The following is a 288,358-nucleotide window of genomic DNA, read 5'->3' as shown; positions in this document are numbered from 1 at the left end:
TCCTGAATGCAAACTGAGTTCAATCATTAAGGAAAGTGAGATTCCAGATCTATATCATGACTCAACTACCCATTCTTGGAAATAAATCCAAAGGAAATGAAATCAGCATCAGAAAAAGATACCAGCATGCTCACAAATGTAGCAGCTCCAAATAACCAAGATACATAAACATATGCTTCCATCAAATGATGGTGAGATAAGAAAATGTGTTATGCATATACAATGGACCATTATGCAACCATAATAAGAAGGAAATCCTGATATTTGCAATACGATAGAAGCAACTGGAGATTATTATGCAAAGTGCAATCATTCAGAAACAATAAAATAAATACTATATGCTCTCTCTTACCTGTGGTTCCTGGACAATAAAGCCTTTTGTGTACATGTATGTGCACGTCTTAATGGATATACTTTATTTTAATGAATTTTTTAAAATAATTTACAAAAACTTTTTGCTTGAATAGGATATTTTTTAAACTCTGTTTGATTGTTTTGACATTGAAAGTTCTCCCATGTGCAACAAACATTTCTCTTTCATACAATATGGTTATGTTTATTTTTTTAAACATTTATTTTTTTATTGGAAAGGCAGATACCTAGTTAGAAGGAGGGGTAGAGGGAAAGATTTTCCATCCACTGGTTCACTCCCCAAATAACCACAAGGGCTAGAGCTGAGCTAACCTGAAGCCAAGAGCCAGGAGATTTCTTGTCTCCCACACAGGTGCAGGATTCTAAGGCTTTGGGTTCTACTGCTTTCCCAGGCCACAGAAAGGGAGCTGGATGGTAAGTGGAGCAGCCAGAACAAGAATGGGCACCCATAAGGGATCCCAAGCAAGTTGAGGATTTAGCCACTAAGCTCTCGTGACAGCACTGTTTATTATTTTTTTGAAAGATTTATTTATTTTACTTGAAAGAGTCATATATATAGAGAGAAACTACTATCCACTGATCCCCTCAACCCCCAGTGGCTGCAGTGGTCAAAGCTGGTCCAATCCAAAGCCAAGAGCCAGAAGCTTCTTTCAGGTCTCCCACCTGGGTTCAAGGCTTACTTCACTACTTTCCCAGGCCATAAGCAGGAAGATGAATCAGGAGGTGGAGTGACCTGACACGAACCAACGCCCATTTCAGATACTGGTGCAGGTAGGTGGGGGATTAGCCTGTTACACCACCAAACAGTCTCCATGTTTGCCAATTTTGATAATAAATCATCTGAAATTTATTTGTTACATAAGGTAATGACAGTCATCCCTATACAATTCTAAATTGTTAGTTTGCCTAGGAAAATTGGTTGGATCCTCATAGTCCTCTGGAATTTTACTGACATGACAACTAGACATAATTAGCTTTATAAGCTCATGAAATATAAAAGAAAAAGAGAGAGATAACAAAATGTTGGATCTAAAAGCAGATAAAGTGGGATATCTATTAAGAAAAACAATTGAAACAGACATTCAGGGAGGGAAAATTATTTCTTAATCATTCTGCTCTTTAAATTAAGTAAAAACATAGAGATGATGGCAGGGACTAATGCCCAGCAATGGTAAAGACAGGCATAGCAACCAAGATTCAAGGTTAGAAATTCTATCAAAGAAATCATTAGAATTCCAAATACTTTCTTTATTTGGTTGTCTCCCTGCCATTGTTGTCAGGGAAGTGTGAATCAGAAGAATGTGAACTAGGGTCCATGGAGTGTATTGATGACAGATCCTCCGCACATTCAAACATGGAGGTTGTGTTTGTCGTGATTCTCCAAGGAAACATAGCCAGTACTGGTTGCATCTGTGTCACATGTGTTCAGGAGTAGTGGTGGAGAAAGAGTGTAAGGAATTGGAACTGTTTATATAATAATAAAAGTTGGGAGATCCATTTGAAAGTAGAGATGCATCCTGAATTGTATCATCACATCTCAATGCTCACTCATTGGCCTCATACTTCTAGTCCTAGAATTATGAGAATACAATTGTACTGAAGCTATTAAATTAATGGAATTTTCCTCTACAATCACTGATAAGTAAATATAAATAACTCAGGAAATGTCCCCATATATGAAAGATACTAACAGCCAAATTTAAAACTTCATCATATGCCAACATCATGAGCTAGCCCAAAAAGAAAGGAAAGGCATGAGATGGGTTGGGGAGGGAAAAATATCAAATTGAAATGTCACCACAAGAAACTGTGTGAAATATACAAAAAGAGAATTATAAGAGAAATCCAAAAAATAAAGAGCAAGCACATGCAAATGGCCAGCTTAGAATGAGAAGTTCACCAGACTTGTATAAAACCCCGCTGGTGCAGGAAGACAATCAAAAAGCCTCTCTGAAATCTGACAGACGGTGAAATTTAAATTCAAACTCTGTATTAATCCACGCTTTAATTATGAATTATGGAAAGGCTTGTAAATGTGCAAGACCTCAGTAAATCCATTTTTCATTCATCCTTCCCACAAGTTATGGAAGGCACTCCATTAGAATAGGAAATAAACCAAGCATGAGACAGTTATGGCATGGGGAAAGTAAATAACGGAACAGGGCAGAAAAGTAAAGCATGTCAAAGAGATAATGAAGGAATGTCCAAGATAACAGGTAGATAGCTGACCAGTGTGTAACAGGGAAATCGTAGAATGTCTACTGAATTTGACTGTATTGAGAGGACTTTGCCCTAAAGGCAGAGATTTTGATAATCTGTTATTGATAAATTCATTCAGAAACTAAGTAAACTAAATTAACATCAGTATTAGGCTGGCATTATGGTACAGCAAGTTAAGTCACAGTTTCAGATACCAGCATGCCATATCAGAATGTGACTTTTACTAAGCAGGCTATTCTACTTCGCACCCAGCTTCCTGCTAACAAGCTTATGAAAGCAGCAAATGGTGGCCAATGTGTCCGGCACCTATCGCAGAGATGGAGATGGTAGTCCACGATGATGTCGCTGTTCCCTGGCTTTGGCCAGGACTTGATGTTTCAGGTCCTTTGAGAATGAACACGTAGATGGAAAATTCTGTATCTCAGTGTCTCTCTCTTTCTCCCTCCCTTTCTCTTCTTTCTTGTTTACTTCGTTAAAAAAAAAAAAACTAAATAAATTTCAGTAATAATGCTCATTCTTAGCTTCAGATAAAATAATCGGTTACAAAAGAAGGAAAATGTAATTATGATTTTGGCCTGAATAATATTTATGTAAGTAAGTACATTTTAAAAAGGCGATTATGTAACGATCACATTTAGAAAAATGGGAGGAAAGGTAGGAGTAAATAGTTTATATATCATTCTGAGTGAACAGCTTTGTGGAGAACCGTGATCAGAGATCATTATCTAGTCCAAGCAGCTTTCTAGAATTACTTACTTCTTTTACATGCATGTACATAAAACATTGGTAAGCACTTTAAATAACAAAACTCAATTATCCTAATATTATTTATTGAATAAAATCAAGACTCAATCAGAATTATCTATATATCTATCTGTCTATGTATCTATTTAAATATCAAAGTGGCACTCAGAGAGAAAGGGACATTGTCTGTTTCCTACTTCACTACCCAAATGGCACCAGTGTTGGACCCAAGCCCAAGCCAAAGCCAGAAACCAAACCTCCATGTGGGTCCCACCCAGTTGTCAGGAGCCCGACCACTGTGGCCAACATCTGTTTTTCTAAGATGCACTAGCAGGAGGCTGGACTGGAGGCAGATTACTTGGGACTATGAAAGACAGAGAAAAAGAGATTTTTCTATCCACTGGTTCTCTCCCCAAATGACCGCAAGACCAGACAGGGCCAGGCTAAATACAATAACCTAGAAGTCTCTGCAGTTCCCTCACATGGGTGGCAAGAGCCCAGGCAGTTAGTTCATATTTTACTGCTGTCCCAGATACATTAGCAGAAAGAGGATCAGAAGAGCAAGAGCAATGGGTTCAAACGAGCACTGATAATGTGATTTCTGCATTGTAGGATTCAGCTGTAACAACACAGGCCCATAACTTGGCAACTTTATTTTTAAAAATCTCCATATTACTTATTCCAATAATTGATTAGTTTCATAATCTACAAATCATTCTCCGTCTTTACTACTCTATATTAACTTTAGGTTTGTCTGTATTCTTCCTATTGCAGAAAAGCAGCATCAACCTATTTTCAAATAAAAAAAAACGTTTTAATTTATGATTAGTCTAATTCACAGTAAATATTAAACATTTATGTACTTAATATTTGCAATGTTTTTTTTTCAAAAGCTGTGTAAAGGCAACTATAATCCTTGAAAGAATCAGAGAACAAAGTTTACAAATGCTTTGTTGAAAGGGTGAACAAACAATAAAATCCTAATTGTGGTTTTGAAAGAGTCTGTATCATTGTTCAGCAATTTGACAGGTGGAAAGAACTTTTCCCTCCCTAATATGATCAGCAAGCAACATTTTGCTATAATTTCAAGAAATAATCCATGAGCCAACGGAGGAAAATAAGAATGGTAAACATGAGAGGTGACTTGAAGCCATGATGGAGCATGTAAGATGCTGATAATGAATACAGTAGAATACACAGTACAAGGAATCTTTGGTGTCTACGGAGATGGAATAATGCTTGGTGTTATCATTATAATAAAATTGACACTGGTTACTTCTACAAATATGTCTTATATTTTCCTCTAAACACTTCTGGTAATTATTTTCAGTAATTGATCTATTTCAGAATGTTGGTTCTGCCTCTAATACACATGGACTTTCTAACTGCTGCAAAGATTCCTGCTAAATTTCCAGAAAATACCAAAATAATAGAACAGTATACGTTTCATATATTTTAAGACCTATTACCTGACTTTTGGGGGCCTGTTGTCAGATCATTATGAGCTAAAAATCATTTTACTCAAGGGCTTAAAACATAAGCCTGTGTTATTTCACATTTGATTTACAAGGTGCTTTTGCAGTAAGAACTGAAATTGCTTGCCATATTTATTCCAGGTTTAGTTTGGAGAGCTCGAGTTAGTTAGTAGCTCGAAAATTCTCACTGAAGAAAAATAGTTCAAAATTTGTTTTCTGTTTTTGTGTTTACTCTACGGCAGATGTTCTTTATTTGACTCTTTAAGTTTTGTACATTCTGCAAAGATCAAACCCGACACTTGTTTTGATAAGTTTGGATGAGATGAATAATGAGGATTCACAATCTGATGATTCCACATGAGGTTATTTCCAATCATATGGATCGGAGCTCTAAATACAGACAACACAGTTGAACAAGATGCTTTGCATGCTTCAATATAAGTTCTTTGGATGGGGAAAATGTAAAAAAAGAAGTGATCAAAAGTAGATTTTTAGTTACCAAATGATGAAGTTCTGGGAATTTAATGCATGACAAAGTGATTTCAGCTAATAGCATTGAGTTCCTCTTACAAAATTAGAATAGAAATGATTTGTCGCAATTGGTAAAATGGTTGAGTAGTATTCCATGGAGTAGTTGAACCAGTTTCTTTATCAATTCCTCCTTCAACAGGCATGTGGGTTGTTTGCATATCTTTGCTTTTATAGACTGTGCTGTTGTAAATATAGGAGCACAGGACATTTTCTCATATGCTGCTTTCATTTCCTTTGAGTATATTCCTAGGAGCTGGATAGCTGAAACATACAGCAGATCAATTTTCCTTTACTTAGCTCTCTATACTGACTTCCACAGTGGCTGTACTAACCTACACTCACACCAACAGTGAGGTAGGTTATGTTTTATTCCCCACATCCATGCCAGTAGGAGTGGTTAGTAGATTTCTGAATGTTCTAATTAGAGGCCATTATTCTCAGTGAAAGAAGCCAATCCCCAAAGGACAAATATTATATGTTCCCTCTGAGGAACATATGAAGCAACTTTCATATAAAATATAAGATCAATAGATTTGTAAGTAAGTATATATATATGTATATATATATGTGTTATATACATATATATATACCAATAATATATTGGTATATTATGTATATAACACATATATATACATATATATACTTACTATATATATATGTATATATATATAATACTATATATATACTATATATATATATAGTATATATATATATATATATATATACTATATATATATATATATAGTATACTATATATATACTAAGAAGATTCTTAGTAATAGTATTGGTATATTATGTATATAACACATATATATACATATATATATACTTACTTACAAATCTATTGATCTTATATTTTATATGAGTATATCCAGATTCAACAGAAATATTAAATGAAGAAAATACAGGAATCTAGTAACAACTGTTTGGGGAAGATATATGAGAAGTAAAAGTTCAGTAACATTGAAGGATTTAAACATGCCAGTATCCCCAATGGACAGATCCAGTAAACAGAAACTCAACAAACAGATAACACAGCTAACCCATGCTATGGATCAAATGGATTGAATTCATACCTACAGAACGTTTCATTCCCCAGATGCAAAAGATACATTCTTTCACCAGCTCATAGACCCTCTGGTAGGCTAGATTACATGCTAAGCCATAAAGGAAGCCTCAGAAAATTAAATTTAAAAAGAATTGAAATCATACCACGAAACTTTTCTGACTGACCATCAGAAAATGAAGCTGAAAACCAACAAGTCAAGAAATTAAAGAAAGCATGCCAACACATGGAGACTGAATAATATGTTTCTGAATGACCAGTGGGTGCACACAATAAACCAAAATTAAAATTTAGAAAACTATGGAAACGAATTAAATGTGGTTACTTCACTGCCATCATTGCTTCAGTGAAAACATGCAGTCTGCGGGAGGAAATGTACATTGCTAGGAGTTACAGAACTCTGGTTGAAATGATGATTATTGAGGGCTTGACATAAATAAATGACTCCTGGGGTCTTGCAAAGAAACACCACTGCTTCTGTAAGGTTACTGAGGATGCTGATACAGGGTGGAATCTGGAGAGCCCTCCTAGGTCAGGCAAGAGCACCTGCCTGCATGCGCAAGGGCCAGGGCTGGGGTAGACCAGCCAGGTTAAGCCATCTGCTTGCACTTGTGAGAGTAGTATTTGGAGGAAGGTCTGGTGGTGGTTTTTGAGGTTCCCCAACCTAAGCCACAGCACCCAGAGGTAAGTGTCATGGCTGGAAGTGTGTCATGGCTGGAAATGTGTCATGTCAGATTTGGCTATAGCACCTGCTGACACAAAGAAGATCCCAGGGTTGGGGTAGCACTGGCAAGAGACCTTTGGAGATGCCTCTGTTAGGCTGTGATTCAGGCCTGGATAGACTACAACACCTTCCTGCACATGCAAAATCAGGGAGTGGAGGTTGGATCAGGCAAAGCTACAACATCCATCAGTACATGCAAAACCTGAGGCTAGGGTTTACCTAAGCCAGTAGAGGACCTCAAGCACTGCATAAAAGTGGGAAGAGGGCCAGGCATAGTGATTCAGTGACTAAACCCTCACATTGCATGTACCAGGACCCAAAATGGGCACCAGCTCATTTCCTGGCTGCTTCACTTCCCTCCAAGCTTCTTGCTCGTAGCCTGGGAATGCAGCAGAGGATGGTACAAAGCTTTCAGACCCTGCTCCTATGCAGGAAACTTGAAAGAGCTCTTGGTTCCTGGCTTCTGATTCGCTCAGCTGTAGCTGTTTCAGCCACTTGGGGAGTGAACCAACAGATGGAAAACCCTGCTCTTTTAATCTCTTTCTCTATGTAAATCTACCTTTCCGATAAAAATTCAAATAAATGAAATAAAAAAGGTGGGAAGAAAGAAAAGTTGAATAGCAATCCAGGTCAGACTCTACAAGTAGCTAGGTCTGTGAGCAAACTGAAGTAAGCAAGGAGCACCAACATGCCTTATTTTTTTTTTTAATACCTCTGGAATAACATAGCCAACGACCTGTCAGAATAATCAAGATCAAGCAAGTAATACCCTTGGGATATTCTGCCCCACATAGGGGCCTCAAACGACCATGCTGTCTAGTATAGGGGCTGCTAATGCAGTGGGACAGCAAGGAGAGGTGCACTTTTTGTCTTCCTGCCCTACACACTCCCTGGGGGTACATGAGGGAAAACTGAAATATTTTTCCTACCCACCTACCCCCCCTCCTTCATAACACTCAAAATCAGAAGACAAGATAGGTTTGTGACCCTCTCACCATTGCAATACATATAAAATTATTTTAATAAAGAAGAACCAATCACTCGCAATTAATTCCAAATTATAGAAATGGAGACAGTCATCCAAAACACCTTCTATGGAGGCAAACAGCACCTTAATTCCAAAGCAGGGAACAGATATAACAGAAAAAGATAATTATACACCTGGATTCCCAATAAATATAAATGTCAAGGTCCTCAACAAAATGTTAGTTAACTGAATCCAAAAACACATCAGAAAGATCACTTATTTGCAACAGTAGGATTTGTCCCTGCGATACAGGGTTGGTCAACATACAGAAATAAAATAATATAATACAACACATTAACAAGGTGAAGAATAAAAACTGCATGATCTCAATGGATACAGAGAATTCATTTCATAAAGTGTAGACTTATTTCATGCTCAAACACTTTATCAAATGGGATGTGAAAGGGCCATTCCTTGGCCTGATGCAATAGGCTAGTAGTTAAATCTTCACCTTGCATGTGCCAGGATCCCATATCTGTACCAAGAGCCAAAAGCTTCTTCTGGGTCTCCCACACAGAAGGAAGATCCCAAGGCTTTGGCGGATCCTGGATTGCTTTTCCAGACCACCAGCAGGAAGCTGGATGGGAAGCAGAACCACTGGGACACAAACCGGCACCCATATGGGATACTGGCATGCAACAAGAGGACTTTAGCCACTGAGCTACTGCCCCAGGCCCATTTCATTCTGTTTTCTGTGAATTTATTTGAAATTTTAGATAAATAAAAGATGAGTAGAACAACCCGATAGACTGCACAACTCTGGGCATTATTTGAAGTGTGCAGCTGACTGCAGTGCCTGCTTACTGGAACGTATAAGAAATCATGCACTTCTGCCCAAACAGAAGCACATTCCTCTCCAGGGCTCAGTCATTATTTTCCTGGGCATACCATTCAAGTTAGTTATAGAGAAGTTGGGGAAACATCGAAAAGCATATTTTCTACCTAGACTCATACAACTTCAAAGAAAAGAATGATAATTTTATTTAAAAATTTTGTTAAAAATCAGAGCAACAGCTCTTCCACCCACTGGGTCACTCCCCAAATGCATCCAATGGCCAGAGCTGGGCTGGAATGAGGCCCAGAGCCCAGAGCTTCTTGGGTGATTTAGCCGTCATCCTCTGCTTTCCCAGGCTCATTTTCAAGGAGCTGGATCAGAAGTGGAGCATCCAGGCTTGAACTGGCTCCCATATGGAATGCTGGCAGTGCAGGTGGCAGCTTTGCCACTATGGCACTATTTGAAAGTTATCTTGAGTTTTATATCATATACCACCAAAAACAGATGTTAAAAAAAATGCTTAACTAGGAAGCTATGAGGGTTTAAGTGACAATTAGGTAAATGCATATATAGGAAATGACAGTTATTAATAACATTTGAGTAGGGCTTCTATGAGTCTCTTACTTCTGCCTCATGTTAGAAGGCCCTTTTTTCCACAATGCAGTATAGTTTCAGAAATATCACATGAAGTATAATTATTCCTATTGCTTTACACTATGCTCTTGAAATACAAGCTCTGTCATCATTGTTAATTCTAATCTGAAAGTTTATATATACATGTATGTGTATGATCATGTATACATTTATATTATAATTTTATATATTAACATATATGTACAGATATATTCATATTTTATATATTAGTTTGATGTTTATGCAAAATATCACATAGAACTATACTTGATATTTACAATATGTTCTAAATAACTGTTTTTTAAATTTTAACTTAGAGATTTCATTTGAGATGTAGAGAAGCTAACATTTACTCTTCTCTGAATCACTCCCTAAATATTCACAACAGATAGAGAATTCAATATGGGTCTCACAGTTGTACTTGACTCAACAACCTAAACTGCAACTTGTTGATTTGTAGAACTCACATTAGAAAATTAGCATCAGTGAAAGAGCTAGAATTCGCCACACACTTCAATATGGAACTCTGTAGTTCCAAGAAGGGTCTCGGTTAACATACCACTTAGCCTAAGATTTTCTCTTTTAAGAAATCATTTCTGATATGTGTGAATAAATCAGTGACAGAAGTTTTAAACATATGTTTTTCATGCTTCATAGAATTTTTTTATTACTCAAATATGTAGGGAGATTTCTTCCCTATGAAATAAAACCAGTGATTCCAGTGAGTCTTTATGTAAGCCTTCATTCATTTATGCGGACGTGTTGGTTTTGCAGATATAATTGTCCTTTTTTTCAACAGTAGATTTGGGACATGCTGAGTTCAACTATACAATGTTGGAGACCTGTTATCTGCTCTGAAGCAAGCAATAAGAAAAGCCCTTAAAATAGGCTGAACATCTTGCAGCTGGTGTAGACAGATTACAGCATTCTTGCATTCACTTATAAAAAGATTTCATATGACAGTAGCAGTTATTTACTGCAATGTTCCCTATCACATGGGTAGATTATAATTAGTCCTCACAAGGCATGAAAACATTTCCAAAAAACAGGACTGAAGTTAGACAGAGTCTAGCTGTGGCCTGACGTTAGATACAGCACACAGCAATCACATGCAAATGCAAAGCAACTTCCCGGTTGTAGATATCTCCCTGGCTAGCACAGATTATTTCACAATTTGATATATAAAATAGTAACACTGATAAGCATGCAGGAAACAAGGAGACACAATACGGCCGCATTGCAGGAAGATCCAACAATGCCAGAAATATCAGCACTCTGATTTATGACAGGTGGTAGAATAGCAGCACTAATTGCATGACGTGTCCAACTGATTACTGGGCAAGCACTCTCCTGTAGAGGTGAATGCAAACCATTGTGTTTTCAAAGGTATAACAATTCTAGGCAGTAAAAGTTTTAAGCAACTCCTACACCTTCACTATACCTGTGTACACTGACATCTTATTCTAGGCTTACAAGAAATAACACATAAAGACACACGTTTTCCTTATGGTTTACATGAGAAACCTGAATTTAATTACAAAGAACTATTCTAACAAATAGAAAAATGACTCCAAAATTTTGAGGATTTAGCTGAAACAGATATTAAACAAAGATGAGTTATTCTGGGTGCCATGGAGATTTCCTTCACTCAACACGAGTGCTTGTTGGAACAGTCTTTCTCAAAGGATTTGAATATCTTGAAATTTTGACTTACCAAGGTTCTCAGAGTTTGTTTGTACCGATTTAATAATTCTTTTTGCTCAGGTTGATGAAATCATTCCAAATATTTACTGAAAAAATCCTATTGCTTTTGCTGAAGAAAAGGATACTTACTACTTGTTAGATTTCTTATTTTATGCAGCAATAAGCTTGTGATTATAAAGTAAGTTGAAAATATTTCAGCACAAAAAATGAGGAAAGGAGGAGAACAGAGATTGAGAAATATAAGTATGTTACTTAAAATTATAAATATGAAATACATGAAATCTGTTTCCTTTCAATAAATAAATAAACATAGTCACAATTTAGTAATCTTTATGACTGATGTATTTTCTAATAATGAGTCAAAATCCATGTGGAATGTCAGACATATTTTCATTATTTAAGACAATATAAATGCATTTTCTATATTTAACATGCATTTACCTTTCCATGTCATACAAAAATATAATTTTGAAGATTTAAAGCTCAGTTACATTAAATGCCCGTAATTTGTGTATCCAAAGATCATAATATTTTACAATTATTTTGTGTTGAATTCAAAGCCTCTCCAAGAATTTTTAGGTAACATAGTTTTTGATATTTTTAGTTTATTGATAGAATGCTAATAACACATTGACCTGAGAACACTAACATAATGATGAATATTTACAAATTTTGTTAATTAAGTATTTGCAGGTTGTGAAAACATGCTTAATGAGTCCTATTTAAATACTGCTTATATTTCTTTCCGTATTCTTTTCCTTATTTTGCTCTCTGCCATATATATCCATTTATTGCATGAATTTTGAGTGCTATTAATTTCCATTGAAACATGTTGTTTCCCACTTGGATATAAATGAAACTGTTGAGAGAGTCTCTGTCTGTGTGTGTGGAGGGGTGGGAGGAGTGTACTTTTTAATTACATGAAACAAGATCTAAAACTGGCTTTTTAATTTTACAAATCAGTCAATATTCTTTTCTCTTGATGCCTCCTAAACTTGTCTGTCACCATCTGAATATCTGTCACCTTCAACCAAAATAGTTCAGACAACAGACTCCCCTTAGTCTATGCTCTTAATTATAGAAACTGAATTAGGCTTCAGAAATATTGTGGCCTCCAATATATCTGTTTCCAACACTGGATAACACATACTTCTATCAGTGCAAAGTTGGATATTAATTCAACCATTTGATATTAAGAATTTAAGTTTTCCCTCAAATAAACGGCGTACTTTGGAATTCAATAACCCATAACAGTTTACACTTCAGAAAGTAAAATTAGAGAAAGGAAAAAAAAAAAGAAATAAAACTCCTAGAATACATATCGGTTAAAATTAAATTGACATTCAAAATCAGCATGAGACTTTGTTAAATAAAAGATGAAAAACAACAAAAGACAAAATCCAAACTCTGTCATGTTGTCTCTGGCTCACCATCAAAGTAAAAGAGAAAATTCATGAAATGAGTTTGAAAAAAATCACCATAAATTACTAATGCATGCACCCACATATATATCAAGTCATTACTAAATAGAGGCATGAAAGATTGCCTGTTGATTTTGGGACAGTAATTTGGGTTACTCTGATTTTCAATATTCTCTCATGTTTATATTGAGATGGTGTAAGGGGATTGTATATTGGAAAAAAAAAAAAAAGGAGGAAAGGACAGCGTGCTTGCGGAGTGGGTGGGACCCCAGAGTGGAGCAGGCAGACAGGAGGAGGCTTGTATCCCAACCCTGAAGACGCCTAGATCCTCACCAAGGACTATCAGTATGAGCTCCGAGGACTACATCCCAACCGCCAGGGGGGACACGGGGAATTGGAGTGCCTTCAGAGGCCGAGAACTCTGAGGTCACCCACCTCCATTTGGATCTCCCACACGGGATGGAGGAAGGCCAAATCCTGCTTTGCAGGAACCAAGGTCATCGGAACAACAACCAGGAGCACTGAGCGGTCCGCAGAAACAGAACAGTAAACTTCCTTCGGGACTAGGGAGAGGAGCTTTCTCTGGTCCTTGCCTGGTTCTGACTTTGGGTCTCTACCCTCTCTCATAATGACCATCAGGATCGCTCCAGAAACCCCTCAAAACAAACTAACAAACAAACAAATAAACAAATTAACAAAAAAACTAGAATAGATAGGCAGAGAACAACAAGGAAAGCTTAGAATCAGACAGGAAACGGTCAGTGGGGATGCACTTATAACTCACTGGGTGGGACACAAAGATTAGTTACTCCTCACTAGGGTGTTGAAGATTTCTCTGCACACCCCTCCTAAAACTGTTCACCTAAACTGTTGACATATGTCTTGTTAGAGTTATAGAGTTAGACTCCCCGAAAAACAGCCAGGTTCTGCAAAATCATGCTTCAATGCTATAAACTGCTAAATACTAAAATTAAAATAGACATGTGACAGCTGAATAGTAATCTACAGCCATTTTAAGATGTATAGAAACCAGTTATATATAAACTGATAATTGTAATGTCAATGTAGAAGTCATAAGATGTGGTTCAGAACTTGCATTCTTTTTTAATTTTATTTTATTTCTCTCTTTTAACATGTTAGTTACCCAATACCATGTCAACTAATTCCATTACATTATAAATTGTTACTGATGTAATGTCGGGGCTTTTAATTGATTGGGATGATACTCTGTTGGCTCTACCTTCAGGCCAGAGATCGTCTCCCCAAGAAACCGTTGAACTTATCTGAACAATAAGATACTGAACTTTATGCTTGATAGATGCTTGCAATAAAAGAATCTCGACTGAATTTGAACTGTGGTAATGCAAGAAGGTGGAGGAATCCACCATGGGAGTTGGGTGGGGTTGGGGAGGGAAGGGGAGAATCCCAGTGCCTATAAAACACTGTTACATAATGCAATGTAATCAATAATAATAACAACAACAAAAAAAAGGACAGCGTGTTTGGTTTCCTCTGATGATGAAGGCAGTTCATTGTTCTGTCTATGGAAGACTTTCACTGTGTTTTTGCTTCTAACCTGAGCATAATCTTTTTGCAAAGTTGGGTAGTATTAAGGCAAGTATTACTGAAAAAGGCAGTCATTTCTCTCTTCTAGCCACTACACTTTTATTCTGCCAGTGCCCATCCCTTACTTGCCAGCGCCTTCACACTCTGCCTCATCTGTACATAACACTGTTTCATAAAAGATGTTAATAGAGCCATAAACATTAAAGAGCAGATTTGTAAGTGATATGTGTTGAACCCAAACTTCCACACAACCACCTTAGAGTCTACTATAAAACCTGAAGGTAAAAACCAAAAAGGGGTCAGAGATTTCCACTTTCATTTCAAGCAAAAGTGTTAAATTCTCATCGTGTTGATGTTCATGGGTTCTCCTTAAAATCCTATTTGCTAAAAGAAAGGAGGAAAAAGTGGCTCCATGGCTGCTGCTGTAACTGTTGAAAAGAAATTGTAACAAGACACAGAAACAGACCGTGAGTGATTAGTCACTACGCAGCAGGATGACTACAGTTACAACATACTTCGTAGAGTAAGATTTGAAAGATGTGCCCACACCTAAGAGGAAATAAATAAAATGTTAATTGCCTTATTTGATCAGTCTATGCTATATGTGTGAAATATTGTACCATACACCATTAAATCGAAGCTGTTCTTTCTTCTTCCTCTCTTTAATAAATCAATAAATTAAGTGAAAAAGGGAGTGTATATGTTTTAGCCTAGCTGTTAATATAGCTGCAACCCACGTTAGAATGCCTGGGTTAGATTCCTATTTCTGTTCCTGAAGCCAGCTTCTCAGTATAAATAGACTCTAGATCAACAGCGATGATTAAAGTAAATGGATTTCAGTTACCATTGGGAGAATTGTGAATTCTTTTTCAGTTCCCAGTTTCAGTCTGCCTAACCCAGGCTAAGGCAAGTACACTAGGAGGGACCCAGCAGATAAGCACTCTCTTGTTTGCTCTCTCCCTGTCTGGCATTAACTTTGTAAAAAGGTTTATTTTTTTAATTGTTTGTTCATTTGAAAGGCAGAGTGATGGGGAGACAGTGCCAGAGACAGTGCCAGAGACAAAACAAAGATGTTAGCAGTGGTGGGGCACAGGAGGGAGGGAAGGAGAAAGACAGGACCAGAGAGACCCTTACTTGTTCCCTCACCAGAATAGCCTCAATTGTTGCCAGAGTTGGACCAGGCTAACCTCAGGATCCAGGATCCCCATCAGGGTCTCCCTTGTGGGTCACTAGGACATGAGTTGTTGGGACATCTTGTACTTTATTCCCAGGCATATTAGCAAGGAGCTGGATGGGAAGCACAGCAGTTGAGATTGGAAATGACATGCATATAGGATGCCAGCTTTGCAAGCAGCATTGGAGAATCCTGTGCCACAAAGCTGGGTGCAGCTCTGTGTTTTCTTTAACAACACAAACATGAGGGACCAAAAGTTGAGAGTGACACTTTCACTATCCCACTTGTCCACATAATGCTTACTGTAATTTATAAACTGAGTTCCTGACCACTAAGTCATCCAGCTCAGTCTTGCCCAAGTTCACATACTGTCACCAACAAAAATTCTCTGTACCCCATACTTGCACAAAGAAATAAAACTATGAGAGTAAAGGTCAATTGCAGTTATCATAGAAGAATGAACATAACATTCCCATAGTAAAATCTTCTTTTGCAATCAGTGTGGCATAAACAGGTTCACCTGTCACTTGTAAAACTAGCTTCCCATGTGAATGCCAGTTGGAGTCTCAGTTACTTCATTTCTGACCCAGTTCTGTGTTACTGTGCTGAGAAAGCAAGAGGGTAGCTGAAGTCCTCTGGCCCCTCCATCCATGTGGGAGATTGTGGTAAGGCTGCTGATTCCTGGCTTCATCCTGGTCCAATCTTAGCCATTGCTGTCATCTGAAGAGTGATCCAGCAGTTCTCTCTCAGTCTTTCCCAGTTTACAATATGGCCTCATAGAAATTAATCTTTAAAATATGTATTTTAACACATTACTGCCCGTAGATTTAAGTAACATTGGCATTGCCAAAGTTAGATTATTGAGATTTCTTAGATCACATTTAAAATGTAAATATATATTTGATTTTATGTATAAGGTCTTAAGATCCTCCAGGTACTAAATAAAATTGGAAATTAGCTCTTGATACCAAGACTTGGCCCGCATGTATTGAAGATGAGCTGGTTTTAATAAATTATGATAGATTTATTACAAATCAAATTACATCTACATGAATCTGAAATCAGCTGGAACTGTTGCTTCAGACATTCTGCAAATTGAGGCATAAAGCCACGAATTTCTTAAACATACAGTAAAAAAAAAAAAGAAAAGAAAAAAAACATAATGCCATCTTCATTCTATAACAATTTAAGTTAAAATAGTTCTTAGTTGAGTGATTTTAATATAAAACAATAGAAGCTTTAATAATAGCAACAAATTTGTAGCATTTTTTGAACCTTAAGATATTCCACCTGCTGTTAGGTGCCTATGCATAACAAAAATGTACTACACACTCCAACAAATGTAGAAAAGAAGGTAAATAGTGTTACCTCAAGGAAAGGATAATTGAGGAGAAAGCTATGCTTACTTTTATTAGAATACTACATAATTTATAAATGTGTTAAAATAACTCATAGCAATCATAAGTATATAATTTTTTTAATTAAAAGTTTTCATAAGAGTCAGCATTGTGGCTTAGTGTATAAAGCCACTTCGCATGATGCTGGCCGATAAGCTGGTTGGTATCCCAGCTGTTCCACTTCTAATCCAGATTTTTGTTAATTTCCTGGAGAAAGCAGTGAAAGACACCCAAGACTTTGGATCTCTGTCCTCTCTATGAACCTGGTGTCAGGTTGGCCCAGCCCACAGTTTTGGGGACCATAACCATCTGTAGAGTGAATCAAATAGTGGCTGATTTCTGTCTCCTCATTTCTCAGCAACTGTATCAAATAGATTTTAGAAAAAATAAAGGAAACAAATGTTATTTACAATTTTTTTTTTGCTTAGAGGAATCATTTATTCTTTTTTTCATATATTTTTATTGTATTTCATTTTATAACAATGTTTCATAGGCTCTGATGTTCCCCCTCCCCCTCCCTTTGCCCTCCCCCAATGGTGGATTGCTCCACCTTATTGCAGTATTACAGTTCAAATCTAGTCTTGTTTCTTTCAATGCAAGCATGTGCCATGCATGGAGTCTAGTATCTTATTGCCCAGCTGAATTCAACAGTTTCTTGGGGCAACCAACTCTGGTCTGGAGACACAGCTGGCAGATTATCGTTCCGACCAATTAAAAGCCATAACATAACATCGACAACAGTTTCCAACATTATGGGGTTAATTAACATTGCATTGAGTGATTGATATGTTAGAGAATGCGAGTTCTTAACCACATCCTGATACTATTTCATTAACGTTTTGGTTATAGTTTGTATACAACTGGCTTCTATCTACCTTAAATTGGCTATTACCATTCAGCTATCTCATGTCTATTTTCATTTTTTAGCAGTTTATTGTGTTGAAGCATAATTTTTACTGAACTTGGCAGATTTTAGGATAGTCTAAACTGGCTTATACCTTTAGCAAGACATGTGACACCAGTTGAGGCATAGAACTCTATTGAGAGGGGTGTGCAGAGAGATCCTCCATGCCCTAGTTAGGAGTTGTTTATTTTGATGTCCTACCTAGTAAGGTATGTGTGAGTCCCTACTGATGGTTTTCTGTCTAATTCTAAGCTTTCCTTGTTGTTCTCTATTTTAATTAATTTTTTTGTTGGTGGTGTTTGTTACTTCAAAAAAATCTATATTACATCTCAATTTAAAAATAAAAAAATAACAGATCAAATTGGCATTAAAATGAACTGTTTTCAAATTATATCATATGATGGGCTCTTGGAATACAGTATCTTCGTATTTTTCTTGTATTATCATGCAATTCCCTAGTTATATCATCAACTGCAGAGCTGGAGTTACTGACAAAACTTTGGTTTATTGGTAGTTGTTTTATGGTAACTATGTGAACACATAAATCATCTCAAAACAACATACTCATTTTAAGATAAAATGAAGGGCTGGAAATTAATTTATAAACTAAAATTGCCTCAAAATAAAATGCCCATTCTTTTTCTCTGAAAATAAAAGTAAGCATTGCATTTGCTCCTCACATCTCCATGTCTGCAATGCCCATTTTACTCAGCATAATGAAAATCCTTTAAGGAAACCCTTTTTACCCTCGTGCAGAGGTAAAAGAATTTTCATTGCAAATTGACAACAATTAAGCATTTGCTGTTTTAGTGATGTGAATATAGCATGCAAATTTTTGTAAACTTCAGAAATTATGATTGACCTATAATAACCTTTGTATTTGTAGAGGATGCCATGGAGTATGATTTGATACCTTAGGAGAAATATTTTAATGTATAATGAGCACCTCAGGGTAACTGGGATACTATTATTCTACTGGCAACATAAATGAGAGAAAAAGTTTGAGCTTCCATGTACTTTTCACAGTAGCTAACATATAACTAACCTAAGTTTCCAACAACAGAAAAATGGTTTAAAGATATACAGCATATACAGTCAACGGAATATTCTGTCATAGAAAGAATAAAAGCTAGGCATTTATAGTGCATGGATGAACACAGAAGACGCTATGTCATGTGAAATATATCAGGCTGGAAAGGCAAATTGCAGGTGTTTTTATTCATGTAGAAGTAAAACATAAACTTTTTAAGCATTTTAGTAGTGCTCAAAGTAGTGTGTTCCTTATACGTCAATGTTTAGCATAGCCATTGCCAAAGATAAACTGAGAATAAAAGTATCAAGACAAGGAAAAAATAATTCAAGAGTGGCAAGTGGCATTTTAATTCAAGAGAAATGATAAGGCTTCTTCACTGGTGGAATACTCTATGGACCCTCTGATAATATAAGGGTCACAGCATAAGGAGACCTAGCACAACCATCCCTTCCAAAATAAAGGAAGAGAATATTTTCCAGAGCCTTCATATTCCAGAAATGCCTAGATTTCCTTAAATGGAGGGTGTGCCCCGCAAAAAGGTCCAAGAAAAATCTGTTCAGTAAAAAATACTGTTTGACTTCCATTGATTTTTTTTTTCAGTAAAAACTACAGATTTACATTTGTTAAAGCAAAAGATCCACTGCTTAGTCTTCAGTGGCAAACTCCTGAAAATCAATAGAGACTTATTTTTAAAATCAATATAGACTTATTTCTTACCATTCTTAAAAAAGAGTTTTATTAATTTTTCTTAGAAAGGGGGATTTACAGAGAAAAGGAGATACATAGAGAAAAATCTTCTGTGCACTGGTTCATTCCTTATATGGCCACAATGACCCCATCTGAAGTCAAAAGCCAGGAACTTCCTCCAAGTCTGCCACATGAACACAGGTTTCCAAAACTTGGGGTCCTCTTCTACTGCTTTTCCAGGCCACAAGCAGGAAGCAGGACTAGAAAAAGAGAAGTCAGGACACGAACTGGTGTGTTATGGGGTCCTAGTGCTTGAAGGTAGAGGATTAGCTGGTTGTGCCATCACACCAACCCTGGCACCAATTTCTAACATCTTTCTTTGGTTTGTTGAAAAGAGCTAATTGGTTTGTCACCATACATAGGAATGTGAACTTAAAAAAAAAAATGAACCTTTGGGTAAGTACAATGGGCAATATCATTTTAGGTGATGGTTTCCTCTTAAAGGTCTACTTTAAGTTGGAGCTGTTTGACAAATTTCAAGAAGCAATGATCTGTGCTCTATAGTACTTAAAGATATCCTGACATCAAGTACATACATTTTTTTTCCTCCCAAAGAGACAAACTTGTGAGTCTCTTTAATGTAGAAAGTGCTAAAACCTATACTAAGATAAAGTATGTAATTCTATTTTACTGCACAGGCAAAGAGAGAAGTAAACATTAGTTTAACCACCCAGAGTCTGGCACATTTTATCTGCTGTGATAAGATAGATAAGTGCTTTTGTTGTTTTTCTCTGTTTCATTCCCTCTACTTCTAAGGGTGAATCAACTTAAACTTTATTACTCAATGCACTTTCAGAGTCACTCGGCAAACAATGGTCAGACAATATTTAGGAAGAAGAATGGCTAAGCTCTGAACCCCATACAAGTCAAGGTAATTAAAGCAGCAAACAAAGCTTCTAGGAGTAACAGAAATATTAGTGCTCATGAAGGTTTTTAAATCAAGGTAACTGCTTGAGAATTCAATACTATGCGGAACTGTGTACGTTGATAAGAGAGTCTAAAAGATAAATATCGTTTTAGCTAGTATTAATTCATCCTTTGTAAGCTTGGAAAACAGTTTGTATCCCTGAGAGCATGCTACCTGGACATCACATTTTTTGAAGGTACTGAAGAAAACTTTTTTCAAAGTTCTAGAATACTGTGTGTTCACTAGGTTGCAAAGATCCAAGTTTCTCTACCACCCGTGTTCTGACTGCATATATATATTTCTTGTTAGTCTGCGTGTGTAGGAAATTGTAATTCCTCAAGGTTATCTAAAGTGATAAAATAAATTTCTCAAAAACATTTCAGATATTTATTAATCACTTTTTTTTGCGTATCAAGAATTTCTCTAAGAACTTTTCCTTTTGTATATGCTACCATTTTTTTTTTTAAGATTTATTCACTTTTATTTCAAAGTCAGATATACAGAGAGGAGGAGAGACAGAGAGGAAGATCTCCCATCCAATGATTCACTCTCCAAGTGACCGCAATGGCCGGTACTGCGCCGATCCGAAGCCGGGATCCAGGAACTTCTGGGTATCCCACACGGGTGCAGGTCCCAAGGCTTTGGGCTGTCCTCAACTGCTTTCCCAGGCCACAAGCAGGGAGCTGGATGGGAAGTGGGGCTGCCGGGATTAGAACCGGTGCCCATATGGGATCCCGGGCGCGTTCAAGGCAAGGACTTTTAGCAGCTATGCCATGCCGCCGGGCCCGTTACCATTTATTATTTACAACAATTCTATGTAGTATGTCTTACTGTTACTCTCATCTTACAAATAAGAAAACAACTTCTTTCAGATGTCTGGAGTTCAGAAGCTCTGGAGTGACAGTTCAATATTTGTCCTTAGCACCTGAGTGTACTTTCCGCAGCTAATTTACACTCAACCAGCAAGTGGCCCTGCGTACACAGTATTTTCCTTATCCATTGGCATTTTGTAATTCATAATAGTAAATGGGGAATCTTGGTCCAAGGCATGGACTCTTTGGAGGATGAACTGTTTTTAACAGATCAAGATGGATTTTATGACAAATCAAATTACATCGCACTGTTGCCTCATTCATTCTATTGACTGATACATAGAGCTATGAATTTCCTAAAAATTGAGATATCTCCATTCCAGATTAATTTAATTTAATATAGTACTTAGTTAAATGATTTAAATATAGTATAACTGAAGCTTAAATCAAGCAACAAATTTGATCCATCTTTTGACTTTTATGTTTTCACAAGCAAAAAATGTCTTTCTTAGCTGGCATTTTAGCATTGCTTGTTGCCCAACAGCAATTTTCGTAGCTAAAGGAATCAATTTTTTTTTAAAGTGTGATGAGTTCCCTAACATATAGGATTATTATTTTTAAAATATATCTGTAAATATTGTGAGGTAGCTGAGGATAGCTCAGTAAATGTTAATATTTGAAGCTTTCAGAGAGGTGTTGGCAAGTGAGAACAGTTTAGTAAATGCTGACAAGGATGAAGGGATGTGACACAGATGACATTCATTTCTAACATTCATTCCTTTTAACCATGTTCTCCCTAGCAGAACTACATAAATGACTGATCCACTCACAGCATGAGAGTCTCTTAGAATAAGGCCAACTATCTAGGAAAAAAGTGCTTACCGGAACAAGTGCAGATTTTATCTACGGGACATATGTGTCTTGAGGTGACAGTACACTCTTGCTAAAGTGAAGAAGGGGAATGGATAGTTGAACCCACTCCTGAAATTCTTTCCAATCTTCTTGGACGAAAACATTGACAAATAGCTGAAAATGTGCCCTGGCAGATGTAGAAAATCCAGTTAAGCCCTGTGAGCTATATTGTACTTTAGGTTGTATGTGAGCATATGCATTTGTGTTTGTGTATTCGTATTTTCCCTGCACTCCATTCTTAGGACTGCGGAAACAATGTGTTACCCATCCTGCAGAGGACAAAAAGGAGCCTGCTCGTAGCTTTACCAAGAACAAGGAAAGGAGCAGCAGATACCATTGAAAAAATTCACCAAGCTCAAGTGGAAAGACCAGATTTTTTTTCTAAACATGGGTTTGAACTCAGTCTCTGCTACTTTCCACCTGGGGCCATAGGCCAGAAAAAAGAGATGCCAAGGAAAGCTGCCCAGACTTCCTGTGTCATACAAGAGGCACCAGGCCATGAAACATCTGTTCAAAATAAGTGTGCATAACAGCTGGCAGAAAATTCACTGAGGATTAGAATCTCTTTAGAAATGTTTCAGCAATGTGTCATTTAAAAACTGTTTTCTTCAGTCTCTCAACTCCATAGCAATAGGAATTCTGAAAGTGTCAGAATAATCACAGCTTTGGATTAAAATTAAAATCGAGGGTTTTGTCAGGTTTATGTGGAAACCAACTTGTTTTTAACCATGGTTTTTGCCCATAGTGGCAGCTCCTTATCTGATAGAATTGTGAAAAAGCAATTTCCTGGAAACGTTGGTTGTTCTGTACTCTTATCTATCTCCCATTATTATTTTCTTAAAAAAAAAAAGAAGGAATCAATCATACACTTTGTCTTATTTATATTTTAGTTGAGAAGTTTAACTTGTGAATTCTAGATGCCCAACACATGAAAGAGCATCAATTAAAATTACTTAATTTTATTTTCTATATCAAAAGCATTTTTGCTTCTAGATTAAAAATTTTGGAGTATTCCCTTGTGCACAATTGTGACAAACACTGACAAAAGGCAAAAAATACAGCATATTCCAAAGGGAAATGAAAGGCAGAAATACAACATTTTTAGAAGAAATTCTGTGTATCTTTGCTAAGTACCCCATGTTTTGGCAAATTCTGAGCAGATGCATTCTACGTATGCTATGTGTGTTTCTATGGGTAAAAACATAGGGCACAAATTAAACATCTTAGAAATTTCAGGCCTAGTTGCCCATTTGTTTGCTCCATGCCTGCAGACAATTTACTTTCTAAACTTTTATCAACAATATTAAATATCGGTAACAAGCTATCAGAAAACTCCTTTGACAATGAATAAAATAATGCTCCAAGTATACATAGAGAAATTGGCAGGTTGTAAGTTAAAATAAATAGATTTTTAGTTACAATAATTATATGCTTATGCAATTTTGTATTGTTCCTAGGCCCTAATATCTGTGCACATTTTATGTATAATTAAATTCATTAAGATAATTATAGGACTGGTGTAGTGGCATCACACGTGAATCTTCTGCCTGCAGCCCTGGAATCTCATATGGCGCTCAGTGGAGTCCCAGCTCATCCACTTCCCATCCAGCTCCCTGATTGTGGTCTGAGAAATCAGTAGAGGATGGCCTTGGTCCTTGGGTGCCTATACCCACACGGAAAACCCAGAGACTCCTGGCTCACAGCTTCAGACAGTCCCTGCTCTAACCATCACGACTATTTGGGGGAAATGATCCAGGGGATGGAAGGTCTTGGTCTCTCCCTCTCTCTGTAATTCTGTCTTTCAAGTAAAGTAACTTAATTTGTCAAAACAAATGCGATCTTAAGGATAAAATCCTTAAAAAACATAGATAGCTTAGTAAAGATCACATTCAACATCTGAAGATGTGTGTGCGTGTTGAGAGATCTTAACATGAACACACATGTCATAAATAGTTTTGATTATACTTGAACAACACAAATATAACATAATGTGTGTTAATACTAATGTTAGACAATAATGTAGTTTGTTCACAAATGAGGGAATGTGTCACAACAAATTAGAACTGATTCCCCTCTGACAAAGCAGATCTCTAAGTAGAAGGAGAGAGTAATCCTTCAAAAGGAAATTAACCCATTTTTTTCATGATACTAGTTCTTTTGGATCTTATTTTATTCTTTTCTGCATTATTAACTCTGAGTTCTCTGGAGAGTAGGATACCTGTCATTTATCTTTTCATCTAATTCTGTTCCTTATTCATTAACTGCATCTATAGACATTCAAATAGAAAGGGTTTATTTCTATGACTTATTTTAATGAAATATCTCAAAAAATTTAAAAGAAATAAAAACCTTTTTCATTAAATAAGCTCCTTTGGAACATAGCATATAAGAAACATACTTCAAAACAATCTTCTGAAGCAAGCCAAGAAACTTCGAGGGTGTAATGAGAAGTAAAAAGCACAGACTGCATACTGAAAGTATTTTGTATGATGAAGACACTATTAAAAATCAGCAGAAGAATGATTATAGATAAATTTAAATCTATAACAGATACACTGTGTCCCTGATATACAAAGACATGTTCAGGAAATGATTGGGCATCAACAATAAATAATAAAATATAAAGAAATTTGGAGGTATTTCTTTACTTTTAAGATTAATAAAAACATAAGAATGCTGATTCCCAGAGCTAATAGAATAAAATACTGCGAGGAGAATGTGCCCTTGTGTATTCATGATGAAACTAAAATCGGTTATAGCCTTAAGAAAATGAATTCAAGTAACATGCATTAAAATAAAAAATATATAAATATTTTCAACTCAGTAATATCATTCTATCACATAAATTTGAACTGATACTATATGTTTAATGTATATAGTATATAGAATAAGACTTTATATGCAATACAAATCATTAGAAAACATAGAAATAAACTCAAAGTCACCAAACAGCAATATTTTAATAAATCAGATACTTACATACCCCAGAGTGTGTGTCTATTCCAGTTTGCTAGAAAATTAACATAATACAGTTTAAGTAACAAAAGCAAAATGCAAATCATTGTTTATTATGCATGTAGTTATTTTTTAATTTACTCTTTAATTTTTTTTGAAAGGCCAATATACACAGAGAAGGAGAGTCAGAGGAAACAATCCTTCATCCACTGGTTCTCTCGCCAAGTACCTCAACAGCCCGAGATAAGCCAATCCAAAACCAGGTGCCAAGAGCATCTTCCAGGTCTCCCATATGGATCCAGGAGCCAAAGCTTTGGGCTGTCCTCTACTGCTTTCCCGGGCCACAAGGTGGGAATTGTATGGGAAGTGGAGCAGCCAGGATATGAGCCAGCGCCCATCTAGGATCCCGGCAGGGGCAAGGCAATCATTTAGCCAATAAGCTATCACACTGGACCCAGATAAATTCTTCTAAAGCAACACAAAGACGAAGCTACTCTCTATTCATATTTTATAAGCCAGATATGGAAGAGTGTGGAACTAAATACATCAGACACTGATTTCATAATCATTGGGAACAAAGTAAAATGATGATGTTTCTCTGTGACAATGTAAACAGAACATAATGATGATTTTTCAGAACTTAAGACTAGTCAAGACAAAGATTTGTGAAAAGTATTTGGCTTTAATTTACATTGTCCTAGGAACATTCAAACAATATGGGCTATATATACAAGATTCCCAAGTAACTTTTTACATCATGCCAAGTAGAGAAAATGGTAACCTTTAGCAGCTCTATCCTAACACCACACATCAACACACACTAACATTCACGCCAAACCCAATAGACCATTTTTTGTAACTCCAAGACATTATGAGCAACCGATCTGGAACTATGGGAGGTTAATTTTCCTGTAAAATAAAATTGATCAATAAAATTGGGTTTCCAGCCCACCACCTCCATCATTTCTCCTGTCTGGATATCGGAATATGTAGCACAACCTGGACACCAAATGACTGTGACGGGTATGCTTAGTCACAGGTTACACAGGAAGACTGAATATTCTTTTACTATCACATGCCTGTAACTGCAAAATATAAGAGACACTTTTTGGAATGGTAAAAACATGTAAGAAAAAGAACCAGATGGGAAGGGCAGTTACAGACAATGGAGCTATTTGCCAAGTGATTTCTTTTCCATTACATTCAGCAAGAGTACAGCTTGACTCAAACATTCACAAATATCATAGGAAAATGTGTCGACAGTTTGGACAGGGTAGCATTTACCCCATTGTTATACAGTGAGCCTTACCAAGTATTTTCAGGCAAGATGATTGCTTCTTTTCTGTGGGTAATTTTAAAATGTAGACAGAAAAATCAACAAAACCATAGTCCAAAGTCAAAGCATCACTACCCACCCCCACTCCGATATTTAAAACTCAGTCATACAAATCTGTCACAAAGCTATTGAAATAATACCACATCCAAGCAGAAAATGGACAAAAACCTTATTTTCATGCTACATTGCATTAGACTAGAATAAATCAATTGCTTAGGTGACAGGCAAGTGTTTGAATATTGAATTCTCAAAGGAATGAGAACTCTAAACTCACCATAATCCATACCACCAAGGGAAGGAATGCAAGGGTGATGCGAATCAGAGATGACAGCACACAATTTTATGGTTGGCAATATCTCAATAGCATCAATATTGACACTTGGAAATTATATATATATGCAAGCATATATCAGTGTATATAGCAATACTGACGCAGGGAAATACATACATACATACATATATATGTACATACATATGCATATCCCATGAAAGGATTATAGGAATGCCTTTTAAAGCAAAATTAAAAATAAACCTGATTAAATAACAGATGAATGAAAATTCATTTCTATTTATGTAAGGAGATTTTTATAAACTTCAGAAATTGAACTTAAAACTAATGTGATTTTTGATAAATGGTTAAAGTAAAAATACAAAAGAAATAAGATGATATATTCTAAGTTTCCTATATTTCAATTTAACAGGTAAAATATTTCTAATTGTGGTTATTTTATCTCCTACCATTATGATGTACTTACTAAGAAAGAAGCTCTTACCAGTTTCTTTTCAATACATAAAGTGTACTCTCTTCTCCCTATTCTATTTCCAGTTCTCAATTTGGAGAAAATATGATCCTCTGCTGAATATTCTAGAATTTCTGTTTTATTTTTACTTATTTGAAAGGTAGAGGCAAAAATGGATCTTTCATCTGTTGATTCACTCTCCCTAAATGCCTATAACAGCCCAAATTATGCCAGTCCAAGGCCCAAAGTAGGAATTCATTCTGAGTTTTCCGTGTGGGTGTCATAGACCCAAACACTTGGATCATTATCTGTTTATTGCAGGATGCATATTAGTGGGAACCAGAAATCAGGAGCTGAGCTTAGACCCAGGCATTTCAATATAGGATATTGTGTACCAAGAAATTTCAAGCACTGTAGAAAACATTCTTCAGTATCTTTTAAAGACTCCCTTTATCCAAGTATTACCTTCTTACCAACTTAAAGTTTCTACACAAAATTACCTCATTAATTCTTTATTTTGCATATGTCAAAATTGAGCTATAGGTTACTCTCAAAGCATGCACTTGTGTGATTTTAAATATTATACTTTCTTTCAAAATGAACATATATATATATATTTAAAAGATAAGAAAATGTACACAAAAATGAATGCAAGAAAATTCTGACAAACTCAAAGTTTTAATATAAAATTCTTTAAAGTTTTGACTAAAAGAGAAGAAAAGCCATTCCCAACGACTGTTACATGTGCGTGGTAAAACTAAGACACTCAGCAGCCATTTACCTTAGTTGTTGCCCAAATCTAGAAGTCTTTTCAAATGAAAAGTTCAAATGAAGACATAAAATATTGGCTGAAACCATTTGCCCAATGCTACTCCACTGTCTTCAGTGGTTTCTTGTAATCAACTGCAATGAGAAAAAATGATGAAATAGCAGACTCCAATTCTATAAAACATGATACATTAACATCATATTTCACAAGCACATAGTGTTTCTACAACACTACAGATTTAAGGAACAGTGATATAGCTGTAGAATTTATTAGCACCAGTAATAACAGAATTCATACTAATGTCAAATCTATATTTAGGATCTATTGAGGATTAGTTGTACGGCAAGAACCGGTATATAACCAATGAAATTTATATTCTTTTTAATATTTGTGCACTCAGCTCAACTGCATGCACAGCTTCTCTAGAAGTAATGGATTTGTTAAAGAACCTAGTTCCACACCTATGCAAGTAGTGATACCATGATATTCCTGAGGGGAAAATTCCATGTAGATGACTAGACAAGCAATGAACAAAGATCTGCTGTGAAAGAAAGAAAGAAAGAAAGAAAGAAAGAAAGAAAGAAAGAAAGAAAGAAAGAAAGAAAGAAAGAAAGAAAGAAAGAAAGAAAGAGAGAGAAAGAAAGAAAGAGAGAGAGAAAGGAAGGAAGGAAGGAAGGAAGGAGGAAGGAAGGACCTATGAACAGGCCTTGTACCACAATTGTCTCTGCCTTAGTTTGTGATGTTGACAACCTCTATCCATGTGCACTGGAAGCCCACGGGGCTGCTTCAAGTCCAGCTTCCAGCTATGCACCCAGTGAATTAGCAGATGACAGCCACACACTTTGGCCCACCATCCAAAAGTGTCCATCTCCTGACTTTGGCCTGGCCCAGATCAAAGTGTTTTGTCCAACTTGGTTAGTCACATTGACTTTCAACTGGATAACAAATGATTGAGACACAAATTCTTTTCAAAAATTTGAAGAATCATCAAAGAAAAACAAAAGCTACATATGGCTTTTTATTTGCTTTGTTCAAAATGCGTTGCAGGTGGACTCTGACAAGTTGTAAGTCAGACAGTAAGTTGGAGGCTTTGTCTTCAAAGGGGCTATTGCAGATCAAGTCAACAATTCCCTCAGGAAAAATGCAGGCCTTCTCTTACATCAGAAACTACATTTAAGCATCAAAGCCTCCTAATTTTGCACCATTAATCATAGCCAAAATAATTTTATTGAAAATAGTCTTGAAAGGATAGAAAAAAATGAGCAGCATACTGATTAAGAAAAATAATTTTAAAAATGCTTAGAAATTCAAATTTCAGAAATATTCATGGTATTTTCCGAGAGTTCTTCCAAGCTGGTTTAGGTATAAAACACAGCAACATAACACAATTGTCTGATTTACTTAATTTTTGAATATGTCAACCTAAGCTTTAAGGATATCTTTTATTTTTTTAACATTTATTTATTTTTATTACAAAGTCAGACATACAGAGAGGAAGAAAGACAGAGAGGAAGATCTTCCATCCGATGATTCACTCCCCAAGTGAGCGCAACAGCTGGAGCTGAGCCAATCCAAAGCCAAGAAGTAGGAACCTCTTTCAGGTCTCCCACGTGGGTGCAGGGTCCCAAGGCTTTGGGCCGTCCTCGACTGCTTTCTCAGGCCACGAGCAGGGAGCTGGATGGGAAGTGGGGCCTCAGGGATAAGAACTGGTGTCCATATGGGGTCTTGCCATGTGCAAGGCCACACCAGGCCCAATCAGTCTTTTTTTTTTTTTTACAAACATTATTTTTCTGATTAGCAAATGGCACTTTCTCTAAATTGCAAAGTTTTGAAAGGCACAGCAACAGAGAGGGAGGAGAAATGATCATGAAGGGAGAAAGAGAACTTCCCTTCAATCATTACCTTCTCAAATGGCTACAACAATTGGGTCTGAGTCTGCCTGAAACCAGGAGCCAGCAAATCCAAGGTCGCCCAGAGAGTCAAAGCTCATGCACTTGTGCCAATTTCCATCACCTTCATAGCCACATCGGGAGGAATACAGACTGAAACCCAAGAAGTTTGGACCAGAAACATCACTCTAATTTGGGATACCAAACAAACGGCTTATTCCACTCTGCCACATGGCCCTTCTTATGTTTTTCTTCAAAATGATTGCTTGATCTTTCATGTTACACCTATAATCTGTTTAAATTTGAGTATGTTTTTTATTTAAATTAGAGCCAGGGAGGGTGGTAGAGCACTTCCACTGGTCGGCTCCCTCTCCCAAGGCCCTCAGCGGCCAGAACTGGTCTCGGCAGAAACCAGGAGCTGGGAATTCAATTGTGTTTTTCCACTTTGATGGCAGTGACCCAAATAGTTCAACTCTTACTCACTGCCATCCAGGACGCATATTAACAGCAATGATCAGAGCCAAGATTTGGACCTAAGCAATCCAATATTGAATGCAGGTGTTTGGTTTTGTGAATGTGCCAAAAACCCACCCCTAAAGTTAATATTTTGTATGGCTTAAGATATTCAATTGACTTAATCCCATGCTTTTTGAAAAGTGAGTGCTTACCCCATAATTACAATTTTCGTAAATTTGTAAGGGTAAACTGTCTCTAGACTTCATTTGTTCTATGAATCAATTTATTAAGCCTAGCACAAGTATCATGTTTTCTTAATTACTATACTTAAATAGTTCCTTATATGTGGTAATGTAAGCTTTTTGCCTTTATTTTGTACAAAACTCTCTTGCCAATTCTAGGCGTTTTATTTCCAGAGAATGTTTGAGCCAGTATACCAATTTCTGCAAAAAGTTTTTAGAAGTTATGTTGTAGGGCCAGTGTTGTAGCTGGGCATTGGTTCAATTTTAAGATGAATGACTTCTGATCCAGCTCCCTACTAATGGCCCGAGAAAAGGAGCAGAAGATGGCCAAATGCTTGGGTACCTACCATCCAAGTGGCAAGTCTACAAGAAGCTCCTGGTTGCAGTATGTTACAGCTCTGACCATCAAGGCCACTTGGGGAATTAGTAAGTGGATGGAAGATCTCTCTGTCTTTCTCTGTCTCCCTCTCTATCGTTCTTTCTCCCTCTCTCTCATTCTCTCCCTCCCTCCCTCCTTCTTTATAATGGCAATTTTCCAATGAAGAAATAAACCTTACAAAAAAGTTATTATGGGCATTGGCATTTAAGAATTGATAATTTTGAGTAAAGCTCATATGGTGTGGATTGTAAGGTGGGATGGGTTAAGGAGGCTGAACTAAGCTGTGGCACCTATGGGTGTATGTGTGAATCTGTTCGGACTGAATTATGCTGCTATACATATCAGCACATGCAGGAACTGGGACTGGGGGCAAGCATAGTGAGGTTTATTAAGGGTTACCACAACGAGGCTGTAGATTCTGCTGGTGAGTGCAAGGGCTAAGTCTATGGCAGGTTGGGTTGGGCTAGGTGACAGCACTGTAGGCTTGCATGGGACATGGGACTAAGGATGGAACTGACCAGACAACTAAAATCACCAGTGTGTGCATATTCTGATGCAAGTGACAGACTGAACCAGGCCCTGTACTGGCTGGCACATTCAAGAAACAGATCTTGGATTATTCCAGGTAAGGTTTCTTCCTAAATCATTGGACACAAAGCTCTAGCCACAAGGAGGATCATAGGATTTGTGGCCCAAGTTTTCAGTGCATATGTTGAGACTGGGCCTCCTTAATTCCTGATGCCTGTGCAGTGGACAGCACACCCAGGCACATATGGGGACCAGATGACTAGGTCATTTGGGACAGCAGAAGGTATTGAGTACCACATCAGAAGATGGAGAATAGAATAGATTAGACAAATCTTCTGGTTGATCTTTGGCAGCAAGCATCTGGGTGATTGATGCACTGAGCTGGACTCTGTCAGCCAACTGATGATGGAGCGATAAAACAACACCGTCTCAGAACTATCAAAACTATACAAGCATCACGGATTCTAAGATGATTTATTTATTTTTATTGCAAAGTCATATATACAGAGAGGAGGAGAGACAAAGAGGGAAATCTTCCACTTGATGATTCACTCCCCAAGTGAATACACAGCCAGAGCTGAGCCATCCCTAGGCTTTGGGTCATCTATAGCTTTCTCAGACCACAAGAAGGGAGCTAGATGGGAAGCGGGGCTGCCAGGATTACAACCAGCACTCCTACGGGATCCCAGCATGTACAAGGCAAAGACTAGCTGCTAGCCTACTGCACTGGTCCTTCCCTGAATATTTTGACCAGCATGCAGTCAGCCACTCCAGCCAGCCCCAGGGATGGGGGCCTAATGGGAATTGGGTCCTGTGGTCTTGGACTGGCATGCAGGCAACTGTAGCAAGTAGGAACCTAAGGATTTATGTCTAGATGAAAAATGGCTACTGAGAGACATTCATAGAAAAGACCACTGAGCTTGCAAGTAACAGAGGGGGCTAAGACCAAGATGCTTGGAGAAAGGAATAGGAAGACCTTTAAGGGTCAGACTGAAGTACCAGCACACATGGGAGACCAGAGCTGGGGTAGTTAGCATTGACTGTCACTGAATTCCACTCACTGGCACATACTAAAGCTAGGGCTGAGGGACCTATCTGACAGGACTAGATCACAGTACTCACCACTGAGAGTCAGAACAGAGGACAGGTAATGTGAGGATGGGCCATAGCATGAAACAGCCTGTGATAGATTCAGGTCTGAGGCAGAATCGGAGGGGGCGGGGAGGGAAATATGGGCTTACCCATGTGGAACAGCAACTCAGTTGGTATGCACAAAATCTGTGGCTGAAATAGGCCTCGTTGCAGAGCTAAGGGGAAGCCCTGGCTGGGTTGGGGTTCTCAGTGGTGAGTGCGAGAGCTGGAATGCAAGCATTGTCTGGGCTGGACATGGCTGCAATCTCCCTGGGCAGGGTTGTGGACTGAGCCTGGGGGGATGGTGCCAGGCTGGGCTGGACCCCAGCACCCACTGGTACTTGTGAGAGCCAGGGTGAGTGTAGAACAGGTTGGGTTAGGTCTCAGCTCCTGCTGAACCATGTGAGAGCTATGTTGGTGAATGGAGCAGGAGATGCTGGGCTGTAACACCCAACAGTAAGAACCAGAATGGATGTGGGCTGATTGGGCAATGTTACTGTTCTTGCGAGGACAAGAGGTGGACAGAGTCAACCTGGACCGTGAACCCACCGATGTGCACAAGATCTGCCACTACAGAGAGATTTTATAGAGGAGATTGGAAAACACCTGTGTCAGGATGTAGTCTCTGCAGTTGAGCACAAGAATCAAAGCAAGGAGAAGGCCAGGCTAGGGCAGGTTACATCCCCACCAGCATATGTGTGCGTCAGGTGTAGGGCCAGGCCAGGATGGGCCAGTTCATAGCATCTACTGGCAGACATAAGAACAAGGATATGGTACAGGAGGGCCCAGCTTGGACCAGAACACCAGCCAGTTCACATTAAGGTTGGGACTGGGGGCTGGCTGGGCTAGGACAGGTTGTAGCGCAGACCAGTCTGCATGGTAGGTGCCGAGTCTGTGAACTCCAGTGGTAAGGGTCTGGCGGTGCCTGAAATTGTGGCACAGATTCTTGGGCTCAGTGACAACTGGTCTTCCTCTCTGGAAAAGATGCAGCAGTGGACACAGGCCCTGATGTACATGGAAGATACGGCAGCCCATTGGTCCTGCAGTGGATATGTAGTACCATAGCAGAGGAAGTTAAAAAGAACAAATTGGTCAACTACCCCCAGCAAAATGGTGACAGGTAATATCCGAGTGAATGGAGTCTCCAGATTGACTGTATCAGTCAATAGATATTGAATGGATTTCCTCATCCATGGATCTGTGAGATCAGCAGCATTTCAGAACTATTGCAAAGATCTGATCAAAACCCTCAGAGCATGAACTATATCAGGACCCTGGATTGAAATGTGGTAACTGTTCCACATCCCCAGTTACTGGGGTGGTTGTGAGGGCGGGTGTGGTTTTTCCACTATCTCTACTCTTCTCCCAGAAGCAGGAAGAAGAATAGAAAATGTGGAAACAATATCACACCCACTTTTCCCTAACTCTCAATCCTTCCAACCCTGGTCAACTATGTAAACATCATCTAAAATAATTATCAGAATTCACAGATTTATGTCATTAAACTGAGATATTGGTGTATTCTAAAGGGAGTTGGAAAGAATATCCCCTTTGAGATATAGGGTTGCTGATTATTGTCAAGAAGATCAGCATTTCTAAAAAAGAATTTAAAGATTTTATATAAAGACACATCATAAAACACGAAAATAAATCAGATTTTATTATCTTCAGGAATAGCAGACAAAAACTTTCATTTATGCCTCCCAAGTGTATAAAGATGACTTGGTTGCACAACAATGAAAGACTTACAGCTTCATTGTTTTTCACCTGTTACTAAGCTGCTTCTCCCTTACACAGAGCTTGCAAAGGCAGTTCAATGGCAGTGCCCTGTAATACATATGAATACATATAAGGCACATGGCACTGTTGGGGAAATAAATCGAAAGATAAACCTGTAAATCAGACTGCTTAATTTGTTCATCTGTAACTGCTTTTCCATTTAGAGGGGGGAAAAAAGAGGGAAAGGAAAGATGAGAAAAATGATCAGTCCCATTTTACTTTTATTACACAGCAATGCTATAGCACTCTGTTCTCAGCACTAGAGTCACATTTTAAATTTTAGTTATAGCCTATGTCCTGCAACCTGATTCTGGTGCCCTTTCAGACAGATTTCTAATGAATGAAAAATAAATGACTCTACAAGAATATTATTGTTACAGTGTTTCCATTAATTATATTTTTTAGGGGAAATTAGCATTAAAGTCAAAGAACCCCTCAGACCTGACAGGAAAACCTAGTGGCTAAAGTCCTGGCTTTGCATGCACTGCAAGGATCCCATAAGCGCACAGCTTTTAATCCAAAGGGCCCCACTGCCCATCCAGCCCCCTGCTTACGGCCTGGGAAAGCAGCCAATGACGGCCCAAAGCCTTGCGATGCTGCCCCCACATAGGAGACCCGGAAGAAGCTCTTGCCTCCTGGCTTCAGATCAGGTCAGCTTCGGAGTAAATCAATGCACAGATCTTCTCTGTCTCTCCTTCTCTGTACATCTGACTTTACAATAAAAATAAATAAATCTTTAAAAAATAACCTCAAAGAAGCCCTCATTTCCCACATTTCACTGAAAAACTACTGGAGATGGAGGATATATGATATTTCTAAAGCCTCCAATTTTGAAACAGTTTTGCATAGTTGTACCCTTCCTCTGCTGTTAAGAATGGATTACATGCCAACAAACATATTATTAAGACCATCAAAGGAAGGGAAAAATAGTTTCTTTAAAACTCTTTGTGATTTTTGTCAGCCACCTCCTGCTGTTTCCTTCCATTCCTCCTGTTCTCTGCTGATTCTCTCATTACTTTGTAGGTCACCTTACACAGGGACTAACAGAGGGAGAAGTGGATGTGGGACCAGAAAGTTTACAGGGGGAAAAATGAGCAAAATAGAAGTAGGCCAAGCAACAGCAGGTGGTGTGCCCAAAGGTTATTATGAACAAAGCATCACCACTGAAAGACAGTAGCGTTTTTGTCTCCTTCTTCCCCACTCAAAAATGCTATAAAATTAAGTACATGGTCAAATCATAATATTGTTCATCTAACAGTTTTGCGAATTCAAGACCACAAAGAGCAATTAAAATAGGGTTTTTATTTCAAGAATAAGAACTTCATGAATTATGGATATTCAACTTTTCCTTTTCATATATAATGTTGACATGATGGAATTACACAAAATGCATGTTAGGCTTTGCATAGCCCATGCTGATCATGTGATGCAAGATCATGCCCAAACTGACATAAATTATATATAATTTTATAATATCATTTTTACATATAAATTTAAATATAAATGAAATTTAAAAAGAAAATGTTATGAAATCAGCTCTTTTTCTGAACTGCTGTCAATCTGTATCCTTAAATGAATTTTTTCAACTCTGCATTCTGAGCTTATTCATCAGCTAATATTTACAACAACATGGATGAATGGATATTTGTTGGCAGTTGCAGAAGTTATAAGATTAATTCCCGCATTTGAAGGAAAATAATTTTGATGATAAAGAAAAAAATGCCTATATGACAAGTACCATGTTATTACCAATCCCATCCTACAATGCCGAGTTTTAAGGAGCGATGAAAGTGGGGCCGCGTATGTGATGAAGATACTGCCTGTGCTGAAGGCATCTCAGATGAGCAAGGTTCATGTTCCCACAGTGCTCTTGCCCTGCCATCTTCCATTGCTTTTTCCAGGCGGAGTGCTTAGGTGTCTGCCATTCATGTGGGGAATCTGGATGAAGATGTTTGCTGTAGCCTGGCTTAGCCCTGGCTATTGGCACCATTTGGAGAATGAACCACCTGGTGAAAACCTCCCTCTTCCTGATTTCCAAATAAAATATAACATCAAAAATGTATACATATTCACTAAATTGTATGCTTGATGTGATGTGCTTTTCTGTGGCATAGTTTTCACAAAATATATTGGAATACCATAGATATTGAAACTATTCCTTCTTTGATTTCCATCTAGTTAAATGTTCTTATTTCTCTTCTGGTTGTTCATAGGAACAAATAAGCTTTCCAATAACACACATTGCTTTCAACATATAATCCAATTTTCAGGAAATGTGAGATAAGAAAATGGGCTGTTGGAATAATTTAGACTGGCAAAAGAACAACTATGATGATTCACTCCACCTGTAGATTCTACCGTGGGCAGCCAATAATAGCACAGTACTATTGCTGCTTTGTGAACATCATCTCTTTGACAAAAGAGTATTATTGAATTGAATGCCAATTGTGAAACTGTCCTATGTAATTAAATCTTTAAGAATCAGGAGTTGCTATCTTTTTTTTTTAAAGATTTATTTTTATTATTTTTTCATTGGAAAGGTAAGGTGGATATACAGAGAGGAGAGACAGAGAGGAAGATCTTCCGTCCGATGATTCACTCCCCAAGTGAGTGCAACGGGCCAATACTATGCCGATCCGAAGCCAGGAGACTCTTCCAGGTCTCCCACGCACGTGCAGGTTCCCAAAGCTTTGGGCCGTCCTCAACTGCTTTCCCAGGCCACTGGCAGGGAGCTGGAAGGGAAGCGGGGTTGCCGGGATTAGAACCGGCGCCCATATGGGATCCCGGGCGTGCAAGGCGAGGACCTTTAACCACTTGCGCCACGGCGTCGGGCCCAGGAGTTGCTATCTTAAACAGAGAAACAACAACAACAAAAAAAAGGTCTCTGAATGTGAATTTTTAAATGTAAGAATTCGGCCAACATTCCTGTATATATTCCTCTAGAGGAACTGTATGATGGAGAAGTGAAGATACCAGGAAGTGAAGGTACATTGCATTATGCATCTCTACTCTTGAATCATAGATGGACTGCCACAGAAACGGTTAAATATATCTTGACAATAGGATGCTGGATCTGTACCATTGTCAGTATCTAAAATTACAGGTTACACTTACATGGCAGAATGATGGACTTAGAACATCACATTCTGATCTTGCTTTGGCATTTACTGCACTCTTTTGGTTTGGGTTTGGACTCCTGCTCTCCACCACAAGGATAAAGAACTTTGTTTCAAATATTTCTACAGATGAAAATCTCATATTGATTTTCAACCACTGAATTAGCTTCTGTCTTCCCTCCTGGTTTTATTTTCTCTCTCTGCCTTCTAAGATAAATCAGTAGCTTCTCCTTTCAGCATACAAATTTTTAATGGTAAAATCAAGCTAGTCCCAATCATTTAATTGCAAGAAAGCCCAAGCAAACATTACACACATGATGACTGTTTCTAGAATTCTCTCAGCCATACTTTATTTGGCTTATTCTAACACCTTTCTCTCTTCTTCTTCTTCTTTTTATTTTTAATTTTTCTTTTCACTTTATTTTAAAAGAGAGAAATAGAAGCAGATACAGGTGATAATTTGTCCCCTCATTGGAAAAGGCTGAAGCTGGGAGCTAGGACCTCACTCTGGTTTACTTGCATGGGCAATCAGGACCAGAGTACTTGAGCCAGCATTTTGTACTTCTGAGGATACCCATTAGTAGGGAACTGGTGGACTCAGGTATTCCTTCCTAAAAGGGTACCAATATCCACCCAACTAATATCTTTTTATCTGTGTTGCCCCAAATTATGTTAATATATTGACATAAATTCTTTTTAACAAGTGCATGTTAAGATATAATTTATACATTATTATTATTTTTAAAGATTTTATTTTTTTTATTGGAAAGTCGGATATACAGAGAGGAGGAGACACAAGAGGAAGATCTTCTGTATGCTGATTTCACTCCCCACGTGGCTGCAATTTATGAAGCGGAGCTGATCTGAAGCCAAGAGCCAGGAGCTTCTTCTGGGTCTCCCAATGCAGATATAGGATGCCAAGGCTTTGGGTCATCCTCGACTGCTTTCCCAGGCCACAAGCAGGGAGCTAGATGGGAAGTGGGGTTGCTGGGTGAGGACTTTAGTCACTAGGCTACCTTGCTTGGCCCTAAATGTATATATTATTTTAATGAAAGCTGATGCAAAATCTCAGTTAAGAAAGGTAAGTGATCTTTCATGCCAAAAATACATTGAGTCATTTTACTGATATATAGTATTCCTTTATATTAAATGTATTATAAAATGCTTATTTCCACCTGGTCACAGAAATATCATTAATCAATGAGAACCTGATTTCACAGATATATTTTGTAACAAATAAGTTAGGGCTCAGAGTAATTTCCACATTATTTACTGGTTTAAATTGAGTATTTTCTTTATGTTGATTTGCATATGCATAGTATATTACAGGAACTTAAAGTCATGGTATAAAGTAACCCAACTAAATAAATAAATCATCAGCCAATTGGGGGGGAAAGTAGATGCATTTTAAGCAGAATAAAATGAACAGATGAGAAAGAAAATTAGCTAACACCAACCTAAAAATGAGATACATGACGTTTTCTTGTTAATATCTGTAGTGAAACATTAACTTTCTTTGACACTGCAGACTTCCAATATGTAAACTCAGGGCCTACTAAATGGAATAAGAAGATGGAATTAAAAGTTATATAGATTGGAAAGGAAAGATGATAATATCACTGTTCAGAGAGGAAATGATCATATAGCTCATACAAAACAATCAGTAAAAACATTCAAGGAACAAGTAAGTATTCATAGCATGTTTGCAAGATACAAGATTGATATATAGAACTCCACACTTTTCTTATATAGTAATGATTTATAAGTATAATTTGAAATAAAAATTCATTACCTATTAGATCGGATATCTCAAAAATGAAATGTTATGTATCAATCCACCAAAATATGTACAAGATCTATGAGCATATAAAATATAGAGAATTGGTGAAAGAAATAAAAAGAACTGCAAACAAAGTGACATTTTATTGACAAAAAAAGTAGTATTGTTAACAGAACTTGGGGGTGATAATCATAAGGAAGAAAGGATGAGGAACAAGAAGTTCTACTGTTTAAGTCCTGGCTACTTAATTTGCGATCCAGCTCCCTGCTAGTGTTTCTGGGAAAGCAGCAGAAAACGGCCCAAGTCCTGGTGCCCTGTGCTCATATGGGAGAGCTGGAAGAAGCTCTAGGCTCCTGGCTTCAGACCAGCCCAGCTCTGGCTTTGCGGTCACTTGGGGAGTAAAGTAGCAGATGGAAGTGCTATCTCTTTCTCTTCTGTCTGTAAATCTACCTTTTAAATAAAAATAAATAAGTCTCTTCTAAAAGCAGCTGGAAGAAAAAGTGTTGAATGTTTTAATAATCAAGAGCTGATTAGATGTTTGAAAAAGTATATAATTTACTCTGATTTGAACATTACTCAATTAATACATTTACCAATGCATTACATGAAACCCTACAAATATGAATAATTTACATATCTGGTAAAATATTTTGTATAAAAGTCATTGTCTAAGAAGTACAGAGTGGGCTAGTGGTTACCAGAGACAGGATGGTGATGGTGAAGAGATGGGTTTAGGAGCTGCCAATCAAATGATACAAAATCTAAGTTGTACAGATCCATTGCATGGCAGTAATGATAATAACATATTGCTTTTGACAAATCCTAGAATGTATAGAAAATGGTCTCACCACAAAAATGAAAGTTATATCAGGGAATGCATGCTTTAAATAGCTAGCTTAGAGTTTCATTTTATAAATATGTAGATATAAATGTAGAAATACTATGAGTTTCAAAACATTACGCTGCACATTGAAAGTGCATGCAACTTTATGTGAAAATGTAAACTGTCATGTCCAAAAGGAAAAGAAGAAAACAAACATATCCACTTCCCCCGGAAAACCTAAGTACCCCTTAAAGGGGCACATGTTCTGATTTGTTATAATTAATAATTAACTCCTAAAGGTTTATAGGTCAAAGGAAATTATTATGCCAATACAAATATTTCCAGAATTATTGATAGGAAATGTCCCTTCATGCAAATTGAATTACTCATTCAGCAATTTTTTTAAAGAGTTTTTTCTTTTTTAGTGGAAAGTGAAATATACAGAGAAGAGGAGACACAGATAGGAAGATCTTCATCCGTTGCTTCCCTCCCTAAGTGGCCACAACAGCCAGAGGTGAGCCGGTTCGCAGCCAGGAGCTAGGAGCTTCTTCCAGGTCTCCCACGAGGATGCAGGGTCCCAAGGCTTTGGGCCATCCTGAGCTGCTCTCCCAGGCCACAAGCAGGCAGCTGGATGGGAAGCAGGGCTGCCGAGATTAGAACTGGTGCCCATATGGGATCCCGGTGCTTTCAAGGCAAGGACTTTAGCCACTAGGCTACCTTGCCGGACCCTCATCCAGCAAATTTTTAATCAACGTGTTATAAAATTAATTCTAATAACCCTACAAAATTCATACAATGAAGTTCTAACCCTCAGTATAACAATATCAAGAGTGGACTCTGGGAAGTTATTAGGATTAGACAAAATGAAAGTGAAGCCCGCATTGTGAGATTAGTGCCAATGCTGAGAAAAAAGCCACCAAATTTTCTTCTCCCTGGGAAGTGAGAATTCACAGAAAAAAGGCAGTTTTGTTCAAGCCAGGACAAAGGCCTTCACTGAGAACCAAATGTACACTTTGAATTGGAATTTCCCAAAATCCCAACTAGGATTATTGAAAGTGTTACTAGGATGATTTTTTTTAGGAGGAACACATAATTAAAAGGAAAGAGTACATTTTTAAATAGAAAATGTGTAAATATTTAGCAGTAACTTGCAAACACAGTAAATCTGTGCAGGGATTTGTGGAAAACATGATAAGGTCATTATGCCAGGAGATATATGACTAACCCTGAGCATCTCCCTGTCTCCTCCATGCTTCTGGATATTTATCCTCATGGCATTTTCTCACTATGTTGCTCCTGTGTAACAGCTTCTCTATCCTGTGATATAGCTCTCTTCCTAAAATTCTATTCCTATCCACCAAACGTCATCATTTATAAAATCTGTTATGTACTGAGAAGGGATCTCTCTCTTTTCATATTATATTTTTGGGCTGCAGGTTTCTTAATATTTTTTTTTGTTTCTTGCACTTTATATTACTATATATTTATGTGCCCATCATATTTTTCCTATTTGACCAGACTCTCAAGCCACCAAGGACAGGACGTAAATCTTACTGTTCTTTAAATCTCTGTCATAGGACCTACAGCTTTATCTACCACTTCGCAAATGCTGAAGAAATTTATATTCAATTTCATTTTCCTAAAACTTCACCTCTTTGCCAGTGAGCAGTTTACAGAAAGAGAATATCTGGATTTACATATACGGCGATGGGTTTTTGACTGTCAAACTTAGATAACCCACTGATTCTGCAGACTTCAATAGGTGAAACAATCACAGAGCAATTCGTTTTTTGTGCATACATTGAAATAAGTTCATTAATGACAAACAATGAGATGGAATATAACATTTGAGACATGCTGCTTTTGGCTCTTCAGTTTAAGCTAAATTAAGGATAATTCTGTACTTAGAGAACCTACCTTAACCCTGTGTTAAATTTAGTCCAAAGAATTCATCCACATTTAAAGTTTATTATCAGAATATCTTCTCCAGAAGTAATGTCTTCATATTGTTGGCAGTCTCTAATGTTATAATGTAAAGATAATGGTGGAATTTTTAAAGTAGTTTTCTGACTAGGCTAATTCACATGAAGCAAAGGCCATATCTGGTTGTTTTAGAAATTTTTCTATTAAACCAGTACTTACCCAGTATTCCAGTGTTACTTACCCAGGTTCCAGTATTACTGACATTTGGTTAAAGAAGGAATTACTAAGGCAGGGGCTGTGGCAGTGTTTCTCAGCCATCACATACTTGAATCTTCACCTGGTTTCACAATAAAAACATTCCCCAGGAGTAAGTTTTTGGCGTGAAAAAACTCCCATACTAAAAGCATCAATCGATTCCACTCTGCTTCTGTCTAGTTCCATTCGAATGTGCATGATGAATGATAACAAATGATGGGTCAAGCAACTGAATACTGCCACTCACTTGGTAAACCCAGACAGAATACAGGCTGCTGACCCACAGCTCCTATGGGCATTGACAGTTTGAGCCCATCTCATTCTCCCCTCCTCTATCCAAACTGAAAACAGTTAGCAATTAAAAAACATAATATATTTCCAACTTTTTACTCTACAAATCTTTAACTGAGACAAAATTTCACATAATGTGAAATTAACAATCATTTTCAAATGCATAGTTCAGTGGCATTATTATTTGTAATCCTGGGAAAATATTGCCACCATGTGTAATTTAAATTTTTTATCACCTCCAAAGAAAACCGTGTATCTGCTAAGCATTCATTGCTCATTTCCCCTGACCACCAACCTTTGAAAAAACCCATCTGTTTTCTGTCTCTATGAATTCAGCTGTTCTAAAAGTTCTTTTATAAATGAAATCATGCAGATGCTATTGCCATGCCTTCATACGTACTTTAGCTTACTTAAATGAGAAGGGGACGTCTTTACACTGAATTTTTAGATGATACCATCAGGAAACTCTGAAGGAGTTCCATGCTTTACCTCCTTCACAGAAAGTACACCTTAAACAACCTAATGTTGTGGCATAACATCTCTCAACACGGTTGACAGGGGTCATAGGCTCTTCATGTTACTACTGTAGTCTGATCTTGGATATAAGGAATAAACATGAGTCAGCTTTTTAATGGACTGCATCAGCAAGTAGGTCACTCCTAACTTTAATTGAGAAATAACCTGGAAAAGTGATTTGAGCTAAGGCATGTTAAAGAGAATTGCACTGACATGCACTGTTTTATATTATTCCACTGAAATCTACATTTTCAATTTAGTCTTTTGACAATATAATCATGAATTTATCACATTCTTTCTCTTCCTTTCTATCTTGATAATTTAAAACCCAAATCTCAACTACTCTAGTTTACTAAAATGCGAAGTAACAATATTTTAACCAGTTAATGGTGGTTTTGATCTTAGCCAATGCAAAAAATACTGTGATCAAAAAATGTTATTTTTAAATTTAGTTACATTAACTTTTTAATTAATAGTGTTCCACTACGACTTCTATTCAGCTTATAATAGGAGGAAATACTCTGGGATAGTTTTCTCTAGAAATATTTTAGTATATTGATGCAAGTATAAATAATACTTAATCCTCCTAGGTCCTTTTGCTGTTTTTTTTCTATTCATTTCAGTCCAAAAGATATGAGCATTAGATGTTCCTTGATCTATCTGATAGAACAAAGCATATTAGAAGAAATAAATCTCAAAAAAAATCTGTACCTTGTGGAAATAAAACCAAGTACTTCCCAATATAAGAATCTGCAGCTGTTTAGGCTTTATGTGCTGTCTAGGATCACCCTCCAAGTAAGTAAAATTCAGCAACCTTGGATCTCATGTTTTACAATCTCTAGTCCTCCACAGTACAGCATTCAAGCTCCTAGCACTTCTTTGTTTTATGGTAATTTATCTTTTTAAAAATTTCTTTGTTTTTTACTTCTATATTATTATTATTATCATCATCATCATTTTATGATACAGTTCCATAGGCGCTGGGATTTCCCTCACCCCCTCTTCAAATCCCCCCCTCCAACTGAGTTCCCCAATATCATTACTATAGTACAGCTCTTCATACACAGTCATCTGTCCATCATTGTGGACATGAACAGTGGTAGAGAGTCCAGTATCTTATTGCCACAATATTTGACAACAGTTTCATTGGGAGTCCATCTTTGTTTGGAAATAGAGATGCATACTACATTGTGTCTTCACATCTGGATATGATAGTCTCCATTACAGTTACTCTACATCCCCTTAAATGAAAAGCCACAATTCAAAAACAACAGGAAGAAAAAAAAAAGAAATTAAAAATGCTATGAAGTTAAATAACATGCCATTGAATGACTACAGGAGACATATTTGTCAACAAAGATCAAAGGAAACTATATTTCATGTATTTTGATTGTTTTTTAGTTTTATCTCTTCAAAACACTTTCTCATTAAATTCCTCATGACTCATAGATCATACAGTAGAATCATTTTCTTCAAGAAGATTCTTGATTTTCTTTTTTATTTCCTCAGTGACAAATTAGTAATTCAATAGCATGTCAACAGCATTATCGAAGGGTCAGAGACGTTTAGTGAAGTAACAGAGATTTTGTTTTCAAGAAATTTTAAGTCTGGTGTACAATTATTGATAATGATCACCTTCATTTTGCAAACAAGAAAAAATTTATTCCAGGAGGGGAAGTAATTGTTGCAAATACTACCTGTTAATAAGAGCACTCTTTCCCCAGCATTAACATATTTTTTCTTTCTTTCTTATTGTGATAAGAATACTTAATGTAAGATCCGTCTCATAATGTTTTTAACTGAACAATAAAACCTCTTTATCTATATATATAATGGGCAGTAAGATCTGGAGCTCTTGAGTGCTTTGTCATTTTACATAACTGGATTTTTATACCCATGTTCTGTTACTCCCCATTTCCTGCACTCCTAAATTCTTCACAACATGCTCCATGTTTGTGTCTCCAAGTTTAGCTTCAAATTCTTCCTATCAGCAGAGTCATGAAGTTTTTGTCTTCTATCTTGGATTGTTTACTCAACTAATATCCTCTAGGCTTATCCATGTTGCCATATGCTATGGGATGTCCTTCTTTCATATGATTGAAAAAGGCTTCATTACGTGTGTCTGCACAGTAGTTATTATTTGTCTTTCCACAGTCATGGCTATATTAGCAAGGCTGTAAGGAACTTATACATGTGTGTGCGTATGTGTGTGTGTATATATGGAACATATATACATATATAAATATGTATACATATGTATTTCATATATACCATTTGGAGAGCATAACACCCTTCATTCTTTCTCAATCTTATCCTTCCTCCTGTCAATTTTTCTTTTAGTATTTCAATTAGACACTAGATTCCCTTACAATCACAAGCTTAAACTTCTAAATAAAGTATTCAACAAGAATTAAGTAGAAATGCCACTGATTCATAACAGTATAAACAAGGACTATAAACAGTAATCAAGTCTCAAAATGTCAATGTTGCTTTTGTAAATTACAGTGTTTAGACATGTTGGGTACTGTAACCACAAATCAGTGAAAACTTGAGGAACTTCCTTCTGTTTTCCAAGACTGTGCTCTTTTACATTCCCTCAAATATTGCACAAGAATTTAAATTCCCTATTTCCTCAGTAACATTTTCATTTCATTGTTTTCCGTAATAGCCTTCCAAACAGATATGCAATGACACATTGTGATTTTGGTATGTGTTTTCCTCATACTTAGTAACACTAAATATTTTTTAGTAAACCTGATGGCCACTTGTGTTTCTTCCTTTGAGCAATACTTATTCAAATCCTTTGCTAGTTTTTAAAATTAGGTTACAAGGGTTTTTTTTTTTTTTAAATCTATTGAGTTTGAGGTTCTCTAAATATAATTTAGAAATTCAACTTTTGGCAGATATATGGTAAGCAAATAGTCTCTCTCACAGTTTGAACCGGTTTTTGCTTCTGTTGAGTAAGCAGGAAATTTTAATTTAATGTAGGTCCATTAGTTTATTCTAATTGGAATATGTGAATTATATATATTTATAGCATACTATGTTGCATTTCAATATTATATACATTGTGAAATATTAATTTTAGATTAGAATATCTATTTCCTGAAATGACTTTTTTATGGTAAAGCATTCAAATCTTTTCTTCTTAGAAAAATATATATTTTATCAGTATTTATATCACTCTGCTATAAAATATATTGCCAGAACTTCTTAATCTTGTCTAACTATAACTTGGAATCCATTAATCAACCATTCCTCATTCCTCGCTTCTTCCCACCCTGCTACTCTCCTCTGACAACTACCATTACAGTCTCAACTTCAATTACATCAGCTTTTCAGAAACACATATGAATGAGATCACGCAGTGTTTGTCTTTCTGTGCCTGGCTTATTTTCCTTTATATATTGACCTCTATATTTTTAAATTTTCTTCACTTTGCTTTTGCATATATTCATTAAATTATTGCCAAGAGCAACATTATGAAAGTTGGAGGCCACTTACAAAATAATGATCTTTCACCATACATGAAATTCAATTCAAGTCTGACTGGTGAAGTAACTCTAAATTTCAAAACTGGAAAACTCCTTAGAAGATAATTTATTTCCTTTTGCAGAATAAATACATTTCCTGGACCTGCTGTGGAAGAATTCTATACAGAGTCCATGTCCTATTATTGACAAAATTAAGTTTGACTTTTGATAATATCTAAAAAAAGCAAATCTGATATTAAAGAGTTCACACTCTAGACTCACTAGGTCCACATACTCAGAGAAGAAAATATTCTGTAAGTGATGACTTTGTGAATTTGATTCGTAACTAATAGACTAGGCATCACAGTCACCCGCAATCTGTTATCAACCTGTGCTCTAAGAATGCCAGAATAATTACAGGAATCTTGAATCAGGATGCTGAAATAAAAGCTACACATGGGTGCAATATAACTTTGAAACTAGATAACTACTTATTAAGTATTATGCGGATAATGCTAAACAATGGAATATCAAAGAATAAAGCAAAGCACCACCCATTTCTTTAACTAATTCGTAACTAAGAGTTCTAGAAATGCCCATCCTGACTCCCCAAATAGGCGGACTAAAGATTTTCAGGAGGAATTCTGCATGAACGTCAAGACATCTGACATACTTAAATGTTTTGATATGTAATTGTAATGATACACAGCTACTCAAAAACATTTTCCTTAAGGAAAGGGACACTCATAACACATACAACAAAAAGTGACAGACAGTTGATTCAAATGTGCTTTATTTACTTATGTTTTTATTTATTTATTATTAATTTCCACAATATAGTTTAGAGATAAAATTCATTGTGAATGAGAAATTTCTTTAAAGAATGTTAAATTATCAAAATGACTTATTTATAATGTTTCACTTTTTATGTTTTGATATATCAATCAAATTTTAAATAAAAGGAAAAAGAGGGCAAACATGAGAACAGTCAGATCTAACCATTAAGAAACAGACAAAATAGTTTTCCCAAGCATTCACATTATTGATTACTATATCGATCTCTTCACACATTAGGGGCGTATCTTTTCCTGTATTGCTGAACAAAAGAGGAGATACATTCAAGTGACTGCCTTACCACATTACAAAACTAAACACTAGGCCAGAATAATGATAGGTACTAGAGTTGAGTTTAATTGAAGGCAGCAAATATGTCCCTATCTTGAGCTTTCTCCATGAAGCTGGCTAGATGATTAGATATAGATACAGATGATATAAATATAGATATAGACATAGACATAGACATATAGATATAGATATTTGTGTGTGACAAACTACATATACAAATATTTGAAAGATCTCTTTATATTGATATATAAACAGTAAGATATATAAATATGATCACATAATTTTATACATATATTCCACTGCCTCCAAATGCTCAAATTTTTCAAAGCATTTGTACAATCCACCCCCAAATCTATGGCATTTTGCAATCTCTACCTGTTGAGGGCAGTTATACATTGCTTGTCCACATGTAAACTGCATGGAGCCATTCTTGAAGCTCTTTCCTGCTTGGGATTTTCAACAATGTGGAGATATATGATGAGTGAATATGTGTGAATATATACTCAAACAAAAGTATAAATGGTTTATATTAACAACTTACAGTAATGTTGAGTAACAAAAAAAAAACTTCCACAGCACGTGTCATCTGATTGAGAAAATATTCCCTGCGAAAATATCAAATAGTTTTTCAAATAAACATTGCACTATCTCCAGAGCACAGAAAGTAAAAGTTTATTGAAATATACACATTTATGCACTGGTTAAGGGCAGCTATGACTATGAAGAAATTAAATGAGTTTTAAACAAATCTTTTTAGAATTTCTTTCGTGGTTGTTGCATAATTTTTGAAATCATTATAAAATCTATAACATTTTGAATAACAGCATATTTAAGTAATAGGGAAATAGTATAACAGCTGACCAGATTCGTATTTATTTCTTAGATGTATATTAAATAGTATGTGTTGATTAATATGATTGTCATACAGATAATTTAAGGATTCTAATCTGAATACAATACAGTTTCTTGTGCCATTTAAAGACCTATGGGCTGAGAGAAAAAAAAAGGGGGGGGGCTCAAAAAAGTTACTGCAGCATAAGGAAAATTAAAATATTTTTGAAAATGTAAAAAAATAATTAAAGCCATTTGTAATCCAAAAACAGATAAATTTTAGGAAGCACTTCTGGAGCCAACACTGGAGCCATGCAGGATAATCCTCCACCAACTAGTGCAAACATTCCAAACAGGTGACAATTAGCTTCCCAGCTGCTCCACTTCTGATCCAGTTCCATTGTAATAGCATGGGAAAGCATCAGAGGACTGCCCACATCATTGGGTCCATGCATGCATGTGGGATACCCAAAGAAGCTCCTGGCTCTAGGCTTCAGATTAACTGAACTCCTGCCACTGTGGCCAATTTGAGGAGTAAATCAGCAGATGGAAAATGTTTGTCTATCTCCCCTTCTCTCAATAAACCTACCTTTCAAATAAAAATAAAATAAATCTTTTTAAAAAGAAGCAATTTATCATTTCAAAACAATTAAACACTGAATCAAAATGTATAATGGAAATTCTTCGGGAAATGTAGCCAAGAAGCAGGCAAGTTCAACCAGAGACTACAGAAAGCTTGCAAGGCAACTATTATAATGGAATTAAAAGCTGCCCACAAGCACTGCAGAAATGTAATCAGTAATGACAAAGACAAACCAGGGAAGGGACTGCAGAATTTTAAAAATTAGACTCCCTCCCCCACCCCCTTATTCTTGCCATTGACGCATTTCTGGAAACAGTCCACTCAGAATTTAATGCTTTCTATGCCACTTCCTGTAACACATTTTACCAACTTGCTTTTGTAGATGGATAACAGCTGAGAGAAGCAGCATTGTAGGAAATGCAGTCCAGGGTGATAAACAAAACAACACAAATTCAACTAAGCCTTATAGAAACCTTGATCCAGAGGAAGCAGGACTTAGGAATGGAACTATAAATACATAACGTGGGTAGGAATTTGGGTCCTCTGATCAAATCCTGACGTAAGGGGCCAGGTTAGGACACAGCAAGTCAAGCTGCCATGTTCAATGCCATTAGAGTGCTAGTTAGAGTCCCACTTGCTCTGTGTTCAATGCAGCTCCCTGGTAACAGTCTGCGAACTTAAGAAATAATGGCCCAAGCATTCATGTAACTGCATTCACATGAGAGGCACAGATAAAGTTTCTAGCTCCTGCCTTTAGCCTGATATGGCCAAGAAAGTTGTGGCCATTTCGGGAGTAAATATTTTTTGAGATCCAACACATACTCTCTCTCTCTCTCTCTCTCTCTCTCTCTCTCTCTCTCTCTCTCTCTCTCTCTGTGTCTCTCTCTTTGTTCTCCCTCAGTTTCCTGCTCCCTCCCTCCAGTCCTCTTAAAATCTGCCTTTCAAACAAAATAAATAAATCTTTATTAAAAGTAATGGAATAAGGGTGTATACAGTAGCCTAGTAGCAAAAGTCCTCACCATGCACGCACCAGAATCCCATATGGGCACTGGTTTGTGTCCCAGCTGTTCTACTTCCCATCCAGACCTCTGCTTGTAGCTAGACAAAGCAGCAGAGAATGGAGCAAAGCCTTGGTGCCCTGCACCAGTCTGAGAGATCCCAAAGAAGCTCCTGGTTCCTGGCTTCAGATCAGCTCAACTCTGGCCATAGCGGCCACTTGAAGAACAAACCAGCGAATGGAAGATTATTTAATCTATTTAATCTATTTCTCCTCCTCTCTGTATATCTGCCTTTCCAATAAAATAAATAAATAAAAATAAATAAATAAAAATAAAATAAATAAATCCTTAAAAAAAACTAAGTTCACCAGCATATTTTTTAGTTATCAAATAATTGCTTTTTGCATCAGTTAGAAAAATTGCGTGCATGTTAATTTCCAGATATAATGAAAACCATGAAAACAAGTGCCTACAATTTAATCAGTTGTCAAAAAGATAATCTGAGACAATTATCTTGAGTGGTTAAAATTAACTCCTGAAAAAAAAGTTAAACTTCACTATTAACCACATGTTATATAATTGATATATTTAGAACATCTCATCATACAGCCACAGGCTACACATTTCTTTTCATCAATGTTTTTCAATAATTTATTTTTAATCAAGGCACAAACCAACATTTAAATATATTTTGACGATAGGACCCTGGACTTTCTACCATTGACTATACCTACAAAGACAGGATACATTGAAATAACAGAATGATGGACTTGTGACTATTCTATTGTAATAATGTGGGGCAAAAACAGTGAGAGTAAAGGGAAATCCCTGAGTCTGTGAAACTGTATCATTTTTTAAGTTAATTAACTAATTAATTACAAAAGATAGAGATGATACACAAGGCCATTAAATAAGTCTCAAATTTTTGAAAAAAACAACATTTTTTAAGATTTTTTTAAAGATTTTATTATTTTTTATTATTAATATTTTATTGGAAAGGCAGATATACAGAGAGGAGGAGAGACAGAGAGGAAGATCTTCCGTCCGATGATTCACTCCCCAAGCGGCTGCAATGGCTGGAACTGAACCAATCCGAAGCCAGAAGCCTCTTCCAGGTCTCCCACACGGGTGCAGGGTCCCAAAGCTTTGGGCCATCCTCGACTGCTTTCCCAGGCCACAGGCAGGGAGCTGAAAGGGAAGCGGGGCTGCCGGGATTAGAACTGATGCCCATATGGGATCCCGGGTGTGCAAGGTGAGGACTTTAACCACTGCGCCACTGCGCCGGGCCCATTGAAAATATTTTATTACTGTTTTATGATAGAGTTACATAGGCTCTGGGATTTCCTGTTCCCCTCTTCAAGTTCCCTCCCCGACCCCCCATCGATTTGCTGTTTAGTATTACAATGGGTGGTCCTTTATGAACAGTCATAAGTCCGTCATGCTGCCGTTTAGGTGTTTCCTGACATTGTAGACATGGGCAATGTCAGAGAGTCCATTGTCCCACTTTTAGGACATTTTCAATTGTTTCGCTGGGAATCCATCCTTGGTCTGGATACATAAAGACATATTGCATTTTGCGAACTCTACATCTGAGCATGTCAGTATCTGGTACATTTCTATTATCCTTCCCCTTAAATACAGAGCCAGTGAACTTAGTCAACAAAATGGAAGAAAAGAGTAAATATTTCATCAAGGCAAAGTTAATGAACATTTAACAAAAATACCAATGTGTTGCTGGAGTGATAAAAAATAAAATCAAAATCCTTCATGTAGAAATGCATGCTACTGTATCTCCCATGTGGCACTGAAATAATCATAATTAAAACTAGGACATCATTACCCATGTTATAAAAACAGTGTTGACAGGGAAATTTACAATCTCAGATGCTTATTAGCAATCAAACCATCTCTTATAGATGACTAATTAATGAATCACAAGAACTTATAGAAAAAGGTACAAATAACTAGGAAGTACAAAGCAGTAAAAATCACAGCAAAAGTAATAAGATTTGACAGCACAAAATCACAAATTGAAACAAGTGCAGTAAATGATGGAAACATCTAATTGCCTTTGGAAATCTCATTCTTTCAATTACTGTACAGATATATGTATTATACATTTTTCACATAGCCTGATGGTGTTCTCTAAGAACGCCCATTTTTCCTAAAAACTGAATTATACATTAGTTAATAAAATACGATAAAATTCCTTAATCCTAATACAGAAGATTAAATTGTGGGTACCGCAAAAGTCTTCAAAAAGTTAATAGAAATGCGTCTCATAAAAAAACTATACATGCATCTGAACAAAACTATTTTAATTCAATTTTTCTACAACCTTTTTTAACTTCCCCTCAGATCTATACTACCCTTTGAATTGCTTCCTTCTTGGACAGAGGAATAAGAAATGAAGACAAAAATAGACAAATGGAATTACATAAAGCTAAGATGTTTCTGCCCTAAAAAGGAAAGACTCAACAAAAGAAAGGGGCCACGAACAGATTGGAAGAAAATATTTGCAAAACCTTTTCCTTTGGAATACCAAGGATCTACAAAAAGTTCATTAAACTCAATAACAACAAACAACAATTTGCTTAAAAAGTCTGTAAAGTGTAAAGGCAGGTATATTGCAATATACACAGCCAACAGACATGGGGAAAAAAATGCCCAGAATCACTACCCATCAGGAAAATGCAAGCTTTTTTTCACACCAGGTAGAATAGGTATAATAAATCACAAAGTAATAAATGCTTGCAAGGATATCTGAGAAAAGTTGCCCTACTGTGATGCTGTTTGAAATGACTAACACAACCATCAACAACAAAATTTCCTCAGAAATCAGAGAATAGATCCACCATATGACCTGGGCATTCTACTCTCGTGAATTTACTTTTTTAAAAAATGAAATTAACACATACCTACTTCTTGCAACTTGATAAGCAATAGCTAAGATATGGAATAACCAAGATTTCTATAGACTGATGACTAAAAAAATTGTATACACACACTGTGGAATACAAGTTGGACATAAAAAGGAATGAATTTCTGTGTTTTACAATTGGAAATCATTATGTCTAGAGAAATAAGATAACATCAGAAAGACACACATGTTTTCTCTGGTACACAGTAATTAATAAATAATAAAGTATGGGAATGAAAAAGACATCCTGTGATTTGGTTGTTGTGTTCAGCTCTTTTATACACGTCTGTGGAACTGCGTTCTTCCACGTTGAACTTGTTGAACATTGTGGTTAGTAGTGCATTAAGAATGCAATTATGGAGTGGACTGCGACCAGGCTTGTACAAGCATTAAAGAGAAATAAGAAAGGAAGGAAGGAAGCGGAATTATTGGGAGAGGGAGAAGAGGAAGAGAAGTATGGTTATCTTCTTGGACTAACATCTATCAACCAAATGAAATCTGTTCGTACTAATTAAAAAATAATAATCTTCCAAGAGAAATTTTAACAGTGTAAAGTTGACATAGCTCCTATAATTTCAAGCTTTTCCTTTCTTATTTGATTGACAGATTTCTGAAGTTCAGTCATGCTTCTGATACCACTTTAATTTTAATGATAACATCTCATGCTTTATTAATTTTATTACTCCATAAAGTTGAGTCTGGATTATGTATAAATCCAAGGTATTTGTTGAGTCAACTAATCAACAGTGGAGTTGAGTAGAAAGTTTTATTATCAATCATTTTAACCTCAGCTTAGAATTTAGTAGAAATCAATATTAGGGACTGTGCAATTGCTGCTTTTTCAAATAAGATCACTCATTAAGATAGCATTGCCCCACTAGTTAGCATTTAGATAATTGACATATCCTAATTATTTCATAAGGAGCAAATAATTTACCTAAATCTGATTCTTTAAGAACAACCATATTACGGAATTCTAACAATATTCTGAATTGCAACTATTAGAATATGCATATGATATGTTTCAACATTAAATTTGATTCATGTAAAATAGCTACCCTGAGAGAAAAATAATGACATGCTGATGCTTGTGAAAAGCATTATATTTATTGCTTTTTTAAAAAGAGATCTAAATGGCAAATATACCAAAAAATTACTCATGAAAACACAACCAGCAAACCAAAATATGAATTAAAACTATCATATATTTAAAATTATACACAATTCTATATATGAATTATTTATGAAACATGGGACTCTTTATTTCACTTTTCATGGCAAGGTTTATGAGTATAAAAAATTTAAGTTAAGAATTCAGTAGGCTCTTATCCTCAAAAGTTTCTGACATTTCATAAATTTAGACTATTTGAGTTTCAACTTTGTTAACCAGGATATTGAAATTTTAGAAAGACATATAGAAAAACTCAATATTGACTAATGGCCAACTTCTATTTTTCTTAATTATCAATTTCATTAGTCATAATGGCAATAAAACGAAGTGAAGACACTTCCAAATTCAGAGGTTCAACCAGTTTTAGGTAATATTCATTGCAGAATTCTTTCTCATTATATCTGATCCTACTAACAGAGCCAGCTTAGAGATTTGCTCCCTACAGCACTGGCCTGGATTAGGTAAATTTTATTATTGTTATTTAGCCAGATGATAACTGGAATTGAATATTTTCCTTTACTTACATACTTTTTTTTTAAAGATTTATTTTTATTATTTTTTTATTGGAAAGGCAGATATACAGAGAGGAAGATCTTCCGTCCGATGATTCACTCCCCAAGTGAGCGCAACGGCCGATGCTATGCCGATCCAAAGTCAGGAGCCTCTTCCGGGTCTCCCACGCAGGTGCAGGGTCCCAAAGCTTTGGGCTGTCCTCGACTGCTTTCCTGGGCCACAGGCAGGAAGCTGGAAGGGAAGCGGGGCTGCTGGGATTAGAACCAGCGCCCATATGGGATCCTGGGCATGCAAGGCGAGGACCTTAACCACTTGCGCCACCGCGCTGGGCCCGACTTACATACTTTAAAAAAAAAAATTGGGGGAGGTGTGGGGGAAATCCAAGCACCTATGGGAACTGTATCACATAATACAATGTTATTAATAATTTAAAAAATTAAAATGTTAAAAAAATTCACCTATTTAAATAACTTTTCAGGAGAAAATACCAGAAAGACTTTGCATATGTGAAAGTAATTAGTAATTTAATTGAACTGTTTATTCAGAGTTTAATAGTTACAATGGCTTCATGAAAAAATAACAATGTCAACATCAATAAAATTTGTACCTCTTAAAACCTACCTTGCTTCACCATAGATAGCTTTCAAAGTGTTTTGAGAGCCTTACCTTCACCTAACTTTCTAAAAGCTACAATTGCTATGCTTAAGGCATTTTAACTTTGTGCTTACTAAGAATAAAACTGCCACCATGTAGGAGATTCATTTGACCATAACAAATACAATAGAGGATCACTCACAAGCTGGGTAACCATACATTTCTCTGTGATTTTGCTTTGTAAAATGTATCACCTTGAATTTCTGTTAATTCTTAAGAACCCTACCCTTCACAGAGCATTGCACAAAACGATTTGTATATAAAAGCCATAAATTAAGAAGCAAAATTGTTGAGAGCCAGCATTGCACATTGAGCAGATGGTCCCTGAAGTTTATGTGAAAATGATCTTACAAAAAACACATTTCAGTTTCCTGATTTATTCTCTTCATGGGTCAATTTTAAAAATGAAAATTCTATAAAAATAATACAAAGAAGATGCATAAAAAATTTAAATATATGACACTTTCTTTAAAGAAGCAAAAGGAAAATGCAAACATAAGTTCATGCCCTGGCATATACATGTAATGCATATATTTATATATACTAATGTGTGTGCGTGTGTATATATGTTTATAACTATAATTTCAGTTCCATCTTTTCCAAGCCAAACTTGAAAATGACTAGCATGATACTATAAACTCTTTCTCGACTTAGGAATTGATTCTTGACTGGGAATGCATTCCACAGACTATAGTAATTATATTAATTTTCACTGACTGACTACATGCTCACTACACTTCATCCTCACACATAACTCCTACAGAAGCTGTCAAGTTCATACACTTAACCTCCTTAAATCATCTGTTTGTATAAGATTTTACACATTAACATTTGTCAGTCTCTATATCCTGTCATATCACCACACCCTCCAACAAGGTGCATAGACTTTAACCTTGATCTCTGGCATGTTGACTGTGAATAGATTTGAATGTGGCACAACCCTTAAGTTGAAATAGAAATCTGATACTACTATGTTTAAAAACCAGCACTTCAGGAAGGAAAGTGGCTATTGTGGCACAGGGAATGCTGGCAACATTGGTGGAAAATGGCCATATTGTAAATATTTCAACCACAGCAGGCTTATCTCTGCTATGACTGTCGTAAAGCTAAAATATGACCCCACAGAACTTGAAGTTGAGAAAGGACCTATTGTAAACTTTCATAATACAACTCTATCATTCATTCTACCTCTATATTAGCAAACACTGAAATGCTGTCTGGCCAAAGATGACTCTGATGTCCATTTCAAATTACACACATTGCATATGTGTATATGTGTGCATAAACTATGTGATTTGTGTTCTATAGTTTATGTGCAGGCTTTCTTTCTGAAGGACTTTTGTGTCACTGTGCTGCTTAAAAGCATGACAAATACAGAAGCCAAACTCTAACTCTGTCCACATCTATCATGACATTGGTAGTCAGAGAAAGCAGAAAATATAGCAGCTTTTCAAGCTAGTGAGCTTAAGTACTTGTGGTATTTACAATATTGTAGATTTTTTGAAAACTTAATTTGGCCTGATAATAAAAGAATAAATCAAAGAAAAATGCAGAATTAAACTTCCCATATTGTACTCAATAGCCAGAATTAGAATTTTAGTCCATGTTTACTTTCTAAGGTGTCAATAAAATATTCTCTAAATTCATTCATTAACTTTTTATATTCTCTTCTGTTGCTCAATTTGGTTATCTTTATGTCAATAGCATAATATTTTAATTTCTATCTATATAAAGATAAGTCTGGAATTTGTATCTATACATTTCACATGCACACAAAATTCAAGATGGGTGATGCCTCCAGCTTCTTGCTCAACATCACTTTGGCTATTTGGATTCTTTGTAACAACTATGATCTTTTTTTTTTACTATTTCCGTAAAAACAAGCCTTTATCTGTAAATCAGTTGAAGTAATATGGATTTTATAGTAATCTTCCCAGCCGTTGAACATGGTATTGCTTCCAATTTATTTGTGGCTTTTTACAACTTATTTATTATTTATTAATTTGAGAAGTTACAAGTATAAAGAGAGGGATACAAAGAGAGAAATCTTTCTTTCACTGGGTCATTCACCAGATGGCTGCATCAGCCAGAACTGAATAAGGCTGAAGGCAGGAACCAGCAGCTTCTTCTAGGTCGCTTCACCTGGGTGTAAGTTGCCCACCACTTAGCCATGTGTTGTTGCTTCTCCCAATCCAATATTTGCAAAGTATATTTGAAGTGAGACAGCCAGGGCATGATCTGGCACTCATAATGTACCAGGCATTGCATACAGTGGCTTTATCTGTGATGCAAAATGCTGGCACTTGTTGATGTCTTTTTCACCATTCATTCACTATGTTACAATTTTCAATGTGCAATTATTTTGCATCTGTGGTTAAACTTATTCTCAAGTACTGTATTCTTTGGTGCCATTTTAAGTTAGGTGGTTTCCCTAATTGTTTTCATGCTACATACTTGAACTTCTATAAATATGTCAGGAACATACAATAAAGTATTGATAGTCTTTTCAATAAATGTTGTTAGTAAAACTGAATATTGACATTCAAGTGTATGGCAGGGAATCACAGTATCATACCATTAAACCAATGTCAATATAAAACAAAATTGCATCTTAAATGTGAAGCCAGATACTGTTTAACTCCTCAGAGGAAAGGAGGGTGGGTGAAGCTTTGTGACGTTATAGGCAATGATTACTTTGATTTGACATCCAAAACAAAGATAACAGCAAGATGACAGATGTCTACACTGACCCTAAAAAATTTTACACAGCAAGGCTAGCAGTCAATAAAATAAGTCACCCAATTGAAGGCGAGAAAGCACCTGCAGATCATCTGATTAAGGTATTACCAGTGTAAATATGTCATACAATTAAATACTCACAACTGTAAGATCTTAAAAGAAATTATTTGACTCAACTGGGCAAAGTACTTGAATGGAAATGCCTCTAAGAAATACACACAAATGGCCATCAGGTAACACAAGCAGGAATAAAAATAACCAACAGAGAAATACAGCTCAACACTGCAATAAAATATTGAGTAGCTCCTTTTAGGATAGCTATTTATTCAAAAATGGTAAATACGATTGATTATATGGGGAAAACTGAAATCCCTACAAACTACTGTTGGGAATGTTGATGATGAAACCAATTTGAAAAAGAATCAACAATTCCTCAGAAAATTAAAACTAGAAATGTTATGTGGTCTATAATTCTCTTACACATAAATAAGGTGAAGAATCCAGAAAAAGATATCAAAGATATATATTAGTCCAAATTTCTTGTAGAATATTAAAAATTTCTAGAATAAGAAAATAATCCAAATATGCATCTTCATACGAATAAATAAATGTGATTTATACATGCATATATACATGTACGTGTGTATACATATGTAGCAGTTTTATTCAGGCTTAAAAATAAATAATTTTGAAAAACACAAGAACATGGGTGAATGCAGAAAATTTAACACTAATTGAAACAAACCAGTCACAGACAAGTAAAGCATGAATCCATTTATATCAGATAATTTAAATAGCCTCATACAAATGAATAATTATATGGTAGTTTCCATGCATGGGGGTGATAAAGAAACTTAAAATTGTTATTGAACAGGTGCAAGTTTGAGTACTACACAAAAATGAAGTGTTAGAAATCTAACCTTTTACTGCAAAAGATAAAGAGGGAGAGAGAACTTGGGGGAATGAATATGCTTCATACAAAGATGTTGCTAGCCCAAACATGATGCTGTCTTTGGGAGTTCTCACAGAACTCAAATGAAAAGGAAGAAATCTATGAATACAAAAAAAAAAAATTACAAAGCTTTAGAGAGCAGTGTTCTGTGCAGTCCAGTCACTGCCTGTGATATCAATATCCTGTAAGAATGATGGTTTGAGTCCTGACTGCTACACTTCTGATCTGAGATTCTTCTAGCCAACCTGGAAAAACTTGACTCTTAAGTACCTCAACAACTAAATGTGACATCCACATGGAGCTCCAATTTCCTGGCTTTGGCCTGGCTCATTTCCCATTTGGAGAGGGAACCTGCAGATGGAAGTGTGTGTGTGTGTGTGTGTGTGTGTGTGTGTGTGTGTGTGTGTGTGTGTGTGTGTATGTGTGTGTGTGTGCGCGTGCATGCATTTTGTATATGTCTGCATTTCAGATAAATAAATAAGGTCCAAAGCATTAAGTTTTTTCTTTTTTTTTAAGATTTTTATTGTTATTATTATTATTATTATTGGAAAGGCGGATATACAGAGAGGAGAGACAGAGAGGAAGATCTTCCATCCGATGATTCACTCCGCAAGTGAGCCGCAACGGCCGATGCTACGCCCATCCAAAGCCAGGAGCCTCTTCCTGGTCTCCCATGTGGGTGCAGGGTCCCAAAGCTTTGGGCCGTCCTCGACTGCTTTCCCAGGCCACAGGCAGGGAGCTGGAAGGGAAGCGGGGCTGCCGGGGATAGAACCGGCGCCCATATGGGTTCCCGGGGGTGCAAGGCGAGGACCTTAACCACTGCGCCACTGCGCCGGGCCCCATTAAGTTTTTTCTTAAGGTTTATTTATTTTTTTTGGAAAGGCAGATATACCAAGAGGAGGAGACACAGGAAGATCTTCCATCCGATGGTTCACTCCCCAGGTAACCACTGGAGCTGAGCCAATCTGAAGCCAGGAGCCAGGAGCTCTTCTGGATCTCCCACATGGGTGCAGGGTCCTTAAGATTTGGGCCATCCTTAAGTGCTGTCCCAAGCCACAAGCAGGGAGCTGGATAGGAAGCAGGGCTGCCTGGATTAGAACCAGCGACCATATGGAATCCTTTGGTGTACAAGGCGAGAACATTAACCACTACACTATCATACTGGGCCCAGCATTAACTTTCATTTTTAAGTTTTTTTCTGGAAATAGCATGATTAGAAAGAAATGGATAGATCATCTTCCTTGATAATAGATGTCCTACTAAGGAAATTATAGCACCTCTAGAGAAAGAGGTACATGCTAAAGACTTTTTGTTGGGTAATTTCAGGTGCTTGACAGCTCCTGCATGTCTGACATCTCAAAAGTTACACCTATATAATGAAGGATGAGGAATCTGTCTTGCTCCTAATCAGCAGTGACTTTCTGCAATTTTATTTCATTTCGGATATAGCACAAGACACATTTAATTATTAGTAGTGCTGAGATGTCTAATGTCAGCAGTATCAGATCCATAACAAACTGCTCATTACTTCCTAGCCAGGAAGACAACAAAAACGTGCCTTCCTTACAAGTTTGGGTTATATATTTAATTAAGAATTATGTATCTTAAGGTGAAAAATATGGCAAAAATATTGGCTCTGTAAGTGGAGTGAAATCACAGCACTGCGAGTTTTGAGAAGTTAAATTTAGGGTTCAACTTGGCTACTGAGGGTATAAACCATGATTCACAATTTCCTGTGAGGCATTCTTTGCATGAGAGGTACGCTAGTGGATTCTCCATTTTTTAAGCTTCTGTAAGAGATGTGATCGTGATTTATAAATCTTAGCACCATTATTTAAATCTCACGTTCAAAATCCTGTGACATATAGACCCACCTTCTTCTCTAATATGTCTTAAACCTTTCAAATGAAATTCTTTCTTTTTTGGCATAACAGTGTATTACCAACCCTAGATCTGCCCTCACGTATGTAACCAGCTCTCTTACTTCCTATAGGCTCTGAGCCTCATTTACTCTGCAGACCCTCACTCTACCGGTCTTCCTCCCAAACATATTTAGGTGATTCGCTTCATTGCTCCGACTACTGCATCACAGAGGCTCCAATGCTTCTTTTAGACATGAACACAGAACATTCTTTTCCTTGTTAATGTCTCATAATTTTCTTGCATTTTTTGGAGAATTAGGTTTCACTGTACTGTTTTCATTTTAACTGCTACTGCTATAAAAATGACCACGCATCTCACCACTACACAGATTTCTAGCTCTAATGTTTCTGTCCTTTCATTTTGGTAGATATCTACCAAAATTCAACCTTTAGAACTAAGGTTCCATACTTATTTCAGCTCCATTTGGCAGCACCTACTTAAGATTTAAATATTTGTCCTGTATCAGATGTTTTGTTACTGCTCACCATAACTCCATGTTCCAATATGCATTCATGCATTCAGAGTACATCTATTAAGTCACATTTTGTATTTAGATTTTACTTTCATCCTGTCACATTTTAATAAACCTGTGTTGGGTTATTACCATAAAATTGAGTTAGCTTGTAAAAAGCATCAGAGGGCCTGGCATGGTGGCCTAGTGGCTAAAGCCCTCGCCTTGAACTTGCCAGGATCCCATATGGGCACTGGTTCTAATCCCGGCAGCTCCACTTCCCATCCAGCTCCCTGCCTGTGGCCTGGGAAAGCAGTCGAGCACAGCCCAAAGCTTTGGGATCCTGCACCCATGTGGGAGACCTGGAAGAGGTTCCTGGATCCTGGCTTTGGATCGACATAGCATCGACCATTGGGGAGTGAATCATTGGATGGAAGATCTTCCTTTCTGTTGCTCTTCCTCTCTGTATATCTGACTTTCCAATAAATAAATAAATCTTTAAAAAGAAGAAAAGAAAAAAGCATTAGAAAGAATATGGCATATGCACACCTTTCTTCCTCATTCCTGATATGTTGCTTATTTAACTTAAAAACTGGCACTCAGAATCAAGATGGTGGTATAACAAGAGGACACATTTAAACAGATGGAGAAACATTAACCAGGGTGAAGCAGAAACACATTCCAGGAACTAGAATAGGATGAATAGGATAGACCAATAGCAGAGGGGCACCTGGAGATTGATGGACACAATAAAGCAGTAGGGACAATGATGTGGTGCTACAGCGACTGAGAGCCAATGGGATTCAGTAAGCAGTGATTTGAACTCCACCGGCAGCTAGAAAACCACCAGCAACCAGGTGGGAAGGGGAGTTCACCAGGAACTCAGGAGGTGAACCCAGAAAAGAACTGCCTATCCAGTTGGTTTGTTTGATTTGAAAAGGAGCAACACAGAGAAACAGACCCCAAACAGGTGGAATGCAAACAGGGTGTATTTCACAACCCAAATCCTGCTAGAGCTGAATCCAGGTGCCATCCTGTGTAGGGATGCAATGGCTATGGGACAGGACTGCATATGCACTAAGCTGAGAGTGAACACATTTTGGGCTCAATGAACTGCAACCATGTGGTATTCTTCAGATTCCACCCAAAATAGGTCCAGGTAGCCCCCAGACCTAATGACCAGCAGATCAAGAACTCCACAAATTTCACATTAGGCTCCATTTTGTACAATGTGGCAAAATCTTTCAAACTGCAGAGACAACAATGAGCTTCTCATGTGCTATCATCCTGAAATTGTGTAAACCAGAATTGGGAGAAATATTGTACAGACAATGGTGCAACAATAGTGTAGAATCACAAGAGGTGGAGTGCTGAGTCAGGAGCTAGGCTACATAGACCATGGTGGAAGTCTAACATAAGAGCCCAGATCTGAAACTGACTGGAGGGAGTGGCACAGGTGACTGCAAAGAGCTATGTACCAAACTAAATAAGTAAAATCAAACCACTTACCTGTGAGTGATACAGATTAGAAACCTGACCCAAGCAGAAGAATCTGATAATGAGATATACAATGACAAAGAGGAGACAACAGCACAGTGAATATTAAAAAGAGCAAAATCTTTGCCAATCTCAGAGTTAACAGAGGAATACATTGTGAAAATGGGGGGTATCAAATTCAAAACACTTGCTATAAAGCTTCTTATCAACAACAAGGAGAACATAATACAGGAGTTCAAGAAATTTAAGGAATATGTCACTCAGGAAACAAACCAAGTGAAAACTGATATATCAGAAGCAAAGAATACAGTGGAGTAAATTGAAAGTACAGTGGAGAGACACCAAAATAGAATGAAGGAGGCAGAAGAAAGAATGTCAGGATTAGAAGATATTTCCTGTCACCAGGGGGAAATAAACAAAAAACAGAGCTGGGCAAAGCGAGGAAAAGCATTCGAGAACTAAGAGATAGTACTAAAAGGCCAAGTATAAGAGTTTTGAATTTGCAGACTGTGTAGAAAGAGAAGCTGGGTTTACAACTGTATGCAATGAAACAATAAAGAAAAACTTCCCTAATCTGGAGAAACAATTGGGAAACAACTTTTAGGAGGGGCAAAAAACTCCCAACAGAGTTGACCAAAAGAGATCTTCACCACAACACATAAAAATCAAGCTCCTTTCAATCGAACGTAAGGAAAAGATCCTTCAATATGCACATGAAAAATCAATTGACATATAAAGAAATGGCAATTAAATTCAAGCTGACTTCTCACAGAAAACTCTTGTCACAGAAAAGAATGGGACAGCATATTCCAGATTCTAAAACAAACAAACAAAAAAAAAATTGTTGGCCCGGAATTTGTACATTTGTATATAAAATGGAAAATTTATCTTTAAATTTGTAGAGGTAACTACAAAATAATTTAGAAAATTTAACTGATAAAATTAGATAAAAAGCTTTCCTGTCTTTGAAAATGACATAAAATACTTCCACAATAAAGAAAAATTAAAAGAATATGTCTTTTCCAAACCTGCGCTACAACTGATACTTAAAGATGTTTTCTTGACAAAGAATAGCACCCACTAAAACCAAAGGCAAATGTGTAGAACATCCCAGTAAAATAACATTGATTTAGAAGATTAAATCAATGAACAACCCATTGCTAAATGATGGGAGCAAATTACCACTTATTTATATTAACTCTGAATGCAAATGGCTTAAACTCATCAAACAAATGTCATAGATTAGTAGACTGAATCAAAAACATAATAAAGCACATCTATTTGTTCCCTGCAGGAAATGCATCTCACCAGCAAACATCAACAGAAACTGTATCTCATGGATTTTGATATTTTTAGCTTCAATTCTTCAAAACATGTTATTTTCTCATTAAATTCTGCAATGACTTAGATCATACAGTAGCATCATTTTCTTCAAGAAGGTTCTTGATATTTTTTTTCGTTTCTTCAGTGATACATTAGTGATTAAGTAACATTTAACTTCACATCCTTGTAAGGATTTTTGTTATTAAATTTTTATTTTTAATTTTTGAATTTTATGATACAGTTTCATAGTGACTGGGGTTTCCCCCTCAAAAAAAATCCCGCCCTCTGATCAATTTTCCCCATGTTACTACAATAGTATAGTCCTTCATAAGGAGTCATGATTCCATCAGTCTGTTATTTAAGTGTGCTCTAACATTGCTGGTACAGACAATGCAGACATTCCAGCATCCCATTGTCTACACATTTCCAACAGTTTCATTGGGAGTCCATCTTTGATTTGGAAGCAGGGATGCATATTGCATTGTATCTCCACATCTGGATATAGTAGTCTCTATTACTCCATCACTATACATTCCTATCAGTGAGAAGCCATGGAATAAGGTCAACAACCAGTATGAATTACAGCACCATGCAGTTGAAAAAACATGACACTGAATAACAAACACATGGGTGACAAAAAGAAAACACAAACATTTCTTGGGTAAAATGATACCACCAGGCCCAGCACCGTGACCTAGTAGCTAAAGTCCTCGCCTTAAACGCACCAGGATCCCATATGGTCACTGGTTCTAATCCAAGTGGCCCTGCTTCCCTTCCAGCTACCTGTTTGTGGCCTGGGAAAGCAGCAGAGGACGCCCCAAAGCTTTGGGGTCTTGCACCTGTATGGGAGATTTGGAGGAAGTTCCTGGCTCCTGGCTTCAGATTGGCACCTTCCTCTTTGGCTGTCCTCCTCTGTGTATGTCTGACTGTCCAATAAAAACACATAAATCTTTATTAAAACAAATTGATACTACCATGTAATCCATGAGCCAGTGATGAATTTGACAAAAGTATTTGGAATAAAAATGAAGCAAAAAACATCGAAACACAAGGGATGTAGTAAAAAAAAACAGTATGGAGGGAGTTATTGAACTTAAAATTTGCATAATGGTTTCCTTATATAGAAAGAACATATAGTATTTATTCTTTTGGTTGACTTATTTCACTGAGCATAATGATCTCCATTTGGAATCATCTAGTTGCAAATGGTTTAATTTCATTCTTTTTAAAAGCTGAGTAATATTCCATGGAATAGATATACTAGAATTTACTTAACCAGTCCTCTGTTTTTTCTTCTTGTTGTTGATTTTGTTTTGTGGCTTTTCATTTCAGGGAATCTATAGTAACTGTGTAATGGAACTATCATATACTGTAGCATGTTTTTTAACTACATGGTATCATAAATTTCTGTTTTTCTTCCTGTTGTTGGTTTTGTTTAGTGGCTTTTAACATTGGGAGATTTATAGTAACTGTGTAGTGGAGATTGACCTGCCTAGATGTGAGGATAGGGTGCAGTGTACATCTTTACTTCCAAATTGAGGATGGATTCCCAGTGAACCTGGTGGATGTGTCTTGATAATGGGATACTGAGTCTCTGCCATTGTCTATGCCTGCAATGATGGACTTTTGACTGTCTATGAGGAACTATGCTGTTGTAATGATATGGGAGAACTCAGTTGGGGAGGGATTAAGGAAGGGACTAGGGGACATCCCAGGAATTTTTATGGAACTGTATCATAAAATTATAATAAATGATAATAATAATAATAAAAAAGAATGGAAAAAGGAAAATATGTAGTCGTGTACATTGGATCAGATAATCCCAATAATAGTTTGGTAGAATTTTAACTGGAAGAATTTGCAAAAATGATCAAGAATTATAAATATCCTATTTTCAAAGCTCCTAGGAATCAGATTATCGTACAACTAACAGCATGCTTAGTATGATTTTCAGACTGTTCTTGACAAAACCAGCACATTTCTAAATTCCCCTGTCACTCGCTCTTGTCCATTTCCAAAATCTAATTTTATAAGTTAAATTTTCTAAATGATGTTATAGTTACATCTACAAATTTAAATATAAAATTCCCATTTTGTTTCCAATTTATAAAGTAAATTATGTTCTTGCTGTGAAAGATTATTGAATCATTTTTGCATTATTATGATTTATTATTATGAACAATTATATCATTTTTAAAGACCTGAATTTTTAAAGGTGCATGACTTGTTTACTGTGAATAAATGGGAACATTTCTCGCTAAATCTCCTTCTAAGTTAGATATAGAAATGGCTCAACTGGCTAACCCTCCACCTCCATGTGCCTGGATGCTATATGGACACTGGTTCGTATGCTAATTGCTTCGTGCCATTTTCAGCTTCCTGCTGTGGTTTGGGAGGATAGTGGAGGATGGCTCAGGCACTTGGGATTCTGCAACCCACATGAGAGATCCGGAGGAGGTTCCTGACTTGTGACTTCTGATGGGCACAGCTCCAGCCAGTGTGACCATTTAGAAATTGGACCAGCAGATACGGAATCTATCTCAATTTCTCTCTGTAAATCCAATCAGCCATTCCAATAAAAATAAATAACAAAATATTTTTTTAAGATTTATTTATTTTTATTGGAAAGGCAGAAATACAGAGGAGGAGACACAGAAAGGAAGATCTTCCATCTGATGGTTCACTCCCCAAGTGGCTGCAACAGCTGAAACTGAGGCGATCCAAAGCCAGGAGCCAGGAGCTCTTCTGGGTCTCCCACGCAGGTGCAGGGTCCCAAGGCTTTGGGCCATCCTCGACTGCTTTCCCAGGCCACAAACAGGTAGCTGTATGGGAAACAGGGCCACCTGGATTAGAACCAGCAGCCATATGGTATCCTGGCGCATTCAAGGTGAGGACTTTAGCCACTATACTATCACACCAGGCCCACAAAATAATTTTTAAATAGATAAATATAGAATTCAAATACCTAAGCATTCTGTGTCATCCAACGCACTATTAGTTCAACATAGCAAATAAATATCTTAATTCATACTTTAAAAAAAAGTCTAAATATCACAGGGTTTCTTCAGTTCTTCAGTGCTTAACCCTGGCTACATATTATACTAGGGTCACTTTAAAACATGAGTGCCTGAATCTCAAGTATTTTGTTTCAATTTGTCTAGGGTCGTATGAGCTTAATTAAAAGACACTTTCACTATTTCATTTCCCCAAACCAGAAAGAAAAACTGGCTGTGTGATAAACTCAGTCTTGGGGCAGTTTCTTTGCCACAATATGAAGAATTTGAATCCAAAGAAAGAGCATAACATCCTGGAAAGTGAGTTAAACCCCAGATCATGTCTAAAAGATATTTCAAAATAGCTTCCTAAACCCACACTGTCATTCTGTTCAGACTAGACTGTGGTCAGATCATTAGAGCTCTGCTGAAGTAATTACGGTACCTGGAGAACAGACAGGATCCTGGAAATTAGGCATGTATGTAGGCCAATCACATTGTTGGGATTAGATTATAGGAATCAACCGGATGTCCACACAATTAAGCAGAATAGAGGGCAGGCCCCAGAATATCTTCACAAAAATCACCAAGAGAAGAATAAACTTTAATTTAGCTTGCTGCCCTGGCTGTCTACTCATCTCTATGATTAGTCTCAGCCTAGTCTGCAGAAAGCCAGAGGGAAGAACTATGCCTGCTCACTTAAATCCATCTGCTGTACTGATTTCTTTATAAAACAAGAATTTTGGTTTTTTTTTTTTACTCTATAACACAGTCATTCAGCCTACTTAAGTACTTTTTTTGTAAGAATATTATCTCCCAAGGTATATTGTATTTTATTCTTAAAATAAATTTCTCCTTCATTCCTGATATGTTGCTTATTTAACTTAAACAATGGTTCAATGTCACAGCCTTGCTTTTGTTCTTCGATTCTTTTCTTCTTTTTTACATTTTATTATTATCATTTTATGATACAGCTCCGTGTGCTCCTGGTATTTCCCTTATCCCTTCCCCAATTCTTAACCCTAGCTACCTAGTATACTAGGGCCACTTTAAAACATGAGTGCCTAAGCATCGGGTGTTCTGTTACAATTGGTCTAGGGTATGTCGGTAACACTTTGAAGCTCTTTATGTGATTTTAATGAGTAGCCACAGCTTTTTGATTCGCTAGTTAAATTTTTCGTTCTAAATCAAACAGCTGTTTTGGAAAGTCAGAGCATAGTCCTTGCACCATCCCATATGTTGTTGGGCTCTTTCAAGTGTAGAAAGTCTTATTTTACTTACTAAGAAAAATAACTGAATGCCTGCTCTACATTACGTGTGGGGCAAAGTAATTGCTACGGTCTGACTGTGGCTTGCCCAAATGTTCATGTGTAAATGTCAAGATAATGATATGACAAGGTGAAGCCACTTGTAAAAGATCGCTAGGACAAAGCCAACACACAAGGAAACAGGGCTGTTTTGATTCAACTCTGAGGGAGACGCCTTCCTGCATGTTCAGAGTCATAGTCGCCGTCACCAATGAACTACTTTTGTGCCTTGTAACCTGCAGACTACGAGAAATAAATTATGTTGTCTATAAAAGGACGAAGACAACACAAAAAATTAAAAAGTGATCAATATGAATTTTGTTGTAAGAAAGATTTTTTTGAGTGAGTTAAACAAAACATGAGACGTTGATAAACTTTTTAAAAAGGATGAATTCCATCTTAAAAATTCAACAATAAAGCCATTGTAACAGAAAATAAATAGTGACTTTTCATTTGAATCCGTGTTCAGGAATAAGTAAAGTTTGCTGAAGGGGTGAGATAAGACAATTTCAGCAGAATGGCCAAAAGCTAGGCCACAGGCTTAAAAGGAAAAAAAAAAAATGCATTCAGAGGGCTGTAGCAGCATTTGACATCTACAAGACAGATTTTATGTCAGAGAGAGGCAGGATAAGAAGTTAGGAGCACAGAATTGAGAGCGATAGTGAATGCACACGAACCATGGGCATGTGCTTGATTTTATGCTGTGGGTAACGGGAAAACATTTAAAGAGCTGTAACGAGAGTAACTCTGTCACATGTCATTAAGTATGTTAGATTTATATGAGATGACACTACTCAAAGGAGTTTAGAAAACCTTCACCAGGGACCCAAAGAGATACAACTGGACTCTCCAAAAGGAGATCTTATAGAAGTAAAGATAGCTATTAGGGGGAAAAACACAATTCAGAGGTTAAAGTCAAGGGGACTTTCTGACAATAAGGCATGGCAAACTGGCTCATTCATTAATACAGAGATTTTGTAAGGCAGAATATGAATGTACCACATTGGAAAGTAGATGTGAAGTAAAGGGCAACCCTAAATCCCCATCTATGAAGGAACAGTGAGGATTTAAATGAACCAAAACTATTTTCTTGCAAAAAGCCAAAGAGTAAGACTAAAGAAAGAAAATGACGATCAAAAAATATGAGACTCAGTACAAAATTGATAGCAGTAAGAAAACGATTCAAGAAACCCATACTTTTGTCAAAGGGTGAACTAAGACTATGTATGGGGGAATGTTGTTGTTGCAGATGTGGGTGAGGAAAAGAGCAGACATGAGCCAAACAAGAAGACCCATTTGTTTACTGTTATTCCTATATCTTTAATTTTGCTTCCTAGCCTTTCCCAGGTTTTATGCAGTGAGAATACAAATCTAAGTCTAGTCATTTTTCCAGTTCCCTCCAGGATAGTCCTGCCTTGGTTTTCCCCCACAATCGAAAAGTATACATACTCTGAGATGAGCATCCTGACTTCCGACGAACACCTGCTCTAGTTGCTCCTTTTGATGCTACATCGTAAATACTATCATTATGGTAGTCATACATGACAGAATATTTAGGAACAAGGAATTACAATTTGAGAACAAGAATTACTCTCTATATTTTTCTTTGCTGTCTTAAGAAAAAGCACTTAAACATCTTCATTTCTTCTAGACATGATATTATCATCACCAAGTTCAAGTCTTTACTATCACACATTTATAGTTGTAATAAAAATGTATGCTGTTCTCCATGGCTTATCTTTTCTCTATTCATTTTCCTTTATCCATGATTCTATGAGGATTGAAGAAGCAAAGCTAGCCAGAGCAACCTTTTTCACTGGTTCCCTATTCACTACTTTTTTTATTTCCTAATAAAGAAAAAGTAAAGACTTCCACTCTTCACTTTTATCTAACATAATGATGAAAGTCCCAGCATTGGCAATTAGAATTCAAAAGAGCGAGAGAGATTCAAGTCAAAAAGAAGGAAGTAAAATGGTCTCTGGATGATCAAAAACAATAAAATACATCAATAATAAACTTAACAAAGAAAAGAACTACACACTGAAAACTACGGAACACTGAGGCAATTCAAATGGAAATACAGCCACAAATAAGTGGCAATGCACTCGAACTTCACCAACTACAAAAATGCATGGTCCCAGAATGTCCTTGGTATCCAATTCTACCTACAGATTGAATGCAATTTCTATCAAAATCAGAATGTAATTTCTATCAAAATGTAATTTCCAACAAAAATCTGTTGTGTTTACTGAAATACAGCACATAAATTTAAAATGTGTGTTCAACAGCAGATTACATGTAGTCATGAAGAGTAAAACTGGGGGCATCACACACTTCCTCATTCCATAAAGCCTGTAAGTCAAATAAACATAGGTGCTGACTCACGTGTATATTCTAAAAGAGTTGAATTAACAGAGACAAAGACTGGAAAGATGTCTGCTTGGGTTGGGGAGGGAGAAACGGAAGACACCTGCTCACGGTCCAGCAGCAAGGGTTGTGGTGCACAGAGTTGATCATCATATACACATGGACTACTGACTGATGGTCAATAGCCAATGCTTACTAAAAGCAAAAGACTTGACTTAGGGTCACAGGCATAAGAAAGGAGGGTCTGAACTAGGATGTGGTTTACAAGCCACCATGCAAGAGCAGTCAATCAGTAAGCAATGAGCTCATCTAACAGGCTACTGATAAACAGAGCACACTGGGAGAAACACCTCTCTTCGATCTGTTATCAAAGCTTGAGGATTAGGGAGTTCTTGCACCCATGCTTTTTTATTCCAACTGCCTCAGGACCTTTGCCCTGCATTCCGGGAGCTTTCCTACAGGATTACAGTTGGTTATGGTGTCACACTGGTAAGGTTCCCCATCGTCCTCCTGCTCACACTCACCTAAAGCATAGGAAATATCAGTTAAAATTGAGCAAGCCCTGGAGACTCCATCTGCAATACAGAGACTATAGTTAATAACAATATATGGATATCTGAAATTTTCTGAGAGTAGAATATAAATATTCAACCTCAAAAACATAACTCTATAAGGGTATGAATACAAATACCCTGATTATGATTTCAGTGTATATATTTCATAGGTCAAAAACCTTATATTCTATAACTTTATGCTTTTTGTCATTTATACCACAATAAGCTTAAAAACTCAGTCTTTATCCTTTATTTATAATGAAATTTTACCTCCGCATTTTAAAGAAAATACAGATTTATGACACCATAAACACAAGTGTAATTTTATAAGTGCTTTGTATGTTTGTATGCGTGAACATGGTATATGTGTGCCTTCCAAAGTGAGGTAATTTTTAGAATGTTGCTCATACTTAACAATTTGAAAGTCACAACTATTTCACTTTATATCATATAGAAATGCTGTAACAGAGCTATTATCTATATATTGCATGAGAAAACTTAAATTTAAAAATAAAAATAAGTCAGCCTTCTCTGGATTTGACAAGCAGAGAAATTGACACTTAAATTCATGTAAAATGAATCCAGAGTTCATAATACATCCACTATCCCAAAACCCCATCTGTTCAATAGCTATACTCTGCTTACAAGGTTAAATTCTATGATATTTATGAAGATCAAATTATTCTTGAACTTAATTTTTTGTTGTTAAACTTACCTTTCCAATCCCAATTAAAAGCTTGTCAACGAATTCAGGTATACATTTTAAGAACGCTTCCATTGGGACCAGCAGCTTGGTATAGTTGGCTAAAACTCTGCCTATGATGCTATAATCCAATATGAACATCAGTTTAAGTACAAGTTGCTCCATTTCTGGTCAGCTCCCTGATAATACGACTAGGAAGGCAGTGGAATGTGGTCCCTGCATTTGGGCCCCTGCATTCACATAGGAGACCTGATTCAGAGTTCCAGCATCCAAGCTTCAGTCTGACCCAGTCGCAGGTGTTAAAGCCATTTGAAGAGTAACTTCATAGATGGAAGATGGTTGTCTCTGTCTTTAAAATAAATAAATAGGCTTCAAAAGGAAACAAAGAATTATTCTTTAAAAAATACTCCAAATAAGAAAACCTCATGTTATAGAACCTGTATTTTAGGGCATCATTTATTTTTTTCAGCTTATATGCCATCGCACAGTAGTTGTCAGTCACATTCCAAACAATTTCAAATTGGAAAAATCGCAACTGCAAGATGCCTATTTTGGTTTATAGTAAGCGGATTTGAATTATTATGAAATGTTTTTATTTGTATCCAATTAGCTCAAGCTGTAATTGCAAGAGACTGTCTTGGTATTAAACTAGGTTGATATTCAGAAAAGACAAAGGATGAGATAACATCAACAAATTGAAAATCATCAATAGACAAGAACAGTAAGTGATCCAAGGTTGGCACTGTTGTTTAGTGGGTAAATATGCTACCTATTGCACCAGTACCACTTATATGTATAGTTTGTTTTTCATCTGCTCCTATTCCAAAGCAAAGAAGTGGGAACTTGTGGTCAAAGCAGGGGCTAAATGTATCAGGCCAAGATTGTGCATCCTGTTACCCCTTGAGAAACAAGCTAAGCTGTGGAGTTAACCCTTGGGAGACAGGACCCTGCATGGAGAATGGGCCCAGGGCTTGGGCCCCTGCACCTGAGGGGAAGACTTGAAAGAGGCTGCTGGCTTCATGCTTCAAGCTGCCTAGCTGAACATTGTGGGCATTTAGGGAGTGAAACAGAAGATGAAAGGCCTCTCTGTGTGTCCCCTGCCCCTCACTATATATCTCTGATTTTTAAATAAAATAAGTAATATTTTAAAAAAATTGATTCTTGCATTTGCTTTCTTTAAATATATATATTATATATATTTAGTATATATAAGTTTTAACACATTTTTATTTCTAATATAATTATTATAGTATTTTGGAGCACAGTAGCCTTGGCCTGTGTAGTTAAATCATTTTATCACAAAGCCACATGTGGTCAACCTAAGTGCAGATCTCTGCAAAGAGGAACTCATCACATTATGAGAAAAAGACGGGCGCTATAGACACAGGTTAGATGTAAGACTGATAAACATGCTTCCTATGTATGCATATTCAAATAAATGACTATAGAGAAACCATGACAATTTTGCAAAATCTCACAGATATCTGAATGTTGAGCTTTCCGTAGCAATCTGAACCTAAGATAGACTTATAAAATGGCTTAATAATCAGTGTTTAATACTGTATCAATGGTTGTAGCAGACCAACAGTGAACATTGCTCTTTCTGAGCATACAACTAAACGAAGCCTTTCTGTTTCCCTGGGTTAGGAGGAGCCATGCAATGGTATTCTGGCAAAGGCAATATCAGTGCAAGTGATGGTTGCCAGGCCTGATTCTTAAATCTTCTTGGCTATCTCCTATGCTCTCCCTCTCATTCATCTCCTTAAAGTCAAAATGGCAAATCTTACAGCACAAGCAACTCTGGATTCCTCAGTAAACACAGCTTTATTGCCAGCCTGTGCTTGACTGTACCAGGTAGTTTATAAGCAGGTAAACTGTCAGCTTCAATAACAAATGATCTAATTCTGTCTATCCTATCCAATAGTAAGACCAACGTCACGCTACCAACATTCTACATGAAAGCATTTGTCTTACTTCATTTGTCTCAAAGCAATTTTAATAAAAAAAAATAGCAGCTGTTACTTTTACTTTTATCATATTATAACAAAATCCAGAGAGACCTGTCCCAGTGGATTCAAAGTTTCCTTTTGTTGGTGTGTTTGCTTCTCTTCAGGTCTTCTCTCACACTAACAGAAGTCTTAGGTCTTGCTGTATCTCCCTGTCTCTGATCAGTATCCCAGAGTAGTCTCTACTAGCAGCTACATTAGCAAGGAAAAGCATTCCCAGTTTTTACACAAGGAAGTCATGTATTTTCTTACATAGACTATTACACATGATGTTTAATGTTTTTGTTCCTATCATTGAAGCCAAGACGTGTCTGTGTGTCTGGTGGGTTGCTATCAAATTAGAACATGAGAGCTGAATTTTTCTTAAAAAGAGCTTGTGAGACAGCTAGGAACGCTGAGTAACCTGCAGAAACAGAAGAACAGTGAACTTCCTTCGGGACTAGGGAGAAGAGCTTTCTCTGGTCCTTATTAGTTCCAACTTTGGATCCCCACCTTCTCCTGCAATGACCATCAGGGTCGCTCCCAAGAACCACCCCCCCAAAAATATTAAAAAGTTAGAATAGGTAGACAGAGAACAACAAGGAAAGCTTAGAACCAGACAGCAAACCGTCAGTGTGGACTCACATATATCTTACTAGGTAGGACACAAAGATTAGTCACTCCTCACTAAGGTATTGAAGATTTCTCTGCACACCCCTCCTAAAACTGTTCTGCTCCTCAACTGTTGACATATGCCTTGTTAGAGTTATAAGCCAGTTTAGACTATCCTAAAATCTGCCAAGTTCAGTAAAAATTATGCTACAACACTCTAAACTGCTAAATACTAAAACAAAATAGACACAAGACAACTGAATAGTATCTTATAGCCAGTTTAAGGTGTATAGAAGCCAGTTGTATATAAACTAAAATTGAAATGTGAATGAAGTAGTCACAGGATGTGATTAAGAACTTGCATTTATTTTTAACATATTGGTTACTCAATACCATGTCAATTAGCTCCATAATGTTGTAAATTGTTGTTGATGTTATGTTGGAGCTTTAAATTGGTCAGGATGATATTCTGCCAGCTCTACCTTCAGACCAGATGTGATCTCCCCAAGAAACCGTTGAATTTATTTGGGCAATAAGATACTGGACACTATGCAAAGCACAATCTTACACTGAAAGAAGCAAGACTGGATTTGAACTGTAATACTGTAACAAGGTGGAGGAATCTACCATGGAGGGAAGGTATGGGGTGGGGTTGGAGGAATCCCAGAGCCTGTGAAACTGTGTCATAAAATGAAATGTAATTAATAAAAAAAAATAAAAATATGTGCACAGAAAAGGAAGCAGATCAGATGAGCATTACAAGATGATGACATGTAATTCAACGTTTGTTTTTGCAAATTTTCCCACATTCTGCAATTACATAATTTTGTTATAATCAGGAATAATAAAATAATAGCATTCATCAAAAGAATGAAAAAAAGAGCGTGTGGGTATCTCAGAGTTTTTCTCAGGGTACATCAGTAGTTTTCATTTCTGCAAGAAACTTCAAGTAAGAACAGAAATGCTTCTTTTCCCCTTCAAAAATACCATAGTGATTCTTCATTTCAAAAGAATTTTAGTTAGAGTATAAATATGCTTTTAGCCTAATTGCTCCATTATTCTGACTATAGCTGTGCACAGCACAAAATAACAGCAGCTTCAAAATCTATATATTTTTAGACTGGCTATAAAATATCCTTTCTTCTATAGCAGTGCATGTGGCAGGTTACATGGTATGGAATATCAAGCATCCTAAAGGGAAAAAAGCAACTACTACTACAGGAATGAAAGGAAGAATATACACAAGAAAACCTTGATACGACTCAGTTTCTCCACTTTTAGGTAAGCCTTCAGTAGCTTTTGGCACAAAATCGAAGACATTCTATGTCAAGGTTTTGTCCTATGGTCCATGGAGCAAATATTAGTTTCCTGCTTGCCCTGCAGATTTTCTGGGGGAAACAATCAGTTTCCACGAAGGTCTCTGACATTCTATCTTGAAAAATCCCTCTAAAACATTACTGAAATGTTCCCCAAAGACCAAGAAGAAATTACCTGAAAATCATGTAGTAGTAAATCATTCATATTTTCTTGTATTTTCAATAGGAAAAGAAACCTGATGGAAAGGTTATCTAGAGAAATTATTCAATAATTTAGATTTAAAAGCCCTTGAAATCCTCTTAAGTAATCAACAACACTAGAGGATTTTCTAATTAAATTAAAAAGTCAGAATTCCTCTCTATGAGTGCCTCATCTTAAGTCAACATTATGTCTTGTTAGTTATTACATCAACTGAAATAAATATTTTGAAATGTGAAGTAGCCTATGCTGATATCTTTAGAATAAAGAGCACACAGTAAGTTGACTTAGGTCCATGACTCCTCTCTCCATTTCTTGTGAATGGCCCAAGGGACAGAACAGAACAGAATGAATGAATGTATGAATGGGTAGTGAGTGCTGAGAATACCATTAACAGACAGATACCGAGAATTTGCATGGCCTCAGAAGGCAGTGACAGGCAATTGTTAATGTCTTTGGACAAAGATAGGAGAGAGCAGCAGAGAAGCAGTATTCTGGATGTTACTGCTTTGAGACTGCACTCATCTGGGTAGTGAGGTGTGTTGATCACAACTCTGAGTACCACAGGTTCATGTTGGTCAATTTCCACCTTAGTAAAACTACATATGCATGTGTGTGTGCGCATGTATATGTTTATTTTTATAAAACGTTAGAATCTCTAATTGTCTAGAAAAAAAATTCCTGAGCTATTCATTTAGCAAGACAATGAAACAGTTGTGAATACAAAATATAAATCAGCACTATTTCTCACTGATATTCTTTATAACATCCTAACTGGATTCATCTTGATCCTCACATTTTTTGTTCTGTCGCTAAGAAGCAACTATTTTTGCAGACTAGGCAGAGTGATTTGTTCTTTTAAGAAACTGGTCATATTATTCCTCTATTTATAAATCCTTCATTTTCTTTGTCATTCCTCTTAAAATAAAATCCAGTAGTGAGATCATTCCAGTCCACCAACAATCTTGCCCACACCTTCAAGTGGCTGGCACAGGAATTGCCTAGTCGTTTAATAATTGGTTGAGAGACTATCAGTGGGGAATGTCTTCCATGCAGGTTCTTTCGCAAACAACAAGGAGTCATGGAATACTTAAAATCCCAAGGCCCTTCTGAAAACCTCGATGTCTCTCCCTCTTTCCTTTAATGGGGCATCTCATCTCCTGGCTCTCTCCTGAGGTGCTTTTCCTCTCCCTCTTCTTCTTGGGTTCACCTGGTCCCTTTCCAAATTAAGATTTCTCTGTCTGTAATCAATTCCTGGCTTTTCATTTCTGAGCTGAGGAACAAACCCACTGAGCTTCTCTGGTAACAGTACCATACCATGGCCTGTTCATATCTCTCAGAAAATATACACATGTCCTATCTCACACCCCATTGCTCTCCACCTCAACCTCTGTCCTCCAGCAAAAGTAGACCTCTGAATATTCTCAAAGCCAAATAATTTCCAAAGTCAAGGTCTTCATATTCTCTGTTTTCTTTGATTAGGATAATCTTTTCTGGCTCTTCCTCATCCTTCCATTCTAAGCTGAGTGAATTTCAGCTAAACTTCGAAATCTGAAATTTTAGAGAAACCATTGTACTTAAAGTAGTTTCTGTCCTCAGTTATTTCAGCTATTACCTTCTTAGCACAGTTAATTTTATTTTCTTTAGTCCATTTTTTTTTTAGGTACAAATCAATTATTGACCGTTAAGCATTAATAAACACAGAGCAAGGATCCTACTAGGAGAGTTTTCAGGGAGAGGCCGAATGCAATGATTGAGAATTGAATTGGCATGTGGAGAACGGCAGAGTAGTCAGGTGGGAAGCTGGAGAGTGGCCTACCCTATAGCAAGGAGAGACAGGTGCGATGGCTCCATCATGCATGAGAGGGCCAGTATATCCATGTCCTTCTGAATAAAAAACAGCTATCTCAAATTAGGCTAGACAAGTAGGAAAAAGAAAACAGAATATGGAGTTTAAATTATACTGGGAGATTTTTAGCTTGATATTTAATTAAAAAAACATGATTAGAAACAGAAGCTATATAAACTAAATTTTTTTTTAAAAATTACTGAGTCTCCTCTGTTTAAAATAAAATATTTGGTTAAAAGCACGAGAGACTAATTTAGATTTTATCCTAGTCCAAACTACCTGAGGCAGTAATTAGTTAAATACACAACACTATGACATATTTCAGAGATATAACTAACTACAAGTGCTGAAAAATCGGCTGCACAAGAACTCCTTGCATCTTGTTTGCAATTGTTTCCTCAGCACTTAGCAGCAAGCCTCAAACACAATAAACCAAGGCACTGAATGTACAGAAGAGATGAAAACTATAAAAACACCATTTGAAGTCATTTTGCTCGTGGCAAAAACAGAAATGAACCATGCCACTGTGGAGTAGCCAAGAAAACAAGCCACATGGTGTTTGTCAAACAGATTCGTGGAAAGAAAACAGAATGAACCATTGTAAAATCATCTTACATAACAGCTGGATGACCATTCAATTTCAATGTAATGAAAGGAAATTATCACTCTATTAAATAGTGAAGAGACTGATTTGCAGTGCATGGTGAGAGATAAGTCTGGGCATGACTGCTGGGGACCAAAACCACATCCTCTGTCCGTCCAAGTCCTGTTACATACTGGGCTAGCCGTGCAGGTGACCAAGGAATAGGGAATGAAATATGCATCATTTTGTTCTGGCTGTCATGGAAAGTGTATCCCTATATATTGTCTTTTTAACAGATTAACTATGAAACATGGGACTCGTACGAGAAAACTAGAAGTAGTTGAGTTCTGAAAGATCATTTGTTATGCAAAAGCAAGGAATCGTATTGCCATACAAGTAAGTGAGGTATTACCATAGGTCTGTTTGCCTGGTTGATTCTTTGTGAGATAGTAATGTGTCAACAATATCCTATGTGAACTGATTTAGTAGTGCAGGAAATGAGAGTAACCTGAACATGTTCTTCACAATGTTTTGATTTTTAGCATTTTGAACAGAGAAGTAGGCAAAGTTTCCAAACATTCTATATCCTGGATATCATGGGGCAGGTGTTCTTAGGACTTTATGAATTGAAAAATAAAAAAATTTTTAAAGGCAGTGCTTCATGGGCCAGCATGGTGGCATATTAGGCTAAGTTTCCACCTAAAGTGCTAGCATCCCATATGTGCACCATTTTGTATCTTGGCTGTTCCACATGGATTCCAGCTTTCTGTTAATGTGCTTGGGAAAAAGTGAAAATAAAAATAAATAAATAAATAAACAAACAAACTCGAACTTGAACCTCTGTCCTCTGTACCTGTGTGGAAGACCTGGAAGAAGCTCCTTGTCCATGATTTCAGATAGGCCCAGCTCTGGCCATTGTGGCCACTCAGAGAGTGAACCAGCAGATGAACAATGTCTCTCTCTCGGTTTCCCCTTCTCCATATCTCTGGCCTTCAATTGAAAACAAACAAAAAAAATTGTGAAAAAAAAAAAGGCAGTGCCTTAAACCCACCCCTATGAATTAAAGTGCTTGCTCAGGTAGGGTGTCTTATGACCTATTCAGAATCCAAAGACATCAGAATCAATTTCTTCAGGTCTAAAATATGTGAGGTTGAATGCTCTGAACAGATACCAGGATACCAAGACAAACAAACAAACAAACAGACAAACAAAAAAGTGGGGACAGGGAGAGAGGAGAAGGGAAGGAAAATGGCTCAACTGCCAAACATTTTTGTCATTCTAAAATAATCTATCTAATTATTAAAAACAGGGATCAATGAAGCACCGCTCTGCATCATATTTAGAACCAAATGTAATGGCTGAGACAGATGTGTACAAACAGGGTCTTGACTATCATCAGAGTGGGTTCAGAACAGAAAGGAAAGAAGTTTCCCAGAACAACTCTTCACAATTTTGAATACCAAATATGAATACCAAAGCTATGTTAGAAAATCCTCAGAAAATGTCTACATATCAATACCTAACATGACTTAAGGTTTTTTCTAATTTAGTGGAAACAACACAATGGAGAAGCAATCATCTGTGAAACTACCTACAATTCAAGTTGGTGATTGTTGAGATGAAAATAGATTCTCTAAGATTTTTTTAAGAGTTAAAAAAAAAAGTCTTCAGCAATATAATACAAATACTATCCTACCACTCACTTTTTTTTTTTTTTTTTTATTCTAAAGTCAGACATACAGAGAGGAGGAGAGACAGAGAAGAAGATCTTTGGTTCATTGATTTACTCCCCATGCTGCCACAATGACAAGCACTGAGCCGATCCACAGCCAGGAGCCAGGAGCTTCTTCTGGGTCTCGCATGTGGGAGCAGAGTCCCAAGGCTTTGTACCATCCTTGACTGCTTTTCCAGGCTACAAGCCGAGGAGCTAGATGGGAAGCAAGACCACCAGGATTAGAAGTGGCTCCCATATGGGATCCTGGCTTGTGCAGGGGGAGGATTTGAGTTGCTAGGCTACCACACCAGGCCCTCTACCAGTCATTTTTTAAATTAGCTGTAATAATAATATTGTTATCAATGTCTATTTTCACTTTAACTGTAAGTACCCATTTATGCACAAGTTTGATAATTTCTTATACTATCATGTACTTTTTAACATTTTTCATAAAGAAGCTAAAGCAACGTGGCTCCCAGTTACAAACATATTAATAAAATTCACAAAACACCTTTGAGTTCAATGTCATCTTACAATGAGGATAATATCTTTCATATAAAAATAATATCTACGCTAAAAGGGTGTTCAGTGATACTTTAAAAAAAGGTTGAAGTCATGACTTCAAATATTTTAACATAAAATATGTTAAATATGTTATTTAGCACCCTAGCAGTTAGAGAATCAGTTAAATACTTCAATTTTATCATAATCTTTCGATTCCAACCATACTCAAAATTTCACTTTGGATTTTACTCCTGATCTATCTTTATTTGAAATACACATTTACTCCCAAATAATTTAGAAATACAAACATTGGCACCTAGATTGTGTCGAATAAGCAAAACACATTATTCTGAAACCGAACTACATTGCCTGGCTAAATTAGAGTTAGAGCTCTCAATTCCTTTCTTCTTCATTTATTTTAAAATGCAAGCAGAAACTGTCTTATTTTTCAGCGTTTCATAGTCCATAAATTATTCAGTAGTTGCAAATGTCAAAGCCCATGGCAAGTCAAGATATAATTATCATTACCTTATTGACCATGGGTATTTCCAGTACTACTAATGAGAATCTTTGGATTCACAACTGCTTTCCTATATACAGTAGAGCATAAGACATAAATAGAGAAATTATTCTCCCACTCCTCCAAAACAAATTAGAAATAAATTTGAAGATCATTTCAGGGCTGAGCGTTTGGCATGGTTGTTACCAATGGTAACAGGGACATCCACATTCTAAATGCAAGTATCAGTTTCAGCCGTAGCTCTTCCTTGTCCATTCCACCTTCCACATAATATGAATCCTGGAAGGCAGTCGTTGACTGCTCAAATAACAGGGTTCTTGTCGCTCAGATCCAGACCCAGTGGTTGGTGATGTGCATTTGGCCTACAGTCTAACAATCCAACAACTTCAGGGAAATCCTGAGTCAGTTGTAATCATCACCTGCCCAGAATCTAGCCCAGCTGTGACAGACCTGCTGCATCTGGCCAGGCGCTGCCAAAATACACAAAAGGAGGCTGGGGGGAAGTCACAGGGGCTTGGCTAAATTCCTAGGCTAAATGCAGAAAGAAATGTGGAGAACAGGAGAAACTGAAAGATCAGGTATATTAAGCAGATATATTAAACTGATTTTGACAACCTTGCGGTTAAGAATAGTGTGAAGCCACAGTTGTGAGTGCTGACTGAAGTCACTTGTGAAGCTGTGCTTCAAGTAAACACATAACTTGCCTGAGTATATTGGCAAATACAATGGAAAACTTAAGTGACACTCTGATTAATAAAATTTGCACTGAAACTTGCAATGAATATAAGAGATCAAATTTATTGAGGGTATTTCCTTTTGCTACCACAGATTCTTAAGAATATATCAAAGGAAAAGGAAATGGTTCCCAAAAGATGAACTTGCAAAATCCAGATTAACATAGCAGATAAAATATGTTGTGTAATTCAAATAGAATCTCAATTTCCCTGGTAGCAAATATATTGCACAGCATATTTCACTTATTTTTTTCAATGAGCTATAGATTTGATGCTTCAGACTGCACATTTCTTTGGAACTAGAATAATTCTTGGCTCATAAGGTTATCCCAAAGTGCATTTTTCCTTACAGTATATTCTTTCAGTAACACAAAGAATCATATTGTATAGTACTGCTATAGCACTGGTAATATTAGATACATTAAAAGCATTTATAAATTAGTATGGTCAAAGTACCTAAGATTATTAGGGAGGAAAATAATATTGGAAATTGATTGGTTCAACAGCCAAATGAGTATATAAGAAACACAATCTTGGATTCATATAATTTATTGCTATAGTAAGTAGATGAGCTTTCAAAACTGTCTTGCTAAATAGTTATGTCTGAGAAGAACTGAAATGTAAGTAAATCACATTATGAAACTATGCATCTCACTCAGAATGTCAGCTATCAAAATAATTTGTTCAATTTCTGTTCTGTATTCAATGACCTCATTATCCAAAAACTGAAGCTAAAATTTCACCATCTCTTCAAAATGTCTCAAGTATGCATGATAAAGTGCATCATTTAAAAGCATAAAGGTATATTATCCTCTTGAAAGCTTATGAAGTTAAATGTAAAAATATTGAAGTATTCCTAAACATTTTCCTTTAACTATACAATACACATAAATTGAACGAGAAAAAACTTAAGTGGCCAGCAATATATCTTGATAGTATCTAACTTACTTTTTCAAATGTGAAAGATGTCTTTTGTCCATTAAAGCTTCTCTTTGATATATAAAACTGCTCTTTAAAATAATTTTTTTCTTTAGAAATCTCTTTGAAATTACTGTAACTTCATTTCAGTGTCTGCCTTCACAGCTTTGGAAAAGATTGTGATAAGAATATGCATGTTATACTCATCCTGAGTGACTCCAACGCTGACAGCAAAACACACTCATTTCAGTGGACATAATGTTTTATTGCTGAGACAACTATTGCACATGTTTCCATTACCATATCTCAAGGCAGCAAAATAAGTCTCAAAGATGAGGCAAAATATCATCACCAGAAAAATAACAAGTGCATTTTCATTTTCATGTCCCAGTAACTAAAACAAAATATATAATACACAAGGTGTTTGGTAGAATAGGAAATAAAATTCTTTTTATTTTACTCTTGAGGCAAGTATATATGCACAAAAGTGAGTTAAGCAATGTCGTTACTATAAAGCAGCATTATCATCAAAACCTTGGGGAAATGTGAACTCCCAGAAAAGAGATAACTTCATTACTAGTCTCAATAAATCCTGAGATTTGATTTCATTATTAGTTATCATTTTGTTCATTTTTAAGTTATTGCATTTTACATATTTGAAAGATACAGAGAGAAAGAGCTTTTCCATCCGCTGATTCACTACATAGGACAGCCAGGGCTGTGCCAGGCCAAATCCAGGATCCCAAAGCTTTGCCTGTTTCTCCTGCATGACTGGTAGAGACCCAAGCACCTGAGTCATCATCTATTCTCTTACAAGACGTGCATTTGCAGGAGGCTGGATTGGAAGGGGAGGCAGGACATACTTCCAAGCACCCCAACATGGCATGTGGGTGCCTGAGCAGTACTCTAACCCACTATGACGATACTCTTTTCCCTAGGGTGGCTTGTTCTTAGTAAAGTTAACGGCCATTTGCGAACATTTCTTTCCTCCCTTTGTGTCCAAAGACCATGAGACCAGTAGAAAAGAATGTTGAAGAATCAGAGCTGGCCAATGCCTGTACTCCTCAGACCTTCCTGTAATGACTTTCCCTTCTATCATTTGTTGTTTCACTATACAACACATCAGGTTTTTAACAAATTATACATTTTTATTCCTAGATGTTCCAATATATCAAGTAGGCATATCACTTTACAAAGTCCTGCACTAAAGTCTAGGATATACTCGGTGGATTGTCAGGACACCACTTGCAAAAGACTGCACAGAAGTAGGTGCTGTGACCCAGCAATGCAAATAGCCTCTTTGGGAACTTGCATCCTTTATCAGACTGTGAGAAATCAAGTCACGCCTGTGCCGCCAGTCCAGCTCCTGCTGCTCGATATCCTAGGGGCAACAGCAGGTGATCACTCAAGAACATTCTTGCAATCCCAGTGGAGGCCTGATAAGTCTCTGGCATTGGTTTGGTCCTGCTTTGGCTGTTGTGCTTCAGGAATGAGCCAATGGTTGGAAGTCTCTTTCTCTCTTTTTCTCTCTCTCTCTCATTCTCTCTCTCTACCTCTCTCCCTTCCTTCCTCCTTCAGAGAAGTGAATTTTGAAAAAAAAAAAAGGAGAGAGAGAAAGAAAGAGAGAGAGAGAGAAAGAAAGAAAGAAAGAAAGAAAGAGAGAAAGAAAGAAGAAAGAAAGAAAGAAAGAAAGAAAGAAAGAAAGAAAGAAAGAAAGAAAGAAAGAAAGAAAGAAAGAAAGAAAGAAAGGAAGGAAGGGTGCGATTTAGCAACATTTCAGAGGATATATTTTAATTAGTAATAACATTCATAATCAGGTGCAAGAAATAAATTTCTGTCAGCACTACCAAAACAAAGCTGTTTTCCATTATATTTCGGGGATACAAATGTGTGAAATGGAATAGCTTCTTGACACAACTATTGATCTTAGTTTGAAAAGGGTCCAGGCATATGCAGCTTATCTTAAGAAAAAAAAAATGTAGGAAGGTAGATTCAGAATCAGGTGGGTCCCTTTAAACAGAAGTGTTCCCAGGGGTTTTTCTGTACTCTGAGTGTTTCAGGAAACTGGGTTACCCTAACTCCTGTAACCTGTATGAAAATCAGACTGCTGTTTTTCAGTCTTCCTACACAGAAATCACTGTGTAGTACGGCCTTGAGAGCTTAGCCTTAAATCACCAACTAGTATTAAGACCAGCAAGTGAGGCCACAGTTCCTAGGCCAGCTTGGAGAGAAGTCATACTTCCATAAACATGGTCATGGACAAATCTCTTTGTCCTGCATAGCTGCACAGATATTGTGTCAGCCGACTGACAACATAACCCCACCAAGGAACTCACAAATACTAGGAGGAAAGATTTGTTAAGTAGCAAGTACTTCTTTCTGGAGAATGCTGGGACCACACTGTAGTTAGAGTAGTACAACTATCACCACACAGACTGCATACTTTTTATTTCATGGAATGTTTTTATGTTAGCACTCTAGAGAGATAAGCATCCTATAAATTTTACTGAGAAATTCTAAGCAGCGAAGTGTGGTACAATGTATTCATGGTGAAAGCAGCTGACTTTCTAAGTTAACTCAGAATTTTGAGGCTTCAGAATCTCCCCCAGCATCAAGACAAGATGCTTCTGCTTCACACCTCCTACTCAGTGCCATTGCTGCCCACCCCTTTCCCTGGCATCAACCAAGCTCCAGAGATTTGCCTGCGTTTGTAGGAAGGACAACATTCAGAGACAGCTTCAGTAAACAGTCTACGGCAGACTAATGGAGAACAGCTGCATTCCAAAGTTATTTCTTTATGATGAGCTAATAAAAGATAGCTTGTTCACAGGGTGAAATGAAGTGTGAAAACATCTGAATCTTTGAAACATAGCCACAGATGACAGCAAAACAGCCACACCAAGAAGGTTTGGGACATATTACAATTTATGCCACTGTGACTCACTCTTTATGAAAACAAAACATCAATACAGAAGCAAATAATACTCGCTTAACATTTATTAAACTCTTGTTGTTTACCAAGATCTGTACTAAACCTTAGGGATTGAAAATGAACAAAATATTTTCTCTTTCCTACATCAACTCACATCCTGTTTGCTGGTTAAATTTTAGTAGAATTATGCTAAAATGGTACTGTTAAATTGCTTTTTTGTTTCAGTTTGAGGGCTGAAATGCTGAAAATGGAAGAATGAGAACGCAGCAAGTGTACTCCCATTAAAATTCATAGTTACCATGTCAATAAGCACCAAGGAGAGGAAGTAATAACATAAGTGTTTCCAATAAAATCTAGTCTGTTTTTCTCCATACTTAACATTTTCTGGCTTAACAACCTTTCATATTACTCTTAGGATACGTTTCTGGTCATTTATATTGTGATTCTCAATTTAAAATTCATTTTGAGAAGTTTTATTTGTGCCAATACAACTAATTTCCAGACCTACATTCATTTCTCTAAACCACAAAACCTTTTGTGGATATCTGCTTCCCACTTATCTTTTCATTCATTTTATGTTCACACTTGGTGTCCTGAGATGAACGAAAACATAGCATTCCTAGGCTTCAGCATCTGGAAACTTCCAATAATAATATTGCCTTCTCACTGGGCCACTGATGAACTTGAACTTTCTCTCCTACTGCCACATGCTTGTGGAACAGAATAGTATGGAATTAACAGCACAGCACTGCTTGTGTTCTGTTCTCCCTAGATGTGGAAAAAAAGCAATGATAATAAAGTCAACAGATGTTTGCTAGGTTTCTCATTCTGAAAATAAGTTACAGCTACCAAAAGAAAGATCAAATATAATTTTATAGTCATATATACCCATGCTTAAATTGAGTAGAGTTCATATTTTAATTATGAGACAACAGTCTTCTTTTTTCAAGATTTTATTTTTATTGCAAAGTCAGATATATAGAGAGAAGAGGAGAACACAGAGGAAGATTTTCAGTCCAATGACTCACTCCCAAGTGACCAGAGCAGGCAGAGCTAGCTGATCCAGAGCCAGGAACCAGGAACTCTTCCAGGTCTACCACACTGGTGCATTGTCCAGAGGCTTTAGAACTGGTGCCTAACAGGGATTCTGGTGCTTTCAAAATGAGGACTTTAGCCGCTAGACCACCACATCAGGCCTAACAGTCTTCTTTATAATAACCGATATATTAATTATATCTTACAAATTTTGTTATCCAGTATGCAGCTGAAGAAAGTAGGAAAATATCTGTATAAAACTTTGAGGGGAGCCCGGCGCCAAGGTGCAGTGGTTAAAGGTCCTCGCCTTGCACGCCCGGGATCCCATATGGGCACCAGTTCTAATACCAGCAGCCCCACTTCCCATCCAGCTCCCTGCCTGTGGCCTGGGAAAGCAGTCGAGGACGGCTCAAGGCTTTGGGACCCTGCACCCACGTGGGAGACCCGGAATAGGATCCTAGCTTCGGATTGGCACAGCATCATCGGCCGTTGTGCTCACTTGGGGAGTGAATCATCGGATGGAAGATTTCCTCTCTGTCTCTCCTCTCTGTATATCCGCCTTTCCAATAAAAACAAATTAAATAAATCTAAAAATAAAAAAAAAAACTTTGCAGGAAATCTTCATGCCTGAAAGCCACACAAAAAGAACATGTTGAACAAAAATCTCTTAGGAAATCTGGTGTCTATTTTGTGGGTATTGTGAAAATTATTTGTTCCTACTTGTTCCTATACAAATCAATCCATTTGTATAGAAAAAAAAAATTTGTTTTCTACTGAACACTAATCATGTAAATTACTACCTACTAAATTTTAAATTCCTAGACATATTCCCCAAAGGTCGTATCCAAGGTCATATCCAAGGTTAACTTGATGAATAATGAAGATAATAATAAGAGTTATGTTACCAGGTGGTAGAGTTGGACTTTGGGGTCCTAATCTTCTTTTCTTAAACATTTTTTTAGTTTTATTACAAAGTCAGATATGCAGAGAGGAGGAGAGACAGAGAGGAAGATCTTCATCCATTGATTCACTCCCCAAGTGAGTGCAACGGCCAGTGCTGTGCCGATCCAGGAACCTTTTGCAGGTATCCCACGCGGGTGCAGGGTCCCACGGCTTTAGACCATCCTGGACTGCTTTCCCAGGCCACAAGCAGGGAGCTGGAGGGGAAGTGGAGCTGCCGGGATTAGAACCGGCACCCATATGGGATCCTGGTGCGTTCAAGGCAAGGACTTTAGCCACTAGCCCCTGGGTCCTAATCTTTTAACAGAAATGTTTATTTTGACAAGTACATCTGGAGCAGAGTACCAGAGCAATCTATTACTTTCCTAAGAAATTAAAATGACTGTTTTGAGAAAGCTCATTCAAGCTATGAGAAAACAAAAATATAACAATGAATCCAGGATAATATAGGAGCAAAACTGTAAGTACTTGTGGAATTATACAGCAGATGAAATATCTCTGTCTGTGTTTGTACCACCCCCATCTTTCAAATAAGTAAGTAAAACTAAAAATACCACAAAACTAATAAGTTACAAAGCTAAAAATCACAAAAATTGAAGTAATAAATGAAAAGGCTTTAAGAGTGGACTCAGTGAAGCAGGGAAAAATGACGATGAGCTTAGGCAGATCAAAAGGAATTATAGAAAGGAGGAAGAAAAAAAGAAAACAGAAAAAAACCAATATGATAAATAAGGCACGTTCAAAACATCCAAGTATTAAGGAAAAAAATCAGTAAATAAGTTAGAAAAATGAAAAGATTGCTTAAAGAAATGTTTGAAAGAATCCCAAATTTTTAAGAGATACACAAAATCCAAGAAGTTCTAAATTTATCAAACAAAATATATTTTTAATTCTTTCAGTGTTTTAAAATTTGCTATTCATATAAGATGAACAAATATCAAAAATTTTATATGCACATGTTTAAGAGAATTATGATACTCCTCTACTCCCTCCTCCCCCACAGAAAAACCTTCCCTCACTCCCATCCTTCCTTCTTCTTTTTCTTTAATTTATATGAGAAGTCTGCCTAGCCTAAGGTTTTCAGGGTTTCCCAAAAGTTTTCCTCTAGTAAGTTAATGGTAACAATCTTACATTTAGATCTGTGGTCCATTTTCAGTCCATTTTTAATAAGGTGTTAAGTAGGGGCCTTGTTACATACTTCTGCATGAGAAGATCCAATTTTCAAAGCACCATTTGTTGAAGAGACTGTCCTTCCTTTGGGAATTGATTTTAGCTCAATTCTCAAAGATTAGTTGGTTAAACTTATGAACTGATTTCTGCTCTAGCGGTCTACATGTCTGTTTTTGGTTTTAGATGTTTTTTAGTCTTGTTTTGTTTGTTTGTTTGGCATCCACCAATCTGTTTTGGTACAACTGCCCTAAAGTATGTGTTGAAGTCTAGTATGGTGATGACTCTGACTTTGTCTTCCTGCTTAAGGTTGCTTTAACTATTTGGAGTCTCTATGTTTCCATATAAACTTCAGCATTGTTATTGTTTTTAGATATGAGCAAAATGTCATTGGCACTTTGAATTGGATCTCACTGAGTTAATAAACTGAGTAGGTAATATGGAAATTATGATTATATTAATTTTTCACTATGTGAACATGGAAGATCATTCCACGTTCTTGTGTCTTTCATTCTTAATGTCTTACATTTTTATTGTAGAGATCACCAACCTGATTCAATAAATTTATTCCAAGATATTTACATGTTTGTAGTTATTGTAAATGATACTGAACTCACAAGTTCTTTCTCAGCCATGAAACAGTCTCTCCAAAAAAGGGTGATGAATTTTCATGTTGATTTTATATCCCACAACTTTTCCAAACGTTAATGAGTTCTAGTAGCGAAGTATATTGTCTTCTCCCCATAAAGGATCATACTATCCAGAAACAATGTTAATTTGACTTCTTCTTTTCCAATTTGTATCACTTCAGCTTCTTTTTCCTTGCCTACTAGTTCTGGCTAAAATTTACATTACTATAGTAAATAGCAAGGGTAAGAACAGGTATCCTTGTCAGGTTATGGATCTGAATCGAAATGCATCCAACTTTCTCCATTTTGTATGATTCTGGCTATTGGTTTTTCAAATATCGCCTTTGTTCTGTTGAGGAATGTTTCATCTATACATAATTTACTTATTTTTTTACATGAAAGGATGTTGTATTTGTTGAATGTTTCCTCTACATCTATTGAGATAATCATAGGGTTTTTATATTCTTTAATTTATAATGCAATGTTTCACATTTATTGATTTGCATATGTTCAACATAAATCGCATTTGGTCTAGATTAATAATATTTTTGATTTCTTATTGGATTCATTTAGCTAATATTTTCTGAAGACTATTGCATGAATGATAATCAAGGATATGGGTCTATAATCCTCTTTCCTTGTTGGATCATTTTACGATTTTTTTAATTCAGATGATGATAGCCCCATTGGGAGGAATCCTCTTTTTCAGTTGCTTTAAAAAGTACCATAAAAATTCAAATCTATTTTTTTGAATGAGTCTGGTAGTATTCAGCAGTAAAGCCATCTGATCTTGGTATTTTTTGTTGTTGGGAAGAAAAATGGAAGATTTACAACAACATCAAATTAAACAAAATTCTACAAAATGACCAATGTGTCACTGAAAAAGTGAAAATCAAAGACCTTGAAGAAAATTATGGCTCTTTATGACCTAAGTGGCACTGAAGAAATTAATTAGAAAAAAATGGGGAGAAATAAAAAAAAATACACCAAAACCCATGAGATGTAACATGAGATGGACATTTCTAATATCATGCACTCACAAAAAGGGAAATACCTAAAATAAATGATTCAATAACTAAGACATCAACAAGAATATTTGATTACATTGGTTTCCTCAAACCCATCAAACTCGTGGAATGAGGATTATATTTGCAGTTTCTGTTGGTTGTCAAGAGTTTTTTTCACAGTTCCCATGGTTTCCACTAAAATATTTTGCTTGTCAATGTAGTTAACTTTTGCTATCTTAAAATCAAGAGAAATTGATATAGGGCATATTTAGGTGTCTTACAAAGATTAACAATTATGGTAATAAGAGTCTTGCACGTCAGTATTTTTTTGTAAACTGTTCTCTTATATCAAAGATGATATTTTCTTGAGTAGAGAGAATAAATGCACTTTTGAAAGTTAATTAGAAAAAAGTCTTCAGCACAGGAGCCATAATCAAGCATGAAGTATTCCCAGCTACATCTTCATCACTTCACTTAGTGTGATTATCCAGAAAAAAAAATGAGAAAAGGAACTTATTATTATTGTTTTAAAAAGTTAGCAAATTAAGTTTGTAACAATGGGGTAAATATGTTCATTTTTGAAAAACAAAGCACAGCAAAATGTTGGTAAAATTTGAGATTGAAGTGAACCTCTTCCACTGATCTGTTTAATGTAAAGTAAAACAGTATCAAGTACCGAATTCTTTAATAATGTCATTTTAGTTTGTTGGAATTGCTGTTTACTATTTTCATATTGTCTTATTTTTATATTTTGTTGTTACTGCATCATCCTTGGTAGATATCCAACACAATCACTAAAAATTATTACCATTAAAAAAAATTTCATCCCTGGACCGGTTCACATACTGGGACTCCATATGGCCACTGGTTCTAACCCCAGCTGTTCCACTTCCCCTCCAGCTCCCTACTTGTGGTCTGGGAAAGCAATCAAGGACGGCCCAAATCCTTGGGACCCTGCACCCACATGGGAGACCCAGAAGAGGCTCCTAGAATATGGCTTCAGATTGGCTCAGCTCTAGCTCTTGCAGCCATTTGCGGAGTGAATCAATGAACGGAAGATCTTCCTCTCTGTCTCTCCTCTCTGTGCGTCTGACTTTCTAATAAAAATAATATAAATCTTTTTTAAAACATTGGTCCCTGAAGTAATGTTTTTTGTTACCAGAAATTTTTGTTAGAAATTTTGTTATAATTTCTATACTAAGCTTTATATAGAAATAAAAGGCTGGAAATTGGTTGCAGACAAATAACTTGTTTGCTAAATGAACAGATGAACCAGGTTAACAGAGAAAGAAAAGGACAGGGAAAGCACCTCTTAAGATTGACTCAGGTGAAGGAGGGCCTCTTGAAAGGAGACAAGGAGAAACAACAAAACTTGGGGGAGGGGCGTTGGAATTTTAGGAGTTCCCTGACCCTCTGCTTGTTGGATGGGAAAAGCTAAAATCTTCCCTATTGGTGGTCTCTGAACCACTTAGGAAATGGCTGGGTAACTTTTGCGCTTCCTATTTGAAATTTTGGCAAAAACTTCAGTGCATGTGGATGGTTTCATTTTTTTTTTCTTTTTAATTATACAAAGGTGATTGGGAAAGCTTTTCTTTCTCTTATTTAAGGATGTTGGCTTTCTGGCCCTTTGCCTTCACTTTTAATGATCAATTTAGCCACATCATTATAGTGATAGAGCAATTTCCAAAAAATGGCCTAATAAGAATTTATGAAGATTACTTGGCACCAAAAATAGGCTTATATTCAAAATATTTTATCATATTCCAGAATTTATGAGTGGAATCACGATGTAGCTTTCACTAAGTTCCTAACATCAGTGTAGCTAGTTTTTAATCAGAAGACAAGTGCTATTCAAAGAAAAATGTTGATAAGCATATTGTTAAACAAAATTACTACTCAAGTCTTTTTTTTTTTTTTGCATAATACGCTATCATTTCTAAATACCTAGTTCACTTAAGTTGCTTTTCTTCCCTCCATAGAAAGCACTTTGTTTTTCTATGGGAATTTTGTTATCTTCTGTGACAAAACAGTCTTCCAAGGGGGATGGGGGTGAGAGGGACCGATCTGCTAGAAAGGCCAAAGGGGAAAAGGGAACGATATAGCTGAGTCAACAGAGAGCATACTTCACAGAAAATAAATCAGTTCAGTCATATACTAGGTGAAGCAGCAGAAATAGAGTCTGTGCCAAATGAATTTAAAAGACGATGTGAGACCCAGCACCATGGCCTAGTGGCTAAAGTCATGGCCTTAGACATGCCAGGATCCCATATGGGCACCAATTCGAATCCTGGCGGCTCCACTTCCCATCCAACTCCCTGCTTGTGGCCTGGGAAGGCAGTAGAGGACTGCCCAAAGCCTTGGGATCCTGCACCTGTGTAGGAGACCTGGAAGAGGTTCCTGGCTCCTGGCTTCAGATCAGCGCAGCACTGGCTGTTGCGCTCACTTGGGGATTGATGAAAGATCTTCCTTTCTGTGTATATGACTTTGTAATAAAAAGAAATAAATCTTAAAAAAAAAAAAAGAATGCGAGCAGAGAAAGAAAGCGCATAGGGGAAATTCTGGATTCAAGCAAAAGGAGAAATAAAGGATCTGTAGTTTGATAATGCAGGAGAGAAGAAAGAAATCTTGTTCTGATCTTGTTACATTCTTAAGAAGGGAGAAATATTGACCTTCCTTTGTTGATATGAATAATTCCAAGAGAGGATAGCTGATCATTCAGAAGAGACAGGGTTAAGATTGAATCCAAAAAATGATGATCATAATGTCATAAAAGCTAACCCCAAAAGTAACCCTGAATGTTGAAATCCTGAAGTATCAAGAGTAAAATAACAACCCCCAAATATTAAAATCCAGAAATTAAAGTCATGAAATCCAAAGCCTTAAAAATTCTCATGAAAAGAATGTGATACTAAAGTAGAACATAAAGCAAAATCCTGGGGAAAATGTTGGCCACGTGCTGCAACAATTTTAAAAACTTCTCTTTAAAAATACTTGACTAGTCAAGGTTGCAAGGTTGCAAAGAGTTTACTAAATTAAAGTCACATTTGCTGGGAAGCAGTCAGAAAAGTAGGTAACATGATAAAAAAAAAATATGCACTCTAAAATAAGATACAAAGAGTAGGGTCGTTCAGTCCCTAGCATGGTTGTTTTGTTTCTGTCAAATGTACAGTCTTTCAGGAATGTGTGCAAAGTAAATTTCTGCATTCCCCAAATAACATGCAACCATGACACAGACTTCAGAAAAACTTAATAGAACATTTTCAAAAAACCCTGTACCACACAGAAAATGAAACAGGCTCCAATTCTGTAAGAGAAGCAATGTTCCAAAAAAAAAAGTAGTGGTTCATTACAAGACTTCAAAATATTATTACTGCTTTTAGTGTTAGCTATTCGTATGTTCATGCCATTGCTTAAATGTTGAGTTCTCGTTACAGGTGTTATGTTTTATCTTTTATTTTTTTCACTATTTTAAGTTGTCAGCATTGATTTTCTGTCCATTGTTCTGAATTATTACACTATTTTAGCTTTGTGTCATTTTCAACATGTGAGGTACAAATTCTGAGAAAGAAAGATCTTCCAACCACTGGTTCACTCCCTCAGTGGCCATAATGGCCAGAGCTGAGCTGATACGAAGCCTTGTCTCCCATGTGGGTCCCAAGGCTTTGGGCCATCCTCGACTGCTTTCCCAGGCCACAAGCAGGGAGCTAGATGGGTAGTTGGGCCACCGGGATTAGAACTAGCACTGATATGGGATCCAGGATGGGTGCAAGGCGAGGACTTTAACCACTACACCATTGCGCCGGACACTCCACAAACTTTTTAAAGTACCCTTATATCTATATCAGGTAATCTGAAATTGTAGCAATTTGTAAGAATTTGCCAATTTCAGCCATCAGGGCTTGGATTTGCCAGCTCTCTACACAGAGAATAGTGTTTAGGTTGAATTGATTCAAAATGGGGGTTAAAAGTTAGGCTTACATGAATTCAGGACTCAGTAAGAGCCATATTAATCACAAAAGCTGGTACTAGGAACAATCTATTAACACACAAGACAATAAAAAGCTTGCTTCCCTCACTCTTTGCAATGAAATAAAAAAAAAAGGCATCCGTCCCAAATTACAGACTCATACTTACCCCATCCATGTGCAAGTGTAACATTTGAGTTTTTGTTACTCCGCATAGCTATACCACCAGAGTACTTTGTGGAAAACCATCACTGCTGAAACACCAAAAAAGCCAGCTTAAATCACTTTCCTTAAAATGTAGTAATGAGAATTTGTATGAAATGACCTCTAAGCAAATTCTTCCACAGAGAAGCCATTAAACAAGCAAGGCAAGTGGGACAAGAAAAGACAGACTCCCCCTTCAGCCTGCATTGTTTTTTACAGACTAGCTTTAATCTGTTCCTAAGCTCTGATGCTCTGGAGTACAAAAATTACCTTTGACTTTTTCCTGCCAGAAATCAAGTGAGTTAGACTTCTCTGTTGTGCAAGTTAGTGATAGAATACACACACATATCTATATCCATATCTATATCTATATCTATATCTATATCTATATCCATATCCATATCTATATCTGTATCTATATCTATATCCATATCTATATCTGTATCTGTATCTATATCTATATCTATATCTATATCTATATCTATATCTATATCTATATCTGTATCTATATCCGTATCTGTATCTATATCTATATCTATATCTATATCTATATCCATATCTATATCTATATCTATATCTATATCTATATCTATATCCATATCCATATCTATATCTATATCTATATCTATATCCATATCTATATCTATATCTATATCTATATCTATATCTATATCTATATCTATATCTATATCTATATCTATATCTATATCCATATCTATATCTGTATCTGTATCTATATCTATATCTATATCTATATCTATATCTATATCTATACCTATATCTATATCTATATCTATATCTATATCCATATCTATATCTATATCTATATCTATATCCATATCTATATCCATATCTATACCTATACCTATATCTATGTCTATATCTATATCTATATCCATATCTATATCTATATCTATATCTATATCTATATCTATATCCATATCTATATCCATATCTATATCTATATCTATATCCATATCTATATCCATATCCATATCTATATCTATATCTATATCCATATCTATATCTATATCTATATCTATATCCATATCTATATCTATATCTATATCTATATCCATATCTATATCTATATCCATATCTATATCCATATCTATATCTATATCTATATCCATATCTATATCTATATCTATATCTATATCCATATCTATATCTATATCTATATCTATATCTATATCTATATCCATATCCATATCTATATCCATATCTATATCTATATCTATATCTATATCTATATCTATATCCGTATCTATATCTGTATCTGTATCTATATCTATATCTATATCTATATCTGTATCTATATCCGTATCTGTATCTATATCTATATCTATATCTATATCCATATCTATATCCATATCTATATCCATATCTATATCTATATCCATATCCATATCCATATCTATATCTATATCCATATCTATATCCATATCTATATCCATATCTATATCTATATCTATATCTATATCTATATCTATATCCATATCTATATCCATATCTATATCTATATCTATATCCATATCTATATCTATATCCATATCTATATCCATATCTATATCCATATCTATATCTATATCTATATCTATATCTATATCCATATCTATATCCATATCCATATCTATATCTATATCTATATCTATATCTGTATCTATATCTATATCCATATCCATATCTATATCTATATCTATATCTATATCTATATCTATATCCATATCTATATCCATATCTATATCTATATCTATATCCATATCTATATCTATATCTATATCTATATCCATATCCATATCTATATCCATATCTATATCTATATCTATATCTATATCTATATCCATATCCATATCTATATCTATATCTATATCTATATCTATATCCATATCCATATCTATATCTATATCTATATCTATATCCATATCTATATCTATATCTATATCTATATCTATATCTATATGGCTCAAGCACACTTAAATGGTGCCCTTTCAAGGAGAAAACAAAGTTGTAAACCACATAGAAACTGGATAATGGATTCACACACCTGCAAATTCAAATGAGAATGGCAACAACATCTAGTGTCACAATCATTATAGAGAATGTCTCTGGGGAAAAAAAATCTGCATATACGTTTAAAAGCAATGTAGCTATAAATATTAGAATCAACAAGCCTTTATATGTGAAATCATCAGATGACTCCTAAGGACTTTCTAATCTAGACTGATCAGTTAGAGACTTTTACATTTGAAGTTACATAAAAGAATTTATAAGAAAAAGAAAAAAAAAAGCACTTCTGGTACATCTAGAAGCCAAAACTATGAAGGTTTCAATTAGAAAAACTCAGTAAGTTGGATGCAGATTAGACACCTCTAGAGAGAAGTGATAAATCAAAAATAGAAGTGAAAGAATTGCCAAAAATATAATACAGAGAGAAAGAACTAGGAAAGAGAATCCGAGGCTTTGTAAAATGACAAAAATCACCATGTATGTTAAAACATTCCTGAAGGAGATACTAGCAAGAACAGGGGGGACAAAAGCTATGTAACAGCTCAGAAATAGTGAAACTTGCAAAATACTTATAACTGATAAAGTCTAAATTTTTAAAAATCTGAGCATTTTACAAAGAAAAAGCAGGACAACAAAGCAAGAAATTGTTGAAAATGTGAACCACAGGTTAATTCAGAACTAAATTCAATATAGGGCAAAAACCAGAAAAAATAGACTTTGAGAATACCTTGTGTGTGTTAATCAGTTCATTTTAGTGTAAACGGGCATACACATGTATGTGCACACACATGGAGCATTTGTTCTTAAAAGTGTCCATGTTTTACATATAATCCAGTTCATAAATTCCATTCTTTGCAAAAGAAATTATTGGAGAGAAAAAGCTAATACACAGAATAAAAACAGAGGTCATTTCATGACATTATCTCCCACCAAACACTTGCTTTCTGTACAAGCATGGAAAATTCCACAAAGGGGAAGAACTATCCAGTTTTGTTTTTTTTTTTTTTTTTGATGTGGCAACCTACAGAGTTGAGGTAGAAACTTCAAAAAAAAAAAAGGCAAAACTATGGCACATTTAATTGATTTTTAGAAGTAAAGAGCAGATAGGTTAATTATAGCTTTAAATTATAAAAGTGCTTTCAAAGTTAAAACTTCAAACCCCTATAAAAATTGTTCAATTATTGTAGATAGAAGCTACTTTGTTAGAGCTGAATGTTTTAATTTTCAACTCATAATTATAAACCCAATTAAATATGTGGTAGTGACACAAAGAAAAAATATCCTAGTGTGAAGAAAAAGGGGTAATGAGAATGCATGAGGAGTTCGGGTTTAAGTGACACAAATGTACATATAAGTATACATCATCTATAAGTATATAAACATGTACAATATATTGATTTTTAAATTTTAATTCAAGGCAAGACGAGGAATTAAAAGCAGCAATTGTTTGAAGTGAGTTGCTAGTCATACATTTTCATTCATCCTGCTCCACTTATTTATAATGTCATAAAACATAATAAATATATAGCATAATGAGAAAACAACATCACAGCAATGGGATTAGAATTACATTTCTTGGTGCCAGTGCAATGGCTCAACCAGTTAATCTCTACCTCCAAGAACCAGCATCTCATATGGGTACAGGTTTGTGTCCCAGCTGCTCCAATTACCAGCCTAACCCCTGCTTGTGGCCTTCCAAAGTGGTAGAGGATGGCTCAAAGCCTTGGAACCCTGCACCCATGTGGAAGACCTGGAAGATTTGGATTGGCTCAGCTCCAGCCATTGTGGCAATTTAAGGAGTGAACCAGCAGACAGAAGATTTTTCTCTCTGTCTCTCATTCTCTCTGTAAAATCTGCCTTTCCAATAAAATAAACAAATATTTTAAAAATTCTATGTCTTCATGGACATTTACAGACTAAAAACAAGCCCAACCCAAAAATACTCATATCAGATATATTCTTAGTCATCTCTGGATTATTTTTTCCACAGCTGACATCACCTAATCTCATCCTTGAGGTATTTTCTGCCTTCTGTCCTCCAAATCAATCTCAATATGAGACAGTAAAAATTGAACATAAGTAGTTAGAATTTCAAGTTCATGTGCTCAATGTTCAGTCCCGACTCATTCAGAATCCGTCTATATCCTTCAGATGAGAGCAGATTGGCTCCCATTCAACCTAAAGCTCAGTTATTTTCTGAGTTAACACCTGCTTTTCTCACAGATAGAACTCTATATGGACTTAGAATTGTTCCTCTTCAAGACCCTAAAGCAATAGTCGCATGACTGATGAAAAATAACTCATTACACGAACCATGGTGTATAATAATCTCACTTCTTGGAACAACCTGTTACATGTGTTCATATGCCAAACCACTCTTCAACTACACTTGAACTATTTCCAGCACAGAAATTTGCTTTTATTTATCTGTGGATCCCAAGTTCCTGTAAGAGTCTGATTCGTAGTAGGCTTCCAACAACACTTACTGAAGGAAATATCGACTACACATTGAATAAATGCGATTTCAGATCACTTTGATATTTAGAGGTTTACTGTTTGAATTCCCCTAAATTCTCATATGTTGACATTCAGAAACTGAGTTGTAGATTCATCTGCTATGTCACAATGCTTTACTGAGCTTCTGTGTTAATTGACATCTAAAGGGTGGCAGCTACCCGTGATGAAACCCAACCTACAATTTACAAGGCTGATCTTACAATAAGACAGCCTCTATCTGATAATCTCCACACTCACTTGAGAATTGGTCCAAGCTGCGGGGGTCGAGGGGAGCAGGACAGGAAACAACCAAGGAACATCTCATTCTGTGAAGACAGATTATGCTCCCGAGTCAGGAAAATGGCCTTTTTGGATTAAATCCAATTTACTGACTTAGCAAAAGGCTGGTTAAATTATGATTTGTTAAGCATTTTGGAGAAATAAATTTAACATTATGGGAAAGCATATAGTATTTCCTTTAACTGTCTTATGTTCTTTGTTCTATGTCCAGCAATGGTACACATTTGGGCACTTGACACCCAGGGCAAAAAAGCAGTTGAAAGGTTTCAGAAAGACTGGTTAGAAAGAGAGAGGAGCATTCCTCCTTTCAAGCTTACCTTGAACATATCAGCTCCCAGTGTTGCTTATGTAACCCCTGACTCGTGTGAAATCATCTCCACATGACCCCAACTGAGACCTGGAACACTGCCCTCCTGTGTCATGTGAGGTTTAACTGTGTATCTGGAGTGAGGAGGTGTTCATTTCCCCTCTAGTTTATGAATAAATGCATGTGTTGTATTTGTTTACCGGAATATCACAAGCTGCATAGTAAATAATTATAACAAATTGGAATTCACTAATCATGGGAAAAAATAAGAAAACTTTCACACTGTTACCAATTCAAAAGATATGAAAGAGAAGAGTGTTTAAGGACTGAAATATTATACATTAGTATGATTTTCCATGTACAATTATAAAGCAATAATATTTGAAATGATTATTTCAACAATCAAAATTCTGAAGGAGTATTTATTTGTAATGTGGAAACAGGATTTTTGTTTTAGGTAACTCAGCTAGTAAGTTATTACACAGCTGTATCATTTAATATATCTACTATGTTTATGTTCATTTGCTCATATTATCTTTTCTTCTTGTTGTCTTTTTTAAATTATTTTTTTGATACAGTTTATTTAGTTCTGGGATCTCCCTTCCCCCTTTTTTCTCCCTTCCCTGTTCTCCCCTCTAGTCTCAAAATTGGCCTTTCATGAATTTTCACAGGTTCATCATGCTGCCACTGGAGTGTCTCCTAACACTGTAGGAGATTGTCGGTCATTTCGTTGTGAGTTCATTCTTGTATCCAGGGCCCTATTGAAGCTACTGTGAGGACTGTATCTTTCTTTACTTGTGAGCAGTAGTAATAACAGTGATAAGAAGGACATTAACCATATTAGTTAATTATGAACAGTCCCTTATGCATGATTAGTTAATGCATTACATCACAAGATCTTATTACAAAAGGTACAGGCAAGCAGGAAGCGGCATAAAGTAAAATTCACATGTAATATCCCTAGATTTGACATCATATTATCTTACATTAGAGCAGAAATATGATATCTGATCTTACGAGATTGGCTCATTTTTCTTAGAATAATGGTCTCTAGTTTGAACCATTTGATCACAGATAATTATATTTCCTTTTTTTAATAGCTGAGTAGTATTCCATAGTGTAGATGAACCACAGTTTCTTTATCCAGTCTCCTGTTAATGGGTATTTAGGTTGTTTCCATGTTTTTGTGATTATTGAGTATGCTGCTATGAAAAATGGGGTGCATGCTGTTTTCTTGTGTAACAAGTCTTTTGGATATATTCCTAGGAGTGGTACTGCTGGGTACTTCTTTCTAGCATTAAGTGGAACCTCAGTGTTATTTTTATTAAATTACCCTTTTTGTGGCAATAGGAGGTCTTGAGCATTGTTTCATGTGTCTGTTAGCCATTTGAATTTATTCCTTTGTAAAGTGTCTGCGCATTTCCCATGCACATTTCTTGAGTGGTTTGTTTTGTTATGATTGTTCTGGAGTTCTTGTATATTCTGGAAATTAGCCCTTTGTCTCCTGTGTAGTGTGCAAAGATCTTCTCCCATTCTGTTTTCTGCCTTTTTATTTTGTTGATTGTTTCCCTTGCTGTGTAGAAGCTTCTTAACCTAATGTAGTCCCATTTGTCTGTTTTGGTCTTTGCTTCCTTTGCTTTTGATGATTTTTCTATGAAGTCAGGGTCTACACCTATATCTTACAGAGTATTTCCAACTTTTTCTTCCAAATGTTTGATGATTTCTGGGTGTAGATTTAGATATTTTATCCATTTAGATTTGTTCTTCGTTTATGGTAAAGGATGTGTGTCTTGCTTCTTAATTCTGCAGACTATTAGCCAGTTGTCCCAACAGCATTTACTAAACAGACCGTCATTTTTCCTGGATTGTTTTATGTTTTATTGTCAAAGATTAGATGGTTGTGCATGTGTGGCTTCTCTTCTGGGATTCCTATTCTACTCCATTGATCTTCCTCTCTTTTTCCATACCAGTACCAGGATATTTTGATAACTGCTGCCCTATAATATGTCCAAAGATCTGGGATTGTGATTCCCCCCCTGCTAGGTTCATATTCTTCAGGATATTTCTGCCTATTCATGCTTTTTTGTGTGTTTCCAGATGAATCATGATATCATTTTTTTCCCCAGCTCTGTGAAGAATGTTCTTGGTAGTTGGATTGGAATTATGTTGAATGTATACATTGTTTTTGATAATATGGACATTTTAGTGATGTTGACTCTGCCCATCCAGGAACATTGTATGTTTCTCCATGTTTTGAAGTCTTCTATTCTTGCCTTAATGTTTTATAGTTTTCCTTATAGAGATTTTCCACATCCTTTGTTTGGTTTATTCCCAGGTATTTCATTTTCTTCCTTATTATTTCTAGGCTGGTAGGTTTCTTCTGCAGCCCTGGGGTTGTTTGCATGCACTAGGGTTGTTGATTTATTTTCATTTATCTTGTACCCTTCACTTTGCCAAATTCTCGTGTTAGTTGTAGCAGTCTCTTTGACTCTTTATTGAGTCTCTTGGTTCTTCTATGTATAGAATAGTGTCATTTGCAAACATAGATAACTTGACTTCCTCCTTTCCAATTTGAATTCCTTTGATTTATTTTTCTTGCCTAATATCATTTGCAAGTACTTCCAGCACTATGTTAAATAGCAGTGGTGATAGTGGACACCCTTGTCTGGTTCCACATCTATATGGGAAGGCTTCTGATCTTTCCCCATTCATTATGATGCTGATATTGAGATTTTTCATATATTGCTTTGATTATGTTTTGGGTTGTTCTTTCTATGCATACCTTATTTAGTCTTATTAGCATGAAGTGGTTTTGGATTTTGTTAAAAGCTTTTACTGCATCTATTGAAACTATCATATGATTCTTGTGCTCAAGGAATGGGATATTCCAGTGAGGCTTGTTTCACCTGGTCCAGGTCTCTTGGCACACCTGTGAGGTGGGTGCTCAGTTCATAATATTCAGAGGCAGGTGATCCAGCAGGACTCAGGTCACCCAGCCTGGATCCCTGTGCCTGGCTGCAAGGTGGGTGCTGGGTTTGTGAGCCCTGAGGGTAGGGGATCTGGTAAGGGATGGTTTCTTGGCTCAGGTCCTTAGACCGACTTGTGAGGTCAGTGCCAGATTCGTGAGCCCCAGGGGTGGGGGATCAGCACAGCTCAGATCACCTGGCCTGGGTCCCTGTGCCGGCATGTGAGGTGGGTGCCAAGTCCATGAGCCCTGGGGGCGGGGGGGGGGGGAATAGACAGGGCAAGAGCCACTGGCCCAGGTCTCTTGGCCTTTCTGCAAGATGGGCACTGAGTTCATGAGTCCTGGGAGCAAGGGAGCTGGCATCACTCAGGTCACCTAGCCTGGGTCCCTCTGCCCACATGTGAGGTGAGTGTTGGGTTCGTGAGCCCCAGGAGTGGGGAATCCAGTAGGCTAGTAAGTCCTGGTCTGGGTCCTTGGCCTTGCCTGCAAGAACACGTTCTCTTTGGTGAAAAAGGCAGAGCAGTGGACACAGATCCTGATGTAGATGGAGAATAGGGAAGCTCATTCGGTAACATAGAATAAGAACAGAGCAAATTGGACAACTACCCCAGATAAAGGATGACAGCAAAAAATCTTGGTGAATGGAGACTTGAGGTTGACCATGGCCATACCTCATCCCTGAGCATTTGGAATGTCATGTGTGGCTTTCCCCTTTATCTCTTCCCTCCCCCTAGAAACAAGAAAGAGAAATAGCAAATTTGGAAACAATGAGTTCACCCAATTTCCCCTAAACCTCAATCCTGATCAACCATGTAATCATTATAAAAAATAAAATAATTATTAAAACATAATATAAAAATTATAAAAGAATAAAAGAATTATTTAAAAATGTATTTAAAATTTAAAAAAATAAAACCTCAAAATGGCAAAAAAAAAAAAAAAAGACTTCAGACAATTGTCAAATGACCAAGGAAAATTTTATAAGATATTTCAAAGAATTTTATGAGGAAAATTTGACAGAGAAAAGCGTTAATTAATGACTGTCATATGACATTCTTGGAAAGAAATACTCAAAGTTGTAAAAATTACTGTTTTTAAAGTTCTATAACTTGATTGTAAATTAAATTAAGGTCCTGATGTCTCTCTTTTTTAAAATTTAACAAAGTAATTCTAAAGTTCCTCCAGAAGCTAAAAATATAATGAAGCCAGAAAAAAATTAATTGACTAATTAGAGAATATTTTTATTAGATGTGAAGACAATTTTATTGGTGAAAGGATAAAGAATTCATACAAAAAAATCTAAAAGAGACACTGTTTAATATGTTATGAAGCTGGCACTTCTAAGTAGAGGGGTTTTTTATATTAACACATTTGAAAATTAGTTTATTCATTTGACAATAGGTAAATGCCTCTTTCATGCCATCTATACAAATATAATCATTATGAATTATTCAAATATAAAACAGATGTGAGATAAAATTGATGCAAAATTTACATCGGATTATTTTATAGAAACCTTAAGTTCAAAATGGAAGAGAAGTCAAGACTTCCTAAATGGCAGGTTAAAACATAATAACATTGCAAAGGGATATGAAATCTTCAATAGAATTAGACACTTTTTGAATTAGTTTTGTTGAGAAATACAGGTTAAAATGTCAATACATTAGAAAACTCTTAGAAATCAGCAGAGTAAAGAAATATAAGTATTGGTCTCTTACTTGCTCTAATCCTAGAGGTCTCTGAAGTTACAACCACATCCATCATACATCACACTTTGAGGCATCTCTGATCTCACAGGAAAGAGAAGTCCCAGGGAGTGGGTGGTGCCAGCTGAATAACATCATAATACTAAAATGAGCATAATGTAATTTGAGTACTAGGTTTCCATCAGTGAAAGATGAAGCAAGCATGCCCAATAGCAAGAGAAAGAGATGAAAAGTAGTAAGTACCAGTGTAAGGAATTGCAAAAGAGAAGTGTTACTTCACAATAGGCTTCAAAAGGGCACTAAATATTGAAGCATTGTTTTTTTTAGAATTAGAAGCACAGCATAGCTGTAGGTATATTTGTCAGGAAGAATAACATTAACAATATGTAAAAGATGAATCAATTGACTTACTTTTCAAATAACAGTATATGTTTATTATTTCCTATATGAAATAAGTGAAAAACTAAAATAGATCCATGCACTTCTCTTTTTTTTGCATAAACATCATGTTGTACACTTGTTTTTAATTTGATTGTTGACAAGATGGTAGGAGCACACCATGGAAAATAGTGACAGTCTTAATAAATGGTGATATGAAAGTAGGATGGTCACAAATGAATGCATAAATAAATAAAACTGCATCTTTGACTTGTGAAAATAGGCTAAAATTGATTAAACATCTAAATGTTATAACTGAAGTTATGAAACAACAAGAAGAAGCTGTAGCATTACAGTTTCTTCATACTGGGCAAAATTATTTTGGATAAGACCACAGTAGCAGAGTGAACAAATGAACAGAGACAAGTGGGATATATGAAATTAACAAGCTTCTCTATTATCAAGGTAATAATCAACAGAATGAAGAGACAACTTACAGGGTAGATGAAAATATTTGCAAAATATTAATATGCAAAATATGTAATTGCCCTTAGCTATTCACTAGCAGGAAATAAATCTGCTTAAAATGAGCAAAAGGGCAGATCAAAAAATTCAAAGAAAGGTCAACAAGTATTGAAAAAATCTCAAAATCCCTTGTCATTAGGAAAATGCCACTCAAAAATACAACGAAATATTGAAATACTATCACAAACCTGTTAGAATGGCTGTTATCAAAAATATGAAATACAAGTTTTTGCAAGGATGGCTATGCAAGAAAAATCTTCTGCATTGTTGGCAGGATAGTAAATTAGTAGAGACCTTGTAGGAAACAGCATGAGGTTTGTTTAAAGCAGTTAACAGCACTATCATATAATTTGGCAACATCATTATAAGAAATATACCTAGAGGAAACAAAACCATTTATGTCGAAGGATTATCTGCACTCTCAAAGTCATTGCAGCAATACGTTAATAGTTGAGGCATGGGAATCAATGCCCACCAATGATTGAATATGGAAAGAAAATGCTGTTTATACATAATGGAATTATATTCAGTCTGCATATAGAAACAAACATATGAACCTGGAGAATACTGTGCAAAGTTAAATGATCCAGACACAAGGAGTAAAACACCATCAGATGTGGCTTTGTGTACGCAGTTAAGAGCATTTCAACAAAACCAGAAAGTAGAATGGTGGCCACCAGAGCCTGGGGTTGGGAGTTGAATGTAATGGGGAAATGCTGGTACAAGAAAATAAAAATTCAGTTTAACAATTCAGTTATACAGCTTTATTGTGCGACAAATTGACTATAGTAAACAATGCATTGCATAAGAGATTTTATATGTTCTCACTACAAAAGCTATTTTGATGTCATCATGAACCACTTCCCATGTTACACAAAAATTAGTCTATGTAATAAGTAGAATATGACATAAGTGATTCTATATCCCCTCTAAGAATATGTTAAGGCAGTACATTTGTCACTCACATTTGCGTTCTCTATCTCAGATAACTGTGGAAGCAATCACTTACCATGTCTCCAATATTTTTATGGATGTATCCATATGGAAATAAATGTAGCTGGCAACCAACAGTCATGTGAGCTTCTTTTCTTGCAAGTGCACCCAATAGCACACAATACACCATTAAACAATCTCAGTTTTATTTTACAGCATGATTGTAATCTGTTATAGGCTCATGGCCCAGAATCACCCAGGGAGTAAACTGACCTCCAGAAATTATGTAAGATAATAACATATTATGATTTCACAGTTAAGTGGAATCCAAAAGTTGAAGAAATAAGCCTGAAGAATAAGGGGAAATATTAGAAAAGTACTCATTTGAAAGTTGATTAGTATCCAGAATACATACAGAGCTAAAAAAAAATCAACAACATACATGAGCATTTGCCACAGTGGTTGACATTGTTTGGAATACCCACATTTCTAGCTCAGCTGCTTGTGTCTGAGTCATGGCACCACTTCTGATTCTAACTTGCTTCCAATAGGCATCCTGGAGGCAGTGGTGAGAGCTAATGGTGGAGCCAGAAGATGGAAGATCACTGTCATTTTTGTGTCTCTGTATGTATCTCACTATGCATCTGCCCATCTCTGTCTTTCAAATAAGATTGTTAAATAATATCTTCTTAATTATTTGACATGATGCAGTTTTATCAGCATAGGGATCCATCTCTGCTGCTTTATTCCCTCCCTCCCCTTAATTCCCTTTTCACAATTTGTCCCCCATGTTATCATAAAAGCAGTCACTCAGTTCAGCATTACAATCCTAACTTCCTAATATATAAATGTCTCGTGGAGTGGTAAGTATAGAAAAAAATATAAAATGTAGTACGGTAGTGTATTTGTAAATATCAGTCGGGGTAAAGATGCTTACTGTATTCACCCAGTTCTTCTCAGTATGCTAATCTTCCCTGTAGAGTTCATATGTATCATCCTTTCTTCCTTCTGCCTTCCTTGCCTTCTCTCCTTCCATTCTTTCTATCTCCTATCTATCATCTATATATCTCTCTAGCTAGCTAGCTCTCTAATCATCCATGGACAGACAGTATTTTATGTATTAATTTTCATATATCAGAGGAAACATTATTTTGGGACAAAATGATTTTAAGCAAAATTCAACAATAATGCAATCCAACTTAAAATAGGTAAATACTACATAAAATAACTCAGACAAAAAAGCACTGCATGATCTCTTTCACATATAGAATCTTAAAAAGTTATCTCAAACAAGCTCAAAGTATAATGGTGAGAAAAGGAAAGCACATTAGTATATACTACCACAGCCAAAGAGAAAAATCCCCATGTTCCATTGTACAGTAGAGTGATTATGGTTAGCATCAGTTTTTAAAAGCCAGTTGAAAGTATTTTGCACACTGCAACATAAAATATAAGTGTCTCAGGGGGTATATTTGAAATAAAGAACATACCTAAATTAAAACACGAAATATTATTCCATAAATAAAGGTAAGTTTTATATATCAATTAATTTTTTTAAGGCTTGTTTATTTTTGTCCCAAAAAGAGAAGTATCATATGTTTTGTCTTATTTAAGGTAACCTTCATGTAAAATAAAAAAACAAATAAATATATAGGTAAATGAGTATATATAGACATTCTCATAGATGAACTGTGTAACAGACACCAACATACCAAAAAGTGATGATATGTTGTGGTACATATCTCTACTCCTGAATAAAAGCAGGACTCCCAATGAAACACTTAAAAATATCTTGACAAGTTGGTATCAGATTTTGTACCTTTGTCTATATCTACAGTTGCATGATGCGCTTAAATAGCAGAAAGTTAAACTTCTAACTGTTACGAAAGGACTGCACTGCTATAATAACATGGGAGGGAGACTGGGAGGAGGAAATAGGAGGAAAAGGGAGGATCCTTATACCTACAAAACTGTATCCTAGAAAATAATAAAAATAATTAAAGATCTATGTTTTTACTTGAAAGACAAACATGCATAGAAAGAAGCAGGAAGAGAGAGACAGAGACAAAATCTTCCATCCACATGTTCACTCCATGAGTGATTGCAATAGCCAGAGCTGAGCCGATATGATTTGTAGGAGTCTCCTACATGGGTGCAGGGGCCCAAGCGCTTGAGCCATCCTTCACTGCTTTCCCAGGCCATAAGCAGGGGGCTGGGTCAGAAGTGGAGCAACTGGAACAAAACTCATGTTAGTTTTGAGCTGGAAATGCTCATATGGGATGCTAGCTCCACAGGCAGAAGCTTACCCTATTACCCTATGATGTGCCGGCCCCATCCGTTTACTTTTTAAATAAAGTAAAAGCAGCAGTTAGGAAATTATCTGAATAGACATTTATAAAAAGAAAGGAAGGAAGGAAGGAAGGAAGGAAGGAAGGAAGGAAGGAAGGAAGGAAGGAAGGAAGGAAGGAAGAAACTTAAGTCAAAACAAATTATATGAAAAATTGCTCAACATCACCAATCAGAAAAATGCAAATAATGTAAATTAACCCAGCTATTATCAAAATAACAAATGTTGAAAGGGATAGGAGAAAAGGGAACTCATATACTGTGGGGAGTGGGGTGCTAGAGCCGCTCTGGGATTGAAAGGGGCCGTCACAAGATGGCGCCTGGCCCAGGGCCAGGAGGCAGAGCTGGTCTCGCCAGCAGGTAAACAGGAAGTCACAGGGATAGGTTAATGCCCTCCCCCCCCCCCGCGATTACTGGCCTATCACATAGCGCCAAGTGGACCCACGGGGAGAGGTGATTGGTGGAGAACAATATAAAAGTAGCTGGTAAAAGCTAGGCTGATGACGATGGACAACTGGGACGATGACTAGGACAACAGACGAAGATGGACTAGAAAGACTGGGGGGTGGGAAGAAGGGTGGCGGAAAGGACACAGGGAAAGAACGGAAAAATACAGAAACGGGAGGAAGCATGGCAGAAAGAGGGCCGGTCAGAGCAGCAGGGAGGAAAGCTTAGACCAATAGGGACAGAAGCAGCGGAGAGATGGATTTAAACATGTCCGCTTTTGGCAATAAGAGGTCCAATTGCTGTTCCAGTTTTTCCCAGACCCTCAAGAGCGTGCCTCATCGTTTTTAGTGTCACTGCTGCTGAGAGGAGGCAGCAATATACGCCTATTGATATGTAATCATTAAGGAAGACAACAGGAAAATTCTCTAATGACTAAATGCAATATTATAATAGGATCCCACTACTAGGTGTATAAGCAAAGAAAAAGAAATTTCAAAAATTCCAAATGAATATTGACATTCACATTTTTTCCATAAACATGAACAATTTTGTATCAATTACATTTTAAGAATTGATTTTATATTTCCTTCTTTTCTGAAATACAGAAAGCATAAAGCTGAGAAAAAGGTATAAATGATAGTCACCAAAAATAAAGTGCACAGATAACAAGCCAAGCATACAAGGAAACTGCACAGCATCCTGGTCCTTAGCAGATAGAGAGCAAAAAACCAAGACAAAATTGAGAGATACAACCATTAGAAGAGTTAAATTAGAATATACGGGGGGCCTGGTGTGATGGCTTAATGAATAAATCCTTACCTTGTAAGAATTGGCATCCAATATGTTTGCTGGTTTGTGCCCCTGCTGCTCCACTTCCCTTCCAGCTCCCTGCTTGTGACTTAGGAAAGCAGTAAAGAATTGCCCAAAGCCTTGGGATCCTGCACTCATGTAGGACATAAAAAAAGAACTTTCTGGCTTCAAATCAGCTCAGCTCCAGCCACTGTGACCATTTGGGGAGTAAACCAGCTGATGGAAGATCTGTCTCTGTGCATCTCCTTCTCTCTATAAATCTGCCTTTCCAATAAAAATACATAAATATTTTAAAAATATATACCAGAACTACTAAGTACACATATATGGATAGAATTGAAAGTTTCACACATTCATAATAAGAATGTAAAAATTAAATATATATTGATCATATACCACCTCTCATAAAAATATTTCTAGGTACTTCCCAAGGGACATAAAAATGTAGGTTTACACAAAAATCTATATGAATGTTATGTAATCTTTACTGCTTTTTTGAAAAGGAAAGATTTATTGTTATTGGAAAGGCTGAATTACAAAGAAACGGCAAGGCAGAGAGAGAAATTTTACACCCAGCTGTTCACTCCACAAATGGCTGCAATGGCTGGAGCTGAGCCAATACAAAGCCAGGAACCAGGAGCTTCTGGATCTACCTTTTAGGTAAATGGTTCCAAGGCCAAAAGCAGGGGGACTGGATGGGAAGTGGCACAGCTAGGATAGCAAGCTGCACCTATATAGGATGCCAACCCTTGGAGGTGAAAGAGCCCCATTCACTTTTTCCTAATTTTCAAAAGCTGGAAGCAATCCAGATGTCCATCAGGTGTCCAACTAAAAAATAAATTTCAGCATACATACATATATGTATGTATACTGATCTAAAGAAGGAAAAAAAATCATTGATTTATTTAGATGACTCCTAAGTGCTTTTGGCTAAGTCATATATAAAAGACTGTATAATGAGCCCATTTATATGATATCTTCAAAAGACAACATTTTAGGAATAAAAACACAATAGTGGTTCCTACAGAAAAGTTATTACAATGAAACGCCCTTTACAAAGGAATTTGGAGGATGATGGAGCTGTATTTCTAATACGGGTATTGATTTAACAGTCTGCCTTTATGATCTCTATTCAACAAATAGCTTCATTATTTGTAAGTTTTAAAAATCACAATGAGATGTGTGGTTCAGGGCAAAGACACAAACACTACACACTGTAACAAGCAGGACAAAATAAAAACTAAACATTTGACAAAGCTTGGCATGTTCTTTTTTATCAGTCAATGAATTAATATTTTTAATCACTCCAGCTTTAGTGTAATATGCATCTAATTCAAAGATGCTTTTTTTCACAGCATAAATTGTCCTACATGCAAGATGAGTATACAATTTTGTGATTATTTATCAAGTTTATGATTCTCCATATAAACCCTAAATATTATATTGCATGGCTAGTATATATTTTTAATACTCTCCAAAAATTATTTAAGAGGAAAACCTAACATCTGGAAATGATATTAACAATTTTAGAGTTAGATATATCTGAGTTCCTCTACTTATGAGAAATATCATTGATTAGTGGCTTGCTACTCCATTGCATGCCTAGTCTTGGCTAAATAGACCAGTAGAGCACTTACGGACTGGCATGCATGTAATGAGGCTGAGTATACATGGATGAGGCTGCACGTTCTGAAAGCATTGCAGAATTTCCATGGATCATGGAGCAAAAGTCTAATGAACTCTCAAACACATCAAGCAGATTTGGAAAATAAAATCATCGCAGCAATGCAATTAGTACTTTGGGATAACTTAGCACCACCACAGAGTTTTTAATATAGTCACAATATTGTTGTGTTTTTGGTGGCTCAGAAAGTCTGTTCTGAAAATACTGAAGTATGTATTTGCTTTGGGATGCCAAACATCTGATGACTCTATTGCAATGTAAAAGCTAGCCATATCAGAGCCTTAGCTCTAACGCTTAATAGCATAGGCCAATCTCTGAAGACTGTTAACATGAAGTTTCTTTCATATAAATGGTTTCAGTCTTTCAAGTTTTGATTCACTTTATGTAGAATTTTACGGATCTCTCCTTTTAACTACTTGGCATTAAAGAAAGAAAAAAATCTTTGCATTTGACATAGAGAACAGCAATAAAGGCAGTGTTCTTTTAAAGAACAAGAATCTGAGATTTGTGCATGTCCAGTTGTTGTCAATACATGAAAGAAAGAGCAACACCAAAAGACCAGTGTATAACTTAACAACTTTGAACAGCTGCTGTAACCTAAACTAATCTAAAGCTTTCTAGTACGCTGCAGATATGTCAATTCTACTTTGAAACCTCTTGATTCCTAATCAATTATAATAAATTTAAAGTAGGTATTCTTTAAGTTATTTGCTAAGCAGCCATGATGAATATTTTTTAAACTTTCATTCAACCATGCTAAGTGAATAAAATGCTCAGATCGTGGATTTACAGGAAAGACTATTACACACCAGTGGAGTTCTACTCCAGATATACAGCCAGTAATTCCCAACCCCACTGGTCTAAATAAGAGAATCTGGCTAAAAAAAAATCTTTCTCTCTCTCCTCTCTGTAAATCAGATTTTCCAATAAAAATACATAAATAAATATATCATTTTTTAAAAATCTTCCAGGATTTTAATGAGTCTACTTTATTGTTGTTGTTGATTAGTGTGTATGCGGTGTAAGATAGGCTTGAATGTTATAACCCCAACTTACATATAGCATTCGTATAAAGAGTAAAAGCATTAGGAAAATAATCGGTGGAACTTTTGAGTTCTGATTTTATCTGGATCATGGATATAATATGAAGAAATATCTTACTATGAATTGAGAAATATGACTACTTCTTTACAGCAAATTAAACCCATGGCTGAGACATTAATAGAATCTATTTCTGCTAGAAATAAAATGCCAGATAGAATTAAATTTTGGAGCATATTTCACTGACTTTAATATTGAATCTCTTATCCAAGAACTGAGGTAGTAAAACAAGAACAGATCCTAGACTATGTAAAACTCAGACACAAAGAAAGAAGTCAAATGTTTCAAGTTAATAATTATGAGATTCAAAATTCTGCAAATTCAGCTGAAATCCTACAACCTAAATATTCTAACTATGCTAAATGTATACAGTCAAATTTGTAAATATGGTTCATTACAGATTTTAAACCTGTTAGAATAAAAAAAATAGCAAAAGATAATAATAACAAATGGACCTAAATGTATGTTACATTTAATTTTAGGAGTGATTTGACTAGGCCATAGTGTATAAATCTGTATTTGATTAAATGTTATTTTTAATATATCTGTGAAAAACAGCCTTGTGTGTGCTGGTGGGTGCATCAATTCACCCTGGCATGGCCAAGTATTATAGCCTACCCAGTCAGGCGTAGTACACATCCTATCCTTGTGCATGCCGGGGTGCTATGAACTAGCCTAGCAGGCCTTGCCCCCAGACTAGGCCATACAAATGCCGACAAGTGATACAGCTCTGCCTGGCCAGTCCTGCTCCTAGACCCGGCTGTTTTGTTACCCAGAAGGAGCTGTGACAAGGCAGGGGGGCGCCCCACATTCTGCCAGTCCTAACTCAGATCTCACATGTGCCAACAGTTCCACAACCTTGCTTCACATGGTTTGCCTTCAGTTCTTGTCTTTACATGTGCCATCAGATGCTATAATCTGACCCAACCTGGCACCATCCCAGCCCAGTAAGTTCTGCTGTCCAGCCTGGCTTAGTGGTCACCACCTCCAGATTCAATGCAAACCAGCAAGTGCTGCAGTCTCCTAGGTGAGCCCATAATTTCTCTACTGAGTGCTTTCACATTCTGGCATGTGTTGCAGCCCTGGCTGAAATGGCCCACCACTGCTTTGACACTCATAGATTACTGCAGCCTAGCCCAGCCAAGCCTGCCCATCAGCCCCATCATTTGTGTCTACCAATGGACACTTGGCTCATGCTGTCTACCTCAGCTCAGTTCTCCTATGTGGGTGTTTTGGCCTGGCTCAGACATGCCCTCTGGTTTCTCCCCTTTAAACTATCTCAGCTCCCTTACTTACCTGCAATTGCAGAGGCCTGGTCCATGGAAGACCCCAGAAGTCATCCCTCCCCTATCATAAATGCCCTCAGTAATCCCCACACCAGTATGTCCCTAGATCCCCTTCTCTGGGCAATTTGTAGCCCTACCACCTGGAGGCTGGATGGCGTGACCCACCTTCCCCACATTTCTTAAAAAATAAAAAAGCAGACTTGTCAACTATGCTGGCACATTGGTATAGTTAACACAAATTTGGCATTAAACAGCCTAGAATGCTTACCAACTACTGGCTGCTTTTCTCCCAGCAGTGCAACACTTGCCTAGGTATAAAAGCAACTTACGCTGTTACCTGCAGCTGCCAAAAATTCATGTTTGAAAAGTTCATTTGCTATTATTAGGACAGTCAGGTTGTAGTCAGGGGAAAATCCAGAATTCAAGCAGTTAAAACATATTCTAGCCATATAAATATAAATCTCATCATTCTTTCAGAGATCTAAACATCCATTTTTAATAAAATATTTTGTGTGCTCTAAAATATACGCACACACACACAACTTTTGTGAAACCACAGAACCAATTTGCATTATGTTATAATTAATAACATAAATTTGCCTACATCTAATTAGACATGGGTAGTCTTTAAGACAAATACAGAGTTGTCATTATAGAAAAACGTAATTTCAAATCTATCAGATATGTGATATTCTCTTTTACTGAACTTTTGCCAACTTCACTTACCTACCTATTGAAACCAGACTTTCAGTATCAATACCAAATGAACTTTAACAGCAGGAATTTGTAAAGTCTACTTTGGAAGAAATTTTACATAGCAAGTAAGCATTCTTTTTCTAAATTGATGCAATGGCATTCACAATTCCACAGGCTTGCATTTGACTACCCACTGGCATATTCTTAATGAGGGATTGTGTGCTACTGAAATGCTATGACAGAACTGAAAAATGCATCTCCTGTCAACTCAAACTAAGGTCCCAACTGCGACAATCTGCCAGAGTACAGCTCACTGAATCTTTTTTTAATTGACTTGTAAGTTTCGCTGTTTTTAGATGGAGGGTGATTTAGCTAATTAACAATCTTTCGCTCTTGTTCTCTAGCTAGAAACAAAAATGACTCATTGTTAGTTACTTTGAAGGAAGTTTAAGAAATGTCTTTCCAAACTTTACAAAACGAATTGAAAGAGCTGGCAAAGGTCCCAGAGTAGAATGGGGATGTTGTTTTATATATAAGTAATGATACATGTAAGTGAAGAATACATTTGAATACTTGGTATACAAATTGCTACAGAAGAAACTGGAATACATACATAACATAGAACAGGCTGTTAAAGGGTTTACGATCAATCTGAGCAAGATTACTGTAACAATGAAAACTTTAGAATGATTCACAATGTATTTACATATACATTTATACCAACAATTTCCTGGACTTCTACAATATTTTAGAGATTAGTCTTTCTTCCTTCATTGGAGCTTGATATTTTTTCCTGTTTACAGAGAAATTTTCCTAAAATTAAAATAACCTGCTACTAGTTAAGCTTAAAAATGATTCCATATCATAAAACCCACTATCTGAGAATGATGTACAATGCACCTCACGGCTTGGCTGCTGGCCACCTCACTGTAGCAATTTCCAGACTCAATGTTTAAGAACAGTTGGCATAAATCTTGAATTTCTGTCAGAAACTACCTTCTTTCTCCTCTGAAATGACTTTATTCATACCATTTCCCATAAACATTGTGCCCTTCTCTCGGCACAAATTTTTGTTTCTGCTTCAAAATGCTATGCAAGTAACATTCTTCCCCAACCAAAATATGAGTGGCTTCAGAATGCTTACAGCCTGCAGGCTATAATCTACAGCATATTAATGGAGGTTTAACAATTACATCTCAAGTCTTATTTTTTAAAAGTTACTTCAAAGCATTTGTTAATTTCTAGGAGGGTAATATTTCCAAATATGTATCAAAGAATGAGTAATTGAAAAAAAGCTTCCCGTGCTCTTCTATAGCTCTTCTACAACAGTGTGTGTGACCCCTTCATTACTGGCTGTAGTCTAAGAAAACTTGCTACAATTTTTAACCTTGAAGAAATAGATAAATTCCTGGATACACATAAACTATATAAATTGCCTGTAACTTCTTGTTTTACTCTCACACACCCATAAAAACTAATTAGATTGAAGCAGTAATCAAAATCTTCCATCAGATAAAAGTTCAGGACCTCATGGATTTACTGCTGAATTCCAAAAACATTTGAAGAGAAATTAATTCTAACACTTTTGCAATTTTTCCCAACTATTGCGTAGGACAGAACTCTGCCAAACTCTGAACCTATATTTTTAATAAACATTGATATAAAGATTATCAACAAGATACTATCTAATCAAATCCAAAATCAAATAAAAAGATCACCAATCACAATCAAATGGGATTTATCCCAGAAATCTAGAGGTGGTTCAACATTCACAAGCCAATAAATATCACCAATCACATCAATACAATGAACTAAAAGTATATGGTCCTCTCAAAACATGGAGAAAAGCATTTTATAAGATTAGCACTTTATGATAAAAATCCTGCACAAATTAGGTATAATAGAAACATATCTCAGAATTTTAACTGCTATATATGATCAACCAACTGATAATATCACACTGGATGTAGAAAAGCTGGAAGCATTTCCATAAGATCTGAAATAGAAAAAAGATGCCCATTGCCACTCTTAATACAATAGTGTAAGTTTTAGTAAGAGCAATAAGGGAGGAGAAAGAGATAATGAGCATCAAAATTATCAAGACGGAAGTCATATTATGCATATTATGCATGCATGCATTTGACATGATATTGTAGATAGAAATATCCATATGAAAAATGTTAAAGATATTTTGAAAAATTTCAGATTAGAAAGCAAACATTCAGGGACCAGTTCCATGTTGTAGCAGATGAAGCCTTCTAAAGTACCAGCATCCCATACAGGCACTGGCCTGGGTCCTAGCTACTTCACTTCCTGTCCAGCTCCTTGCTAATGCACCTGCAAAAGCAGTAGAGGATGACGAAAGTTCTCAGGCCACTTACCAACATGGCAGACCTAAAGAAGCTACTAGCCAGTATCTGATAGAGCTAGCTATGGTTTTTGTGGCCATTTGAGAAAGGAATATGCTGATGGAACATTCTCCATTTTAGTAAATATTACATATGTAATAAAATCAATAAATAGTATAAGTAACCCACTAAAATATCGAGAACTTAGATGAAATGTGTATTTTTTTACTAAAACAAAATTATGGAAGTTTATTAAAATAATTGGTGACTTTAACAGACATACTTTAGAAATTGGTTATAAAGTTAAAAACTTTCTTACATAGAAAATTTCTTACCAATATGCCCAGGATTCTATATGGATACCGGTTAGTATCCCAGCTGCTCCACGTCCTATCCAGTCCCCTGCTTGTGGCCTCAGAAAGCAGTTGAGGATGGCCCAAAGCCTTAGGACTCAGAATCTGCCTAGGAGACCCAGAAGTAGCTCCCGGATCCTGGCTTTGGGCCGACTCCGCTCTGAGCCTTGTGGCCACTTAAGGATTGAACCAGTGGATAGAAGATCTTTTTTTCTATCTTTCTCTCTGTAAATCTGCCTTTCCAATAAAAGTAAATACATATTTTTAAAACAGTGAGTTGCAGAAGGTTTAGAAAGTCATAGAAGGATTGAGAGAGAAATAAATCTTGTGAAAAGATTTATGCTTGATGAAAATGACTGTAATTTTTAAAATGTCATTTATAGGACTTTCTAAAAGTTTAGAATTGATACCAAGGGCATATTGACATGGATTTAGAATCTGATTCTCCGTTAAAGCAACAGGATCTTTGAAATAGACAATATCTCAGAAATAATTTTAATCTCTGGCTTAAAAATGTGGTACTTTTTTAAACATCATCGATGCCTTTTAATCATTTTGTTTAATTGGTGACTACCTTTCAAATTTATGGCTTCCTCCTATAAGCTATCTTCTGTTCCCTAGTTCTGACCCTCTTAATTGTTCTAAGTTATGAGATAATTTTATGTGCTAATTATTCTATTCAAAGTTTTCATTTTCCTTTTGGTGGTCAATAAAACATACACTTGTGTTTTATTGAAATACTTCAAGTGCTTTCTGTCTTGTTAAATTCTAATTGTTTAGAAAGAACTATTTTTAAATGTAAGGTTGCGTTTGGATATGTGCTTATTTTGAATTATTTGAGTGATCATTTTATAGCTACCAATAAATTTAATCTATAACTTGTTAAATCGGACTGACTAAATGGAAAGATATTATTACATAATGTTGAAGAATATTATTTGGACCAGATATTTTAAGGTCTCTTAACATCTTTAACAAGGTTCGCATGTACAAGGATTCTAAATTCTTCCAACTTGGAGATTTATAGCTGGGGACCCATGGAACTGTCAAAAGCTCTTTCATCTTGTAGAAATTATTTTATGTTAATAGAGAAATATTAATATAAATGTCCTAGAAATTATAGGACGCAAGTCAATAATCCTGTTTTGCTTTGATCAGTCATGATATTTATCTTGATAAGAAAGAGACCCAAAAACCTAAAAAAAAAAAGGCAAAAGCTTATAAAATCTTCTACATATTTTCTAAAATGACATATGGAATGAGCATGTAACTCGCGATCTCACTACACACTTCTAAGCACCAATTTCAACTGATGTGAACCTTCTCCCCTATCTTTTCAAGGTGCTTGGGGATTAAGCAATGGCTAACCACCTTTTTTCCTCATCTCTTGCCATGGATACCCAGCTTGTTCCACAAGCCTAATGGTTTATGTGTGTTGTGTGGAATAGCGTACCTTGGGCATCCTACTGCAACAGCTCCAGCTAGTTTTCAGTGCTGTGTGGCTACAATATCATTAAAATATTTCTACTACTCAACACAATTTACAGATTCCACTGGGCATTTTTCTTAGTTATGTTAGAAAAAAAATGACCCTAAAATTCATCTAGATTCACAAGCAATGCTGAATTTTTAAAGCAATCTTAAACATCAAAAATAAAGCTGGAGACATTAGCTAAAATATTTCAAGATATATTTAAACAAAACAGCCTTGTATTGGTATGAAAATACACTTGTAGACAAGTAGAAGAGTTTAGAGACACTAAAGGTTAATTCACGTGACTACAATCAATTAATCTTCAAAAAAACAAGCTAAAATCTCTCCCTGGAGAGGGGATAGTCTTTTCAACAAATGGTGTTGGGAAAGTTAGATTTCTGTTTACATAAATATGAAAAATCATCACCTTACATCCTGTCTAAAAATAAATAAACAATGAATGAAGTTTCTAAAGCTAAGACTCGAAACCATCAAATTGCTAGAGAAAAACATTGGGGAAACTGCAAAATATTAGCATAGGCAAAGACTTCTTGGACAAGATCCCAGAAGCACAGACTGAAAATGCAAAGATAGGCAAATGGGATTACATCAAGCTAAAAACATCTGTACTGCAAAGAAAAGACTCATGAAAGTGAAGAGAATGGAGGAAAATGATCGTAAACTATGCAACTGATAACAGATTAATACCCAGGATCTATGAAGAACTCAAGTAACTCAATAATGACAAAGCAACCAAGTTAGGAAATGGGCTAAGGACATGAACACACCTTTATCAAAGGAAGAAATAGCAAGAGACAATAGACTCATTGAAAGATGTTCAGGATCACTAGCCCCCAGGGACATGAAAATTAGGCTTGCTTCATCTGAGTTAGAATGTCAGTCACACACATTAAAATGCATAAACGCCAGAAAAGATGTGGAAGAAATGGCACCCTAGACCACTGTTGATTGTAATAAAAACTCGTAGAAACATTATGAAAGATATTATGACGATTCTTCAGAAATATAAAAAAATAGATGCCATATGACTCAACTATCCTACCCCTGATAATTTATCCAAAAAAGTTAAATTAGCATATGAAATATTAATTTGTATCCAGTTCCATTGGCAATAGTAAAAGAGGGAAGCAATGCAGCTATTCACTAAGTAATGACTAAAAGACAATATTGTGGTGTATATTCAGGATGGGATTCTACTCAAATGTTTAACAGTGATAAAAGTAATTGAAGGCCATTACACTTGGTGTAACAAGCCAGCCCCCAAAACACAATTCTCATGTTTTCCTGGTTTTTGGGGGAAAAAAGCACACAGATCACAAAATAAAAACAATGTATATGAGTGAAACTGACATTTTGAATTTACTATTTATATCCCTTGTCTATATTTTTGAACCATGTTTTTTATTTATTTACTAATTGTTGAATTATTGAGTTAGTGGAGGATTAAGTTTGTAATTATAAGCTAAATTAAAGTAACACAATTTTTTTAAATGCAAAAGTAGGGGGGAAGGTGGGAACAGGGTTGGAATACGAAGAATCATTACACTCTTAAACATCTATCTAAACATTACAGAAAATTATTCCCTTAATATATAAAATGTTATATGCAAATCAATATTTAGTGACGTATAAATTATCATTAGTCTCCTATAGACAAAAACCTTGAAATTAGAATATATAAGGGGTGGAAGAAACAGATTACAAAAAAGTCCAAAAGTTGTTTTGGGAGTGTTTTTAATACTTATTATATAGATTTTGGTGATAATTTCATGGCAAACAGGAAAGAAACCTTTAGATGGATTGAGGTTTAAAATAATAAGAAATGGAATTCAGGATTAAAGGAATGGGAAATGAACAATAAATCGTTTTGATTTGTGGAGCATGTGTGGTCAAGGAAAAGATCAACACTCCCCCTCCACCCCTGTGTCGAGTTGAGAAAGTGATAAATGTATGACCTCCACAAATGGAGTTTAATGCATTACAAAATCTTGTGTGAAAAGGGGAAGTATAGATATTTGTGTGAAGCAAAAATATCTCTACTGAAAATCATAATATATTCCAACTTTCTTTCAATGCTTTTTAAGTACTCTAGAACCAGTAACACAATACAAAATTTTGCAAGAGTGAATCCTGGGGAAGAAGTAATTTGCAGTCAGTCATCAGGAGATCTGGATATCAATTTAAATTTCAACATCAAATACATCAGCTCTGAAGAGAAAAGTACTCAGTACGCATTGAAATCACATTCAAAACTGTGAAACCATGAGAGGAATATGAAGGTAGACTCTACCTTGCTCTAAAATGTATATCCTAACTCTTGGAGTAACCAGTGAAATGAACAAGAGTCAAACATCTTGGACTTGTGAATGTTGTTGAAGAACTATCTTATTGTTATAGTATAGAGAGAAGAACAGTGGGAGAGGCAGTTAGGTGGAAGGGAAAATACTTGAGCCTAAGGAACTATATCATGAAAAATATAATAATAATAATAAGAAGAAGAAAAGCATCAGTGTTACAAACACCCAAAACACTATAAGCTCAGTTCCAGATGTTTTTGGCTCATTGATAATCACTGCATTATGAACTCCTGATAAAGTAGTTTGGTGCTTCTGTAGTTTACTGTACTGGATCATTTCAGTTTTTTAGTTTTAACATAAATTCATTATTGCATTTGAAACAATTCCTAATGTAATACAACAATGATTGACCTAGGCCACAGAAAAATTAAGTTTCTAATTCTCCCATCAAAACCGGCTCAGGAAAATCTTTTGACATTTTGTGATTCAATTTCATCTTTGGCTTATATACAATATTGATTGTCCCCACAATTATTCATTGAATACCTACCATGTTGTGGATATTCTTTTTTCATCCACAAAAATCATAACTGACTATACAATCATGTGATTTTAAGGTACTTCTCAATTCATGAATACAATGTATTCTGATTACTACCATTTCCCCTAGACACAAACGTCACATTCTTCCTTTATTCCTCATTATAATCTCTGATCATTTTTCCAAATACGTTATTTTTCATATAATGCTCAGAGGATTTGTTTCCATATCCTTCTCTACTTGTTCAGCTGTTGCTTCTTTATCATGTTTCAACTCCTTGCATGTACAACTCACCTAGCTGTTCAAGATAAAAGGGATAACATGTTCAAAACTAATAGCAAAGTACAAAAAGCAGATTTAAGTTAGAAATTATCATTGCTTCCAAATTAAACAGGTAAAAGGAAAAAAACTTGCCACTCTGAAAATCATATGCACCCAAACTTCTCTACTTGAATTCTCATGCAATTCATTGCATTCAAACACAGGTGCCAAGATATTTCATGTAGTTCTACACCACAACTGTGGCCAACAATACAATTCTTCCATAACCGCATCATACTATAGGGAAATATCAACTTGATAGCAAGTGACTTTGATTTTGGAGACCTTAAGTAGATTTTATCAACCTTCTTAAGTTAGTTATAAAAATATCTGTCTTCCATATTCATAGTAGAAACTTGACTATAGTTGGTTTTAAAAGTAAGCTAATTTGTGCTCCCAACATAAATCCTTTCATCTGCTTCACACGAAAAATAGAAAGCATAAGTTAGTAATTCTCTCAACTTACTATTGTACTACTGCATATGAATTGGCTCCCATCCTTATTCACCCTTCAGTTTCAAAGTTGATGCTCTTTCCTTTACCTAGGTTGTAACTTGGGCTCTGTGTGCTCTGAACAGACAGTACCTTGAATGCCACACTGTCACATAGCTTTAGTTTCCTCATGTTTGATTGCTCCTTTAACAAATGCTAAAATGCCATAGACTTCTCTTTATAAAGAATGGCTTCTATGGAGTGGGTGAGATGAGATAGAGATGGAGATATAGAGATACAGAGATCTGGCTACCTACAGCCTACTCTGCAACCTTTCCCAACATAGCCAAGCATTTTGAAAGTAATATATCATCACACATTCCCAATTAAACCAATATTTCTTTAAGTTCAATGAAACCCACCTCCTGTTCCCCACCTCCATTCTCCAAATCTCCCTTGATTTGGTGCAATAATCCACATTAATTGCAGTTATCTGGCTCAAGCTCTAAAAATCAAGAGTCTGTGACCACTCCATCAAGCTCCTTCCTTATTGACTAGAAAGAGTCTTCCCTTGAGATTCTAATGTCTCTAAGACCTAAGCACTAGTTTGTGCCCTGTGTGCTCCACTTCCCGTATAACTCTCTGTTAATGTGGCTGGCAGAGGAAGATGCCCTCAGTGCTTGGAACTCTACTCCTGTGTGCAAGACCTGGCGTCCTTAACTTCAACCTTGCCCAGCCCCAGCCATTTTGTAATTTGGGGAAGTAAAGCAGAGGGTGGAAGAGTTCTGTCTTTTCTTCTCTAACTCTTTCTAGTAAATAAATAATTCTTAAAACATTTTTTCCCAGACCTTGGTAAAATGATATCACTTTATACAATAATATTACAATCTGGTTGAGTTTTAAAGTTACAGAACAGGATATATATTGAAACAAACATGAGTAGAAAGGGGGAGACTTCACTCTGACAGAGGGAAAATCCATAGTATGACTGCAGTGAAAGAAGGGAGAAGGTGGTCAGTGTTCAGATAAGAAGGTTGTAGATCAAAAAGACAAATTCCAAAAACTATTCATTTTATATGTATCGTAGGACAAATGTTCATGAATTACTGAAAACTATTTCTTAGTACTTAAATATTAACACTAGTTGTCCTGCTACAAGTTCAAGTTACATCAGGCTTCCCTAACTCTTGTTTCAGCAAAATTGAATAATTTTTTAAAAATAATTTGTATTTCACTTGAACCTTCTCCATTTCATCATAATTCTTCATTATTCCCAGATGACAAATGAAAAAAAAAAAAAGGGAGGGGGGAAGTTGGTGTGGGAAGATAATATATGGAAATCTATTCACCTGCATGTCATGTTTATTTAACAAATTAAGTACATACCTGTCACAGCCAGGCAAGATCCAGATGTTTCAGACAGAGTGATGCTCAAGAGGGACAAGGTCCCTGCATTTGCATCACCTAATAAAGATTAACATGATACCCACGAGTCCTCTTCAAATCTCCAGTGTAACAAGTGTTTGAGACAGAACTATCTCATTTTGTTAAATTAATAAGCAAATTCTGACAAACCTTTATCAACATGATAGAGTAAGTCTATTCCACCAGCACTACCAAATTTACTTAGAATGTTAAGGTCGTTGTGTGTTGTAACTTAATACTTCTCTTGCCCCATTCCATGCATTTACTATGAACGCAAAGAAGGTCATTGTTGTGGCAGAAATCAAGCATTGTGCCACTGCTGCCATAATTACGCTACCTTCGCTTTTGAGCTTATTCGGAATCAGTATCAATCACAATAATTATGACCGATCTTGAGATGATCATTGCTTCAAATAAACTACACCTGATGCATCAATTAGCCATGGTTACTCTCAAAACAACTAAAGGTAAGTCAAAGAATAACCCATTGAATCATAATGCCCAAGGGTCTGTGAAACAAAAGCACAAATGTCCTTTTCTTTAACATACCCAAATACTGCAGTGTTAACACCCTATTGATAACTCTCAGCATATATTAGACCGTAGTTTTGTTTTTGCAGCTCAAAATGTAGTAGTAGAAATTTCCTTGAATGGTCGCATTATCCTGATAAATAGTGCTTTTATGTATTTACATAGTCAAACTAAACACCTTGTGTCTAGTCCACTTAGCTTCCAAGACACATAATTACAAGGTTATATAGCAAAATATATGAGCCCAACATAAATAGGATTTAAACATAGATACAGTCTTTGTATGTCCATGACTTCCATGTCCCTCTTCCCAAATTAAAAAAAAAATGGAGCCCATTACCCAAAGATTGTCTGGACTCAACTACAGGTGAGTTAGTCTTTGAGAGCATTTGAGGGAGAGTATGCTGTTATCATTCTAAAATGATTCAAGATAGGAGATAACCAAGCTCATCATATCTGTGGTTTAGTGAAAGTAGAAATTTCTCTCATCATTTCTACCTGTGAACATTTTGATAGATTGATTTCTTGAATCCCAGTATTTGCAAAAATGAACTTGATTAAAGACACGCATATAATTCCATCAGTTAAGGTTAATAAGAACCACAGACATGAACTTGTAAGTCCACAATAAAAGTCATCTTGCTCGTCAAAATAAAATCCAAAGAAAATTGATGGTTTCTGCCACAACATAAATAAGAATTACAATTCTGCATATATATATATTTTTTAAAAAATGTGTGTAGGAAGTAAACATTGATAACTCTGTACTTTTTTCTCTATTTATTTCTCTTTCACTGATATTTATTTATTTTTACCTTAGAAGGCAAAGAGAGAGTAAACAAGATACTTAGAGTCTAACAGACAGAGATCTCTGTTATGGTTGTTTACTCCATAAAGGCCTGCGACAGCCAGGTTTGGACCAGACCGAAGCAAGGAGCTTTGAAATCCATATGGTTATCTCATATTGCTGGCAGGGACCCAGCTACTTAACACCATTACCTGCTGCCTTCCAGGGCATGCATTAACAGGAACTTAGAAACGGATGCAGAGCCAGGACTCAAGCCAAAGAGCTACAACACGGGATGCAGGTATCACAGACAGTGTCATTAGCACAGTGCCAACTATGCTTAATATCAGGAAAAGTTGATTTTTTTGAAAATCTTTCTTAATGACAGATCAAGTAACAAAATTTTAATATTATTTCCTGCCATATTTAGAGTTGACTCTCAGAACCAGTGTTGTGGCATAGTGAGCAAAGGCTGCTGCCAATGGTGCTGGCATCCCATGTGGGCACTGGTTTGAGTCCCTGCTACTCCAGTGCCAATTTCAGCATCCTGATGAGACATCTGGCAGGTAAGCACAGGTGCCCCAAGTATTTCATTCCCTGAACCCACGTCGGAGACCTCCTCCCTTCAGCCTGGCTCAGCCAGGTTTGTTGCTGCCATTTTCATCATCCACTGGCAAATCCAAGCACCAGAATAGTGTGGGTTGAGCTGGGTTCGGTCGCGACGAAGACTAGTGCACAATACAGAATGCCAAGGTGAGGTTGCCTGTCCCAGATGTGACCGCAGTGCCCAACCAGCACACATGAGAACCAGCAAGGGAGGAGGTGGGGCCGGCAGGGGAATAAGGGATGATTCCCTTTGCTGAACAGCTACTCCCACTAGAGAGTGTGGGCTGGGATGAGGGCAGACCAGACTAAGCAGGGCTATAACACCTGTACACCTCATGTGGACTAGATCAGGGAAAAGTCAGGCGGGGCTGATTATTCCTACTGGTGCAAACAAAATTAGAGTGGGTGAGGGTTCTTTGGGCTTAGCCATAGCATCAGGTGGAAGAAGCTGGCACTGAGGGCTAGTTCTGTCAAGTCAAACTACAGAACTACCTGGACAGAGCACAATTCAGGAGTGGGAGAGGCCTGGGAGGGAAATAGCAGGCTCCTACATCTTGGGTTACCACTTCCACAGGAGGGCACGAAAACCAAGACAGGGGCTGGGGTGGAATGGGGTGTGGGACAGAATGGACTACTGCTACACATACCGGCAAACCAGGGTAGGGGACAGGCCTGGTGGGAGTTAATGTGGTTCGCTCCAACTAGGCTGCAGCTCCCACTTGTTCATGCAAGGGCTAGTATGCTGGGCAGAACCAGGCTGGACTGCAACACCCATTGGTTCCAGTGGAAGTCGGGAATGAAAACAGAACCAACCCAGCAATTACAACCACCAGCTGATCAGGGCAGAGGACTGTGCTGGGCCCTGTACTTGCTAGTACATTCAAGAATCTGGTCCGAGAACACCTCAGCCAAAGTTTCTTTGGAGATCTCCCCAATCAAAATGCTGGACTCAGAACCCTAACCAAGAAAAGACAGAAGACAGAACAGGTCAATCAACCATCTCAGCTATATGTTGGCAGCGAAATACGGGGAAAACAGAGACTCTATGATGGACTATGTCAGCCAGTGGATTCTTCAAAGACCTCACAGTGCTTGGAGTGGCAAGATTGGCAGCGATTCATAATGGTTAAACTATTAAAACTGCTTGAGCAAGAACCTCAGAGCATGCCCTACATCCGGGACCTGGGGAGGGTGGGAAATTGGGTGGGCCTTCTTCCTTAATACCCCCCTTTAAACATGAAGGAAACAATATGAAAATAATAGTCTTACCCACTTTCCTATAGCCTTTGAAACTTTTTACCCTAATTAACTATGTAAAGATTGTTAAAAATATAATTTAAAAATATTTTTTAAAAAGAGGGAGGGCTAAAAATAAAATAAAATAAAATATAGTTTACAAGTGAACCAGCAGGTGGAAGACCTCTCTCTCACTCACTGACTTACAACTCTGCTTTTCAAATTAAAATAAAATGGATCTTTAAAAGTAAATAAAATAGAGATAATTTTGAGAAGTTAGCATTAACAGATTAATTTGAGTATTGTTTCAAAACCTGGAATGAAATAGTTGAAAATTATTCCATGTGTGCAAAAATATATATTGTCTGAAGATAAAAATTCACGTTAATTATAGGATGGCCAAAATAAATAATACCTGCTCAATCATTCTAAACTCACTAAAACAGACTCTTTGTATTCATTGACACACCCAAACAAGACAAGTAGAGACTTAACATCTCAAGTATATGTATATACATATATATGATGTTAAGTAATGTTACAAATTTTACCTTTGAAATTAGATTGTTTTGAAGACAATTCTATTAAATCAGATTTTAAAACATACAACACGGACTTTTGTGATAGCCTAGTGGCTAAAGTCCTCACTTTGTGTGCACCGGGATCCCATATGGGTGTCAATTCTACTCCCAGCAGCCTTGCTTCCCATCCAGCACCTGACCTGTGGCCTGGGAGGCAGTCGAGGACGGCCCAAAGCCGTGGGACCCTGGACCCATTTGGGAGACCTGAGGAAAGTGCCTGGCTCCTGGCTTCGGATCGGCTCAGCTCTGGCCATTGTGGCCACTTGGGGAGTGAATCATCAGACAGAAGAGCTTCCTCTCTGTCTTTCCTTCTCTCTGCATATCTGACTTTCCAATAAAAATAAAATAAATCTTTGAAAAAAGAAAAACATACAACAGATGAATCTGAAAATAGTTGGGAAAATTTGTATGCCAAAAAAACGACATGATACTCCTGATAATTTTTTTTTAAGATTTATTTGTAAGGGGCCCAGGGCGATGGCGCAGTGGTTAAGGTCCTCGCCTTGCACCCCCAGGATCCAATATAGGCGTTGGTTCTATCCCAGCAACCCCACTTCCCTTCCAGCTCCCTGCCTGTGGCCCGGGAAAGCAGTCGAGGACAGCCCAAAGCCTTGGGACCCTGCACCCGCGTGGGAGACCCGGAAGAGGCTCCTGGCTTCGGACCGGCATAGCATCGGCCGTTGCGCTCACATAGGGAGTGAATCATCGGACGGAAGATCTTCCTCTCTGTATATCCGCCTTTCCAATAAATAATAATAATAATAATCTTTTAAAAAAAGAAAAAAAAAAAAAGAAGGTGCAAACGTAGCACTGTCAGGTATTGAACATGAAATTGCCCAGTTCCTCACACTGCTGTTGCAAGAGTTCTTACAGGTTTGAGTATGACTCATCAAAATGTTGGGGAAGTGTATGTGATTAAAAAGCTTCTACAACTGGACTTGGTTCATCTCAGTTGAAAAAAAAAAAGCCTCAGACACTCCCACAATCATCTTTTCCCAGGTTTCTAGCTGCTGCTTCATCCAATCAAGTTGATTCCATAAAACCAACCATGACACTGTCTACCTACTGCCTGGCTTCCCAGTCTTTGGAATTCTAACACCTGATGAACCTACTGCTGACAATACTTGCTCCATTTCTGTGATAAGTGTCTGAAGAGCAACACGTCTTCTTCTTAGTATTTACTATTGCTTTTCTAACAAAATACTAGACACAGAATAATTCTTGTTAAGCTATCTTTATTATTATTATAATTGGAAAGTCTGATTTACAGAGAGAAGGAGATAGAGAAAGATATTCTTTCTGCTGCTTCACTCCACAAGTGGCCCCAATGGCAGGAGCAGAGCTGATCCGAAGCTAGGAGCCAGGAGCTTTCCTCTGGATCTCCCACATGGGTGCAAGGTTCTAAGGCTTTAGAACATCCTCTACTGCTTTCCCAGGCCATAAGCAGGGAGCTGGATGGGAAGCGGAGCAGCTGAGATGAGAACTGGTACCTAAAATAGGATCCCAGCACATGCAAGGCAAGAATTTAGCCACTAGGCTATGGCACCAGGCCATTGTTAAAGTATTTTATATGAGTTATCTTAGTACATGGTAATATTGTAATGAAAAATAAATACATTCTACTCTGCTTTCCTTTCATAGAAATTTCTTTCATTATTTAGAAATTTTAAAGTGAAAAGGGCAAATATTATAAGCAGGCTTTCTAATTGATTCTCTTCTATGGGTAATTGAAGCTGTATATAGAACTGCGAATGTAATCTTAGCTACTAATGCCAGCTTACTTGAGGAAAGAATAAATTATTTTGAAAACCTACAGGAGCTAACAAATTATTTGGAGTATTAGAAATGAGTTGCTTTCGCTCCAATATACATATATATTTTTTTCTTTTTCTTCAGAATTTCTTAATGCCAAGGAGCTTTTCTAGATCTCCAGATATAGCAGAGTAGAGAGATGAGAGCAGAAGTTAGGCAAGAGAGTTGGGTGAGAGAAAGAAGGAAAGAAAAAGAGAGAGAGAAATTAATTATATATGCATGTAAATGTATGGGGGAAAAAGCCTTGTTAACCTCTAATTTGGATCCCATCCAATACCATACAAATGTACAGGATTGCTACAGCTTGTAAAATGAACAGTGTTTTTGTTTTCCATTTAATAGTTGTTGATTTCTTAGTAGACTGTTAAGCTTGTGATTATAAAGAAAATTGAAAGTACATCATCACAAATATTAAAAGTATATATGTATGAGATTGAGCCCAGCGTGGTAGCCTAGTAGCTAAAGTCCTCACCTTACACGTACCTGTTTGTGGCCTGGGAAAGCAGTAGAGGACAGTCCAGGGCCCTGGAAGCCTGCACTCCTATGGGAGACCCAGAAGAAGCTCCTGGTTCCTGGCTTCGGATCAGCTCAGCGCTGACCATTGCAGTCACCTGGGAGAGTGAACCAGTGAATGGAAGATCTTTCCTTGTCTTCTCTCTGTAGATGTGACATTCCAATAAATGTAAATAAATCCTTTTAAAAATGTGTATTGCATGAAATCTGTTCTCTTTATATTAATAAAACATTAAAAACTAAGTCAGTTCCACTTCATATTTGAATTTACGTGTTTATTTTAAAGTACATTGATTTTGGGGGTGGTTTTTCTTTTCTTTTTAACAGATCTCATGCGATTTGTAGGTACAGTTCTAGGAACATAATGACATTCTTGCCATCCCCCCTTCCCCCTGGGCCCATTCCTTTCCCATCTCAGATGAATTAATTTGGATGCCTGATGTAAATTAACAAGTTAAAACTCAAATATGTTAATTTTTCCTTTAAGCATCATATTCCAAGAATAAAAGTCTTGGGCAAGTTCATTAGAACTTGAGTTCATTAGAACTATTCAAGAAACATACAAATGATTCTTGTACTCTTTTGTGTTTATTGAAATGTTTTATTTCCTCAAGATGCAAGTGAGCAGTGAACTTTGCTCACAGGGGATATCTCAGTATGACAGCTGTTTAATCCATTACCACTTCCTCAACGCCTTCCTCGTTGACATCTGCTCTGGAAGGCTAAACTGCCAACTCAGTGTTCCCACCACCAAATGCCTTGTCATAGCTGTGGCAGCAGGCAGCGTGCCACAGATATTAGCCCAAGCTGTAGTGAAATTCCTGTAAATGAAGATTAAAGGAAACTACCTTGCAATTGGCTGAACTGAGGAACTCGTGTACTTTCTAACGTCATAAATCAAGTTACGCTTACAACCGCTGACTGTTTAATTAACAATTTCATGTTCTGCCAACCGGGAGGGTCACAGAGGACAAGATACAAAAGGTACAAAATTTTTACCAACTGTCAAAATACTCTTAGAATCAAAATATTGTGCTAGTGTAAATAATTACTGAGAAAGCATCAGACACTTTTCAGAAGCGAACAAAAAATATACAGTTGTTTTCTCTCTACATATATTTACTGTCCTCGCCTAAGTCTATTACCTGTGTTTGTACGTATAGCAACATAATAGAGTCGGGATCTCCAGTAATGAGCTGTATTTTTATGCTATCACTGGCTTTTGTCATCTTTATATTTAAATATATAAAATGTATTCAAGGCTGAAACCTAGCAACAGAATTCCCACCATAGGTAATATACTTTACCAGAATAATTTAAACATCTATTAAAATATTTTAGTGCATTTTCATATGATTGTTACACTCTTTCACCACAACTTTTCTGATTATTTTACTGGGTATTTTTGCTACATCTGGAAACTGCTGATAAATAAAACTAGAAATAAGGAAGAAACCAAAATAGCACAAGGGATGTTGGTAGATCATTATGAAGAATTATGTATATCTGCTACACACTCTTGAAACTAGTTAAAACCAGTAAACAGTCTCTAGTTACGTTTTTACTTAGCATGTTTTTATTTCCAACCGCATCCTGTACTTTAAATTTGTAACTAAATGTGATTTTTTAAGACTTCAGATTGTAACTTAGCACTGATGTTGCTATGTGACCATTAACACAAGCCATTACTAATAGGATGGCACTGGAATTAGCATTTCAAAATAGATGCAACCAAGGAGGAAGATAGATTGACCTGACAAACCTGTTTATATGTCTAACCTGTGAACTTAAAAACCCAGACTGGTTCATGACAGGACTGGCAGCTACATCACATCTATCTCCTTGTTTCATGAAAAGAAATAGACATGTCCGAACAATCTGATTCCATAGAATTTTATTCATATTATAAAGTAACAATATACTGGTCGGTAACCCATATTTGTTGTACCACACAAACATAGCTAGAAGGCAACATTTGATTTCACATTATATTCTTAATCAGGTGCCACCAAGTATTAATTGCAAAATCTTGACTAACTGATCCATTCTCATTTCTTTTCTCATCTATCAAATGAAGACAATTGATAGAGATGGGTATTTATCTGTCAATATGAGTCCCTCCCTTTCTTAAAACAATAGATTCATAGTTAGCCAAGAGTGCAATCAATTCTAGAGCCAACATTAACAAAACATTCTATCGCATAATCTTGTTCCCAAATTGTGGCCATATCAAAAAGTTGTGGAAAATGAGATGTAAATGAAAGTGATGCATAATATTTTCAAGAAACATTCTTACAATGAAAAGGACTGCCTCCTTTAATGTCTTCTCTGTCCTACTTTCACGGGCTGGGGTGCCGATGTCACAGCTTGCACCAAGCACCCACCTAGGTCTGTGCAGTGCGCTTGACAATAGCAGTGACACTGATGCAGTAAGGGACATGGGCCCTTGGTTCCTGACACTAGGAGCATCCCACCCACCAATGTCTAACAGGAAGGACAATCCTGCTGGCTTAAAATAAAGGCTCATTTTCTGCTTACACTACTTCCCATCTTGAGAAAGCAGGCATGTTTGATACATGTTGACCGAAAGTATAAGACCAATGGAAGCCCTTATCAGGAGGCAAGACTGAAGAAGGAGGCTTGACTCCATTAGAGTAACATCATCAGAGTTGACAGAAATGATGTCACAAAGGCCTCTTTCCAAGCAGTCTATTATTACCATGCACTTTTTTTTAAACATTTATTTTTTTTTTTTTATTGGAAAGGCGGATATACAGAGAGGAGAGACAGAGAGGAAGATCTTCCGTCCGATGATTCACTCTCCAAGTGAGCCCAACAGCCAATGCTATGCCAATCCGAAGTCAGGAGCCTCCTCCGGGTCTCCCACGCGGGTGCAGTTTCCCAAAGCTTTGGGCCGTCCTCGACTGCTTTCCCAGGCCACTGCCAACACTTGGCTGGGTAGTTGCCCTGTCCCCTGTCCTCTTTTGTGGTACCAGGTGTTATCTGCAGGCTCTAGTGCACTGCCATATCCTCCATCTGCATCTTAATATGCTGTCCACTGCTCCGTCTAAGTCACTGGGGAGCCCCAGCTCTGATACATGCTCTCCATGGTCAGACCATGGAACTTGAAATTTTCTCCATGTTTGGGGTTCTGACTCCATTGCTTCCATTGGAGGGATTCCCAAAGAAACTTCGTCTGAGGTAATCGCAGATATGATTCTTGCATGTGCTTGCTAAAACAGGGTCCAACACATTCCTTTGCCCAAATTGGCCTATGTGCGCATTGTTAATCACAATTTCTGGGTCAGTTGTCTTCAGCCCTGTCTTCTTCACAAACTAATGGGTGTTGCAGTCTAGCCTGATCCAGCCCACCTCACACTTGGCCCCCACGCAAAGCAGTGGGAGTTGTAGCCTAGTAGGAGCAATCTGTAACAACCCCACCAGTCTCACGCCTCCTGCCCCAGTCCCCATGCTTGCCTTTATGTTAAGCAGACTGGTCCTGTCTTTCCTACATCCCATTCAGCTCTCACAGGTGTCAATGGGCATTGAAGCCTGGTTTAACCCAAGCAGCTCCACTATCCAGTCCAAAGCACCTGCCAGTGGGTGCCACTTTCTGTCTAGTCATGCCTATTCGGCCCTGGTTCTCATGCTCAGCAATGGGAGTGGCAATCCAAAAAGAAAGATGCCTACTGTTTGCTAATGGTTCCCTTCTACTTCTGAATCTGGCACTCTCCAAGTGGCACTGTACTTTAGCTAGACAGACATTTCTTCCCATGCCAGCATCTGCAGCTAATGCTGTGGCAAAGCCCAACCAACCCCCATAGCCTCTGACTTATGCATGTACCAGTAAGTACAGTCTGCCTATTCTGGCTTGTCCCCAGTCTAGCTTACATGCAAGCCAACAGATGTTGTAGCTCTGCCGGGCCTGGTCTGCCCCCAATCCCAGCTCTGAAAATCACCAGTGTGAATAGTGGCCCAGCTGGGGATCTCCCTGCAGCACCCCTACTGGGTTTGCCCACTCTCCTAGGACCTCATGTGTGCTAGTTGGGTGCTGCAGTCCAGTCTGGCATTGCCCGCCTCACATTGGCATTTGCCAGTGGGGGCTATAGCCTGGCCTGGCCTGGCCCACCCCCAGTTCCAACTCATTCTGGTGGGGAGTGCAGCTTAGCCAGTTCAGGCAACCCCAAGTCCCAGGCCTAGTATGAACTGCCGGGTATTGTGGCCTGGCCTGGCATGACCCACACACCATTCTGGCTCTTGGATTTGCCAGAGGGGGATTTGAACTGGCCCAGCCTGGCTTTCCCAAGACCTGAGCCAAAGGTAAGGCTATAGCTACTATAACCTGGCCTGGTCTGGGCTGCTCTCTTTCTTGGGACTTGTGCTCATCTGCAGGGACTATGTCCTAACAAGAGGAGTTGCTAAGCTACTCCATCAGAACCTCTCTCAATACCAGATCTTGTTCAGTCTAGTGGGTCCATTGTCCAGCCATGCCTAATCTACCTACTATCCTTTCATGTCTTGCCCTCACCCATTCTGGTTCTTACTGTTGAGTGCAACAGCCCAGCCAAGCCTGGTCCATATTCAGACACAGTTCATACATGGCTCAGCAGGGACAGAGGCAGCCCAACCGTCCTACACCCATCCAGGTTCTCACAAGCTCCAATGGGTGTTGGAGTCTAACCCAGTCTGGTGCACTCAAGATCCAGTCTACACTTGTGCCAAGGGAGATTGCATCCATATGCAGACCAAACCGAATTCCCCACTCTGGCCCTCACACTCATAAGTGTGACCCACAACCCAGCCATTGTGTTCCCTTAGCTCCCCAATACTACCTGATGCCAACCACAGATTTGTGTATGCCAATAGTTACTCTGACCCAGCTTGGCATAGCCCCTCCCCTGTTTTGGTTTTTACCTTCAGATGTTGCAGCCTGGCCTGGCCCAACCAGGCCCCAGTCCCAACTCTCACTGATGGGTGCTGCAACCTGGCCCTGCTCAGACTGCTTTCATCCCTGGCTCATGCAAACCAATAGTTATGACAGCCTAGTCCAGCATGACCTGCTCTCCATCCTGATTTCTTCTCTTGCAAGTGGGCTATGATTTGCTTGGCCACACCTGGTTTGCCCCCTTCCAAAACCAACTCACACGCTTGCAGACAGATGGTGCTACCCTTCCGAGCTTGTCCAACACCCAGGTCTGGACCATGTGCTCATCAAAGGGAGCTATGTCCCACTAGAGTAGTTTCCCAAGTTCTCCCACTCAGGTCACTCGCAGACCCAGATCTCATGCATGCTGGCTCTCACCCGACATGGTCTGCCCCAGCTGTCCCAGGTTTTCTATGAGCTGGTGCTGCCAGGCCCACTCCACACCTTGTTTTAGGGTGCTTATACAGGTGCTGTTGCCTGGACCTAAACTGCTTGTTCCCAGCCCCAGTCCTGGTAAGTATCGGCGAGTTCCATGGTCAAGCCCAGCTCAGCTCATCACCATCCCAACTCTCAAGCTAACAAGCAGGACTTGAAGTTTCTTAGGGTGGGCCAATATATCCTCCCACAGAAACTACCTTTGGACCTGGTTCTCTCGCGTGCTGGTTGGTGTCATGGTCTAGTCTAATGTGACCCTTCCCCTGTTCCAACACACACTGTCAGGTACTGAAATCTGTCTACCAGGACCCCAGTCATAGTTTGTGTGTGACCTGGAGTGGAGTGGTCAGCCATGTTCCATGCTAACAAGCCCAACCCAGGACCTCCACGTGGGCTGGTGCATTAGTCTGACCCAAAAATATCTTCAGGTCTCTCCCCTGCAAACTACCATGTCTCAGTCCCCTCACTTACCTGCAAGTATAGTGGCCCTGTCATTGGGCGTCTCTCAGGATTGATTCCTCACCTACATGTATGGTAGCCTTATCCATGGATGTCCCTAGGCACTAATTCCATATCCCCAAGACTCCAGCCAGACACCAGTTGGTGCCCTGGCTGCCCACAACCCCAGGACCCTCCCCTCATCTAGCAACAGTGAATAAGGAGCTAGGATCCCCAGTAGGAAGCTTGGCCCACATGGGTACCCCAGCCATAGCAATGTGGCTGGGGGACAAAGACACCCGTGGCACTGCTCAGACTTATCTGGCCTCCGCCCAAAGGATAGTAAATCTTACCCAATCCCAGGAGGAGAGGAATCATAAAAATTAATGAGCTCCACTCATGACTGGAACGTAAGATATTGACATGAGGAAAAACAATTGTGTTTACTTACACTATTAGCACCCTGTGTTTACTACTTCCCATCATTAAGGTTAACTATAACTAAAACCTTTCAGATAGGGTTGGGAATGAAGACTACATGAGGGAGATGCCTAACTCCTAGCATGGCAAATAACACGTACTACACATTACCATTTTCATTACTTTGGAGTGTTGTAGGGCTCATGGTTGAATGTTTGACTTGTCAGAGGTGAAGTTACACTCCTGTTTCATGTATTTGTTATCTCCTAAGTCAAGAAATCAAGATCCGAAAAGCAAATGTGAGAAAAGACAACTTTCCAAGTGATGTGTTTGGCAGTCTGAGTTTTGGCAGGAAAGTGTGGTTTAGGACTAGGAAGCCCTCCAGCTGAGACTGTCAGCGCTTTTCAGTCGCTCCATGTGGGGGCCTGTTTCGGAAGGACATGATGAAGTGCTTTTTTCTGTGCCAGAATGCAGCACCTAGAAGAACTCGCTGATCTACTAAGAAGCAAGGATACTGTGTACAGTGCTGTTGCCCAAATTTTCCTACAGAGAAAAGTTAACCTTTGCAAAAATCTCTTCCACATGCATTTACACCCATATGAAAAAAAGAAAATAACAGACTTTCTGATTTAATCTTAAGGTTCTAAGATGCTGGAAAAATTACTATTAGCAATGAGTAATTAATAAGGTTCTAAAATGCTGGAAAAATTACCATCTGAGCAAAGCTTAATATCCAAAAAGTACTATACCAGTATACTCTTACATTAAGATAGGAGCAAAGAATCATATTGACCAGAAGTAGTTGTTTCTTTTGAGTCTTTCTTTTTTTTATTATTGTTATTGGAAATTCAGATATACAAAGAGGAGAGACAGAGAGGAAGATCTTCCCTCCGTTGATTCACTCCCCAGCAGCCAAAAAGGCCGGAGCTGAGCTGATCCGAAGTCAGGAGCTTCATCTGGGTCTCCCACATAGGTGCAGGGTCCCAAGACCCTGGGCTGTCCTGGACTGTTTTTTCCAGGCCACAAGCAAGGAGCTGGATGGGAAGCAGGGGCTGCCAGGATTAGAACTGGCACCCATGTGGGATTTTGGCTTGTGCAAGGCAAAGACATTAGCCATTAGGCCATTGCGTTGGGCCCTTGAGTCTTTCTTGTAGCACCATTATTTTATGTCACTAATTTCAAAAGCTTATGTGTTCAACAAGGAAACAAAGCATTTAAATCTCTTCCCAGCATGTTAAATTAAATCGCTTGTTGTGGCAGGAAAAAAAACATTGCATGTCCACATTTTATAATGCCTATTGCACTTTCTATAGTATCTGAAGTTTTTATTTTCCACTAATTCTAAGTTTTTCCTCAGTAAATCCATGTTATATTTTGTATCTGCATAGTACATAATTAACCACAGAAATCCAAGACAACTTTACCTGTGTGGACCCCAGCATGCATCAGCTGAGTCTCTTGGCTTTGTTTCTTTCCTTAACATGAAGCTATCTCAATAAAATTGATCTCTGTCCAAGAGGAAAAAAAATTGTCAAAATCCATCCTTATGTAAAACTCTGAATTGGAATCAAAAAGAAAATAAACTAGCTTACCAATTCTCTTTATTTGATGGCTATATTTCATATTGCCAATTATGAGAATCTGTTCAATAATTTGGGAATCAGGTAGCACTACTCAATTTCAGTCGTTTGAGTACATTTTTCAGATGCAGTTTTCAAAAGAATAAAATCAAATGGATTAAACCCTCATATTCACTAGATTGGATTTATTCAATAAGAACAAAATGAAGGGCTTTAAAAGCAGTAACAAATTATCATAAGAAGTAACTGTTTTTTTTTTCTTAAGGTTTTTTTTTGTTTTTTGTTTTTTTGGTTTGGTTTTTTTTTTTTTTTTGAAAGCCAGATATACAGAGAGAAGGAGATAAAAAGAGAAAGATCTTCCACTAGTTCATTCCCCAAGTGGCCGCAATGGCTGGACTTGAGTCAATCCAAAGACAGGAGCCAGGAGCTTCTTCTGGGTCTCTGACCTGAGTACAAGTTCCCAAGGTTTTGGACCATCCTCTTTTGCTCTTTCAGGCCACAAGAAGGGAGCTGGATGGGAAATGGAGCAGCCGGGGCATGTATTGGCTCCCATATGGGAACCTAGAGGATTCAAGGTGAGCATTTAGCTACCAGGCTATTGTGCCGGGCCTCTAACTTTTGTTCTTTACAATATCAACAGTGAAGTCATTATTAATTGAATCCCAGTTTATGACATCCGAGTAAGTCTCTAAAATCCTCATCAGGAAGTAATATAAAGAAAGACTAAAATTAGAAAAAATGATTTGAGATATTCACCTATTTGTTTCATAAAGAATACAAAGAAAGGGGCCCGGCGCGGTGGCGCAAGTGGTTAAGGTCCTCGCCTAGCACGCCCGGGATCCCATATGGGCGCCGGTTCTAATCCCGGCAGCCCCGCTTCCCTTCCAGCTCCCTGCCTGTGGCCTGGGAAAGCAGTCGAGGACTGCCCAAAGCTTTGCAACCCTGCACCCGCGTGGGAGACCCAGAAGAGGCTCCTGGCTTCGGATTGGCGCAGTATCGGCCCGTTGCGCTCACTTGGGGAGTGAATCATCGGACGGAAGATCTTCCTCTCTGTCTCTCCTCTCTGTATATCCGCCTTTCCAATGAAAAAATAATAAAAATAAATCTTTAAAAAAAAAAGAATACAAAGAAAGGACTTCCATCTCCCAATAAAATGTAATGCTTAGACAAGGCCAGTTCTTTCACTGCCAGACCTAAAGAGAAGGTAGTAAATATCAAAAATCATGTTTTAAAAGATGGATCTATAGAGCTAAGGATAGTTATCAGGTGAACTAAAATTTTAGAAGAAAGAATACAACACCTTCGAGACTGCAGTTGATAAACAGCTATTCCATACTCTATTCACATTAGTCAATCCTGTGTTAATATGATTATACTTGTCTGGGCTTCAGACTGTCCTAGAAAGAACGTTTTCAATAGTGAAAAAAGATACCAAGGATGATTGAAGTAGCCACAGAGCTAGAGTAACAAATGAAGCTTAAATATACTAAAGATCTAACAGTGGTGGAAAAAAAATCATTAGTGTGCTCTGTTCTACACTGTAATGACACAAGGATGAGGTTGTGGTCTTTAGAGTTACCATGAAAGAAGAGTCACACATAAATATATAAATATAAATAAATATATCTTGCTACAACACATGGCTTTAAATATATAAGTATATGCTATAAAAATACTAAAAAATGTGGTAAGGTAGATCTTACAATTCCCGGCAAAAACAAAGTCGACTTAGATGTACTAGTATACAAAAAAATCAGATTTCAAGACAAGAGGCAATATGTGTGATAAACGAAAAGTAACAACTAAGAAACCATTATGCTCAGTAAAGCAAGTCAATCCTGAAAGGACGAATATCATATACTCTCTCTGATATAAGGCAAGCATCAGAGACAAGATCAATAGTTCCTATAATATTGTTTCTGCCATATCTCAGGATGTTTGGCAATTTGCTTTTATTTTCTCTCATTCAAAAAAAATTTTTGGTTATCCTTGTTAATTTCTCACTCACTCAAATGTCACACAACAGATTCATTTACTTAAGGAAGGTCTTTGATTTTATTTTTCATTTCTTCAGCAACACGTTGGTCATTCAATAGCATGCTATTTAACTTCGTGATGTTGTAAAATTTCTGTTTTTCTCTCTGCTGTTGATTTTGTTTCATGGCCTTTCATTTAAGAGGATATATAGTAACTATGTAGTAGAGACCGACACATATAGTGAAGTTACAATGTAGCATGTATCTCTACTTACAAAGGAAAGATGGACTCCCAACAAAACTGTTGAATGTATTTTGACAATAGGATGCTGGACTTTTTGCCAATGTCCATGCCTACAATGACAGGATATACGTAAGTAGCAGCATGATGGACTTAGTATTGATTGTGTAGGACTATACTGCTGTAATAATATGGCGGAAATCAGTGGCAGGGAGGGTGGGGGGGATTTGTAGAGGTGAGAAGGGAAATCCAGGAATAATAAAATAAGCTAATTAATTTAAAAAGAGAAGGAGTTATAGGTCTAAGACTCATCAGTTATAACAAATGCACCACATAAAGAAAGATATTAATGCTAGGGAACTGGGAATAGTTGAGGCTTTCGACTTCTGATTTCAACCTGGCAAAGCCTCAAGGCCCCAGAGTGAATTCTCTTCTTCCTCCTCTCCTTTTTCTCTCTCCCTTTCACTTTCTCTCTCTCTCCCCTCAACCTGTCTCTCACTCCCACCCTCACCCTCCTTTCTATCTACTCTGCAACTGTTTTTCAAATAAATAAAATAGATTTTTTGAAAACACAAATTAACACAAAACAAAAATACAATGGAAAAATTAAAAAGCTCATATTGTTAGTTTTTAAAATTCTTTTAGTTATTTATTTAAAAACTAGATTAACTTAAGAAAGGAAATAAGATATGTTCCATCTGCTGGTTCATTCCCCCAAAGGCTCACACCAAGTCATCTCAGCAGTTATTGGTAAAGATGAGAGCTGAATGTCTGAAGACACTGGGTACCAAGAGCTACAGGAAAACATTAGCAGAATCAGAAGAACTGAAACATTAAGGAGAGATTCGAAATCTTCCAGGACTGGCGCAATATCTGATTCTAGATCAGCATCTTTCAAGTTGTATTACAAATTGGGTAATGTTATTTTCTTTCCATGCAAGCACATAAAAATGCAACAAAGTGCCTTTTACAAACAGCAATATAATCATTTCATTTTATGGAACAAAACAGCAGCATAGGAATGACAAGAAATTTGAGCTGATAGCTCTACCTCTCTGAGGCTTACTATTCTGTTTATGGTTAATAACGTAATTTTCAACTTACCCTACACCTACTCAATGAGTATTGTAAATATAAGTTGAACAATGCTGTAATTACTTAATTTACTTGAGACACAGCAAAAAGGAGAGAAACAGAGACAGAAAGAGAGCGAGCAAAGGAGGTCCCATATGCTGTTTCACTCTTTGAAGTTGGAAATAGCCTGTGTAGGATGAAGCCAAATCCAGTAACCAAACATTAAATTCAAATAGATGTCCCATGCATGTCAGTAACCCAGCTACCCAGGAAATCTCTGTGCCCCACAGGGTCTACTTTAGCAAGCTCTGGATCATGAGCCAGAGCTTCAGATCAACCCAGCTACTCTGACAGAATATACAAGCATCCTAACAAACATCTTAAGAACTAGGACAAATGCCTGCACATATATTCTAATATTTTTTTAGATGGCTCATGTTTGGTTACTGGCATTGAAAAATGATTCAATATGTCAGGAAACCATTCTGTCCATATGCAATAAGAGCTAGGAAAAACCTTATGTCTATTGATGCTGTAAAGTCACTTTGGAAAAATTTATTTCAATGCAATAATTCAACAGGAATGTGATGACATGTCATCCCTTTGGTTTCCCCAGCATTTACTGGCTTTCACATATTTGGGCAGAAACATTTGAAATATGATATTTATATTAACTTTAGTTAACACAAATTAGAAAAATATAAAAGCTTACACAGTAATAAGAAAGAACATAACATAGATCTCAATTTTTTTTAATTGGAAAGGCAGATATACAGAGAGGAGGAATGACAAAGAGGAAGATCTTCTGTCCAATGATTCACTCCCCAAGTGACTGCAACAGCTGATGCTGTACTGATCCGAAGCCAGGAACCAGGAACCTCCTCAAGGTCTCCCACATGGGTGCAGGGTCCCAAGGCTTTGGGCCATCCTCAGCTGCTTTCCTAGACCACAAGCAGGGAGCAGGATGGAAAGTGAGGTTGCTGGGATTAGAACCGGTGCCCATATGGGATCCTGGCATATTCAATGTGAGGACATTAGCCACTAGGCCACTGTGCCGGGTCCTCAAATTTTTAAAAAGTAGATAATATTGGAAGGTGAATAAGATGATATTAAAAGAAAAAACTGCAGAATTCTAAACAACAAATATTGTTGCTGCTGCTGATGGAAATACATATGAACAAGAAATTGAAAGTTAGATACATATTTTAATTTTCCAGAATTTTAAGTTATTAAAAAATATATATTTTTTAAAATATAGGGTAACAAACATTATTGTTGTAAATTGCCAATGGCCAATGAATTTGATAATTTGAATGAAATTTTAAAAACACCATTCACCAAAATAAATAGAAAAATAGAAAACTGTATAGTTGCTTTTTACGGCAGAATTCCACCCATTAAAAAAAGGCTCCCTCTGAAGATATCTCTTGATTACATTTGATTCGTTGACAAATTGCTCACATACTCAGAGAGAACTAATCCGAACATTAGCAGAACTCCTCCCTAAAAAGAAAGGAAAAGAAACAACATGTAACACTTCTACTAAGACAATGTAATCTTAATTTTAATATCTGGCCAGAAAATGTATAGAAAGGAAATTTATAGAACTCTCTCAACATCAAGAAGCAAGACATATTTTTAGCAAAATGCCATACTAAAGTTAGCAATATATAAAACAAATATTTCATCACAATCAACCGGAGCTAATTCTAGATGGTGACGAGTGGTTTAAGGCAGTGTAATTTACGCTCCAGCAGACAGCAATGTTCCACTAACTCCCTCTCAGGTGGCTGTGCCTTACTCCTCATGTCCAAAGTTTCACGAAAGAGTCAACATCTATACTTCTTTGGTGAACAGATGCCCTCGGGTTGCTGATATATGTGGAGGAACGGATTCTAAAACTCCTAGAAATCTCTTTCTTCACATGCTGCAATTCTTACCCAGTGCCTGAAAATTTGGGGGATTATAAATATTGCGTTCATCTAGAAGCCAACATCATTGAGTAGTCAGCTTCCTGGGATCCACATCTGCTTTGCAACACTAACAGGAATTTAACTAGAGTAAAACATGGAGACTGCATATGTGAATGGCTAAACTTCATCATGCTGCTATTGATTTCTTCTTGGAGATATTCTAATCATTTGTCAATTTGAAAAAATGCAATCTGAACCATTGGCATTTATAGAGGAAACCAATCGTATGATGTCAAAAATGCAAGAGAATTCTCAGAAAAATACAAATTCCACCAAAAATAATATTCTAGATATAGGCAAGAAACATCTGGATTGGAAAAGAAATATTTACCAGGAGCCACTACAAACATATCTAATTTAAAGCATTTTATGATTGAGACAATGGCATTAATAATCATAACCTTTAAATGATTAGCTCTGGGCCCAGCATGGTAGCCTAGTTGCTAAAACCCTTACATTGAATGCATCGGGATTCAATATGGACTCCAGTTCATGTCCTGTCTGCTCTATTTCCCTTTCAGCTCCCTGCTGGTGACCTGGAAAATCAGTCAAGGATAGCCCAAAGCTTTAGGACCCTGCACCTGTGTGGGTGACATGCAAGAAGCTTTTGGCTCTTGTCTTTGGATTGGGTCAGCTCTGGCCATTGCAGCTACTGAGGAAATGAACCAGTGGATGGAAATCTTTTTCTCTGTGTCTTCTACTCTCTGCATATCTGCCTTTCCAATTAAAATAAAATAAATCTTAAAAAAAAATTACTAGATTCCCCAGTCATTACATGGAGACAAGAGAGCAAGAGGGGATAGAGTTTAGGAAAGGAAGAAATGAATAATCCTTTAATTTCTTGATGATGATATGGTATAGTTCAATTAGGGATGTTGAGAAAATAATTTAAAAATCAATACAAACAGTAAGACTAAATTCCAAGGTAACAATATTCAAGGTCAAAATGAAATGTTAAAATTATTTCAATGTGTAAGCAATAGACATATTCAAATCATATTTAAAACAAAATCATTGCAAAATAATGGGAGAGAGTAAGATGCATGGCAGATAGGCATTTGGTGTCTCAGATAAGGCTTGGCTGCCATCTCTGAGTGCACAGATTCAAGTCCCAGCCTGAAATCCTGTTCCAGGTCCTGCCAATGCACATCCGGGAAGACAGGAGCGCCGGCTAAAATCCTGGGATTCCTCCACAGATCGGAGAGTCACAGCTGTGACTGGCCCTGACCAATCAGGGCACTGGAGGAGTGAACTAGTAGATGAGGTCTCTAACTATGCCTTTCTCTGTCTCTCAATCATTTTTTTCTCTCTCATCCCCTCATTCTGCAGTTAATTCAATAACTAAGTAATGTTTTTAAAAAGGCCAGTTGCTGACCAAGGATTGTGACAAGAAAGGTATTATTAAGTAAAGAACAGAGAATACAGAGATCTCTCAAAAAGTTCATGGGAAAATTGGATTAAAGGATTTTTTGTCTATCTTTAGTATGATCATAAGCTTGGAATACAACAATTAAGTTCATTCATAATTCTTTTCATAATATATGTTTGTTCTTAACATTTGGAAAATGCCTTATATCACCAAAAGCCTTTAGGAAACATCACAGTTATTCAAGAACTATTTAAAATATTCTTCCTTGACATAGTGATTAAGATAGCAATATATTTAGCAAAATTTAGCATTTACTAAATTACTAATTATTTATGAAGCAATCTGTGAAATTATAGTGATTGATACATGTTGTTATACATTTGTTCAACATAGCAGAATGTACAATCAAAAGCAGACTCTAGTGCAAATGGTGGATTTGAGGGGGGTTAATGTCGTATCATGATAGTCTTACCACACCTGACAAATGGCCCACCGTGTGGAGATTTTTCATTGTGGAGGAGACTATACATATGTAAAAGTGCATTATAAATGAGGTATCCCTTTATCTTCCTCTTAATTTGCTATAAGCCTAAATTTACCCTTAAGATACAATGTATTTTTAAAAAGTAAAGTGCTATCCAACTAATATGTAATTTGTTATATGATATCTTACATTGAATACTAAATGCCATAACTGTAAAAACTAAACATGGAAATAAACAAATGATAAATCTATAAAATCAAAATTGTACAAATAGATTCTCACACGATTAATCCATAAATCTCATATAACTCATGTAAAAACGCTAGGCTTTTTCCACCCGGGAAATGATAAGCTCATTCTAAAAATAAATGAGAGTAAAAAAGAACCAAATAAGTGTTGGTGAATGAAACTGAAGCAAAAACAAAAATAGCAAGAACCATGATAAATCTATGCTAAGACAATGTGATGGTGGTGACATAATAGTCTCACCAACAGATCAGAATGTAACATACAAAACAATCTCATATTTTCTAGTTACATGATGCTTTTGTTCAACAAGTTACTATAACAAACTATAAAAGACTGGTAGTTTATAACAGAGTACCACGAATAAGATGCCTTATAGGCAATGTAATTTTATTTCTCACAGTTTGGGATGTGGGAAAATCCATCATCAAAATAGCAGCAGCTTATGGAGCCACTTCCCGACTTACAGGAAAGTCTGGCAGGTAAGCAGCACTGTGGCACTTCTTTGATTGTTTGGTGCTAACAAATGCTTTGGGGTATTCTGATGATGGAAAAGTCATCTTCAGTCAGATAGTTAGCAGCCACTTCATGCTTAGAGCACAAGGCTCTTGGAAAAGAAACACTCGAAAACAAAGCTGAACCTCAGAAGGTTCCCTATAGGAGATGTCAGGAGCCTTGTAATCAGAGCTTCAATAGGATTCAACATTCCCTCAGTTCAGGAAACATTTTAGTAACAAATGCATTTATAATTCTGACCATAGGATCAGGAAACTTTGAACTGCCAGAAGGCAACTGGGAGACCAAGGGACAGGAGCACCTGGTGGTGTCCAGCATCCCCATCGAAGACTATATCTCTAAGGACTTGGTCTTACACTACATCCATCCACTCCATGAAGGATTTATTCATTTCAAAAGCAAACAGAAATAGTGCCTACTCTTTGGAAACACTCATTAAAATGCTATCTAGGATTTTGAAAACTGAAAAATTTTACCAAGAATGTCTGGGAAATACAACAGAGAGCCTCTACTGTGAAGAATTGGAAGTTACTGAAACTGGGCCTGACTTGGTGGCCCAGCGGCTAAAGTCCTCACCTTGAACACACCAGGATCCCATATGGGCACTGGTTCTAATCCTGGCAGCTCCACTTCCCACCCAGCTCCCTGCTTGTGGCCTGGGAAAGCAGTCGAGGATGGCCCAGAGCCTTGGGACCTTGCACTCACATGGGAGACCTTGAGGAAGTTCCTGGCGTGGGGCTTCAGAAGAGTGGCACAGCTCCAGCCATTGCGATCACTTGAGTGAATCATCAGATGGAAGAGTTTCCTCTCTATCTCTCCTCCTCTCTGTATATCTGCCTTTGCAATAAAAAAAATATATATAAACCTTTAAAAAAAGAAAGCTATTGAAACTGAACATCTATAAACCAATATGTTGCCATTTTTAGCCCACCTTTCCTGTGGTCTAGGTCTGGGCCAAATATTTATTCCCTAGGTTCTTCATTCTACACAACAAGCATTTTAAGTACAGCCAACTACATGGCTTAAGCAAGTGGTAAAGTTTATTCACAGGGTGAGAAATAAAAGCAAATGCAGACCATATTCAGGGGAAGTTAGAAAGTGTAAAATTTAGAAGAGAATAGCTTACCTTTTGTTCTCAGCACTCCCCATAGAAAGCGAAAGAGACCAGGGGACAGGGGGGCCAACAGCCAGAGACCAAGAGCTGGCGTGCAAAGGAGGTCAAGAAAGAAAGTACAACCAACCAGAGTGATCAAAAGTGCAAGCACCTCTCCAAACAGGCTTTTATGGGGCTTGAGAGGGGATTTGTTGCAGAACTCAAAATGGTGCCTGATGTGGCATTTTGGGGGATCAGGGCTGTGAAATCCACCCTATTCCCGTATTCATCCAAAAGGGCTCTGCCACTCTGCCACTCTGTTTATGCTTGTGATCAGATTTTAAAAATCAGTCGTTCCTGCAGTTCTGTAGCTGGGTTTACCTCCTGTGTTCCTGGCGATGTCCCCTTCCCACCTGGGCACTGATGGGGCTCCACTCACTGCTGGGATATATGTCAGCTGCTGTGTTGCTACACTGTCTTTGCTGCTTCCTTGTGTAGATGGGTCTTCACGTGTCCTGTTTTCCAGGATCGAGCCCTCTCTGTTTCCCTTCTGCTAGTCCGTCTCCATTCTTTTCAGTGTGTGCTCACCTTATTCCACTATCTTTTCAAGTATCTTTTCTTCAACGGTGAATAAGTATGACTGAAACTTCTTCAACAATTGCTGATTGGAAATCTGTCCTTAATTCATTGAAGATACTGAGTTGGTATTTTTCTTGGAGATGGCCTTTATTTTTGTCATAGTTCATGCCTTTTGGAAACCAAGACTTCACAGAATGTCAGTGCAAGTCCTGGGGTTCCACTGCCCGGAGTCACATTCTCAATGCTCCAGGAGTGTGCAGGCAGTTTGTGTGCTCATCTCAGTGGGCCCCACCCCAACCTCAGATTTTTCTTTATGATGATTTACATGTCCATATTGCTTGCTTACTTTGTCATATTTTTATTTCTATATATAATACTTTGATTAAATATATGGTATTGCCTATATCTTTTCCAATGTATAGCTTTTTGTGAATTTATTTTTATTCTAAGTCGCATTACCACATGTTTTCCTTTATAATTTTTAAATAAGGAGAATAGGCTTAGAAATGGCCTTCATGCTTTAAAACACCCTTGTTTCCACAGTCAGTATGTATGATTTTTGCAAATTAAATGCTGCTTTCATCTCTGAAAGATGAAGTGGTGGCACAATGTGATTTTAAGATTATTGTGAGGATTGAAATACTTAGCACACATCAAGATCTTAAACTAGATCCCCAAACACGGTACTTTATTGATGTCAAGTTTTCATGACCCTTTGTGAATAGTAGTAATACTCCTATTCTTCCCATTGAAGAAATTCATGCTCATCTCAAATGCATTAAGAGAATTTTCTATACAAGATTACTTCAAACATTCATAAAAATGCACAATATGAAAAAATACATGTGAATTTCAATGTTTTGCACCAACATAAATATTTTAATTACATTTTCATGTTTGTTTATTGTTTGTTAAATTCGACTTTTAGAAATATAATTCAGGATTTTCTTAAATAGCCAGGACTATCTATTAGATTTTCCACCAGTTCCCACTGAATGAAAATACCACCTCTGTTATATGTCATGGTGTCAATTCTGCTTATTGGTTATTTCTTTTTAGTACTCTAAATCCTTGTTCAAATATCATCTATATTTGATTACCACATATTTTTATTTTTATAAGCATGGCCCATTTTAAATTAACTTTAGTTTTTCAAGAATTTTGACAACGAGGTGGTCACTGTAACACCACGGGCTAAGCTGCCACTGAGGATGTTTTCAGCCCACGTTGGATAGTGTTAATCCCAACCACTCTATTTCAGATCCATGCCTTACTAATGGGACCAGGTAACAGTGGATTACTGTTCAAGCATGTGGGCCCTGCCACCCACATGGCAGGATGTACCAGGATGGAATTCCTGGTACTTGCCTTCACCCTGTCCCAGAAATCAATTAATTATTGTCTCTCACTCTGTCTTCCTTTCTCTCTCTCTCAACCCTGATTTTAAAATAAATAATAATTATATCTTCAAAAATATTCTAAAATACAATTTAAAAACACATACTGGCAAGGATATAACCAAATACAAATTAGAGAGAATGTACATTACTATAATCATAATGGAAAACAGTATGGAGATTTCTCAGAAATCTAAAAATGCATTTACTGTATCATCTAGCCATCCCACCCTTTGTAATTTGCCCTAAAGAAGTGAAATCAGTATAAGATAGAGCTGTCTGCACTTCAACCTTTAGAGCACTACAATTAACACTAGCTAATATATGGAATCAACCCAGATGTCCATCAACTGTAATAAGTGAATAAAGAAAATGTTGCACACACATGATGAAATAAGACATAGCCACAAGAAAGAATGAAATTCTGCCTTCCGCAATAGGTGAATGTTACTGGAGATCATCATGTATACTGAAATAATCCAATCCCTAAAGTACATAGAACCTATTTTCTCTAGTTTGTGATAACCACTATTTAGAGTACAGAAGTGTAATGCATGTGAGACAAGCCAACATCTTGAGATTTGATTATTACCTTATCCATACGCCTGAAGAACAGTGATGTTTTTGACTACTTCTTTAATTATGTATTTATTATTACTATTTATATAGTTATATTACTAAGTTAAAACTATGTCAGTGCAAAAATTAAAAGAGAACATGAAAGGAAGCAGAAAGAAGGGTTTTAGGAAGGGAAGGAGTGAAGGTGCAAAGTATCAATATGTTCTTAAAAATGTGAATATCAAATTCATGAAATTTATTCTATAAACATACATTTTTTTTAAATTTAGTGATTCTTGAAACTTCTTCCTTAATGTGAAATTTGCATTCATTTTACTAGTTATGTGAGAGTTATGGAGTTTCAATTGTTTTTCCTTGGATTTTTTTATTGAAAATAATTATAATTTTACAATACAGATCTTTTGGATAAGTTTCATCTGAAACTATTATAAACATTGATGACTATTATACAAAATATCCTCCTTTGCTTAATCCATTTAACCTTAAAAGTAACCAGGAGGTACATTCTATTTTTCTCCCCCTTTACAGCCGAGAATATGAACTTGTTTCATATACTCAGTATAAAGATGAAAAGTCTATGTCTTATTTACCAGAAACTTGTGTGAATAGGAAACAAAATATATGAACCAACAAGAATAAAATGTTACATTGAGGAATATGTAAATAGCAAGTTAGAAACATAGCATACCCCTCAGAGAAAGGAGAAAGAAAATTGAAGTCTTATGAAGATTACTAGCAAAAACACAGAAGTGAGAGAAGGCACTCTGTGAAATGGGCACTGCAATCTCATGTCTGATCTCTGAATGTTGAAGCTGGTGAGGAAATGAAGGGAGGCAAAAGCTGAGCTGTGGAAGGATCATGAAGGAGTCTGAACAAAGAAATAAGATCTACACAGTGGCATGGACTTCCAGGGTGAGAACAGACTGAAAGTAAAAGAACGGAGGCAGCAAGAGCAGCAAAGTCGGATCGTAATTGGATGAAAGAGATTAATGTTTGATGAAGAACAACAAACAAAATGGAAACTTAACTTTAAGTTGATAAGATTTGTGGTGTGGGTGTTATAAAGAACTGTTGAAAAAAACTGCTGGATTTTTGGATGGATGATTAGGTGAGCAATAATGTCATTCACCAGCTGACTGCAAGTGATTCTTTCGTACTCATTTGGCTAGTCTAGCTCATCAGATATAAGGAGATAAGAGTACTTAACACTCAATTTTTAAAATTTATAAATGCATAAGTACATTCATATATAAATATGTATGAAATATTCTTATAAGTTACTTGAAAGGTGTTGCTTGAAAACATCAAGGCAGGGTCAGCCTTGTGATGTATCAGGGCAAGCTCTCACCTATAATGCCAGCATCCCATACAGGCACAGGTTCAAGACCTGACAGCTCCACTTTTGATTCAACACCCTACTAATACACCTGGTGAAGCAGCAGAGAATGACCCGAAAGCTTAATCATCTACATAAAACAACCAGAAGAAGCTCTTGACTCCTGGCTTGGCCTGACCTAGCTCTGGATACTGTCACCATTCGTTGAATGAACCGTTGGGTGAAGATCTGCTTCTGTTTTGCCTCTCTCTTGCTCAGTAATAAAATAATTTTTTTAAAGGGATGTCAATCATGCCAAAATCAAAAATTAATAAATGATAAAAATAAAACATTAGGAAATTTCACAGGAACACATTTAATAAAATATAACTAATAGATCATTTAAGAGAAAAAAGGCAGTGAACAACAATGACTGCACCTACAATGTGATTTTAGTATACAATACTAAATACAAGGTACTTTGGTATTTAGTGTTTTTCTTGAATATCAGAATTATTTATCACAGGACACTTGAATCAGCTATGTGAATATCTGAGAGTTCACAGTTATTAGGAATCTGAGGTCACAAATATGAGTAAGATGAACCAGATTCTTTTTATATTGAATCATTTCCAAAGCCTTTAGTACCATACTATATTGTATTGTAGCAGTCATTGTTTCTAGAATCACAGCAGACAGTGGGTCAAAATAGTACTAAAACTAGAACTCACCAGTTTCCATATGCACCCTGTCCTGGATTTAAAGATTCTAGTCCTCAAGCAGATTCATACAAACAGAGGTAGGAAGTCCCATACAAGACAAGTCTCATCTAATCTGCAAGTACTACTGTCTCATGTTTCATCGCCCCCAGTTGTTCATAAATTTGTTTAATAACCTACTGTTGATGTTAAAACCTTTAAAGATAACATTATTTTCCCAAAATGCAGAATAATATTTGTGCTTCTCATTGTCTGCAATGAGGTTCCATGTATGTGCTAATGACTACATAGACATTTGCTCTCCAACTATTCTTATCTGATACTGCTGAAGCCATTTATCTACTATCTCCTTTGAACAAAGAGCTGGTAGGTGACTTGTCCAACATCCTGAATAATTTTCTGTCATGTTCAGAAAAGCATTTAGTCATTAATCCATAATAGTTTTATTCTTGTATGTCTTTATCTTGCTCACAAGAAAGCTGCATGGAAAAACAAAACACAACGAAGAATTCAACACCCTATTAAGAAGCAATTCAGCTGGGCAGAACCAGGCTGGACTGCAGCACCCATTAGTTCCAGTAGAAGACAGAGATGGAAACAGAACCAACCCAGCAACTGCAGCCACCAGCTGATCGAGGCGATGGACTGTGCTGGGCCCTGTGCTTGCCAGTGCATATAAGAATCTGGTCTGGGAACACCTCAAAATTTCTTTGGGGATCCCCAAATCGAGCTTCTGGACTCAGAACCCTAACTATCAAAAGACAGAGGACAGAACAAATCAATCAGCCCCCTCAGCTATATGTTGGCAGTGAAAACCTGAGCAAATGGAGAATCTATGATGGACTATGTCAATCAGTGGATTCTTCAACAACCTTATCATGCGTGGAGTGGTGAGAGTGGCAGCAATTCAGAACTGTTGAACTGTCAAAACCACTTGAGCAAGACCCTCGGAGCATGCCCCACATCGGGGACCTGGGGTGGGTGGGAGACTGAGTGGGAATTCTCCCTTAAAATCCTCTTTTACATTAGATGTATTAAGGAAACAATGCAGAACTAATTGTCTTGCCCATCTTCCTGTTGCACTTGAACCTTTTTACCCTAATTATGTAAAGATTATAAAAAAAAATTTTAAAAAAAGAAGCAATTCATCTCTTCAAACTTGATCATTGTTCTACAAAAAAAAAAAAAAGAATGTTAAATTAACTCCATTTTCTTCAGGGAAGATTTGTTCCTAGAGCAATGCTTAATCCCTCATTGCCTGTCTTAGTTCAGCTTGCTAACACAAATAGAACTTAAGCTTAATCTGAGAAGTAAACACTTTTATATGGAAGCCATTAAAATTATCCCACAAAATATGGTTTTCTATAGTATTGTAGTTGCTTGATTCTGAAACTTTAAAATGTCTGTATTAGAGTGGAGACAACTGGGCCAGCATAACATGGATAATAAGCTTAATAGGACTATCTTGTATCTCATAAAATTTTAATGTAGAAAGCTATATTTTTAATAGAATTCATCCAGTTCCTTTCCAAAGATATCAATGAAATTCTCAAGTTGTTACTACGTGATGACAGTACATAACTGGAAACTATCTAAAACACTAATGCATAATTTACTATCTCTATTATCTGAAGATTTTCTTGGGATTGGAAGTAAAAGAATGATTATTACCTAAATCATTCAAGAAAAGAGATGCAAATCTAAAATGAAAATAGAAATTATTACCCTGTGCCTGGACTAAGAACCTCTTTCTATAGTGTAAATAAACCACAGTTTTTTTGTTTTGTTTTGTTTTGTTTCATCCAGTCTTCTATTGATGAGCATTTAGGTTGTTTCCATGTTCTTGCAATTGTTGATTGTGCTGCAGTGAATATTGGGTACACATTGCTTTCTCATGTAATGAGTCTTTCGGATATATTCCTAGGAGTGGTATTGTTGGGTCATGTGGTAGGTGGATTTTTTTAATTGCCTAAGTGTTCCTCATACTGACATGTATAGTGGTTGCACCAGCCTGCAGTCTCAGCAGTGGAATAGGGTTGCTTTTTCCCCACTACCTTGTTGGCAGGTGGTGTTGGTAGTTTTCTGCATGTAGCAAATTCTTTCTGACATTATGCAGAACCTCAGGTCAAACTAGAGACCATTATGCTAAGGGAAATGAGCCAATCCCACAAGGTCAGATACCACATGTTTGCTCTAATATAAAATAATATGATGTCGAATCTAGGGTTATCGCATGTGAATCCTACCTTATGTCACTTCATACTTACCTGTACCTTGTGTAATAAGATCTTGTTATGTAATTCATTAATCAACTATTCATTAGAGACTGTTTATAATTATCTGAGATGACCAATGTCCCTTTTATCACTATTATTGGCACTTCCCATTAATAACAAAGATCTGGTCTTCGTTGTACCTTCATAAGGACCCTGGGATACAAGAATGAACTCCCAACGAAATGACTGACAGTCTCCTGCATGGTTGGGAGACACTCCAGCGGCAACATGATGGACTTGGGAAAATTCATAAAAACACCTGTTGTGAGACTGGAGGGGAGATAAGACAGGAGAGGAGGGAACCCAGGGCAAGGAGAAGGGAGACCCCCGTGCCAAGTAAACTGCATTAAAGAACAACAATAATAATGAAAAAGAGCCTCTTTCTCTCAAGTATGTCTGGTGTCTGTGAACCTGCACTAGACTGAGCCAGCTCTGGAACCAGAAGAAGTGAAATGTTGATCAGAACTTGTTGGAGATGGTTAGGTCTTAAATTGTAGCTACCTAATTTGTAGTCATGAAATCATTCGAAGAGTTTTTATAATTAACAATGATAGTCTTTTTAAGTGGTTCAATTTTCTTTAGTGAAGTATTATTTGAACATATTTAATTTCTCTAATTATATCATTTTAAAGATGTTAACAATTTTTCAACCTAAATAATTATATTATTTTAATTTAATGTTTATGTAAATACTTACAGACTAAGCAATGATTTCATTACATTTCAAGATGACACATTCATTTATCATTGTGTGTTATAAATTAACCTACAATTCCTTTGCAGTAGCCAATTTTGAGTCTATCTGGTGTTTTTATTCCTTGTTTTTCCTTTATATATAAAATTGATAGATTTTTTTGTAACCAGATATTATTGATCAGTTACAAAGAACCAGAATTTTCACTGCTTACCAAAGCATTGTCTAATAGTTTTTCAGCTTACATTTCTCCTTCAAAATATTCAGCCAAGCCTTAAATTAGTTAAGGCTCAGACACAGTCGTGTTTGTCAGAGAAATTAAAAATGATTAAGTCTTGGGCTGAGCATGGTAGCCTAATAGCTAAAATCCTCACCTTGCATGCCGGATATCCCACATGCATGCCAGTTCATGTCCCACCAACTGCATTTCCCATCCAACTCCTTGCTTGTGGCCTGGGTGACCAGTTGAGGACAGCCTAAAGCCTTGGGACCTGCACCAGTGTAGGAGACATGGGAAAACACTCCAGGCTCCTGGCTTTTCACCCACTGGGATCCAATATGAGGACTGGTTCATGTTTCAGCTGCTCTTCTTCCCGTCTAGCTCCCTGCTTATGGCCTGGGAACACAGTACAGGATGGCCCACAGTACAGGGTCCTTAGTACCCGTATGGGAGACCCAGAAGAAGTTCCTGGTTCCTAGCTTTGGATCGGCGCGGTCCTGGCCGTGGCGCTTACTTGGGGAGTGAATCATCGGATGGAAGATCTTTCTCTCTGTCTCTCCTCCTCTCTGTATCTCTGACTTTGTAATAAAAATAAATAAATCGGGCCCACCGCGGTGGCGCAAGTGGTTAAAGGTCCTCGCCTAGCACGCCCGGGATCCCATATGGGCACCGGTTCTAATCCCGGCAGCCCCGCTTCCCTTCCAGCTCCCTGCCCGTGGCCTGGGAAAGCAGTCGAGGACGGCCCAAAGCTTTGGGAACCTGCACCCGCGTGGAAGACCCAGAAGAGGTTCCTGGCTTCGGATCGGCATAGTATCGGCCCGTTGCGCTCACTTGGGGAGTGAATCATCGGACGGAAGATCTTCCTCTCTGTCTCTCCTCTCTGTATATCCGCCTTTCCAATGAAAAAATAATAAAAATAAATCTTTAAAAAAAATAAATAAATAAATCTTAAAAAAAATTACCTTCCCTCAAATAGTTATAAGTAGAAATAATTTTGTTAAAAATGAAAATATTTTATGGGTCCATTATTTCCTGTTAATATATTATTTTGTATAAGCTATTAAACAAACTTAAGAGGCAAAACCAACACATTATTTGAGAATTTCCCAAACTAAGTGTAAATAGTGAAATAATCAAAAAGCAAATAGGAATCAGAAACAAAGGTAAAAAAAGAAAAAGAATAAGAGCGAAAGTATTTCCATAAACTTTACATGGTCTGGACAAAAAGAGTGAATATCTGCAAAGCTATAATTCTTTGACTCAATACATCTTAAGGAAAACAATCTATTGTACAGGAAGGAAATTCATTTATATCTTTGAATATTTATGTTATTCAGAAATTAACCAAATAGAAGGAAGTGTATTTCCAATGAATAGTTGGCATTCCTTATTTTTAAGTTGTTCAACATTTTGTAAGAGCAAACACTAGGGTGTGAGTTGCTTTATGGGAAGGAGACAGATCTCCGATACTTACACTGGCATTCTTGCTTCATATTTATGGCGAATGGATAGATCTCAACTCAGAAGTTAAATGATTTGATTACCCAATCAAGAGAGAAATCAATCATCCACATACAGCAGTCAAATGAACTAGAATCTAACTCAAAAATCACTGAATCACAAACAACAAAAATAATTGCCTGTCACTACCAATTATGAATGAATTTGGATTTGATCGAATCCTAAAGTATCTTATTCTACATGTATGATGATTTTCTCAATTTTTGCATGAAGCACTACCAACATAGATTCAATTTAACTGTACTTCAAGAAAAATATTTCTAAATGAAATGCCAGAGAAGCCTATTGGTAATTCTGATCTACGTATGCTAAATCACAATGAGAAATCACCATAAATTGGTTCTCCAAGACCTTTGGTATATTTGGCATGAAACAGCAAGTGTTTCCAGCATTTACCTCTGTCCACCAAACCTAGAGAGTAGGAAGAAAAAATATGTGTGGTAGGCTTAAAGTCTAGTGACTTTTGAATGATAACTAAATAAATAACCTTTCCATCTACTCAGATAAAATATCTGGAAATGATCTGATTGTGCATTTGTGGCAGGAGAGAGACAAAGTCTTTCTCCTCACAATAATAGTCATGTATTTGTAGTTATTTTGTACACTAGGCTAGATATTCTCTGTCGGGTGGTAACATAGCAAAGTGGATGCTCCTGACTTGACACATTAGCCCTGAGTTTCCAAAAATTATCTTCATATTCTTAGAAGTATCTGCTAAGCAATTCCAGTAAATCTAAGTATAACATTCTCCTTGAATAGTGTCATATTTAATTTCTCTGGGTTATTGTTTAACTGTTTGAAAATTCAGAGGAATAAAAGTATTCATAACAGAGTATATCAAAAAGATCACAGATGATAGAATTAAGACATAAATTCATTTTGGTGCAAAAATTTTGAAAACTTTGTGTATGTGATTCTTCAAAATTTTGTGAAAATATGTATTATGAAAAAACTGTGCATGGATGTCAAAATATGTTTGCACAAATATAAGTTTGTAAGTAATATTTTTCTACAAATATTTTAAAGTAGTCATCATTATATAGAACATCCAATCATCATTGGTCAGAAATAAGGCCAATTTCAAACCTCAAAAATATTTTAAGTTGTGTTTCTTTCATGGTTTTTATGCAATCAACTCACACTCCATAGTCTACTAGCTTCTGTTTTTCTAGCCCTCTAATAACACTTAGGTTCTTGGTTTAGCCATTGACAGCTCAAATCAACTCATTCTGGTCATTGGAAGATAGTTTGCTGCTGCCATCAGGTGGGTCTCAGCCATAAATATTGAAAGAATGGAACTATCACTATGTCCCTCCCCTCCATTCCCACATGGCCCCTGTCCCTGAAGTGCATTCTAAAAAACTTCTCTAAGGAATGCCTTTTCAGCTCTGATTTGCTGCATGTTTTAGGATAGCCAGGTATACGATCAATCCCAAATTTCTCCATAGTTTCAACACCTTAATGGAATTTTGCCTTAACTAATCCTTTTCAACCTCTCCCATGTTCACAAGGCACTGAACTAATAAGTTATATCCATTTTTCTTCAAAACTTCAAATCTTACCTTATATATTTATTTTTGGTTGATTGGTTTTATTATTATTATGTGTGTATTATTACATATAATATAATGTACATATTATATATTAATATACTGTGTACTTTATATAACATATATTATGTAATGCATATAATATATATTATATATTAAAATTACTGAATTGCAGGAGTTTCTAATATTTTATTTTTGTATTTTTATATTAATATTGCAAAATAATAACATAAAGAGGAAAAAACATGCCTTATAGGAAAGAATTTTGATGAAGCAGCATCGTGTGCTCACAAGTTAAGCAGTATGATGCCGATAACCCCAGCATTTTATGTGGGCACTTGTTCAAGTCTTGATTGATCCAGTTCAGACATAGCTCTCAACTAAGGCAACTGGGAGAAAACAGCAGAGGGTGGCCCAAATGCTTGGCCTTTCTTGCAATTTGAGGTCAAGATGAAGATTCTGACTCCTGAAGAATCAAGATGGCGGAATAGGGAATGGACACAATTGAACAGAGGGAGGACCATAGACCAATGTGAAGCAAAGAGGGCACATTCCAGGAAATGGGAGAGGAGAGAACAGCAACAGAGAGGTACCTGGAGACTGACACACACAGGAAAGCAGTGGACACTTGCAGTGGTGTTGCAGTGACCGATACCCCAGCATCATTCAGCATAAAAATGCTGGGGTTCGGTATCTGAACTCCACCTGCAGCTGAAACTCCACAAGTAACAAGGTGGTAGCTGGGAGAGAATGTTTGCTGGGAGCTCAGGCGGTGAACCTGGAGAACTGCCCATCCTGCTAGTCTGTTTAATTTGACCAGGAGTAGAGACTGAGTGACAGGTCCCAGCCTGGCATTGTAGGAACAGCCCCGTTCGCCCCCTACAGTTGAGTGGGGCACCATTTTGTACAGTATGGAAAAGCTTTAAGACTTTAGGAAAAACAGTGAGCTGCACAAGCACTGAGTTGGGAACAACTCACTGAATTCAGTGTATTGTACTGGTTCCACAGGAAAAATAATATGGACTTTAACATCTTGCAAGTCAAGATAGGTCTGTGTGGTCCTTAGACCTAACCACCAACAGGTTCCAGCAAGATCAGCACCACCAACAACCTAGCTGTATAGGATACCTGCTGTCTCCCTAATCCTGGAACCTGCTCCAATCCAAATTGGAATAAACATTGTACAGACAACGGTGCAGCCTCAGCACAGTATCACAGTAGGAGGAGACTGGTGAGCCAAGAGCAGGGGCTACAGAGACCATGGTGGAAATCTAACATAAGAACAAAGAAACTCGCTGAATAGAGTAGCACAACTGACTACAAACAAAGAGCAGTATGCCAAGTGCAATCAGTAAAATCAAACTGTAGACCTGTGGGTGATAGGGCTTAGAAACCTGTCCCAAGGAGAAGAATCTGATAACCAGAAGTACAAAGACCAAGAGCAAAAGAACAGACAAAGGCACAATGAGTATTACTGAAGAATCCCCTGCAAAGTAACAAAACCTTTTGCCAACTTCAGAGTTCACTGAGGAAGACATTGAGAAAATGAGGGATACAAAATTCAAAACACTTGTTATAAAGCTTCTTATCAACAACAAGATGCACATAAAGCAAGTGTTCAAGGAGTTCAAGGAATATGTCACACAGGAAATGAATCAAATGAAAACTGATAATTAGAAATGAAGAACACAGTGGAGCAAATTAAAAGTACCATGGAGAGTCTCTAAAATAGAATGAATGAGGCAGAAGAAAGAATCCCAAAATTAGAAGATATTTTCTGTCACTAAGGGGAAACCAAAAGCTGGAAGCAGAGCAGGATCAAGATAAAAAAAAAATTCAGAAATTGAAAGACACTATTAAAAGGCCAAATATAAGAGTAATGGGAGTCACAGAAGGTACAGAAAGAGAAGGTAGGTTTAAAATGTATTTTATGAAATAATAAAGGAAAATTTCCGTAATCTAGAGAAAGGACTGGGAAGCAACATCCAGGCAGTGCAGAGAATTCCCACCAGGTTAACAAAAGTGATCTTCACCACGACACATGATACTCAAGCTCTCTCCAATCAAACATAAGGAAAAGATCCTTTAAGTGTGCACATGAAAAAAGATCAACTGACATACAAAGGAATGCCAGTTTAATTCACAGGAGACCTTTCACAGGAAACTCTAAAGGCCAGAAGAGAATACAACGATATATTCCAGCTTCGGATAACATGCCCAGAAAAGTTTTCCTTTGTCTTTGACAATGAAATAAAATTCTTCCACAGTAAAGAAAAGTTGAAAGAATATGCTTCTTCCAAACCTGCCCTACAAATGATACTTAAAGATGTTTGCTTGACAGAGAAAAGGAATAGCACCCACCAAAACCAAAGGCAAATGTGGATAACATCCTGGTAAAATAACAACAAAAGACTAAATCAATGAACAAACCATTTGTAAAATGACAGGACCAAGTTACATTACATTCAAATTAAATCTGAATGTAAAAGGCTTAAACTCGTCAATCATATATTAGTAGACTGGATTAAAAGACAAAACTCAGCTATTTATTGTCTACGGGAGACAGGTCTCACCAACAAAGATCAATGGAAACTATATCTCATGAAATTTTATATCCTTTGTATGTTTCATCTTTTCAACACACTTTCTTCTGATTAAATTCTTCAGTGACTCATAGATCATAGAGCAGCATCATTTTCTTCAAGAAGGTTCCTCATTGTCTTTTACATTTCTTCAGCAACATATTATTCATTCAGCAGCACGTTGTTTAACTTAATGGTGTTGTTAGTTCTGTTTTCTTCCTGTTGTTGATTTTGTTTTGTGGCTTTTCATTTAAGGGGATGTACAATAACTGTGTAATGGAGACTTTCATATCTAGATGTGAGGATACAATGCAATATGCATCTCTACTTCCTGACCAAAGATGGACTCCCAATGAAACTGTTAATAGCATGCTGGACTCTCTGCTATTGTCCATGGCCGCAATAATGGACATATGACTGTGTATTAAGAACTATACTATAGTTATGATACAGGGGAATGCAGTGAGTAGAGAGGGAATTGGGGAGGGGTAAGTGAAAGCCCAGGGCCTATGGAACTGTGTCATAAAATGATAATAATAGAAAGAAGTAAATAAAAAAAAAAAAAGATTCTGACTCCTGTTTTGGCCTGGCTGTTACAGTCATTTGAGGAATAACCAGCACATGGACGGTTTCTTTCTCTGTGTCTCTCATGGATATGTGTGCCTCCCTCTCTCTGTGTAATTCTACCTTTCAAATAAATTGAAGTAAATCAGGTTTTTTTGTTTTTTTGTTTTTTTGTTTTTTTTTTTTTTTGCAAAACATAAAATAACTTGTCTCTCAATCTGTATTTTCTTTTATATCAGTTATTCTTCCTTAGGCTGCCAGATTACTGGGCCTCTTAATTAAAGAGTTCCCAGAGACCTAACTACAAATGGACAAGCCTTTATAGCAAGCCTCAGCAGAACATAGTACACATTCAGTTATAAGTACTGTTTGGTGGATCCAGAATGCCTAAGATCAGCAATACATACATTTTCATTTGAGAAGCAACATTATATTTTCAGGTGTTTAATGATTCTGCGCTGTATTTTATTCACAAAAGGCAATGAGTACAATGGGAGAAGAAATGCCTCCACACCGGGGGAAAAACAATATTTTTTTAAAGCCTGGAAATAATTATGGTGCAGAGTAAATAGCATAATTCTTATGAAATTATTGATGGATCTGAGGAACTGTTCAAATTTTAATAATACAGACTTCCTTTGAAGCAATTAATTCTTCATTCTGAAACATTTCAAAATGTAATTAGGTAATGTAAATTTCTTGAATATGAAACTAGCAATTGAGATTAAATGGATTTTATTTATTTATTTTCAGATAAATGCATTTAGCTTTTTAATTTTAAGAAGTATTGACTAATATTAAACATAATTATAGGATGCTATATGATAATTTGACATTTGTATATATTGTATAATGTTCTAATCAGTATATACATATCAATCTCCTTAGTCATTTATCATTTAAATGTGGTTAAAAAAAAAGTTAGAGGTAAGTCTGAGCAGCTGAGCCAGTACCTTGCTTTTCTAGCCACATGCTTGTAGCTAGGAGAGCTCAGGTGGTACCAGGCTGCCTGCTGAGAAACCTGACTCTCCATCTACCACTGCTGGATACAGGGATGTTCCTGGGCTTGTGGGCAGCTAGAGTGTCAATTGGTGCTGGGCTCTGCCCATTGGCCACTCAGCAGTGAGCTCTGTAGTCTTGGGGACATCAGTTACGACCTAGGGATATCCATGGATCAGGCCACAGTATGTGAAGGTGAGGAATGAATCCTGAGGGACACTCAACAACAAAGCTACTGTATTTGCAGGTAAGTGAGAGGACTGAGACCTGGTGGTTTGGAGGGGAGAGATTGGAAGATCTGTATGGGTCAGACTGATTCACCAGCCCACATGGGAGTTCTGGGAAAGCACTCCAAACTCTTTCTTCTTAACATCTTTTCAAAAATGATCACCAGCCTTTTAATTTAGGCATTTTAATAGGTGCCATAGAGATGCTCCGTATAAGATATTGTCAACCTGATTTTGTATTGATCTCTACATTTTTCTGTTCATTGCTGTCACTTGTGAGCACACTCAACGCATTTCGTGTTCTAGTTCCTGGAGAGCCATGAAACAATAACATCTACCCCTCAGGACAGTGATTTCTATGAACTCATATGTAGAGTAATGATCTCCTGACTTTTATCTCTTCAGGCATTCCAATGATTTTGAAACCACTTATCACTTGTGACAGCAATGACCTGAAGCTAGGAATCTCCTCCACGTCTCCCATATGGGTGCAGGATCCCAAGGCTTTGGACCGACTAGACTGCTTTCCCAGGCTACCAGCAGGGAGCTGGATGGTGGCCACCAGACCACTGCACTGGGTCCTCGCCAAAGAACTCTAATGAGAGAAAAACATAACTAGCAATAGAGCTGTAAAGACAAAGCACAATCCAAATGATGGCTACTGAAAGGTGAAAGGGGTCACGTCAAACCAAGAACAGCTAAGGCAAGTGTGGAGGTAATGCTGACAATATTCAGTGAGCACACTCAACGCATTTCGTGTTCTAGTTCCTGGAGAGCCATGAAACAATAACATCTACCCCTCAGGACAGTGATTTCTATGAACTCATATGTAGAGTAATGATCTCCTGACTTTTATCTCTTCAGGCATTCCAATGATTTTGAAACCACTTATTGACTCTTTGGTAAATACTTTTCCACTTGAAATCCCTAAGGTCCTATCTGTTAGTCAAAACTTGATTGAACAAACATTTTAAAAAGTGGGGAACATGAAAAATGTCTGTAAAATATAAAGATAAAAGAATTTAAAATGTGGAGTGACCTTGTGTTCTAAGATCTTTCATTTTATTTCTCAGTGAGAATGCTTAAAAGCATTATTGCTTCATAACTGCAGTAATTTCATTTGTAAAGATTTATTTTTTTATTTCAAAGGCAGATTATATGGACAGAAGGATAGAGAGAAAGATCTGGTCATTCATTCATTCCCCAAGTTCCCACAACGGCTACAGCTGAACACATCTGAAGCCAGAAGCCAGGAGCTTGTTGTTCTGGGTCTCCCATGTGGGTACAGGGTCCCACGGATTTGGGCCATCCTTCAGTGCCTTCCCAGGCCATAAGCAAAGAGCTGGATGGGCATTGGAGCAGCCAGGACATGAAGTGTCACCCGTATGGGATCGCGGCCCAAGCAAGGTGAAGATTTAACCACTAACCATCATGCTGGGTCCAGTATGGTAATTTCTTAACAAAAAAAAATTGGATAGTAATATATTAATGATGTTACTATTTTTAACAACTGACTGGGTATCAGATACTATGATTATTAATTCTATGCATGTTAAAGATCTAAGTAAGTCTCAGCACAGTCATTGCTTCCTACTTTGTGTCAGAAAAGGCTGTCAACCTAGTTCTGCCTAAAATAAAGTTTATACCATTTCCACTTTCACCAGGTTGCCTCTCTGACAAGATTGCCATGAATTATCACTTTCAACCTCAATGGGAAAACAGCACTCAGTCTTTCCAAATGTTCAACATGCACCCGAGAACTTACACACTCAATTTCCTTTACTCGTCTCAGCATTTTAATGGAAATGATCACTTTCTCCTTCTATTAAAGCAAAACTCTCATTAACTGCTAAATATTCCTCTGTCAGAGACCCAAAACTCAAAATAACAATGAATAAGATAAAATTATTATGTATTATTTTAGTAAGCAACTAAATTATACATACATATGATATATTATACTTTGATGTTTTGGCATAGGTTTGTTTGTAGAACAATTAATAAAATTCAATAAAATGTATACTGCCCAATATTTTTTTTTAGGATTACACCGAAAAAGTGTACTCATGAATTTTCAAATATATGATTAATGGTATTAGCTATGATGTTATTACTATCACGTGATATAGTAAATGTCTTGAAATGCCTCGCCACCAAAATGCTGTAACCTTTGGCTGCAGTCAACGCCAGCCATCTCATCGCCTGCTCCTGACAAGCACTACCTGCTGCTTGCAGGAGTTTGACATTTTCAGATTCTGTGTGTGTAACTGAGGTGTGCAGTATTTGTCACTCTGTCCGTGACTAGGCCACCACAAGTGTCAAGATTTTATTTATGTGTGTTGCTTAACAGTAGACTCTGCTCAATTTATGTTCATCGTTGATTTGTTCATCAGTTTATGGACATTAAGGTTGAATAATTCTGCAATGAACATAACTGTTCAGATATTTCTTATGTGACAACTGATTTAATTTCTTCAGGTTGGATAACCTAGTAGTAGAGCTTCTTGATCAAATATGAGTTCTATTTTTATGTGTGTCTGTGTAGTGTGGTGTGTGTGTGTGTATGTGTGTGTGTGGTTTGGGACCTTGGTTGGTTTGTTTTGCTAATTTAGGATGTATTGTTCTTCTCAGTAGTCATGTTTTAGCTAGGAATTAGAATATAATTAATAAATATTGGAAACTAATCTTAAAGGACAAGTCATAACATACTCTATTTTTGCAATCCACCTCAATTTCTAAACTATTCATTACACAAAACGTACACAAATTCATCATAAAGAATAAACTATTTGATGATCTCATTGTTTTCCTGTATAATCTCTCCTTCTGCCATTATTATTTCAAATTGCATCTCCCTTCTTCTTGAGAATCTATTCTTTTTTTAAAATCCTATACCTATCACTTGGTGTTTAATTTAAAAACAATAGGGCCACTATAAATAACATCAAAGACTTACTCCAGGTATTCAAGAGTGGGAGGTGGTGCAATCTATACAAAGCACTTATTTATAAATCTGAAGTGCTGTGGTCATCTGGGCCATAAATCAGAAAGGAGAGCTGATCATGGAGGGAAAAATAAGACACTGGAGTCGTGAGAGTGCGTTGCAGCCTGCATCTTTCCTTAAGTTCTGCTCTCAGCTTGGATGCTAGGACGAGTTGCAAGTGACACTGGTTCCCTTGACCTCAGATCTACTCATATGCCTGGTTGAGAATTCAACAAACTTCACAGGGGAAAAGATGGCAGGAAAAAAGCTTCTGTTGGCCTGTAAATTTTCCCATGCCAACAAGGTAACCTAGCCACTGTATTAGGCACCCTGCACCAAACTTCAAATGAATGCTTTCACGCATTCATGCTGAATCACAAGTAGATGTGTCTTTCAGACATTCATCATGCAGAACAATATAAATATAAATAAAAGATAGTGCTTGAATAAATAATTGACATAGCATGAACCTATATGTCTCATTTTTAAAAATGTATTTGTTCAGGACCGGCGTGATAGCCTAGCAGCTAAAGTCCTTGCCTTGAACACAACAGGATCCCATATGGGTGCCTGTTTTAAACCCAGCAGTCCCACCTCCCATCCAGCTCCCTGTTTGTGGCCTGAGAAGGTAGTCGAGGATGACCCAAAGCATTGGGAACTTGCACCCATGTGAGAAACCCATTCCTGAAAACATACAGTGTAGGGACCCAGCATGGTGGCTCAATGACTAAGTCCTCACCTTGCATATGCTAGGATCCCACATGGGCACTAGTGAGTTTCCTGGCTGCTCCACTTCCCACTCAGCTCCCTGGCTGCAGATCAACTCAGCTGTAGCCATTGAGGCCACTTGTGGAGTGAACCAATAAACATAAAATCTTTCTCTTCTCTCCGTAAACTGCCTTTGTAATTAAAAATAAATAAAACTGTAAATAAATAAATATATACTTACATATTATATATGTTATATCTATTTATAATCTATATATGTTATGTATAATATATGTGATATATTTTTATAAGGATTTATTTATTTTTAGTGCAAAGTCAGATATACAGAGGGGAGGAGAGACAGAGAAGAAGATCTTCCATCTGATAATTCACCCCGCAAACAGGCTCCTGGTTTTGCACGGGCACAGCTTGAGTCATTGCAGCTATTTGGAGAGAGAAGCATTGGATGGAAAGATCATTCTCGTGTGCTCTGCCTTACTCTCTTTCTCTCCCCTTTTCTCTCTTTATGTGACTTTCAAAAAAATAAATATAGATATTTTTTTTAAAATATATATGACCTATTTCTTACTAAACAGGTGCTGAAATAAAAGAATAACAATTGGACATGTCTGGCCTTATCTCATTAATGGCAGAAAATATGAGATTAAAAAGAAACCCAGAAATGCACTCATAAAATTAATATGAATCCTGTTCAAAAATTACAGATACAAGATGTAACTAGAATAAAATTTTTTAGACTACAAAAAATGGTTTTATTAGGAGATGATTTTGAAGCTATTGCATATTGAATTTTAAAAAAATAGAAATAACATCAGGTTTATAAAAATAAGATCAGGGTATCATAGGAACAAGTTTTAATAATTATTAGTATATTGAATACAACATAGAAAGTGTTATAACAGGTGCAGACATTCAGCCCAGTAGTTCATGTGCTTGTGTCCGTCACAGTGTTAACTGGAGTTAGTTCTTGTCTCCAGCTCCTGACTGAAGTTTCCAACAAGTGCAGACTCTCAGAGGCCAAGGTGATGGCTCAAGTACCTGAGTTCCTGCTGTCCGCATGGATGACCTTGATTGCAGGGTTGGTTCCCACCTGCTGAAACCCAACCCGGTTTATCCCTGGTCATTGTGCACATTAAGGGAGTGAACTAGAATATGGCATAGTAGGTAACGGCCCCCACTGGATGCTGGCATCACATACGGGCATAAATTTGTGTCCTGGTTGCTTATTTAGGATGTTTGGGAATAGCAGCAGAAAATATCTCATGTAAGAGCCCTGCCACCCACTCAGGAGCCCCAGATGAATATTAATTGGCTTTAGCCTTGTCTAGCCTAACCATGCAGAACTAGGGGAGGGAAGAAATGAAGCAGCAAAGTGTGTGTGTGTGTGTGTGTGTGTGTGTGTGTGTGTGTGTGTGTGCGCTTTTTCATTCTTTCTCTGTGTCTCTGACTTCCAAATAAATAAACAAATCTAAAGGAAACAGCAATGAGGCTAATGCCATGAGGCATTGCAAAAGCAGTTGATGTGAGAAAGAGTGACCAGTTGCACAATAAAGCCACTTAAATGAAAGATTTAAGTATACTTGCAGAACATGACTCTCACGATAGAGCTAATGTAAGTAATATGAAAGACGATTGAAGTGACATAAGATTTGGGATAACAAGAAAAATTCAAGATAGTGGCATTTTGTTGTTATTTTAGACTACAATTAACTTTATTTTAAAATAAAGCTGTATTTATCGACTTCAAATGAAGAGGTACAGAGAGAGGGGGCTAGATAGAAAAAGTATCCATTCACTGGTTGATTTCAGAATTGCCAACCAGACCAAAGACAAGAGCCAGTAACTCCATCTTGGACTCTGATGTGGATAGCAAGGGCCCGCGTACTTGGGCCATCTTCCATCACGTTTGCAGAGGTACTAGCAGGAAACTGGGTTAGAAGTGGAGCAGTCAGACTTCAGTAGTGCTCATATGAAGCCAGGCTGTACAGGCAGCAGCTTAACCCCATATGCCACAGTGTCAGTCTTGATAATAATCATTCTGCTTCAAGGTAATGAGCTATTAAACCTTTTTGAAAATGTTTATTTTTATCTGTTTAAAAAGCAGAAGGAGCGGAGTGGTGGCCATCTTCCATTCACTTGTTACTTCCCAAATGCATGCGAAAGTCAGTGCTGAAGCAAGGCAAAGCCGTGAGCTCAGAACTCCACCTGAGTTGCCCAGTGTAGGAGACACGGATCCAGTGACCCCCATCATCTGCTGCTGCCATCCAGAATGCTTAATCCGGGGGCTTAAAAAGGCACTTCTAAATGTTTTTCCCTAAAAGATGAGTAATTCTTACCAGAAATCATGTGGTGAAACAAAGGTAGGACAGGATTAGGAAAAAGAACAATTAAAAAAAGCTCTAAGAATTTTCCAACCATCCTCCCCACCATTGATATAATCAATTAACAGGAGATATGTTTATGAGATATTAAGATGATATGTATTTCTATTCCCTACTGTCTTTAAACATTAAATGTGCAAGTCATGGACCCCACATGTCATGGTCCCCATACTTTTTCCAAGTGCCAGAGCTATTTTAGAAAACATTTAAATATCCAGAAGGCAAATGAAAACATATGTTACTGGCAAATACAGAGCTTCAAGTAACTATATGGGTGAAAAACAAATTGATTTCTTTAAACTTATTAATTTGAATTGTAATGTTTGTTCATCATTATTTTTAAGAATTATCAGTCAGTTTCTTCCATTTCTCTGTTGGTTTAAAGCCCTTATAACTACTTTAAAAGAAAAATGTCTGAATAGATTTATTTGGAGCAGATAGCACTTAACACGTACTGTCAATACTTCCTTTAAAGGCAAATTACTAAAATGTAGTTCAATAGCACTTCTCTTTGTTCTTCAAGCATACAATCATTTGTCTTTTTTATTACTTCTAATATTTGGCTAACAGAATGGAGAAATGAAACTTGTAAGTTGGGATGAGGGTACACAAGATTTTTCACTGAAAAAGGAGCTATTTAAATATTTCCTTCAAAGTTAAATATGTTCTCTATATATCCCAAATTTGAACAGGTTTTTGAGTGAATGGAACTAGTTTTATCAAAATATTTTAATACTGCCTCTTCAAGAATTCTATTTGTGTTATAATCCCTGTATATGTGAACATTCATTTCTTTCTAAATGGTGACTTCTATGTAGAAAGAGAAAAACGCTGACCAAATATTGTCAGGTATTAATTTTAATCCAGTCCATGGCCTTTGGATATTTGCTTCACATTATGCTCTCATTTCCTTTTACACATGTCTACCAAACACATGAGCTTTGTAAGCTAGGAATTTTGTTTCTCACTTTTTAAAACATCTCTTATTGTTTCATTAGACTGTAAAGTATAAATACATTTGTCAAGATGTCTACTAACCAACATCTATGAGAACTCTTTGCAAAGTACTAGGCTTCCATGAACTTTTGCAAGCTGTAGAGAAAACTATCTCTAGTGAAAGTAAGGGAAAGTATGAGGGGACACAAAAATACCTTACAGTCAAAAAGCATATTCTCAGAGCCATTACCCATGCATCTGTTGTTGTTTTCTCCCTACGAAATTCATGTGCTGGGCCTGGCATGGTGGCCTAGTGGCTAAAGTCTTGCCTTAAACACACCAGAATTGGCACTGGCCCTAATCCCGGCAGCCCAGCTTTCCATCCAGCTCCCTGCTTGTGGCCTGGGAAAGCAGTCGAGGACGGCCCAAAGCCTTCGGACCCTGCACCCTCGTGAGAGACCTGGAGGAAGTTCCTGGATCCTGGCTTCAGATCAGCACAGCACTGGTCTTTGTGGTCACTTGGGGAGTGAATCATCAGATGGAAGATCTTCTTCTCTGTCTCTCCACCTCTCTGTATATCTGGACTTTGCACTAAAAATAAATAAATCTTTTTTTAAAAAAAAAAAGAAATTTATGTGCTTTGTTGAAGTTAATTTTGTCATTAGATGAGTTGTTTCATTCAGAGATCTAAAGCCTTTGCCACAGAACTGTACAAAACATTAAATGTGAGTTATGCCATGTTAACTCACCTTTTTGTGCAAAGAGTCTTGTAAGTTTCAGATAGATTTTTTTCAATGTCTTAAAATAACTAATTTTACTTATTATCTATTAAAACTGTGTATACAAAATACTTGTTTCTTTCAATTGTGTTACTACCTCCAAATGTGAAATTTCCCAGATGTTTTCATGCTGATGACATATTGAGCAAGAGACTTCATGCTACTTTGGACTCATCCTATCATATATTTAGCTAGAAATTAACCTCAAGATGGGTTTTCATCTTTGAAAAATGAACTGTGATTTTCTTAATATAAAGTAAATCAGGTGTTATTTATTATACTTGACAAGCTATTCCGCTATGCAACATTTAGCGATGTTCCAGATCAAGATGATTTAGGAAATATTCTTTAAATATATAAGTACCTAGTGTGTTCTTAGGATTTGACTCTGTTTATGATTGTTAACTATGATTATGATTGTTAACTATGATTGCCTTTGCCATTGAAAAATGATAAAAAGTGTATCTGTTCATTAAAGGGTTGTCAGACAATTGAAATCCAGTAGTAAAGTAACCATATTAATCAATTAAATGCTACATTATCCTTAGAACATCAGATACATTGAATATACTGTAAAAAAGAAACAATTAACCTTATGCATTTTAAATCAACTATTAAAATATTTGCTAATAGCTAATATAAAGTATAACATTTAAGATTTAGAAACAGTTTCCAAAATGGTTTTGAATATGTTTTCTTCTTTCACAATTGGTAATTACACCTTTAAAATCTGATGGATACGAAGTAACATTTCACAATTCTATTGAATTTTCAATCAAAAGTTCTCATACCTATAAAAAGTAACACTGGCATAAAAAATTCTAGACATGAACACATCTGCTTGAAATATCACAGAAGATTATCCAAGCTTGTCCTCTAAGTAGATTAGCTTCCCAAATAAGAACTACCAAATATCCAGACATCATCAATAATGGGCAGATAGATAGAAATTTTCAATAAGAAATAACAATCTTGTTTTTCTTTGCTGATAGTATTTGATATCTGAGATATGCTTAGAGGTATAATCCTGCGCATGGGATAGAGGCATTCCTACATTTTATCCAGAAGACTTGGGTGAAGTTTCAAAGAGGAATTGGAATAGAAAGAAGAGAGGTAGGAGGTTGTGAATGAAACAAAAGGTAGGATAAGCTAACCACACAGGTAGCAGACAACAATGGGTCCATCCAGAGAGGCAGACTTACCTATTGCTGTATTACTTTCACTCAGATAGTGCTTTTTGCACTGGGTTGTCTTAGTGCTTGCTTTCTCATGGGTCTGGGCAATGCTCTATCAGTTGTTGAACATCTGTGCCCTATTGGTGCTAATATGCTGTTACAAAGTAGTCTGAAAGCCTTGAAAATTGTGTTTGCTTTTGATGAGAATGATAAGAAAAAAGCTTTCTTATTACTCATACTGTGTATTGCCGACAGCAGAACACAAGATACATTGCTCCTGGTGCTCAGCCTAAATAATCTTAAAAGGGTTTCTAACGTATAACAGAATCTTACAGTAACAGACTTGAAGTGGAAAGAATCTAAGGTCGCTTTACAAGGCCAGAGTTTCAACACAGCAAATGAAAGTATAACCTTAAAGGAAGGTTGCAAACTAGCCCAGGGAGAAAATAGCCATATCACATATATGTGGTAATTGGATTTGGTTGACAAACTGCTTAGAATTGGAAGCATGCTACATATTTTATTATGCTATGTAAGTGATCATTGCAACTAGAGACCCAATTAGCTTTCCAGAAAGTTTTTCTCCCTACCACTCAAATTAAATCTGCAACAATAGTTGGGGAAACTGCCAAGTATACCCCCTTCTTTATTCTCTAGGTATATCAGACAGTAAGACAGAAGCATTCTGTAACCTTCTCGGAATGCCGTGTATAATGATCCCTGTTCGTTAGAAACCTGTCTACTGGAAACTGGCACAGAAAAGTAAGAATCCTTTCCCTGGCTGGAAACTCTTTGACCACAAGGAAGTTTCTTCAAGTGGGGAACCTGGGAATTTCAACTGAGTATTCCCAAAATACTTAATACAGTGTTACACACACATACACACAGATGCCAACTAACGAGTGAATTTTTTTTAGCTAAATTATATTTTGCATGATTTAAAGCATAGTGAGAGAAAAAGTTTACACTAACCATTAAAAGCAATCTCACATTTAATTGTAGTGGTAAGAAAAACGAATACAGAGCAGCTTTCAAAGTGACATTTGAATAACCACCTGACAGACGAATGTCTCACCTTCAAGGCAGTCATTCAAGCACTCAGCATTACATGTCCACATCCAGACTAAAAATAACGGGAAAGATATATTTTTGTTTGAATCCCAGAGATAGAAAGAAAGATCTTCCAACTGCTAGGTTACTCCTGGATGGCCGCAATTGTCAAGGCTTCATGTAGGTCTCCCACATGGGTGCAAGTGCCCAAGTGCTTGGGCCATCTACTTCTTTTCCCAGGTCATTACCAAAGAGCTAGACTGCAAGTGGAGCAGCTGTTATTCAACTACTCATATAGGGTACTGTTGAGCCAGTCTTTACTTAGGCCACAGTGCTGGCCCCATGGCTGGGGTGATTTAGTAGGAAGATAGAGTAGAGATTTGTGTTAAAAAAAAATCTTGCCAAGCTGGGCTGGTACTGTGACATAGTAAGCTTAGATGCTTGCTGTCTACTGGATGGCATCGCGCATGCACGATGATCCATGTCCCTGCCACACCAGCTTCCTGATTATAAGGATGACTCAAGTCCTTGGGCCCCTGTAACCAAGTGGAAGACTGGAAGAAACTCCTGGCTTCTGACTACATTTTCCAGCTGTTGCAGCTGTTGCAGCTGTTGCAGTCACGCAGGGAGTTAGGCAGCAAAGGCAGACTATCTTTCTCTCTCTCTGGATCTCCTGTACCTCAAACAAAAATAAAAATAAATCCCTAAAAACAAAAATCCATAAACGTGAAAGTTTCTTCAGTTAACTCTATTTCAAGCAAACTTTTTTAAAACTGCAAAAAAATGGGATTTGTTGTATTGGTAAAGGCACCTTTTGAGGTGCCCACATCTCTTCTCAGAATACAGTCTCCAGAATCCAGATTCATAATAATGTGTACCCTGGTAGGCAAACTTGATGGCCAAGTATGCAAATTTCTGCCACCCACCTGGAGATTCAGGCTGTTTCCAGCCCCAGGCTTCTACATGGCCCAGTTCTGTTAGTGGGTATTTTGAAAGTGAACTATAGAGGAACTTTTTCTAGTTGCCTATCATTTATTATCCGTCTAGAATCTTTATAATGCTCTCTATATTCTTTGAAAATCTTCCTGACATCAACAGTAGTACATTCAAAAATATCTCCAATCATTTAAGATCTGTGAGTGCTGTAATACTGTGTATGAGTGAAATGTTCACTCAATTCTTGCTTATAGCCATTTTTTGTTTCCATTAAACTAAGGTTTATTTTTTTTCTTGTTAAACTTATTTAGTGAAATATCTATCCTTTTTACTGCAACAGAAATTTTAAACATGTTATCTCAAAAACTAAAAGGAAAAATCATGAAAGATGGAGGGAGGAAGAAAGAAAATATTATTATGTTCTTTGAAGTGTATCTACAAATCATATTGACTCAGGGCCTGGTGTGGTGGCCTAGCAGCTAAAGTCCTTGTGTTGAAAACACCAGGATCCCATGTGGGCACTGGTTCTAATCCCAGCAGCCTTGCTTCCCATCCAGCTCCCTGATTGTGGCCTGGGAGAGCAGTCAAGGATGGTCCAAAGCCTTGGGACCCTGCACCCACATGGGAGACCCTGAAGAGGGTCCTGGATCCTGACTTTGGATTGGCATAGTACCGGCCATAGCACTCACTTGGGGAGTGAATCTTTGGACAGAAGATCTTCCTCTTTGTCTCTCCTCCTCTCTGTATATCTGGCTTTGCGATAAAAATAAACATATTGAATCTGTTAAAGAAAAATTAATTAAACTTTCAAGTTAAAAATTAAAAACATATCTAATCTAATAGAACAGAAGATACATAAACTATCACAGAATGTTAACTATCAAAGAAACACCAAGCAGCAAAGGAGCAGTAGCAGTGAAAGAAAGACAGTGACGAATAACTTAAAAATTAAGATTTGGATAAACTGGAATAACAATGAGTGAATTCTATGTGTGTAAGAGTCCCACATAATAGAAGAACTGCTTGCCTTGCTCTTAAAACTTCTGGTTTTTCTTTGGTCCCATTCAAAAAAATCAAGTATTTGGTATTCCTGCATTCCTTGGTGCCTTGTTTCAGCTGCCTGAAAATCCGAACCTTGTCTCTTCATAATCACTACTTCTAAGGGAACTCAGAGAATCTTCAACTTTGTGCTTTAAGCAGGTATTTCAAAGTAAAAAGACATCAGAAATAATCAGGTCCATTCACATTATTCTACAAAAGAAAAAGGATGGGCCTAGAGATGAAGGATGGCTTTTCCAAAGTCATATAGTAGCTAGTGGCAACTCAGCCTGTATCATGGATGTGTTAAAATCCTTTCTAGCAGAAACCAGCATGTGCTAACTCCTCAGATCAAAGGAAATCTAGACTGCTGATATGCAACTTTCTCATGCTCAATATCATTGCTAATACTCCATTCTGATGAGTTTCAGGATAACCTAAATATATGGTTCATTCAGGGTTTTGTTTGTTTGTTTGTTTGGGGTTTTTTTTAGTTATTTATTTATGAACTCAGGTATTCTTTCACTAGTATTCAAGATGCAAATATTTTACATTTACTTGGTTTTTTTTTTTTTCAGTTCTGACCCCATTTCATTTTCTTCACAGCTTTCCCATATTAATGTTAGACAGGTGTTCTGAATACACACTCTTCACTTTCCCTCGTTTGTTAAGTCAAAGACAAAATAATTACATTATTTAATTATCAGCATTTGTCTATGATTTTTCAAGTTATCATCTAAGAATTTTAACTTTCTCCTTTCACTACACTATAATTCTTAAAACATGTATAACTTATTTGCATGCTTTCTGTTTTATTCTTTGCCAGAATCTAGTGCTGTTAATTTATGTACTCATCATTAATTCTGAAATATTACTATCTTTCCTTGTGCCTAAACTGAATCACTATGTGACCTGAAGCAGATAACGAAATATTTGTTAGGCATGCTAAGGGAAACTTCCACTCTGCCAATCACTTTTGGCTGGTGGTGATGGTGATAGTGGGATGCACAGCCAAGCCTGACTGCTTAAAAGCAGCTGGTATCACATTGGCTCAGGTGGCCAGAGTACCAATGATGTTGGGCTTCTATTGCTGGCTACCTAGCTACAAGCTCTGGGAAATCAGGGGTTGTGGAATTACTGCCATGGATAAGGCCACCATACATGTAGATGAGGGATGAATCCTGACAGACTCCCAACTACAGTCCCACCATACTAGCAGGTAAGCAAGAGGACTGAGAGCTGGTGGTTTGGAGGGGAGAGATTGAAAGATCTGAATGGGTCGGATCAATGCACCAGCCCACTTGGGAGCCCTGAGATGGGCTTGTTAGCACAAAACATCACTGACCACTACACAGCAGCCCACATGAAAGTTATGGTTGGGGGCCTGTCTAGCAGGGTTAGATCCCAGTACCTGACTGAGTATTAGAAAAGGAGACAGGTTACATTAGACAGGGTCATGACACTAACCAACAAGAGAACCAGGTTCAGGGGTAGATTCTGTGGGGGATAAAGGGACCCAACCCTGTGGAAATACAAGTCCTGCTGGTTAGTGTAAGAGTTGGGGTGGTGGAGCCAGGCATGCATGTGGAGTAGAGCTTCCGCTTAATTGGTCAATTTCAGCTCATGAGAAGAGGTCACAACCCACCCCTGAATGCTTAAAAAGCAGTCAGCACTATCTTGACTCATCCACCAATGAGCTCTGGAGACTTGGGGAATGACAAGTTATTCCCTAGGTACATCTATATAAGTGAGGAATGAAACCTGAGGGACACCTAACAACAGGACCACTGTACTTGCCGGTAAGTGAGGAAACTGAGATCTGATGGTATGGAGGGGAGAGATTGGAAGATCTATTTGGGACAGACTGATTCACCAGGCCACATGGGAGTCCAAAGATGGACTTTTTAGTACAGAGCATCACTGACCACCACATGCCATACCACATGAAAGCTACAGCTGGGGGCCTGTCTGGCAGACCTAGATCCAAGTACGTGATTGAATGTTGGAACAGCGGACAGGTCACATTTGGCAGGGCCATGACACTAACCAGCATGTGAAAGAATCAGGCCTGGGAGTAGATTCTGTGGGAGTAAGTGGGCCCAACCCTATGGAAATATAAGTCCTGCTGGTGAGCTCAAGAATTGGGGTGATGACTGGCTGAACTACCAGTAAACATGGAACCCACCAACACTCGTGGGTACTGGAGCTGAAGATAGGCTGGGCAGGTCCAAGCTGGACCATCTGTATGTGCATCCTAAAACAGGGAGTGGGGCAGGCTGGCCCTTAACATCTGACAGCTCATACAAAGACTAAGATGGAAGGGGCAGACTATGCCGGGCAAGGGCCTAGCACCTGCTGGAGCATGTGAGATCTGGGTCTGGGAGTAAGCTGACTGGGGGAAGCTGGAAAACTCCTCTACAGAGCCACAGATCCCACTGGTGAGCACCTAGGTGTCAAGCAAGCTGGGCAAGGTAGCCCCATCCGTTGGCAAGAGTGTGGGCTGGTTTTGGAAGGGGGGAGTAAGTAGATGGTGCAACACACAGAACATATGTGGCACACAACAATCCAGTACATGGCATATGTAAACACAACACATATGATGCACTTCAGATATATGACACACATGACATAGCACATCATATAACATAATGCCATATACAGGGAGCTGGTTTTGGACAGGGAAGAGAATACATACCTTAGCCTATTGGCAAGTGCAGAAACAAGGCTGGAGTACAAGTCATGCCAGGCTACGGTTTCACACCTACTGGCTTACATGCGCCAAAGATGGGAGCAGACTGAGCAGGGCCAGATTGCAGCACCCACCAGCAAGAGTTGGGACTGGGGGCTGGCTAGGTCAGGCCAGCTAGCAACATTCAAAGAGAAAGGCTAAGACAGATAAGGGGCTATGCCAGGCTGGGTCAGAGCAACCACCAACACATGGGAGATCTTTGCATGAGATCAGGCCTGGTTGGGGAGTTGTCATACCCACAGGAGAGCACAAGAGTCGGGGTGAGAGCTGAAGTTTGGTCTGCATATAACTACAGGATCCCTCAGAATGTGTGTGGGATGCTCCAGACTGGGCTAGAATATAGCACCCACTGCTACTTGTGAGAACCAGGGTAGGTGTAAGACAAACTAGGCCAGGTCTCTGTCCCTACTGAGCCATGCATGAGCTTTGTCTGGGTACAGACCAGGCTTGGCTGGGCTGTAGCAGTCAACAACAAGAACCAGAAGAGATGAGGGCTGGTGAGAAAAGGCCACTGTTTCTGTTATGACAGGAGGTGGACTAAGTACGGCTGACCCATGGACACATCTGTGTGAGTGAGATCTGGCATTGGGAGAGATCCAGATGGAGGAGACTAGGGAACTCCTCTGTCAGAATACACTACCTGCAGGTGAATGCAAGAACCAATACAGGAAGCAGCCAGACCAGGCTGAAATACAATACCCACTGGCATATATTTGGTGCAGGTTGAGGGCAGGCCAGGCTGGGTCATTCATATTACCTGTTGGTGAATCCAAATGACGGAATGGTGTGTGGGTTGAACCGGGTCAGGGTGCATTACCAGGCAGTCCATATGAGGGCTGGGACTGTGGGTTGGCAGGGCTGGCAGGGCTGGACTAGGTGGTAACCCCCAGCAGCATTAATTGGAATTGGTGGGCCTGGCCTGGCCAGGATACAGCACCCACTGGCAAATGCTAAGGTGAGGCGGGCTATGCCAGACTGGGACACAGCACCCAACCAGCACATGTCAAACCCCGGTAAGGAGTGGGCGATAGGGATGGACCCATTAGGGGAGCTGCGGGGAACCCCCTACTGGCCCACTACTCCCATTGGTGAGCATGAGAATTGGAATGCGGACAGACCAGGTTAGGCAGGACCACAGCATGCGATGGCCTACTTGTGAGCTGGATCAGGGAAAAGCCAGGCTGGACTGACTGTACTTTCTGGTTCATGTATAAGCCAGTGTGGATATGAGTTGGTTTGGCTTTGACACACCATCAACTGGCAGATGCTGGCACAGAGGCCAAATTCTGTCAGATGGAGGCATGACTTAGACAGATAGTGGCACCAGCTGGCACCAGTGTGGACTGGATAGTGGGGCTGGTTGGGACAAACTGGGCTTCAATATCCATTAACATGTATGAGAGCTGAATGGGATGTGGGACAGTTAGGACCAGTCTGCTGTATATACTGGCAAGCATGGGTTCCAGGGCAGGGACAGGCCTGGTGGAGGTTTTTGCAGGTCATTCTAAGTAGGCTGAAGCCCCCACTGGTTTGCATAAAGACCGAGTATGTGATGGACAGGATCGGGCTGGGTTCCAACAACCAATGGCTTGTGTAAAACATGGGGTTGATACAGAACTGACCTAGCAATTGCAACTACTAATGTGTGCGTAGGCTGATTTGGGAGACAGATGGTGCCAGACGCTGTATTGGCAAACACACACAAGAATCAATTCTGGGATGGCCTCAGATGAGGTTTCTCTGGCAATTCCATACCAACTGAACCGCTGGACTCAGAACCCCAATCATGGAGAGAATTGCAGGTTCCATGTGCTGACTGTGGTAGTGGATGTGTCAGAGCTGGGCCTCCTCAGTGGCTCAGATGGAGCAGTGGACAGCATATCCAAATGTACATGAAGGATATGGCAGTACATTGGAGTCTACAAGGGACACTTGCAACCATAACAGAGAATGGAGTGCAGAATAAATTGATTAGATACCCCAGCCAAGTATTGGCAGTGAAAATCTGGGTAGATGGAGACTCTAAGGTGGACTAAGTCAGCCAGTGGTTTCCGGAAACATTTCATCATGCTTGGAGTGGTGAGATAGTCAGTAATTCAGGACTGCTGAACTATCATAGCCCATTGAGCAGGATCCTAGGAGCCTGGCCCACACTGGGGACCCTATGATGGCATTGAGTGGCTGTCCTCCATCTCAGCATATGAAGGCAGTTGAGAAACTGGGTATAGTTTCTCCCCTTATCTTCTCCCTTCCCCCAGATATAGGAAGGAAAAAACAGAATGTGGAAATAATGGTCTCATTGCCTTCCTATAATCCTTGACCCTTTGTTTCCTAATCTACTATGTAAAAATCATCAAAAATAACTATTTATAACAATAAATAAATATATAAGTGGTAAACAATACAAAAATAAAATTAAATATTTGTCTATGTTGCCTCCTTTGAAAAGGTTTCATTGCTACCCATGTATTCAAGCATATTTCTAAGTAATTACAAATGTAATTTGAGATTATGCTTCCGTATCTGGCAAGTTCCATGACAGGTCCAGGTAACCCTCAGACCTGATGGCCAGCAGATTGAGAACTCTAGCAGTGGCTCATCAGGCACCATTGCTTACACTGTGGCAAAGAATTTAAGACTGTGGGGAACAACAATAAGCTGCACATGTGCTAGACTTGGCGAGAACTCACTGAGTTCAGTGCATTGTACTGTTCTCACAGGAAAATAACATCAACTACGGAATTATACGAGTCAAAATAAGTCCATGTGGCCCTCAGACCTAATGGTCGACAGGTTCCAGCAAGATCAGCACCACCAACAACCTAGCTATTTAGGATACCTGGTGTCTCCCTATTCCTGGGACCTACTCCAATCCAAAGTATGTGTCAATGAGCATTGAAGCCTAGTGCAACCCAACCAGCCCCACTATCCAGCCCACACACATACTGGTGGGTGCTGTTCTGTCTAGCCATCCCTGCCCCAATCATGGTTTTCATGCTCTCCAGTGGGAATGGTAATCCAAGAGGGAGGCCCCCACTATGTCACTTTTAAGTCACTGCCACTCCTGGATTATGCAAGGACTTCAAGGAAAATGAATCAAATGAAAGTTGATATATCAGAAATGAAGAATATAGTAGAGCCAATTGAAAGTACAGTGGATAGTCTCCAAAACAGAATGAATTAGGCAGAAGAAAGAATCTCAAAATTAGAAGATATTTCCTATCACCAGGAGGAAAAAACAAAAAGCTGGAAGCAGAGATGGGTCAGGCCAAAAAATGTATTCAAGAATTGAAAGACACTATTAAAAGGCCAAATATAAGAGTTACGGGAGTCACAGAAGGTGCAGAAAGAGAAAGTGGGTTTAAGGATGTACTTAATGGAATAATAATGAAAAATTCTCCTAATCTAGAGAAGGAATTGGGAAACAACATGCAGTAGGAGCATAAAATTCCCAACAGGGTTGACCAAAAGCAATCTTCACCACAACACATGAGGATCAAGTTCTCTTCAAGCAAACACAAGGAAAAGATCATTAAATGTACACATGAAAAAAATCAACTGACATAAAGAAATGCTAATTAAGCGCTCAGAAGACCTTTCACAGGAAACTCTACAGGGCAGAAGAGAATGCAGTGACATATTCCAGATTCTAAAAGCAAAAAATTGTTGACCCAGGATAATGTACCCAGCAAAGCTTTCCTTTGCCTTTGAAAATGAAATAAAATTCTTCCACAGTAAAGAAAATTAAAATATGCTTCTTCCAAACCTGCTCTACAAATGGTGCTTAGATATTCTCCTAACAGAGAAAAGGAATAGCACCCACCAAAACCAAAGGCAAATGCAAAGAACATCCCAGCAAAATAACAACAGAAGATTAAATCAATGAGCGACCCATTTCTAATATGACAGAACCAAATTACCACCTATTTGTGTTAACCCTGAATTTAAATGGCATAAACTCATCAATCAAATGTCATAGATTAGTAAACTGGATTTAAAAACAAAACCCACGTATTTGTTGCCTGCAGGAGACACACTTCACCAACAAAAATCATCAGAAACTATGTCTCATGGACTTACATTTTTTTGCTAGTTTCATCTCTTCAAAACACTTTCTTCAATGACTCATAGATCATACAGTAGCATTGTTTTCTTCAAGAAGATTCTTCATTGTCTTTTACATTTCTTCACCAACACATTAATCATTCAGTATCATGTTATTTAACTTCATAATACTGTTAATTTCTTTTTCTTTCTTTCTGTTGTTGATTCTGTTTTGTCCCTTTTCATTTAAGGAAATGTATAATAACTGTGTAATGGAGACTTTCATATCCAGATATGAGGATGCAATGCAGTATTCATCTCTACTTCCAGACAAAGATGGACTCTCAATGAAACTGATCGCTATACCTTGACAATAGGATGCTGGAGTCTCTGTCATTTTCCATGCCCTCAATGATGGACATATGACTGTATATGAAGAACTTATACTATGGTAATGATATAGAGGAACTCATTGATGATGGAGGGATTTGGGGAGGAATAAGGGAAATCCCAGGCCCTATGGACCTGTATCATAAAATGATAATAATAAAAAGAAGTAAAATTTTTAAAAATCTATCTTACCAGAACTTTGAAAGAGTTATACATAGAACTCATGACTGAATAGAAATGCAATCACGTGCTTGAATTTACTGAATGCCTACTATTTTCTAGGGGGTTCTCTCTTTTTCCATATGATTCATTATCTGATATTTTATTTAGTATTTGAGAACCAAAGCTGTTCGTATGGTTTGAGAAAAGTTTATAGCTTTAGTAACCACTCATGATGTTAAATGTGGACGTGGATATCGTGGGTTAAATGATTTAATTGCCTCGCATCACAGAATTTCTAAGTTGGAAAGGTCCTTAGAGAGCACCGACCATTAGTGATCTCAGAAACAAAGGGCCAGAAAAAGAACGGAGTTGTGATCACTCAGGTAAACAAGTCACCAAGAAAAATCAATTGAGTGACTCAAAAACAATCAAGCCCAGAACTTTTTCAAGTCAAAGCAATTGTGTTCCAAACCCAAACTATTACCTAGAGAAGATGAAACAAGGGAAAGCACAATGAATGGATGGTTAGTAGTGTGACAGGGGAGAGAAAAAAAATCCCTTCTTTAATTCACTTATGAGAAGCCAGTTGAAATATAAACAATTATAAAAAAAAATTTTAAAATAGATACACTGTTAATGTTTCCTCAAGAAACAAAATGGAAATGGAAAATGTAAATTAAAACAGTTTGCATTTAGAAAAATCCACTCAAAGTTGTAAGATACAAACTGTGAGTCCTATCTAAAACCACTACACACTCACTTGTTTGATTTTAACTGCCTGGAATTTAATTTAAACACAAAATCAAAGGGGAAAATCTTCCATCTACATCTTCTACTCAACCATATTATTTTACAATTATTTGGTTACTTGCCCACTTATATCTTTTGGTATCTTTACATATATACATACATATCTTTATATATGTAAAGAAATGTATACATACATGTACGTGTATACATATATATGTACCTTGGGGATATATGTATACACACACACGCGTGCATTAGCCCTAAAATATCTGAGTTTATATTCCCTGGGTAAGAATTTCAGAGCAGACACAGAAGCGGATGAGATAATATTTTGAAGGATGTTAGAGACACAAGAAAACACGCATTGATATAAGGTAGGAATAATACTCTTGAATACAATAGAGAAGAAAAGAGAATATGGAAAGAAACAAGCTAAAAATCCTCCTGGAACAAAACACCCATGTGAGAAGTATTTCTGATCTGAACCTCTGTAGGAAAGTCGTTGGGTATTCCATCTGGAATTGAGATGTAAATGAACTAGAACAGCAATTGCCTCATCTCCAGATCAGGTGGCCCCACTGGCAACAGTGGTCCTTCAGAACACTGAGGAACAGAGCTTCTCGCCAGTGAACAAGGAATTTGTCTCTTTATGGGTAAAAATTGCTATTTTTACACCAATAGGTCAGGTATGGAAACAGAAGCAATCGAATGCTTTTAAAACAACTACACTAAAAAATGCATTTCCAAAATTATGTTATCTGTTATGGGCAATGTATATATTATTATCCTCTTACCCTCTGAATCATGGTGCTTCTATTCCAACCAGATGTAATTAATGTAGAGAAAAACTTTTTAATGGAGCAAATGAATGCTATATCCTGAAAAATTACACGAAAAGCAAAACAAAACGGCACCTCTTCAAGCAATCGGATCCAGAGAACAGAAACCTCAGGCCACGTCAATGCTTCCTATCAGCAGAAAGCACACCTGGATGGAAACCTGTGGCCCATCTCCCTATCTGTAACCAGCAGGACTGATGGATGAAGGTACAAACCCTTTCAACTCTTTCTCCTCATCTTTTAAACCTCCCACACTTGGGGTTGGTGCCTTCGCTCAACAGGCTAATCCTCAATCTGCTTTTGCTGCCATTCCTTATTGTCCTGGTTCTAGTCCCAAATGCTTCACTTCCATTCCAGCTTCCTGCTTGTGGCCAGGAAAAACAGTAGAAGATGGTACAGGTTTTTTGGGCCCTTGCACCCATGTGGGAGACCCAGATGAAGCTCCTGGCACATGGCTTTGAATAAGCACACCTTGGGCCATTGCAGCCAACAGATGGAAAATCTCTCTCTCTCTCCCCATCTCTTTAAATCAGCCTTTCAAATAAAAATTAATAAAATTTTAAAACACAGAGATTGTAAATAGAACCCATCTCCCTATCAGTATTCTTCCTTGCATTTTGAAAGACCAGGGTACACCTGTGTTTTTGAGTTTGAAATGCCCTTGGAAAACTATCTCATCTCTGAACCCCTCAAGAATCCTAAGCTATATTAGGCTCAGTGTACTTAAGGAAGGGCTGGGACCCTGCATCATTTGGCCACCTCTGAAAAATCTTCTTTTATTTTTTTCTTCTGTAATAATAAATTCATTTTTGATTGTGAAAAAAGAGAAATGTTTGCAACAGCAAAAACAAACAAACAAAAATAAAACATACAGATGTTGAGACTGTTGTGGTCTAGTTTGGGGCCTAATATTTACTTTCTAGATTCTTGCCTCTTACTTGAAAGCCCTTTAAGTACTGGTTTTAAAAAGTGGTAAAGTTTATTCAGTGGGTGAAGAATACATATATGCATGGGCATGGTCAGGGAGAGTGAGCCAGGCAGCAAAAAAGAGAGGGCTATATTCCATCCTCAGAGTCTGTAAACTGTCTTCTTCCCTCTGTTGATTATTCCTTTACTGTGCAAAAGTTCTTTATTTAATGAAACTCCATTTTACAATGACAAAGTACTTGAAAAACTTTATGGAAAGTGTAACAAAGATAAATTGGTTCTGATGGAAATTATCTGAGATTCATGCATTCAAGGAGTTTTCAAAAAGTTCACAGAGGGAGCAATTGTTTATCCTTGCTGTTGCAACTCCCAGAACATTCAACATTAGCCAGACTAGTTTCCATTTCCTGTTCCCAGTTCCTGTTTTTAGTTTCATATCAATACAGACACTGGAGGGCAGTGATGATGTCTTAGATAATTAGGTTTGGGAGAGAGTTTGTTTGTGTTACCAGCTCCAAGGTCTTGGCTCCTGCCTTTACTCATCCCAGCCTTGGTGTGCAATTGCAGAGTGAACCAGTGTATAGGAAGTCTCCCTTCCATCCCCTTCCTCTTTCTCAAATAGTTTTCAAAACTCATAAGCAATGAATAAGATAAAAAACAGTATGCATAAACTTCATATTTTGTTTCAAAATCAAATTATTTCATCCCAATTTTCAAAAACTTTTTGGAATAGCCACTATAGATGTAACTAGCCCAAGTGAGAATTTAAACCACAATTTTGGCATTTTTGTGAAAATCAAAACAAACTGTAAAGCAAATAAAGGACGTGGAAGTGACATAGCAAGTCAGTCATTCATACTGATTTGAGTTAACTTAAGCAGCTTTGCCACCAGAGAAGAAATAATGATATTCTTGAAAGAAATAGTAGCATTACAATTGTCTAGATGAACCATGCTACCTAGTTGCCCTAAAACATCCCCATTAGTGCATGTCTCATGTAACAGTCCAACAGGCTATGGAAAATGGGCTATTTACCTCCCAGGTCTCGAAGACTAGTTTCTTGGTGGGTTGGCCTGGCGGGGGTTTCGTTTGCAAGCTGTGACTGAAGAAATAGAATAACTTAATTCTGAATGCACCGAAACAGATATTCATTAGAGAGAAATAAAATTATCTTTATTTTTTTTATATTGGAAATTTTCTGAAATGTTAAAATGTTTATTCATAGACTTCTTACCATACAACACAGGACCTATTAGGGAAACGATTTAAGTACTTCTGGGTAATGAAGGATTTTGCATCTATTTGTGTGATTCTAATTGCATCTTGAAAGGCTGAGATTCTTGAAAGTAAACTGCTGCGTACTCAATGACCAAGAAAAGAGTAATAGGTATGGCCTGGTCTATTGCATTAAAAGCTTACCATTCTTCACCACCCTTACTTCTAATACAGAAAGTTATTCAATATGCCACACAAATTCTTCCATCTGTAGGAAGGCATAAATCACTGGTAACATAATGACAATAGTAATGTCATACACTGGATATAGATCCATTATATAGACATATGCATGTTCATTATTTATAATGCCCTCATGTGATTATATCAAATATGAAAATTGAACAGAAAAAAATATATGCTACTGAGTAATGTAGAGCAATGAAAGTCTGAAGCATGAGAAAGGAACTAAGCAAATAAATTATGAACAAGCCAAAAATTCACCTGTCCCAAGCATCATATCCTCAAATGTGAGTATGTCTTGAGGTCTAGAACTGTGATGTCTCAAGCTTTATTTCTATTATTCAAGATAGTTTTGGCTATCCATGGACTCTTGGATTTCAATCTTTTCTGTTTCTGATAAGAATGTTGCTGGGATTTTGATTCAGATCATATTGAATCTATATTACTTTTGATAATTGACACATTTGATGATGTTGATCCTAATGATGCAGGATAATATTAAATTTATCCATCTTATAATGTCTTCCTCCATTTCTCTTTCAAATATTTTATAATTTTCATCATAAAGTATTCCATGTCTTTGGTTAGCTTTATTCCAAGGTATTTAAGATTTTTCCCTGTTTTAAAGGAGATTGTTCTTACAAGTTCATTATCAACCAAGGAGTTGCTTGTGTATCACTAAAGCCGATCAATTTATGTTCATTGATTTTGTATCTCACTATCATGTCGAACTCGTTTATGAGCTCTAGTAGTCTCTTATTGAGTGTTTTGGTTTTCCTAAATATAGAATCATGTCATCTGTGAACAGGGATAATCTTAATTTCTTTTTTTCTAATTTGAATTCTTTAATTTCTTTTTCTTACCTATTTGTACTGGCAAAGACTTCCAGTACTATATTGAAGAGCAGTGGTGAAAATAAATACCCTTGTCTACTTTCAGATATTAGTTGGAAAGTTTCCAGTATTTCTCATTCATTATGATCTTATCATTAGTTTTTTTCTTGTATTGTAATGACTCTGTTGTAGAATGTTCCTTCTATCCCATAAAGAAGTGTTGGATTTTATCAAATGACTTCTCTGCATCTAATGGGAGGATCATATGGCTTTCATTCTTCATTCTGTTCATGGGTATATCATATTTACTGATTTCCATATGTTAAACCACCTCTGCATGCCTGGGATAATTTCTATCTGGTCCAGGTGAACAATCTAATGTTTGTTAGATTCTGTTGGCTCGTACTTTGTTCATTTCTTCTATAACTCATTGTTCATTTGATAAATCCTGGAGAGGTGTGTGATTTTGAACTTTATCTGCTTCTTGCTGTTTTTAAAGAGCTTTATATATATATATATATATATATATTTAGGCAATTCCTCAATGTCTTACATCTATTACTGATACTGAAGTAGCCTTTTGATTCTTTGCATGGCAAGTGTTTGCAACATCATTCATGGTGCCTGTATCGCTTCTTTTGCCATTGGCCATTGAAATTCAGGTTAGCATGTTCTGCTCAAGCCAAATTTGTCCTTAAGCTATGATAATCACAAGTCTGTTCATCAACTTCCCTGGCTCTGTTCAGTGCCCAGTTCTCCATTTGTAACACTTGCACCACTTCCTCCAGAAGTTTCAGTTTCAGGCTCAACTATTGCTTTCCTGCTATGGCCTCCTCAACCAATGACACCTGGGCCACTTCTGTCTGTCTCCTGTGAGCCTGTTCTTTGACCACAGCTTTTTTTTCTCAGCCCAGCAGTTCCAAGGATTGAGGAGACACCAGCAGTGCAAACTCTACAAATCACAGGGCTTTTAGCAGTGCCCTATTCCCTGTTGGCACTTTGGTTTAGACTTTTTCCATATGGCACCTGAATTTCTTTTTTCCTTTTTTTTTCCCTCTACTTGCCAGAACATGCTGGTAACTACATCAGGGGGCCACCTGGGCCTATTTTTTGAAAGAACCAGTAAGATATCAAGTAGGAATTATTTTCCTGATGGGACCAGTAGGAACATTCATAATATCAAAATTTGCACTGGAAGACACTTGGAGAGTTAGATGTGGGTTTTCCCTAGGGTTAGTGAAATGCACAGCTCATGATAATCCCCCAGGGTCTTCGCTAACAAACTCAAAATGGTACTTGATATGCCACCCATAGCAGTGGGAGGCTTTGGGTTACAGACTTAACTCCTGCTCCCATGGCTGTTGCAAGGACTTTCCGGCTGTCTCCATTCATGACTGGATTTAAAAATCAGTAGAGCCCACAAATCTATGACTTAATACAATTCCTGCATCCCTGGTGGTCTCCCCTTCTCACCTGTCTGCCATCAGAGTTCTGATTACCATTGGGGTATCTGTTCACTGCCGTGCCTCTCCAATGTTTTTGTTGCATCCCTTTGTCCACAGGTCTCCAGGTGTCTGTCTGCCACCAGTCTATTCACTCCTATTATGCATTATAGAGAGAGCAGGAAAGACACAAAGAGAACTTCCAACCACTGGTTAAATACCCAAATGATCCCAGCAGCCAGAGCTGTGATGTTCCATGGCTGGAAGCCAAAACTTTCTTCAAGGTCTCCCACAGGGGTTCACAGACCCAAGGCTATGGGCCATATTCCACTGCTTTCTCAGGAGATAAGCACAGAGCTGGGATAGAAAGGGAGCACCTAGGTTTGAAACTAGCACTCATTTCATGTGTCAATCCAAAAAATAGTACCTGTAAATTGTAATATTATGTCAACCTCAAACAGCCTGTATCACATGCAATAAGAGATTGTGATGTAACAAATAAACCAACAATCAATATGAATCAGACTGCTTATGATCTAATTCAAAGAACTGTAAAACCTAATATACTTTCAATGCCCTATGTTATTCCATAATGGGTTGGGAGAGCAGAGAAATCTTCCACCTTCTTAGAATGTCTGAGGAAAACGTTAAGTATAACCTATCAAGAATAGAACAGGTAACTTATAGACAAAGACTCAAATCAGCATTAGACATTAGCAAAACTATAAAGACATACAGGGGGAATCAAGAGTGATCCTGACAACCTCTTAACAGGAAGGCATATGCTCAGAGTAGGGGGGTACCCCAGAGTGGAGCAGGAGGACAAGAGGAGGCTTGTATCCCAACCCTGGAGACTCCCGGATCCTCACCTAAGACTATCAGTACAGGCACCAAGGGCTATATCCCAACTGCCAAGGAGACCACGGGGAATTGGACTGCCCTCATAGGCCAAGAACTCTGAGGTCATCCACTCCCTTTCGGATCTCCCACTTGGGATGGAAGATGCCCAGATCCTTCCTCACAGGATCTAATGTCATCAGAACAATAGCTGGGAGCCCTGAGCAGTCCTCAAAAATTGAAGAATAGTAAACTTCTTTCTTTTTCTAGTCCCTACTTAGTTCCAACTTTGGATCCCCACCCTCTCTTACAATGACCATCAGGGTCGCTCCGGAGCTCCTCACCCCCCAAAAAAAAATTATTAAAAAAATTAGATTAGATAGAGACCAAAAGAAATGCTTAGAACCAGACAGGAAATGGTCAGCTTGGACACACATACACCGTACTAGGTAGGACACAAAGATTAGTTACTCCTCACTAAGTTATTGAAGATTTCTCTGTACACCCCTCCTGAAACTACTTTGCACCTCAACTGTTAGCATATGCCTAGTTAAACTTATAAGCTGGTTGGGACTATTCTTAAATATGCCAAGGTCAGTATAAGGTGTATAGCAGCTAGATGTGTATAAACTAAAATTGAAGTGTCAATGAAGTAGTTACAGGATGTGGTTAAGATCTTGCATTTTTTAACATATTGGTCACTCAATACCATTGTCAATTAGCTCCATAATGTTGTAAATTATTGTTGATGTTACTTTGAGACTTTTCATTGGACGGGATCATATTCTGCCAGCAATATTTTAGACCAGAGATGGTCTCCCAAAGAAAATGTTGAATTTATCTGAACAATAAGATGCTGGACTCTACACAGGGTACAAGCTTGCAATGAAGGAATCATGACTGGATTTGAACTGTAGTACTGCAACAATGTGGAGGAATCCATCATAGGGGAGAGGGCATAGGAAGGGGTTGGGGGAATCCCAGAGCCTATGAAATGGTGTCATAAAATGAAATTAAATAAATAAAAGAAATGGTAAAAAAAAAAAAGAAGAAGAAGAAGTTGACAGCAAATAAAAAAAAAGAAACTAGCACTCATATGAGATATCATTTCTGCAAGTGGAGCAAAACCCTGATATGCTGCCAGACCAGCCCTGTACATGTTATACCTTAGAAAAATGCCCAAATATTGTGCAGATATTAATCCTATAAATAATCCTACTGCCCTACAAGAATAGGAAATCCAATTATGATGTTTTATATTCATCTCATTTATAATAAAGCTAATGATGATATAAAGAGATTAATAAACTCACTAAGGGTCACAGTTAATAAGGGACAGGATTAGAATTCAAAATCAAGTGTGCTTGCCTTGAAAATGCCTTTATTTAAAATAAAAGGAGCAGAATGGTGGCATAGCCTGTTAATCTTTTCTTGTGTCACGAACAGTTCCAATAGGCACTGGTTCATGTCCCTGCTGCTCCACTTCTGATTCAGTTCACTCATTATGGACTGGGAAAGTGATAGTGGGTAACTAAAGTCTTTGAGCCCCTGAGCCCATTTGGAAGACCCAGAAAACGTTCCTGGCTCCCCACCTGTGGACCAGTCTAGTTTTGGCCATCGTAGCTATATGACAATTTGGGGAATGAACCATCAGATGGTGGATATCTTTCTCTCCCCTTATCCTTTTTTTTTTAAATTTTGATTTTATGGTACAATTTCATAGGGTCTATGCATATTGCATTGTATCTTCACATATGGATATGATAGTCTCTATTACACCATCACTACACATTCCCTTAAATGAGAAACCTCCAAAACAAAGTCAGCAACAGGTATGAAGTTAAAACAAGCAAACAAATAAAAAAGCTTATAGCAACATGGAGTTCAAAAACATGCCACTGAATAAGTAGATGTACCACAGTTTCTTTAACCACTCTTCTTTGAAAGGACATCTGGATTGTTTTCATGTCTTTGCTATTGTAGATTGTGCTGCTGCAAATAAAGGATTACAGATCCCCTTCTCATATGCAAATTTCATTTCTACTGAGTATATTCCTAAAAGTGGGATAGCTGGGTCATACGTCAGGTGTATATGCAATCCTTTAAGTACTTTCCATACTGATTTCCATAGTGGTTGTACTATTCTGCATTTCCACCAGCAGTGAAGGAAGATACCTTTCTCCCCACATCCATGCCAGTAGGTGTTGTTAGTATTGGTCTGAATGTAGGCCAGTCTCACTGGAGTTAGTGGTATCTCAATGTGGTTTTCATTTGTATCTCCCTGATGGTTAGGGTATCTGAGCAACTTTTCATATATCAGCCAACCATTTGAATCCATTCTCTTGAAAAATGTCTTTTTATTTCCTTCACCCAGAAACTTACCATATTCCTGGATTGATAAGATAAACATTATCAAAATGTTCATGTTACCAAAGGTAATAAACAGATTCAACACAAAATCAAAATCCCAACAACATTCTTCCCAGAAATGGAAGATACAAAAGTTCATCTGGAAACACAAGAGACCATGAGTACCAAAAGTTATCCTGAAGAATAAAAACCAAGCTGGAGGAGTTACAATTCCAGACCCCAAGACATACTACAGAGCAGTGGTCATCAAAACAGTCTGGTACTGGTACAGAAACAGACAAGATCAATAGAACATAATAGAAACACCAGAAGGGAGCCCACACATGTATAGCCAACTAATCTTTGACAAGAAAACTGAAAACAATCCGGGAAAAATCCTGGTCTCTTCAACAAATGCTGTTGGGGCAACTGGAGAGCAGCCTGCAGAGGTAAGAATCAAGACCTGCACCTGTGACATCATAAAAAAAGCAGGTCTAAATGGTTCAAGGATCTTAACCCACACCCAGAAACCATCAAACTATTAAATAAAAACATACGAAGCACTCTCCAAGATGTAAGAAGAAGAAAAGGCTTTTTAGAAGACACTAAAAGCATAGGCAATCAAAGCCAAATGAACAAATGTGGCTACATCAAACTAAAAAGCTTCTGTACAGGAAAGGAAACAATCAACAGAGTGAAGAAGCAGCCAACAGAATGGGAGAAAATCTTTGCATACAACAAAACTGATAGGGCACTAATTATCCAGGATTTACAAAAATATCCACTTATTTAAAGGAAAAATAAAGCCTTTATATGGAAAATAAAAACCATAAATAATGTAAAAAATTGATTAAAATTGAATTTTTAAATTTTATAATAGCATCAATTTCATGCTTTAAAAGAAAGTACAAACTGGGCCAGGCACAGTAGCCTAGTGGCCAAATCCTCACCTTGTATTCCTGGGATCCAATATGGGAGTTTGTTCATATCCCAAGTATTGCACTTCCTCTCAAGTTCCCTGCTTATGGCCTAAGAGTAGACATGGCCCAAAACCTTTGGACCTTTTAACCACATGGGAGATTCAGAAGAGGCTTCTGGTCCTGGCTTCGGAAAGGCTCAGCTCTGGCTGTTTTGGCCACTCTGGGAATGAACAAGAAGCCAGAAGATCTTTCTTTTGTATCTCCTCTGTGTATATCTGCATTTTCAATAAAATCATCATCATCAAAAAAATTTTTTGTTAAAGTAAAGGAAGCACAAACTGGGACAAATTTCTTGCTGCACAAATTACTGTTAAGTGATTTTCCTGGTGTTGGCCTTGCAGCAAAACAAGTTAAAGTGTGTTCAAGAAAGCAGCAGAAATGGCCCAATTCATGTGAGACTCAATGGAGCCCATGGTCCTGGCTTCAGCTTGACCTAGACCTGGCTGTTTGACACCATTTGGAGAGTGAATCAGCAGATGAATGATCTTTCCTCTCCTCTCTTTTCCCTGCCTCTCTCTCTTTTTCTCTTTTTCATTCAAATAAAGAAGTAAATCTTAAAAATGATCATATGCATTCTGATCATACACATATATAAGAAAACTAACATATAAAATACAGGCATAAACTAAAATCCTGTGGTTTTAGCAAATACCCAACAAGAAAATAAAAGTATGTTCAGTCATAGGACAAATAAAATTGAATACAGGAGTTAATGTATTTTGCCCACAAGATCAGAAAAAAATTGGTACAATGTCAAATGCTACTAAGTACTTACTTCCTTTGAGAATGGAAATGAAATCATCAATTTGGAAACCAAACATGCAATATGTAGAAACTGGTGGAAGTGACTACTGTAAAAAAAAAAGAAAAAAAAAAAAAAAAGACATGACCCAGCAGTTTATTTTTGTGAGAGATCACTACTACATAAAATAGTGAAACGTGTGCATACATACATAATTCCACATTGCAATACAGTAATTTTGAAAAAAAATGCTAACGTACCTATTCAAAGCAGCTAGGTAAATAAAAAGGGGTAGATGCTTTTAGAGAACAGATGAACAAAAAGATGAAATGGGAGTGGCATTGTGGCACAGCGTGTTAAACTACAGCCTACAGCAGCCTGGATGAGCACTGGTTTAGTTTCATTTGTTCCATCTCTAATCCAGCTGCCTCGTACCACTCATATAAAAAGCATCAGAAGAGGATGCTCCACCCCAGCCACTTCAGGCCTTTGCGGAGTGAACCAGCAATGGGATATTTATCTGTTCCTTTTCCTCTCTCTCTCTCTAACTCTGCCTTTCAAACAAATAAATAAAACTTAAAAAAAAATAGACGAACAGCTTCACAACAGATACATCTAAATTTTTTGTTCTTAAAAACAAGAGTCATTAATTGACGCATGCAGTAAGAAAAGAAGTTGAAAGTGATTGAAGGGGAGTTAGCCGTAACTACAAACATGATAATACTTTTAATATTTGAAGTTAATACATCACTCATACATTTTACACATATATTAAAATAAAATGGTGTTGTTTATTGTGGAGGTACTATTAAAGCATATAGAAATGTCAAAAAGTCCGAAAGGCACACCCTTACAAACAGCTCTATGTAAATTATTTGGATTTCAAAATAACCAAGAAAGGGGCAGAAAGCAATGAAAATTGGCATAAGCATTTTCCCTAAATCTATCACAAAGAAATGTTATTAATTTACATATTAAGCTACAAAAATGTTCTTACAGACACAAAAGAATCAACGGGAACTGGAGAAAAATGTGTGCCAACTAGCACTCTGATAAATGGCTGGGGTTTCTGCCTTTATATTTCTTATTCTTCAGAATAAGCACAAAGGAACTGATAAGATAGTTTAATTAAAAGAAGTAGAAAAACCAGCATTTTGGGAGATAGGCTAATAATGCTGTTATTACTTGTGTGCATACTCAGCTGTAGGTCTTGCTATCTATCTACAGGAGAACAGCATATTGTAAAGTAAAATTTCCTCTGTGTTACTTTTATCTCTGAAACAGACATGAAAGCAGAGAAGTAAATTTCCTACTCTAATGTATTTTTTTAAATTCCATTTGCCCAACTCATATATTTGTTCTAACATAGATTTCACATATAATTAACTCATCAACTGATGGTACTATTTACAATTTTCAAACGAAGCCTAATGTATAATTTCATTGTGACCCATTTGGAATTCATTCATTTATAAAAATTAGAGTGATAAAACTTATTTAACCTCTTGGCTAGGTAGCAGGGGATCACAGAGCTTTCTGTGGGGGTGGAACCTCTATTAACCTGGAGTCTACTGGTTTGATGCTCACTGCAGGCTTTTTGCTATTATTGGACAGAGTTTATCTAAGATTATCCTAGTAAGCTCATATGACTACATAGATTTTAGCATTTAGTAACATAACACAGAAATTCTAAATAAAGTACAACATATTCTTTCCAAGAATTCTGGCATTGAAGGTTTATAATGCAATCAGGTTATTCTTTTTAAAAAAAAAAAAAAAGAGTTATCTATTTTTATTGCAAAGTCAGAAACATAGAGAGAGGAGAGACAGAGAGGAAGATCTTCCACCCACTGATGCACTTGCCAAGTGACCACAACAGCCGGAGTTGGGGTCAATCAAAAGCCAAGAGCCAGGAGTCTCTTCCAGTTCTCCCGATCGGGTGCAGGGTGCCAAGGCTTTGGTTCATCCTCAACTGCTTTCCCAGGCCACAAGCAGGGAGCTGGATGGGAAATTGGGCTGCAAGGATTAGAATCAGTGCACATATGGGATCCTGGCATGTTCAAGGCGAGGACTTTAGCCACTAGGCCACCGTGCTGGGCCCACAAGCAGGTTGTTCTTAAAGATGAGTTACACCAGTATAGTAAACAGTTTATAATCTGCAAAGGTAGCAGTGAATAAATATGGCCCATCAATTAATTATAATTAATATTACCTCATTGTGTAAATACTTGTATATTAGATCAAATATTTGTTCCAAAATTTACCAAATAATTATTCTTTTTCAACATTCAGCACTTCACACAAACAATTATACACACACTTACATGATTATATGGTCTCAGGTAACTCACAATTGGACTAAAGAATTCTGAAACATGATGAAGACATATAAGCTAATTTTTAAAAATAACTTTATGAGGAATAGAGTCTCAAAGTAATGAAAAATAACATTCCAAATGTACACAGCCAATATCTGCAGCATCATTATTCTAACCTAAGTTAAATTCAAAAGGCAAAATTTTCTCAAATTCATATAGAACGTTCATAAAGAATTGTTTAATAGGAAAAAAGTCAATGAACTTCAAAAGATTTAACTCATATTAAGTATATTTTCCCACCAATATTGTTTGGAACTAGAAATTTAAAATAAAGAAACAGAGAATTCACAAGTGGATGAAAGTTACGGAAAACATTACTGAACAACTCATATGAAAGAAGAAATTAAGAGACAAGTTTAAAAATACGTTGAGACAAATGCAAATGTTAGCATAACAAATCAAAGGATATGGATGAAACAAAAATAATCCTAACTAGAAGTTTATAGCAATAAATACAGACATCAAAAAATAAGAAAAATCTCAAATAAATAACCTATCATTATGTCACAGAAAGTTAGAAGAAGAATCAAATAAATCCCAGATTAGCAAGGAAAGAAAGAGAAAAAGAAAGAAAGTGAGAAAGAAATGAAAGGAAGAAAAAAGAAAGGAAGGAAAGAAAAGCAGAGAAGAGGAGAGGGAAAAAGCAATACTAATTGGAAAAGAAAAAGTCAAACAAAAGCCAAATAATCCGTGTTTAAATATGAGATAATTTTATATATAGGAACACCAAAAGATTCCCATAAGAGACTATTGGAAGTCATCCGAGAGTTTGGTGAAGTCATAGGATATAAAGCAAATACACAAAAATCAACATCACTTAGAAACACAAATGATACCATGGCCAGGAAGAAACTTGTAAGAAGAGTACCATTTACAATAGCTATAAGTAAGATAAATATCTTGGAATAAATTTAACCAAAGAGTTAAAAGATTTTCACAATGAAAATTACCAAAACTAATTTTAAAAAGAAATAAACTAAGAAACAGATAATGGCATAATCTTCCATGTTCATGGATTGAAAGAGTTAATATTGTCAAAACGTTAATACTATCCTAAGAAATATATAGATTCAATGTGATCCCAATCAAAATACATATAAAATTCTCAGATTGAGAAAAAACAATGCTGGAATTCATATGAAAACACTAGAGGCCTGAAACAGTTAATGTGGTCTCGAACAACAGAAACATAGCTAGAAGCATCATAATACTAAATCTCCAGAATACCCCAAGCCAGTTGGAGCAATAAAACCTGATTCTGGTACAAAAAGTACCCATTGGGGGAAAAAAAAGAAGTAGACATGGAGACTAAAGGAACTACTAGAAACCCCAGAAATCAATGAATCTACCACCAATTAATCATTGACAAATTACCTAAAATTAGTCCTTGCAGAAAGGACATTCAGTTCAACAGATGTTGCTGGGCACATTGAATTTCCATGTATAGAAGCACGAATTGGACATGCATCTTATGCTTTACACAACAATCATCTAAAAATGGAAGAAGGATCTAAATCCACAACCTAATGCCATCAAATAAGTAGAGAAAAACAGGGGAAACGCTGCAAGTCTGGCATGGGACGATTTCTTGGAAAAGACACCAAACGTACAAGTGATTAAAGCAAAGATTGACAAATGGGATTACAACAAGCTAAGAAACTTCTGCGCTGGTAACCCATAAGAGATTAACAGCTGCGATTTACAAAAAAAAACTCCAGAAATTTTACAACAGCAAAGCAAACAATCCAATCAAGAAATGGGCAAAGTATATTAGCAGGCATTTTTCAGAGGATCAAATTCAAACATAAAAGACATATAATAAATGTACAGGTTCAGTAACCATCAGGGAAATACAAATGAAACCACAATGAGATTACAATGGCAATCATACAGATATCAGAAGAAAGGAAATGTTTGTGAAAATGTTGGGGGAAAAGATGCCTTAATTCACTGTTCATGGGCTTGTAAATAAACCAGTGCAACCATTATGGAAGACAATATGGAGATTCCTCAGGAATATGAAAATAGATCTGTCATATGACCCAGCCATACCAGTTCTGGAAATACGTTCAAATGAAATAAACTTAGAATATGAGAGAGGTAATCCCACATTAACAGCAACAAATTCACAATAACTAAGCTATGGAACTAATCGAAATGCCCATCAACAGTTGACTAGTTAAAGAAAATATGATACATATACACTATAAAATACTACTAAACTATGAAAAAAAGTCAAAAGGGAATTTTTAAAATTTTTTAATTAAGTTAAATTAAAATTCTTAAAACTAAGAAAAGAATTCTTCTACAACAAAAAGGAACTAGCTGGAAACCACTATGTTTGGTGAAATCAGCCAGTCTCAAAAACACATATATAGGCCCAGCACGGTGGCCTAGTGATTAAAGTCCTCACCTTGCATGTGCCCGGGGTCCCATATAGGCACTAGTTCTAATCCCGGCAGCTCCACTTCCCATCCAGTTCCCTGCTTGTGGCCTGGGAAGGCAGTCGAGAATGGCCCAAAGCCTTGGGACCCTGCACCCACATGGGAGACCCGGAAGAGCTCCTGGCTCCTGGCTTTGGATTGGCTCAGCTCCAGCCGTTGTGGCCATTTGGGGAGTGAACCATCAGATGGAAGATCTTACTCCCTGTCTCTCCTCCTCTCTACATATCTGACTTTCCAATAAAAATAAATAAATCTTTTAAAAAAAACACATATATGTACTGTCTGATTTGTTACAACTTAATACACAGAGTGCAAAAACATATTCTCCATCAGTGAGAGAATTTACTGGAAATTAACTACTGTTACAGATTCTTTCTAAATCCCTCAATAATAGTAGGGTTTCCAATGTTCTTTTTTCTCTGATAGCAATGGCACAATATCTTGAATGCCAGTATACCAAGCTTGTCATTGTGAAGTGAATGAATATTGCACAGAAACGATTTGGGTAAAATAAGTAACTTGGGGGGGGGCGGGGAGATAGGGAAGTAAGGGAGAGGAGGAGAAGGAGCAACTTTGTTTCTTAATCTGAATTTTGAAAAAGACATAAAATCTCATTTTTTAATAAATTAAAAATTAAACTTAATTTGAATAAAGTTACCATGATCCAGCAACTGTGCAAAAGGCGATGAAATCAGTGCATTGAAGAAACATCTGTATCCACATGTTCAGTGTAGCAGTATTTTCAACAACAGCGATGTGAAATCAGCGTGATTTTCCATCAACAGTTAAATGGATAAAGCAAATGTGGTAGATGTGCACAATATATTACTATTCAGAATCACAAAGAAGAAGCTGTTATTTTTCAAGACAGCATGGATTACCTTGGATTGCATTTAGTAAAATAAATCACGTAGAGAAAATAAATACTGCATGGTATTACTCATACACAGAAATCTATAAGAACTGAACTCTGAAACAGAGACTAAAATGCTCATGACGAGGGGCTGGAAGTGGGAAGATTCAAACATTGCCTCAAAGTATATAAAACTTCAATTAAAAAGAGGGAATATGTCCGAATAACCTATTAAATGACAAATTGGGAAGAGCGTATTGCAGCTCAGCAGCTTAAGCTCCCACTTGGGAGAGTTCCAGCTAGACTGTTCCAGCTGCTTCCAGTCTCGCTCCCTTGCCGATGCGCCTAAAAAGCAATAGGAAATGGGTGAAATATCGAGGACTTGCAATTCTTGTCAGCAACCTGGGTTACCCAAAAGAAGCTCCTAGTTCCTGGATTCACCCCCGATTGACCACAGCTGTTGTGACTTTTTGAGGAGTTAATTAACTACGGAAGATTCTAGGTTTCTTCTCTGTGTGTCTCTCTCTGTATACCATCGTGCTTCCCATATAAATATAGCACAGTTTTAAAATGACCATATTATGTACTTGAACATTTTTAGAGGACAGATCAACACAAAAAAAGAATATTTAATGTAGTGCTGATGTTAAGGACTTTGACTTAATCATTACCCAGTGTATACATATTTCAAAATACCTTGTTATGCACCAAAAGTGCACATACTCTTTATCTGTCAACACGTAGGAATCAAGTGCATCTATATGCTACAATGTAGATGAGCCTTGAAGACTTATCTTGATTGCAAGTATTTAGAAACTAGAGAACAAATGTGGTTATGCCTTTATTTATGATGCCTTTGTTTAGCATGCCAGTGAAGATAAATGGGAAGAAGGAATGACTGCTTAATGGGTATGAGACTTCCATTTGAAAGAGAAAATTTTACTAGTTAGCGGTAGTGTTCACATAATATTGCATATGTACCCAATGTTATTGATTTTTTCACTTTAGAAATTTTATTTCAAGCCATGTGAATTTTACTTCAATAAAGTAAAATTTACATGAGAAAAAAATCTAAATATTTTCATCTCATGAAATTATTTTTCTTCATAAGATTTTTCCCAGAAAGATAAAATAAACACAGAGGAGGACAAATGATAAAAGCAATATGAATTTGCTTTGTTCATTTTCTAGATTTATTTATTTACTTGAAAGGCAGAGTTACAGAGTATGGAGAGACAGAAGGAGAGAGGGATCTTACAAGCACTGGTTCACCTCCCTAGGTGGCCACAATGGCCAGCCTTGGGCAAGGCCAAGTCAGGAGCCATGAGTTTCTTCCTGACCTCCCCGTCCCCCTTTTGAATGGCAGGGGCCAAACACATGTGCCATCTTCCTCTTTGTTTCCCATTCCATTGGCAAGGAGATTAATCAGAAGTGCCAGGACACAAATTGACACCCTTATGGGATATTGGTATGGCAGGCATCATCTTTACCCACTGTGCCACTACACTGACCCTCACTTGAATTTGGTTTTGTTTTACATTGTCTTTTAGATCCAAATTTATTAATCACAGCTTCAACCAAAATGTTATCACTTTTGTGGAGGTAAGATTTTTCTTCATAGATAATAATAAAGCTACTCTTCCATACTTCAGCAAAATTAGAAACATAACCTCACAGCTTAGTGAAGTTTGACACTGGTCTTATGGAACACCTACAATACAATCTTAGCAAGGCACAACTTACAAAATAAAGTCTCCCATCCATGGAAAAACAACTAAATCTTGTCACAGCCTCATTTTCTTACTTTTTTTTTCTTTTCAAAGTGAGATCAAGAAGCGAGCTGCTCATACCATTATAATGATTGACAAGCCAAAGTTTATAAAATATTCTGTTGTAGTTTAAAAGGTTTATATGTATTTGAGAGGCATAGTGACAGAGAGGTTAGAGACGGAGATGGAGAGAGAGGGCTAAAGAGAGATCTTTTCTTTGATTTTTTCGCTCCGCAAAAGGCCATAACTTCAAGGAGCCGATCTTACACACAAGTATCAGGGGCCTAAGCATTTCTTTCATCTTCCCCTGCCTGAACAGACACATTGTAAGGAAGCTGACTGGACAGCAGAGCAGATGATTCCAGTGGTTCAGCGGCTAAGATCCTTGCCTTGCACACACCGGGATCCCATGTGGACACAGGTTCATATCACAGCTGTTCAACTTCCCACCCAGCTTCCTGTTTGTGGCACTGGAAGGCAGTGGAGGACGGCCCAGGGCTTCGGATCTTTGTTCCTCTTTCTTTGTAAATCTGAATTTTAATTAAAAAACTAAGTCATTAAATCTTTAAAAGCATACCCTTCATTTGGTGCAAATTGACAATCTGAAATGCCTTCATCATCAGCAACCAATTTGATCAAGCCAGAACATTTTTTCACTTTTGATTAAAATTTAAGATTCAACATAATCCTCACAAAGATACATTTTTTTTTCCTTTTCTACAAGTATAGAATGCTTGAAGGTATATATTTATATAAATAAATTATAGAGCTCACCCGAATGTGCTCTTTTTTAATATGAATGCCTATAAAAGCTAAGTGTTATGGACATTTTTAGAATTCTGTCATAGTTCATGGCAAGTGAAAAGAAATAACTTCTTTTTATGTAAATTTCCTCTTACCTCCACTGAGCAAGTTTAATAGGACATTTAACACCGATGAGAATGCTTTTAATCTTAAATCTGATTCAAGAAATTCTTTCATTCTCCATTAACTTTATAGATAACTACATCATCTTATTGTGAACTGGCAGCAATCCCTTCTGGAAAAATTCAGATGTCGGTTGCTTCAATCTTAGTAATTTCTATGCTTCATAACCTGTCTATTTGATCATCTATTCTCTTGTTCTCTGTGAAAAACATTTTCCAGTTATATATTAAAATCTTTCCTAAACAAACCCAAACCAGACCCCAGTATTCCCAGAAACATCCTTTCAAGTACCTAGGGTGTTTGTAAGTGCTGTTTGTTCAAGAAATCTGACCCTGATTGAATTTCATAGGATAGCGAATTATTTTCTACAATGTAAACAGGTTATTATGCAGACGTGACCCCCTATTCAGTGTCAACTCTTTGCCAAAATAGTTAAGTGCAGGTTATACCATCTATTTTTCAGGCAGAGCCTCATAGTTAACAAGGAATTTGTCCAAAGATTGAACATCGTCACTCTGTTTATAACATCATAGCATACAATGTTTTCAATTTCCTTATTTTTTAAAAAACAAATATTGACACTTCTTCCTACGGCCCCTGTGGTATTTCCTTAGACCACATCTGCATGCATAGCAACAAAGCACAGTTGAAATAGGCAACAACAAGGCATACTCCTGGGCAATGATGAGCATCTCTCCACAAATCCATAACACCTGCCTCTTCAATTTCCCTTACAAACAGTGATGGGTTTTACTTGCACTCATATCATCAAAATTATGAAAACATTAATTTACATTTTTCTTTTTGCAAATATCTTGTGCTTTATAGTTATTTGCTATACATCTAACCTCCCCTTAGAATGTATGAACAATTAAGTCTCTTGATCACTCTAACTTAACTGTACTCCTGTCATCATTCACTAATACTGAATTATATGGTAAATCACTTAGCTCCCCTGCAAATACTAAACTTACAGTGATCAAAGTTCCAAAATATTTTTGTTTACTCACTCCCTGAATCACCATCACCATTAAAAAATAAAATCAAAAACATTTTCTGTCTGAACAATTTAAACCTACAACCTAATATAACCCTGAAATCTTGTTTTCCTCATATCCTAACGCCAATCATCATTAGCTCTGCAGTTTTATCTCCAAATAAAGTTTGAATCATTCTGCTTCTCCCCATCTCCATTGGAGTCTAGGACATAGACCTCTCTGGATAAACACAAGAGACTCAATTGGTCTCACTCTTTTTTTTTAATTGTATAAATTTTATTTTTGATAATTTTCATATGTTTGAATAGGATACGAAGGGTCAAGGGCTAGAGGAAAGAGGACATTGTTTTGAAATTCTCTTTTTTTCCTTCCCGTATCTGGGGGGAGCGGAGAGAGAAAAAGAGAAGCCACATCAGATTCCAACCATCCCAAGTTCCCGATGTGGGGCATGCTCTGAGGGTTCTGCTCAAGTGGTTTCAATAGTTCAACAGTTCTGTATTGTTGATCTTGCCACTCCAATCACCATGAAATCTCTCTAAACTCCACTGGCTGACGCAGTCCACCTTAGAGTCTCCATTTGCCCAGGTATTCACTACCAACTCCCAGCCAAAGTAGTTGGTCTCCCTCTGACATCAGCATTTCCATACATTGTTCACACACATCAAAAGGACATCATTCTCATTTGTTAGTTTTAATACTTTAATATAGCACTTCAATTTATTTGTATAATAAAATAAACTTAAACTTGGAAATACAAAGTACTGAAAAAAAAAATGAACCTTCCTCCAATTTATACATATCTCTTGCATGTGCTAGTGGCATCTCAATTTTGTCCCTTTTCCCTTGTACAATCCATTCCCTACGTGGCAACACAAGGTAATTTTTTGTTTTTAACTGGTGGAAGCTTTCACTAATCTTTTGAACTAACTCTTCTGTAGTTTTTTATGATCTGAATAAATGCCTAATTCCCTACCATTGCTTCTCAGTGCCTGCATCTTCTGGACTATTTGTAGCAGCTCAGTTCAGACCTCTCCTGCCAGCCAGCAGTATTAATGATGATGTAAGACGGGCCTCTGTTTATGTTCAAGCACATGAAGCATTCTGCCTCTTCAAGGTTTATGCACTCTGTTGCCTCTACCAAGACAATTATTTTCTCATTACGTGGCTGATTGTTATTTATACTTTTCATCTTTTCAAATACTACCTTTTCAGAGTGACTATGAAGTATTAACTTGCTTAAAAGAGTACTCCTTTCCTATGCAAAATAGTTTGTTTTATCCTCAAACTTGTTGATGTCATATAACTTATGTTGCAAATATTTTATCTATTCAGTTGTCATCTTTTAACTCTTAACTATAATGTAATATTAACCATGATAACTATGGGTATCTCAGTGATGTCTCCAAATCAAACATGGTCCTTGCCAGAAAGAAAGCATTACTTTTCTGTATTATAAGAGATGCTGTCTTCCAAAAATCAGTATGTGGAAGTCTTAACACCTAATGTGATGGGGTCAATATTAATTAAAGTTAAATGAGATTATAAGGATAAAACTGGTGGCTTTACAAAGAGTTGAATTCCTCTGCCTCAACCACTATCCTTTCGTGACATACATTCAGATGAACAGCATGCTAGCATAAGTGTTATGGAGTTTCTTATGCTCTTTATAATCTTGGATATTAACCCTTTATCAGGTACACAGGTTGTTAATATTTTTCCCCAGTCTGTCTTTTGTTTCTTCATTTTGTTACTTATTACCTTTGCCATACAGAAGCTTCAGAGCTTACTGTAATACCCCTTCTTTTATGCTTATTTCAAGAAAGACTGTAAAGCTGCCAACATAAAGACAAGACCGTTTTGTTGTAGCAATGAACGATTATTTCAGTGGTTGAATACAGACAGAATTAGAGCGACACATGGACACGAAGTCAAATTGGTGGAGAAGGGATTAAGTGGTCAAACAATGCTGACACCACTGGACTTCCATTGATAGCAATAAATAAGGTAACAAATAACTGAAACCTCACACTTTCTGAACAAAAGTTAACTAGAAGATAATTGGAATATTCAATTTTAAATAATAAAACTTTTTGAAGAAAAGATTTATGAACTTGAATTAGTCAAATTTATTAAATATGACAGCAAAAAATAAAATCCATAAAAATGTCATATAGATTGGACTTCATCATAACCCAAAATTTGCCAATCATACTGATATGATCTTTACAGTTTGCCTAAATGTGCTTAATTATCACAATATGTCTTGTAAATATGTGCAATTCATTTGTTAATTAATTTGTTAGTTAAAAAATAATAAAATAAAGACCTTTTAATCTCTAAAACAGAAAGAGAAAACAGCCTTATGTCTAGCAGAAAGCAAAACATATTCAGAAACATGTAACTCAACAATAAAGACACAAGACAGGAAGTCTTGAACAGTTATCTCATCACAAAAGACAAATGAATGGTAATGAAGTCAATGAGAAAGTTTTCAGGGGTGGGTATTAATGGTTGCAACACGTTAGGAAGCTTACAAAGCTAGCATCCAATATGGGAATGTCCAACTTCACTACTTCATTGCAGATTTTGCCATTGTGCCTAGGAAGGCACCAGATGATGATGACTCAAGTATGTACATCCTTGTCATCCACATGGGAGCTACAGATGTAGTCACAACCTCCTGGCTTACGTCCTGCCCAGATCCAGCTGTTTCATGTATTTGGGTAGTCGACCAGTTTATAGATCTCCCTCTTTGCCCCTCCCCTTCTTCTGTATGCATGTGCACTCTCCTTTCTGTCACTCTCTTTCAAATCAATCAATTATAGATAAAACAGAAAGGAATGAGCAAGATGATGTTTTATGAAAAATGTTCAAGACCACTATTATAAATATACAAATTAACATCACAAGGATATTCCACTAAAGGCCCATTTACACAGCAATAATAGTATAAAATTGATCCTTTCAAATACCAGAAGGACCAATACCAGTTGAAATCATGTATGTCGCTAGCAGGAAGGCCAGAGTGGCAACTCACTGGCAGATTCATATCAAGGCAAATAAATTTAGGTCATAAACAAAATTGTTCTTTACTGTATAAAACAGGCTTACCATTATTATGAAAAACTGGAGGAAATGTGTGTTCTTTCCCAAATACATGAATATAAACAAACTGTACTACATCATTTTGATAGAATACTTCTCAGTAATAATGAGGAAAAATTATTGAAGCACAGAACCACACATTATGTGTACTGAGATAAATGAAAGAAGCCATACTCAAAAGGCTGACGACTGTATGATTTCATTGAGCCGACATCTGGGAAAGACAACATCACATGCCCAGAAATCAGAGCAGTGGTTGTTAGAGGTGGTGTAGCAGGCAGAGAGGCCTGCTGCCGGAGGAACAAGCACAGGACTTCTGAGTAATGGAATTGGTCTCTACGGGACTGTGGAAGTAAGTGCAAGACACAAAGAATTTTTTATATCCATGGAAAATTCTGCATTTAGAGCCTTCTATTCCTTCCTTTGAACCACTATTCCAAATGCCCATCCCTGAACAAAACAATTTTTGACAGAAAAAGTTACCAGTGAAGAACCAAAAATCTATTAAGCGAGTGCACACAGCCACCTGCAGACAGACATGAGTCCATCCTCATTCTTCACACTCTTCATTTGGGAGTTTTCCTACTATTTTAAATGTATCTAAAACTGCAGGATCAGCTCTCACGAGGGTTTTATTGCAAGTTGTGGGCACACACCTGTGTGGAGGACAGAATATGTGCCAGACTTTCAACATTCCAGCTCAGGTAGAATAAAGCAACCTTTTCCCTTCTGCATTCAGTTCTCATACTGGAAACTGAATATTAGTACCATCTTGTTCATATTTTTAATTAGTGATTTCTATGTTTGAAACAGCCCCCAAGCATAGCACTGAAGTGTCTGCTAAATGAACTTTATTATCAAAGCTGGATTTCTCATGCTGTTGGCTGGCTGTTAATATTAACAAACTAACAATATATGTTGACTAGCATGCATTCAAAGACATATCAATTTAAATAAGTGTTGGAGATAGTTTAGGTACGGTTTTAGGGTGCCCGCAAAGGTGATGCATGGGGAGCTTGGATTCTAATGCGATAGAGGTGAAACCTAATGTGTACCTGCAGGATTGGCCACTTCTCCACAATGGTCTTCCTGTGTCACCATGTGATCTCACTTGGCCCCATGACTTATCAGTGTGGCTTGAATCACCATGAGGTGATGTAACCAACAGGACTGCCAGTAAAGATAGCTCTTTGACCTTTGGCCCTTGGCCTCTAAAATTGAACACCAGATAAAACTTTTTTCCTTATAAATATCCAGTTTCAGTATGTCATGACAGTTACAAAACAGTGGTCTAAGGCAATTATACATCGGTCAATGAACAAAAATGTCACAACCAGTGTCAAAGGAGTGCTCCCAATAAAACCAGTTCTATAGTCATTATTATTATTATTATTTAACTTATAACCATGAATGATTTATTTCTCTTAGAAGTAGAAATCGTTTCTATATAAAAATAAGCTCTGTAACATAGCTGTGTTGCAGAGGCTGGATTTAAACCAGTCACACTTTTTTCAAAAGTCAATGTTGCACTTATCAATGGTAATCAAAATGTTTAGTTAAAAGAAAAAACATAATAGAAACTTAAAAACATTTCAGCCTAATGAATTTTTTAAATGTAACAAAACTTTCTCAAAAAATTCAATTACAATTAAACTGGAAATATTTGAGGAGGTTTCAAAGATATGTGAGATGACCTATTTACCCACTATATTTAATTCTTATTTCTTTCAGTACTTGATAGCATGTAAGGCCTTTGCTGGGTTAAGTTAACTTTACAGAGGTCTCTTCACAACTCGATATTACTCGTTACTGAAAGCATGTGCATAAGAATTTCAGGGGAGAAAAGGAAACAGACTGCTCTCTCCACTCTGAATTAAGATGTTTAACACAATTGATTCAAGAGATACATGGTGAAGACCTGCTGACAATGACACTGCAAAAACACCTGCAGTAGGAAATGAGGAATCAGTGTTCCCTGCCACTGTCAGCTAGCTCACTGTTTATCTAGAAAATGCCAAATCAGAAACCAGTGAGGGGTGAGCATTCGGCACAGTGGTTACGATGTGGCTTGGGACACATGTCTCCCATTAAAGAGTGCCTGGTTAGAGTTCAAACCTTCCAATTCAAGCTTTCTGCCAGTGCACAGAGGCTGGAGATGGAGATTCCTCTCACCAATATGGGAGACATGGCTTGAAGTCCAAACTACTAGCTTTGAGCTGACCAGCTCTGCTGTTAATGAGCATCAGGGAAGTGAACCACTAGATGGAAGAACTCCCATCTCTCTCTATTTCTCATCGTTTCAATAAAACAAAAAAATAAACAATAGGTATAAAATAGCAAAAATCATGACAGTAAATGTCTCCACATAAATACACACATGTATTAAAGCTTCAGTTACACCAGAACTTTAATAAATCCGACCTAATTAAGTTCACCAATATGCTTTTTTCTTATCACCAATAATTATTATAACTATTAGGACCCCTAGTCAACAGCATGTAGTTATATTTCACAAATAGCTATTGTGCTATTTTGCATTTTTCCCCCAAAAAAATCCTAGTGTATTATCACAAAGTATACTATAAATTAGATTTGTTTGCAAGAGGTAACACTTATCTTAAAAATAGGAATGACCAGCATTCTAACGATTTATCTCTAAGCAATCATTTATTTCTGGTACTATGTTAACACGATCACCTAGTTTGGGAGAGGTTTGGCTTCCTGATTTGCACAGTACAAAAATAATGCTTGATATGATAATTAATAATTTTAAAACTAAGAGCACACATTCTCATGTAGCAGGTTAATCCTCTATTTGGATGCCTTATTTTATAGCAGAGCACCCAGGACTGACTCTTGCCTCAAATTCTTATCCAACTTCCTGCTAATATACATCTTGGAAAAGGTAGCTGATGATGATTCGAAGGCTTGGGTTCTGCTGTCTACACTGATGACCCAGATGGAGTTCCTGGATCTTGGCTTGATCCTGGCCAAAACCCACACAGGTGTTGGGGAATGAGCCAGGGAATGGAAGATCTCTCTTTTTCTCTTTCTCTCTCTCTCTGCCTTCTACTTTTAAATAAAACTGGATATATTTTATCGATGAAATTTAAAAAATGATATAACTATTAGTTTTATTCCTAACATTAAAAAAGGGTGGTTGGTATAGGAGTAAGCGCAGTGAAAAATGACATTCCATAGCGGCATCTGTTCTAGTGGTTGCTTCACTGCCAATCCTGATTTCTGCCTATTGCCTGGGAAAGCAGCAGAGACTAACCCAAATCCTTGGGATCTTGTATCCACATGGGAGAGACCCTTAAGAAGCTCCTGACTCAGTCCCGGCGGCGTGGCCTAGCAGCTAAAGTCCTCGCCTTGAACACGCTGGGATCCCATATGGGTGCCAGTTCTAATCCCAGCAGCTCCACTTCCCATCCAGCTCCCTGCTTGTGGCCTGGGAAAGCAGTCGAGGACAGCCCAAAGCTTTGGGAACCTGCACCCGCGTGGGAGACCCAGAAGAAGTTCCTGGATCCTGGCTTCGGATCGGCATAGCATCGGCCACTGGGGAGTGAATCATCGGATGGAAGATCTTCCTCTCTGTCTCTCCTCCTCTCTGTATATCTGACTTTCCAATAAATAAATGAATCTTAAAAAAAAAAAAAAAAAAGGAGAAGATGCTCCTGGCTCCCAGCTTCAGTTCAGCTCAGCTTCGGCCATTGCCATTGTGGCCACATGCAGAGTGAACCAGCAGATGAAAAATGGATCTCTATTTCTTTCTAAAACCTTGATTTTCATGTAAATAAATAAATCTATTTTTTAAAAGATAAAGTATCAAAGATCAATAATATAAACACGTAAAGCTTTTTTCTGTGTTTTTAGCATGAAGGTTTTACTTATTTCAAAATACTAAAATAGGGCCCAGCGCGGTGGCGCAAGTGGTTAAAGGTCCTCGCCTTGCACGCCCGGGATCCCATATGGGCGCTGGTTCTAATCCCGGCAGACCCGCTTCCCTTCCAGCTCCCTGCCTGTGGCCTGGGAAAGCATTCGAGGACGGCCCAAAGCTTTGGGAACCTGCACCCGCGTGGGAGACCCGGAAGAGGCTCCTGGCTTCGGATTGGCATAGTATCGGCCCGTTGCGCTCACTTGGGGAGTGAATCATCGGACGGAAGATCTTCCTCTCTGTCTCTCCTCTCTGTATATCCGCCTTTCCAATAAAAAAAAAATAAAAATAAATCTTTAAAAAAAATACTAAAATAAATGAGTTTAGCTAAAATATTAGCTAAACAAAATTAGATAAAGAAACTTGACTAGGTAAAAATGCATTGAAAATTCACATTAAAATCGTTGAATTGATCTGGACAATAAGATGCTGGACTCTATGTTTGGTATACACTTGCAATGAAAGAACCTTGACTGAATTTGAACTGTAGTACTGCAACAAGGTAGAGGAATCCACCATGGCGGGGTACGGGGAGGGGTTAGGGAAATCCCAGAGCTTATGAAACTGTCACATAATGCAATGTAATTAATAAAAAAAATTTTTTAAAGAAAATTCACATTAAATGTTCCCAAATAAACTTTAAGACTATATTTAAAATTGAAAAACATAGATAATATATAACAAAAACACTTTTCAGATTCTCTTACGCAATTTGTGGTTTTTATCAGAGACACTTTAATTACTACCATGAGGCCATTATAATTTATTCTGTGCTTTCTCCATTTCCAAGTCCTTTAAAAATAAGTAGTAATTCAACCCTGTCTTTCGAGGAAATATGGCTTTATTTTCAAACTGAACTGTCAACATTTATTAATAATCTGCAAAGTAAATGCTGAGCCACAAAGCATTTTCACAGAAGGCATAAACTACGATGCAATGCAAATAAACAGTCACACGAAAAGCCAACCACAACTTTTAATGGCACTTCTTTAAAAATGAAAAAGTGCTAAATTTCCTGCTCAATAACACTATTAGAGGCACCACTTTGAAAATTTATACCAAAAGAATCACTTTAAATAACTGCCTAGTCTCATGAAGTGCTTCTGACGTGAAACCTTATCTCCCCAGCTTGTATCTAGTCTGATTTTTAAGGCCCAATCCCAACGCTGACAGATTCTTAATCAAAATTTGGCTACTTATATTTGCAACTGTGAGGAGTTTCAATAAGATGTAATTTCTTATTCTCTTTGCAAAGAACATTTGTTACATTATAAAAATAGTAAATAATAGATTCTCACACCAATTACCGGATAAGATTAGTTCAGGAATTAAGGGCATTAAATATATCAATACCCTGTAAGTATTTTTTTTTTCTGAAATAAATCTGATTGTGTATTTTTCCACCTACACAAAACAGTATCAGTCTTAATGACTTATTCATCCCATTGACTACAAATTGAGTTGTTTTTGGCTGGGGTGCCTTTTCAGTGTCTGGCAAGAAAATGTGAAAGGGCAAAAAAATGTTAGAAAGCTAAGAAAGATTCATGTTTGCTCAAATAACAAAATGCTCAAAGAGACATCATGTCCTGGTGGGGCTGTCTTCTCTAGTTAGAATGCTCAACAGAGAACAGCAACAGTGGGAGCAAACTAGAAGGTATAGCACATGGACACTACAGAAAACCAAATTGTACTTTATTCTCCCCCCGATTAACTCCTTATAAGATAGTAAATTCATATAGGTCAGATCATGACTCAACTTGGTATAACTTTTAAATCCACTTTCCTGCCATGGACTTAGAACAAAAAGCAACAAGTAGAATCAGAAGTACCCAACATGTATTATCTAGCATGTCTATTCTCCCACTTACTCTCCTGCACTGCTGTCCTTATCCATTCTCTTACACGACTTTATTATTCAAAACTTGCAGAGCCCTGTTGCTATGTGAAGTGCAAATCCTTGATGTCAAGAATCTCCATCAGCTCTCTTCTCTGTTCTGATCTATTTTTGTCTCTCTTTAACTCACTCTTTACACAAAGCTTTAGAAACGCTGAAGTACCCACTTTTCCAAGTTTGTGTTTTTCCTACCTAACGTTATTCACAGATCATTTTCATGCCTGGGAGGTTTCCTCCCCCAAGCTCCATCTACACTCAGAAGGCTCTGTGCACTGCCATTTCCTCACAAGAAGCTTCCCTATATAACCACCTCAGTCATGATTCATTTATCCACTCTGCTTCCTTCCCCAATGTGTACAATTCCTTCTGTCCCAAAATGTACGGCATCTCAAACCTTGGGTAGTAGGTAATTACATTTAATTTTTGCTCTTAGGTCACTTATAATACCCCAAGAGCAAAAATTAAATGTGCATGCCTCTATTAACCACAGTATTATAAACATACTGCCTTCCCAACCCATTACACTGATTAGAATGTATTCAAAGTTATCTGTCTCGAAAAAAATACAGCCAGGTAACATCTAAAGCAAATAAAGATTGTACAGGTATGACAAATTTTTAAATGCAAACAAATTGCAGCCTTGTTAACCAGAATTAACTATGATTTCCAGAAAATTATTAGCTTTTCCCCCTTTGATTTCTTAGGAAATTGAGCCAGACAACCTTTCTATGTGATATGTTTGTTAAGCATGGTGTCTGACGTAGTCTGTCAGACATTGATAAACTACTTGAAATTTTGCACTAAAAAAAGAAAAAGAAACAGCATAAGGTCCTTACTGCTGCTCTTTAAAATGTTGCTCAGGATCAACTGTGTGAGGATATTTCCAATGGTAGCTAAGGGGATGAGTGTGTGTGCCTTTTACTAAATGAATGGAGACACAGCGGCAAGAGGAGAGAGAAGACAGATGGAGATTACATAGAGTCACCTCTGATGGAACGACTTAGTTTCATTTCCTTCAAGCACAGGTAATAACCTTTCATTTTTCATTGGCCAGAAAATATGTCAACTGAAATTTTCCTTTACCTATCTTTTTTTTTCCCCTTGAGTCAGCCTCACTTATAGGCACAAAGACCATTCAGTCTCACCTTTCTCCATATAAATCATCATTGCCACCATTCACAATACAGGAACTCGGGGTAGATTTGTTTGGACTTTCAAAGCAGTAGAGTATTAACAAATGGTAAAAAGCAAAATATTTAATTTAAAAATTGATAGCAATGCAGTATTCTATATTTCAGAGAAGCAGTGAGTGTTACAGTGGTCACTAAATTATATAATAACATTGGAGTTGACTAAAATTCTTTACTGAAAAGTACACAAATGTTTACTTAGCTAAAGAACAAATTATTAAAATCATTGTATTTCCTTTTATTACTGTAAGGAAATACCCCAACACAGCCATTTAAGAAGGAAATAAATACTTATTCAATCAAATATTGGATTGAATCCAAGATTAGGCAGCGTTATTGATTTGGCTTCTGATCAACAGTATGTGTGGCGACACGGGAACTCACGCAGAAGGATCACATATCAGGCCAGGAAGTCGCCAGAGCACTTGGGCTGTTCACAGATTTTTACAACCAAGCTTCTCATAAGAGCTGTCTTTTGGCAGCATGCCTTCAGCAACCTGAGGCCTAAGAGCCTCCTTCTGGTAACATCTCATCTTAACACCATAATTACATTGCTTCCACTCTCTTAGAACCATCACTTCATGAATTTGAGGTTTAAGCACCTGTAGATGATGGAGAGCCAAGTGACATTAGAACTATAGCAGCCACATAACACTTGCGTTTTTATTTGCTGTGGGGAGCACTGGCTCCTACATATTTGAATCTCACAGAATAGATGATTATTTCACCTAATTCTCAACCAGTTGGCTGAATGTATGTGTTCTCCAAAAATCAATGCCAGGGGCCTTCAAAAATACATGAAACAATGCATACCTTTTAAAAATATACTTGGATTTAAAAAGTTTTCTACCAGGGTAGGCATTGTTGCAAGGAGTATTAACCTACTGCTCTGGATGTAGCATGTCAGACATGTCATAGTGTGAGAGAGGGCCTGACTGTGGCTCATCTCCATTTCCAATCCAGTTCGCTGCTCATGTGAGAGAGCGGGTAGAGTTCACAGCTCCCACCTGCAGCCCGCCCAACCCCAGCTACGTGAACATTATGGGAGCCAAGCAGCAGAAGGAAGATGCTTGTGGCTCTGCCTCTCCCCCTTTCTCATGCCTTCTCTGTGTCTTTGCCTTTCATTAAATAAACAAAGATTTTTAAAAGAATCAAGACAAAATTGTCATTGAATTCCACTTTCCATGAACTATTTGAAGACTTTTATAAAACTTATGTTTACTCACTAAAACATGTATTTTTTTTTTCTTTCATTGACATAGGAGGCAGGGTCACTGTCTGTGATGATCTTATTTCTCCAACAGTCATTAGACCCCATTCTTATCTATTTCATACCTTCTTTCATCTTAATTTTCTACATTGTCAAAGCTTAGGGAATTCATGTTCTTTTTTATAATCAGAATATATCCCATACGTTAACTGTAAGCTGATTATAGATGAAAGTAAAAATAAATTGTAAAAGTATCAATTAAAAATATTTGATTGGCTCATCTCCAGCCATTGTGGCCACTGGGGAAGTGAATCATCAGACAGAAGATCCTCACCTCTGTCTCTCTTCCTTTCTGTATATCTGCCTTCCCAATAAAAATAAATATATCTTTTTTAAAATGTATTGAGTTATTGTAACTGTGTGAAAATTGCTCATTACCAAACAACTTGAATAGAGTACATTTTGTTCTTTAATCCAGGCTTTAAAGACACTCCGGTACCACCACAATGAGAATGTTCATGACACCAAAATCAAAAGACTTACCCTTCAAATTCAAATCACGATGTATATAAATTCATACTTTTTTATACAGATTTTAGAATATCCTCCATTTTTTAAACAATTAAGATAGTTTCCTCCTTGTTTTATTTGGTTCTCAAAGCATGTATCATTGTTTTATTCTCTCAACCCCATCCATCTAATAGTTTATTATTTATTTATTTATTATTTATTTATTTATTTGACAGAGACAGGAGACAGGGAGCAAAAGAGTGAGCTTTCCATGTTCTGGTTCACACCTCAAGTAATCACAATAGCTGGAATTGGGCAGTTCAAAACCAGGAAGCAGGTGTGCCATCTGGGCCTCCCCTGTTGGTGGCAGGAACCTTAGTACTTAAAAAACAATCTGCTGCCTTCCTGGGATGCCAACAGGAAGCAGGATTGCAATTAGAGGCAGAACTCAATCCTGTGTACTCCTCCATGGAATATGGGTGGTTCAAGAGGCAGCTTAACGAGCTGTGCAACAACACCTGCTGCGAATCTTTCTTGAAGACATTATTCCTGTAGCCTATTTCACTGTTACCATCTCTACCCAGTCTGTACAGAGACCTTCCACATAATTTATTTTTCTTCTCATGTCTATATCACACTGACTTGACTTTGGAACTCAGACATGTTAACATCCCATTCTCTGACCACATGGACTCTCCTTCCAGTTCCCTATACCTTATTCTCTACCCATTTGCCATCATTCACTTTGACTCCTTTCTTGTTTACCAACAGCTTTACTTCTCAATTCACTGTGAGAAGACATAGTTATCCTTTACTATGTCATGAACTATGTTGATCTTTGACAATTCCAGTGAAGGAAATACTATTACTTACAGAGTAAGCCCTCTTTGAATAGCTTGCAGATTTGTGCTTATCTAATGAACACTTGTCTATCAATAAAGCCCAAAAAGGAGAAATTAGTCTGGCCACATTTCCTTACAACAAAACAAATAAAATTAAGATAATACATGAATAAGTTTTTAGTGCTTATTTTTCAATCACTTTCATTTACATGCATCACATATGCATCAAAGCTCTTTAAAACATTTGTAGAAATGAAATTAAAATATTTCAGTCTGGTGACAAAAATTGACAACCATGCATAATGTGGGTTTTTTCCTTGTGTGTTTGTTCAGAGAGACAGAAAATTTATACAGGTTGACAAGACTCTAAAACTATAGACTCAGGATATTTACATGGAAAACATAGCTTCAATTTTCCTGTACTTACTGATTGGGGGCTAATACTAAGAAAAGCATACACACGAACACGCATTTTTTTTTAAATTCTTGCCTATGTCAATTGCTAAATGAAGAGAATATAAGAGAAAAATTTTGATAAATGGTGAGAATAACAGGAAGATTTAAACAATGCTGCATTTCAAAATAAATACATAGATTTCAGTAGTCTATTATTTTAAAAGATAGAACTTTTTTTTTCAATGTTATAGCCAACTCAGAAGCCAGACCAGTTTGTTATGTGTAATTACAGAAAATGACCTGGAACAGTGTAGAATCTTATTCTCTTTTGCAATTTAGAATTATGCTTCCAGGAAAGTCCAGAATAGACCTTACCGTTTGAATCAAAGCACTGTACAGTATTCTTCATTTATACCTAAAAATACTATTTTCTCACTTGGAAAATATAGGCAAAAAGGCAAGTGTCACTAGAATGCAAGGCCATTTTAAGAATACACTTTAATTGGCTGTTTAGTTTAGAAAATAAAATATGGTAGGTGCATCTAAATTTGAATTTCAATGAGGAACAAAAAGTTGTTAGTATACTATAATCCATGCAGCAGCTGAGACATAAACTCAATTAGTGTTTAGTTTCCAATTTATTCAAGAAAATACATGCACTCCATTGTTGTTCCTTTATTTCTTTTTCTTCTATAATAATTTGAAACTTCAATTATTACCATGGAATTATGTTGGAATAAAATTATCTATAGGAATTGTTAGAAATGAGCCCATATGTTTCAACCAATGAATATAGAATTAAAGTCTCAATCCTGAGCTATTTTATATTTCTCTCTCTCCCTCTCAATCAATCAACAGATAAAACATAAATAGCACTCAGTTGTACGTTATATACAGTGGCCTCAATTAAAGAAAAATCATCAGGGCTGTCATTGTAGTACATAAGGCTAAGCTGGCACCTGCAACGTGGACATCTCATGTCAAAGTGCCAGCCTCCTGGGTTTAGCTCAGCAACCTAATGACTCAAGTCCTAGCCTTGCATACACCGGGATCCCATATGGGCACTGGTTTCTATCCCTTCTGCTCCACTTCCCTTCCAGCTCTCTGCTTGTGGCCTGAGAATGCAGTCATGGATGGCCCAATGCCTTGGGGCCCTCATGGGAGACAAGGCTTCATATCAGCTCAGCTCTGGCCATTATAGCCACTTAGGGAGTGAATCAGTGGTTCGAAGATCTTTCTTTCTCTGTATTATCTGACTTTCCAATAAAAGTAAAATAGTTCTTTCAAAAAGAGAAAGTACCAGCCTCCAGTCCCAGTTTCTTCATTCCCAATTCATCTGCGTATTAACATGTCTGGGAAGCAAAAGATGCCAGCCCAAGTATTTGGCTCCTTGCCTGTTATTTGGGAGTTGAAATGAAGTTCTTAGTTCCTGGTTTTGGCCTGCCCAAGTGCCAACCTTCACAGCCATTTGGGGAGTGATCTAGTGGAAGCAAGATCTATCCCTTTCCTTCCTTCTCTGTACCCTGACTCTTAAATAAGTAAAACACACCATTGTGGCTGTTTCAGTTATGAAAACAACTACATTATCCACTGTGCAAAAGCATGAAGCACTTACAATTTCACAACTCCTTTTTACAGAAAACAGGAATATGTAGAAAACTTAAAATTTGCTTATCAATTATTTTCTATTCAAAATTATGAAAACTAATTTTACAGTGATTATTCATTCTACGGAATCATGTGAAATGACTAACAGCTCATAGGTTAGTGTTTTGTAATTACCTAATGCTGAATTTGTTTTCCATTATAGATTAAAATAGCTATGTATGTTGAATAAGACACTCATCTTCCATAACAAAGCACCTGAGTTCAGAACCTGGCTCTATCTTTTGATTCCCGCTTCATACTAATTCAGATCCCAGTAGGCGGCAGGAAGTGGCTCAAATTGTTAAACACCTGTTAGCCACATGAAGACAAGGATGTATCTCTAGTTTACAGATTAACCTTCCTGGCAAATGAGCTTGTTTGGAGAGTAAACTAGTAGCAGTTTCTCTGTCTGTCTGTCTCTCTCTCTCACACACACACGCACACACACACTTCTCTCTCTTATTACATACATACATACTTATGTACATACATAAACTGGTATATCTTATTTAAATGTTAATGTTTTCCTTTCTTTCTTTTTTAAATATTTATTTATTGTTTGAAATAAAGACAGACATCCAGACAGAGATTACTTACCTATAGAGATTATCCACCTGCTGTTCACTCACCAAATGCCTGCAATAGCCAAAACTGGACAAGGCTAAAGCCAGGAGATCTGGACTTCATATGAATGTCTCACTTGGGTGAGAGAGACTAGCTAAGCCATCACTTGTGGCCTCCCAGACTGTGCATTAGAAAGAAGCTGGAACCAAAAGTGGAGCCAGAACCCCAACCCACAACCTGGCATATGAAATATAACCATTCCAAGCAACATCTTAATTGCTACACCAAGGTCCACCCATGGATGCATTTAACTATATTTAAAAGCTAAATAAAAATGATGGTTAAATGTTCCTTAGGGTGTCTCTTACATTATAAAATATGAAAATAAAAATTTCACCTAAAACATTCCAAATTATCAAAGAAAAAAGAATCTCCAAAGGGAGTAACAAGTCAATAACTTGAAAATACAGAATTCTTTATAACATTGAACTAGTCTCAATTTCTTTGCTTAGCCTGATCCTTAAGTTTAAAACAAAATCATCTCTATTAAGAGGGTCTGGAAGAGAGACCACCAAGGAGATGTGCACACATTTATTTTGACAAAGTCTTCTAATACTAGAGCAGTTAACGCCACCACCTATGATACCTGCATCCCATTTGGGTGCTGATTCAAGTCCTGGTAGCTCCACTACAGTTCCAGCTTCCTGCCATTGACTCTAGAAAGTCCTGAAAGATTGCTTAATTGCTTGGACTCCTACACCTGTATGGGAGATTTGGGTTTAGTTCCAGGCCATTGCTTTTTACCTAGTCCATCCCAATCAATTGCATACATTTTGGGAGTTAACTAGGAAATGGAAATACTCTCTCCTTCCCTTTCTATAGCTCTTTCCTTTCACGTAAATATTTTTTATTTTAATTCACCCAATGAATACATTCTTTCCTCCTTTTGTTCAAAATTATTATTATAAAGTATTGTGCGTCATTGTTTTAACATGTTGTCTTTGAATATTAGGCATGAGAAACAAAAAATTAAATATTTATATACTTTTTTAAAATTATTACTTACTACTGTTTTATGATACAGTTCCACAGGTTCTGGGACTTCCCATCCCCCTCCCGAAATCCCTTCCCACTCTTATTGATTCCTCCTCTAATATTACAACATGTGGTCCTTCATGAATGGTTATAAGTCCATCATTCCGCTATTGAAGTGTTTCCCAACATTGTAGGCATGAACAATGTCATAGTCCACCATTCTACTGCTTGGATATTTTCAACTGTTTCACTGGGAGTCCATTTTTGGTCTGGATGCAGACCTGAATACTGTACTATGTCTCTACATCTGGACATACCAGACTCTGCTACAATTCTGTTATACCTCCCCTTAACTACAGAGCCAGAAAATACAGTTCACAACAGGGAGAGAAATAGAACATTTTCACCAACATGAAGTTAAGAACATGCTACAGAATTACCAATGTGAAGTGTTGAAAAGGAAAACCAAAAACCTTCTTGGAGAAATTGATGCTACTGCATGACCCATGTGACGCTGAAGAAATGAAAATAGAAACAAGAACATCATTCATTACCCATGAGATGTAGCAAAAATAGTGTTGAAACAAACATTTACAACCTCAGGTGCTTACAAGCAATCAAAAAGTCTCTTGTGGATGGTCAATTAATGAATCACAAGGACTTATTGAAAACAATACAAATGACTAGGAAGTGTGAAAAGGTAAAATTCACAGCAAGCATGGTTATATTTAACACCAAAAACTTCTAATTGAAACAAGAAAGAGCCATTCCCTAAGAAGATGAGCAAAACAATGCTTCAGCCATATTAGAAATAAGTATCGCAAGAAGACAACAACTTAAAATTAGAGATGAAAGAGAAATGGTTCCAACTTTTGCTGTTGGGTCATGACACTGTTGGAATGGGTAATAGTAGGGATTGCAATTTTTTGTTGTCTAGGTAGATTTAGAAGTTGCATTGTGTCTATAGGGCCACTTTGAGTCAGGGCAATCATTCTCTCAAGTATCTAATTGCAATTCCTTGTCTTTAAGTGGTCTGAATTGTTTGGGGAAGAAATACTGGCACCGAGGAAATGAATTTGTAACTCAACATTACAGAAAAAGAAAGCTAATACATAGATGCCCCTGTCAGCTTAGAAGCCCCAGATAGGAACCACACAACAGAAAGCTGCGAAAATTCCCTGAGAGAGAATAAAACCTAAGACAAGAAAGAGTATGATGGATTTCCTGGAGTCAGCAGGTGTGAGGCCCTGAGATAAAAAGAAGGAATCATCACAGAAACAGCCAGTTTTATTTAGCACCCTACAAATGGGTGTGCTCCAAGGCTTGGTGTGTAAAGGGGAGGAATTTAGAATTGCGTTAGTCCCTGAGTGCTGCTGTTAGAAGAGCCTATCATGAATAAAAGAAACAAAGTAAGAGAAGAAAGACAGTGTTCATCTCTTAATTTGTGAGCCACTTTTGGTGGTAAAAGTCTTCTACAGTAACAGGAATCAGAGACCTGCTCAGAGTGGTAACTTTCTCCGGCCAAGTGCGCAGAGTTGGCAATCATGTCCATAGGTGTCCAGAAGCAGGGATTCCAGAGAACGCTGGGAGCAAAGGGCAATGGAGGAAAGTGACAGAGATCTCTGTCTTTGGGGTATGAAGCCATTAAATGAAAATCCAGGAAATATAAGGGTCCTAGATTGCTCCATGTTTATAGACAGACAGATAGATACCCACTTGCTCATTCCACACTCCAAACCCCCTACCCTCCACAACCTACATACTCATATACCATTGGGAATCCCTTGAAATCACTGGGCTCAACGAGGTAGCCTACTGGCTAAAGTCCTCACCTTGCACATGCCGTGATCTCATGGGTGCCAGTTCCAATCCCAGTGGCCCTGCTTTCCATCCAACTCCCTGTTTGTGGCCTGGAAAAACAGTTAAGGATGGCCCATAGTCTTAGGACCCTGCACTCGTATGGGTCACTTGAGCAGTGAATCAATAGACAGAAGACCTTTCTGTGTTCTCTCCTCTTTGCATATCTGACTATCCAATAAAAACAAATAAATCTTAAAAAAGAAAAAGAAATTACTGTAGAGAAACACAATTTCAAAGTGAACAGGATTTAAAGCTACAGATACTCGGATGGGCATTGTGGCACATCAGGTTAAGCTACTATTTAGGATAACCACATCTTATATCGAATCTGCTCAAATCCTGGCTATTCTTTGGCTAATCCAGCTCCCTGTAAATATGCTTCTAGTTAGCTCCTAATGTGCTCATAGCTCAATCCCTTCACTCCCTATCCCCCATGTGGGGAATCTGGATCCTGAGTGCTGAATGTAGCCTGACCCTCTCTGCTGCAACTATTTGAAGAATGAACCAATAGATAGAAAATCTCTGTGTGTCCACTTTGTGTATATGCCCTGCAAATAAATACATAAAATCTCTTCTTGATTATATATATATATATATTAGTGTTAATATGATTTACTTTTCTCATTTTTTAACTTCCGAAGTCATGTTTAACAGACATATAGAAACCATACACACTATCAGGTGATATTTTGATAGATGTATCCATTATATAATGCAAAATCAAGGCAAATGCCTCCATCTGCTCAAAAATTTATCATTTCTTCATAGTGAAAATATTCAATTTCTTACTCTCAATTAATATTTTCAATAGAGAAACACATGGTGCAACTTATTATCTATAGCCAACTAAAGGTGCACTAGAATCTTACAAATACTTATTCATGACTAAGAATAACCTGGTGCTAATTAATTAACATTTATCTAGCCTTCCATTTCCACTTCTGTGAAACTCTGGTAATTATCATTATACTTTCAACTTGTATGAGATCACCTTTTTTCTTTTTTTGCTCACCACATAGGAGTCAGAGATCCTCCAATATTTCGCTTTCTGGGTTGACTTGTTTGTATAACTTCTATTGATATCCTTAACTGTTGAAACCTACAACATACAACGTACAATGCACTGTTTTGATGTCAACAAATAAGAACAATAAACATCATTTCAAAAATGCCACCCCCAGTCATCCAATTATTGAAACAAGGAATTGTGGTTGTGCCTTCAGTTGTTCTCCCGTGCTCTTCTCTCACATCAATTTTTTTTTTTTCTGGACTCTTCCTCTAGGCCAGGCATGATAACCAAGTGTCTGGAGTGTTCACCTTGCATCCTTTGGGATTCTACATGGGCTTTGGTTCCTTACTACTCCACTTCCATTCAGCTCCCTGTTTGTGGCCTGGGAAAGCGGTTGAGGACAGCCTAAAATCTTGGGACCCTGCATCCATGTGGGAGACCCAGAGGAAGCTCCTGGCTCCTGGGTTTGGATTAGTTCAGCTCTGGTCATTACAGCCACTTGGGAAGTGAACCAACAGATGGAAGATCTTTCTTTCTCTCTCTCTCCCCTTCTCTCTATAGGTCTGACTTTCTAAAGAAAGTAAATAAATCTTAAATAACAATAATAATAATAAAAAGAATCTTCCCCTTTCCTTCAGCTCTGTTAGCAACCCCTATACTCTAGTCCCCATCTTCTCTAAACATGGACTCTTCTGAAAGTCACTTCTTTTTGTTTCTGTGCATCAACTCTTGCTCATGATCAATCTTTTCATTTCAATGTTGTTACAGTAATACCTTTAAAATGCAGTTATGATCATGGCTATCCCTTACATAAAAAGCCTTTCATAATGTCTTTTGCTTCTTATAAAGATCACAGTCTTTAACTCAGCACTTTGTGATTTAGCCCCAGCCTTTCTTTTGAAACTTGTGGAAGACTTAAAGTCCACATAGACAAATATAAATCCTATCATTCATAGTCTGTGTCCCTACCAAACTGTAAGCTACTCATAAACGGAATGATTACCTGGATATTTCTTCTAAATCACTCTTCCTGCTAGTCAGTAGGTCACTGCCTACAGTTATAAAATGGAAGAGAAGTATTAACAATTTACATAATGTATAAATATTTACGAAGTCTCCAAAAATAGCGTACAATCAATCTTTGCTCCCACCCAATGTATCTGCAGTCTTCCAGCATGGGAAAAAAAAATGTATTAAATGCTTAAGATTTTATACCCTTTCTAGGAAAATGCATTTGAATATTCACACTTCCTCTCCTGCCAACATGTTTCAAAATCACATACTGAGAAAATTCTGAGAACAGCTGGCTAACATGGTTCTTGATTTTTTTTTTTTCACTCACATAGGAAATAAGAAAGTAATAAAAATCAGACCAGTTTCTCATCTTCTCTTTGAGTTTGGAAGGAAATGGCCTGTAACAAATTCTAGAAAATCTCCTAAGATAAATGTTAGATACTGCTAGGAGAACTCAGTTCCTTTTCCATTGTTTATGAAGTAAAAACAGAGGCTGTTGAAAAGGTATTCCAATTGATAGCACCTGCTAATCACTACAGAAATGGAATTTGTGTATAGTGGAAGAAAGGCCAGTCCATTATGTTCAATGCCAACACTAATTCGCATTTTCCTTTTTTTCTTGCTAATGAGGGCAATTTAAAAGAGAAGCAGAAGCAAAGTCACCAGTTAAGGAGCTCACTCAGGCTTACAGCAGAATCTCATCTAATTACAAAGAAAAGAAAACCACATAAGAAATTACCTCAAGTATATCAAGATTAATACAATAGGAAAGTAACAGTTAAACAGCAAATGCTATCTTAATAGTACCATGTGGAGATGTAAGCAGATAAAATATTGCAAAATAAAGGAGGACAGTGATTTCTAACAAATCCGGTTATCTGGCTAAAATAACAATAAATTAATAAAACTACAAATAGTAAAATAGCATCTGTATGCATTTTTTCATGGATGCTACAAACAGGGTGAATGAAACAAAAGGAATTTGTTCTGAAGGCTAAAAATTCAAGATCAATGTCCTGGCATGGTTGGTTTAAGGCTTGTTTGAAGCCATAGCCACTGAGGGTCTCTCTTTTAGTTTGAAGATGGATTTTGTCTGTTACTGTGCATACAAAGTCATTTTTCTGTGTTTATGCTCTAACCTTTTTTATAAAAATACCAGTATTAATGGATTAGGGTTCCCTTACATGCCATCCATTTTACCTTGATTACAACAGTCATTCTTTCCTATAGTCTCAGTTTCTGAGTTTGTTATTATATTTAGCCATTGAGCCATTGTTTAAAAACATTAAATGGAAGAGTTCAGAAATAAATGGTGAGCATAACACTGTGTGCTTTTCTTAACTATATGATGAAACCCGGTGCCCTTTATTCCATCCCACCTTCTACTTTGGTTCCACTCATTAAATCATCCTTTAGTTTAGCATATCCATGGTATACATGTACCAATTCATAGCTGTCCTTGTTATCAGATTAGCTGTAACAATATCAAAATGTTTTATGTAATTCCAATTATGTCTTAACCTGAAAATGTTCAGAAATGCCTGTGTGATTTACTACACTTCATATTAGGATACAGGTATTCGATCATGTTGGATTATCACAACTAGGGTAAGCACAGAAATGTGTTTTGAAGGAGAAAGACCATACTCACATATTGCTAAAATCATTCTATTTTATTATCAGCCATTGTTGTTAATCTCTTATATTGCCTAATTAATAAATGAAACCTTTTACACATTTGTAATATTGAATAAACAGTGTACATAGTAGTTCATAATATCTTTTAAGAATCTGCCATTGAGGAACATATTGTATACATAAATAGAAACAACAATACATTTTTTTTTCAAAAAAGAAAAAAAGCAAGTGTTATCTATTTGCATTTGTTTGAAAAGCAGAAAGACAGAAAAAGATCATCTGTCTACTGAACTAATTCCAGAATGCCAGCAACTACCAGATCTGGGCCAGGCTGAAGCTGGAACCAGGCGTTCAAGCTGGGTCTCCTACACAGAGCGAAGGGACACAACTGCTTGACTCATTACTTGCTGACTCTCAGGGTACGTGTTAGCAGGGAACTGGAGCTGAAAGCCAGAGGTGGATATTGAAACACACTTACCAGGGATATAGACACCTCAACCATTTTGCCAAACACACTCCCCTACTGAACCTTAGGGAGGGCCCTATATTTAAATATGTTCATCGTCTAAGGCACAGCATACAAAGTTCAACTTGGCAAAAGCATGTCTCTTGAAAAAAAATTTTATTTTTTCTGCTTAATATCTTGAGACATAATTAAGGTATTATGAAATTAACTTTTTTAATGTGCACCATTATAAACAGTCCAATATTTCATAGGACTCTTATAAAGAGAATTCTGCTTACATTTACTTCTGGAATGGGGGGAACTATGTTTTCTGCTTTTTTTTTTTTCTACTTTTATTCAACCATTTTGAACTGACTAATAGTTCCCCCTAGGTATCATTACTGATGCTTTAGTGTGGGAGCAGATTGGTTAAAAGCAGATGGCCTGAAAATAATTTCAGCTCTAAAGGCCTCAAGAATCATGTTGCCCTCATATCACCTCAAAGAGTTTCCATAGCAAGGAACTTGCCTTGTTTTTTAGTGAACCCCAATATTCTCCCAGGTTAAGCCCCAGAGGTAGGAAACTGGGGCCTTGACACTAAAGTTTAATGATCCATTCATGCAACAGCTAGGAAAATTAGCTCGAACAAGATAGAGACAATTTCTATTCCATAGCACAAAGTCACTTATTAAGAATACAAAAAACATTGCCTTTCTTTCTGCCTTGCAAAATTTAGCAGATAAGGGAGCAGGGACCATATTCATGGGTTTCGTAAGTATGAATTGATACAAATTCAACAGTCTTGAAAAAGTTATCAGAAAAAGTCAGTCAATACACTAAAGGGAGCTGAGTGTTTATACATTTTTAGTGGTTGAATGGAATTTTTACACTCCTAAACAAATTGTGAAATGTTGAATTCTCTTCTCCACCTTTAATTACTTACCTATTTGAGCCAATGATTATGTAAACATTAGAATATATAGGAGATGATTTTTCAAGTCAACCAAAAATAAAATTGTTTAAATGGTTGCTGACAATGAGAAAGAAGCACTCGACCACTCACCTACTGTAGTGGAAGAGCGGCACCAACATTGGTAGCACTGGCAGTATATTTTACATCCCCCTGTGTGATTCATGTGAAAGTTTTTATTTAACTGAAAAAAAACCTTGCTTTCCCTCAAAAGAAGTATTCTATCCTTTTTCCAACAGAAAGCAGGATGAAATATGTCACACATGTGTAGCCATATTACACCTGTAAAACGTACACAAATGTGGACAGCATACACACATTCACAAAAGGAAGACCAGGAGCAAATTATTTTTTAAGCTTTTTTCTTTTTTTACTATTATCATTTTATTATACAATTCCATAGGCTCTGGGATTCCCTACATTCTCTCCAGTTCCCTTCTTCCCCCACTGAGTTCCCCTATGTTATTACTAGAGCTTAAGTTCTTCATAAACAGACATATGCTCATCATTGTGTGCATGGACAAATGCAGAGTCCAGTATCCTAGTATCAAGATATAGTTAATAGTTTCTTTGGGAGCCCATCTTTGATCTGGAAGTAGAGATGAATGCTGCATTGTATCCTTGCATCTGGACATAATAGTCTCCATTACAAAGTTACCATACAAATGAAAATCCACAATACAAAATCAACAACAGGAAGAAAAATAGAAATTTACAATACCATAAAATAAAATAATATACTACTTTATATGATAGTCTCCATTACACAGTTACTATACATCTCTTTAAATGAAAAGCCACAAAAAAAATCAACAATGGAAAGAAAAAAAAAAGAAATTAACACCATGAAGTTGAATAACATGCTACTGAATGACTGATGTGCTGCTGCAGAAATTAAAATAAAGAACCTTCTTGAAGAAAATTATGCTACTCTATGATCCATGAGTCAGTAAAGAAGTTAATGAGAAAGCAAGTGTTTTGAACAGATGATACTAAAAAAAAAAAAAATCAAAATCCATGAAATATATTTTCACTTATCCTTGTTGGTGAGATATGTCTTCTGTAGGCAACAAGTAGATAGGTTTTGGTTTTTTTAATCCAGGCTACTAATCTATGATATTTTTTCAAGAGTTTAAGCCATTTACATTCAGGGTTGATATGAATGGGTGGTAATTTGGTTCTGTTGTTTTAGAAATGTGTTGTTTTGATTTAGTCTTCTGATGTTATTTTACTGGGATGTTCTTCACATTTGCCTTTGCTTTTGGTGGGCATTATTCCTCCTCTCTCAAGAAAACATCTTTAAGTTTCATTAATAGGGTAGTTTTGGAAGAGGCATATTCCTTTAACTTTTCTTGACTATGGAATAATTTTATTTCATTTTCAAAGACAAAGGAAAGCTTTGCTGGGTACATTATCCTGGGCCAACAATTTTTTGCTTCTAGAGTCTGGACTGTGTTGCTCCATTTTCTTCTGGCCTGTAGAGTTTCCTGTGAGAGATCTCTTGTGAGTTTAATTGGTATTCATTTATATGTCAATTGATTTTTTTAACATGCACATTTAAGGATCATTTCCTTATGTTCAATAGAAGAGAGCTTGTTTATCATGTGTCACGGTGAAGATCACTTTTGATCAACACTGTTGGGAATTCTCTGCATTTCCTGGATGTTGTTTCCCGGTTCGTTCTTTAAATTAGGGAAATTTTCTCTTATTATTCCATTAAGCACATTCTTAAACCCAGCTTCTCATTCTGCACCTTCTGAGACTCCCATAACTCTTATACTTGTCTTTTTAATAGTATTTTTCAGTTCTTGAATAATTTTTTTAGCTTGACCAAGCTCTGCTTCCAGCTTTTTGTTTGTTTTCCTCTGATGAAAGGAAATATCTTCTAATTTTGAGATTCTTTCTTCTGTCTCATTCATTCTATTTTGGAGACTATCCACTGTACTTTTAATTTGATCCACTGTATTCATTTCTGATACATCAGCTTTTATTTGATTACTTTCTTGTGTGACGAATTCCTTAAATTTCTTGAACTCCTGTTTTATGTGTTTCTCATTGTTGTCAAGAAGCTTTGTAACATGTGTTTTGAGTTCTGTATCCCCCATTTTATTGATGTCTTCCTCTGTTAATTCTGAGGTTGGCAAAGGGTTTTGTTCCTTTGCAGTAATATTCATTGTGCCTTTGTCTGTTCTTTTGCTCTTGATCATTGTACTTCTGGTTATCAGATTCTTCTCCTTCGGGCAGATTTCTAACCTGTGTCACCCACAGGTATACAATTCAATTTTACTTATTGCGGTTTTTACATGGCTCTTTATTTGCAATCAGTTTTGCCACTCCCTCCAGCGAGTTCCAGGTCTGCTTTCTTATGTTAGACTTCCACCATGGTGTCCACAGCCCTAGTTTCTGGCTCACCACTCTCCACTTTCTGTGATTCTGTCCTGTGGCTTCACCATTGTCTGTACAATGTTTCTCCCACTTCTGGTTAGAGCAGGTCCCAGGATTAGGGAGACACCAGGTATCATACACAGCTAAGATATTGTTGGTGTTGATCTTGCTGGAATATGTTGGCTGTTCGGTATAAGGGCCACATGGACATATTTTGACCTGTAAGGTGCCATAGCCAGCATTATTTTCCTGTGGAACCAGTGCAATACAATGAGCTCAGTGAATTTGCTCCAAGCTCAATGTATGTGCAGCTCACTGCAGTCTTAAAATCTTTGTCCCTGTAGTCTTAAAATCTTTGCCACGCTGTACAAAATGGCACCTATGTGCCACTCATGGAGTTCTTGATCTGTGTGCTTGGTCTGAGGGTTACCCAGATTTGTTTTGAGTGGAACATGTAGGATGCCATGTTGCTGCATTTCACTGAGCCAGAAATGAGCTCACTTTCAGTGCATTGCATGTACAATCCAATCCTATAGCCTTTGCCTCCCTAAACACAACTGCACAGGATTCGGCTCTTGGGAGTGAAATTTTGTCTCTGCTCCTGGTCAAATCAACCAGATCAGCAGGACACTCAGTTCTTTGTCTGGGTTCACCTCCTGAGCTCCTGGTGAACATCCCTTCTCTCCTTGTTTCTGGTAGATGTTTGATGCTGTTACAGTTCAGATGGCTACTTGCTGAATGCTTCTGGAGTATCAGTCACTGCAACACCACACCGCTTTGTCCGCTGCTTTCCTGTGTCTGTCAGTCTCCAGGTACCCCTCTACTGTCATTCTATTCTCCCCTATTTCCTGGAATGTGCCTTTTCTGTTTCACCCTAGCTAATTTTTCTCTGCCTGTTTAAAAGTGTCCTTACCCTATTCTGCCATCTTGACTCTCCAAAGAACAATTCTTTAAAGAGAGTAAAGTATTTGTAGTAATATTATAAAAGTTACCTATTTTTAAAATCAAAGATAAACCTTGCTTACTTTCTGGTTTCATGATCAAATTATACATCTGATGCCAGTCTTTAGAATAAATGTTCTTCCAAATAAGTTGCTGAAAGTAAAAAGCTAATAAGCAATTTCGTAATATTAGGGTAGTAAAATATATTCTTGCAATTAAGTAAAATTATCTTTTACTTAATCTAGAAAAAAATTATTACCTAGCAGCATGCCAATTAATTTTTCTTTGTGCTTTTCTGCAGGCTATTGGTGCCCCAGTGAGAGTCCAGAAGTGCACTAAATCAGTGCTGTTTTTCTTGATGGTTACATTGATCCAAAAACTCACTGAAGTCAATAAGGTTTTGTTTTTTACAGAAATGTTGCACTTAGATTATCTCCATAGGAAAAGACACCAAAGGGAAAAAACTGGCACAAATAGCTCTGTGACTTTCCATCCACCCAGCCAGATTTATTTTTAAACCTATGAGAATGTTCACTAATCTTCAGTGTGGATTTTATACATTTTGAATAATACTTCTAGGAGTGGTATGCTTCATCAAAGGAGAGGTTAAATTCTGAGTGCTTTCCCTTTTTTTAAATACTGATTTGGGGGCTTTGTATTACTAAGACAGTTGTTTTCCGGTGACTCTGACCAGGAGGTCACAAAAGTGCTGAAATGGTTCTTCCTTGATCACCAAGGCAGAGCTGATCACGCCCAGCTTTTCCTTCATTTGCAGGGCAGCAGCAAATGTCTCTGTGTGTGGGATAGCAGCCAGAGCAGCAGGCACTTCTTCTGATCTGCCTAAACACTACTGTATGCTAGAGTGTCAGAACACAAGAGGAATGGCAGTAAGTGTTGCTTTGTCTCCAGGGCGCAGGGTTTTAGTCATTAATGCATTTCCTGGTCTATCATCTAACATACACATACAAATGCCAAGAATCTCACCCACTAAGACGTATCTCACATGAACATCTGCTTTGTGATTTAGGTATGTCTCATTCTTTGCTTTTCTTAATAATTCTTTAGGAACCTCTCTTCTTTAGGATTTGGAGTTGCTATGAGAATTAAACACAATGAGACTTTGAAAGTATCTAGTACAGAAGGGCTCTCAGAAACAAGAGTTCAATTACATTGCCATTTTGTTTTTTTCATATTGCTCATATGTGAACAAACACTAAAAGAACAACAACTCCAACGTAGTCAACACTTGGTTTTCAAAAGATCTTTACAGTACAATGATTGGATATTCAGTAAACACAACAAGCACCTCTTGGGTTGTGCATTGTGGAGAATATCTGGCTGCAGAGAAATTCAGCAGAGAACAAAAATGTAAAGGAAAGACATCCAGGACAGGTTTTGCACCAATATTCTCAATGCATGTGATAGTCACATCAAAAGACAAAGAAATACTAATTATTTTAATTTGCATTACTTATTTGAAATTAGAGCTACAGATCAAGAAGGATTGGAATCTTCCAGCCAAGCTTCCCTCCCTAGATGGCTGCAACAGCCAGGGCTGAGCCAGGTCCACACCAGGAGCATAGAGATTCTTCCAGGTCACCCAGGTGTGTGATGGAGGCCTAGGTAGTTTGGCCATATTCTACTGCTTTTCTCAGACCACTAGCAGGGAACTAGACCAGAACAAGAGCAGGCAGGATACAAACTATTACTTCATGGTAATATTTGATATATTATTATATTAGTAACATGAATGGTGCAAACTGCCATTCAGCATGGCTGCCATGGCTTTACCACAATGCTGTAGCCTCTAACATTACCTTAAAATCTAGAAGAATATAACTATTATTGCCCATATGTTCATTATATGTGGAGACTATAAGATGTTTGTGGAAAACAGAATTAAAGGATAATTATATTTTGATACAAAAGTTTTTGAACATCCAGGCATGAACATCTTCAAAAAACTCATAAGAATTGCATATTATAAAAAAAGACTCTGCACTGATTTCTTTTGCATCAAAAATAAACTTAGTTTTTTATTATATATTTCTGCAAACTCTTTTGAAGCCTCCAAAATATTTTATTTCTGTGATTTGGAGGGAAACTGATCTTTTGTTTCCTCTCTTTACACATTTTTTCATGTTTTATCGTTTTATACTTTCAATGAGCCATCATGTGCTAGGTGCAGTACAAGACAGACACAGCAAATCATGAAGATTCTCCAAGGTGATCCGAATACAATGAAGCAAATACTGAATATACTGAATACAGTAGCAAAACATATACTACCTGTCCTACATTGTGTTCAAACTTCTAAGTATTTTTATTTTTTTCTAAAGTCTGTTTGGAAAAACAAATGTGATTCAATAGTATTTAAATGACAGAATGGACCCAAGGTGACTTTTTCAATTATCCAACAATTGCTTTCCTGGTGTTCAAAGATGAAAATTGCCTGGGATGTTAGAACAAGGTTTAGAACTGAAAAACAAAACAAGCAAAAGCAAAAATAACAATGAAAATCCAAGGACTACTTTTCAGATGCTGTGAAATAATCAGTAACTTGTGAATGATACCATCTCCATGCCATCTAACACTACTTCCAATCTCACTTATTTCATTAGAACAAATGCTTTATTATTTCTTCTTCAACACTTTGGTTTTCAGTAGCATGTTACTTAACTCCACAGTGCTGTAAATTTTTTTAAACTTCATTACTGTTTCTGATTTTGTTTTTTGACTTCTCATTTAAGGGAATATGGAGTAAATGCGTAATAGGCTATCATATCCAAATGTAAAGATACAATGCAGTATGCATCTCTACTTCCAAATCAAAGATGGTCTCCCAATGAGACTGTTGGATGTATCTTAACAATAGGATGCTAGACCCTCTGCTGTTTTCTGTGATGGCAATGTCAGGACACACTTAAATAGCAGAATGATGAACTTATGACTGCGTACAAAGGACTATAATATTACAATAATATGGGAAACATAATTTTCGGGGAGGAAACTTAAGGAGGAGACAAAGGAAATACCAGAACCTATGGAATTTTGCATTAAATTAAAAATAAAATGGGGGGAAGGAGAACAAATGTTTTATATACATTGTATCACTTAATCCTTGAAATATTATCATGAGGTGAGTACTTTTGTTACCCCAAAATTTATATATGAGGGCAGTAACATATCCAGAGCTTTTAGTATCTATCTCAAGATTAAATAAATAGCTTTGTTGTGCTAGAAATGATCTGCTGCTAACTTTTTTTTATAACTCAGTGGGATTAACCAAATAAATGAGCACAGGAGGAACTAATGAGAGCTGAATACATAATTTCTCTCTTATACCAGTAACTTTGACTTATAGTACTTATTATAGAGCAGTAGGGTAGCAATCTAGAAGTATAGGATTGAATATAGCTATTCTTTTCCTAGAAACATCCTAAAATTATGATTAATGAGATAAACACATGTTTTTTTTTTTTTAATTTTTATTGGAAAGGCAGATATACAGAGAGGAGAGACAGAGAGGAAGATCTTCAGTCCGATGATTCACTCCCCAAGTGAGCGCAATGGCCGATGCTATGCCGATCCAAAGCCAGGAGCCTCTTCCGGGTCTCCCATGCGGGTGCAGGGTCCCAAAGCTTTGGGCTGTCCTCCACTGCTTTCCCAGGCCAGAGACAGGGAGCTGGATGGGAAGCGGGGCTGCCGGGATTAGAACCGGCACCCATATGGGATCCCGGGCGTGCAAGGTGAGGACCTTAACCACTGCGCCACCGCGCGGGGCCCAACACATGTTTGATTTTAAAGATACTTTTTAACATCATAACTTGTACTATTTGAAAGTAGTAATAACCTGAATTCCTACAATAAGAGATTAAATAAATTTTAAAAGTTATTCTACATATTTTAAAATGAAACACTGAACAGCTAATTAAGCTGGTCTTTTATTCCTTTATTTCATGCAATATTATAAAACACCCCTAAAATTGATAGGAATATTTGCTGTTATACCTCAATAACTGGGTATATTCACCCTACATAAAAACCAGTTATAGACACCAAGAGGGCACTAACAAACAGTCAAGCAGATAAGGCTCAGTTTGACTCCCCACAGGACTGAAGGTAGTGAGTCTTACACTTTGAAGGTGGGGATGAACAGTCCATGACGTGTGGGCCTCTGACTGGCCCAAAGTGCTTGTGGAGTTCCTTTGGGCAAACACGGGGGCCTATGTGTGTTCCTCTGGGATGGCAAAGGTGGGCCCCTATTTATTCCATCTATGGGTAGATTTGATATTATTGTATTTGATCCAAGACTGTGAATTACTGCAAAGTTCTCAGGATGGAGGCTAGCATTGAGATATTATCTGTAGGATGAATTTGGGTCTTTGTGATTCAAAGTCTATTTTGTATCACTTTCTGTTTTTGATGAAGTCTCTTAAGAAGAATTACAAGCCAAATCATACTAGAGTCTGATAAAGTATAACAAAAGCATTAGGAGTAGGAGGTCTAGCTTCCTGAATACCTGAAGACATATTTCCAAGAAAAAAATAACAATATTTATCAAAAATTTAAAATATTCAACTATTATTTTCCTAGTAATATGCTAAACTTATGATTAATAAGATAAACACATGCTTGATTTTAAAGATACTTTTAACAGTATGACTTGAAATATTTGAGAGCAGTGATAATTTGAATTCCTTAAATAAGATTAAATAAACGTATAGTTATTCTACATATTTTAAAACAAAATATTGAGCAGCTAATTTAAGTGGATATTTTATTCCTTTATATCATGCTTATTACATTAAATGATGGTCACAATTCATCAAAAATATTATTTTTTCTTGAGTAGAAATTAAAAATTAGAAAATAGAATGAATTAGCAGAACAGTCATCTATAAGCACAAAAGCTCACATCCTGAGTGCTCACATCCCCATATCTATGTTCTATAAATCATCTGATCCTGTCCTTTCTAATATTTATTTATTTCTAATATTTATTTATTTATAGAAATAGTATTTATTTCTAATATTTAAACTTCCAGTTCTCTTCCTCACTACTGTCATAATCTTCATTTAGAAATATCATTTTTCATGCTTCCTTGAAAAAGCTATATAACTGATGTCTTGGCCCCAATATTACCCTTCTCATGTCCACACTCCACAGGGAACCCAAACAGGGAAAGATCTTTTTGTAAAAATGATAGTCTGGAAATGGCATGGCTTTCAGGACTAAGTTTAAAGTTCTTGGCAGTGCAAGTTGGATCATTAGTGGTATGACCCATATCATCTCCCTGATCAGGTAGGTATACACAGGAAGCTTGAAATGCAAATGGAGCTGCCAGTCAAATCCTTGCACTCTGATACATAATACAAGCATACCAATAGCATCTTAATCCCCAAGCAAAAATCTGCTCTCTTTGCACTTAATGTTTTAACTACCTAAGCCATCTAGTTGCTATTTACCTTCTATAAAGATAAAAACATTGCCTAGTTAAAATGATCAATTTTTTATTAACAATAACAATCATTTCAGTAATACAGCACAACATTCAGAAATGGATAAGGCACAGGGAAAAGCTGCAATTTTAAGGTCTTCATTAGTTTTTTAGAAAGCTTAAAACCAGAGGGCTGATGTAATGGCAGAGCAGAGTAATTTTTCGTCATGTAGCACCATATTCCAGATGGCCTCTGGTTCATGAACTGGCTCCATTTCTGATCCAGCTCTCTGCCTATGGCCTGGGAAAGCAGTGGAGGATAACCTAAGCCATTGGGATCCTGTACCCATGTGAAAGACCCCAGAGGAAGCTCCTGGCTCCTAGATTTTTTTTTCCTTTAGTGCCATGGCCTCCGTGGAAAACAGGGATAATTTTAATTCTGGCTGTTGGGCCATTTAGGAAATGAACTAGCAGATGGAAGATCTCTCTCTTTCTATTGCCCTTCCTCTTTCTGTAAAATCTGCCCTTCAAATGAAAATAAATGCATAAATAAAAGAGCAAGAGGAACAGTGCAAATAATTCATTGGTTAACTAAACGTTTGTGAGACTTCTTGCAAGCAAGAGAAACCCTTATTTGTGAAGAAGGTTGAGGGTTAATCCCTTGTATATCAAAGTCTATCTGTATTAAAACAAGGCTGGACAGAAACTAGAGAAGCAAGTGAAGTCTTGTGAGAAAAATGCAGATGAACACTTATGCAGGTCAGTGTTGGAAAAACCTCTCCAACAAGGAATTGACACATTAGAGTGTGGCTATAGTCCAGGTGGTGGGGATCCCACTCAGGTCGCTTTTTACAAGAAGCAAAAGGGCACACATCACATTTGCATCATCAACCTTGGCTGCTATCACCTCACAGTGCACATTGTAGTAACTGCCTGCCTACAGGAGCATCCAAGTCTAGGTACACCTGAGAAGTTACATCCTATACCCAAGAGCTAGCCTCCAGCAAATACGGGCTAGTACAAACTATGAAATACCTTCCTATTTCTCCTACCAAAGACAATATTGTGTCACTATTTTTATTCCAGAGTTCACTGTGGGATCAGTTTTTCCTTTGCTTTTGTAAAGGTATCATCAAAGCCACTCAGTAAGGCACTGCAGAAGACTCAGTACCTGAGGCTCTGTTCCTGCAGAACCCACCCCAGGAAAGCAACCCAAAGCACTGCTCAAGACTAAAAGCCCATTACACTAAGTTCTACTGAGTTTTTATTGTAGAGATGATAACTCTACACTTGATCTCATCAACTGAAGATTGAACTGTACATGTTTTCATCAAAACAAACCTCCTGCAAGTATTCAAGGCAATCAAAGATAAATGATGAACCTCCACATGGGAATTGGTGCAAAATGGGGGAAGGAAATAGCTACAATGAGACAGATAATTCCTTGGCATTAAAAATCCATAGTCAATGATATGTCTTAGAATTTGAGCCTCTGTGAATTTGTGGAAATACCAGGGATGACAACACATCTCACAGAAAACAGGGTCTGGAGGATATGAGACTGATGCTCTTCCCTGCCAGTAGTTTTGCTTGTCAGTGGCTCCCCATGCAATGACAGGTGTGTGCCTTCTCTTCTCTCTGAGATCTTTCTCCACCACAGCAAGAGAATCTACCATTTGTACAGATATTCAAGAAAACATGGAGAGAGAGATATGACCCTAATACCAGAAGTTAAACAGTAATGGGTGAGGCCATGGCGAAATTCAATGGCTTCCCTCCACTGGTGGATTCTCAAAGGAGCACGGAGAGAATTGAGTTTCATTTGCATACATTCATACATTTCTTGATGTGCCCTTTGTTGGCTTTTTTCCCATTTGATTTTCATTTTCTCCACTGCCTAACTTATATATAGTTACCTAAATTCCAAGAAAATTATTTGTATTTATATGTTGTGTCCAGGTCTGCTTTTGAAAGAACACAAATTCAAGCAGTAATACGGTAAATTGTATGTAAATATATATTTAATAAAAAAATTTTTCTCTTAATAAGACTTCCCTGGCCCATCCATACCCAAACTTACACTTCAAAATGCCATGAAGTACTTTCACAAATTAGAAAAATGTGTGCGTGTTTTCTCTCATGGGCTATAAATCTCTTGAAATTAGAAATCAATGTTAGAAATATTTCTGTTATTAGTAACAGTATAAGTTAAAATGAAAAAAAAAGTGAGGGATAATGAGTCTGAGGACATCAGAATGGTACCAAACATAATTTTCTTGATTTCTGTTTCTCTGAAGCTGCTTCCTTAATGTGAGGTCCATTTCCCACGTGATTTCAAAATGCCTGCTGCAGCAACAGTACTAATCCTCCAAAGTTCAATCCCAATGGGAAAAACAAAGAACCTTTTTCCATCATGTTCAATGCGGCTCAGTAACTCTGAGAGGAAGCACATGACCAATCAGAAATAACCGCTGCTGCCAAAAAAAATGCAATGTGACCAGTAGGTTGAGTCACATACTTCAGTCTTGACCTGCAGGAACCCCCATCCCCCACCACCCCGAAAGTAAAGACCTAAAAAAGAAATATTTCCTAACAGTATTTCCTAATTAGCAGAAGTGAACAAACTGCATGAAAGAAAGCAACTGACAGATATTTTCTTGCTATGAATAAAAGATGAGTGGTAACAGACTTTAATAACATGGAATTTCACTATAATTTTACAAGTAAATATATTTGTGCTTTGATTTCTATCACTTTATATAAAATATGAATAAACATGCTTAATAAAAGGCTATTTTAGTCTGGAAATTTCTCCCATCTTGATTAATTCAGGTTTGCTTTGTTTCCTTCTGGAGTCTCAGTGCTTTCATCTGCTTGAATGGGTAGAGACATTCATTTTAATAAAAACTTGCTTAATATTTGGAACTATGACAACATATTTACATTTATTTCTAGGACAAGACTAGGTACAACCCCAGGGAATAGATCTGCCCCATTAACTAGAGCACTTATTGACTTCAAATACGGAGTGAGCTGATATTCTGAGAACGAATGTTAATAGGTCTTAGAATAACTGCGCACAGTTTAATGTTTATTACAAATACAAAACATTACTGTAATGTGAAAAGGTGTCCAGGGAAATCTAAGAGTTCCTCTGTGGTATGTGTTTCACTAGGCTACAATTATGGAATTAACAAAAAAAGTAGCATTATATTTAAGAGGAAAATAAAATTCTCACTTCTTTTATATATGCCTTTGTATAACTTTCCGAATTAAATGAAAATTATCAAATCAATTAGTACTTAACTATATTCTAACTTCATGGCATTTCTAGGACTATGCAAAAAAGGACAATTAAAGCAACATTGAGGATGATGTACTTTAAAAAAAAAAATGGGTGGCTTACAGAAAGATTTTGTCCAAAATAAAAAATAAATATAAAAAGAAAAATGTCTAGTACATTTTTAAAGCAATGTAATGTTTTTTAGAATCACATACATTTCTGAAATATTTCTCAAAAAGACCTAAAAGACAGGGTAATACAGAAGACTTAGACTATTTCATGAGTTTCACTCATGTTTCCTTTTTTTTTCACCCTTTAAGTGCTGGTAAGCCATCCCACACATTCCTGGAGTGCAAAGATGGGTCTGACACATTTTTTATTCCATATGCTTCCGTGCATATGCAAGGAGACATCCACAAGAATGGAACTATATCATCTCCTGCATAAATTAGGAGTGTGATTTCCAATACGGCTGGGCAATGCTCCAACTGTCTTGAAAAAATTCAGAAGAGAAAGAGAAGAAGGCATTTTTTTTTTCCTTTCTTGCAACCTTAAAAGGGAAGACACAAGTCAAACTAAATTGAATAACATAGCATTTCTAACCCAAAGTATTAAAGTGTTTGTGGCTTTGGGAAAGGAAAAAACCAAGCTCCTTGGATTAAATGACAACAAAATCTGTGTATCAGCCCAGTGAAATGATCTATGACTTCTTACGGTATCGCCCATTTTAAAATCCAAGTTTCTTGATCATTAAGCATGGAGTAAAAATGCAGAATCTTCAGGGTATAATATTATTCAGGGGAGAGAGAGAGAGAGAAGAAAACTCAGGAACAGCCAGAAGTAGAAGAGGCTTAAGAAATCAGATTCTGAAGCTCCTTCTGGGTCTCCCATGTGTGTGGCAGAAACTCAAGCACTTGTCCCAGCATCTGCTGCCTCCCAGGTTGCATTAGCACAAAGCTGGATCAGAAGCAGAGCAGGCAGGATTCCAAAAAGGCATCCTATGCATACTTCCCTGGTTTCTCTCAATATAAAATATATAAAATCAAACTATTTTACCATGTGTTAAAACGCCTCTATTCTAGGCATGAGTTTTATCTGTTCTCCTTATCACAGATTGAGCCTAACAGAGGTGGTAAACCAACATTCTTCTGCAAGTCAACTTCTCAAGCTAGGAAAATCACATTTTTTAAGGCAAAGGGAAACCAGATTCCTCAGACCTGGGGAGAATGGTGTCTTCTACCAGCAAACGAGTTTCAATGAAATGTAAGATTCCAAGTTTGACTATGTCACCTGGTTCAGTCTCTACACCAATGTACACAACCCTCCTCTTTCTAACCAATGACATGATTCTAATATAAGAAAACCTGAAAGCTGGAATTCCTTGAGCTCATTTTCTTTTTCCATGTTCTCCAATAACCACCCAATAACCTTTATATTCATTTTCACTAAAGTGTTTTTTGGCAGAAACTACTAGATTACATGAAATCTTTCTTTTATAAGCATTTTGTTACATGTAAGCCACAAATAATAATTTAAGAAACTATTTTGCTGCTGTATTGCACAGGATACCAATGCTCTTTTTATGACTGGCAATAAGGACGTCAGTGCCTTTAAAGCTAATCAAAGAATCAATTATAGATTGCCATTGTTGGTGTTCCATTCTTCTAGAATCAATTTTGGTACCATTAAAAATATTACAGTCAAGATTCAATATTGAAACAGAACTTGTTTAGATTTTGTGAAACAACATATTTGTTATTAGATTAAATCCCTAAACCATGTTTACAGATGTTAGAGAAATTTAAAAACAAATAACAATGAACAGCTGGAGAATCCAGGAAAATTATCTTTTGAACTGCAGAAGGGAGTAGAACCAGACTTTTCCAAGGAATCCAGCAGTCCAGAAGCGCTGCATCCTGAACAGGGGTACCAAGAAAATGTGGCAGACTAGAAGAAAGACATCTTGGGACTCCTCATTTATTTGTGAGTCTGGAGTCCTAATAATTCAGAAGCAGCATTTGAAAAGACCTGGACATAACAGGGTGAGGATACATCCACAGTTATCTCTCAGTATTAGTGACCATGAGGACTGTCATCTTACAAAGGTTCCTACTTAATTTTTACTTGCCAAATGTCACAATATTTTATCATTTTGCAAAATCTAGTTTAAAACATATGGTAAAGGGGGTTATGTGAAATCCAGTTACAGCTTAGCCAAGTTGAAATAGTATAAAAATACCCCAGCATGTTTTCCATATTTAAATCCTATTAGATTTAAATGTGCCAGTGTTATAAAATCATAGGCCTGTTAGGTTTTAAGCCATGTGCCAATTCTGACCGAATAAGAATGATATTGATTATAATTTTTTGACTCCTAGCCACCAACATTTGCCAAAAGAAAATTCTTCAGAATGATATTTGAGTGATGTTCACAAATCACATAAGAAGGATATAGAAGATGATTAGAAATAAAAGAGAATCTCAAAACACAGTAGGTTTCATTCTGCTGAGTCATCAGAGTTTATGCTCTACTGCAAGCAAAGTTTGGTTTGTTTTATTTATATCCTCAAGCATGAATAATTTGCTAATGATGATTGGAAATATGATTTTCATTTGGCTGGTCTTAGGTCACTTACTTACTTGCTGGTAAAACTGAGACTGTGAGCTCTGGCAGAAGGAACCTGTCATATCCAATAGGAAACTGTTGATCCATCACAGTAGAATAGTGACATATCTTTTATTTTTCTGATACAGTTCATGGGCTCAGGGAATTCCCCTTCCACCTTCCCTATACTCTCTTCCTCCACATTTCTTCTATATTATTACAATAGTGTAGTCCTTTATAAACAGTCACAAATCCTTCTTCTGCTTAAGTGTATCATGACATTTAGGTATAAACAATGGTAGAAAGTCCAGCATAGTATGGTCATGATATATTTAGCAGTTTATTTGGTATATCCAAAGGAAATTAAATCTGCATGTCAGAAAATGACGTGCAATCCTATATTTACAGCAGCACAATCTACAATTGCAAAGCCATGGAAACAATCCAGATGTCCACTGAAAGAGAAGTGAATAAAAAATTATGGCGTATCTACTCCATGGAATACTACCCAACCATTGAAAAGAATAAAATTCCACTCTTTTCAGCCAAATGGTCCCAATGAGAGACCATTAGGTTCAAAATAAGCCAATCCCCAAAGGATAAAGATCATATATTCTCTCTGATATAAGGTAACCTTCATGTTAAATAAAAAATCAATAGAATTAAATCTAAAAATAATAGTAATAATAATTAATAAATATCAACCTGAGGACTAATGTGTTAGCATGGCAATTTAAACCTCCACTTGGGGCACAAGGATCCCATATGGATGCCAGTTTGAGTCCTGGCTGCTCTGATTATAACCCAGCTCCATGGTCATGGCCTCAGAAAGCAATGGAGACTGGTTCAAATCAGTGGGCTCCTGTACACTTGTGAAAAACCCAGAAGAAGCCCCAGGCTCCTGGCTTCTGAACAATCTAGTTTCACCCACTTAGGGACTGAATCAGCAGATGGAATCTCTTTCCCTCTCTCTCCCTTTCTCTCTCTCTCTCTCTCTCTCTTTCTTTCTTCCCACTCCCCCTCTCTGCCTTTCTAATTAAAATTTTAAAATAGTAATCTCAAGGTTAACTGGGGTATTTCACATGTATTGTCATTCTAACTCGGTTCCTATAATTCCTTTTTCCTAAAAGTCTTCTTCTGTTACTTTATTTAATCTGCCTTGTCTTAAAGTAATAGTTCCAATAGTACCGTACCTTCGAATTCTCAGAAATCACAAAAATCATAACAAAATATACAATTTCTACTGAAGTGCCTGAGTGTTCTCTGCCTTTGTGATCTCTGCCTTAATCGCTTGACTCAGGGATATAAGAACTCCAGGACTGGAAGCCTACGTGACACCCGGCAAGACACCTGGCAGGTCACATAGGCAGACCACTCCCCATGAAGGAGGCACCTGGTGTTTGACAAGATTCACTGCCCTATAGCCCATCAGTTTGTACCTTTTGGAAGTTGCTTGCTTCAAGCCCACCAATAGAAGCCTGCCTACTTGCTCTTTTTGAAAGTTAACAGTTAAAACTGACCAATGATGACTGTATAATTATATGGAACTGTCCTGAAATGTATAATAACTTTGTGCTGTTCAACTTCACCTCTTTTTTTTTTTTTTTTTTTTTCCTTCCTGCTCTTCTTCCGCCCTGCGGTTCCTGCTGCAGCCTCCGCTGCAGCTGCCCCTCCCCAAGCCCAGTCCTACTGGGCTGGGGGCACCTATTGGGCTGGGGGCAGTGGCTGGGAGACCTAGGCTAACCTGAATAAACCACCTTTATTCCTTAGCACAGACTTCAGACTCAATGATTTTCTGGGGATATCAAAATCCGGCACCACACTACTGTGTTTCAGTTACTTAAATGTTTAAGCTTCTGTCTCTAAATTGATAGCGTGTATTATGAATTAATGTGTTTTATATATTTATGATCCTTATAAGTATATTAAAACCTGAACACCATCCAACATTTGAGTGAAAAGTATTATTTTCCAGAAATTGGGAAGTTGGTGATACAAGGTTTTATAAGATGCTATTATATTCTCAGGAAATTCAGAACACAAACAGAATATTTGATCCAGATTATGACAATAGTGTTAGGAGCCAAAATGCTTTAGGAATGACTAAACTAGGACTGAAGCTTAAATGAGGTGCTAGATTTAACCAGGCAAACAGCTGAAGTCAAGAAATAGAGAAGAATAGCCGAAAGGAAGAGAAACAATGAATGCTGATGGAGAACCTGCCAATAACTCACTGTGACAGGTGGATAGTGAGAACGGAAAGCAGAGGAAGTGAGTTTAGAGAAACTACACAAGCCATCATGACAGGCATTTTATAGACTTTATCTTCACCCCAACAAAAAAGCATGTGAAGAATTTAGACATAAAGAGCTATTAAAAATATCAACAGGAACAATAAAAAGTTAAGCATGATAATGGCTGCAATCAAAATAGTGAATATTATTTACATCCAAGCTATTCTACTAGTTTATGATTTAATCCACAAGACAAAATTCTGATTATGATCTCAGTTTACCCATGAGGAAACTGAATCTTAGAATGCTAAACAGGTACAACTTGTTACAAATGTACATCCTCATGATCAAAAGCCCAAAATTTTACCACATGACTCAGTTTCATATTCTTTTTTAAAGTCCATTATGTCAGCAGTGTGGAGAACTGATTAAGGCTGACCACTCCTAGAGGTAAAGTGTCCATTTAGAAGACTGTTGCACACATGGAATTTGAAAGGGTTGTGAATACACACCCAGAAATAAATTCATGCATCTAGGAAGCATGAGGGAAAGCTGATTGGTAAGAATTGGTACCTGGCTGGATGTGAGGAAGGAACCAGAGAAATTTTAACTAACGCAGAATAGCTGAATGGATGGTGGAAGAAGCATTAATATATGTGGACTGGAATAATTTGGAGATAATAACTTCAAAATTCTGAGGGGGGATTGAAGATTGTGATAACTGCAACAAGTTTAAGGAGATTTGGTATTTAGAGAAGATGTGGCAGACCTCAGAATATACATGTAATAGGTAAAAACACTGTTATAGAAAATAAATAACATGGCCAAGCAGATTCTACAGAATACATCCTCCAGTATGATGAGAACGTGAACCTGAGAAAATCCATGTTTGAATTGAAATTTGGTGCTGAATGTGGGTTTAGCTAAGCAAACAAACAAAAAACTGAGAAGGAATGTCTGTAGGTTTAAGAATCTAACCAGAACTGCTTTATGATGGAGAGGAGGAATTGTAACTATTTCTTAAATTTGTAATTGGTGATAAAAGGCATGGGCAATAATTGTCCTTTATAAAAGGACTATGAGTGGCTTTTATGTTAACATATATGTTACTATGTTTTTTTTTAATATATTTAGGGGCTGACATTTGCCACAGTGGTTAGAGACACCATGTAGGAAGCCCATACTCTGTTAGAATTCCTGAATTCTAGTCCCAGGATTACTTTTGGTTCTAACTTCCTGCTAATGCACACACAGGTGGCAGTGGGTGATAACCCAAGTAGTTGGATCTCTTCCACCCATACTGGGAGTCTGAATTGAGTTTCAGGCAATTGACTTGGATTTAACCCACCACAAGCTGTTGTATTTTGGGTGTGGACCAAACTTTGATCTGTTTCCTTCCTATCTCTCTCTCTCTCTAAAAACACACACACTTTCAAATGAATAGAAATATGTAACACATTTTTATATCACAGATTAGAGATACACACACATTTTCTCTAACATATAACAACTAGATAATCAATCATGGAGTTCATTAAAGATATAGCATAGTTCATGCAGAAAGGGAAGAGAGAGAGGCATTTTTCTCTTCCCCACTCTTTTTCAAATCGAATGAGTAGGAAGGGAAGAGAGAGACTGGTCAGCGATGGTGAAGTATCAGAAGAGTGGTGAATTCTAGGAAAAGTGCTTTAAAAATTGTATAAAATCAAATTTTAAAAAATCATGCTGGTGCAAAAACTTTAGAAATCAATGTGCTGTTTTTAATAATATACATAATTTATGAATGCTTAGAAGATCCCACATATGTATGTACTTCATGATTTTTGTCACCAAATAATATTTCCATTTATTTGTATTTTTCAAAAAATTTGAAATACCTTATATTGACATGGTATATTATTTAAGATACAATGTCCAAGGCATAATGATAATTTTTTAAAGAGTTGCTTATTTTTATTGGAAAAGCAGATTTACAAAGATACATTAATAAAGAGCACGTTTCATGAAACCATCATGTTGGAATAGAAACTACTTGAGGTCATTGTGCTTAGTTTTGACATCGGACACCAGGCAGCTCATTAAAGTTGCAGGTGCCCAGATGTACTGCCAATTTCCCACAACATGGAGGTCAGTGTTAGAGTCAATACTTACAGCAAGCTTTGCAGAATGCCTCTGCTGCACTGTTAACTTCAGTATCTGGTGATCTAAGACAAAGCCTGAAACCATATACAACATCTGGGAGATGCAGTCAGAGTTCTATGAAAACTTCTTTCTCAATTGTTAGCCAACTCTTAAATGAAAAACAAAATCATCCTTGATCCTAAATGGAAATAGATTTTTTTTCTTTCTAATTCTTCTTTCACAATAGGTTTTCCTTTTCTCATACATAACTGATCAACACTATTTTTAGATTTGCTCTTTTGGTGGCAAGAAATAGAGACACATTTAATTTGCTTACAGACAGGAGTTTATTTCATGAATAAGTATGGACCAGACCTGGAACTAGATCTAACTGAAGAATAAAATCAGAAATAGCTCTGGGAAGCCATTGCCCCAAATCGCTTTCTCACTCGTGACATCTCTGCTTCTCTCGAGAGGTGAGAATAGCAGACAAGAATTAATATATGCTAGAAATAGAGATAGGGAATGCAAGGGAAATTGGTAATTAGGCAGAGTAGACAGTACAAATACTTCCAGACTTTTGGTTAGTATTTTTTACAGTAGTAATTGACCATATCATCTCTCATATCGTTATAAATATTCAAAGACTGAATCTTATTTCTTTTTTCCCTAGACTTTCTTAAAACCCTATACACATACTTCCTGCTACAGCAGAAATATGTCTTGTATAGGTTCTAAAATGTTTCATTCAAAAGACCATACTTAAGAAATTCCAACTTACTCTAGTGTGTGAGCATACTTGCAGGCCTAACGTAGAATACTCAGATGCAGTTTTGTCCACCATTTTTCCTAAGCACACACCCACCATTCATAACAGCATATCAGAGATGCTGAGACAATGATAGAAACTACAGAGGAGGCATGCAGAAGTATCCTACTGGTATACAGTGAAGTATGAATATAAGCCAGATCTTCTGTGCCAGAAACATCCTTCACCAAATTACCAGTAAAATTAAAAGTTGATTTGAGTTAAAACCACAACTGTATGGGAGTTGAATTAAATAATAAGATACTTGCATATTAGAGGATAGATTTTTTTTTTTTAAAGATTTATTTTTATTATTTTTTCTTTGGAAAGGCGGATATACAGAGAGGAGAGACAGAGAGGAAGATCTTCCGTCCGATGATTCACTCCCCAAGTGAGCGCAACGGGCCGATACTATGCCGATCCGAAGCCAGGAGCCTCTTCCGGGTCTCCCACGCGGGTGCAGGGTCCCAAAGCTTTGGGCCGTCCTCGACTGCTTTCCCAGGCCACAGGCAGGGAGCTGGAAGGGAAGCGGGGCTGCCGGGATTAGAACCGGCGCCCATATGGGATCCCGGGCGTGCAAGGTGAGGACCTTTAACCACTTGCGCCACCGCGCCGGGCCCTAGAGGATAGATTTTAATAAAGGTTATCCGATTCAAATATTCTGATATATCAAAAATATTTTTCTGAAATTTGCTGTGCTCAGTCATTTTAAAAATCATAAAAACAAGACATTTAAAATAATGTATAGATTGCTATGTAGATTAATTACTGACTTACACTTTAAGCAGCTCCCTTCTAAACAGTATTGCTTGAAGGATTAATCTATCTTTTCTCATTAATAGCCTCAGGAAAACAAATTTAGCCTACACTCATCCACTCTACAAATTATCTTTGGGGGTAATAAGCCCCGACAATGAGAATTTGTTCTTCAGCCCAACAGATAGTCACTACTCTGTTGGGGAAGTAAATAGGTAACCAGACCATTAATGTGAAAGAAAAACAATGCTAAATACACATTGGTATTATGTAATCACCACACAGAGGGGACAGGTGTCCCAACCAATAAGGGCTAGAAGAAATTTCAAAAAATATTTGATATGAGTTGAATTATATGGTTCATTCATGCTCAGCTGACCAGTACTTTTAACAGCTTCTTGTTTGCAAGGCCATCAGCAAATACTGATAACTACAAATCACAAGCTTCAATCACAACTGCAGGCACTCCAACTCAAAGCAATTGTCATTTCTCAACAAGCTTCCTGTCGGCTCCCTCACTGCTATTCTTCATTTCTGTGTATTTATGACATTCTGAGTAATACATTCAATCATGTGCATCTTTTTTTTTAATGACTTCATGCCTTCCTTTTCACATTTAAAATAGCAGCAGGCTATCTTGCTGCAGATAGAACATTCCTGTCTGTTCTGGAGACCTGTCTGACTCATCTCCAGTTGTTCTTATCTCCCTCACAATCCCCAGTCCCACTGACATCCTTTTGGCTTCTCCAACAGAAGCTGTGGATCTCTTGAGGGATTTCATCTTTGGTTGGAATATTCTTCCTCAGCATCTTTCCTTGGTTGACTACTTGCAAATCTAAAATGAAATATCACTTTTTCAGAGCTTGCTGATGATCCAAATTTGGTCTCCTTTATAAATTTTTCCCCCACCCTCATCCCTTTTTTATTCCTTTGTAGCTCATGTTAAAGTCAAAATCATATACTGATGGCATTTGTCCTGTTTGCTGTCTGTCTCATCCCTTGGTTGTAATTTGCTACACAAATGGTCGGATAATGTAATTTATTGTTTATCACCAAGTACTAGGCTATGGTCTAATAGTTATGTATTCAATAAGTGTTTGTTTCACAGGTAAAGTAATATGAGAATTCTGTAATTTAGCAAACTGAAACCACTCACACTTATTTGGTTGGTTGGTTGTTTTATTTTTTGTTTATATTTTATTTACTCATAGTTCTTACATGTCAAGAATGTCCCATATCCAGTCATGGTTAAGCTCATACTTGGGCCCAGTTCACACATCCTCTCGATAGCTCCAGCATGATTCACTTTTCCTTTCTCTGCTGGTGCTTAAGGATTTCTGCTGCTGTAAAGGCCAACGTGGACATTGTATGTTTACATATACTTATCGCCTTTACAGAATCCTAAATCTCTTAACCCAGGAGCCATGCCAAGCCTCCTTGTACCAGCCAAAGGGCCAAGTCAGATTTGATACACATTGTGAATGAATCTTGATTAGTAATTTTTTTGAGCTAGCTAAACATTGAGGATTTTAGTAGTAAATTTAAGCATAGAAACTGGAATATTTTGTTGCCACTTCTTAAATGAGTTATTTCTCACCTTACACTTTTCATATTCACTCTTAGAGTTGTAATTATCACATAATATTCTTTCCCAGTGAAGCTGGTGAAGCTGTTGAAGGCCAGCTGGGTTGATCAGCATGATGCTGGTGTTGCTGTGACAACAGCTAGTAATGACACACTCTCTACCTTCCGGAAATAAAACCAGGTGTAACATGAAAAAAAAAAAATGACAAGAATAATATGAAACAACTACTTTTAGGAGAAGTTTCTATAATACTTCAGAACAGCCTGATTCACAAGATGCCTGAATGATCCGACCACTTCTACATGTCTTTCTTATCCTATAAAAACTAAACTCAAACCCAAATTACAGTAATGGGGATGCTGAGAAATGCTAGTTTTAGCTTTAAGCAGAAATCTCAAAAAAAGAACATAGATTAAAGGGACCTGTAGCAACACATGTGTAGACATGTTTTCAATAAAAGCCACCTACCACATACTTTACATCTCAAAGTCTAATTTATATTACTTAGGTTTCATAAAACACAGCTGTTTATGGCACAATGAAAGCTGTTAGAAGTACTCAACATGACTTGACCTCTGCATTATCCTCTGGTACTTCCGAAAAATGGCAATTTGTTTTATGGCCTATTGAATACAGGAGCCATTATCAGATACATCTAGTTTAAGTGGTAAAATTGCAGAAAATTACACATACAGCATGATAGCTTTCTAAAAAAAGAAACTATCTAAGCACCTTCACATTCTGTAAAATTACTGCTCTTTAGAAAAAATGGTTTCCTAAATTTTCGAAAACTGTCAAATTTTGAAAACATCTGTGATGATTTTATGACTGATACTATAGATAAGGCACCACTCAATTTAACATAAACAAGAAAGGGTGTTATATGTGACTTAAGCAAAATTCAAAGCACATATAATGACATCTAATATTAGTCGAGTGGATAGGCAAAAAGGATGAGAGAGGTGCTGATAATTCTTATAGCAACATCATTAAAGAAAGCCTGGAAGTGGGCCTCACCCAGCTATGACAGCCAAGGAAGATTTTTTACATTTATCAATAGCCTCTAATTTTATTAATCATACTATGCTGCACAGTTTTCCTCATAATTCTTTAGAATTCTGCTTGCGTATTTGATAGATGTCCCATATCCCAATGCTGAGCTTAAAAATCCCGCAGTCTCTTGTAATTTTTTTGTGATGGTATAAACTTTAAACTTTGTCATTCATCAGAATTTGACTTTCTTTACTTTAGTATTTCTGATTCATCAGCTTGCAGGGCGTAGGACTACTAACCTCCTTGATCATTTAAATTGTCCTTTCCTCTAATGTGTTTTGGTAAGTGTTCTTTCTGACTCTGTCAAAATCAATTGATTCCCACTATTTGGACTTAAGATTGTCAACATGCTGGTATGCCAGAATGGTAAAACTTAGTAGGATGTGTGTGTGTGTGTGAGTGTGTGTGTGGGTGTGGGTGGGTGTGTCTATAAATATCTGAGTTTAAGAGGATGAGTAGATGCATCGTCTATATATACTATAGACTATGCTACACACATACTATATAGATAAACTATATAGTACTTACTAACTGGCCAGGAGAGAAATTATAGTAGGAAATGCTGCTAAGGATTAAAATTATCCTGCAATGAAAATGTTCAGTATACTGAAATGGATAGTTGTGTTAAATAAAAGCTTCAACTTAGGAAATAATCCACTGAATACAAGTGACTTCATAAACATGAATAACAATTTATTTTAAGCTCCATAGCTAATTATTACATAACAACATACATGAAAACATATACAAGGTATATTTTTTCATTTAAATTTTTGAGTTGATTCTTAAGAAAAAACCATGAAACGTTAGCTATTATTAAATGAAGCTATACAAATTGTACCAAAAATATATGATATTCTCACCTATGAGAGCAGCAAATCATTTTAAGTGATGCCTTAAATTCTGCAGCAAGCCTGCTGGTAGAATCCTGCTGGCACAATCTTTCTGGGAAATGTGTAGGCAATTTGTAGCAAAGTCCTAAGGAATGTCATACGGTTGGAGCAATTTCTATTTTCAGAAGTCTCTGTTTAGGAAATAGCCAAAGAGGGAAAAAAATTGTTAGCGGTGTTATTTGCTGCTAGAAATTTTTTTTAAAAATTGATGTAGTTATAGACATATAAAGAAATGGTGAAATGATTAAACTATGCCTCAAATTTTAAAAAATGACCTTAGCATTAGAAATAAATTTTATAAATATAAAATAATATAGGAAAATAGGAATTTATGAAGAAAAATGTAGACAGCAACATTAAATTCTAGATGCGATTTTCCTCAGGTTGATAAAATTATTCTTGATTTTTGTTTCCTCATCTATGCATTGCTATGCTTTCTACAAAATTGTGTTTTGCTTAAATATTTGGAAGTGAGGTAAGACATTTTTAAAACCAGACTGCAAAGATGGATGATTTAGGCCTTATAAATGATCTCTAAGTTCTCCTGAGGAAGCCTCAGTGTGCAACTGCTCTCCCACGTCACCTGATGTACAATTATTCCACCTACTGCATGTTATGTGTGCTGTAATTTTGAATTGGATAGATGCTTTCTGAAGGATGGGCTTCCTCTTGAGGACCAATTATTAAAAGAGTATTAATTACAATGGATTTAATATCAAGTGCTTTCGCTGTATTCATTTAACTTCATGATTTTATTTTGTAGACAAGGAACTGAATATAGATGAGGACATTGAAAGAGGCTAAGTAATGCATGATTTCAACAAGTAACAGATATCACAGAGCTATCAGGCAATAACAAAGCAAAAATCAGAACTCCGAAGGTTAGTATTCACACCATGTGCTTTTAACTATTAAACAATCTCACATTTCTGACAGCATCAAGCCCCTGGACATGTAAGCTATTAGCACTAAATTTTTAGTGAAGCCATTAGTTGCAGTAAGCAGTGATTTATTTTCAATCTACTTATTTCTCTGTGATGAAATTCATCTGAGCTACAGATTATCTGTTCCCTGAGACAGTTGTTCATTATATACTGTTCTCATCAGAAGTTTATGATACATGTGTCTTTCACAGTTGGAGGCGGCAGGGAGTAAGAGAGCCACACATAGGAATATTTTTATTATTATTATCAGCTAGTGTACGAGCTAGCTTCAGATGACTGTAGCAGTCAGTTCCTTCCTTGAGTAAACAGACACGTGACTGTGATCGACTTCTACATGACGCAACGCATGGGGCTGGCAGGATGCTTTCCCATCATCACCCAGCATGGGTGAAAAAGTCTAGAACTAAGGAAGTAGCTTAAGTTTTAATAAAACACCATAAGATTCATGTAGTTTTAATGTCACGCTATGTTTAAAATTTGTGAATTCCAAAACTGTTAAACTCTGCCTTCCAAATGGACCAAAATAAATAAATAAATAAATAGCTTCCTCAGAATCAAGAACCTGCCAGTGTAGGGTTTTATAAAAATTCAGTTGTCAAAAAATTCTGCATCACAAGCTCTCCTCAGCCATCCTATTACAATTGTAAATAAATCATAAGAGCATTCTACATCAAATAAAAAGTAGACTGAATATGAAATGAATTACTTCTTTTATGGCAACTTTCCCTGGATCTGTGATCATCAATATCACTGAAATGCTACAAACTTTCTTTGTAAGATGAAAAAAAAAAAAAAAAAGAATTGATCCAGTGACCAACAAAGCTTTGTTCATCTTTGTTTGAACTTCAAAGATAGAAGGTTGTGATATTTAAGAAGTAAAATAAAGGAAATAAGACAACAGGCTAGTCAATTATTTAAGAAAAGAAATAGTGAGGTCATCTTCACAGGCCTTTCCAAACAAAACCAAAGAGAGGAAGAGGAAAAACTGGGAGAAGGAATAGGAGGAGAGAAGTAGAAAGGCAAGGAGAACCAAATACAATTCAAACTGGATTAAAAATATATTTTGAAGAAAATAAAACCATAAATAATAGGAACAAAATATGATCACGTTATTTTATAATCCTGGTACAGTGGAAGCTACCCTAAATAATGTTGTGAACCCAGAAACCATAATGAAGAAAGATTGATAGCTTTACTGAGAACAAAACGTTTATATCCCAACAAAATCAGTGAATGGCATGATATTATGTGCAAATTTTTAGGACTGATGCACAGAACTGGCCAAAGTGGGGTTGGAGGATGATAATTTTCATATTTAGTAAAAAGCCATCAAAAATAAAAAGAATTCACAAGCAACATACATTTTGTTTTAAAACAAAAGGAAGAAGAGATGGCAAAGTGGTTAAAAAATGCATAGAAAAATAAATTCTAAAAATACTATGTTTTCCATAAGTACAGAGATTGTCATTGACCAGTATGCTCAGCACTCCACTAACTGAAAAGGTCACAATGATATCCAGGTGCAGTCACATCTGAATTTAATCATCAGGTACCAAAGTAGTACTACTGATATTAAAACATTATCATATGAGTAGTACTTCTCAAATTTTATATTCAAAAATGAAGTTTTTTAATTTTTTCACTAATTTTATCATAAATCATCATTGGGATAATAATAGCATTTACACACAAATTTTTACACACAAATTATTATTATATACATATTACACACAAATTTATTTACACACAAATTATTCCTTGGCAATGTGACTTTTTTCAATCTGCTAAAAATTAATCATAAATCATACTTCTGAGAAAAACATTTAGATTACAAATATGAGAAAATATATTGAATGGGCAACAAAAACCAAAGCAGATTAAATTTAAAACAGACCTACAGAATTAGTAAATCAAGATCATAGTCTAAATTAGTCTGACTCCCATACTCTAAATCCTTTACCAAGTCTGGTCATGAGGAAATATAAAGAAAGTTGAACTTCTGTTTTAAGCTTATCTAACTACTTTTACTCACAATTTTATTGACAATTCTGTTTTCCACTTTCATTTAACACATAAAGCCATCATGTTTGCAAAATAGACAGCCAAAGTTAACACAAGACTTTACAAAAGATTTTTTCTTGTTTATCTACAAAAGAAATAAAACCAACTCACATTTCAGTACATCCATACTTTATAACTATACAAAACCAACACTGTTTTAGACAAACCATAAACTATAATTTTGGAGTCATGTTAATTTCCCTTGGGTTTAATAAGTATGTGTGAGTAATTTAATTTTCAGTTTTACAGAGGACCACATCTTGAATAAAGTAGAAACAAGATGGCTGAAGATAGCGCTAGGAGGATTCATTTAGCTATGCACATGAGTCGGTCATAAAGGAGTGATTTGTAAAACTGCTGCTACATTATCAAATTTTATTTAGGTTGAAACAAAATTGCACAGTAAAATGGCTTTTATATCTTAAAATGTATCTTATTGACAAGTGTATAGTTTCTGTATTTCTTTTCTGTAACGAATGACAAATATGAGCATTGATAGCTCCCCATAATATTTATTTAGAAATTTCAGAATTCCATCTACCTATCAAAAGTAGGTTTCCTTATTCCATACAAGACCATATTCCGCAGGCCAGCACCAAGGCATAGCAGCTAAAGCTGACACCTGCAACGTGAGTGCCGGTTCATCACTGGCCACCCTGCTCCTATCCGGCTCCCAGCTAATGCAGTAGAATGCACAACTCCTTGGGCCCCTACACCCACATGAGCAACCAGAATAAGGTCCAGAGTCATGCCTTCAGCCTGATCCAACTCTCTAGCCATTGTGGCCATTTGGGGAGTGACAGAACAAATTTCCCTCGTTCATTCTCCCTGCTTCTCTTTCTCATCATTACAGAGGAATGTGGAGAGATACAAAGAGAGATCCTCCATTCACCTGCCAGACAACTGCAACACCCGGAAGCAGGAACTTCATCCGAGCCACCCATGTGGGTGGCAAGGCCAAGCTATTAGGTCATCTTCCTCTGTCTCTCCAAGGTCATTAGGATCTGCATGGGAAGTGGAACACTCCAAAAGGAGCTTTCCTCCACACTAGAATCGGTGCCAACAGAGAAAGCTGACACCCCAGACAGGGGCTTCACCCTTTCCACCACATTACTGATTGCATCAGGCATTAAAATTTATCAGATAATTCCAAGTATTGCAACTGCTGATTGGAATATAAAATACCACAATTACTCTGGAATACTCCTGATAAAACATACCCCTTGTAATTTCAGCTATTTATAGAAAGTAATTAATCTGTTTCTTAAAAAATAATAATAATTACACACAGTGCTCAGAGCAAGTAGCTACTGATAGAGTAACAAAGATGGAAGCTGAACCTTCACCCCTGCTGCAAAAAGAGATAAACACACTTGCATACTTTATATACTTAATCTCTCTTTTTTTTGAAACTCTAAGAATAGAAAAATTGCTTGATAGTAATAGAAAATCGATCATCTGTCACTTGTAGTGAGAGAGTTCCCTGAGAATAATGCAGAAAGCTACAAGTAGACTTTCATACTTGGAAAAATTATAGGTTTAATAACTGTTACATGACCACACAATTTGTTAAAACTATATTTTGAATGTGTATATTTCAGTATATGAAAAGTGTCCTTAAATATAGATAATTTATTTTTTAAATCTATTCATGTGTATCATTCATGAGTGATATCCCAATTCATATTTCTATTTTTAGGATAGAAAACAATTATAAGTGCTTCCATAAAACCAGAAATAATACTCTTATTTCTATACAAGCAATGATAAGCAAAGTCAGAACTGATAAGAAGGTTTACTCAAGTAGCCTGGGATACACAGAAATGCACTTCCACAAAAGTTACAATATCCAAGATAAACAATACAAAAATAAGAAGAATCAACCTGCAAAAGAAACAATGAAATTAACACAGTTACAGAAGTTAAAAAAGAAATAAAAACTTGTATACAAGAGGTTCCAATGCTTTAAAAACCAGAATTTGATCTCATGGAAGTTAAAAAGTAGAAAGGTAGTTACTGAAATCTAAAGAGAAGCAGGTGGTATGGAGGGTGAAGGAAGTTAACAACTACTAATTTATTGCCAGGTAATGTTTAATTGCATGGTAACTTTAGACAATGATAAAATACTGCACATTTTTCTTTAACGCCCATAGAAAATGTTTTTGCATGTCTTTACTGGACAAATTATTAATGTTTGAGAAGATAGATAAATTGACCCCAATTAGACAATTACATGGCATTACACAGTATATCTAATTACCAAAATTCCGCATGCTACTTCACCAACATGCAGAATTCAGTGAAACTGGAATTTCATGGCTTCATTATTTATAACCATTGTTTACATTTTTGTAACCTTTCCTTTTTGACTCACTAAACACTATATTTAGTGGATTATTCAAACTGCAATTATAAAGTAAGTTGAATGTATGTTAACACAAAATTTAAACGAAAGAAAAGCAGTGAGGGAGGAAAGAAGAAATGAGGTATCCTCATATTGTTAGAATTGTATCTTGGAAACACATGAAATCTGAAGAAAGGAAAGAACTCCAGTGAAAGGAAGGGTCTTGTGAGAAACAGAATTATGCTCCTCAATAGGCTCTGTGAAATACATAAATTTTGGACCAATATGACAGCTAAATTGCCTCATCCTCTGCCTACAAATATCAGTATCATATATGGGCACCAGTTTGCACCGTGGTTCCTGCTCCATTTCCAAATCAGCTCCCTGCCTATGGCCGGGAAAAGCAATGGAAGTTGGTTCAAGTCCTCAAGGAAATAAAATAGAATGGAAATCATTAAGAGTACAATACAGAGAAAGAGAAAATACAATATAGAGAAAGGTAACGAGCTAGCGAATATGAGAGCATTGCTAAAATGAGAAGATGAAATACTCACCCAAAAATTCTCAAGGGAACAGAGACTAGAAGAATTAACTGTACATTGATGAGATTAACAGTTCCAGTTTTTTGGCTGCTCCCTGTGTCTGTTTTAGTGTCTGTCTCCATAAACCATCTCCTATCATTGGTCTTTTATTCTTACACGGACAACACTCATACTGGATTAGGGTCTGCACTAAATATGATTTGGTTCTAACTTGGTTCTATTTGCTAACCCTCAGTTTCCAAACAAGATCAAATCCACATATTCCAGGGGATAGAACTTAACATACCTTTGTAGGGGACACAACTCCCATGGCAACCCTTGTCTAGCATAGTCCTTACCTTCTATGTGATATTTTAATGTGCACAAAAATTATTTTATTATTAGTGTAAAATATGCATGGCATTAGCATAAATATTGTTACAAACTTTTTCTAAAGCCAAAATTAATGGATCACTATTCTTATTAATAAAAATATGAAACCATATTCTTCTGATTGAATAAGCTAACATTTGAAAATACAGGAGGTTTAGTACATTTCAGTGTGTAGCTGGATGGATTATTGAGACAATTTGATAAATAAAGTTAAGTATGAAACTCATTTATAGCAATATGAAAAAAATATGTTTTTAAAGATGCTTTTCTTAAAAAAAAAAATTCTAACTGAAAATCAGCTCTTTGGTCTACAGTTGACTAGCTAGTTTGTATTCCTATCATGAAAACAATTTAACAGCCTGCCCAGCAGAACTTCTGGAAGTTCTCAACCTGTAATATTGCCTTTCCCCTCCAGGCAATTAAAAATTAAGAGATGGAGTCCAGGTAAGTCGGCACAGAGATGTGGGTGTCTGAATCTCCCAGCCACGCTATAGGCCATGCTTCCTGCTGGGGATCCAAAAATAGTCTGTGCAGGTCCAGGCTACAGCACCCACATGTGCATCCAAAAACAGGGTGTGAGGCAGGCCGAGCCACAATATTCACCAGCTCATACTAGGCCAAGATGGAGGGGCAGGCTAACCCAGGCAAGGGTTTAGCACCTGCTGGCATGTGTAGATCTGAGTCTGGGACTGGACCAAGTGGGGGAACTTAGTAAACTCCCCTAGTAGGTCATAGCTCCCACTGGTGATCACATGGTCCAGGTCAGGGGCTTGGGTAAGCTGGGCAAGGTAGCTCCAACTGTTGGCAAAGGTATGGGTTGGTTTGGAAAGGGGCAGACTTGGCAGGGCCAAGCAAATCTCAGCTCACCAGCAAGTGCAGAAACCAAGCTGGAGTGCACGTCATGACAGGCTAGGCTGTCACACCTACTGGTTTGTATGACCCAGATATGGAAGCAGACTGAAGAGGGCTGGGTTCCAGCACCTGCCAGCGAGAGTTGGCACTGAAAGCAGGCTGGGTGAGACCAAGCTACAGCATTCAAAGCAAAGACCAGGACAGGGGAGGGACTATGCCAAGCTGGGTCAGAGTAATCACTGGCACATCCAAGACCTATGTCAGGGAACAGGCCTGACTGTGGAGCCAAGGGGATGCCCTGGCTGAGCTGCAATTCTTACTGGTAAGTATGAAGGCAAGACTGGGGACTTTTATCTGGTCTGGACATGGCTGCAGTGTCCCTAGGCACATGTGTGGACTGGATCTGGGGTGCACCAGAATGGATTAGACTCCAGCGTCCCCTGGTGTTTTTGAGAGCCAGGGTAGGTGTAAGACAAGCTAGGCTGGGTCTCTGCCCCTTCTGAGCCATGTGTGAGCTGTGTCTGGGTGTGGACCAGGCTTGGATGTGCTTTAACACCCAACAGTAAAAAGTGAAATGGGTGAAGGCCAGGCAGAAAAGGCCACTGTTCCTGCTAGGACAGGAGGTGAACTAAATAGGGCAGGCCCACGGACCCACCTGTGGTCTCAAGATCTGTCATTGGGAAGAGGTTCTGATGGAGGAGCTTGGGGAACTCCTCTGTTGAGACACAGTCCCTATAGGTGAGTACAAGAACCACGATAGGGAGCAGCCCAGACCAGGCCAGCTGATGATATACATGTGACACAGATTGGGGGTAAACCAGGCTGGGCCCGTTCACATCGCCCACTGGTGAATCCAAGCACCAGAATGGAATGTGGGTTGGGCTGGATTGGGCCACAATACAAGCCAGTTCACATTGTGCCTGGCACTGGGGACTGCCTAGGCTAAACTGGGGGCTGTACCCTCACCAGCAGGAGCTGGAACTGGACATGTGCTGGGCAGACCCAGACTACAGCACCCACCAGTAAATGCTGAGGATTGGCGGGCCATCCCAAACTGGGCTGCAGCACCCAGCCAACACGGGTTAGACCAGAGGGAGAACAATTGAACCCAGGAGGGGTGTGGCTGCGTCATGTTCACATGGTGGACCACCACTCCCACTGGTGAGCATGAGAGTTGGAATGGGAGTAGACCAGGTTGAGCATGACTACAACACCTGTGGGCCTCATCAGGGGAAAGTCAGCTGGATTGATTGTTCTTACTGATGCATGCATAAGCCAGAATGGGCGTGGGTTGCTTGAGCTTTTCCACAGAATCAGCTGGCAGATGCTGGCATTGGGGCAAATTCTGTCACATTAAACTGCAGAGCCACCTGGAAAGTGCAAGATCTGGGGGTGGGAGTGGGTCCAGTAGGGAAAAATGGGCACCTCCCTCTTGGGTTGCCATTCCAACTAGTGAGCATGAAGACCAGGACTGGGGCAGGCATGTCTAGATAGAGAATAGCACCTGCTGGCAGGTGTGTGGATTGGATAGTGGAGTTGGTTGGGTTGAACTAGGCCTAAAGGCCCATTGATACATATGAGAGCTGAATGGGATGTGGGACAGATTGGACCAGTCTGCTCTACAAACTGGCAAGCACAGGAACCAGGGCAGGATGGGCCTTGTGGGGGTTACTGTGGGTTACTCCAACTAGACTGAGGCTCCCACTGGTTTGTGTGAAGGCTGAGTGTGTGGTGGGCAGGATTGGGCTGGGCTGTAGCACCTATTGGTCTGTGTTGAAGATGGGGCTTGAGGCAGAACTGACCCAGCAATTGCAATCACCAGCATGTGTATAAATTGATTGGGACAACGAACTGTGTTGGACCCTGTATTGACAAGCACACACAAGAATAAGGTCTTGGATCACCTCAGATGAAGTTTCTTTGGGGACCCCCCTCAACTGAATCACTGGACTCAGAACCACAACCATAAAAAAGAATTACAGATCCCATAGTCTGACCATAGAGTGCATGTGTCAGAGATGGGCCTCATCAGTGGCTTAGACGGAGCAATGAACAGCATATGCATGTGCACATGGAGGATATGGCAGTCCATCACAAACTGCAGAGGACACCTGGTACCATAGCAGAGGACAGAGAACAGAACAAAATGATCAACTACCCCAGCCAAGTGTTGGCAGTGAAAATCTGGGTAAAAGGAACCTGGTGAACTACGTCAACCAGTGGGTTCTGGAAAAATTTCATCGTGCTTGGAGTGGCAAGATCAACAGCAGTTTGGAACTGTTGAGCTATCAAAACTACTTGGGCAGGACCCTCAGAGCATGCCCCACATTGGGGATCCGGGGATGGAATTGAATGGCCGTCCTCCATCCCAGGGTATGAAGGCGTTTGGGAGGCTGGGTGTGGGTTTTCCCCTTATCTTTCCCCTTCCCCCAGACATAGGAAGGGGAAAAAAAGAATGTAAAATTAATGGCCTCACCAACCTTTCTGTTGCCCTTGACCCTTATTACCCTAATTAACTATGTAAAATCCTCAAAAATAAATAAATAAATCTTTAAAAAAAACAAAAAAAATGTTTATTGTTACAGAGACAGAATTTGAAGTTAAATTGTGGTTAAAGTGATTCATTCCTTTTGTGTCTCTCATATAAACTTTTATGGATATCTGTATTCTGAATACCTTGCTTTTTGAGTTTTTAAAAATACTATGAAACATGTAACATACATATAGAAAGAAGAAGTGTAGAGATCACATTCTCACTGACTAGACATGTGTAGCTATTTTGAACAAAGTGTTAAAAATTCTAAATTACGGATGCTTAAGAGTGAAAAAACATCAAAATTCCTGCATTAAGATAGATGCGTGCTATGACAAGGCCAACAGATACTCACTCGACAATTTTAAAGACAATTCCTAAAATCTACCATAATGTTAAAGCTCTATTGCATTATGATATCATTAAAATGTAGAGGCTTAAGAAAAATGAAACTAAGCATTTTTCCCAAGCCAATTTCTATTAGACAGCTATTCCAGAAACACAGTGTATAATTTCACTAAGAGCTTTCTGTTCTTGGGGGAAAAATATACATGAGCAATAGAAACAGATTTGAAAAGACTGGAAGATCCTGCTGCCACTAAAATTTTTGCTACCTAACTTCATTAATCCAATTAAATGCAACTAGAAAACATTGTCTCTTCATTGAAGTTAATATACTATCAACAATAATCAAGTAATTTTCTCTGATAGAATGAAAAGTAATCAGCAGTTTTGAATGAGCTGATCTTTATGTCTCATGTGATCAGATGATTCATTCAATGATTACAGATTTCAAAGAGGAAACAATAAAAATGAACAGCAAACTTAATGTTTGTGGGTCAAATCAGGCCAAAGAGTGGTTATTGCTAATAATCTCCTGAAGCACTGAAGAGTATTGCTGAATTTGCCACTCTTCAGAGCCAGTCAGCAGTCTGCTTCTGAGAAGCATTGGTTTCCTATTAGCTTACATCAGATAAGAGTTTACATTATGCTAAGTACTTCTGTGCCTGCCTAAATTCTGAAAACGCTATGTAGTTCTCTTTCACCTGAATCTTTATTCATAGATATAACTGAAGCTACAAAATTGCTTTGACGACACTAAAGTAGAAGATATCAGTGTGAAACAGAAATGTCCCCAGACTGCATTTCATGATGTATTCTAATGTGGTTTATCTAAACTTTAGCACCCATTCTTCTGGTTAATGAATATTTATTGAACATGTTTCATGATCTATTCACTATGCAGCTTGCTTTAGCTAGACTACAGAGTAAAAACCAGACACACTGCTAGTAAATCTCAAACAATCTCAAGAGAAGGTTAAATTGTGGTTCTCAGACTTGTTAAAAAGGAGAGGTCCATGGGACTCAGTCCTTGCATAATAATAGGGCCTGGTCTTATCAGGAAAGGAACAGTGGTTCCTTCTGGAAGTGATAAACAGATTTAAAGTATCTTGACCAGGCAAGCATGGAAGACACAGTTTCTTGGTAAATGGAGAAGTTTACAGGATGATTAGGTGTTAATATGACTGACTATACTAGAAATATCTTCCTGAGGATGCTTTAGAGGTGGGTCAAATGCACAATAATTAGTCAATAATAACAGAGCAGGTCCAGTTCTAAGAACAAGAGGATTGGATTTCATAAGTGACTCACATACTTGGCCAGGATTTACCTTCTCTTTATACCAAACTACCAATAAACCGTAGGCATTCTAAACCACTTCACAGACAGGATTTTAAAAGAAAGTGTAGGCTGCTTTAGGTCTATAAAATAATGAGAAATATGTAAAGGCATGGGCTCATGCAAATAAAACTATAAACATTTTTTAAAGTCATAAAAGTGCTCTAAAAATGGAAATACCAATCAGGCTCTAAACAATGGGGATTTATCATGACACTTTAAAATATAGCAAGTACTTTTTTTAATTTCATTTTATGACACAGTTTCATAGGCTCTGGGATTCCCTCAACTCCTCCAAAGAGCCCTCCCCCCCCCCAAATTGAATTCCTCCATATTGTTGTAGTAGTACAATTCATGTTCAGTCATGATTCCTTCATTGAGGGCATGGACCATGCAGAGTCCAGCATCTTGTTGTCCAGATAAATTCAACAGTTTCATTGGGAGACCATCCCTGATCTGGAAGTAGAGCTGGCAGGATATCATCCCCTCCAATAAAAAGCCACTACACAACTTCAACAACAATTTAAAATATCATGAAGTTAATTGACATGGTATTGAGTGACTAATATGTTTGAAAATGCAAATACAAATACTTTTGCAATTGAGATTTATGTATAGTAAAGATAGGAATACCAAAACAAAAATGATTGTTACAGTGGTATTGATGAGAATAAACTGAGCAGTGAGCCATAACAAAAATCTTTTTTAAAGATATATTTACTATTTTTATTACAAAGTCAAACATACAGAGAGGAGGAGAGACAATGAGGAAGATCTTCTGTCCAATGATTCACTTCCCAAGCAGCCACAACGACCGATGCTGTGCTGATTAGAAGCCGGGAGCCAGGAACTTCCTCCAGCTCTCCCACACTGATGCAGGGTCCCAAAGCTTTGGGCTGTGCTTGACTGCTTTCCCAGGCCACAAGTAGGGAGCTGGATGGGAAGTGGAGCTGCGGGGATTAGAACCAGTGCTCATATGGGATCCCAGCAAGTTCAAGGCCAGTACTTTAACCACTAGGCCACCGCACTGAGCCCTATAACAAAAATCTTATAAATAGACCCCAATGGTTATAAAAAATATATATAAAAGTTTATCTACATGCTTTAAAATTCAGATATAGTCCATATTTAAACCAATTTTACTATTTAATCACCTAATATTTATTGAGAGCCAACTTGTGATTTTTCCAGAATCTGGAGATGTGTTAATGAAGAAGGCATATTGGGTTTCTAATTCATGGAACTTAAATCTAGTGTGTGGGCAGATGACAGCTGCAGAAAAAGAAGAATGCATGACACAATGTTACACATGCAGAGGTTATACTAGCACACCAAGAAAAGGTATTTGGGGGGAGGCCCACACAAGCCATGGGGGAGCATGCAAACCAGAGGAAAATCAAAACCACAGGTAGGTGGCACATGTTGCAGACAGCAGAGTGGGCAGTGAGGCTGGAGCAAGGCTGGGGCAGCAGGTTGAAGAAGCAGTTAGGAACCCGGCCATGAGGGCCTCCAGGGACTCCAATTTCATGTTCCATGAAATGGAGGGATTGCTAGAAAGATCTGTGCTGTGCTATGTATGGTTTCTGTTCTTAAGGGATGATTACTGTTACCTGTTCTTCAGAGGAGATTTTAGAGTGGAAAAGAGGTCAACTGCTAGGCCACAAAAGCAACATGGCAGCCTAGAGTACAGCAAAAAAAAAAAAAAATCCTTTCCAAAATGAATCAGCAAAGTCATAATAATTAAGACTTAAAGCTTCTGGAACATTTTAGAACACAAAAATTTAAAAGAAAAATCTTTTAAAAAATAAACACTATGCAGTTCTTTGTCACCTACACTAGACCAAGTTATAAAAACACTCTGGTGCATCTGCGGTGATCCTTTGGCAGGTGTCCGGGTCATCGAAGGACACTGTCTGTCTGGGCTGCCCGGAGCTGGCGAACTGCACTTTGGACATGATGTCGCTCTTTTAGCCCACCTTAGGGCAGACTGTTGAATTCCAGTCACATGTTGGAATGATTCCAGCAGCGTATCTTTCCAAAACGCTTTCAGTTCAGAGGATTTCCTTAGTAAAAATAACAAGGGAGGTTCTGGAACTTTCCATTTAGAGCAACAACTTCCAGTTCTGACCATAGCCAACTCAGAGAAGACAGAAGTGGTTCTCCTTGCTTGTGGTTCCTTTAACCTCATCACCAACATGCACCTTTGGCTGTTTGAGCTGGCCAGGGACTACATGAATGGGACAGGGAAGTATAAAGACATCAAAGGTGTCATCTCCTCGGTGGGCGACGCATACGGGAAGAAAGGCCTCATCCCTGCCCACCACCAGGTCATCATGGCGGAGCTGGCCACTAAGCACTCGGACTGGGTGGAGGTGGACACCTAGGAGAGCCTGCAGAAGGACTGGGTGGAGACCGTGGCGGTGCTGAGACACCATTAAGAGAAGCTAGTGGCCAGCTGGGGTCAGCAGCAGAGCTCCCCGGGGCTGGAGAGGCCTGGCTACAAGAGAAAGTGGGCAGAGCCAAGACCAGATCTCGGTCAGAAGAAACCAGTGGAGCCAAAAACAAAAGGTGTACCCAGAGTGACACTGCTGTGTGGGGCCGACTTCCCGGAGTCCTTCAGCGTCCCCAACCTGTGGAAGAGAGAGGACACCACGCGCACTGTGGCTGGTTTCGGGTCATCTGCATCACCCGGACTGGCAGTGACGGTCTGAGAGCCATCTATGAGTCCGACGTGCTATGGGAGCACCACGGCAGCATCCACCTGGTTAACGAGCATCCCCACCTGGTGCCCAATCCTGTCTGAGAGTACACTGAAAAGCATGACTTGTACAGTTCCGAGAGCGAGGACAGGAATGCCGCGTGGTCCTGGCTCCCCTGCAGAGGAACACTGCCCAGGCTCAGGTGGAGGCGGCCCGTAGCTGATGGTTCGCAGCTCCCTGGCAGGATGGGGGAAAATCTGTGCATTAATAACAGGAAGCAGAATTGTGATCCTGTATCATGAACTAAAGCTCAGAAGTTGGATGAAAATCAGGAGAGAATTAAAATCAGATTATTTTCATTTAGAAAAACAAATAAAAATAAAAATACTTCCAGCAAATGTGAGACGCTATCATAAAAAAAAATAATTTTCAAAAATCAACAAAAGACATTTTAAAGTAATATTTTGAGTCACAAATTTACAAATGAGGAAATTCACACACTCATTAAACATACAAAAGGATTTTCAATATTACCACTAGTAAAAGAGCAATGAAAAAGTATTTTGGATTAGAAATGTTTGCAATCTCCTGAAAAATAATCTGGTACTATATTATACTGTTAAAAATAAGCTTATATGCTTTGTTTTGTTTTGTTTTGTTTCGTTTAGTGGAATTACCAAATTTTTGCAATTTTTCAGCTTCATTCACATTCAGGATTTCATATTTTGGCACAACAATATGTGTGACATCACAGTTTGTGTATCACTTGGTAAATACTGATAGACAATGAGGTTGTTTCATCTTGTGTCCATTTGAATAATGTTACATGGAACATTGACATTGATAAACAAATGCCCTTTTCAATCCCTGTGTTCATTGTATGTATACATTCATTGGATTAGAACTGCTGAGTTACAATAGTTAGCCTGTGTTTAACTATTTCAAGAACTGCAAAACTTTCCAGAAGTAGTACCATTTTGCATTTTTTTTTTTTTTTTTACCATTTTTCTCCCTGGGTGGGGAGAAACAAAGGGAGTATTCCCACTCAGCCTCCCACCCATCCCAGGTCCCCAATGTGAGGCACGCGCCGAGGGTTCTGCTCAAGCAATTTTGATAGTTCAACAGGTCTGAATTGCTGACAATCTCGCCGTTCCAATCGTGATGAAATCTATTCAGAATCCACTGGCTGACATAGTCTCTCCACAGTTGGGGCTCTGAGATCAGCAGTTCAGTTGGAGAGATCTCCAAAGAAACTTCATCTGAGGTGATCCCAGATCTGATTCTTGCGTGTGCATGCCAGCACAGGGTCCGGCACCATCCGTCACCCCAGCCTGTGCACACGCTGGTCATTGCAATCACTGAGTCAGTTCTGTCTCCAGAAAAATAGGCTTATATTTTACAAAAATTTCTCTAGAGCTAGGAACCTTCCTCACAAGAAAAACACATGCCAATACACACATATATCCCAATAAAGTTTGCTGTGATATTACGTAATTTTTAAAAAGTTATAAATTTTGAAAAGTTACATGTGAACCTCTAGTAGGAAATAACTGAATAAACTGTAACACTTTTGTTGTTGTTTTTGTTAAAACTCACCCATTTTTATTGGAAAGGCTAATCCACAGAAAGAAGAAGACACAGAAAGATCTTTGTTCTGCTGGATCACTCCCCAAATGACCACAACAGCTGATGCTGAACTAATTGGAAGCCAGAAGCCTCCTTCGTATCTCCCATCTGGGTGCAGGGTCCCAAGACTTTTGGCCATCTTCCACTGCTTTTGCAAGCCAGAAGTAGGGAACTGAATGGGAAATCAAGCAGCCTACGCATAAACCAGGGAGAGGATTTGCCAATTGAGCCATAGCACCAGGCCTAGTAAAAAAAAAAAAAAAAAAGTGAGAAAATATTTAAAATATATACCAGTTATGGGCCTGGTGCAGTATCCTATCGACTTGTGCCCCTGCGGGCCTGCTTCCCATACAGCTCCCTGCTTGGAAATGGGAAAGCATTCTAGGATGGGATAAAGCCCTGGGACATTTCACCCACATGGGAGACCTGGAAGAAGCTGCTGGCTCCTGGCTCCTGGCTCCTGGCTTCTGATCAGCTCAGCTCTGGCCATCTGGCCACTTGGGGAGTGAATCAGCAAATGGAAGGCCTTCTTATCTGTCTTTCTTCCTCTCTGTATATCTGACTTTCCTACAAAATAAATAAATCTTTAAAAAAAAAATTTCTACAAATTAAAAACTGTAGAACAAATCACAAAGAAAGATACACCTTGTTCTACGTGTAGTATTTAGGAAGGATCATCACAATGCTTTCTTTGGTATAATGAGATTTCCAGTGGGTTCTATTTTTTTCATATTTGAACAACATTATTGAAACACATCTCAAATGAATGTTGTTAAGATGTCAATGATATTAATAATATGTTTTGCTTTATTTATTCAGCCACATATATTTAAATTAAAGCAGTATTGATGGTCAAAAATGAACCACTGCCCATCACGTTTCTATTTAATAATCCATTTTTTAAAATTCATAGGCAGAGAGAGAAGAGGACACAGAAGCATGGAAAGAGCTTCTACCTACTGGCTTATTCCTCGAGTGCTGTCAGTAGCTAGGAGTTGGCTGTGCTGAAATCAGGTGCAGGGATCTAAGAATCAGTCACCGGATTCCTCCCGCATTCTATGTGGAATGGGAGGTGTCTCAACTCTGAAGCGAACTAAGGCCCAAATCCAAGTGTTACCATGTGGATACTAGCTTCTTAACCAGCATTTCCACAAGTAAGCTGAACGCTTGCCTCTAATCCGCAATTAGTCACAGCATTCTGTTACACGTGATTTTTAATTGAATTCTCAAATTAACTATCTGACAAGCAGAGCATGTGCTTTTATCCTCATTTAAGAAACAAGGAAACCCACACATAAGGAGAAGAGAAGAACTAGGGTTTGCGTGGGTGGATGCCCAAGATCATTTAGTTCTTTAGGAAAATTAAAGGTATAAGCATGGATTATAAAATAAAGCAAAGGTTAATCATCTATTCATTTCACACCTTTCCCAGTGTCTTCAGGCTTTCGATGAATTGAAGGCAGCACAGATTAGCACTTCTTCTAGTCTATGACTGATTACTGACAAAAAAGGTACAATTCCCCCAGTTTATAAACCGAGTTTATAAACTACTTTGGTTATTACAGTGGAACTCTCATCTACATAGCACGACATGAAGGCACCTCTCTAGAATCGCACCTTGGACAAATCCTCACCATTCAGCCAAAGGCCACTGGGGAACAAAGATCAGCCGCCTCTGAGCTCCTCTTTGGCAATGTTCATATGGAAAGGGAACAACAAAGGTCTTTCTCATTATTCCAAAAGCATCTGCTCCTATGGTACCTATTACTTTAATAATGAAATATTGATAAATCTCCCAAAAATAAATCAGGACATCTAACTTATATTTTTATAATAATAAAGGTTACATTTTTACACTTTCTGCCCATCTTTAACTGTGTTCAAATCATGGGAAAAGAAAAACAAAGGATAAACCGATTGGTCTTTAAAAGTACAATATCTGTTTGAGTCGGGAATTTTTCTACTCATATGTAAATGCTTCCATGTGCAAATCATATCAACATCTGAAAAACTGATTGATATGACCACGTTGCATGACTTAGAGCTATGGACTTTAGCGAGTAAAGTCACAAAGATTATAAACACGGTTGTTTTTAGCATATTGTATCATATTTCATAGCTCTTTTACACTCTTGTACAAATGGCTTTTACCAACTTTAATCTGTGTTTGTAAGCATGAGCAATACAAGAATTTGATTTTTGCTCTTCAAATTTTCCAAAGTGTTTCTTTTGGATGGGCAGAGAATGTGAGTAGTGATTGAGCAAATCATGCTGGACCCAGTGCTGCTTCCAGCTTCCCCTTTCCACTGCTCGCAAAACGTGCACTATTTGGGTTATCCACCAATGAAATGCAACTTCCTGGTGTCTTACTTGAGAATCCCACCCCCAATCTCTCACAGACCCTCCCCCTAGTTCCGACCCCCCCATCTGTGACTCAGATCATGTCAGTCACTCGTTCCTGGGGCCCACCCACAGCCCTCCCTTCTCCTGCCCCCCTTCTCTTCCCTTTCTTTTTTACCTGGTTCTCCCCTGTCCTCCATCTTGTCCCCTTCCCCTGCCCTGGCAGCCCTCATCCTGCTGCCATGGCAGCAGATGTTTCCTTCACATTCCTACCCTGTTGAAATAAAGGAACTTCCAATATCTCATCACACGTGGGATTTTGGCTTGTGGTAAACTTATCGTGAACAGAGGATTTGGCCATGGGAATTAGTTGCGTATAACGACTTGTGATGCTGGCATGCATTTTAGAGAGCCATTTCATATCCTACCTAGCCTGCTTCCGATACAGCTTCATATTGCTGGAGCAGCAGAGCATGACTAAAGCATATCTGGGTCTCTGACACACAAGTGGGAATTCCTGGCTTGACATGGCCCTGCCCCCAGCCCCAGTCACAGCCTTTTGCAGAGTGAACCAGCAGGGAGTCCTTCTCCCTCTTTCTCTTCTCTCTATGTGTATGTCCTTCATTATTCTTCATTGCCAATAAATAAATATTTCAAAAGAAAAAGGAATTTTTCCACTTGACAAAACTGTTAGGAATTAAGACACAGGAAACCTTTGTTGTTTTCCTCCTCTCAAATAAATCAGAAAATCAAAAGGTCAGATTTCAAGCTCCCAGGCAAACAAATTATTTGGATACTACAGAAACATATTAAGCTTTATATTTGTTTCAATAGTAGCTATTGGGGCTGAGTAGAAGTGATCCCAGTGCCCTGCCAAAGCCAAGTGGGCACTCCCATCCAAGAGTGCTTGGAATGCTGAGTCTGCACAGAAGTCAACACCTGCCCGTGATGCTCTGTCTGCCACCACAGAGGCTCCTCATCAAAACACACCAGCATATTCCTGCGAGCCTCGGGAAGAACTCGAGCTACTGACTCAAAAGGACTTCTGGTAAGTAACCCCCTCCTTCATTTCTCTGTCTTCTACACTCACATGTAAAAGTGTTTCTAATCAAACCTTTAACTAGCTTCTTCTACTGGAATACAGCCTCTTCAGACCTTCCCCTGCTCCCCCAGCTTCCCCAGTTGCTGTGAGACTGCCGCCTAGAGGAAGGCCAGGAAAGCCGGACAAGCTGGGAAGGCCTAGGAGCCAGGCTCCAAGAAACCCAGAGAGGCCAGACCAGGCCAGGCGGGACGGGCACGCAGGAAGCCGGGTGCCGTGGGGAAGTTGCCTCCCAAGCCAGTGCAGCCAAGAAGGTCTCCAAGAAAGGCAAAGAGGTAAACACAACGAGGTCAAACTGGCCCAGGAAGCTTCCCAGGAAGTCAAACAAAGCCGCACAGGCCTCTGCTGGTCCCAAGAACAATGGGATTCCAAAGCTCAAAAGGCCACAGGAAAAGCCAAGGACCCCCACCCGCCCCTCCAGCAGAAGCCAAGCCTCCCAGGAAAACCAGCACCACCGGCAGCAAGAGTTCCAAACCCACAGATAGCAAGGTCAAGAACAGGTGTTGCTTCCCTGACTAAAAAGAAGACAGCAGTCAAGGCTCCTAAAGCAGCAGTGGCTACAGGGGATACCGAAAGGCCCGAAGCCAAGGCCAGCACTCCCACTGAGAGCCGAGGGTCCAAGACTGGGTATGCACACCCCGCTGGGGAGCCACAGGGCACCCAAGGCCTGAGCACCCAAGAAGGCGAGAGCCTGGAGCTCAGGGCCAGGCTGAAGAGGTGCAGGCCGGCTGTGATTTTATCTTCCACAAAGCATCACTCTATTTAACAGTGACCTATTTATTAATAAAGGCTCTGCTTCTTTGAAAAAAAAAATTGCACCAAAATTCAGCTCAAAGAAGACATGAAGAACTATGTCTCTTTTCCTTATTTATAACACAAGGGAGGACTGTGAGGAGTGACCCGAACATTGGTCCTGAAAACCCCTGCCATTTTGGACTCAGTGTCATTTTAAATATCTCCTTCCCCTAGGACTCCATTTCTGTAAGATTTGCGTGCCCTTTCATTTTAAATTTTGTTATCTGCCAATCTATTGTAACTTCATAATCCTGTTCTCACCAATCCACTGTTACCTCACGGCACCATATCTGACAGCCGTGTCTACAAATCCCTCACGGCCCCTGGCTGTATAAAGGTACACTGTCACGCGTGTGCCACCCTCATCTTGCTGCTCCCTCTCTCCCCCTTCCCTCAGAACCCCCACCTGCCACTACGACAAGAGACAGCTCTCTCTCTGCCTCCACTCCCATCCCTGCTGGAACAAAATCTTCTGTGTGGCATGCTGTGTCTGGTGTTTCAGTTAGTGGCAGCACATTGCAAAAAGCTTATTACTGAAAAGAGATAATGCCGAAAAGAGCTAACAGTAGCTATTTGCAAGCCATGATGGGAGACCTATGTTGTTGAGCTTGTACACTGAGTTTATTCACTTATATGTATCTGTTTATGCGTCTTTTTACAATGCAAAAGAAAATAGAATGAGTATGTTCTGTTGAGTCTTCCTGGCAACGTGCCTGTTGAGTGCGTCCTGTGAATGCAGGCTTCTGGAGGGCATCTGAATAACCTAAGAAACTACTAAAAATCTAGGCACCATCTTTTCCCTTCATAATCTTGTAGTCAATTTTCTAATCTTGCTCTTTGCTTGCCCTGATCAACAGCTAAGCCCATCACTTTTGTACAAGAGTACATGTGTATTCCCATATCAGTAATTTCTCCCTTCTGGGCCCGAGCCTAGCAGCTAAAGTCTTTGGGTTGTACGTGCTGGGATCCCATGTGGGCGCCAGTTCTAATCCTGGCTGTCCTGCTTCCCATCCAGCTCCCTGCTTGTGGCTGGGAAAGCAGTTGAGCATGGCCCAAAGCCTCAGGACCCTGTTTCTCTCTTCGTTTTAAACATCTTCATACTATCCTCAAGAAACTCCTTTATCTGGATATAAGCTACTTTCCAGTGTCCTTATGAACTACAGCTGTCTGTTTCTCATAAAATACAGCATGCTCAACTACTCAGAAATGTTCTACTATACTCAGAACCATGGGTCTCTGATCATAGTATTCCCCAAGTCTGAAATACTATTAAAATTTGTATTCTATAGGACACAAGTCCATCATGGATCCTTCCCTCCCTGCTCCTGTCAGAACTAATCATTCAGTTATATCCCTTACTATATTAGTATACCTTTGCAGACAACATACTATATTATGGCCAGGTTTTATAAAATAAAATAATCTTTTTTTCCTACAGTATGTATTGTTGTTTCCTCTTTCCCATTGAGCCTTTAGATTCCTTTTCATGCATCTCTCCTAGTAATATCTCGTATATGCTGAATATAAGAAACTCTGAATAAATTATATTTAGTTTTGTATTTGAAAACAAAAGCTAAATCACATTTTCCATGACAAAATGATTAAAAGATGACATCTGTTGTCAGTTTATCCTGCGGTAGATAGTCTAGAGGGTTTGCAGCTATAACCAGAGAGAAGGCAGTAGAATGATAACAATAGAAAAGATACAATGACAGTTGTCCCTGGAGTTATAACTCATTCAGGTTCACAAACTTGGACTCAATGCTAGTTGCAGTGAGTGGGATGACATACACCACCTTATTGTCAATGCAATAGTATCCTACGTTGTTCACATCCATTACTGGGAACTGGCTTCAAGAGAATTGATTTTGGTCACTAAAGTGCCATACATAAAAACCAAATGGGAAAAGCGTATTCACTCAAATGTCATATAGAAACATGAAAGATAATAACAGCCAAGTGAGGAACCAAAATACTACTATATAAAAGGAACACTGCAAATTGAAAGTAGAGGGCAGATCTCAATAATATTCTATTTTTCTCTTAAATACGTGGAAATACTAAAGAGAGAATTGGTGATTATTACATTGTATTTGAAGGTAGCAACATACTGCAAAATACGTGAATTATTTGAGTAACAATTAGAATTCCATCAAAATTCAGCCCAGAGTGCTTTAGAGATTCTACCAGAAATAATTGTAAAGAAAATAATCCAACATAAAATAAATGATCAAAACTTGTTAACTTTTAGTTTTCTCATTTGAAAGAATAGAAAAATATCTAATCTATTTAATAAACTCTTATTGACAAAAAATAGTCACTTAATATTGAAATATTTGTCATTGCATTAATATATAGATATAGCTAGGTTAGCAAAGCCTGCATTCAGATTCATATGCTTAATGTAAGTAAAGCCATGACAGTCCATATTTATATCACAATTATAACTTAGACTCATGTAATTTCCAGCTTCCTTGGGAACTAAAAAAAACCTAGTTGTATTATAAAAAATGTCAGATCAGAAAAGATTCAGAGATAGCCCTGGATCTCAAAGTCCACATCTGGAAACAAAGCAATGTATGACTCACCAGTCTTAGGACTATAGATCAGCTTCTCAAAATTTGTTGAACATTGGAAATAGTTTCTGTTGTTTCAACTGAATTTTATTGGCAAGAGACCAGTTAATAATTAAGATAAAATTCATACATCAGAATGTGCGTTCCACTGCTCTTTTCTATGGTCTTAATGGTGCCATTGTAATGAGTTTTCTATATTTTCCTCAGACATTACTCTGATCAGTGGAAAGAGACAGGGACTGGTGGGTAACAGCAGAAATAACTGATTTCAAATCATGGGTGCACGGATCAGGACCTACAGGCAAATTATTTTGCATATACCTGCTGGCTTAGTAACATATCAGAGAGTTACCTATGGGTACAGGAATTAGGAATACTTGAATTTATTCTTTTCAATTACTGCATAGAATCCAGCCAAAGTACTAACATTTAGCTAGCACAAATAACTTAATATTAAATAGCAATAATCATTGAATCAACCATTTTCTATTTTCATACTTCCATTTGAGAAAGAAAAATTGATAAAGTTATTTGAAGCAAGTTTGTCTTTTGTTTGCATCATCATATTGTCATATCAAGTTCTGATTTTAATTTACTGTAATTGAAAATACCCAATTCTATCCTATTTTTGTCAAAAATATTGGTGGGACTCTTAGAAATTAATGAATTATCTTAGTGGACCAAAGAGGCATAGCCAACAGTACTTGAATCTGTATTGAATTTGGTATTAGCAACAACAAAACAATCAAATAAATTTTGCAACAACTGCAGGAATTTGAATATAAACTGGATACTTGCTAATATTACAAAAAGGTATTATTAGTAGAATATCTTAAATATTATAGTGATTATCGCTTCTCGGCCTTTTGGCTAAGATCAAATGTAAATATTATAGTGATTAATATCTATATCGGAGCTGGTGCTGTGGTGTATCAAGCTAATCCTCCACCTGCTAACACAAGAATTCATACAGGCACTGGTTTCTGCCCTTGCTGTTCTACTTCCAATCCAGCTCCCAGCTTAAAGCCTAGGAAGGAAGCTGAGGATGGCTCCAAATGCTTGCACAACTGCATCTATGTAGGAGCAGCTGAGTTCCAGCTCGTTGTCATGGCTGTTTGAGGCAGGAATCAGTGCATGGAAGACTTGTCTCTCTGTCTCTTCTTCTATCTCTATAAAATCTGCTATTTCAATAAAAATGAATCTTTAAAAAATTATCAATATTATAGTATTTTAATACATGTGATGAGCATTGCTTATTCTTATGTATATATGCTAAATATTTAGGAAAAATTATTGTTATAGTAAATAAGTGAATAAAACACATAGGCAAGCTGCAGTGGGGTGTGAGTGAGATCACACCAAACAAGTCCAAGGTTTATTAAGAAGTCTTTATTGGGCCCCACGCGGTGGCACAAGTGGTTAAGTCCTCACCTTGCACGCCCGGGATCACATATGGGCGCCGATTCTAATCCCGGTAGCTCCACTTTGCATCTAGCTCCCTGCTTGTGGCCTGAGAATGCAGTCGAAGACGGCCCAAAGCTTTGGGACCCTGCACCCACGTGGGAGACCCGGAAGAGGCTCCTGGCTCCTGATTCCTGGCTTCCGATCAGCGCAGCTCCAGCCACTGCAGTCACTTGGGGAGTAAATCAATGGATGGAAGATCTTCGTCTCTATCTCTCCTCCTTTCTGTATATCTGACTTTGAAATAAAAATAAATAAATCTTAAAGAAACTTATGCAGCTCGTTGGTTAATAGACACAAGAAAAACAAGAAAAACAGTTTATCTGAAATTAGAGTTGTCTTTGGTTTAGAGGCAGTATAGAAAAGTGGGTATGGTAGGTTAGAGCAAGGTCAAAGAAAAGGCAAAGATACATCAATCCAACGGACAGATAAACATCAGGCAAGGTTTAATTCCAAAAAACAGCTATTTAGGAAAGTAAACAGGGGATCACAAGGAAGTTCTGTTGTGAATCTTAACGTTTCCCAGCACAGCAGAACATCTGTAAAGTCTGAAGCAAAAACTTCAGGAAATCTGAAAGAAATACAAACTATGACACATACGAAGTAGAAAAAGTTCTTATGTAGAAAAAATGCACCTAAGGCGGGAATGAGCTACCTCTAAAAAAAATACTACAGTTTATATTCTGAATCAAAATATAGAAAAGCATCAGGGAAAACACATTTGAAAAATGTGTTCACATATCAGACATCAAAATAAAGTCAACACATTTTAATAGTGAAATGAGCACATATTGCAATTCAGAAAAATATGCAGACATAACGTATGGAAAATACTAAATAGCATAGTTGTACATCACAAAATCCTTGTTCACAGGAAAGTTAAAAACTTTTTTTTAATTAATTTATTTTTTTTATTGGAAAGGCGGATATACAGAGAGGAGAGACAGAGAGGAAGATCTTCCATCCGATGATTCACTCCCCAAGTGAGTGCAACGGGCCGATACTATGCGGATCCAAAGCCAGGAGCCTCTTCCGGGTCTCCCACGCTGGTGCAGGGTCCCAAAGCTTTGGGCCATCCTCGACTGCTTTCCCAGGCCACAGGCAGGGAGCTGGAAGGGAAGCGGGGCTGCCGGGATTAGAACCGGCGCCCATATGGGATCCCGGGAGTGCAAGGCGAAGACCTTAACCACTTGCGCCACCGTGCGGGGACCGATGGTTAAAAACTTTTAACATACATGCACACTAGTATGCTGCTTCTCTTCATGCTGATGTAAATTTTCTGTTGTTCTCCTTATTGTGGATTTTATTTTCTGGCTCTGCATTTAAGGGGATGTACAACGGAAGTGTAACGGAGACTGGCATGTCCAGTGAGGGAAAGGACTTGGGGAGGGGAGAGAAATCCTGGAGCCTATGGAGCTGTATCATAAAATAACTTTAAAAAATGCATGCTAGTAATAGAAAATGAAAATAATCCAGTTATTAACTACTTCATAAAGTCAAAAAACCCCACAAAACCAAAGAAAAGCAAAAGAACTAACTAAATAGCAAAATAAAAATGAATAAGTTAAAAAATACAATGACAGGGCCCCACGCGGTGGCACAAGTGGTTAAGTCCTCACCTTGCACGCCCAGGATCCCATATGGGCGCCGGTTCTAATCCCGGCAGCTCCGCTTCCCTTCCAGCTCCCTGCCTGTGGCCTGGGAAGGCAGTCGAGGACGGCCCAAAGCTTTGGGACCCTGCACCAGCGTGGGAGACCCGGAAGAGGCCCCTGGCTTTGGATCGGCATAGCATCGGCCCGTTGCACTCACTTGGGGAGTGAATCATCGGACGGAAGATCTTCCTCTCTGTCTCTCCTCTCTGTATATCCGCCTTTCCAATGAAAAAATAATAAAAATAAATCTTTAAAAAATAAATAAATAAATAAAAAATACAATGACAAATGCAATTGGCTTCTGGAAAGACAGAATGAATCAACAATAAAATAAGCAATCACAAACTAACTTATTAAAAATCGATACACAAACTAGAAATAAAAATTTATAAATAACCTCTTATAGCAATGAAACTAAAAGAATTATTAACACAATAATTTACTTAAATTTACTTAAAATTGATAAATGAAGCTTCCTAATTTATAAATGACCTGTAAAAAAGTATAAGATTATATGTTTTTTAATATCAACCAAGATTACATAAGTGAACGAGTCTTGTAATTTAATGCGTAGAACCTCTACCAAATATATTTATAAATTCACTGAATGGAAGAATTGGATCTATAGAATTATTTTATAATTTACTGAAAGTTTATTGAAAGTTTTTGCAAGTCATACTTACAAAATGGTAGTGACAGAGAGAATTCCAGTCTCCCACATGGGTGGCAGAAACCCAAGCACATGGACACATTAGCAGGTTGTTAGATAGCAATAGAACAGACAGGATTTCAACCTGTGATGCTGACTTTACAAGAGTCAGCTTAGAGTGCTGTGCCACAATGCCAGCCCCTGCTTTCCCACTTTTCTTATATGAATGCTTTTTTTTTTTACTTCATAATCTCGTGTCTATTTTTGATTTTAAAAATCATTCCAATTTTAAATTAGGTGTTCGCTGAAGTCCTTTCTTGTTCAAAACCAACCAGAAGTTCCGAAAGCATTCAGAGTAAATAATGAGGGTTTACTGGGAAAGACGGCAGACCAAGATCACTGAATCAAGGCATTCTTAGGAGATAACTGGAAAATACACTGAAACGGGTTGGAAGCCTTCAATTCAACAACTCTTCATGGAAAGACAAGGTAAACATTTTAAAAACATTAACAGCAGAAATATTTTGACAACCCAGGCAACAGAAAATAGTGACAGTAAGGCTAGGTCCTTTGAAACATTTCTGGGACATGACCACAACCTGGCCTTAGCCACAGGGAATATCTCATTTGGGGATGAATTTTTTTTTTTAATTTTGTTTTGATGCTATACATGTAAAACTATTTGCTTGGTTCAGCTGTTGCTACGAGGTAGGACTGATGTGAGCTTAGCTGACTGAATGATTGCTATCATATATCAAGGATCTCTTAGTTGACTGGATGGTTGTCACTTAAAAACCCCTGAACATGGCTGGTCAGGGCTGCTCCCCTCTTCCACGTGTAGAGGTACAGGGCAATCTGCCAACCAGTGAATAGACTCACAAGCTTCTAAGTCTACCTCCAACTCATGTCTGGGATCAATTTGGTTAGTTAGTTCACAACAATATAAGTGAATAACCTACCTAGCATTTATGAAAAAGTTTCCAATCAGTATAAAGCTTCATGCAGTTTTACATATATGGTGCAAATACTTTGAATTATGTCTCCCTGCTCTGTGAAGCCAAGTCCCTCTACATGTTTTAAATACAGTTGCTGTACACAAGTTCCCAGTGTTAGAAAACCCATGTATAAATGTTCCTGATGTCGAGACAAGACTCAGTCCCTCATTTGCTTCCTTTAGCATTAGGTGTCCTTGTACATCCTGTTATCATTTATTAAAGATTAAGTGATTAAGATTAATCACTCATTAAAAGAAATTCACTGAATTGAGGGAGTGGTCCAGCTAGCCCTAGGAGATTATAATCACCCAACTCAAGGAGTCATTTGCTTTTCCAGAAGATTAAAAATGTTAATGACCAATATTGTCCAGATGGATTTTGTTTGGGGAATTTCCAAACTTGAAACAGAGGATGGACTGCAAGTAATTACCCCTCCCCGGCAAGCTGAAGTCTACCTGACTGTTTAAAACCTTCCCTAAAAAAGATGACATCCCTGACTAATCAGGTACTTGAACTTTTCAGCCCCAACTTCAATCCATAAAAACCTTTTCCCCTAACCTCTACTGGTGCCCACGGACAGACTCTGAGGACAGGGATTCCTTGAGCATGGTCCCAGTGTGTCTGCATTCCTCACCCTCTGTTCACTGCTTGGGTGGGACAATGAAAATAGCATTGCTAAGATGCTTAATATTGCTGATGTGTGTACTATCAGGAGTTCCAGGAGAGGTGAGGCTAGCAGTAGTGGAATGTGGGCAGAGAATCCAGGGAAAGATGAATGTCTATAGCTTTGTAAGTGTGTCCAGGTTATTCGCTGTATGTCTCTTAGGATAACTTGCATTGCTGGGGCAGCTGGGAGGTAGGTCTGCAGCTTAATGGATGGGCTTCGGGATAGTGATCATTTCTTCCTCTTGGAGTCTCGATTGATTGGTTTGCCATATGGACTTGTGATTTGCTATTTGTGGTGGGCCCTGTTATTACCAAGCTTGGTTAATAAAGACTCCTTAATGAACCTTGGACTTGTTTGGTGTGATCTCACTCACACCCTGCAACCCCATGAAATGAAAATAATCTGGAAGCATAATTTTACATGAACATTAGAGAAGCAAAAGACTAAAGATAATAGAAATAATGAATATATTAATACTTACTGAATGATGAAGGGATAAACAGTCACAGCCTTTGCAAATGAAGAAAAGGAACTTCAAAGCAGGAGACTCATCCACGTTAGAAACAACTGAATTTGATGACTGATGAAATAAGGGAGAAACTAGAGAGATAATTAAAATGGCACGCTGAGTTTCTTGCATAGATTATTGACTTTTTTTTATAAAGATTTATTTTATTTTTATTGCAAAGTCAGATACACAATGCAGAAAGGAGGAGAGACAGAGACAAAGATATTCCATCCGTTGATTCACTCCCCAAGTGACCGCCATGGCTGGTGGTGCACTGATCCGAAACCAGGAGCCAGGAACTTCCTCCAGATCTCCAACATGGGTGCAGGGTCCCAAGGCTTTGGGCTGTGCTCAACTGCTTTCCCAGGCCACTAGCAGGGAGCTGGATAGGAAGCAGGGCTACCAGGATTAGAACCAGTGCCCATATTGGATCCATATTGAATGTTCAACGCGAGGACTTTAGCTGCTAGGCCACTGCACCAGGCCCAGATGATTGACAGTTACACGGAGTTAAATGATCTAACAGCTAGATTGGATCTTGACTGGATGTGCTTCCCCCCAGTAGCTAACTTTTGAAAGGCAAAATATAAATCCCACCTTGGGGTTTCTAGTTTCATCGTACATATAAGGGGTCAGTGTGTGCAACCTTTGGAGTTTTATCTCTACGAAAATAGAAAGAAATTACCCACCACAGCCTTCTACTGCCTTTCGTTCCGGGCAAGCTAGACAGGATTACAACTCAGACACTTTGCTGAGTTTTGTCTCTACCCTATGATTCATCGTTAGCTGCTCTTCTATTTCTTCCCTGAAAATTTTGTTTTAAAGACCACTTGGATCAGATTTTCTTGTCCATTCATATCTTGGAATCCAACTCAGGACTGTTCGAGCAGATTTCTGATTTGCTTTGCTCATGCATATGGCCACAAAGAAATTATTTTTTAATGAGAAACAACAACCTAGGCCTTCTTACTTTGCACGCTTTATGATAGATTCATAACAGTGACTATCAGCATGTCAAGAACTGAAATCAATACGCCAAGCGAATCACTAATATTACATGAAGAAATGCAAATAAATCATCCAGTAAATTTGGTGTCATAAATAGTTTTAATGGATAAGTAAATCATAAAACTGGGTACAAAGATTTGTTAGTCTGTTTTCCCTATGCTTAAAATGACTTTTGATATATAAGTATTCCTAATAGCAATGACCAGATTATGTTATTCAAATGTAAGTTGCCAATCTAAAACAACTGAAGTGCCAATGCAATTTGAAAGCAATTTATTAGCAATGCAAATGGCAGACTAAGTCTGATTTTCCCCAAAGCAGGACAAACAAAATAAATGAGCCATTAGGAAAAGCAGGTGAGACACTCAGGTTTCAAGAACCCTGCTTGATTACTTTGAAAGGCAGAGAAGGACAGTCTCACAAGTCATCACTTGAGCACAATGTGTTTATCCAGCTTGGTGCAAGTCAAAGGAAATAGCCCTAATCATTTTGAATTGCTATAAAAGATAGTAGGTACTTGTCAGATTAATACATTTAGGCTGTAACAGCAAAGAGTCTTACAGAAACATTTTCTTAATTAAGCTATCAGGTATAAATTCAGGGACAGGAAAAAAAAACGGGCTTCAAATACACCACAGCATGTGCCCAAAATGACCTTTTTCTCTCTTTCTACCCTAAGATTTCCTTATCCCATATTGGAACTAGTTCAAAGATTTCTGCCTTAAGCAAAATGTCTCTTGAACCACTCTACCATACCTTCTGCTAGGTAATGACTTCTAGCAAATTGTACATAACTCTATTGGGACACTATATTGTCATATAATTATTGATTTACTTCTAGCTACTAGTTTAATGTGATACCTTCATAGGCAAATATTATACACTATTTGTGTCTCCAAGCCTCAGAGACATTTGAAGAAAACATTCTAATCACGTATATTCACGGCCAAACCATAAAATGGAAAAGAAGTAATCCAAATTCCATGAGATTTATTGCATTTTTTTAATCAGTTTTATCATAATTCTGAAAATTCCATGCTAAATAAACTAACACAACTTACAAAAGAAATACAGTGACTCTTATAGATACAAAATAATCACTTCTACTTTTTAATTTAGTTATTGATGGACCAAGGACTCAATCCTCGGCCATTCTGATTCTGCTATTATTAATTTTCAAGGAGTAAATAGGCAGTCCCTCAGGATCTCTTGCGCTGCATTTCAGAAGACCAGTCTAGTGTGTGCATCGTATTCCACACCCCACTTTCCGCACACCTTCCAACCACCCAGGGCTAAAATGGTAGCCCAGTCCCGCTTACCTGCCCATTTCTCAAAACGCCCCCTCCATTCAAATTTCAAGACTCTCAAGCTATAAAAAATCCCATCAGCTGCAAGACTGGACCAATGCCATGTGCTCCTTCCACCTACACACTGGCAGCTTGCCACTCTTTATGAGTTTATTTCTCTCATAAGAAATTTGATTTGGCTGTGAATTAGCACCCCATTTCCTCTCACTTCTGCATCTTTTTCTGAACAATGATTAGTTTAGTAAGAGAGTCAGTCACATATCATAATTGGTTCAAAAGTGAAGTTGAAGAAACTCAAATTTGTAAACAATGAATCTTCCTTGATAAAAAAAAAAGAAAAAATGCTGAAATTAATTTAAAATAAATCCCAGACTGATTTTTTCCGTGAAGATAAGAAAAGTCAACCACCAAATACTAGTTAGTTTGCATATCTAAGGACAAGGATTATTTTGTGTTGCAAAATCAGGTGCCTAGTTTTCAGAGTTGTAAAATAGCTTCAAGGGAATGAAAGGATAGACTTAAACAATGCTGAAAAGGTGTTGAAACCGACTGAATGCAATTCTCTCATAAATCCACATCTTCAAGCCTTAGTTCCAAAGTGATAGTATTTGGACAAGGGCTTTAGGGAAGGTAGTTAGGTCATAAGGATGGAGCCTTCATGAACGGCCTTAGTGGCCTTACAAAAGACCCCGTTTGACATCCCAGACAATGGAAAATGGAATCAATAAGGCTAGGTCTTCTGAAACACTTCTGGAACATGTCCATAACTTCACATTCACCATAACAATGGGTTCTTGGAAAGTCACAGAAGTGAAGGTAGCAAGCTTATCTCATTCCAGGATGATACCTTGCTTTTCCTTTACAGCTCAGTCAGTGAGTTGATTGACCCATTTTTTTTTTCTGTAAACAGAATTGGAAGGTCCTGTTTGCCTGGTTCTGCTACTCACTACTAGATGGGATGTATAAGCTTGGTTGATTGAATGTTTTGCATCATGTGCCAGTGCTCTCTTAGGTGATTGGATGATCATTGCTTTAAGAATTCCTGATCAGGGCTACTCCCTCTTCCACACGTGGTGTAATGGGACAGTCCACTGGTCGATGCTGTCCAGTGATTAAAGACTTCTGAGCTTCTAAGACAGCCTCCAACTTTCTGGGTTTTCTGGGATAGATTTGGTCAACTTGCAGCACCCAAAGAACTATCTTTATACCTCATGTGGATTCAAGGAGAAGTGAGATATGCACAACCCGGAGAGGAGCATTCACTAATTAGAATCCAACCCACTGACAACCTGATCTTGGTCTTTTAGACTATAGAATTACTAGAAATAAATTTCCTATCATTCACAAGCAGACCAAGCTAAGACAGTCATACTTTAAATACTGCAGTTTTCTATAGGAGTTATATCACAATCTTTTATGCTTACTCCGAGTTTTGGTACAAGTATATTAATAAATAAGGAATATATGAGATTTCACATTTTTGATGAAGGGATTAGTCTCTCATTAAAAAGGATTCCCTCAGTTTTTAGGACAATATTCTCGAGCTCCTCACAGTACATTTAGTTATATCATTAGCCCTTGCATAGTAATACAATAACAGAATCTGAAAATAAACCTATCCTATTGCTGTAGATTGTTCCAAATGAAATGATATCAGTATATGAAAGGGTTATTTATACTTCCATGCTTATTGCAACTCAATGTACAATATTTGAGATATTTAATCAAACTGTCTGTCAGTGGGTGACTAGAGAAAAAAAGGATGATATATATGCAACATGAAACACTATTTAGCCATAAAAACACTGAAACTGTCCTTTGCAACAAAATGTGTACAACTGAAAAGTATTATGCTTAGCTACATAAACCAGTCTTAAATAAAAGACAAATATCACATATTTCGTTTGGACACTTGGGTTAAATAAAACATGGATTCTCAAGATGGCTGAATAGAGGTTCTCAGTGATTGTCTCCCCTTCCAAAGAGAACGAGAGTAAGAATCGTCACATTTTGAGATGAGTACTTGAGGGAGATATGGAAAACTGATAGTGCACAGAAACTTGGGAGAACACTGCAAAGGGAGGACTAGAGTACACCAACAGCTGCAACTCTGTCCCCATGGCTAGGAGAGAATCCCTACGCAAGGGAATGCATAATGAGGACCCTAGTACATCCTACCTCCAGTGATACAGGATGCTGTCAATTTTAACTACCTGATGAATCTAGAGTCATTGCAGGCCTGATGACAGTAAGGGGAAATACCTGGAGTAACATAGTAGATTTGCTTTGTAGAAATATTCACATTTTCTTCCCTAAAACCCAGAAATCAAGATGCAGCAATATGATACCATCTTGGGGAAGGAGTCACAGTTGGTATCCATGTTGCCTTCTACTTCTTGAAAGTAGAAGTCCCCACACATCTCCATCCTTGACTCCACAGAGACTTCACATCACACCATAGCAAAGATCTATAAACTGACAAATCTCACTGGACTAAACAGGAATAATGGCCTCATCATCTATTCACAAAAAGCATCCTGCTCAATACAAGACAAAAAGTTCAGAACATGTTCTAGAGACTTAGAAGTGGGGATAGTTGCTTCTGCAAATCGGTGGCATCTCTCCACACTCACTGCTTCCTCTCAAGACAGCATATACTGCCAAAGAACCATGATCACTCACCATCCAGACGTGTACTTCCACCTACTTTATCTGTGCTTTCTTGGACACAAACAGTCACACAAATAGTCACAGAATTTTGTCCAGCTCTACCATGGCTCTTTTCCTCAACTTACCCTACCTTTGATGGATGTAGGAATTCGTGTAGACCTACCCAGAACTTAGCTGCTTCTGCTGTTGTGCAGTTTCCAAACTTACCCTGGCTCGGTAGACACTGGAAACAATGCATATTCATCTTGGTCACAGGTCCAACCAGGTCCAGTGGGACAGAGAAGAACCCTGGGTGTTCTTCCTTCTACTAACACCAATTGTAGTGGAATAAAATAGACACTGCAATTGACTCTAGCTGCAACTGTGTCTGAAGCTAAAGCAGTCTACCAAACTGATATCCAAAGATAACATTTTTTAAAAAGTATTTAATCCACAGAAGTCATTCTAAAAGCAACAGAGATAATGGATCTATTAGATCCAATATTATTATCATAAAACACACACAGAGAGATGAAAAATCAAGGCCATATTATGCTCCAAAAGGAAAACAGTAGCGCTCTCATCAGATTCTAATAATGGCTGATGAAATGCTTGTTAAAGAATTCAAAAAAGTGATTATCAGCATCATGAGCAACACAATAAATTTCAAATAGATATGTAAAAGGAAGTAAGAAAGAAAACATTAAGTGATTGAAAAATAAAAAGATCTAAAAGGGGATCAAAAAGAAAGATTAGAAATAAAGATGTGTATCATTAAGTCAAAAATTAACATTGAAAGTCTCAACAACAGAATAAGTCAAACAAAAGAAAGAATTTCTGAAATTGAAGACTTTTGAAATACCATAGTGAGACAAACCGAAAAATAATGAAACTGACAAGATCAAAAATAGCCTCTGAGACTTTTTGGCTATCAGCACAAAAATAAATAATGGATTTTTGAAACACCTGAGGGAAATGAGAGGAGCACATTTTTAGAAAAGCTATTCAATTACATCTGAATCCTCCCAAATCTGAAGAAAGATATGAACTTTGATGTATACAAGGCTCATGGGACCTCAAGGACATATGACCAGAAAATATCCCCATTAAATGTTATATTAAACTCACAAAAGCACAACTTAGAGAATTAAAATTTACAAAAAAAAAAAAGTATGAAGTCTCTCAGAGGAACCTACATTAGACTAACAGCAGATTTTTTAGCAGAAACTTTACAGGCCAGAGTTGAATAGAATAATATACCATTACTTCTGATGGAAAAAAAAAAAATCTGCTTACCAAGAATACTTAACATAAAGAAGCTGGTTTTTTTTTATAAATGTAGATGACATAAAGACTTAGAGATTTTCTGAGACAAGCAAAAAATGAAGGAACTCACCATCAGATCAGCTTTTCAAAGGGTATTTAAGGGAGTCATAAAAAGAGTAAGAAAGACAACTGCCATAATAAAATCATAGGAAAGAATAAAATGTGCTGGAACAAGAATGAAATATATCCAAAATAAAAAGAAGAAAGATGTTAGGGGTAGAAATAAGGTATTACTTTGAATGTAAATAAATTAAATTCTGTAATTAAAAGGTACAGCCTGGCTGAACAGAAGCCAAAACACAAGACTAAATGATGTACTATCTACAATAAATTCACTTCATCAGCAAAGGTAAATTTAGACTGAAAGTGAAAAGATGGAAAAAAGATGTTTCATTCGAATAAAAAATAAATGAGAACAGGATTAGCCATAATGATATCAGATAAAACAGACTTTAAGAAGAAGTAATTTATGATTAGGGGATGATTTAACAACATATGAGGTTGCAAAAATATATGTATCTACTGCTGGAACACCCAAATTTATAAAATAGACATTACTAATCTAATGAAGGAAACAGCTTTAAGTGTAACAAAAGTGAAAGATTCAACACCCAGCTTTCATCAATCGACATAAAAATCACCAAACATCAGAGTTAAACAACACTCTTCACCAAACAGGCACAGTCGTAGATTAGACAGTATTATCATCAGCATATATAACAAGGTTTAAAACAGACGATGTATTAGACCACAAGAGAAGCTAACATTAGGAGCCTACCTTAGAGACTGTTACAAAACTTGCAAATGTGATGATTACTATCCTCAAAGGAAAATTCTGATGAACAGATACTCCCCTCCTAAAGGTCTAAGCATCTAATGCAAGACCTGTTTTCCAAGTCGAGTTACTTTTCTTCCAGGATAAAGAGAGGATGGTGATTATTCCTGTGATTCCCCTGATAAACTCAAACTATCATTAAAAAAGAGGGAAAGGGAAGGGAAGGGAAGGGAAGGGAAGGGAAGGGAAGGGAAGGGAAGGGAAGGGAAGGGAAGGGAAGGGAAGGGAAGGGAAGGTAGGAAGGGGATAGGGAAGGAAGGAAGGGAAGGGAAGGAAGGAAGAAAGGCAGAAGAAAGGAAAGGAAGAAGAAAGGAAAGTAAAGGAACGGAAAGGAAAGAAAGGAAAAGGAAAGGAAAGGGAAAAGGAAAGGAAAGGAAAGGAAAGGAAAGGAAAGGAAAGGAAAAGAAAGGAAAGGAAAGGAAAGGAAAGGAAAGGAAAGGAGAAGAAAGGAGAAGAAAGGAAAGGAAAGGAAAGGAGAAGAAAGGAAAGGAGAAGAAAAGAAGAAGAAACCAATATACAGATAACAAAGCATGTTGTATCTTCCTTCAGTTACTAGGAACCCATCTGGTTTATGGGGACTGGCCCAGCCAACAACATCACTGTGCAGAAGTGTTGGAACTCTATCTACTTATCTGTTGCACAATTTGTTATTGCTTTCCTACTTTCCTACTTTCCTACTTTCCTGCCTGAGCTGAACTCTGGTGTCATTTCTGTTGTTGCTTTATGATCTATCACCCATTCTTGCTCTCACTGCTATATCACGTTCACCATAGTACTCATCTACTTATTTCCAATCCAGCTTCCTGCCGATACAACTGGGAAAGCAGAGGACAATGGGGTTCATATATTCACACTGGAGAGCCAAATGGAATTCCAGGCTCCTGGCTTTGGCTTGGCAAAACCTTGACTGCTGCAGTCATTTGAGAAGTGGGCCAGCAGATGGAATATCTGACACAAAAATCAAAATGTCATATTTCCTTTCACATGCTAAAACTAAAAACATATTAACATATTAAACAGCTTCAGAAACTTAGCAACAGCAAAACAAATAACACTGTGAAGAAATGGGTGAAGGAAATGAACAGATACTTTTCAAAAGAACAAATGCAAAAGGCTAATAGACATGAAAAATGCTCAGGATCCCTCGATATTATGGAAACACAACTGAAAACCACGTTGAGGTACTGCCTAACTGAGATTAGCCTACATCATAACTGTACTAACAACACCTGCTAGCATGGATGTGGGGAGAAAATTACCCTACTCCAGTGTTGGTGGGAGTGTAGGCTAGTACAACTGCTATTGAAATCAGTTCGGAGAGTGCTTAGGGAACTGAGAATTGACTTGCCATATGGCCCAGCTATCCCACTTCTGGAACATACCCAAAGGAAACAAAATCTGCATATGACAAAGGGATGTGTAATCCTATATTCACAGCAGCACAATCTTCAATAGCAGACATGGACACATACCAGACACCTATCCAAAGAAGGGTGGATAAAGAAACTGTGGTACATCTACTCCGTGGAATACTACTTGGCCATTAAAAAGAACGAAATTCTATCATTTGCAACCAAATGGTCCCAACTAGAGACCATTATGCTAGGTGAAATAAGTCAATCCAAAAAGGATGAATACCTTGTGTTCTCTCTGTTATAAAGCAAGCTTCATACAAAATATCAAAAACACTTTCAATATTATTTTTGCTACATCTCTGGTGGTTTGATATTTTTGTTTTTAGTTTCACTCATTCAAAAAAAAGTTTTTGTTTTTCTTATTAATTTTCTCACTCATGGGTCACAAAATAGCATCATTTGCTTCTGAAAGGTCTTTGATTTTGATTTCTTCAGCGACACACTGATAATTCAATAGCATGTTATTTAACTTCATGTTATTGTAAATTTTCTATTTTTCTTCCTGTTGTTGATTTTGTTTTATGGCTTTTCACTTAAGGGGATGTATAGTAACTATATAGTAGGGACTATCACATACAAATGTGAAGATACAATGCAGTGTGTATCTCTACTTCCAAATGAAAGATGGACTCCTAATTAAACTGTTGAATATATATAGAAAATAGGATGCTGGACTTTCTGCCACTGTCCATTCCTACAATGTCAGGATACATTAAATAGAAGAATGGTGGACTTAAAACTGATTATGGAAGACTATGTTATTGCAATGACTTGGGGGAGAATAGCGGGGACCGGGACACTTTGGGAAGGAAGGACAGAAAATCCTGGAGCCTATGGAACTGTATCATGAAATAATAAAATCAATTTTAAAATATATAAAAGTTGTACACTTATAATATTAAGCATTGAAGGCTAAGAAGAGTAAGAGAAAGGTAAGTGGAATAAGGTGGAATAAAGAACACTAAAACACAGATAACAGTAACAGCGTCTAGTGTTCCACAGCAGGTGGGAGTGATTTTAGTTCACAGTACTGTATCACACTGCATGCGAGGAAACTGATGCAGGGAGCTGGTAGACTCCAAACTTGAAAATCAGAGAAAGAAACAGAAAAGCACTTGCTTATTTTTTCTTGGTTTACACTGAGCGTATGTTCCGTACCCCATATAAACAGTACATGAGTACATGTTAATCAAATTTCAAAAATATTTTAAAACTGCATTATTAGCTTTACTATTTGTCTTTTTTATCTGTTTAGATGTGACTGCTGTAAATATTTACAATCACTCATGTAGTTCATACTGTATCTTTATTAAACTCTGGTAACAAAAAAATCATGGGAGTATAATTAAAATATTTGCTTTTATTATCATTATAATGAATAAATTGAATCAACAGATTTTCTATATGAATTAAAGACTATTTTAACAGTACCACCTGAATAAGAGAAGCAATCTCAGACTTAGACATCCTTAAATGGCAGTAGTGTTTTAAATTCCAAATAGAGTAACATTTGTACCTGAAATTAGGACGCCTGGCTTCCCATCCCAGTTTCACATTGACTTATGCAAGTGACTGTATGAGCTGCCATTTCCTCAGCTGAAAAAAAAAAAGGAAGGCAGTTAATAAGATAATGCTTCCAGTTGAAAAAGTTTAGTCTGTGGCAATGCACCTACGCCTCTTACCTTCTTCCACATGGCTGGAACAGTCATTTTCTAACATGCGACTGTGTCAGAATTACCTAGAAAGTTGTTAAGCCACAGATTGCTGAAATCCATCTTCAGAGTCAGATTTATTAGGTCTGGAAAGGGCTGAATATTTACATTTCAAGGAAGGTTCCATGGTCGGTAATGCTGCTGTTCTAGAGACCACACATGGAAGACCATCAAGAAAACTGTTCATATAGAGCCCCTCACTGAGTAAGGAAACACAGGAAATGTTAATTTCAGGACAGA

The 288,358-nt window shown here is 37.4% G+C and overlaps 1 pseudogene; it reads left to right on the top strand.

Moving 5' to 3' along the window:
• The first annotated feature begins 262,167 nt into the window (after positions 1-262,167).
• LOC121164696 lies at positions 262,168-263,721 on the top strand (annotated as a pseudogene).
• Positions 263,722-288,358: the final 24,637 nt, after the last annotated feature.

The sequence above is a fragment of the Ochotona curzoniae genome, unplaced genomic scaffold (assembly GCF_017591425.1).
Source record: "Ochotona curzoniae isolate NIBS_2020 unplaced genomic scaffold, NIBS_Ocur_1.0 contig_1071, whole genome shotgun sequence".
Lineage (NCBI taxonomy): Eukaryota > Metazoa > Chordata > Mammalia > Lagomorpha > Ochotonidae > Ochotona > Ochotona curzoniae.
This window is presented reverse-complemented; position numbering and strand designations above follow the sequence as displayed.